Source organism: Dipodomys merriami, unplaced genomic scaffold (genome assembly GCF_024711535.1).
Source record: "Dipodomys merriami isolate MVZ:Mamm:240054 unplaced genomic scaffold, mDipMer1.0.p SCAF_12, whole genome shotgun sequence".
Classification (NCBI taxonomy): Eukaryota; Metazoa; Chordata; class Mammalia; order Rodentia; family Heteromyidae; genus Dipodomys; species Dipodomys merriami.
In genome coordinates, this window is record NW_027202493.1 from 17919076 (window position 1) to 18207433 (window position 288358).

The window sequence follows — 288358 nt, forward strand, 5'->3', positions numbered from 1 at the left end:
CAGCCACATCCAGCCCCTTCCCATTGCTGCCAAGACACTTGCTGGATCACTAGTGTGTGCTCTAATTTTATCATTGAAATGTTTGAACATTGGTTTCATTGATAATCCATAAACTCCTTGAAGCTATAGACCACTTTTTTTCTGTGTTTGGGAACACAGAAACCAATCAGCACATCATACACTATTTTAAAAAGCCTTAATGATCTTTAAAGGGACCTTAATAATTTCATGATTTCTTAAAATTTGTAAATGGATACTTCAGATATTGCCTGGTAATGATAGTTATGACTGACCTTTTTATCACAAATTAATAACTGACCCAATCCAGACCTATAATTCTAGTGTTAGAGATGGTATAATTCATTGCCTTGCTTACTGTATGCTCTACCACTACAAATCTGAGTCAACATGCCTTTTTGTTGTTGTTGTTAAATGTCATTATTAAATACTCATTTTTAAAATTCTGCTGGCTCTCTTTGAAAGCCAAAGACAAAAGCTTTGGTTAGATATTTTTCCTCTACAGTTATAAATTGCAATGCCAGCTTGAGTTGTATTTATGTCTTTGACAACAGAAAATACTAAATATTAACACTAAACAGTATAAAATTATTTGATTTATTGATTGATTTATTCATGCATCCATTCTTTCTTGGAAATAATAATTAGTATTTTTGTTGTTTTTTTCGATCATGGGACTTGAACTCTGGGCCTGGGAGCTGTCCCTCAGCTCTTCAGCTCAAGGCTAACACTCTACCACTTAAGCCACAGCACTACTTCTGGTTTTCTAGTGATTTATAAGAGTCTCACGGACTTTCTTGCCCAGGCTGGCTTTGAACCACAATCCTCAGATCTCAGCCTCCTGAGTAGCTAGGATTACAGGCATTCGGCTTGGAAATAATTATTAAAATTAAACATCTTTCTGATCATTTTCACTTCTTCCTTTTCTCCCTCCCTTCTTCCCTCATCCTTTCCCCCCTCCATCTCTCCCTCTTACCTCTCTTTTTTTTTTCAGGAAAAATTGTTGAACCAGAGCTAGTGTGAATTTGTACAGACCACTGGGCAGGACACACGAATTCCACTTCCTCACACAATCTGCCAACAAGAAAACTAGACATGAGTAATCTAGCCTAGAACTTGACAGAGCTAGGGCTAGCTAGGGCTAGCCTCAGTGATTACCTGCTCAACCAACAAGACAGAAAGAGTCCCAGTGGCCCCTGAATAAAAATACACCATTCTGATCTTCAAGGCTCGAGTTTCCTAGGAATAGGGCTGTATGTCTAAGCACTGTTGGTTCAAAATCCAAATCTGACATTCAGCTTTCTATGTTAGTATGTGAGTATACTACTATGTTCTGTTAGGTTTCTTCCTGCAAATGCTTTGCAGGTAATTTGTATACAAAACTTGGATTTTATTTTTTTCTTTTTCTTTCTTTCTTTTTTTTATTGTGAACATACTGTACAGAGGGGTTACAATTACATGGGCAAGATAATGAGTACATTTCCTATCAAACATTGCAGCCTCCTCCTTTGTTTACCCTTCACATCCCTTCCCAGCCATCCACCCCCCACCCCTCCCCACCCAATCCTTCCCCCCCACACACACACCAAAGTTGTAAAGTTCGTTTTTCAATATGACAACTTGTACTTCTCATTGCTGCAACAGGTCCACCTGTATCCTTATTTAAATGACTTGCAAAACTTGGATTTTAAAATCTACAGTAGTATCTCTGTGCTATTCCAATGGACTCCTTGCTCTTTAGGCTCCTAAGAGGGGAAAAAGCTCCACATACAATATCATAAGCCTAAAAATGTTTTCAACTTCCTGTGACCTTTCATTTTTGTTTATTTACAACAGGGGCAGTGTAGTTATATGGGGATTTTAATTGTTGTTGTTGTTTTATATGTTCACAAAGTGTGTTTTGCAAATATCAAACTAGATGAAACATCAAGGCAGATCTGTTCAACATTAAACTTTCTGCAATGACAGAGGCATCCAGATTTCCATGGCCAGTACGATAACACTGACCACTGTGGCTACTGAGTATTTGAAACATGCTTCTTCAAACTAAGGAACTATACCTTTTTTTAAACTAATTTTAATTTGGGTAGCCATATATGGACAGGGCCAGAGTGCAGATCCCATGTGTGTGTGTGTGTGTGTGTGTGTGTGTGTGTGTGTGTGTGTGTGTGTGTGTGTGTGACCCAATTCCTCTATTCCTACTTCTGATGGGGCCTCAATCTCCATGAGCTGATACAGGAATCATCTAATAATTAAGACTGTGACAGTTGTAAACAGCATCATCTCTACCTGACTTGCACAGAAAATGTTTTGTTAAATGGGCACCCAAAGGATCAAAAAGAAGCCTGAAGCATCAGATGTGAGCTGGAACTGAGGAAGGTGGTAGATTGTCAGGGTGTTGTCAACAAAAACAGTCTGCCAAGGCTGCCACAGCTGGCCTGAGCACCATAAAGCACTTGCTGCCACACCACGGCATTCTGCTGTTGGTCATCCAACTCTCAGCTCTGCAGTGGCCTCTTCTAACAATCTCCATTTGAATTTTTGCCATTGCATCATAACACACATATCCATAGCAGCCAGTCCTTGGGGAAGGAGAGATTTGCCCACCTTGGGTTCATAAACTCTACCTCTTTCCTAGTATTTAAACAAAATAAAGGTTCAGTTCATTTTCAAAGAGATGAACCTTGGTGTAAATTGTAGAGAAGAAGTAAAAACAGAAGCAGGGTGATGGACAGCACAGAAAGATTTCTATGCCTTTTAAATTTCCCATATAAGTTGATACTTTTATTAATCAGTCATTAAATTATATAAAAGTATATTAAAATTATATACAATTATATGATTATATCATTTAAATTAATTACAATTATATGTAATTGATGATTAAGTTGTAATTTGTAATTGCCTTGGTTAATGTTTGATGTTTAAACTGTGGGGGAAAAAAAAGCGGTCAGGAGAGAAGCACTACCTGGTGCGTGCCTGCCATCTAGTGGCCAAATCCAATACTAGCATAGAAATCCTCCATGGTCCGATGATGAGGTTGGCCACAATTTTACAATTTTCATAATGCTTTGTTCTAACCCACTATAGGAGGAAGTATTCTTTGACCTTGGAGGTGACCTTTCATTCTGTACAATTGGAAACAAAACACTGTTTTTCCTTTAACAACTAAGCATTATTTCTTTCCCCTGATCTGCAAAGCTAAATCCCTTAAGAGATTTTTCTTTTACTTGGTTCTAGAAACGTGCTTTGAGCATGCTGTTCTCTCACAGAATAGTTCAACCATGTACAAATGGTTTCTAAAGGAATCCTCTTTTACCCCACTGTCCATAGGACTGATAAAATCTGTTTAAAGAAAATAAACTGGTCACTGGTAGCTTATGCCTGTAGAGAATAGCGTTTCAAAGCCAGCTCAGGCAGGAAAGTCCATCTTATCTCCAATAAACTACTCTGAAAAAAATCAGAAGTGATGCTATGGCTCAAGTGGTAGAGTGCTGGCTCAGGAACAGAGCCTAGGCCCAGAATTCAAGCCCAAGAACAGGCAACAAACAAACAAAAATAAATAAATAAAGCAAGCAAGCTAGGTGATCATGGATTTTTACAATTATTTCAAATAAGGATGGGGTGGGGGAAGAAGTTGTGGGTAAGTAAGAATAGACTATTTCCTTCTTGTTAAGACTTAGAAAGCAGTGTTGGTAAGGCTCCTTACCTTATAGGTGACATCTACACAACCAATTTCTCATGTGAGTGTGTGAGTAATAAAATTGACCTTGTACATCCAAGACGTCTTTCCCACAGCAACACTTTTTTTTTTCCTCTAATAACATTCCCAAAAGGAAGTGACCTAATAAAGTCAAAGCAGGTAGCGGGTTAGACAGCTTCCAACCAAGCCCTGGGCTTCATGAGCATGGTATTTTCTTTATTAGTACTATCCCAAAGAGTTAATGAACATTTCATCTGAATGTGGAAGTGGAAGCAGGATATGAAGCATTGTCCAGGAAAGTAAGATAGATACAAGGTTTGGGGATTGAAGAATCTGGTACACTGGGTTGGAAGATGAAGGATTTTTTTCACGGAAGTAACATCATCTGATTATAGGAGTTCTGCTCATCAGAAAAGATGGAGCATTCTAGCAGAGGCCTGGAAAAGATAGTTATGGTTTCCCAAGTGAGGGGCCTGCCTTTCTTTCTTGGATATTCCCTTCCCCATCCATCTTGCCTGCTTTCCCCTTTTCTCTTCTAGTGATGTCCTTGGCCTCCTTTACTTTGGCAGACTTTCTTTTCTTTAAGCGGCCATGACCATTTTATTGTACATATACACAATCCCTGTAATTTCTTGTAATTTTTTGAATGTGTAAATTAAAGCTGGTGAGCTGAAACTTGTATCTCTCTCAAAAAAAACAAGTCTCTAGTAAAATTTCTTCTTAATTCTCCATGATCTTCAAATTGTTTTACTGTTAATGTATTGTATTCTGTTAACTTTCCTCTTGCAGGAGAAAAAAAACAACAAAATTCTGTTTCCTAAAACAAAAACGTCCCTCCCTCTCTCATCAAAGCCTAGCAGCCTAGTGTTGCTTTAGAGACTATTCTTAAAATGCTAGACCACCTGTGTTTTTTTTAAGTGAATAGCCTTAGATAAATCAATTATGCAAAGAAGTTAAAAGTATTCCACAAATATCATAAACATAAATAATATTTTAGATGAGTGATACTTAATTGATTGGAGCTGGAGACTGAACCCAGGGTTTCCTACATTCAGCAGCAACTACACCAGGGTGCCTTGCCTGAACCCTCCAGCTCTAGCTTCTCCCGATTAGAAACGTACAGTTGATTTCTATGGTAAAAGTTAAATTTTTAAAGGAAGTTCCAATTTTATACCAACCCACTCTCCAGCGTATCTGAAATGAATATTCAATGCTGAGGAAAAAATAAAATGATTCACAGGGACAGAACGCCTCTCATTTCGTTGATTAAAGAGACACAGATTCCTGACTGGCACTTCCCATGCATTAAAAAAGTGTGTGTGTGTGTTAATGGAGAACTCACTTGTTTAATCAAGTCATTGAAAGATAACAAAGAGCTTAATTCCTCCCAATGACTGTCAATCGGCACTTTACACACAGATAGGGAATAATTTCAATATGGTTACTGTGTGGGGTAAATATACATATTCACCCATGTTCAGTAAAATGGTGCTCATTGTATGTATCCATTACATATATAATTCGAATACCCGCCATCCATTTCCCTGTTTCCATATGGAATAGAATGAGTTTGTAAACAGATGAACCAGAAAACAAAATATACCCCCACAGTGAAAAAAAGTTTATTTATTTTTTTCCATTCACCAATCACAAAATCGGGACGTTGGCTGTTAGCACCACTGGGGGCCCTTGCGGGGTCTGAGCCTGGGCCTTACCATCAGCTAACTGGGATCCGAGAACCTTGCAGGGAGGACTCGCCCGACCCTGGAGAGGGGCGGCGGTGCGGCGCGGGATGGCTAGGTCACTGATAACTTCTGCCAGGAACTCCCGCAGTCTCTGGGCTCTGGGCCCTTGGGCTTGCTCCCCAGGCTGCGCCCCGCCCTTGGTGATGCATGTCTGCCCCCTACCTCCAATCTGTATGGAACGTGGTACCCTCGGTCCGTCTGCGGGCCTGCTACCCCGCGGCCCCCCTTGCCAACTTTCGGGCACCCACAAAGTTTTGAAGCCCCCCCCCGAGACATTTCTAAGGGTCGCTGGCGCCCCACGCCGCCACCCCCTGCGAGTAGCCCCCGAGCCCCCCGCTAGGCCCCCCGAATCTGGGGTGGAGGAATCAGACGGCCAGGTGGGCGGCCCCGAGTCCCCCCGCCGCCCGCCCGAGGGCGCAGCGGGCCGGGTGCGGTGGGAGGGGAGGGGGGGAGGCCGGGGGTGGGGAGGACGGCGCGGGGGCGGAGCGCAGCCCGCCCCTCCTCCTCGTCCTCCGCCTCCACGGCCTCGTCCTCCTGCCGCGGCCGCCTCCGCGAGGCTGAGTCTCCGCGAGTCCGCGGCGCCGGCGCGTGGCTGCGGGATGGGCACGCCGAGTTAGCGCCGCCACGGCGGCCGCCGTGGCCGCAGCGCCGCCGCCGGCCGCCGCCCCCGGGCCCGTCCCGCGCGCAGCGCCCGGCGCCGTCAGCCCGGCCCGGAGCCAGGCCCGCGGGCGGCGGCCGCAGCGGCAGCGGCCCCCGGGCTGGGCAGGTGGCCGCGGCTGGAAGATGGCGCCCTCGGGCCCGGGCAGCGTGCGGCGGCGGTGCCGGCGGGTGCTGTACTGGATCCCGGTGGTGTTCATCTGCCTCCTGCTGGGCTGGTCCTACTACGCCTACGCCGTCCAGCTGTGCATCGGTGAGCGCGCGCGCGGGGCTCCGCGGGGCGGGAGGGCGGCCGCCGTCGGGTCCCCGGCCCCCCGCGCGCCCACGCCGGCCCGGGACGCGGGGAGCCCCGCGCGCTTCCCAAGCTCCGTCCCCGCCGTCTCCCCGCCCCCGCCCCGCGGCGCTCGGGCCACCGTGTCACCTCCACCCCAGGCCGGCGCCGCCGGGCACCCCGGCCGCCTGGGGCTCCCCTCGGCCACCCCAGCCACACCCCCTACCCGGAGCCTCTGCGGCTGTCCACGGCTCCCCCGGCACCCCGTCCACCTCCACCCCGCCGGGAGGCCCTGGAGGCTGGGCTGGAGCCGCGGGAGCTGGGCCCGCGATCTCAGAGTTGCCTCGGACCCAGGCGGGGGAGGGGTGGGGGGGGGGAGGCTGGCTTCGGCCTGGGGCGACCCAACTGATCGCTGTCTGGTTGTCAGGAATCCACTTCAAAAATGTGGTGACATTGGAGCTGCTTTTATGGGGTGGGTGGCGATCGCCACTTCTTAATGGAGAAGATGTGAAGGGGGGCCGCGGGGGATGAGCTCCCAGAAAGTCTTTGCAAAGATTTGTGCACCCTACTTTAGAAAAATACATAGGAAAAAATAAGTGATCCCCAGTGCAAGATGTAGGTAGATGGAGGGGAGGGGAGTTTCGAGAGTGCCCAGGGGTGGTGTTATTCAGGTATGCAAACCAGGGAAGGCAAGTGTGTGTTCTGTCTTCAGAGGTTTGGGAAAGCTGTTCTGGGTGAAGGGAGGAGGGGAGGAGAAAATGTGAAAACAGATTTCTGCCCGTTTTCTAGGTGAGGTGTTTCACCTCACAAAGTGTTGTGTTTACACTACCGAGGACTCCATGGATGGAATAGGAAAGAGTAAATAGTGCCCCATTATGGAACCTGTGTATCTTGGGCTATTTTCAAAGCTCCATGATTGAGATCTTGTCTTGTCTGGAGCCATCTTATCTTTATATCTATTTCCTGGTGAGAAATAGTGTCAGAAAATACACCCAAATAGTGACTGCCATAAGTTCAGAGAATTGAGGTGGACTTCCCCTTCGTATCATTTTTGAATAGTGTTAAATTTGCTGTTGTTTTGTTTACTAAATTTAGAAATCTTTAGACAAAAAGTGGGTTTTTTTTTGTTCTGTTGAGAGTAGTTTGTCCTGACATCATCTTGATGTATCTAGATGTGTGATGTTCTGCTCATGTACAATGTATGAGAATCAGTGTCTGAGAAGAAAGTACTGCAATTTTTGCATCTGCAGTATTCAGACAGCTTACTTCATTGATAGATACTCTATATGTTGCATAACTATTAGGAACCCTTGTGTTTTATTCCTCAGCTCTTCAAAATAGTGAACAAACAGTATCAATTGGTATAACTGGTACAAAGGAGGAAAGTCCTAGAAGGTCTTCATTATCAAAATAGGCAGCTGACTGCTTTTTATTATCACATTAAGCTAAGAAGCTTAGTCTGGCACAGTGTCTAATGCTCATCAGATGGAAGCACTGGGAAGCAGAGAGCTTCTCTTCCCCAATAGGTATGAGGTGACATCGCATTGTAGTGAATATGGAGGTGATGGGTAAGGAACTAAATAGCAAAGTGTTGTTGCATGAAAACCGAATTTTAAAGAGTTTTTGGTAAGTTTAGAAAATGTGTTCATGGAATTTGTACCATTGTTTTGGAGGCAGTATGAAGGCCTCAGGGCCTCAGCTTCCGCGGCGGATGCTGTACCACTTGAACCATACCTCCATCTCTGCATTTTGCCAGTTATTTTGGAGATGAACTGTTCTACCTGACTTGGACTCAAACCAATATCCTTCAGATCTCAGCCTCTGGAGTAGCTAGGATTACAGTTAGAAGCTACTGGTGCTTGGCTTTGTATCCCTATTTTCATAAGCTCCACTAATGGGAAGATTCACTCTTTTTCCTATTTGATGCCAGTCCCAGGGGCTTGAACTCAGAGCCTGAGCACTGGTTCCTGAGCTTTTGTGCTCAGTCCTAACACTCTTCTGCTTGAGTCACAGCTCCATTTTCCAGGTTTTTGGTGGTTAATTGGAGGTAAGAGTCTCACAGACTTTCCTGCCTGGGCTGGCTTTGAACTGTGATCCTCAGATCTCAGTTTCCTGGGTAGCTAGGATTACAGGCGTGAGCCACTGGTACCCAGCTAAGATTGCTTCTTTTTGTACTGCGTAAGTGACATGCCTGTAGCCTATAGTTTATACCTGGTGATACTAAGTGATGTCTCCTACCACTCCTCGACACAGGAAAAGCAGTCATCAAATAGTCTGGAATATACAAATAAGTGATTCTGAGGCAGTAATTCCTAGGTTTTCAGAAAGTAGCTTTTGTATTTTTATTGCCATAGAAACAAATGGGAAGTGATCATTTTGAAGGGTGTTAGGTCTTAGAAGGAACAGTGGAAGACAAATGTGACTACAGAGACTATGACAATTTCGACTTGTTATGTCCTAAAAAACTTACATTGCCTTGGCTGGGTGGTACGTTGATATTTCGTAGTGTTCCTATCCAGGCACTGGAAAAGATGGCGATCAAGGTGACTGATAAACACACCAGCTCCTGCTGCTTTCCACAAACAAAGTGAAGGGGAATGAATGCCAGCCCCCACCCCCACTCCCAGCATTAGTCGCCCTTCATTCTGCCCTGCCCTTCGTGGATCTGTTTTGTTCCTCTTGAAATTGCTATTTACAATCCGATTTTACAAGTTTCTTGTGTAAAACATGACCAGGCTTGGCACCAGAGGGTGAAGAGTCAGGGGGCTGGGAAGTGATGTAGATAATAACATGAAGCAGGGTGATTGGCCCTGCCTCTCCTTCCACATCTGCTGTCAGCCAGTGATGACCCTGAATCCAAATTACTCCCTGCCCTTTGCTGAATGAACTGCAATTTAGGAGTAGTTCTTATCCTGGTATCCTAGGAAACTGGAGATAATGATTCTCGTTACAGTTAGTTTCTATATTTAACAACATGTATGTGTGTGGCTCTCTAGGCACTTTTTTCTGTGGGCATAATTTTTGCTTAGTGTTTGTATTTTTATTAAAAAAAAGCTCACTCCCTCTTCGAATATATATATATATATATATATATATATACATATATATATATATATACATATACATATAAAACAGATGGATGTACAGATAGTGTACGAGAGTGTTTCAGGTAGGGACTCATTCTACCAAAGAAAATCAAATAGCAGTGCTATACTAGCAATCCCTGGAAATGTATTTATCTAATTCTTTGATTAATAAGGCTCCTTTATTCATATTATCCCTACTCTTTTCTTCCTTCTCCCTTTTAACCTTCTCCACCTCTAACTTCTCTTATTGCCTAACCTATCGTTGATCCTTTTAACTATTAGCTAGCTTGTTTTCCATAGGTCAGATAGATTTCAAGGAATACACATATATATATATATATACACACACACACAAATATGTATATATACATATATACATATGCATACACACATACATATAATTATGTATATGTGTGTATGCATATGTATATACATGTGGGGGGGGGACTTGAGGATTAAGGGTATCTGCAACCTCAGACATGCTTGGTTTGGTTTGATGGATGTTGGATCTGGTGTGTGTTTTACAGATCCATTTCCTGTGCTTGTAGCAGGCGGCAACCACAGTTTTCTCTTTCAAGTGCTAACACTTCCACTGGTTTTCAGTTGTGGTCCTCCTTGTTTAACTATTATAGACTCTATTTTTCCAAAAATGTATTGCTTTCCTGCTTTCACCTGAGGCACGTGCAATGAGCTATTATTATGGCATGAGCTCATATTTCTAAGTTTGCTTATTATTTCACCTAAGTCATTTTAAACACTCATGATGATGGTAAAGTTTAGAGGTCATCTAGGTCAACCTTCCCGCATTGTCGACAAAGCCATGAAATGTTCAAGTGGAGAAAAGTTAGTTGTGTTCGTTCTCCAAGTTACTTAGTCGGAGTGTCAGGTCTGATGTTCACTGCTGTGGTATAATTCTCAAGATGTCTCCTTTTCTCACCCAAATCCCTAGCCCAGTGTAGCAAGTTGTTTTGTTTAACCTTGGCATTGTTATTTCATAAGCACAGACCTCCGAAAATAAGCCTTCACACAATGAGTTCAGAGTTGTAGAAAGTTTTATAGTTTGGGCCATATTTCTGACTTTGTAAGCAATCAGGTCTCTGTTACAGCTTCTCAGCTCTGCCTTTGTAAAAAGTAGCCATCAAGATATTTTAATAAATGAGCATGACTGTGTTCCAATAAATGTTATTAACAAAAAAGTTGGCAGGCCAGATTTGACCCTTATCAACCATGCAACCATGTATTGACCTATAAGGTATGTTAGAAGTTAGACTATTACAAATACTGACATTTTACTCACAGTTTTGTTTCCATAATAAATATTCCTCAGCAGTGATTACAACCTATTACATTCCACAGTGGTTACTGAAGATGCTTAAGAACTAGAAAAAGCTGAATGTGGTAGTGTATGACTATAATCTCAGCACTCTGGAGGCAGAAGAATCTAGAATTTGAGACCAACCTGTGTCAAATAGTAAGTTTGAAGCCAGCCTGGACAGAACCCATAATAAAATTTTCTCAAAAAACAAGACCAAAAAATAGAAGACTTAATCTGCATACTTAGGAAACCATTGAGACATAAATTCATGTTTTCTATTACTTAAACAAATAAGCAAGTAAAACAAATATCTCTGAGGGTAAAATACATGTGAAATATTTGGGTTCTGTTAAGCAATGATCTGTTAAGCTCAGGCTATGCAGGCTCAAAAATTGAGATCCAAGAGGACTGTACAAGTTGTCTTCCATCATGAAATGAATTTGAATTACACAGAAAAGTAAAAAAAGAATTCCCATTAATGGTTAACATTTTATAAACCATGTAGGATATTAAAATTCTTTTTAAAGAACAGATAGGAAACTTTGGAAATAGAAATCGTATCTGTCAGTATTACAACAGTTTGAAATTGGATAGTAAAAGGCACATGCATAGAAAACAGATGTGTATAAAACATTTGGAACTTGTGTTCTTTAAAAATTGATTTCTTACTAACAGTAAAAATGCAAAATATATCAATTCTGTGACTTTTCTTGATATTGTTTAATATTTTGGAGATTAAAATCGCAACAGTTCTACAGCTCACAGACTTAAGTTATAAATGCACGGTATGCTCCAAATACTTGTTCTTTGCTACCATTTGCCTTTAATGTAAATGCTCTGGGAGGGGAGAGACTAAAAGAGGGGGAAAAAACAGGTAATTTTTTTGGTTCCATTTATTATATCAGAGAATTATTTTTCTTTTGATGTGCTGCAAAATGTATGACTGATATTTGCTATTAATACTTAGTAGACATAACACAAATAAAACTAATGGAATCATCTCATGTCAAGATGGTGGACAGATGTTAAATGAACTAATCTCTGTGATTTTATTTTATTTTTTGTCTTTTCTTTTTTGGTACTGTGGACCAAACTCAGGACATTGCACTTGCTAGGCAAGTGCTTTGCCACTGAGCTACATCCCAGCCCAATCTCTGTGTTTTTACTTAGCCTTATGGTAACCTATTTGTGGCATGAGAACATTCAGTTGTATGATGGAAATAAATAAAACTGTAATAGGTTCTAGTAGTCAGAGCTCAATTTAAACTAAGATTTCTTGCAGCAAAGTTTGCTTTCAAATGCTTCTTGAGATTCTCAAGCATGCTGTTAAATACTTTTGTAAGTCTTTCCAGCCATTGGATAGAAGCTAAACTGTCTGTGGGGAAGGTGTTTCTCCAAGGTGGGAAAGGAGTCAGCTTCTGGGGTTTGCTGAGATTCATCCAAAAAGATTCACTGAATACTTGTATGCCAGGTGTGTTGCTCCACAGAAATGCTTCAGAGGAAATATATAATCAAGGTCTTTTCATAATAACCAAGAAAAAAAGCCCTGCGGGCAAGAATACACTAATACCTCTGCCAGCTTGGCACAGGAGAAGGATGCTACCTCTCAGAGTTCCATGGGTATGGCCTGCCTGTAGGAAACAGAAATGGAAGATGACACACTGCTCTCCTAGAAAGCTGTGAATTGGGCAAATAGGAAAGGGTCATCAATAGAGAAGGTGAAAACACTTCCAGGGAACACTTCAGCACTAATGAATTCAAATGACAATTCTTACCACTTGTGACCGGCAGTGTTTGCCTGTGCCATGGGTGTTTGTGTAGCCCTCACCCCTTACCTGACGGCTTGGGCTGCTGTTCTCTGTTCTCCTCTGTGAGTTCACTGGTGAAACTGGTCAGGGAGCTTCATGAATGCAACCCACTGAATCCATGGGAAGACTGGAGAGTCTAGCTTACAAACCAGACTGAAAGCACGAGAAGGTGAGTGAAGCCAAGCTGATATTAGACCGGAGGAATGAGCTTTTGGAGGTGCCACCATCTTGATGGCAGCTGTCACAGAACACTGGAACCCACTGCCGCTCATGGCTCTGTAAAGACAGCCCTCCCCCTCTCCCCCCCGCTGGACACATAGGTGTATATGAGATGCTTCTGGTTTGTTCCATTTGTTTTTTAGTTTTCCTTTGATGGAAATACGGTGATTTTCCTTCTCTGAAAAATTAAATATGGACTTCTCAGAGGTGTGGTAGTAGAGTACTTGCCTAGCATGGAGGAGGCCCTGGGACTAGGCCCTAGAACACATACACCCTAAAAAAAGAACTAGAACTTTACATCTCGTCATTTTTACTGCTCATTACACATATTTTGACAGTTATATCATATGTGATAGTCTTCTTTTCTCCAGGAAGTGGTGAGTTCATGGATCCCCTGAGATTCCAGCCCCGTTTTTGATGACTGTACACATAACTATCTTGTCTACTTGAAAACGACAGAGCATAGCACAGAATCTTAATGCTATCTGTTGGGAAAGCAATTTTCCAATGATCGTTAGTAAGGCAGTTTTAATATTATGTGAAACTCTATTATTACCTATTACCATTTAGAAACACTACAGAGAATTAATATTAAGAACCTCACATGATTGAATAAGGTTTTTAATGGTGTTTAAAAAAATGTGTTAAATGGGTTAAATGTTTTAAATGTTAAATGTGAAAATATGTTAAAATGCTTTTTTTCTTCCTGAAGGAAATTTTGTTACAACATATTGTCACACTAATCAGATGTCATTAGGAAGTATCAGGGGAGTGACTTATGGGGTCTGGGTAGAGAACAATGGGAAACAGTTAATGATCTGATTTCTTAAGAACTCTGAGATAGGAATAGCAAAACCAGCTATGATTGTTTGAGACTTTTCCTATCTAAAATGTAACATCACATTTTTATAATATGTGGCCTTTTTCCTTATTTGACTTTTCATCTGCTTATGACTTATACATTGTAAATAGTCGTTCTGGGAGTATTACAACAGCCACGGTTACCTGGGAGACACACAAGAAAATGATATGCCATGCTGATCTGCTCAGCACTTTTCTGCACTCTAACATAAATACTTCATGATAGTTTACAGTAAATATTTTGTTGATTACATTTTGTAATGTAAATGAAGTGCCTTTATAGTTGGCTGAATCCTATTCTCGGCCAGTGTTTCTCTATGGTGTCCTGAAATTTCTCTCCATGTGAACTGTACAATTAAATATTCCTACCCAATTGAATTAATGTGACCTCTTTGGATCTGTTCACAAGCCTTGCCACCCTAGAGGAGCATAGGAGCCAGTCAGATACTCAGTGGGCAGTAGACATTGCCCATTTTCCCTAAGTCTTTTAAAACCAAATGGCAGAGGGCTGGGGATGTAGCTCAGAAGAAAGTGTTTACATAGTATTCATACATTCTAGATTAGATGCATCTTTAGCTGTATAAAGCAAACACCCAAGCAAACAGCAATACAACTCCCAAATATCCAAAGACTAAAGATTACCAGTTTATTGTCTAATCTTATAATGATCCTCATAAAAAAGATTAATGTTGTTCTAAAATCTTTGTAATGTGTTTATAAGGCAATGAAATTTAGAAAACCAAGAATGTCTTGTCGTGATTATTTTTTGTTTATTATTTTTAATTTATTGTTGTGTGTGTTTGTTACATTAGGTGAAACACAGGTTTTTATTTTATTTGAAAGATGTTTGGAATGAAGTGACAAAATGTAGGGATTTTCAGGAACTGGAAGTAGGGCACTGGGGTTGTGGCTTAATGGTATACCATGTGCTTAGCATCTAAGGGGCCTTGAGTTCAGTTCCCAACAGAAAAACCAAACCCTAGAATAGATTGTGTGACTCTCCAGAACAAAAAGAGGTAGATATGAAGATGTGAGGGTGGTGTCGTAGTCTAATTCACATGAGAATGAGTGGGAAAGGCGGCCTGCTCTAGAACAGCTGAGTCTGCAGTGAGAGACACAGAGGAGAGGAAATGATTGCTACCATGTCTCTCAAACTGAAAGTCAAAAGCCTGTTCTGAATTACAGAGGCTCATATGTGATCAAGTTCATTACTAAGTGGGAAACTTCATGTGACCTGTATTAGGAAGAAAGGCAGTCAGGGATTTATGTACTTAACTATGTCATGATTATCCTGGACATCTCCAGGGAGGTCAGTTAGTGTGAAAAGATGAAGGACCAGAACGAGTTTGAGGTAAAGAAGGTTTTAATTATAACATATCTTTCATGCAGCACAACTTACTCCAGGACTAATACATACTGAACACTAACCTGTAGAACTGAAAGCTTTGTGTTAGTAGAGAGTGATTTACTATCCATTCTCATAAATTGCCTCTTAGTAAATAGTTACAAAATCCAAGTATTGGATGCATGGCAACCATCCTTAGTTTTTGGACACCGTGTTACTTGATTAAAAAAAAAAATCTATTGTCTGCTCTTGAAGCTCATATTCTAGTGTGAGAAGAACAGAATGAAAACTAAGTAGATCATGTAATTTGTTAGAGGATTATGAACATTAGGACAAATATTTTTTAAAAATCAGGGCCAGAAGGATTGGGAGGTAGGTATGATTGTGTATGCCTTTAGACCAACACTAGGAAGGCTGAACCAGAGAGATCATGAGGTTAAGGCCAGCCCGTGTCATAAAACAATAGCCATAAATGATTGTGAATGCCAGGGGAAACTTTCAATTTGATTGTCTTAGGAATAGGAGAAGGATTAAAGCAAAGACACGAAGGAGTTGATGGATTTAACCATGCTGGTATTGGGGAGAAATAAATCTCAAGCCAAGGAAGGTTTGTGTAAAAGCTTGGAGGCAGGAGTCTGCCACCCTGCCTGAGGAGTTAGTAAGGAGCTAAGATGGAGGGGAGTCAGCCAAAGGAAGAGAAGCAGATGATAAGATCAGATGCTGATTGTGCAAGCCTCAGCAGCCTCCTGCCTTTACTTGGACTGAAATGTGAATCGATTAGAGAAGCAACATGTTCTAAGCTTTGGAAGATCATTCTGCACTGGCAGTGGTGTATCAGCTGAGGTGGAGACTAGACATAGTGAGAGGCGACTAGTAGTGACAACAGAATTTCCTGATAGACAAGTATAGGTTGTGGTAGAAAAGAACCAAACCTGACTTTAGTGCCTGGAAGGATGGTATCAATGAGATGGGTATTGGTAGGATAGAGCTGTTGGGGTGAGAGTATTGCTCTGGTTTATTAATGGACTGGGTATGTTCATGTCAAATTGGAGATGCTAAGAGAAGTTTAGGATGGAGAAACACACTTTGAAATCTTCAGCACATAAATGGACTTAAAGACTTGATACTGGAGAGAATTGTTCTCCTGAGAGAGACTGTAAATTAAACAGGGAAGTAGAACAAATGGAGACGAGAACAGTGAGCATTTGAGTTGAGGAAGAACAAAGACTGGCCAGTAGTATAGAGGAAAAAGAAGAAAATGTGATTTCTTAGAGTCTAGGAAAGAATATTAAGGAGAAAGGACCTTTGTTGAGTACACTCATGTGCCAAGTAAGATGAGGATGGAGAATTTAATAGTGTGGTATTCCATACCTGTTTTGAATTTATCACTGAATCTGATGACGTTGCATTTAATGTAAAAGATTTTATTTTACGTAAAAGAACCAAATATGTTCACATATGAATTGCTGGAATACCTGATTAACTCGATCTAGATTGAAAACGTTAAACTCTATTAAATGAACTTAACTTCCTTGTTATCTGGAGATGCAGTACAGAAAGTATCATGGACAATGCCATGTGTGGTTTTCACATACCACGTAGCCCTGGAACCTGACAGTGAGGCTAACACAGACTAGCACTGAGAACATCAGCTTGCTTTCTTTTAGTGTCTGTTTTTTGTAGGGGTGAGGGGGGTGGGGAGTTATTTTTGGACTTTGAAATGTAATCAGTGGTAATAAGAATTTAGATGCTATATGAATATTGAGGAACTTATTTAAACATTTGAAAGAGGGAGTTTATAATAATGGGGACCATTCTGTTTATGATAATAAATAATGATTTTGAATGAATAAAATATTTGACCCAATACACTTATAGAATAATCACTAAAAATAATGAAATGCATTTGCTGGAAACAGATAAACCTAAGTCAGCCTTGGCTGGACATACTATAATCCATTTTAGTAGTTTTTAAGTTAATTAATACCTCTTTTTAAAGTGCTGGAATTGTCAGTCAGGTTATATTAAGAAAAGACTAAAAATATATTTCCTTGTCCCAGCTTTTTAGAGTTTTCCCAGGGAACTTTTATCCTGATCGAAGACCATTGATCTGAGAGACACCTATGTGAAGTTAGTGTGAAGGTCTGCCGTCCAGGACTTGGCCTTCATAGTCTCACTTATTTCCTATTGGCTGGAGGAGATCAGGGAAGAGGGGGATTTGTCCTTTTGCCATGCATTCTTTTGAATCTTAGACACTGAGAAAATGGGCAGTCATGAATGAGCTACTTTACAAGTAGAAATGCTTAGCCAGACATCTACATCCCAACAAAGCTTTGCTTTTCTCTATTGACCACAGCTGAGATTACTTTCTTGAAAATATTCAACAAGAACTCCACTGCTCAGAAATGGACAGAGAGAAAACTTTAGCTAAAGTTGACTATTAGAGCCCCCGTTTAAATTCTTTGAGGTATGTATCTAAAAATGAAGTTGTTACATAATACGATAACTTGGGGTTAATTTGTTGAGGATTGCAATTTAGGTTTTCCCAAGTTAGGTGATTTTAGATGGAAACATGATTTCAGAGATGCCTATGGATACCCCCATAGACATAACCAAATTGAAAGATTTCTTGAGGTGTCTATGAGATGTATCAGCGTCCTTACCTTATCTTTCATGCTTCATCTGGAAAGTTGATGGACTGGGAATTGTAAATAGTTCATTTTGACTGCAGCCTTCACCTCTAGGTGTGGTAGCCTTCATCTCTAGGCAGTGGATCTCATGCCATTAGGTGTGTTCAGAGCAGGAAAGCTGAGGGCTGCTGGCTTACTGTATGTACACAGTCAAAAAAGCAAACAGCACTTTTTGAATAAGCAAAGAGTTGAGAGCCTGCAATAAAACAGATAGAAATTTAATCGTTTCTAAAGAACATGTTAGCAAGTGCAAATGGTACTCAAACCGGCACCTAGAGTCTATGGTATTAATTATGAATCAGTTCCTGATCCACAGCTCAGCAACTGAACATGATTCATGAATGGATGGCAAAGCTTTTGTAGTACTTGCCAGTCTAGGATAAATGAAATGGCTTTAAGACCAGGAAGCAAAGATCTACACTTAAAATTAGGGCAGAGTGCCCAGTAGGAGACATGAAATACAGCTCTCACCTTGAGCAGAGGAAGATACTTAGTCCAAATATTGATGCCTCTCTTCTTCAATTCCTTATGCATTTTTTTTGTGGCAGTACTGGAGTTTGAACTCATGGCTTTGAACTTACTGCTAGGCAGGTACTCTTCCACTTGTACCATGTGCCCAGGGCTTCTTATAACTTCCTCTTACGTTAATGAACACATCGAAGATATGATCTGGTGATATGGCAGTGGTCGTGCAAATCTTTCATCTGTGGACTGCCCTTATGATTATATAGCACTTGCTTTTGGTGCAATTGAATGTTTATACTGCTACAGTGGTTACTGTCAGGTTGATTGTGCCAGTCCTGAAGGTAAATGAATGGAGGGTAAAGGTATGATTCACAACCAGCAGAAAGAGAGAGGCATTGTGTAATGCAAGCTGTGGTCCAACAAAGATTGTGTACAGCAGAACTTTGTGAATATGTAACAGGGATATTATAAAGGAAAATCAGGTACCAAATCTAATTCCAAAGAGTTAAGCTAGTGAATAGCTTGATACTGTAGCAATTATGGCTGATGCTAGTGTTATTTTAAATATTTTAAATCATCTCTTCAAGTATACCATTGTAAATTCTATTCTAGCCTCCTGAACACAAGGGTTGGAATTACAGCTTTCTGTGGTTCCTCCCTCCCCACTTCTCTGGTGAAGTTGTTAAGTGCTATATAAGTGTTAAATAATTTTCATGAACCTGGGAATATTGGTTGTATTTTTAATGTGTTCTCTGTGCTGCGCTCTGATTATCCAGTACTTAACATGCAGCTGTTAACCTTGGGCGATAGTTTTATGAGATGTGTTTTTGCTTTGTTTTTTCCTGGAAAAGCAGAGCAGAAGCATTAGTTTTTCTATTTAGTCAAACAGTAAATGTTTGGTAGTGAAAAAAAAAGAGCTGTAGTCTCAATATTGTCTTCTACGATAATTCTGAGTATAACATAATAAGAAACTCACCTAGTACATTAAAAAATCCATGACAAGCCAGGTGCTGGTGGCTCATGCCTGTAATCCTAACTACTCAGGAAGCTGAGATCTGATGATCGTGATTCAAAGCCAGCTTGGGCAGGAAAAGTCTGTGAGACTCCTATCTCCAATAAACCACCAGAAAACCAGAAGTGGCACTGTGGCTCAAGTGGTAGAGCGCTTGCCTTGAGCTGAAGAGCTCAGGGAGAGCGCCCAGGCCCAGAGTTCAAGCCCTACAACCTGGAAAAAAAAATCCACGGCAAGTCAGGCACAATAGTATACATCTGTAATCCCAGCACTTGGGAGGCAGGTAGGAGGATAATGAATTGGAAGCTGGCCTGGACGACAATGTAGTGAGTTATGGGCCAGTCTGGGCTACATGACAAGACTCTGTTTTTTAAAAAATATAATACAGAATTGTGTATATTGTAATTATGTAATCATGTGTATACTTAAATGTGATGAAATAAGCAAAATAGGAACTGGACTTCGTGCTTGCTACCAGTATGTACACACATAGACATGCATCCACTCATAGGAAGGATTATGAAAAGCAATGCAAACCATGAGGCCCCTCAAAGTCTAAAATTTTGTGTCTGAGTAATGAAAGGCATGTTTCTGGATACAATCCCTACTTGACCTTTCCTTTGGCACCAGACAACCATTATGTGGGGAGCAGGTAGAACTTGCCTAGAGCTTAGCATCCAGTGAAGACGTAAGGGACTCCAAGAAGCCAACCAGCTTCTCTGCTCCTCTTCCGGAGGGAGGTCTGAAATTAGAAAGGGAGGAGTCAGAATGAGACTGACTGAGGGGTTGTAGGAATCTGGTGCCAAGCTGTAGCCTTGTGGAGACTGGGAGAATCAGCCACTTCTGTCTGTACACTGGAAGGAACATTTTACCTGCACTGAAATCTGCACGACTCACCAGAATTTCTCCTAGTTAACGTTAGACACAGAGATGACAGAGTTCCATGGAGTACGCTTAGAAATACGGACTCTAAGACCAAAGCAGCCATCCTGAGATCGGATTTCCTTATTAATCTCCCCTGATTACCACAGTCAGCAATGGCCTTTACCCTTTGCCAGTGAGTACCAGTACCAGTGAGTTTTTCAGAGCCATAGGCATGAAGTAAAGTTTTTATTTCCCTTGTATAATTAATAACTTGAAAGATATCCACAATTCCTAGTGATGTAAATGTGAACATCCAGTGAACATGGCCCCCAACTTTAGGCTTTTCCTCCTCTGCTCCTGTAGTGCTGAACTTCTAAGGTATTTTGAACAAGCTAAGTGTAGTGACATACACATACAATCCCAGCCACTGAGAATTTAGAGTAGGTAGATTATGAGTTCAAGGCCAGTTTGGGTAAATTAGAACCTGTCACAAATTAGAACCTGTAGCTCCATGGCAGAATGCTTGCCCAGCACATGCTAGACCCTGGTTTCCATCCCCCAGTAAGACACCAGTGAAAATGTTTAGAACCCTGATTTGACCACCAAAAGGCTAAAGAAGTGATGTTATTAAGCCTACCAGCTGCAACAGCAGAATGAACATGGAGGACATTATACTACATGAGATGAAAAGCAGTCACAGAAGGACAAATTCAGCATTACTCCATGTAGACTGAGAAGGGAGGCCAAGGGATATTTCACCCCCAGTGGCAGAGATTCCCATAGAATCTCTGTGGGAACAGAATCCCTGTGGCTATGGCTAGAGATTAACAAGAGAATCAGGGATCAGCAAGAGAAGGGAAAACAATAGCACCCAGGACAGAGAAGCCCGTGGGGTTGTCCAGGGTACATGGCTGGAATATGCTCAAATGCCACCGATCCTGCAAAGCCACATGGAATGCTTGCGAGAGCTTTGGAGACCTTATGGGTCAGTATTTCCATCCCAGCTTGAATGACCTTAGAAGGCATTTTACTTCTGAAGGACATTCATAGCTTAAAAACGATCATGCTGTCCACCTTACAGATTGACTAATTTGAAGACCTAAATCCCTGGTCTGTACTAAGCACTGGATAAATGCCTTCCTAACACAAAATCATGAGAGGAGAGCATAGCGCGCTGTGACGTTGAGAGTAGTCTGTGACGCCGGGTGACTGGCTGTTGTGATAGGAGGAGGAATTGCAGAGCTACAGAAGGAAGATGAGATGAAGACTCAGGGAGCAGGTGGCCGCTGCCAGGCTCTGAGAAAGACCTTGCTCTCTGTCCTCCAGCCTCCAGAACTGTGAAAACAAATCTACGTGGTGCCGTGGTATATGGCTGTGACAGCCCTAGCTCAGTAATGGAGGGTTTGTTGCCTCTACTTACCACTTTCTTATTTTTGTCATCGACATTACTATGTGCTATCCTTCAGGGCCATTTTCCATATTTGATCATTGCTAGCACTTCGTTTAGCTCGGTGTAGTTCATTAGGCATACATTCTGAAGTGGAGGCTGGAAAAATGGATTAAGCAGCAGGAAGTCCTACTTCTTTCCAAGTTTCATCGTACCCCTTTTCCCCACTGCTGTAAGATTCTGATACATGTCAGACCTTTCCAGAATCTGGGCAAGGCATGGTGGGGTACAGATGAGGGTGGAATTAAGAGAAAAGGAACTATGGGTGAGGGGTAGAGTAAGAAAGTGTAGCTTAAGGGCAGGTGTAGTGGCACATGCCTGCAATCCCTGCCACTTGGGAGATGAAGACAGAAGAATTGCAGTTTGAGGTGAACCCAGTCAAAAAGTCTGTGAGGCTTTATTTCATAGAACAACAGCATGGTGCTACCCTTCTGTCTTTAGTCTTAAGTAATTGTAGTAGGCAGAGGTAGAAAAACTTTTGGTTCAAGGCTGGCCCCAAACAAAAGTGAGTCCTATCAAAAAACAACAACAACAGAAAAACCCCAAAACTAAAGATTTTTGGCTGTGGACATAGCTCAAGTGGTAGAGCCTTTGTCTAGCAAGCACAAGGAACAAAGTCCCAAATCCTGTGATTACCAAAATATAGAAAAAATAGAGGTCAAAGGCTATGATGATGTTAAATGAACCCCAAGATAGGGACACAGTGGTTTTTTCTTTCTTGCTATTGTTCCTCATGTATTTATAATGTACCATGTGATTTTATTTTTGTTTCTTTGTATGTTGCTCCCCTGCAGTATAACCCCTGTTTTCACTGTATTTGATGTTGGTGACCTGCATCTTGTATATACACTTCTCTAGCTTGGGGAAGGGAAGGGAAAAAACAAAGTGCTTAAATAAGGATACAGGTTGATCCATTGTAACAATGAGATGCACAAGACACTATGTTGAAAAATGAACTTTACCATTTAGGGTGGGGGGGAAGGAAGGGGGCGCAAGTGTGGTTGTGGAGGTGGGAGGGAAGGGATGGTAGGGGAAAAACAAAGGACAAGGTAACAATGCTTGATAGGAAATGTACTTCTTACCTTGCTCATGTAACTGTAAACCCTCTATACAGTTGTTGTTTTTTTTTTTACAATAAACGTACTAAAAATAAGGAAAAACAGAAAGTCTTCTTAGAAGTTAATTCCTAGAACTTGCCAGTTGACTCTCCTGAAACTTTTTATTTATTAGCATTACTGGAACCTTAAGCATCACTGTATACTGCGTCCCTAGAGTGTTTATAAACACGTTAGCAGTGAGCTTCAGAGAACTCCCACTCTTCACATTCCACGGTGTGCTGATCTGTTTATCCACCACAGTCAGCAAACAGGTTCCCTTCTGGGTGCTCTTGCTTTCTTTGGCTCATTTCTCCCACCCAGCATCCCCGAGAGAACACAGATCAAGCTGACAGAGGAAAAGAAGTCACTGGCCAAAATAAGATCCTGACCGGAAGGTAGAGCCAGGATGCATGTCTCTGAGAGGGACATGGCAAAGAACAGACACATAGAAATAGTTGTAGACAGTGCTGAATGGCCATTGTGAGACGCTGACATTGAAACTGCTGCTGAAGGGTAATAAAGAGCACCCTTTGGCCGAGCTTGGGTTCATTCAGGTTTTTCAGACAGGGTACAGTCACTGAGGTTTGTTGTGCTCTAGAAACAGAAACTCCTTGTGGCTGCAGCTTGGTGGGCGTGGTGACTCAGGACAATCATTGATGGAGGAAAGGTGGGCAGGAGCCTGATCATGGACAACCCTGAGGCCGAAAAGAAGAGATTGAAGGTGCACAGCACAGTCTTGCTGTTGCTTCTTTGAGGGCCAACATAGGTCTGTGTCAGAATGAATCTGGGAATTTTTATGGTTGTTTTCCATGGAATACTTACTGGAGAGAAGCAGTAAATGTCCCTTCAGAGGAAAGAATTTAAACTTGAAGACAAAAAAAAAAAAGGAAAATTCACATTGAGAAGAGAAAGGAAAAGACCACAGCAATATACATTTGCAAGGAAAATATCAAATTGTTCTAGAAAGGATTATGTAACAGTTCTTTGCTACTTTAAGGTGGGGAGTCCATGTTTTGTCTGCTATGAAGGCATATTTGAATGTCTAAAAATTTGAATTTGTGTGTGTGACTAAAAGTTGAACTAGATTTAAAATACCAGCAGTTCACTTGATTTTTGCTTTCCCAAAGATAGAATTTTAAAGAGAAAATTACTTTATGCACAATCACCAAAGCCAAAATTTGAAAATTCATTTGATCGAAATCTAGGACTTGAATCATCTTTGAAATGACCCTCAGCTTTTAGCCAAGAATGGATTTGATCAGTCTGGACTGAACAGGATTATATTTTCTGAGCTCTTTAGGGAAAAGACTTCATAGCATCCTTGGGGGAATCATAGGGTAATAAATAAAATGGACGCAGATAGGATTAGTTGTGGTCAGGTTCTTAGAAGGCAGCAAAGGGTCATTCTTTTCCCTCTAGCAGTCATGACAGGTATACTGTATTCAGTTTGTTAGATACCATTCTAATTTATTAACTTACAAAGTATGGTGTTTGGCCTTTCATACCTGGTATGAAAGTGCATAACTTCTTGGTGAAATATTTTCAAAATAAAACTCAATTATGACTCAAGGTGTGATGGTTTCTTTCTTAGATATGTCAGTTTGGTAGGCTAAGCTGTTTGTGTGGCCAAACACTTGTCTGGTTGTTAATGTGCAGTGTTTTATTTTGTTGTTATTGTGTTGTTTTGTGTTTTAGATATGGTTAACATTTAAATCAATAGACTTAAAACAGATTATTTTCCCTCATGTGAATGGGACTCACCCAATCACTTGAAGGCCTTCAATTTGAAATCTCCTAATAAAATTATTCTGTCCCTTTACTGCCTTTGAATTTGAACCCATCAACTCTTCCTTTACCCTCCAGCTGGTAGAATATTCTGCTAGTCCAATTCAGATTTTCTAGCCCCTATGGTTACGTGAGTCAGTTCCTTAAAATAAATACCTCTCCATACATGCATACATATCCCCCCCCCTCCATATGTATATATGGTCCTATTGATTCTGTTTCTCTGGAGAGCCCTGGCTAATAATCGGGCCTGAAAACTTTCTATAAAGGGCCATGTGCTAAGTCTCTTAGGCTTTCAGGCCATACCATCTCTGTCTCACTAGCCAACTCTGCCATCATAAACAGAACAAGCCATATAAGTAAATGGATGTGTAAATAAAATCTTATTTACACAAACAAAGTACTGGATATATTTTGACTGAGGACGATAGCTTACTGAGTCTTGGATTAAATTATTTCTTAATAGCTCAGGCAAAAGATAAAGGATATTTGCTTCGTTGGGTTACATCAAGTAGAAGTTTATCATCCCCTTCTGTATAATAATAATAATAACTATTATTATTATTTTGATTGGCAGTCTTTTCAAGTTTGGTTTTCAAGTTTTATTTTTATACAGGGATTTCTTTTTTTCTTTTTTCTTTTCTTTTTCCTCTTTTTTTGGCCAGTCTTGCGGCTTGAACTCAGGTCCTAGACAGTGCTCCTAAGCTTCTTTGTGCTCCAGGTTAGCACTCTACCACCTGAGTCACAACACCATTTCTGGCTTTTTCTGTTTATGTGGTACTGAGGAATCAAACCCAGGGATTCATGCATGCTAGGCAGGCACTCTACCACTAAGCCACATTCCCAGCCCTTTACAAGGATTTCTTAACAAAATAATCAGTGCTAGAACAAAAGCTATCCTAGAATGACAATTGGCAATTCAACCTTTTCTCAGTCTCATCTGTTTCTTAAAGGGGAGAGGAAGGAGGGGAGGTAGAAAGGGCAGTTAGAAAATAGAACAAACTCTAGCCTTTCGGTGTCTATGATGACTTCGGATTGCAAGATGCATTTCCTGAAAACTCTAATTTTGCTCCTGGCACACGAGAGCATCCCGATGACTGTGGTAACTATTTACCATCTCCATGTCCTTTCTTCTTGCACAGCATCTGTGCCAAGAAAGCACTGCAGTTCCTTACCACAGTTATTCCGGGAAGAAAACATTTAAGTTTCTAGAAGTGTATTGGAAGGTTAACAAAATATTATTATTGAAGGCTATGAATCAAGAAGAAATTAATATTATCCAAGATAAAATTAAATGAATGTTGAAAATAACAATTTGACCCACAGAGCTCTATTGTGTGTCTGGATGGTCGCCAGATGTGTGAGCAGTAACATTCTAGTGTAATAATCAACAGCAATGCTGTCATTCCCAATGAGTAAATCACATCCAGGTCACATCCAGATCATCACATTCTTTGGGGGCAGAATATAAGATTTAGGCTTTTGGGAAAAGGAATAAAAGCGTAATTGTTTCTGTTCGTTAAGTTAAACAATGTCACATGTGAAATAGGTCTCACTGTTAGGAGGCGTTTACATAAGGGCTGTTACATCATTTCACTGCTCTGTTGAGTTCTACCTTGTTTATTTGCACTAAACACATTTCTGGGATGACACATTAGTTTTTAAAAGGCAATTTACTTACAAAGTGTAGCTAGCTATTTTTCACTTGTATCGTCTTACATTAAAAAATTTCCTTTAGTTCTTTCCAAAAAGCCTATGTGAACCAGGCACTGATGGCTCCTGCCTGTACTCCTAGCTACAGAACAGGCTGAGATATGAGAACTGCGGTTCAAAGCCAGCCCGGGCAGGAAAGTCCGTGAGACTTTTATTCCAACTAACCACCAGAAAACCAGAAGTGGCACTGTGGCTCAAAGTCATAGAGGACTAACGTTGAACAAGAATGAGCTCAGCGACAGTGCCCAGGCCCTGAGTTCAAGCCCTACAACCAACAGGAAAAATAAAAAGCCTATGGGAAAAAAAGCACCCATAAAATTTAAGTCTACATTTATATTTGTATTTATAAATATGCATTTTATTTATATATTTACATTTGGAAAATTTAAATATATGTTTCTATTTATGGGACCTACCTGTACCAGGCACTGTGTTAAGTACCTTCTATGTGTCACCTCTTAATTGTCCCATGGCCTGGATGATTGCTCTTAATATTTGGGCTCTTCTTAGGATGGCAGAGGTGTGGGAATGACAATCGGGGCAAACTAGCAAATGGCGGAGATGGAACTGGACTTTTCTGCCTGTCAGCAGCTTTTGCTCTTTCATATTGTGAAGCTTAGCAATACCCTCTTTCTCTTTTTGCAAAATGGAATTTGAGGAATTCTAAAACATTAAATATTACAGAAGAACCAAATTAAACAAAAAGAATGTGTGATGTAGAGTCAGTTTATATGCTCCTCATTGTGACTTGGAGCAAATAAAACTTTTCTTCTAATATAATAGAAATAGTTCTGTTCATTTATTTCCATAAGTGGGTTTAAAAAATGTCATGAAGTTGAGTAAAAATCATGAGCATAATAGACTGCTATAAACTGAAATTCTGTCTGTGAAGTATTATAAAATTACATAATAACTGGTTCAAACCTCAGAATTCACATTAAAACCCAGTAGTTATTTTTGGAAGATGGGCGATAAATATGTTCAGTATTGCTGTTTAATTCTTATGTTGAAGTCAGATGCTGATGGCTCACACCTGCAATCCTACCTAGCTACTCAGGAGGTTCACATCTGAGAATTACAGTTGAAAGCCAGCCTGGGCAGGAAAGTCTATGAGACTCTTATCTCCAGTATACTACCAAAAGGCCAGAAGTGGAGCTGGGGCTCAAGTGGTAGATAACTAGCCTTAAGCAAAAGAAGTTGAGAAAGAGCATCTAGATCTTGAGTTCGAGCTTCAGGACCAGCACAAATAAATAAATAAATAAACTCAATTCTTTTTTTTTTAATATTATTTTATTTTATTTGAGAACATACTGTACAGAGGGGCTACAATTACATGGGCAGGATAATGCATACATTTCTTACCAAGCATTGCAGCCTCCTCCTTTGTTTACCCTTCACCTCCCTTCCCAGCCTCCCCCCTCCCTCCACCCAATTATACCCCCCTCCCCCCCCCCCCGACATTGTAAAGCTGAATAAACTCAATTCTTATGTTGATACAAAGACTCAAAACCGAATCCATAATTTTCCACTTACTTTTTTAGCACACAGAAGTATCAGAAAAGTATTTGAGGCTAAAACTGCAGCCTTTTCCTAACATTCTGAACAAAAATATTTATACTTGGAAACTTAAGCTTGAAAACTGAAAATTTTACAACTCTGATACTAGGAATTTACAAGGAATTTACAAGGTTCCTTAGTAGCTTACTAACTAAAAATGATTGGGAGAATATTCTTTTTCTTAGTATCATAAAGCAAAATCTAGTTGGTTCTTATATCTCTTAATAGATCAATTTAAAAGTCTTGATATTATTTATCAATAGTTAAGTCAAAACATTTTTGCTAATATTTATTAAATCATTTGAAAATAGTTACATCTTTACTTGAAATATATATATAATATCTGAGATTAATAGGGATTTATATAAAAGGGTTAACAGTAGCCAAAAGATAAGTAAGCCAATAAGTGTGTCACAATTCACTCAGAGGAAACAAAAAATATCAAATTATAATTTTTAAATAATACTAACTTTCCCTGGTAATAAAGGAAATAAACCTCCAAATAATGTTTTGTTTATTTGTTTCGTTGTTGGGAATCAGAGCCATGTCTCTTACATGTTAGCCATGTAAACTATATCTCAAACCCTTTGGTATTGCAAGACTGTTGAGCTAGGTTCTTGGTGTATGGCTCACACTGGCCTTGAACTCTGGACCTTCTGCATGTACCTCCCAAGTGCTGGCATCTTATATGTGCACTAGTACATCTAGTTTTAAGACAATTATTTAAATTTTGACCTAAGATGTTAATCTAATTGAAAAAGATATATGTTTTTAAGAAATTTGATAAGATTATCATCTTGATGAGTGTAATTGAAAATGGCGTTTTGGCTTTCACATCTCATTATATAAATGTTACCATCTATATACAACTTGTTTAAGAAAAAAATACAGAGGCTCACCCCTGAAATCATAGCTACTCAGGAGGCTGAGATCTGAGGAGCAAAGTTTGAAATCAGCCTGGGCAAGAAAGTCTGTGAGACTCATACCTCCAATTAACCACCAAACAGCCATTAGTAGAGCGATAGTTCAACTGGTAGACCATCAGCCTTGAGTGAAAAAAAGCTAATGAAAAAAGCTAAGGCCCAGGCCTTAACTTCAAGCCCCAGCAATGGAACAAAAACAAGCAAATAGATAAATAACATTGTAGATTTTGAAGTACACTTATGGAAAAAGAAGCTATGAATGGCAAAAGTAACTTTTGAAAAGATGTCTTTAAATGTATATCAGGCAAATAGCATAGTGCTCCAAAACACAAAAGAGTATCAGCTCTTACAAATTGTATTTTCCTTCCTAATTGTCATTTTGTTTAACTGTTTTCAGTTTTGACAGCTGGAGTTATGGATTCAAAAATATATTTAAAGTATCCACTTACCTGGGATGGCCATTAGTGATCAATTATGTATAAATGCACAGATGCAGTCAAATTGCTTTTCTTTTTCTTTAGGTTAGCTCCACTGAAGGATAGTCTTTTGTAGCCAATGAAGAGTTGAATGTGTGATGGGAAAGAAGGCATTACCTAGAAAGAAATGTCCAGGCATGGTGGTAGAGAGAGAGATAGAGAAAGGAGCTGGTTTTCAGTCTTTTCTGTGCTCTCAGATCAACTACTGCAGAGATCCTGTGAGAAGTAAACTCTAGTTGGGTGAGGTTGACTCAAGCCTGTGATCCTAGCTCCTTGGGATTTTGGGGTTTGGGAATAGTCCAAGTGGAAGAGGGCAGGGAACAAGATAAAACTTCTTGAGGCTCCATCTCAACCAGTGTCTGGGCATGGTTGGTCATACTTGTCATCCCCAGCGATGTGAAAGCTCAGTAGGAACTTGTAAAAACGTAACGGGGAGGGAGGGGGAAACCTGGGAGAAAGGTTCTTTGCTCCCAAAGAAATGTACTTGTTACCTGATTTATATCATTGTAACCCCTCAGCACATCACGTTTACAATAAAATGTGGCTGAAAAAGAAAGGAAAAGATAAAACAACAACAACAAAGACTGGATGTGTTCTAGAGCATCTGCCTACCAAGGGCAAGATCCCGAGTATAGTCCTCAGTACTGATAGTGATTTCTTTGTTGCTTTGTATGTCCCTCCCCCACGGTATGATCTCTTTTTCACTGTATTTATGTTGGTATAATTTGGGGAGGGGAAGAGAAAAACAACTTGTTTAAATAGGGATACAGGTGGACCCATTGCAACAATGAGATGTACAAGACGTTATGTCGAAAAACGAACTTTACCACTTTGGGGGGATGTTGGGAAGTATAGTCGTGGAAACGGGAGCGCAAGGATGATAGGGGAAAAACAAAGGAGGAGGCAACCATGCTTGATAAGAAATGGACTCATCACCTTGCTCATGTAACTGTAACCCCTCTGTACGGTATTTTCACAATAAAAAACTTATTTAAAAAAAAAAAAGAAAGTAAGAAAAGAAGAAAGGAAACTGACTAGCTTCTGATCTACAAGAAAACTTGTAAGACAGGCCATGGGTAAGTTAAAGGGTATTGAGAACCTAGATAACCTTCAATGAACATTTTTGATCTCCAGAATGGACCAGGCAGGCACCAGGATGATGGTCAGTGGCCATGATCCAGATGATGATGGCTCATTGGGTAAATTTGCTTATAAATCTGAGGCTACTCAGAGTTCACTTCCTCAAAGAATCTCTAAGTGGTTGGTAGAAGATCTGGAAATGACAGTATTTGGGCTAACACTTTTTAGGGGACACATAGTGTTATACATGTGAAGATCTAGTATTTACATTTTATTTATTGCTACAGATTTGAATCCTAGATATCCTGGATAAAGGCCACAAAGAGACAAATTACCACATTGTTATATGAATGAAATTTCTTATCCTTAGACCAATCTAGTAATGGTGTGGGCTGCTTTCCAAAGCTGTGGACTTCAGCTCAGTCTAGAAATGATTACATTGATATTCAATAGTGTGCTGAGAAGGCTCTGGTAATCCTAAAAATCTCTCACATCACCCTATGATTCCAGAGCTTCTCAAGACTAACACTTTATTCTAGGACTAAGGGAGCATTCTGTACTTCCTTTAAATGTTGAGTAAATAAACAAAACAATAATCAATACGCAAAGGAAGCCAAGTTTCCCTTTCAGCACAACTGAAAAAGGCTAAAAAAAAATTCCTTATTATAAACACAGGAAGGAAAAAATAGATAGCAAGACAAATAGGCAATACGAAATGTAAGAGAATGACCTAGATTACTAAATGCAATTTCTTGTCTCAGCTTGTTTCAAATCTTGTAGCCCTGGTCCTAAGCCAACTATAGTTGTGTTTTCTCCACTACTAGAAATAAAAAGGCAGGGGAATATTTAAGGTAAACAGAGTTAAGTTTATTTGAAAGTGAGAGGAAAATCATGAAAGAAAGTAGAGAGAGCCTCTAGTCATCTGCAGAGACCCCACAAGAAATCCCAGAGTCCCGTTGGAGGGTGTTTTATAATAGTGGGTGTCTCCTCCCATATCTCCTCCCCTTGACTTTGTGCTGATTGCTTGTTAGCTGGTGCACACAGAGCCCTAGCTCTTTCCATTGGTTGATTCAGGCATCGGGGCATTATAGGAAGAAAAAGCATGTGGGCAGGGACTCACAACCTTCTAGGAAGAAGCGTTTGACAGGAGCCAGAGCCATTATGGGAACAAGAAGCACTGTGGTGGGACACATGCTGTCTGCTGTGTTGTCTGTCACTTTTTATTTCTAACTGTCTCACAGTTCCCCATTCTCTCTCATTTTGAAATAATCCCCATAGCTCCTGAAACACAACACAGTTCCAGATTCTGCCTGGAACTCTCATTGTATAGCAGGGGTCAATTTGAGCCATTGAGCATAAGGCTTTTACTCTTAGAAATCTGGAGACCAATGGACAGTGTACACAGCATTTTGTTCTTTATGGAGTGCTCACCAAGTGGTTGCCTATAAAGAGCAGTAAATATCTTTGAAAAGGTAATGGTCACTCCTTTTTATCTGGACCTTAGAGTCAAGAAAACACAAACAAAAAACAAACACTAAGCCAGTGGCTAGTGGACTGAGATCTGGAAGGTGTATGTTTGAAGAGCACTGCTTCGCCAGGGCCTTGGCTAGGGCTTGCAGCTGGGCTTTCTGGTCCACTGGCCCTCCACACAGAGCCTGCCCCTCCTCTCACTAAAGTAGATCAAATATTTAAAGAATGTTAGTTGGAAGAGAAGCCAAGTTGCTAACCTATTTAATGTCTCTGTGAGCCTCTGTTTATCATAGCGTCCTATAACCTCTTCCTTTTTCTTTCTATTTCTATAGTGTCTATGGAAAACATTGGTGAACAAGGTAAATTATTTTGTTTATTGTTGTGGTATAATAGTTTAAAATAGTTTGAAGAAACCAACGATCCATTTCGAAATGGTTGGAATTAAGAAACGACTCTTTTGGAAAATAAGAGAGTTAATAACATCTCATTTCTTTGAACCCCTAAAACTGAGTGCTGTCACTTGCAACAAGAATTCAACTCACCAAGTGGCTGTATTTATTAAGAGATTTTTGTAGCTGTGAAATAACAGGAATTTCATCTATCTCTACCCCAACTTGGGATACTACCCAACAAATGAATTATCTACATAATTTATGAGACCTGCCATTGGGCTCTAATAGTCTCATGATGATTTAGGTGCTTTAGTAAATAATTCAGATTTTTAATGATTCTATAAATATAAATAACATTCTCTAGAAAAGTTAAAAATTTCTATTAAGGTTTTTAAAAATCAAACTACTGTCTGCTAAAACTGCCTGTTTCACTCAGCTATGCCCTGCAGAGCTGAATTGAATATTAAAGTATTCAGAATGAATGAATACTGTATGAAAAATTAATAATTTAGATTTGTTAGTAAGTCAAAGCTTTAAAACACCACATGAAGTGTGCTTCTCTACATTTTCTTAAGAGAAGTATGCAGAATGCTTCCCTCCACAGTTGTCCAAGGTGATAAATAAAGCAATTGAACTCCCAGTGGAGGAAATCTCTCCCTGTCCAGATGGTCACTGTTTAAATATGTTGACATTACATTTGGTGCCACCCCAGTATCTATGGGAGCCAAGCAAATAAGCAAACAGCTTTTCACATAGGAGCTGCTTTTGCTGCTTTCATCAGTAAGGCCAAGGTATTAGAGCCTGAAAGTTGTAACATTTGTTTAATGCTGCATTTTCTCTTCAAAATTGAAGGTATAGGGCGGGGATGTGGCTTAGTGCTAGAGTGCTTGCCTAGCAAGCATGAAGCCCTGGGTTTGATTTCTCAGTCTTCATAAACAGAAGAAGCCAGGAGTGGTGCTGTGGCTCAAGTGGTAGAGTGCTAGCCTTGAGCAAAATAAGTTCAGGGGCAGAGCCTAGGCCCTGAGTTCAAGCCCCAGGACTGGAAAAAAAATAAAAATATTGCAGGCATAATTTTTTATTTTGATAATTCAGTAATTGTCCCTGTTAGGCTGTTCTACCAAAAGATGGGCATTTTTCTAGAGATGGAAGGGTTCTGTTATGGGTGAAGATCTACTTATGTGTTTAGAAATTAAATAAAAAAATAAAACTCTCAGCTTTATGTTTATTATGTTCAAAGAGTTGTGCTTCTTCTATGATGTAAGTGAGCTGTTATAATTAATTATAGTAGACAATCTGGATCAGTTTTAGAGCAAGCAGCTCTTTTGTGAATGCCACAAATTTTGAGTATGTATTTGCATATTATAATGATATTTTTTTTCTCATTTTAGTTGTGTGTTTAATGGCTTATCATCTACTTTTTGCAATGTTTATCTGGTCATACTGGAAAACTATCTTTACATTACCGATGAATCCTTCAAAAGAAGTAAGTTAAAAATTAACAAAGCTATTGTAATGGTAGAAATCAATAATAATGATGTGTGAAGAAATACACTTTGTTCTTTTTACAAGTTATGCAAGCTTATTGAGTACAGTGAATTCTTTTTGGATAAATATTGTGTGTTAGTAAATTCTTGAATTTTTACTTATACATATATTTTACCAGATGGTTATTGCATTTCTAAAATAAATATAAATATATGTTGCATTAAATATATAAATGTATATCCAATATATTTTCCAATATATTAAATCTGTTTAATATTCCAGTAGGAATATATAACAATACCTACAGGGAACAGTAGGTATTGGCGGTGGGGGGGTGGAGAGAGGGGGAGGGGAGGGGCAACAAACAATCTCTGATACCAAAAATTTTAAGTGGAAAGATGACTAAATTAAGTCTCCTTTGAATACATCATTCTGAGTCTTTCATCTGGTTAAGTGTTTTTGGAGCAAGGGGCATGTATCTTAAACATTGTTGTACCATTGGTACTTAGTCTATTCTTCAAACATTTTAATTCTTAAAACATTACCAAAGTGACCCTAACTTCATGCATGTGCCACCAAATGTTTCTAAACAGGCTACTCAGTATGTATGTACTTGGGGGTGTTTTGTTTTTGTTTTTCAAAACAGTTTATAGCAATTTACTTTTGATTTTAAAGTCATCTACGTACACGATACCCGGCCTAAAACTTTTTTTTTGTTTGTTTTTTTAGCAAGAGAGAATATCTGGTGTCTCCTTGATAACAGTAGTTTGATTGCTTTTCCGGCCCGGAGATCAGGCTACAAGGCTTTCACACTCTCCTTAACAGCCACACACATTCATTTACGTATCCCAACTATCAAAGTAGTGTGGAAACACATATAAACTTCATTTGTTTTTAGCTGATGATTTCAGGGAGCAAACTTGAGAAGAGCAATTGCTCAAAAGCATACCTTAAGCCTCTAAATATAGTCTTCGTTTTTTGTGTTCATTTGGGAAAAAAAAAGCTGAAGTATTCTGAAGTTAAGAAGAAGTAAGTGCAGGGGGAGGATGGGAAGGGATGTGAAGGGGAAACAAAGGAGGAGGCTACAATGCTTGATAAGAAATGTAATCATTATCTTACCCATGTAATTGTAACCCCTCTGTACAGTATTTTCACAATAAAAAATAAAGAAAGAAAGAAAGAAAGAAAGAAGTAAGTGAATGATGTGAAATTATAAGAAAGGGAATGTTAACTTAGGGAAGAATTTTGTCAATTACCTTAGAAACTCATAAGCAACCTAACATATCTAGTGGTTTCATGCTAGTAAATGTGATACATTTACTTTGAATTATTCATAGTATATTGGTTTTGGACAACAGTTACTTTTATTTCCATTTACCTAAAGTAAAGGGTATGAAATTTTATGACAAGATTTATTCAATGATTATGCAAGTATGAATATTATAGTTAATTTAAAGTTACATTTGAAAGCTGGAGATTTATTAACAGCTGTCAATCATATAAATACAGATTTTTAAATTTATTCTCTAAGAGTAACGATTTAGGCTAAGATATGTCCTAATTTTCATTAAATTGTTTTTTTTTTGTTTAATTGACATACTTAGGTACATTTTTGGGTCAGTATTGGGGTTTGAACTCTTACATTTATAGGAGGGTACATACTCTACCACCCCTCCAGATAAGTCAATTTAAAAAATATTTTAAAGAATTCTAAAATATTCATACATGCAAAAGTATATGAAATGTACAACTTCAAGAATAATAAAATGAAAACAGCTAAATAATTACTTTGCCAGTATGTAAAATATTTCTATCTCTCTGTGTACTTCATAGTGTATTTCCTTGTATTCTTCAAGAAGTAATAAGTATTCTGCACTTTATGTTAATTGTTCCCCTTTTTTTTTCTTTTTCTTTTTTTTTTTTTTGGTCAGTCATGGGGCTTGAACTCTGGGTCTGGGTGCCATCCCTCAGCTCTTCAGTTCAAGGCTAGCGCTCTACCACTTGAGCCACAGCACCACTTATGGCTTTTTCTGCTTATGTGGTGCTGAGGAATTGAACCCCGGGCCTCATGCATGTGAGGCAAGCACTCTACCACTGAGCCACCTTCCCTGCCCTTCATAAAATGAATAATTTGTTTTTGTTGAGCTCTAGAAGTTTATGTTATTGTTAACTTAAAACTTAGATGAGAAAATATAGCTGAATGATGTTTCTACTGTTATTCCTAACACATTCATCTATCGAGTTATATATATTAAGTAGGCCATTTTATTCTTTTGTATAATTAATATTTGGATGGAGCTTTACAGTCATAAGTACTTATTTCATAAAACTTTTTATACATTCTATTCCTTTTAAGTTTTACAAACACTGGAGAAATATATATGGTTATTATTATTATCTTCTTTTTATGGATGCATAACATAATAGTGATCTGTGAGGTTTAATCAACTTGTCCGTATTTGAAACTCTGGATATACCATACACCACTATTAATAATTTATAAGTGACTTGGAGTACACTAGAGAAGACCAATATGTTACCACTCCTATGACAATACTGATTAAAATTAAAATTTATTCCACAGTTCCATCTCTCCTATGCAGAGAAAGAACTATTGGAGAGAGAGCCAAGGGGAGAAGCTCATCAGGAAGTTCTTAGGCGAGCTGCCAGAGACCTTCCCATCTATACCAGGACCATGTCTGGAGGTAAAAGCATCCACAGTGAGGCTTCAGTACAGTAGCCAAGTTGATGTGCTGTTGTGACTCTTAGGAAGCATATTCATAACTTGCTCTGTCACTCAGTTGTGATTTGTTGGACTGCTTTAGATCTTTCTTCTGCAATATGTAAAACAGAACAGAAGCACCAATAACCCTGGCACAGAGATCTCTCCTAAATCAGAACTGACTTTAGATCTATTCCTCCTACGTAACTGTGACTCAGCCACAATGAAAGAATGGCTGAACTCGTGATATATAGTGCAATTCAGTCTTAAAGCTTTAATGATAGACTTTGCTGTTTAGATTTAAGGGAGCGATATCTATAATCATGGAAAGCTGATATATATATATATATATATATATATATATATATACACTTTATCATAAACTTCAAACAGTAGTTATGTAAAATAATTTAGATATGTATTCATCTTTGAAATTTAAACTATTTTTTAAACAAATACAACTGAAATAGTGAATCTCTTACTTGGAAGTGGGGTATGGTGATAATATACTTATAATCCTTGCCTTTAGGAAGTAGTTATGGGGGATCCACATTTCAAGGCCAGCCTGGACTACAGAGGGTGTTCCAGGTCAGAAAAAACAACAAACAGAAAAAGAATCCATTACTTGGAAGCTTAGCATGGTGCTGCATACCTGTAATCTCCCCTTCTGCACATAGCTAGAACTAGGAGGACCCACAGTTTAAAGCTGGCTTAACTTTGAATTGTACTTTTAAGGTAATTTAAAACCTAAATAATTATCATAAAAATCACACACACACACACACACACACACACACACACACACACACACACACACACACACACACACACACACACACACACACACACACACACACACACACACACACACACACACACACACCTATTTTCTGTGTTTTAAAGCTGTGCTGCCCATTGTGGTACCTATCCATTAGCCCATCTGGCTACTGATCATTGATAATATAGGTAGTCCACATTTGAGATGTGTCTTAAATGTAAGATACATGACCAATTTCAAAGATTTAACATGAGAAAAAGAATGTAAAATCCCTAATGTTCTAATATTATTTATATTATTTCTCCCTTATTTTAGAATCATAATGTAATCTTAAGTCTCTCACATAAATTTTTAGCTTGTTTACTTTCACTGTTTGTCAGTGATCAAATGTATCCTGTGTGCTGCTTGTGTGATAACAGTATCTCCATTAGTCAACCCATTTGGGGCTACATATGCTACATACTGTAGAAGAAAAGGCAAAGGCTTCAGCTGCAAGACTGACATTCTCGGAAGAACTCCCTCCTTTATTCACTTCTACTTGTGTATGTTGCCCCATGGAGATAGGAGATCTTTCCCAATGTAGCTTCTGAGAGAATCTATTGGAAATTTCTGAAATCTGTTTCTGCAGTTGTGTTGTATCCTCACCTCATTGTACACAGGTTATAATTTAGCCAAAGAGGACTACCTACTTCAACAGAAATGGACCTATCTGAACCCTGTAAACCTTACTGTAACTGGTAATGGAAAACATCTTGGGAAATTCTTCTCAAGAGAATCCTTAGTTTTGAGTAAAACTCTCCAGAAAACTCAAATTGTAGGCAAGTCTTCCTGAGTTTTATTTGTGTGTGTGTGTGTGTGTGTGTGTGTGTGTGTGTGTGTGTGTGCATTTAGACAGAATTGAGTGTGGAAAGTCTTTTTATCCAAATTTAAAAGCAGTAAGCTTTTTTAGAACTTAATTCTGAAGAAATGATAAAAAAATCACTATTTGCATATTCCATTCTGCATAAAACTGAACTAAGGGGAGCTTTTGTTCCTAGCAATCCGCTATTGTGACAGATGCCAACTTATAAAACCAGATCGCTGCCACCACTGCTCCGTCTGTGATAAGTAAGGAAACCTTTTATTTCTAAAATGTTTACATGCTGGTGATCATTACATATAGTATTTATGTTCTATTTTCCAGATTATCATCTCTGTTTCCTAAGTAAGAATTATAGGAATCATAACTAGAATAGTAACTTGCATTAATACCATTGTGGCTTATGGCCACAATCAATAGTCCCTATCCACTAGATTCATGGTGAAATGGAGCACATGATTTTGAGCAGTTCTGATATCGATAGTTCAATTAAAAACAAAACCAAAAACGTCTGTAGTTTCCTCCTTTATAAAGCAATTGATTTCCCAAAGTCAGATATTATAATACTTACTATACAATATAAGCAACATAACTTGGCTTAAGGACTGATATTAACAGGAAAACTGTATTCAGATTTTGTATTAAATCTATTGATATTTTATGCTTTCTTTAGCATGAGGAAATTGTATATTAATATATTAATAGAAAATGAGTTGAAAGATGGATGCTGGTGGCTCATGCCTATCTCCCTAGCTACTCAGAAGGCTGATGAGATCTGAGGATAAGGTTCTGAGCCAGCATCAGCAGACAAATGTGGAAGGCTGCTTTTTCCAAGTAACAAACAAAAAGCTGAAGTGGAGGTATAGTTCGAGTGTTAAAGTACCAGCAATGAGCGAAAAAAGCTGAGAATGTAAAACCCCAAGTCCAAGTCCTTAGCAGCACAAATAGAAAATGAAAAAGAGTTGGCTTGCATCTTAAATCATGTATAGTTTAAATTTAAAGTTCATAACTAGAGCCAGCTATAGTGTTTATCTATTTAATATTATTTATTTTGCTGGTCTCTACAGCTTGAACTCAGGGCCTACACACTGTCCCTGAGCTTCTTTTTGCTCAAGGCTATCACCTATTACTTGAGCTACAGATCCACTTCTGGCTTTTTTGGTAGTTTACTGGCGATAAGAGTCTCATGGACTTTCCTGCTCTGGCTGGCTTTGAACCACAATCGTCAGATCTCAGCCTTTTTAGTAGCTAGGATTACAGGCATGAGCCACAGGCTCTCAACTTACAGTGATTATCTTAGATGAGAACTTTCGCTATTTCTGAATATTGAGCTGAATAATGTTGCAATGTTTTACTTGCCACAAATGTTTAAATAAGAATTTATTCTTTTGTTGTGATAGCCTAATGGGATTAAAATTTTGTGTGGTGTTATATTTGGTGTTTTACCCTGATTTTTAGATGTATCTTGAAGATGGATCATCACTGCCCATGGTGAGTATACCTCTGTACTTGTTTCTTTTACAAATCATAGTAAGTTGAATTATTTCATTATTTACAATGTTTTCACAAATAAAATAGTGGTTTGGTTGAATGAGAAGACACTTCCTGATTTAGTTTCTAACATTTAATGAGTCGGATAGACCCTTTATTTAGGAGAATTTCCACGAAATAATGTTAGTACTACTATGTTAACCATATAAAGATTAATGGTATGTTTACAACAAAGGTTCTTCTCTGGTCGCACATACAGAGATTCTAAAATCCTATGCAGGAACTTTACGCAAAGATTTACAAATTGATTCTATAGTAAAACACCCCAGGAGATGTTTGTAATAGAGGAATAGATTACCTAAAGCTTTAACAAAATAGCAAATACACAGCGAGGGTTAAGTAAGGGTTTCTCACATGTAGGGTTGCATGCAAGTGCACACGAATGCACTAACCAAAGTGTGGTATGTGCTGGGGGGGGGGGGTGGACAGTTTCAATGGTGAAATTCCTTAGAAAATCTATCTTACACTCTGAAAGTGGCCCTTGAAAGGGGTGAGGAGAGGTAAAAGGGAGGAGGGGAGACAGGTGAAGAGAGGAAACGGGGAAGGACACAGTCATAATATTCAACCAAGAAATGAGGGGAGTGGATGGGGAAAATGATGAAAATGGGTGACCTGGATCAAGGTGCAGTGTACTTATAAACTGATTCTGTTGAATGGTAGCTCCCGTGTACAACGACTTAAAGAAGATAAAAGTATAATTTAAAAAACAAGTAAGAGTTTCTACTTAGAATTCATTAATGTTTTCCAGTACATCTAAGTCATAAAATTAGATGGTTTAGTAAAGCAAAACTGGCTTTTTACAGATAATAATACATTTGTGGTTCTAATCTTCAGAAGTCAGAGCAGCGAACATGTTTCTCTATACCTACTATCCACCTTCTTCCCTGCCCAAGGGATCCAGTGATACTTGTGTCACTGGTACTGTGTCAGACTAAACATGCCTGGAAAAGGGAGGTGCTCCATCTTTTTTCAGTACTACACTGTATACTGAATCTCTCCCTTCTCCCCCCCCCTTGTGTACTGATACAGTGACTTGAACTGAGGGCCTCAAGCTACCGGTGCCTATGTCTCTTTCTCTTTTAATAAATCCTGAATATGTTCCCATATTAATACATGGAAAGTTATTCAGTGGTGGAGTGCTTGCCTACCATGCACAAGGGCCTTTTTTGTAGCTAGTATGCTAATGTAACTTATTAAAGGACTTTTAGAATAATACTAGACGGTTGGAGAGCCTTTTATATGGGTTTTGCATGTGGTTTTGAACTTTAGCATGTCAACCTTGAGCATTTGCAACATTAAACAGTGCATGTCCAGTTTTCAATGATTTTAGCATAACTGCATTGGCCAGTTGAGATTGCCCATCAGGATTCAAGGGACAGTCTCATTTTGATTATTTTAACTAGAAAGAGTTTCTGTAGTGTTTTCTTTACTAAATTTTTCTCAGAGTCAGGGTGGGGGTAGGGGGGAGGCTGGGAAGGGAGGTGAAGGGTAAACAAAGGAGGAGGCTGCAATGCTTGGTAAGAAATGTATGCATTATCCTGCCAATGTAATTGTAACCCCTCTGTACAGTATCTTCTCAAATAAAATAAAATTAAATTAAAAAAAATTTATTAATTGCACTTATAGTTAGGCATGCTTGCTGAAGGGTTGTGATCACAAATCAAAATAAATAATTTGGCTGAGCACTTGTGGCTTATACCTGTAATCCCAGCTACTCAGGAGGCTGATATCTGAGGATTGTGCTTCAAGCTAGCCTGGGCAGAAAAGTCCATGAGGCTCTTATTTCCAATTAGCGACCAGAAAACAAGAAATTAAGTTGTAGCTCAAACTAGTAGGGTGCTAGCCTTAAGCAAAAGAGCTAAGAGACAATGCTCAAGCCCTGAGTTCAAGCCCCATGACTGACAAAAAAGAAATAATTTTAGCTTTAACTGATTGAGTTGAGGATTGTCTTCCAAAGACTTTACATATAATCTATTATTTTTATACTAATGACACAAAGAAGACATCATATGTTCTGTTTTGACATGGAGGAAAGCAGGCTCAGGAGAGCTGGAGAATATCTTAAAGTCACACAGCCAGCTTTGGGGATTGAAAGGCTATATTCTTTTTTTATGCTTTTATGGTAAAAATACTGTACAGAGGGGTTACAGTTACAGAGGTAATGAGTACATTTCCTATTGAACATTGTTACCTCCTCCTTTGTTTTTCCCCTACCATCCCTTCCCTCCCCACCTCCCAACTTCCCCACACACAAGTTGTAAAGATTGTTTTCAACAGTGTCTTGTACATCTCATTGTTACAATGGATCAACCTGTATCCTTATTTCAGCAGGGCACTGACATCAAATACAGTGAAAACAGGGATTATACTGTGGGGGAAGAACATACAAGAGAAACAAAAAAAAATCACATAGTACATTTTAAATATGTTAAAACAATAGCAAGAAAGAAAACCTGTGTCCCTATCTTGTGGTTCATTTCACTTTACATCATCTTATATGGTCATATGTACATAGCTTTTGACCATTTTCTGCTTGTCCTAGACTTATACTAGTTAATTGCAAATAAGGGAAATCATGGGACCTATGTTTCTTTGGGCCTGGCTTACTTCACTTAATATAATTTTTTCCGAGTCTGAAAGGCTGTATTCTTTTCAATATATACATTCAGATCTAGGAAGCAATCTCGCCAAAATAGAGCCAATGGCTGTGCTTTATAGTGTCCTAAATCACACACGAAGGACATGTACCCAACGTGTATTTTGTTTCTCCACAAAAAAATCATCCCTTTTCTAGGTGGAGGAAGCTCCATCTTGTCTAGTTGATTCTAGAAAACAGCAGGCAGTTAAAACGTCTTAACTAGAAACTTATGAAAATAGTGAGATATTACTCAAGATAACCACTATTCCTCCATTTCCTCTAGTAATGTCTCAAACACTTGGTTTTTACCAACTTTTTCCTGTTACCTGGCTGAGGTGGCAACTTATCCCCATGCTCTCTGAGTAGAAGTTAAAGTAAGATAAATTAACTATTATAAAAATCTCTGACTAAAATTATTCTCTTTCTGCAAATCTGTTCTTCATCACTTAATACAGAAGCGGCTGCTGTATTCCTGTAGGATGAACAGCATTTTGTCTTCTACTTGAAATTCTCTCTGTTAAGTCAGTTGTTGCCCACACCCACATCTCCCAGTCTGACAGTACCACATCCTTTTTCTACCCACACTTTCCTCTTGAAATCAGCATGCACAAGCAAAGGCAATACCCTGCATCTTTTTTGAGACAGATTACAATTAGATGAGGCTTGTATATCACTGTTAATATTTTTACTTCTTGCAATTTTTTTCTTTCCTGTGTCATAAAAAGCATTCTCAGCATTTGGTTTGCATTTCTGAGGGAACCTATAGAATGGCACAAATAACTTTCCATGTTATTTTTTTAACCTCTTTATGAGTTCTTTCCTATGTACAAGACTGTTACATTGACAACTTATTGAATTGAACTAATGAGCTCCTTTATATTTTTTGAAATAGAAAATGATTTTTTTTCATTTAAACATAGTTTTATTTTGAAAAATATTAGGAAGAAAATGTTTCCTTTCCTTGGGGGCAGTCCTAGAGATTATTTTACCAACATTAGAGTGGGAAGAAAACATTGAAGAAAGGGAACCCATATTCTAGGACATAGGGTTATTAAACCAGTTCTTCATGAGTTAATAGGTGACATATTACTCCTCTTGTCATATGCACACAAGTCTACCTAGTAGAGCCTTTGTCTTCTGAAAAGTAAAAGAAAATCCTTTGAGAGAATAACAAAAATGAACTGTATTTTTATTTATTGACATAGCAGTTGGAATTCTACCCTTTACTGCCCACCATATAATTTTAGAGTACAAGCTGAGGACTTATAAATTTCTAGATTTGGAATCTAGAATTAGATTTTGGAAACAATCTCAAATTACCTACTTTACAGGTAAGGAAAATGAAATTCTAATAGATTATGTTCCTTCTCAGGACTATACAGTCACCTTGTGTCAATTATGCATTTCGACTCTTATCTGTGTGGATCCTAGTCTGTTTCTTTTCTTTTCTGGGGAAACATTTTATAATTTATATATAAAATCTCAGGACAAAATCCTGTTTCTTTAACTTCCTAATTAGTGTGCTTTGACAGTCTAGTTAGCTCAGTGACAGCACACAAGAAGTATCTGAAGGACTTCATCCAATTAAGGAAACTTAAAAGATTTTAACTTATTTAATTACAATTGAACATAGAACGCAAACCATCAAGGAAGGATTTAGTAAATTCTTTGAATCTGGCTTGAGATTATTAGGTCTCTACAAGCTCTGTACTTTTAGGTATGAGGTTATTCGTATATTTCAATATGAAACATAGTTATACTAATCATGCTTGTTTAATGTAATATTAGATATCAAATACAGAAATTTCTTTTTAATGAAATAAATTTTTAGTATTTGCCTATGTAATAAAACTTTATGACTTGAAGTGCTAATAGTTTAAAAAATGCTGTCTTAAATCAGAGCATTTTTAATACTGAGGTTGACAATGTAAAACTCACAGAGACTGTTTCTGTTTTGTTGGCAGGGTGAACAATTGTGTTGGATTTTCAAATTATAAATTCTTCCTTCTTTTCTTGGCTTATTCTCTTCTGTACTGCCTTTTTATTGCTGCCACTGATTTACAGTATTTTATCAGATTTTGGACAGTAAGTCATTACTTTAGTAACATTTCTTTAGTTTACAAAAGTGTCTAACGTTGATTTTCAGGTACTGGCTTTCTCAAACAGAATTAATTTATATACAGTCAGTCCTCATTATTTGCAGGTTTTATGTTTGTTAATTCTCCTTCAGAAAATTTATTTGTAACCTCCAAGTCAATGCTTACAGAGCTTTTGCAATCATTTGATGCATATAGAGGGGCAACATGTCTGAGTGCTTTATCTGTATAGTCCTGGTGGTGGGAGAAGGAGGCAATATCTCTCTGTCTTCTTGTTCCAGCCCTCACACTATAAGCTTGTGTATGTCTCAGTCTCTTTGGTGCCATTGTTTTTGCTTTTTTGTGTGTGATTTTTGTGTTTAAAATAAACTTCAGACATATTGCTCAAGTACTGTCTAGGACTTCTAAACAAGACTGATGTGTCTTAGGAAGAATACATATGTATTAGATAAGCTCCCTTCAGAGGTGAGTTACAGTACTACTGCAGTTAGGTTCCATAGTAATGAATCAACACCCTATGAGTAAGGTACCTTGAAGCCCAAACCACATCAGACAAGGTTGTCACTGTTCATGATAACTTCATGGAACAGTACTTTTGTGAATAATGAGAACTGACTATGTAAGTGGAATTTGTTCAGTGTTTGAAAATAGAAGTGTTTTCCCTTCGTGTGTAAGATTGTTAAGGTCTTATGTCAGCAATGTCCTAGATTTTTATTAGGTATTCTTTGATTAGGTTTTAGGGTAACTCATTTGTTTTCTGCTTTACTTTTTTTTTGTAAATAAAGGCAACACAAATTTAGAAATAAACTATTTTATGACAGTTAAAAAGAAAGTATTTTAAATATCCAAAGATAGTTCTTATGAACACTAGTAAGAAGCATTGTCAGCATTGCTTTTTATTTTCATTGACTTATTCCTTATGATTGGAAGAATGTCTGAAGTGCTAGATCATTCACTTGAGGTTTGAACCACATTTAACAATTACATAGCTCAGCACTGGGAAGACACATCATGGCATCCTCAGAGCTTCAGTAAATGTGTTCAGCTCCCAGCTCTCCTTCCACAGCTAGTCCAACCCTCTCATCACTAAACAGTGAGGGGCAGGCTGGTTTTTTTGGTTTGTTTTCTGAGACAGCCTGTTCTAGCCCATGGATTTTGTGAGGTTTATTTTAGACATATTACTTGCTAATGTTGATTTTTTTTTTCTGTAATACAGCTAGTCTAAGTAGCTTGAAACATTATTGTGGATGTGTTGTATGTATTCTTTTTGTTGATGCTGTTGTTTGCTGTAACACAAAACACTGAAGTTCATTTTCTGACCCCATAATAAAACCATTTAAACATTTGTGAATCCTATATGTTAATTAAAAAAAACCTGGTAGTAAATTTAAAACTATACTTTATAGTATCATTTATCTCACTTCCTATTATAATTTGTGCGACCATACTTTTTCTATGATTTGATTATGCAAAAATAATAAAATATTCAAAATTTTACTATTTTCCACATATATTCTTATCCCAATAAATATTTAATGTAATAGAAATATGTTCATTTTTCTCCTAAAGTTTTACCATGATACCATGTATCTTTCTCTATATCTACATTTGAGAAATATTTTAAGCAAAAAAATCCTTTTACTGACTTATATATAAAAATAGGAGAATATTTCTTTGACAAAACATTTTATTTTCTTCCTTTCTTTATAGAATGGCCTACCTGATACCCAAGCCAAGTTCCATATTATGTTTTTATTCTTTGCTGCAGCTATGTTTTCTGTCAGCTTGTCTTCTCTGTTTGGTTATCATTGTTGGCTAGTCAGCAAAAATAAATCTACATTAGGTGAGTATCCAATTAATGTAGTTGATAGAATTTTTAAAGTATATGTAGAGAATAATTGAAAGTTGACATATGGTCAGATGTAACTTGTGCTGAAGTGGTAAAAAAAATATTCTTTCTTTCCTTTTTCAGAACTCTAGTATATTCAACTTTGAATTCAGGGCTTTGAATATTTCAAGCAGGTACTCTAGAAGCAGGTGTTTTTTGTTTTTTGTTTTCTGGGGTCCGGTTGTGGGGCTGAACTCTGGGCCTGGGCGCTGTCCCTCAGCTCTTCAGCTCAAGGCTAGCCCTCTACCACTTGAGCCACAGCGCCACTTCCGGCTTTTTTCTTTTTGCTTATGTGGTGCTGAGGAATCGAACCCAGGGCCTCATGTATGCAAGGCAAGCACTCTACCACTGAGCCACCTTCCCAGCCCGAGAAGCAGGTATTTTGAGGCAGGCCTCTAACCCTTTTTTGCTTATTTCTCCCTCCCTCCCTCCTTCCTTCCTTTCTCTTTCTTTGTTTCTTCCTTTCTTTCTCTTTCCTTCTTTCTTTCTTCTTCTTCCTTCTTTCCTTCCTTCCTTTCCTTTCCTTTCTTCCTTCCCTCCCTTTTTCTTTCTTCCTTCTTTCCTTCCTCACTGTCCCTCCTTTCTCTTTCCCTTCCTTCCTTCCTTGCTTCCTTCTTCCTTGCTTACTTGCTTCTTTCCTTCCTTGCTCTCATTCCCTCCCTCTCTCCCTTCTTTTGTTTCTTCATTTTTCTCTCTCCCTCCCTCCCTTCCTCCCTCCCTCCTTTCCTTCCTTTCCTTCCTTTCTTCCTTTCTTCCTTCCTTCCTTCCTTCCTTCCTTCCTTCCTTCCTTCCTTCCTTCCTTCCTTCCTTCCTTCCTTCCTTCCTTCCTTCCTTCCTTCTTTCCCCTCCTCTCTTTCTTCCCTCCTTCTTACCGTTTTCTTATTTTCTTCTTCCTCCTCCTTTCCCTCTAAGGTAGGAAGAATTGATTGTAGTCCATGGTTATAGAGGTTTCTGCCCATAGTCCCTTGGCTCCTGCTAAGTACAAGCCCATGCACTGTGAGACTGAACATGCAGACAGGAGCATGTGGTGGGAGAAGTGGTTTGCCTCATGGTGGGCAGGAGGCACCAAGACAGAGGAAAGTTCTAGAGACGTGATAAATGACTCAAAGGTCCCCAACGGATGTGTTTCTCTAGATCAGGGCCTCATCTCCTAATAGTGTATTCAGCTGTGACTAAACCCACTGATGAAGGTAGAGCTGTCACTGGCTAATCACCCTCGAGGCCCCACCACAGCGTCTGGTCTTAGTTATTTTCAGAGGGACTGGGCTGTCTTGGACCACAATTTTCCTATTTAAATTTCCCACTTGGTGGGAGGATGGCAACACACCACCATATCCAGAATTTTGTTGTTTGAACATAGGGTCTTTTAACCTTTTCTTCAGGTTTATCTTGATTCTAGATCCTTCTGCACTCTGCCTCTCCAGTAGCTAGGATGATAGGCATGAGATGCCATGCCCAATGGCAATGCAGATACTTATAAATCCTGGTGGTTGCTAAGGACATTACAAGCTGTTCAATGGCATTATTAAATGATTTATATTCTTTTTTTTCTTTCATGTTTGGAGCTTCAAACGCATGAGGCTTATGCCTTACCCATAAGGAATACAGGCAAGAGCCACCATCCTGTCTGACTTCATGTTTATTTTTAACATTTGGGTGAAATTTTATTGTATAAAATGCTATCAGAAAAAAATGTTAGTATAATCAAATATCTTATGAGCAAGCAACCTTATTTCCAGTTTTATTTTGACAATTACATTATACTTTCATGCAAAGCCAATGAATTTTGTCTTTAAAAGTTTTAACTACTAGAAACTTTGAAATTGAACTTGTTCAAAATATAATTTAAAAAGTTTTATAGAAAGCTCAACATCATAGAGTGACATGCTAAGGATCTCACAAATCACCATATTTTGCACACTGGCTAGTAAGAAGTTCATTTTGAAAATGATAGATAGAAATCATTATACTTTCATGTTTGTCCCTATTCTTAGGATAAAATCTTAGACTGCATATGACAATACTATTCAAGAAGAAAATATAGCACTGTAAAAGGAACATGAATGGTCTTGTTCTAGTCTCACTGCTGCTCATTTTTCTTTTCTGTGTGGCCTTGAACAAGTCCTAGAGCCTCTCTGGGCCTCAGTTTTCATTCTCAGAATGGGCATAACCAGATACAATAGATAATTCTGATTTGGATCCTTATGTGGACAGATTATCTCCAGAGTACACCTGTAGGATAGCTGGAAGTATTTTGTGCTTATGTGAGATTAAATTTCATTGATATTGAAAATGGAGTTTATTGACTTAGGTTATAGAATATATGTATAATATTCTTTCATTTTGATTTTTAAAACATATAAATTCAAATATATTTATTCTTCCAGCTATCTATCCATCTATTTATCAAAAGATGGAGAGGACAGAAATATTTCCTCAGTTGTATTCTCTAATTTTCTCTACTGTACATGTCCCATAACTCACACCTTACAATATTTAAGAGTAGACTCCCTGTGTGTCAGGGTTCTTGATGAGGCTCTGAGCACTCTCAAGAGGCTAGCTACTGGCTTGAAGTGTCTCAGTCCACTCAGTTATTCCTAAAGAGTAGGAATCATGGATCTTTATTCATGTGGCTGGTTTCCCACTTTTCCAGAGGCGTTCAGAAGTCCAGTTTTCCGACATGGAACAGATAAGAATGGATTCAGCTTGGGTTTCAGTAAAAACATGCGACAAGTTTTTGGCGATGAGAAGAAATACTGGTTTCTGCCTGTTTTTTCAAGGTATTTAGCTGTTGTGTTTTTTCAGGTTTATCTAAAATATTGGAAGCCAACAAAAGGCAATTGAAGAAAAAGCCTCATGTTCCACAGGTCTTGAATTCAACATACAGATTTTTTTTTCTTCTTCTTCCTCTTCTTCCTCTCCTTCTGCCTCTTTCTCCTTCTCCTTCTCTTTCTTTGCTGGTTCTGGAGCTTGAACTCAGGGCCTGGATGATATCCTTGAGCCTCTTTGGATTCAAGGCTAGCACTACCACTCAAGCAACAGCTCCATTTCGGGCTTTTTCTGAGTAGTTTACTGGAGATAAGAGTCTCATGGATTTTTCTGCCTGTGCTGGTTTTGAATCATGATCTTCAGATCTCAGCCTCAGGAACAGTTAGGATTACAGGAATGAGCCATTGGCACCCGGCTCAGATTTCTATTTTGAAAGTATTGTTTGTAATCTACTATTCTATGGATGTGGAAATCACTTGTTTCTGTAAGTACAACCACAATACTGAAGCCTGTGTGTGACCTATGTTTTACTGGTAGTATGCTTTGCACTCTTATTTTAGCATTTTATCAGGTGTCAGCATTGTCTTTTTTATGATTCCTCTATTGTATTTTAATTATAGCCTAGGTGATGGCTGTTCATTTCCAACCTGCCTTGTTAACCAGGATCCTGAACAACCACCCACTCCTGCAGGACTGAGTTCAGCAGCTAAAAAGTAATCCTACATTTTTGTTTTTCTGTTTCCAAATAATGTGTTTTGTTCTCTTCGTGTTTGGGCAGTATGTTCATTTGGGGAGAAAAAAATCAAGGACCTAAAATAATTTATTCCAGTGGTTTGAAATTTGGAGTTAAAGGAGGGAAGGGAGAATAACTCTAGAGGGATGCATGTGGGTTTGGATTATATCTATAAAATTATACACATGGTCTAGAGGAGAGTGGAACACAGCTATAATCACAGCTTGGGAGGCCAAGGCAGGAGGATCACTAGTTGGAGCCAGCCTGAACAACATAGGAAGACCTTATCTCAAAAACAACAATAGCAAAACCACAACAAAACAAACAACACAAAAAGGAAAAGCAAAAGCAGCAGCAACGACGAATGTGTTAATTTGCTATACATTGAAATGTCCTTTGATTTTTTTTTTTGATGTAGCAATTACAAAAAAATAAATGTAGTTCTCTACTGCTCCAGGAAGCTGACTTGGAAGAGAACTTCCATATGTTTTCTCTAGGGTAACTTTTATAAATCTCTGAAAAAAATGTCTCCAGGCCAGGTCTTTGGAGATTGAAGGGACTTGGAGACACTTCTTTGATCATCCCGATATTAGCAAAGTCATGATGTCCTTTATGCTTTTTAAAGATCTCTAAACATTACCAGAGCCTTTCACCCACAAATTGATAAGTAAGGGAGCCTTGGAAATTCATTGTGTGGAAACTTTTACTTTAGCTTTCAAGTTGTTTTTATTCTAGTCAGAATTTGAAGACAGTAACAGAAAGAACAGAAATATAATCCTGACTTTGGTACTTACTAGCAAGAGTCTTTAAAAATGTTGTATATGAATTTTCAGTGGCTCAAAACACTAATGATTTCACTGTAAGACTACGTATCTAAATGTGTGTAACATATTTTAAGTCAGTAATGACAAAAGCATAACCAGATCATTCCTTATTGGACTAAAGAGATTTTCTTGGGTACAGCATCACACTCCTCTTCTCTAACATACCCCACTGATCAGTAGGACGTTTCCTATGGATCCTGGAGTGAGCCTAGAAGTTCTTTTTAAGATGGTGTTCAGGCCAAAGGCCATTTTGATGTATTTTAGAGGGACATTTGCATCGGAGCCCTTTCCTTGGTTATGCTGTGTGAGTTTTGGCTTTTTAAATCACAAGAGTTAAGGATTAATGGATTTAAAAACTACTTCAATGCTAAAAATCAATTATATAAGGATAGGTTTTCCAATTTTGTAGTATTCTTTTGGCAGGAGTAGGGTTTGAACTCATGGCTTCCTGCTTGCAAGGCAGGTACTGTACCACTAGAAATATACTCCTAGTCCTTTTTACTTTGGCTTGTTTCAAGTTGAACTTACGATTACTGTACCCAGCCATTAATAAGCTTTTATAAAACTTAATAGTATTTGCAATATTTTTATTCTTGTCCATTTGTTTTGGCCAGTCCACTCCCCAAATTGAACATTAGACATCATGTTTCATTATAATAATGACTTATAATGTCCTGATAATATCAGACATTGTAACATTTCTGGAAATGATGCTCAAGTTTGTTGTTTCAGGGAGAGAGAATCCTTTGTGCAAGCCATCAAGACCACTTTGGAATCATGGGGGCAATTGTTTTCAAACTTGTCCTCCTGCCATCTCCTTCATATTTTTTCCCATTTATTTATTTATTCATTTATTTATATTGTGAAAATACCGTACAGAGGAGTTATAATTACATGGGCAAGGTAATGAGTACATTTCTTATCAAGCATTGTTGCCTCCTCCTTTGTTTCCCCTTCCCATCCCTTCCCATCTCACCACCCTTCCCCCCCACCAAAGTTGTGAAGTTTGTTTTTCAACATAACAACTTGTACATCTCATTGTTGCAATGGGTCCACCTTCCCCTCCACAAATTATACCTACATCAAATACAGTGAAAACGGGTTATACCGTGGGGGAGAGACATACAAAGCAACAAAGAAATATCTTATGTTAGAAACAGTAGCAAGAAGAAAAAAACACTTGAGTCCTTATCTTGGGGTTCATTTTGCCTAACATCAACTTATCTGACCATTTCTGCTTGTCTCAGACATATACTGTTATTGCAAATAAGGGAAACCATGGAACCTATGTTTCTTTGGGCCTGGCTTACTTCACTTAATATAATTTTTTCCAAGTCTTTCCATTTCCTAACAAATGGGACAATGTCATTCTTTCTGATGTATCTTCTTCATGTTTCCATACCCATATCACTTACAAAATTAATATTTTTGTTTAATATAGTTGTTTTGAAACTTATTTCAAACCAGATTTTCTATCACTGTCACAAATGAAAAAACTAGTGCCATAAATAGAATATAACTTTAAAAAATAAACCCAATGATAAAATACTATTAAGTTCTAACTAGATTCCCTTACCTACCTACTACTTAGGATTGCCTCCCTATTTCAGTATCAGTCGAAGGGCCATTTACTATGTCAAAAGTAAAACTTGAGTTAGCCACTATCATCCTGATCTAATCAAGAGAATGAAAGGACACGGGCAGAGCTGTTCTCAGGAAAGCAGATGTCTGGGAAGCCACAGTTAGCCTGGTTCTTCCTGTAGTGATCTGCATTCCACAGCTCGAATTCCATACTTGAGAAATTCTCAGCAGTACAGTCAAGAGTTAACTTAAGATGATTATTATTTTTCAGTCCTGAAATCCATCAATTTCCTGCAAAGCCATTAAGAGAGTCCCAGAGCCATCTCCTTACTGATTCTCAGTCTTGGACAGAAAGCAGCACAAACCCAGAAAAAGGCAAAGCTGGTAAGGGTCAGATTATGCACTTATCTTTCGATGTTTTATTTTTAATACATGTAAGTGGTGAAAAGTCCATTGTGTTAACTACAGAATCTGACTACAGAATCTACAGGATCTATCATCAATTTAGAATTACTTTCAAATTTTTCCATTAATAGCATTAGCAGTAGAAAATTGCTCTGTGAAAGATGGTTCTACATTGCTTTTGATTCAATATAAAGAGCCAAATTTTTATCATTGCATATTACAAAGGTGTTAGAAATAAATTCAAAAAAGAAATAAATTCAAAATGCAAAATATATAAAAAAAGAAAGATGTGTGGTCATTTCAAATAGATTGAAAAATATTTGCTGAGTTTAATGATGTGATTGTCCTTTATCCTAAAATCTCTACCTTATTTCAAAATTTCCAAGTGATCCCATTGTTACCCTAACTTTGACTGTCTCTGATTTATTCTCATCTCACTTTATTTCTCGATAGTGTTGTTGTTTTTAATTATTTTCTTCACTCATGGTATAATTTGTTAGCAAAGATTGTTTTTGAAGTTAGGTCTGCTTACAAATCTCAAAATAATCTGATTATAATGTTGATGTGCATGTGTACAGCCTTGTGTGTGTATGTGTGTGCAAATGCTATACAGGTGATGGCTGGCATAATACAGGATATGTGTGTATGTTTTTCCACAAACATCAATAGTATATACAAAGAACCTTTACAAATGTTCTGGGGATTTTTCATAGATGGATAAAGTAGTCTGCGTATTTGTCAAAACAATAAAGGATATTAACTTGTTTTTTCTTTGAGGTATGAGTAACCCTGCATTAACCATGGAGAATGAGACTTAATTCTTAAGGTAAAATAAGTTCATACTTTTAAAAAGATAAGCTTTCTCTTTATTGTTATCTTGTATATTTTTGACTTTTTAAGACTATAGTTTCTATCAATATTTACTTTTTAGTAACTTTTTAGAAGACATGTTGTTTGATCTGTGGAATTGTATTAATATCACTGGAGCCCCGGGTGCAAATCTGGCTTCAGTATTAGTATTTATATTAATTCGATATAAGTTTTTATAATAGTGCATTAGATGCCAGAATGTTGAACTTCAGCCGGGTGCCAGTGGCTCATGCCTGTAATCCTAGCTACTCAGGAGGCTGAGATCTGAGGATCGCGGTTCAAAGCCAGCCTGGGCAGGAAAGTCCATGAGACTTTTATCTCCAATAAACCACCAGAAAATCGGAAGTGGCACTATGGCTCAAGTGGTAGAGCGCTGGCCTTGAGCTGAAGAACGCAGGGACAGTGCCCAAGCCCAGAGTTCAAGCCCCACAACCGACCACCCCCCCAAAAAATGTTGAACTTCAAAATTACATCGTCATTTCATAGGATCATAAATAAATAAATTTATACTTTTTTTCTGTCTTTGGGAGGATATATGGTCATTTGTGACCATCCATTAACAGAGTACTACTGGCTCCAAGCATACAATGATTCTATCTTGTTTGCACAAACCACCATCATCTCCATTCATGGCCACAGTGGAACCTCATGGCATATGCCATACTTAAGTAAAATAGTTCTTCCTTCCTTCCTTTCCTCGCTCCTTCCCACCCTCTCCCTTTCTTCTTGGTACTGTTACTGAAGCTTGAATGTAGAGTCTTATACTCTCATATGCCTTTCTTGCTATTTTCTTCTTTCTTTTTCCTTTCTTTTTTTCTTTTTCTTTCAGCATTTGAACTTGGGGCCTCATGCTTGCTAGGTTAGCACTCAACAACTGACACATCCAGACTGTTTCTTGCCTTAGTTATTCTTTTAGATAGGATCTCACTTTTGAGCAGGGTTAGTCTCAGACTATAATCCTTCCACCTATTCCTCCCTGTAAGCTAAGACTACAGATATGGAATGCCATTCCTGGCTTGTTTTATTGAAGTAAGTGCATACTAATTTTTTGCATAGACATGCCACAAACCACAATTTGTGGGTCTCTGCCTCCTAAGTAGCTGAGGTTACCATTCTGGCTCCAAATTTAAATTGTAATTTTTAAAACCCTATAGTTCTTAATCCTTAAATTCATTGTAGCATAAAGCTACAATAAGAAGTTCTTTTGGAATAAATCCACAAAAATTCAAAAAATCTAAAAATCTAAAAAGATCTAAAAACAACTCTGTAGATTTATTGTAATAGAATATAAAGACTGATACTTAAAGTATTAATACAGCTCTGTAGTTACAAAATTGCAATTCAGAATCCAGAATTCTAAGAGACGCAAGAGATTAGTATCAGAAACAAAATCAACAGTGTCAAAGTACTTGAAAATATTTTTGCTGTTTTGGTTTTAATGAATAGCCATGTAATTAATGTGAAATACGGTAACATGCCAGGTGACTGGTATTTGGCCAGTGGGAGGCCAAGGATCATCTCTGAGACATGATAATAACCAAAACTATGGTAGGAGAAAAAAAATGTAATCTTCTGAATTCTGTTTAATAACAAAGACACAATATTAGATTTCTACAAATAATCTTAAGGCTTTCACTAGGAGTGTACAAATACCATTAGGAAATATCAGAAATAAAAAATTTCGTAGAACATAGTTACTTAACATAAAATTCCACAGATTTTTTCAGTATTTTGAATCCTAAGTTATAATACTATTTGAGGTCAGTGTTATTACAATTTTTCTATATATTAAGTATTTTACATGATAATACTTGTATCTTGTGGATCATCTAGATGAGCTAGGCCAGTGTTACATTTGTTAATTACCTCCAACACCTTGCATAATGTCATATAGTTTCTTAATAAATTTTTACTAAGTAATCAAACATTGAAATAAAAAAACTCATAAAAACTTGACTTAATTGAGTATATAATAATAGCATTATCAACCTAATGGTAGCATGAACCAACTGCACAGATGGAAAAAAATTAAGTGATTTTTGGACTTAGTTTTATTGTTTTTCATTTGGTAGTAAAATATAGGTTTTTGTTTTTCTGTTGTTGCTTTTTGTGCCAGTTCAGCAGGCACAACTCAGGGCCTGGGCACTGTCCCTGAGCTTCTTTGCTTAAAGTTAGTGATCTACCACTTAAGCCACAACTCCAATTCTGATATTTTTTTTTTGGTGGTGGTTAATCAAGGATAAGAATCCCATGGGCTTCCTGCCCAGGCCGGCTTCTGTGTTCCTCACATCTCAGCCTGCTGTGTTGGTAGGATCCAGGCAGGAGCCACCAGTGCCCAATTATAAAATGTAGTTTTTAATTAGAAGTTTTCAATGGTAGACAAGACTTTTTAGATAGAATGGCATACACACAAAAAATAATAAGAGCTCAAAGCACTGGAGCAATAGCTCAGGTGGTAGCATGGCTGCCTAGTAAGCACAAAGCCCTGCAGGTTCAAAGCTCAGTACTCTCAAAAAAGAAAATATTTTTCATTATACTTCAGATTTGCAGTTCATTTAATACACACACACACACATAGATTGGATGTCGTCTGTGATTGATGGCCTACTTACCAAACAGTATCTTCATATTCTTTTTGAACTACACTAATAAATCATCTGCAGCTATATTGGTGAGGAGCTTGCTAGGGATTGAACCTAGTCTCCTGCATGCTAGACAGGTGCTGTACCATTGAACTATATCCCCAGTTTGATCTGTGTCCTTCTAATAAAATATTTCTTAGTTCAGTACAGTTTCCATATTGTTACAGTGTACCCAAATCTATGTTAAAAACTTCATATTTAGCTTACCCAACCTTCACTGTCATATAATACAAATATGAAAGTGTTTATGCATATGTGTATTTTCTTAAATTTCTCAGCCAAATCTTGCCATTCCCAACTCCAGTTAGCTACAGAGAAATGCACCAACGTGACAGCCTGCCACTTAAGATTGTAGTATTAAACCAGCAACATTCCTAAGCTTTATAGAAGGACTCTTGGACCCTACTCTAGACTTACTGGAGTCTACAGTGAAACAAACCAACCAATAAAGTCTTCATGTTTTTCTGAACATTGAGAACCATTATTATAGAAGATTTTACTCAAGAACATACCTACTGAGCCTTGTACCATAGAAAACAATTTGAACACAGGATGTATGTTATTGTGACAAATAGTGAGTACATTGCTTATGTTGCTTTTTAAAAAATGGTTAACACAATAGTCTCATGTTTTCTGTTTTGTTTAAAGGTACTAATGATACAGAAGGATGAAAGAGGCTTCTCACAGGAAGGCACCATCTGCCACTTGTGCTTGTATTATACTTTGGGGCAGATTTTTTTGTTCATTTATTTTTGTTTCTTCCATACTGGGAAATCTAACCCAGAGCTTTGTGCTTCCAAGCACTGTACAACTGGGCTACATAAAGCATAACATGTTTTGATCCAATATATACATTGTTACAACTAATGAATTCCTATTATGTATTAAAAGTAATTGTGGTTTAGTTATCAAAGGGGAAATATCATCTATTAAAAACTGGGAATAAATTCATAGGTCAGTTTTTAAGAGCTTAATCCCATAAAAATCCCATTAGCTATTTGGGTTTTCTGATTCAGAAAGTGTGGGCTAATGGACAAAAATTGATACATTCAAGTTACATTATAATTTTAAGCTTAATTTGTGAAATTTATTCACTACCTTTAAAGAGAAGGTAAAAATCAGACTTAACATTGATTTTTCCCTCTATGTGAATCTAAGCCTCAGACTGAGAGAGTTCTAGCAAAGTGAATATGGCCATCCATTTTTGCCAGATGTTAATTAAAATTCTAATCTCTTCTCCTTTCTGGAAAGTAAGCATTGAAACTTGAGCTTACTATTCAAAGCAATTACCTAGAAAACTTTTCTCAGAACTAAGAACGTTCTGACAAAAGAATTCTATTATATCAGAAATATATTTTCATCTCTTCTAATCTTAAATTGGTGGGGCAAGAAATCTATTATAACAATTATGAAGACTGAATTACAATATTCTTTTGTTTGGCTTTTATAAAATCTCTTCTTCAGGTTATTTCTTTTATTGAATAGATGTATTTAATCGTTGTTGAGAATTCCTTAGAGATCAATGGATTATTTCTCCAGTGATGTCTATATTATTTCTATATCTTCCTAAAATATAACAATCTGTATTTTTCTTTAAATTCATATCAGGATTAAACTATACAAATCATTAAACAAAACCATACACTTTTGGAAATTTAGTTCAATATGAACTAAATGGTATGCTGTCTGGAAATTAGTTTAAGATAAGCTAACATGATGTGTCTGTTGATGCCAAAATGTTTGGCTTCAATAAACATTCAGAAGCTCCTGTGCCTTGTATGCACTATTTAAAAAAAAATCTCACTTAAAAAAACAACACTTGAATGGCTCTTAAGTTTTGTAAATGCTAACAACTAGAACAATAAGGTATATAATTTCTTTGGTAGTGATTTTGAGAATGTACCTATTAAAAACAGCTAAGTAATTGGTGTAAATATGTTCAACACACCATAAGCTAGATCAGGAAGTAAAAGATCCATGCAATTGCTAATCTGTGCTTTTAAAAAATATATAGTTTTATATTAAATATGTTTATGCCAGCTGAGTCCATTTTATAGTTCATTTCAGTGCAATTGTTTAAACTCTAGAATGGCCATTATTTGCACTTTTTTTCTTATTCAAGTGTTTGATCTGACAATCTGCTTTAAGAAATCTCAAAGGTATAGTAGTTTTACTTTTATCTTGAAAGTTTTTGGTCATTTGTCATTACCTGAAGTGCCAGACTAGACCCTCTAACTCTTGCTATTAGTCTTAAGGGGCAGTAGCCACATATGATATATTAAGAATTATGTGCAGCCAAGTGTTTGGGGAAGCACAGTAGTACTACAGCTGTTTTCTTTGACATTGTTAAATATTTCTGTCCAAAGGAAGCTAGGGGTGAAGGGAGGGATTTTTATCATTTACCCTGCTAGAATACTGTTAACTCTTCCTCCAAGTCTTTGGGGTATACATTAGATTTGGATAAGTTTTAAAAAAATAAACTTTTTTTCCATTAACTTCTAATGGTTCCTTTTCTGATTTTATGTAGTGAATTGCCTTTTAAAGGGTCTTTTGTCCAGGTTTGTTCTTAATTGTAGGCGATGTTTGAATTTGGAGGTAACTGAAGAGCTCATGAAGTATTACAAATTCAGTATAACTTTGCCTGAGTGAACAAAGCACCACATAAATATATCTACATTTCATACATTTTTCAAAATTTACCCTACAAACATTTTAAGTATCTTTATTTAAAAGATGGAATGGCTTAAATCAAGCCTGAAAACACTCCTTATCTTGATTCTCCTTTAAAATGTTGTTGGATTTCTCCTGACTTGACATTTTTCATTTTAAAATACTAAACAGATGTTTCATTTGCATTTGCTAAGGTTTGCTATCATATAGTGGGAGATAATTTCTTCAGTGACAAAGAATATTGGAGTATGATGATGAAGCATTCAAGAAGTTCATACTAATGAATTTGCTCTTCACCTTTCCTCTTATCATTAGCTATCTGAAATTTTGCCTGCACTGACAACTAAGATATGCTTTTCCTAATAACCTATTGAAGTTTGTAGTCATACCATGCCTCTCTATGGGAGGAACTAAGAATTAAGATTATGTATTACTTGTTGTTAGCGGTTCTGACAATTAAAAATAGACTGTAAAGATGGGATTCAGATAGTTTGCCCATGAATTTAGCTTTCATATAACTGTTATATTTTGTTTTTCCTTTGTAAGATAAGTATTGCTTTGGGTCAATTTTGAATTAAAAAAACTTTAAAGAGTATAAAACACTGTAATCAATACAAATGTATTATTAATACAGCACACATTTCACAAAAAACTACCTTCCTTAGGTAATCAAACAAAAGGTTTATAAAACTCAGCAAGAATCATGTTTTTTTGAAAAAATAAAAACTTGTTGCGCTGATTTTGAAGTTATAAACTTGCATATATTTACCAAATACTTAGAAAATTATGAAATGTTTTTCTAAACCCATAAACATATAAACAAACCACAACTTTACAGTGTAAGTCATGATGGTTTTCTCAGTACCTTATTACTCATCTACCCAGATGCTTATTCTAAGACTTTGTCCAGAGTGATATATTTTAACAATGCTTTTTCACAAATAACATGTCTCTCAGTAAGATCTTCCTATGGAAATTGGTTCTTAACTAAGTGGAAAAATGTCTAGCTTAATTCCAAACTTTTAGCAGCCTGGTATCCTTTCCCTCCCCATAGTCAACCCATTTAGCAGGCATTTCGTCTTCCACAAAGAAGAGGGAGACATTTACTTGAGGTGTTTAACACATTTACAAAAATTTATTTTGTCCTTCCCTTGATTCACTCTATTTTATTGAAATTTTAGCAATTCGATTCCATGTACCATTATTAATAAGGATTAAGTAGATGCTATTATAAGTATCCTTACAATTAAACAAACTGAAGGATATAATTGTTACAGAACACAGCAAAATGTGCAAACTGCACTTACCAGAATTTTCTCTTCAATGACAGACCTATTCTTTTATAGTGTGACCTGGCTAATAGTGGACCTCACCGTAAGAAGTGAATTCAGGTCATCTCAAAGGAATGCCTGTAGGCATGAATATAGAAATCTTTCCGGAAGTTTTCAGTTTCACAGGAAGCTCTGAGACAAGTATGTTTTTTCCTTTCTTAAAGTCCCTTGAAAATGTCAGAATAAGTAATTAATAGCTCACAACCTCTATCCTCTTATGCAAGCAAATATGATAATCTGGACAGCATTAATACAGACAAATCACTTGCAGTCCTTTCTCACCAAACAGTGAAAGCAGAAACAAAACTGGCAACAAGTGTCCAGGGAGCTCTGATATTCTTGTCCATAGCCAGCAATCAGTAACCATGTATAACTGCTAGGAAATGTTTTGATGTTCTTGTCCACAGCCAGCAATCAGTATTCATGTATAACTGAAAGGAAATGTTTAAGACTATCTTCTAGTTGGCTTATTTCAACTAGTATCAATTAGATTTCATTAGTGAAGTCGAATTGATTTTGAGCTCTGGATTATGCTACATGGTTTGGGTTTTTTTTTTTTAATCAATGTGTAGGGGTCTCTTAAAATATACCTTTAACATCTTGTCCTAATCATACATTTATTGTGTGAAAGTTGAATATTTAGAAAAAAAAGCCTCTAACACTGATTTTGGAATCATATGTAAATGTGTTGAAATGCTTTAAAAATACACTTTAGGTAAAAGGCAGAGTCATTTTCTTAAAAAAGCCAAGTACTTTGCATTAGGACACAGGAAAAACACCTGGGGGCATCTCAGGATTATCCTTAAGGAAAAAGAAAATAATCCTGCCTCTATATACCTAAAAGCACACCATTCCTATAGGCCACAGTCTCACTCTTACTGGATTTAACTGGTGCAGATGAATGGCTCAGAAACAAAGACATCCAAAACTGAGAACTTATTATGTCCCTGAATGTCATAAAATGTCACTTTTAGGACAGAAACCAAAACTGATACAAGTTATGAAAATCAACTGTGGCTATTATAAAGACAAACTATAATTCTAATTTCTTAGGAATGAAAATGAAAATAAACTTGGCTTTTTCATGTAGTTTAAAAGCCACAGTAAGTTACCCCAAATATATCTATTACTTTATAAGTCTCAGAATAAATGCATTTATAGAAAGGAGAAATGTAACTTTTTTTTGTGGGGGGGGGCGCGGGGGGAGGAGTCCGGTCGTGGGGCCTGAACTCTGGGCCTGGGCGCTGTCCCTCAGCTCTTCAGCTCAAGGCTAGTGCTCTACCACTGGAGCCACAGCACCACTTCCGGCTTTTTTTTTTTCTTCTGCTTATGTGGTGCTGAGGAATCAAACCCAGGGCCTCAAGCATGCAAGGCACTGAGCCACCTTCCCAGCCCCTTTCTCTTTCTTCTGTTGTGGTATGGGCTATTAAGATTAAATTCAAGGCCTTGAAGGCAAATGCTAGGCCAGGCAAATGCTCTACCACTCTATACTCCTATCCCTTGGTGTCCATGTAGCTCATGTTGAGCATGAACTTGAGATTTTACTGCTTCCACTGCCCAGTGTGCTGGCAATGTGGTTTGTAATCTATCTTAGTCCTCATAAACAAAAATTAACCATCACTGTTGAAATGCAGAAAGTACAGAAATTCTTAACCCCCAACCATTCATGAAGTTACTGAGTTCTGTTTTGTTGCCCAAATACAAGTATTTCATATTCTTCTAATATTTCTAAAAGAAAAATCACCAGCCAACATATAAGAAAACATTTCTGAAGCCTTTATTTACAAAAGCTTTAAAAACAAATACCCTCTGTTTTTTCAAATAATGTTCTGTTTAAAAAGGACCACCCAGTACAGCATTGTAATATCATGAATATAATAAAGAATGTACAAGGGAAACAAACTAATCTTGCTAACATCTGGAGATTTGCTAATATTACTAATATTACTGATTGAAGTGTAGATAACACATTATGACTTGTAGTCCATCACTTCAAGGTAGACTTAATGATTATCATAAAGTCTTCCTACACATGCTCTGGCCTGGTCACATATTCTGCCTGGCTAAATATTTCACAGTCTCTTGTCAATATATATAAAATAGATTGTAAAGATATACACAAAAAAATAAACAAGCATTACACTCCTCAGGTAACTATTAGCTATATAAGTGTATGTATATATATATATATATATATATATATTGTATTTTGTTGTTTTGCACCAAATCTCTCCATTATTTTTGTAGCTATGAAAGCACAAATTTTGACTCTTAATTTGATAAATTTGATATAAAATATACCTAAAAACTTGTTATCTTTGGACTTCAATGAAATTGATTTGTATAATCAACAAATCAAGAACATCATAAGTATGGCTATAAAATAAAAAAAGATAATGAAGGTAAGCAGTTATAGAATAAAGAAACCGAATAAAGGAAATGTAGTATCATAAAATAACTGTAGCTTCAACATCTTGAATGCCAGTTTCCTGGTAGATACTAAATGTCCAATCACAAGGGCCTTTTCCTGAAGGGTGTAAAGCTGGTTTGAAAGTTCTTCAGTCACAAAGCAGCCTACACATGCCAATTAGAAATGACAGACATGAGATGTGCTTGGAAGATTAAACACTACATACATAGACAGTAGTCACTAAGCTCCTCAGTAGTTCCTTGTCTTTTGGTTGTTGTTAATCTTGCTGAATCAACCGTTTGCACAATACAAGTGCTATATTCTGTAGGTCAAAAACAAGCAAATACTGTATAAAATTGGCAGATGGTCATTTTCCCAGCTAAGAGCAAGAAAAACCACAATTTCTGATAAAACAGAGGATTGGAATCACTCTCTAAAGTGCAAAATTGATGGTCCATACTTTCAAATACTTAAAAACTCCTGCAGAATGGAAGGGAAAGACATGAAACAGGGAAATAAATTACAGGCGATACTAATTAATTTAGGAATGGGGGAAGGGGACAAGCTCAAGTAGGCAGTTTATCAAATTATTTAGTATGATGATTTCCCCACTCTGTCACACATACTTTCTAACACATATATTAAATTAAGGCCAAATTTAACCTGAATGTACTTCTATTCATTAAGTTCTGAGATAGAATCAGTCATACTTCGTACTGAAAGGCAGAAAATAAAATGTGCTATGAAAGGGGGAGAAAAGATATTGTATATCGTTAAGGAATTCAACCAGAGATAAAACCTATATACAAGCATGTGTGTAGCTCAAGTAAAAATAAAAGAACTATTTCATGTCATGACTGCTTGTTGGCTTCCTCTTCATATGCATTCCCTGTGCCATTCTGTACATAGGATGAACCAGAACCAAGGCCATACAAATGACCACAATATTTGGCATCATCAATGTGATCTTCAAAGAACATCTAGAAAGAAAATTTTGAAGGAAAAAAAAATTTTAACCAACAAGTAAATTTCACAATGAAAGTATTGACTGTTCTTAGCTATAGTGACAACTTTTTTCTGTTATTTCTTCGAAACCACACACTGATATTTAACAAATAAAGACTGATGTCTTCAACAAGTAAAAAGCTTAAAAGAAATCAAATGAAAAAAGTATAAATGCTTATCTTTCTCATTAATATTTATATCACTTTTATGAGGATTTGTGAGTATGGGAAAAAGGGCATACAGTTCAGCTCATTAAATTATTAATACTCAGCAGAATGAAAGAATAGCCAAAAATGGGAAACAAAGAAGGCTTTTAGGTTGCCTTTCTATCTGCCAGGCTAAGGGGTGACAAGAAATAAACGCTAAACATGTCATGGATAATAACATCTGAACAGTCACACTACATTATTGTCCTTGAAGAAAGAAAAACAAAAGTATTAAATGAGTGCCAGAAATCCACCATTATTAATTACTGAAGCATTTTAAAAATGCAAAGGTGAAAAATCCAAGAGTGTCTTAGTTTTATAATTTTATACTGGGAAGGAGTATAAAAGATATAAAATCACTTGAGTCAAAATAGATTATGCTTTCTATTATTTATATTTCTACAAAAATGTTAAGTTCCTGGTTGCTTCCAAGTAATTCAAGAAAACATACTCAGAAGAATTCAACGTTTCAACAATCACTTAATTTTTAAAAAAACAAAACTATTCTATATCAAGTGTTTTGCAATAAGTAAAGCTCTTGCTATATGCAAAAGTTCTATTTTGTTTTTTCACAACCAGTTTTCTTTTATGAAGTATACTTGTACATTTTTAATTACATAGTCTAAAAGTCAACTTATTAAATTTCATTCTTCCACACATAATTTTATATTTGAGGTACATGACTTCTATCTTTTGTAACTTTAGAAAGGACTTCACAATATGGATTCTGATTCAATTACTATTCTATCTTTATTTATTGGAATCAACGACTACATTTTCTGCTTTAGAATCCAAAATAACTTCTAAGGCTCAATCCAGTCCACAGCACAGATTGCTTTTTAAATCTTCAAAGCATTAACACTAACTAGCATGAACAAATAAAATTTTTTTATTAGACTAAAATCTAAGGAAAGGACAAGTTAGGGGAAATTTAACATATTAATTTCCTGATTTGGCAGAAAACACTGCTGAATCTTAAGAGCAAACTCTGGAGTGCTACTGGTAACATGTTTCATTTAGATAAAAGTTATCGGAAGTGGCACTGTAGGTCAAGTGGTAGAGCGCTTGCCTTGAGCTGAAGAGCTGAGGGACAGTGCTCAGGCCCAGAGTTCAAGACCCACAACCGACAAAAAAAAAAAAAAAAAGTTATTAGCCTCTGGTCTGTTTCCTCACATGAAAATTAACATGGTTGGGTTTACATGATGTCTACAGAAGTTTAAATTTTTACTTTTGGGTGGTACTGGTTTGCACTCACTACTGCCAGGCAAGCCTTCTGCTACTTAAGTAACACCCTCCATCCTTTAAATTTATTTATTTACTCCAGCAAGGATGTATTTTTTCCTTTCTGAATTATTTTTCAAGATTACTCTTGAATACTTTTTATTCAAGTATAGTAGATGTGACTTACATAGGACTTCTAATTATATATTGACTTAACATGTTTTTATTGCCCCAAACTTTTGCCATCAGATTTTTTTTAATGTTTTCTACACAACCAAGAAAAAGATACTGATATCTCCATACTTCTCTCATTTTGAAAAAGGCCATTCCTGTAAGTAATGAATCAGATCCTGCCTGATGTTGTGGTCCTATCCTTTCCAGCTCCAACTGTTCAGCAACTTCCTGTAATCCACCCTAGAAGAAACAGAAATTGATTGTCAAAGGGAGAAGTACTTTAGTACCTGAAGAATTCATATATCAAAAACTTGGACACTGGCCAAAATATGAAGAAACTATAATATGTAAAGACAAACTGAAAAGGATGGGGAGAAGAGAATATTACTAATGCGTGAGAAGCCTATGATTAATTTATTGGAAAATGAGATCCTAATTGGAAAAGTTGGTCTTCATCATATTTTTTAGGCATGTGTCAGGTGCATAACCTTAGTAAAAATACAAGGTAAGATCATGTTATAAGGTGTACTCAAAGTCTATTAATCCAGTAATCATTACAAAACTTTCTTTTGTATTTTCTTAGATTTCCACCAATTCATTTCTGAAATATTTTGTTTACACAATTTTGAAAAAACAGTAAGTAATCAAATCATTAAGAAATCTACTACGAGAGGGTGAATTTGATTGGAATACATCATAAACATGTAGAAATGCAACAATGAAATCTCCCTCTGTCTAATATAAGAAGAAAGAAATGGTAAAAGAGAAAAAACATAAGGAGAGAGGGAACAAGAAAATGGGGAGAGGCACACTCCAACAACAAAATAAGATAGTAAAATTCCTTTTTAAATTCCAAAACCTCTTCTAGCAAACCTTCCCTTCATGACATAACAGCTTTCCATAATGCTTTGCACAGCAGTTTCTCCTGTACTAAAAACAGCATAAAGTTTAGGTATCATTAGCATCTGTTTAGGAGAACAAGAAAGAACATAATGGAATGGTGTGATTGACTATAGTTCACAAAACCTATAGCTTTGCTATTCTAAACTTGAATATAGTAGCCCACACAGGACAGAATCTTAAGCTTTCATATTGTTAGACATCTCAAATTTTGATACTTAATTCTTGACAACTGTTATTGTTCAGACCCACTAATTTTATAAAATGTTTACAAAGCCAGACTGAAACATGGAAGACCTTAGTCACAGTATTGAAAGGCAGTCATGAGGAAGAAAGGTAACCCAAGTCCCTAGCGTATTAAGGACAGTCTACTACAAGGTCATATGCTGGAAGTCTTCAAAATATACAGAATCCTATTACTTTCAGCTCAAACTATCACCATGTTGGTCATATCAAGTTTGTTCAAGGCAAACAAACTTTGTACTTCTCATAAGTTTTAGTAATTTTTAGTTTACTTCTTAAAAAAAGTTTCCTTATTCAATACCAGGCTCTGGTGGGCTCATGCCTGTAATCCTTAGGTACTCAGAAGGCTGAGATCTGAGGATCGAGGTTCAAAACCAGAGTGGGCAGGAAAAGTCCGCGAGACTCTTATCTCCAATTAACCACCATAAAACCAAGTGGCCCTGTGGCTCAAGTGGTAGAGCGCTCACCTTGAGCTGAAGACCTGAGGGACTGTGCCCAGGCCCCAGAGTTCAAGCCCTATGACCGACCAGAGAAAAAAAAGTTTCCTTATTCAGTACCCCTATTGTTTCTTTTTGCTTTCTGTCTTTCTACCATTTCCTGTAAGTAAATTTCACTCGTTTTCTAAATCTTGTTAAGGAGAATACTTGATTAACTTCAGTGTGAACAGAAGGAGGAACAACATAACTATAAAACAATCACACTGCCTCAGGGGAACAACAAACTATAAAACAATCACATTGCCTCAATGTGTTAATCAGTCAAGCAATAAATGAAATAAAGCCACTATATTCCCAGCAGTCTATGGTAACATAGTCCTCAATGCTCCTTTAGTTTAACTTGAATTAGTGTTCCAAAGTAAAAAGATGAAATTCATGTTCATGCAATGCAGAATGTAAGCTACTGTCTAGGTGTGACCGACATTCTCTAAAGCATTTCCTCCTAACGAAGTTCACATATTTTGTGAAGATTTTAATTATGCAATTTCGCCCTAGAAACATTGTTTCATTAGAAATGACAGAAAAAAAAATCTCTAATCAATAAAAAAAAAAAAAAAAACCTCTTTCCCTTACACCTGAATGTATTATATCTGCCCACTGCTCACTTATGTGTAGGAAAGTAAGAACTGTGTGTATGAGTGCCCCACTAGTCCTCACATTTCTGTTTTGGATCATGATTTGTAAACTGGAAAACAGTAACAAAAATTTGGTCTGTAGAATGACTTTCGTTAAAAACTTTTTTCCAAGATAATAAATTATACAAGAAAAAGAATCAAAAGGTCAAATATGATTGCATTTAGTATAATATTGCATTTACATATATGGCTTCAAGTCTCTGTACCTACAACTCTGTCGGTCATTTCATTCAGTGTTTGACTATAGATGTTATTACTTAAAAGCCTTACTTACTTTGAGATTTTTGCAGCTCTTCATGAGGTATTTCACATCATAAATGACTGGAAAAAACAATCGAAGGATCTCAAAGAAGTCAAGTTCTTCTTCTGGCAAGTTAGAGTTGGTCAGGATTTTGATTAAATAGCCAAAGTCATAACCGCTAAAAAAGATATAGAATACAGAAGACACATCAATACCATAGAATGAAAAACTAAGTTTCTTCCCACATATAGAAAAAGAAGGAATTAACAACAGAAAGGGCACATAACAGATAAAAAAGTATTTTAAGAATTCTAAAAGGAAAACGCTTTCTGCTCACAGATAATGCCAAAATTTTATCACCAGATCGATCAGAGACCTAAATACACAGACCAACCCAAGCCTGTATCACTAAAATACTATTTTACTGGTGATTAAACAGAGAATTCCAAGGAGAGCAAAAACCTAAACAATGGATCAAAAAACTTCTGTCCATGGAAACAGGCATAAACATAACTGGAAAACTGGATGAAAAATATCAAAAGCTAGCAAGAAAATTCTCTTCAGAGGGTAAAAATAATGAAGTTCTTGTCATCTTTTTAAAGAGGTAATATTTCCACAGACCAGAGTTAAGTACCTAACAAAAATATTTTCCTTTTCCTTGAATGACTTAACTATATTCTCTGCCCTTTCAATTGTTTCTATGGTGTTATTTGAAGCAACATTATTAATAAAAAAGTAACACTTCAAAGAAATGAACATGGATAATAAGACACAAACTCTCTCAAATCAAGATTTCTTGTCATTTATTGTCTATCAACCTCCAATCCTATACCAATTATTCCTTTTCTTTAGCTAGCTTTCTGTTAAGGGGCTTTGGTTGCAAGCCTGCCATGAAGACCCCAGCTTCCAGAGGATTTCTTAGGTAATACACTGTTAGCTTATAATACACTTCAAACTAGAAAGATTGTTTTCTCCATTGATTCAAAGGGCAGTGATATACTTAAAATCTTTTGATCCCTTACATATAGTTGGAATTTAAATATCTAGATACAAATACTGAAATATGTAGGTATATAGATATTTAATATTTATAGTTTAGGACTAATTTTTTAAATTTGTAAACTTTAATAAAGAAAATGAAACCTATGGAAAATATTCAGTCATATTTAGTGGAATAAATCTTGTCATGGTAAAAATTTAAATATAACATGGCCCAATCTAAACTCCAAGAACATATGAACCCTCTCTGGTTTTATTCATCTTAATACCCCCAAGGCCTAGCACATAGTATTTTCTTATATTTTTTGATGAAAAGAATTCCTATCCCTTAGATAGTAAAAGAATATGTCTTCTCGTTTTGTATCTTCATGAATAGGAACATAAAAAGAACTGGAAAAAAATGTTCCTTAACAGAGATTTAATTCTTGACTCCTACATACAAGTGGAGATCAGAGAGAGAAGATAAGTGAGAATTTGTACATTCAGTACCTTCATATCAAAACTTAACTGCTTAGTATTACATCAGACTTTACAACAGGAAGAGTCCCTTTCTATTATTCCACAAGGCATGGGTGACAATCTAAAGGGTGCAGGAGATTTATATTGTTTTAAAAAATATTTCCAAGGTCTCTTTTTAGTTCCAAACCATCCATTTAGCTTGCTTACATAGGAAAATGTTTTCTCATGCCTGGAAGTCTTGTTAAACAACCCTGAGTTAATCTCCTTTCTAAAATTTCTCCTAAAGCAGGCACCTAGAATTTACTGTGTATAAAATACTAGATGCTTTGAGTATGTTATTATTGACTATTAAAATAATTCTGCAAGTTATTTCTTCTATAGAAAGTCTTTATCACTCTAGGTAAAGCAAATGAAATCCACCCACAGCATTTATTCTTTTGTTTTTCTTCATAGCACTTTCCACTATCAAACAAAGCATAATATACACATTACTTTTTATTTTTTCCTGGTTGTGGGGCCTGACCTCTGAGCCTAGGCACTGTCCCTCAGCTCTTCAGCTCAAGGCTAGTGCTCTACCATTTGAGCTACAGCACCACTTCCAGCTTTTTCTGCTTATGTAGAACTGAGGAATCCAACCCAGGGCCTCATGCATGCAAGGCAAGCAAGGCAAGCAAGGCAAGCAAGGCAAGGCAAGCACTCTACCACTGGGCCACCTTCCCAGCCCACATTAGTTTATTTTTAAAAAGCTATTTACTCTCTAGAATTTGAACTCCATGAAGGTAAGTCTTTTAGTCTGTTTTGTTCATGGCTTGATTCTTAGAATCATATCTTTTTACCTATGAAATGATAACCATTTGACCCCTTCACAGAGGACCACTCCTGAAGTCATAAGAAGTTCTGCAAAGTATTGGGTCTCAATTCCTTCCTCTTCATGTTTTTTAAACTGGATACCTGATGTTGTTAGTAGCTCTATAGAATCCTGAGCATACATGTCCTCCCTGGCAGGAGAAACAGAAAGATAACATTCAAAAGTGCCATTACTTCAAACAGTTTTTTTCTCCCATTTATTATCTACAACTACAATGCCAGGAATAAGACAAGGACTGGCTTGGGTCCAACTGTTGCAATGTTTTACATCTATGCAAAGAAAACATTCAATGGTGAGACTAATGGGAAGATTTTAACCTTTACTATCAACTCAATTCCAGTAACCATCTATATATTACATAAATTCAACTGGGCTTGAAAAAGAGGTATTCTACTCACCAGAACTACTACTGCAAAGTGATACACGTTCTTTTCAAGGGCTTTCAGTTTCTGCAGCCATTCTAATGCTGGCAGATGGAGCTGCAGCCATAGCTACGAGGGACTATGCCCATCTCTCAAGCTCTCAGCAGAAGCAGGAAGAAGGCACCAAAGGGAAACATCTTGTGTGACTGAGTTAAATTGCATTCAATCTCAAAGAAAAAGATGCCCCCTCTCACAAATGTCAGGCCTTTCAAATGGCTCCAACAAGCAATAAACTGTTTAATTTTCTCTTCCAACTCCCTTAATCCTAGAAGATTTTCTACCAAAGCCAAGTCACAAAATCTTAATATAAATCAGCCCTTCAGAAAGCCATCTCTAATTTTCCAAGCATAAATACATAGGTATTCAAAGACTGAATTTTAAAAAGTTACAAAACCATAGTTATATCTGTAAAATAGCAAAGTTAACCACTGAAAAGCTTAACAGAGGAAACAAGAACTTTAAGTCAAAATTTCCTCTGAAAAATCCTCTAGAAAATAAATCCAATACAAGTTTCTGGTTTTGTTTGTCCAGTTAAACAACATATATTGACTCTGCTATATTAAACATATTACCTTAAACAACAATAATTTCTTTCACTTATCAGGTCCCAATGCTCACGGAATATGTTTCAACAACTAACCGAAGGTCAAAGGAATTTTCTCCAGGTTCACATTACTCAGTCATATGTTCAATTTCTTCTGATTTTATGCCATCACATTATACATCAATGAAGTATAACAGGAAGTGTGGTACTTAAATCAGTATTTCCCAAACTTGCCCAATGATTATCATCCAGAAAACTTACCAAAAATATGGATTTCCAGGTCCCATTGAAGTCCCAGACCTATTGAATCACAATTCCCAGGTGAGGCCTGGATGAGCACCTCAAACATTTTTATAATCAAGTTTGGTAAACAAAAGATATGTGTACCATTATTTCTTTCTCTTTTTTTCTGGAGAGTAACATACCTTAATTCAGCTAAATCTGTGTGCTCTCATCTAAATTTTGTGGAACTGAGTATTTTATAATTCCATACCGATCTCATGTTTTGTAATAGCCAGCTCATGAAAAAGACAAAGTTGGAAAACCCATGTAGGCAGGTTAAATCTCCAAATAGGATGAAGAAAACTTCCTGTGGTAATGGAAACCTCATTATTGTTACGAGTCAATTCTCCAGTAGACTATCCTTCTCTGATGATATCCATTTCAAGTTTTAAGCCTTTTCACTATTCTTTCCTCAGCCTCAAAAATCCTATTATATTTCAGTGTTACCACTGAAATAGTTAAGACTTAGTCAATAACATAACTAAAGATAAAACTACTAAAATTTAATATAGTAAGATAGCTATCTGTAGTAACTGAGCATTAAAGAAAAGCATGTACAAATCTCTAGTTTCCCAAAGAGCAAAGATAAATGGCTATCTTTCTCACCTAATAACCTGAGATAGAAACTAATAATAAACACTAGTCAGTAAATGTATTGAAATAACCTTTCTACCAATATAAACTTAGCCTACTAGAAAAATTCAGATTTCTAAACCTATAGCTTCTACCCAATTTCAAACTATTCCCAGCTCAACTTATACCTAAAGAGTTTATAAAATGTCTTCTCAATTAAGTTTACTTTCCCAGTTTCCTTTATATTAGCTTTCTTAAAAATATAAATGCCAATATACTCAAAATATCTACTAAAAATTAGTTAAAATACATAAAACTTGAAATAGTCCATGTATACAGATTAGCTAAACTTATTTAATTCATTCATTCATGCAAAAATGCTCCAAATATGAACAGGCTATGAAAGACAAAAATAAAATGATTTGTAATAAATACTTTCAATACTAGCTTACAGAGTAATCAACTAAAAATAAAACATTCTCACAAGTCAAATTAGCAAACTTTTCCAAATATGCTAATACCTGCTACATAGATAAGTGAACTAGGGCTTATTTTCATCAATGAACATAATTTTACAGAAAACAAAAATCCTCATTTTCCTATTTCTCAATAAGTACATATATCAAGAACTTTGAAAACACCCACATCCTTTGAATGAAGCCTAAAAATATTTACATCTTTGGATAGAGATCTCTATTTCCAATAAAGTCCCCTATGTGGTGGCTAAAGACATGGATACTTGTTGACTTACAATGAGGTCATGTACCAATTAACCTACAATGAGTTAAACATAATGTAGGGAAAATGCATGTAATCCACTCAACCTAAAGAACATTATGGCTTAGCAGCACAGTACACTATTAGCCATAATTTTATGGCTGTAAGATGCTATTTGCTGTTACCCCAAACTCCAGTATCTATTGCTAGCCAGGGAAAAGATCAAAATTCAAAGTCTGGTTTCTCCTGAATGTATTCTACTTTTGCATCATTGTAAAGTAAAAATTATTACATCTTAAATCAAAGACCATCTATATACGAGAGTCACTAAACTGTACTAGCAGTCATCTCTTTACTGTACAGGCATGTTATTATTTTTTATAACCAGAACAAGTCAAAAACTATCACTGAACGTGCTTCATATGTCAAATCCTCAAGTTATTATGGTGTTATGTTCTCTTCATATCAAAAAATCCACAGGCTTCAATGTTGATGAATCTACACTGGCCAGCTGAAGTGTTTAACTCACAAATCTTAATATCCAAGTAGATCAGGAAGAAAAAAAGAATAGTGTAACAATTACGACAAATTTTAGCTTACATATCTATCACAGTAGTAGCCAAGCACAGCACTGTGCGTCTAGATTCAATCTTTACATACTATTATTAGTAAGTCAACAAGCACAATGGGCCGGGCGCTGGTGGCTCACACCTGTAATCCTAGCTACTCAGGAGGCTGAGATCTGAGGATCTCGGTTCAAAGCCAGCCCAGGCAGGAGAGACCGTGAGACTCCTATCTCCAATAAACCACCAGAAAACCGGAAGTGGCGCTGTAGCTCAAGTGGTAGAGCGCTCGCCTTGAGCTGAAGAGCTGAGGGACAGCGCCCAGGCCCAGAGTTCAAGTCCCACGACCGACAAAAAAAAAAACAAGCACAATGGAAAGGAACAAAACTTTCCATAGCTTTAAAATAAATGTAAAAAGTTGTTGCCAAGCTCACAGTAAGTATCGTAACAACAGTAATTCAAATTATCAAGGAAAGTGAAAAGTAAAAGAACATTCTACATAGAAAACTTATTTATACAAAAATCCATTGATGGGCATTACAAATGACAGCTTGCTTCAAGATTCAAGAGATCTGAAGATGGCTTATCATCAAAACTAGTTAAGTAATATTATTTTGATCTCAGATGCTTTTGGCTGTATATATTCTGAGGTATCACTGTATAGTCATCTGAAATGTATTTTAAACACAAAAGCTTTCATCGTTTAAGTCTTTACAACTATATATGACAAACGAGAACTGGCAGTTACTTCTGTGATAGTTATAGTAAAATGTGAAAAAAAAACAGATGTATTTTAAATAGGAGCAATACTAACATGAACCAATGCAAAATCTGAATACACGTGTTCACTAACATAGCAGAAGGGAGTGATGGCAAACACTAAGTTATAATAGGCATGGCCAATTTTCCTCAACAATACACCCCTCGTGCTAGCACACTGGTTGATACATTGTTCTAGGCATTCAAATAAGTCAATTTTCATCTTTCTTCAGCATGTCCTAGATGTTGTTCATGATTTTATTTCTCCACATTAGGCAGTACTGGTTTTAATCTTCAGCTGGATAAACTTTATGTTTTTCACTATCCTGTTCTCTTTACTCTTTACTCATGTTCTAACATAAGTGAAAATTGTATTGAAACTTGGCAGTAAAATGCCACTTAAAGAGTGTACAAAGAGGCACTGTTATCAAACTAAAGATGATGGGAAAAAATGAAACTCAATTTTATCAAAACTGAGACTCTGATGGGTCATTAATATACTGAGATCACAACCATATCTTATAAAACACAATACAAAAACAACAAAAAAAGACAATGTTCTAATGATCAGTTTGGAAGAAAAAGAAACTTGAACAATGAAATGGTAACTAATGGAAGAGGCGATAAAAGATCCAAGGTAATTTTCACTGAGTTTCAGGCTTGGAGCATTTATAAAGGTTATCCACAATAGCAGAGATGAGTACTTTTTAGTCACTAAAAGGTCTGGAGAGTATGAATCTATTAATATGAGTCACACTGAACAGATGCAATTTTAAGTCCTGTGCCACTGCCACTGTTACCCTCCAAACTTACCTGCCCTACTCCTCTCATTATCTCTTAAGTGTTCAACAGTACAAATCTTACACTGGTGTTGCTAATAATTGCCCTGTTAACTTCTGTTACTATTAGATCACTTCTGTTACTATTAGATCACCTTTTGTTATATTTGATCATCTTATACAAACCACAGGCTCTCAAAACAGAAGAATACATCAATACTGCAACATAGTTACAATATAGTACATACTCTTCAACTGAAGTTTGTAAATAATCTGCCCTTGCCCCACACTAAACATACTTAACTTCCCCAACTGTAACAAAGAAATAGAAAAATGGAAACCAAGTTTAGACCCAGGGCTAGAATTAAGAATTCAGATTTTGACAGGTAAGAGATACCAGGTTCAAAGATGCTATTACTTTTTGGTAATAATTGTATAAAAATCTCTTTACAAAAAGGTAAATATCATAACAAAGAAGTCCATATTGGGCTGGGGAACAGCTGAGTGATGGCATGTTTGCCTTATCCAAGGCCCTGATTTTGATGCCCAGCTGCCTGCCCTTCTAACCATAAAAGGCCTTGAACAAAATGTTCAAAATATAAAATTAACATTCTATTATTATTTCTATCAAGAAACATTTTCAATATCCAAGATTTTGGTGCTGAGAATGCAGTTGAATGGTAGACTATTGTATGAAACCTTCGGTTCTAAAACAATAAAATCAGTTTTCAAACTTTCAGAAAAAGATGTGAGTCATATTTCAAAAACATCTCTAAAAGTAATGGAAGCATTTAAATTTAAAAAGTCCTTATAATGTCATTTTTGTCACATTAAAACACCCTAGTCTTTGGAAATTTTAGAATTAACAAATTTCTAGGATGATAGCAAATTCACTTAGAATTTCACAATATTGTAAGAACACCTCATTCACTGACTTTATTACATGTGGTTTTGGCCAAGCACCAATCATTCATTCATAAATAAAAATTAAAAAAAAAATGTTTAAATGCATCATATAATTCAGCTGACTCAAGAGATTCTTGTCAGTGCTGTATTATCATCAGTCATGTTTAAAGTGTGATTTTTTTTATTATCTCTCTGTCCTTAATTTTGTAAAATTATGCCTCTCCAAAAGCAAATGGAACCCAAAAGAGCAAACTAAAAATTATGATGATCCTCCCAAGCCAAAAAGGACATGTAATGTGGCTAATTTAACTGATAAAGTAAAAATTTCAGATTTGCTGAAAGGTGGCATATCTTTAGTGGAAGTTGGATGGCCTTATGGGGAAAATTCAATCAAGTATCCATAGCACATATAATACAGAACTCTATGCAGCCTGAACATTTGAGAACTTTGCTGATACCATATACCCATAAATACCCAGAGACAACTGTATTTTATGAAAACCAGTTTCTAAAATTAAAAAAAAAAAGGTTTGGGTTATGTATTTCCCACTTACGTCAAATTAAATTTAAAATTAAATTGCCAAGTTGAAGTTCCTGGAGGGTATTCTCCTTGCTCATTCATAAATGTCAGTCCTAGCTGAATTATCTTTAACAAGTCTACATTACACCGCAATAGTTGGTACTGATAGTCAGCATTGCTCCTGAATTCTCCAATGGGTCTCGCAACAACACCTGGAAACTCAGTGTCCTGCAAAAGAGTATTAAGATTCATTATTAATCAAGTAATCACAACCACAATCTATAAATTCCTAGTTTGTTTCAAGTCAAATAATCATGTTAGAAGCAATATCCTACACTGTTCATTCAGTTAAGAGTACTTTTCAACTAGGAAGAACATTGTAGAGCCATACTACTATATAAACTTAACGATCTTTTCTTAAAATCTCCTTCCTGTAGGATGCCATTACTATGAGAAATAAATGGTTAGTATGAATTTCTATAAGAAAAAAGACCCTCCCCTAAAAGAAAGAAACTAATTCCAGCTCTAATTATGGACAAGTTCCTTTATTAAATGGAATGTTGCCTACATATACTATTTATTTTTAAATCAGTTTTGAAGCTTGAACTCAGTGTTTTCAGTTTTTCTCAACCTGTTTGCTCACCAATGGTGCTCTACCACTTGAGCCATACTTCCAGCTAGCTTTTTGCTAGTTAACTGGGAGATGAAGTCTTCTGGACATTACTGCTTGGGCTGGCTTCAAACTTATCTTCCAGGTCTCAGCATCTTGGGTAGCTAGGATTATAAGTGTGAGCCACTGGTGCCCAGCCAAATAGTTATATTTTAATCAATCATCCTGTCCTTCCCAAAGAAGCATATTTATTTTCATTTGCATTAAAACCAGTTTAATACTATAATTCAAACAACAGTTCAGAAAAAAAAAACTAAGTTTCAAATAAGAAACAGAAAAATTAAAACTTTCTTAAATGCATTCCAGCTCCACATAACAACCAAGTACTGGATACTGTATATTATTATACTAGGGTTGAGATAACAACCAATTACTAGACACTGTATCTTATTATACTAGGGTTGAGATGGAAAAGGATGTGTAAGACACTAACCCCTTGATTTATGGAGTTAATAATCCAGTGGATCTAGAAAACAGTAAGAGTAGCTGCAAGAGACACACAAAATACAATAGTAAAGCAGAAAAATTGTTAATTGCATAAATAGTCCACGCCATTTCAAATAGCATGTACAAAAGCAGATTTGCTTAGCAATATAGTGTGTTCATGGAGCTCTTGTAAACTTCTTTCTTTTCTTCTGTGGTATTGAGGTTTGAATTCAGGACCTCATACTTGCTACAATACTGGAGTCTTGCTACAGCCCATTTTTGCTTTAGATTGTAGGAAGGTCTCATGCTTTTAACCAATACATTGCCTTGGACTACAATCCTCCCATCTCAGCCTTCCTCACAGCTGGGATGGCAAGCCATGCTGCTTATCTGTCAAGATGGGGTCTTGCTAGTTTTGACTGGATTAGCTTTGAACCTTAATGCTCCCAATCTTTGCTTCCTGAGTAGCTGGGATTATAGCTATGAATTAACATGTCTAAATTTTCTGCGATAATAAAAAAATTGCAGACCAACATGTGTCACAGAAAAATTATTTGAAAAGACATCCAGGAACTCCCCTGGCTGGTACAATTAGCTATCTTGAGCTTCTAAAAGAACTGAATTCATTCTTATAGGTAGGTCCTAAAGTATTGTTGAAATCAAGCAATTTCAAAGAACTTCAACATCAAACTGCATTCTGTAATCATCTCTGAACAGATAAAAAGTTTTTTAAACCATAAAAATGACCAAATCTCTCACTCAGCTGATACTGAAGGTATTCAATCATACAATGTCCTCAGCTTTCTGACAGCATCTTATCCACAGCAAAGTCCTGTCTTATAGAACTCTCAATAAAACTACTTGACAAAAGCCCAAATCCTAAAGTATTTCCTAATAATTTTCAAATACTATAATACTCTTTTAATGTTCTTCAAATGCTTCATAGTTCCCAACGTATTTTCCTTTACTGAAATGCATAATAAATCCAACTTGCCAAATTACAGATATGTTTAGGAGAGTCCTGGCTAAGTGAATACAAATTTTTTTTTCATGGTTAAATTAATACCCCAAAAAGTTAACTGAAAGGGTTGAATTCAAGACTTCTAAAATTCCACTCCACCCTTATAAGTAGCTTTTTAAAGATTTGGTCAAGTGCATACCATAGCAACATAATTATATTTTCGGATAACTTGACGGATTTTCTTCATCTCTTCATCCAGGTTACAAGCCCAAACTTCACAAATTCTTTGGCTATGATCTACAGTTGCTGCTGGCATAGTGAGAGATAAAGGAGTCTATATGCCAAGCATCAAAATATTATACTTGATTGAAGACTTACTTCATAAATATTTTATCCTTTATTAATGGACCTGTCAAAATAAAAACCATCTATATCATAAATCACACATAGAATTGTACTGGTAAAAACTCAAGAGTTACTTATTCAAAATGCATAATAAATAAAAACATCAACTTTTAGGAAGTTCCTTTTCCAAAATCAAATAACTAATCTGTAGGGGAAAAATTAGGACAAGTTCCTTTAATGTAACTTCAGTGTTACTTAAAAGTGTACTTTATGCATAAACACAAATCATTTTTTAAATAGTCTAAATAAGGACTGCTCCGAGTTCAAGTTACTTTCTCCACAAAAACTTCGTGAAAACCCACCCTTTTTCAGATAAAAATGAAATTAACAATATCAGCTGTTACTATGACAAATATAGTGCTTGTGTTTATTCTTCATTAACAAAACACTCAAAAACGTACAAAATCTATACTGGCATTTATTCAAACTAGACTGAAGGGAAGAAAACTTAAAAAAATTAAAATAAATTAATACTCCAACAAAATGTACACAGTGAGTCACACCTGTAATTCCAATTACTTGGAAGGCAGAGATCAGAAGTAAAGAGGTTCGAGGCCAGCCAGGCAAAAAGTTAGACTCCATCTCAATGAATGAGCCAGAGAGGTTGGTCCTAGATACAGGATGAAGTAGGTAGGAAGATGGAGGTCTGAGGCCCATCCAAGGCAAAAACATGAGAACCTACCTGAAAAATAACTAATGCAAAAAGGTCTGAGGACATGTCTCAAGTAACTATCTAGCAAGCCATGAGGCCAATTCCAAACCTTTGTGCCTCTTATAACAACAGCCGCAGAGAAAAGTAACAGCCTGCCACAGAAATCATTTGAATGTTCACAAATGCAGTAGGAAGAAAGGCACTAAGATGTTTGCATTAAAAAGTTTTGTTTCCGGCCAGGTACTGGTGGCTCAACCCTGTAATCCTAGCTACTCAGGAGGCTGAGATCAAAGTACAGGAGACTCTTCAATTAACCACCAGAAAACGGGAAGTGGCCCTGTGGCTCAAAGTGGTAGCGCGCTAGCCTTGAGCAAAAGAGCACAGGGACAGCAACCCAGGCCCCGAGTTCAAGCCCCACAACCGACCCCCCCCCCCCCGCAAAAAAAAAAAAGTTTTCCAACTTCCTAAAAATTAGGGCACTTCCACTGTTGATCAAATACATACATCGCGTTTTCTGGTCCACTGATACAAGGCTCATGGTATATAGTGATAACAGAAATCAAGAAACTGATTCTCAGGGAAATTTCAAAGCTTTCATTTGAAATGAATTAAAAACCCTTCAACTTCATAAAATTGTCATTAAGGTGGGGACGCCCGATTTCTCTTAAGATCAGGAATGAAAGGCGGTGCTAGGCACTCTTTTACAACCCTCCACACTTCGAAAAGACACTGCCGCTCAACACCTCTTTCCTCCTTCGCCTCGCTTTCTAGTGCATTCCAGAGCCGCCTTAAAGAGGCACCAGAGGCCTTTCCCTTACTTCGGTGGCATCTTCGCGGGCTTCCAAGGAAACAAGAAGTACTCATAGCATAGATAAGTCTATCCGCTGGCGGAGGGCCGGGGCGAAGGGACTGACTGGCGTTTGCCGGCGCCAGGTTGACCGCCAGGCACTGCCGGCTACAGACACCGGAGACACCGAGCCGCGGGACGCAGGCCACCGGCCCTCCACTCTCAATTTCCGTCCCACCGCGAAGGCCCAGGTACAAAGCCGTGGCGTCATCATCCCGCGCCGCGGGCTTGACAAGCCCTCGGCCCGTTACCCGCCCCCCTCGCCCGCGTCCGGGCCCTTTCCTCCGCCGGGGGCACCCCCGCAACCGCCGCCGCGCACACCCTCCGGCTCGTCGTTCCCGCCCCCACCCACGTTCCCCTCCCAGCCCTCGCCGCCCGCCCTCCCCGCGCCCCCCACCCCGGGCAGGTCAGCGGCACACGCCAAGATCTACTTGTGTCTCTGAGCTCGCGCTCCTCCTCTTCCTTCTCGCCATAGAGAAAGCACCTGGCGGCGGCGGCGGCGGGTGCCCCATAGACTCCTCTCACCCTTCCAGGGGAAAAGGGGGGAGCCGGAGCTACGCCGCCCCGTTCTACGCCGCCGCTCCTGTGCACGTCCGGGCCCAGGCGCCGGATGATGACGCAGCGCGCAGAGGGGGCGGAGCCAGGCGTAGGACGAGGCCAGGCGCGCAGGTGACGGACGCTGGGGTGGTGGAGCGCAGCCGGCTTACAGTCAGACTGGCTGGACGGTCTGGGGCGCCTGGGCCGCGAAGGGGAGGATCCGGGTTGCTGGTGTCCCGCCCGACAAGTTGCCCCTCTCCAGCTCTCTCCACTTCTATCATGGCCCCCCAAGCCCGGGGACCGGGAACCCGGCTAGCTTGGTAAAAGACGCCGCTGGCTCGCCCCGCCGCCCCCGGGCTCGGACCTTGGGTAGTTCAGGCCGCTCCTCGGTGGCTGGAGACCCGCCGGGCCGCCGCTGGGAGAAGCAGGCCCAGAGCTGGTAGGGCCTCGGGCCCGGGGACCCGAGGAGGATGAGCTGGCTCTTTCCCCTGACCAAGAGCGCCTCCTCCTCCGCAGCAGGGTCCCCCGCTGGTGGCCTCACCAGCCTCCAACAGCAGAAGCAGCGCTTGATCGAGTCCCTCCGGAACTCCCACTCCAGGTGACTGGTTGCTGCCGCTTCCTACGGGAGGGAAAAGTAGGGCGGGTGGGCGGGCTGCTTCTAACTACCCTCTCAGCCCCTCGGGCAGGCTCCCTCTCCAGCTGCCGTGTGTTTGGTGTTGATGGACTTCCCTCCGGGGAGGGTGTTGCTTTCCCCTTTCTACCTCCTGCTCGCTGTTTTCCTCCTGATCCTCCCCTACCTCCTGCCCCCCTCCCCCCGCCACTGACTGGCTTCACCTCTGCTATACCCCGATTTGCTCATCCCATCTGATACATCGCTTCCGACTGTAAATCTTTCTCAGTCTGTCCAGTATTCCTTTTAATCCCTGGCTTCCTCACTTTCTTCCCCCTGTGCCCACCTTGAATTGCAACTTTGACAGAACTGTTAAAATGTTACACTTGGCTAAAGAGACTTGGCGAACAGTAATTCCCCAAGTCTCACAAAGTGAAATACAAAAGTGTTGCAACCTCAAAGGAAAGTTTGCATCCAGAAATTCTACTCAAAGTGATAGTCCTTTTGAGCCTGTCATTAACATCTTCTTCCCTGTTCCAATCATCTCAATTCCCACTTCCTTAATCTTGGCTCCACCTTTAGGAATTGTTATTGTATGATCTGATTTTTCTATAAATTTTTCATTATAGTGTAGTCGTACTTGAACCGTTTTTAAATTCAAGTTATTTTCGACTGATTTTTACTATTAACGGCTTGCTGCAATCTTTTAAATTGTAAATATTTGTGGCTTCAAAAGTTTTAAGAAAATAAGAACTGCTTTTTTTTAATGTTCTGTGAGTTTTTACAGTTATATTTGACAATTTCCCAGCCTTTTATGTAAAGATGTTAAAGTATTCCTTTTTAAAGTAATCTTTTTGTGCTTCTAATAAATGTATCAGGAGATAACGAAATCGAGTAATTGTTATTGAGCAGATGTTTTATCTATTGTACATGGCTTTTTTTTTCTAGAGTTATCTACAATAGTTTAAAGTTAAATACATTGTTAAGAAAGTTCACTCTACAATCAATTTCACTAGAATCAGGCTTGTTACTGACTGAATTTAAGGTGGATTTTGGCTGTTAATCTCAACTTTGCTTTTAGAGGACTTTCAAAATGAAAAAAATGTGATCCTATGTACTCTGGAGTTGGTGATAGGATCAAAGGCCAAGGCTAGCCTAAGCAGTTAGTGAAACCTTATCTGGAAAACTGAAAGCAAATGCATTTGGGGGCGTGACTGAAGCCTTACTTAGTGTGTTAGAGGCCCTGAATTCATGCCCTAGTATTTAAAAAAAAAAAAAAAAAAAAGTGAAAAATTGTATGTTTTAACAGAAAAAAAGGGGCAGGCTATTATTGATCGCATCCATTTTTGGAAAGTTAAGTTTATACAGTTTTGAGGGTTTTGTTTTTCTCTTATTTTTCTCTACAAATACTTCAGAAGTGTAGTGGGGGGAAAATGTAATTGATATTTTCCTCAAGGAGGTCACTATTGATTCTCCCATAAGGAAAGATAGGATACAAGAGGAGAGAGCAACAAATTTACTTAGTGAAAGTTTAATATGACATTGTGAGTTTTAGAAACTAAAACCTAAAGATTCAGGAAAAACTGCTTACTTTTATGCTTAAGTTCAATAAGGAATGGACAGGGTATGATAGAACAGATGGTAGTCAACTGAGGTGGTTGAACATATGAAGGTGTGTTTAGATTCTTGGCTTTTCTGTAGCATTCCTTCTTCTCAAGTATATGTGGGATAGGATTCTCTGGAATGAGTATCTTCTAAGTAAACAGGAAGAGAGTGGCTTTTATTGGTTTTATGGTTTGCTTTGGGGGAGAGGAGTTTTATCTTCTTGGACCAACCTCAAAGAGGAGAAATTCTGCCGATGACTGCTTTGAAGGAAGAAAGGTGTTTAGCCAAAACCTAATCACATGCTTAGGTCTGGTATGAAAATGGAAACACTTAAATTTGTAGCCTGGACTCAAGTCCTGTATTGCCTGGGCAATAATTATGTTGGTACTCAATTTATCCCTAACACTTCTAACTTTATATGTAGAAGCATTACTTGTACTATTTCTTTAACTTCATGAAGGAGTTCATTTGATGAGTTTCTGTTGGTTTCCTATCTAGATCCATTTACTCTGACTTCTTTTTTTAAACTTTTATTGTAAAGATGCTGTACTGAGGATACTCTGACTTCTCTAGAGAGCATCTGTTTTGATCCCATTATTCTCTTTCTCCCCCAAAACTCCACAGAGCCACAAATTTAGTGGACATTGGGCTCTTTAAGCCCCAGGAAATTAATAATGGTTGTTTACATCAGTGATGATCTCAACACCACCTCCTATTGTCAAAAAATTTTGCTATCTGGGAGGTGGAGGAGGAAGTCTGAAGCTGCTTAAAACATTTCTCCATAGTAAAAAGAGTTGTCTGGGTGGAAAAACAGCTGGGAAAAAGAAATAATTGTCATATTTTAGATATTATTGTTACCTGGGACTCTACTGTTTAAATTTTTTTTTAATTTTTTATTTGTCAGTTGTAGGGCCTGAATTCAGGGTCTGGGTGCCGTCCCAGAGCTGTTTTGCTCAAGGCTAGTGCTCTACCACTTGGAGCCCTGAGCCACTTCCCGTTTTCTGGTGATTAATTGGAGATAAGGGTCACTTGGACTTTCTTGTCCCAGAAGGCTTTGAATTGCAATCCTCAAATCTCAGCCCCCCTCAGTAGATTGGATTAAAGGCATTAAGCCACCTGGCTTGCTTAGATCTTAAGCTGACTGATTCAAATGGTAGGGAAGGATAATGTTTTGGTGCTTAACCAACTCTGGAAATTCCCTTCCTCAAACTAGTGTAGTTTAAGTAAATAACTCTTCAGGGTTGAAAGCCACTTTATTCTAGTTGGTAATTATTTGTATTAGAGACTGTCCCAAGTGATTGTGCTTACCAATCCTGGTATGGTATGTAGTATTTCTCTGGATTGTAACTACAGTCAGAAAATATTAAAAACAGATGGTCTTAGTAGTGGCTTTTTTCTAAATAGGTCTCTCTTTTCTCACAATATGTAAATTATTTTCCTTTCTAATTTCCTTTTTCCTAAAGCAACATCTTGAAGCAGTGCTATGAGTAGTAACCATTATTTGTAATTAACTGTAAATTCAAAGTTAAAAAATAATAATCTTGGGCCTGGGAGGTGGCTCAGTGGTAGAGCGCTTGCCTTGCATGCATGAGGCCCTGGGTTCGATTCCTCAGCACCACATAAGCAAAAAGAAAAAAGCCGGAAGTGGCGCTGTGGCTCAAGTAGTGGAGCACTAGCCTTGAACTGAAGAGCTGAGGGACAGCGCCCAGGCCCAGCAAGCCTCACCACTGGATCAAAATAATAATAATAATAATAATAATAATAATAATAATAATAATAATTATCTTGTTTCTTTTTACCTGGATCTCGCAGATAAAGTACTTCGGTATTCATTTCAATAATTGCATGATAATTTTGGTGTTACTTCTATATTCAAGAGTGCTGTATCTAATTTTGGAGTTACAGTTTTGTATGTTTTTGGTTTGTTTTCCACTCTCTACACTAATACAGTCATAATGAAAGCTGCTTTGAGCAAGGAATCAAGTGATGCAGATATGTCATAAAATGGTGGCGTGTCCTTAGATGGTCATGTAACCTTTATATGCCTTGAGATCGCTGAACTGAGAATATTGACTTCCTAATCTCTTATTGCCATGCTCTATGGTGAAAGTTGATTCCTCAGGCTCATCAATATAATAGCACCCTAAATCCAGAACACAAAATGAACAAAAGCATCAATAAATGCATAGGGGAATAGAATCTATATAATAAAACTCCTGGATTCCAGTTCTGGTTTTGACACGTACTAGCTAAGCTTTGGCAAGATAATTCCTCTGATTTTCCAGTTTCCACCTGGAAATTTAGGGAGTTCCTGCATGTAAGATTTTGTTGTTGTTGTTTAGGGGGTGGGGGTGGGAGGGAGGGCAGAGGATAAGTAAGTCTTGGGCTTGCTTTGCACTTGCTTTCCCACTGAAGTACTTTCCTAGCTTGAATGTAGGATTTTGATGTTTACATAAATGCTTGGGTGCATGGTATTTGAGATTAAACTTTATGGAACATAGCAGGCGCTGGTAGCTCACATCTAATCCTAGCTACTCAGGAAGCTGAAATCTAAGGATTGACGTTTGAAGCCAGCTGGTACAAGAAGTTCCATGAGACTCTGATCTCCAATTAACCACCAAAGCAGCTGGAAGTGCAGCTCTGGCTCAAGTGGTAGAGTGCTCACCTTGAGCAAAAGAATCTTAGGGACATTACCCAGGCCCTAAGTTCAAGCCCCAGGACCAAAAAAAGAAAAAAAAGTAATAAAATCACCGTAACTTGTTGCCATAAAATTTTAGGCTCCTGTGTGTGGTACTGTTGGAAATTGTGAAGGCTCTGGGAGTGGAGCCTCGTGAGAGGCTTTAGGTTGTTAAAGGTGTGTCCTTGAAGGGGACGTGGAGCTTTCACCCCTTCTGTGGTTTACATTCGTGCCATAAGGTAAATATGCTGCTACTTTGATGTGCTCCCTGTGGCAAGGGCCCAAAAGCAATGGAGCCAACCAAATGGTGTAAAACCCTCAAAAACAGACACCCCAAATAAACCTTTCCTCTTTATAAGTATGTGTGTAACAGTGTTGGAAAGCTAACACAGAAAACTGGCACTGAGAATTGGATTCATTTTTGTAGTACTACCTGAGACAATGTGGACAAAGCTTTGAAGTTGTTTTTAGGAAGAATTTAGAAATCTCTGGGTGAGGGAGAGCCTAGAATGATGAGTGGAGCTTCACAGGTGGTTCTGTTAGGAACTCAGAAGATCAGAATGCTGAGAGAAATGTGAGATTTCAGGTGGAACTGGGAACTCTGAATGAATTTGATCAGAAAACACCCACATAACTCCACAGCAAGAATTTGACTACATTAGGTTTATGCTTTGGGACTATGTGGAGAGCCAAACTTAAAGGTTGTGGACTAGTCTATCTGACAGCCCAAATTTCAATGCAGCACAGCATTCAAGCAGTGATATACCTATTACTGGCTGCTTTGCCATATTTACTATTGGGAGAGAACAGATTTGGAAAACAGATTTTGAAATCTATTTTAGTCTGAGAATGCCTTGGAAGATAAAAGATGTGACTTAGGGAAAAGAGTAAAAACAATCAGAGAATCCCAACCCCAAACACATAACCAGCACAAAGTTGGTTAAAGGAACAACTGAAGAGAGGGTATAGTTACTTAAAAACATAAGTCATTAAAGAAAAGCCAGATGGTAGGACAGTAGGAGGTTTCAGTCCATGACTGGTTGCTGAAAAGCAAAGTTTTGATGATTTGGGGACTGGTTTCAGCAGTGTGTGGCAAAACTGTTAATTGCATGGCCAGGATATGAAAAAGGGGGAGACTAGGGGCCCACATGCACCTTAATGGACACATTCTCAATGACCTTAAACCCCTACCTTTTAAATTTTTTACCACCTTCAGTAGTGCCATCCTGAGGGCCAAATGTTATTCATGAGATCTTTGGGAGACTTACTAGATCCAAATTCTTGTAGGTGTCTATTACTTTGTAACTGAAGCCTTTCTAGTAGTGTTGCTTCTGTGTAGAATGTCTGCTTTATTTCTGTGAATGTCCACTTAATTCCTACATGTTCACTCTTGGTTGATTTTTTTTTAGTAATACTTCCTTCTGTGTATCTATAGCTCTTTCCACCTTTGTACATTCTATCATTATCCTATCTGTCCTGTGGAACACTGCTCAGATAATATTACTAAATAAGTACTGTATAACACACACCTTTGGAGAACAAAGTTAAGCAGTTTAGAATTTCTCAGGCAGTTTAGAATTTTTTGAAGTCTTTAATATGTTAAAATGCATCCTCATTTTCCTAGAGACTGTACAAAAAGGAGCAGTTTTCTAACCTACCTGCTACAAGTGTTATTCATTAATTACCCTGAGAATTGATCTTATCCTGCCCTCTTCCAGCAGTCTTGGTTCCATCTATTTGAGTCAAGAAATTGGAGAACCTTCAAACTGTTTCCAACTTGGTGCTGATTATGTGTTTGAGGTTAGGCTTCTCTTTGTTTAGTTTGTTTTTACTCTTCCTTAAGAGTAAATCTTTATCTTCCAAGGCATCCCTAGAATTTCTTGTCTTCTTATAGAAGTTTTGCTTTTCAGCACTAATAGGGATTTTCTTTTGAAAAATAATGTTGGTCTGTCTTAGAGATGCAGATGAGAACAGCAAATTGTCTATTCTGTACCTACTTTCTTTAAGCTTCTGAAGCCCTTATTTGGAAGGGTCATCTATAAGCTATTGAATTACCTGGATGTTAACAAAGTTCAGGATTTTGTTGATGAATTCATCTTTAAGATGTCATGTGGTAGGAATGTAAACTAGCACAACCACTCTGGAAGGCAGTTTGGAGACTTCAAAAAACAAAACATAGCCGGTGCTGGTGGCTTACACCTCTAATTCTAGCTACTCTGGAGAGTGAGATCTGAGCATTGTGGTTCAAAGCCATCCTGGGCAGGAAAGTCTGAGAAACTCTAATCTCCAATAAACCACTAGAAAACTGAAAGTGGCACTGAGCTCAAGCAGTAGAGTGTTCACCTTGAGTTGAAGAGCTGAGGGACAGCGCTCAGGCCCAGGGTTCAAGCCCCATAACCGACAAAAAACAAGCAACTAAACATAGAACTACTCTAATGATCCAGTGATACCATTCTTAGTCATCTACTCAGTGCATTACAAGTCAAGATAGGTCAAAGGTGTTTGTATATCATTGCTTCACTATTTATAGAAACAGCCCAGGATGCCCTACAGTGGATGAATGGATCAAGAAAATGTGGTACATATGTACAGGGGAATTCTACTCCTCCATTAGAGAGAATAATATGTCATTTGCAGGGAAATGGATATACCTGAAACAAATAATGTTAATTGAAGTAAACCAGGCTCAGAGAGAAAAGCCATACATATTTTCTCTCTTATGTGGAAGCTAAGTATAAAATATAACTATGTGTGATAATATATTCTAGGTTCAGTGCATTTACATACAAATGAAAGGAGCATACACTTTGGGGAGGAAAGCCAAGGAATAATCCCTCTGAGCAAGTTTAGTACCGTTTATCAAAACAAATACTGGAAGTGGAAACTTGCTTGGGGATTGGGTAAAGGGGGAGGTTCACAGGAATGGAGGGAAGAATGGTAAGCAAATGAAGTCATTATATTCAATGTGCATTATATTTTTAAAAATGAACTATATAGCCAGAGGTTAGAGATGGGAGGAGAAAATGGGGGAGAAGGAGGTGTAAGATCTGCTGACTGGAGAACAGAACTAGGTTCAGGCCAAAGCAAGCTTTATTCAGGAATAAACTGCCAGGCTGACTATAAAGGCAAGTTCAACAGCAGCATTGGTTTGTGAGTAAGATTCTGTAGGCATGTTGTAAGGGGGTCTGGTTAAGCAAGGAGGAAGTTAGCCCAGGGCCAGTAATTTCTCACCTGGCCTGGTTACAGAAAGGTCCCCAGGTGTGGTTTAACAGATAGCTTTTGTCTCCCAGAGGTGGTTTCTAGAGAACGGGCCTTGGATGGTTGGGAAGGAAGGGATAACATTGACCAAGAAGCATTGTATTCAAAATCTGACTTAGGGAATTGTAACCCCTTTGTGCAACTACTTAATCATCATTATAATAAAATGTCAGTCGGTTTTCACATTAAGCTGAGTACTCCTTTAGAGCAAAGATCACATTATACTCACTAGAAATATATGCACCCTATGTCTTATTTCCTGCTAGATATATGGTAACTATTCCATTGAATTTTTGTCTTGAGAAATTCCATTTTACACAAAATAAAAACCAGCAGTAATTGTTTATTCCCTAAAGAAATCTTAAATCATGTTTTATGGACTGCCAAAAAATATAAGAATACTGGTTAGTTAATGTAATCTGATTAATGAAGTTATCTATTTATTTATTGACTGATTTGATTGATCTGATTTGTTTGCAGGTACTGGGGCTTGAACTTAAGACCTAGTGCTCTTGCTTAGCTTTTTCACTCAAAGCTGGTCCTCTGGGGAGTGAGGAAACAAAAGACACTATATGAAAGGAAATGTACTCTTTGCCTGACTCATGTAATTATAACTTCTCTGTACATCCCTTTATAGTAACAATAAAGTAAATTTATTTATTTATTTACTTATTTTTTGGTTGTGGGGCTTGAATACTGGGCCTGAGCACTGTCCCTCAGTTCTTCAGCTCAAGGGGAGCGCTCTACCACTTCAGCTACAGCGCCACTTCCGGTTTTCTAGTTTGTTTTGTTTTTTTTTTAAAGAGTTGGTCCTCCACCCATGAGCCACACAGAATTTTACTGGCCTGTTCGAGATAAGAGTATCTTTGATTTGTCTGCCCCTGCTGGCTTCAAACTAGGATACTAAGCTCTCAGATTCTGGAGTAGCTGGGATTGCAGGCATGGACCACTAGTGTCTTGTAGTTGAGTTTAATTTGTCCCTGAAAAAAATCAGAGGCACTGAGTTAAAATTATCACCACAGGATAGATGAGGGGTTTCCTCAACTACCCTGTTCCATGCAAAATCTCAGGTCCTTGAGATGGCATTTATGGAGAAAAAAAAAAAAATCAGCAGGACACCAGTGGTGCAAGCCAGTAATCTTAGCTACTCTGGAGGTTGAGATCTGAAGATAATGGTTCCAAGCCACCCCAGGTAGGGAAAGTCCCTGAGACTCTTGTCTCCAATTTACCACCAAAAAGCTGAAGTGGAGCAGTGGATCAAGTGGTAAGCACTAGCCTTGAGTACAGAAGCTCAGCGACAGCACCTGAGCTTTGATTTGAGGTTCTGAGACTGGGGGAAAAGGGGTTGGAGAAGGAGATGAAGGGGAGAGCACTGTGGGGAGAGGAGAGAGGAGAAAAGGCGAGAGAGAAAATCACAGTGTGAAAAGTTTAGCAAGGATTTAGTAAAGGATTTAGTTAAAATTGGGAGAAATAGAAATATTTCCTGCTTACCATGCAGGAAAAGGGAATTAAAAAGATTCAAAATTGTAGTTCTTACATGTAGATTAGACCTTGTTTATGGGTGAGTAAAATGGTGAGGTGAGGCCCACCCAAAACACTAACTTTCAGGCTTTCTTTTTGTATGTCCTGTTACTCTGTCTACCTATTTATATACATTTTTACCATTTTAAAGTATTACTATTAACATAGATATAGTTAATTTATCACACATAGCATGATTTTATTATGGTAAAATTTGGAAAAAATCAACACAGAGAACACATTAAATAATAGTATCATACTAAAATACTTTGTCATTGAAATGATCAATCCAAATATCAATATTTAAATTTAGAGTGATAATCACAATAAATTATTAAGTAAGGAAATAGAGCCAATTGTATGATTGTATTGTGTTACAAACATGATGTGAATGTAGAAAAATAGAAAACTATAAAAGTGGTTGTTTTATGGACATGAAGTCTTTAGATATTTATATAATCTTTGCCCTTATTTAGTAACTTAATTTAATTTTTGGATACTTAAGCATTAGCAAGGATTTCTTTTAGTTTTTGTTTTTTTTTTAATTGAATTTTATTGTGAAGGTGATGCACAGAGAGGTTACAGTTACATACGTAAGGTAATGAGTACTCTTTTCAAGCATTGTTACCCCTCCCTCATTTTTCTCCCACTTTCTGCCCCCTTTGCCCCCTCCCAAGTTTTAAAGCTCATTTCCAACATAGTGTCTTGTGAGTCGCTATTGCATTGGTTCTCGCTTTGTCCTTTGCCTCCCCATTTAGTTGTTCCCCTTCCCTTCCCTAATTGATAAATGTATATAAAGACACAGGGGTACCCAAAGCAAATACAGGGACCACGGGATACACTAAAGGGGGAAAAAATGAAAGAAAAAAGAAATAACTTCACACAATACATTAAAAACAACACTACCAAAAAAAAAAAAACCCTCCATATCTTGGAGTTCATTTTGCTTAGTATCATCTTATATAGTCATATGTACATAGCTATTGAGCTATTGTTATCTTCTAGGACAACCCTAGACATAATTATTACAGAGGAGGAAAACCATGGAGTATATGTTTCTTTGAGTCTGGCTTCACAATATTTTTTCCAAGCCTTTCCATTTCCTTACAAATGGGGTGATGTCATTCTTTCTGATAGAAGCATAGAATTCCATTGTGAGTGTATGTGTATACACACACACACACACCACATTTTCTTTTTTCTTTCTTTTTTTTTGGGGGGGGGGTTCCGGTCATGGGGCCTGGGCACTGTCCCTCAGCTCTTCAGCTCAAGGCTAAGGCTCTACCACTTGAGCCACAGTGCCACTTTGGGCTTTTTCTTTTGCTTATGTGGTGCTGGGGAATCGAACCCAGGGCCTCATGCATGCAAGGCAAGCGCTCTACCACTGAGCCACCTTCCCAGCCCCAACACACCACATTTTCTTGATCCATTCATCTACTGAGGGGCATTTGGGTTGGCTATATACAATGTTCATTGCAGCATTCTTTTTGTTTTAACTGTGTTAAAGTAGGGAGAAATAGAAAGCTAAATCATTACCTGCTCCTCATAAAAGAAATGGAGGTAAGGACTCAAAAAGACAATTCTTGAGTCCTCTAAGACTTAAAATCCAAATCCTTAGACAATGGCTTCAGGTGGTTGAGGTTTGCCCAGAATCCAGGCATCTTAAGGACTTCCTTCTGCCGAATATTCCTTTCACTCTTTTTCTATCTACCCATTGAATATGCTTTTAAATAAGAATCACATTTGTAATGAATATTTAGAAAGTGATTCTTGTTTTAATTAAGTTCAAGGGTGGGGGGTGGGAAGGTGGCTCAGTGGTAGAGTACTTGTCTTTGCATACATGAGGCACCACATAAGCAGAAAGTTAGAAGTGGCGCTGTGGCTCAAGTGGTAGAGCGCTAGCCTTGAGCAGAAGAGCTGAGAGATAGTGCCCAGGCCCAGAGTTCAGGTCCCACGACTGACAAAAAAAAAGTTAAAACAAATTCCTGCCTTCCAATTTGCCTAATACCACTAGTAAAAATGTATTACTAGGGTGCTGTTTTACTGGTTTTGAAATTTGCTAATGGAATTCACTTTTCTCTAAATGTCACTCACCTTTTGTTATCTTCGATATTCCCATTATAAAGAAAATGTGTAAAAATTTTAATAAGTGTTAAAATATAATATCAGGAAAATGAACTGGATATAGATAGTTCTTAATTGAAATTTTTAAATAAAAGTTATTTTGATCAAATCTATTCTGATAGTTTTTATGAAAAATTCTTTAAAAGTCCAAACAGTGTTTGAAAAACTGATGAGTTTAAATGTCAATACCACAGGCCCATGTTCTAAAATTTTTTTTTTAAATAGTTAAGTTATTGAGTGATACTTGCCTGGTACTATGCCTTAACAGTTTTAGGTAGATGCTTTTAACAACCCTCTATCCCATCTGAGAGAGAAGGCTTAGATTTAATAATTTGTTCATAATTCCACAGCAAGTAACTGGTAGATGCAGAATTCAAACCCAGATACCTGACTTGAAAGGTTTAAGAGGCTTTTTACTCTGCTGCCAGTAAAAAAAAACCCTCAAATGGTCGCTTAATCAAGATAAAAATTTGTTTGGATTTCACATGAAGGAAATTATCATTCTGGCTATTTCATCAAGCACTCAAGTGACTTTCATCCTGCTTAGCATACTTAGTGAATGTCATATCCCCATGGTCACCCATAGTCCAGAATGGCTTTTAGAACTCCAACCATCAGGTCTAAGCAGGAAGCCAAAAGAAGGCAAGGAAGGCAAAATGAGCTCAGACCAGTTTTCTGTTCTGTAAAGTACTTCTCTGCAAATTCACCCACAAACTTCCCTATATACTTTATTGGCTCTTAAGACTTCAGTCTTTTGCAAAAAGTAGTTACCAAAAAAAAAAAAAGACTAGAACCAGAATAAAATCAGGTTTCTCTTAGGAAGAAGGGGGGATACTTGATTTTTGAATGAGGTCAGCAGCTTCTATCATAGGACTGTTAAGACTTAGATATTCCTAGCTGTCTCTGTAATTGGATAGTAGCAGAGTATCATGGACACAGATGCCTTGTTGACAAATATTAATAAGAGAACTAACAATTCCTCTACTGATAATAAATTACATAAAAAGATATAATCTTGTACTAATTTAAGTTTTTCTTGACTGTTTTCCTTACCAACTTAGCCTTACCCCATGGATATTTCAAAATATTATTGTCTGCTGATTTGATAATTCTGTCATGATTTTTCTCTGGATGCAAGTTACGGGGTCTATGCAGATCTGTACAAAAATTTAGAAGTAGTTATAGTCTAAACATTTACTTAACAATTTTTTTAAAAATTGAAGAAAAAACATTAATTTTCAATAATGGTGGTTTCATCCTTTTTGGTAATTGTTTTCTACATTTTCTTGTACAGTATAGCTGAAATACAGAAAGATGTGGAATACAGATTGCCCTTCACTGTAAACAACTTGACAATTAACATTAATATGTGAGTAGAATTGTATCTTATTTTTTGTCTTAAAGATTCGAGATGTTTTGCATTCTGTCTTACTTAATGTTAGATGTAAACAGCTTAACATTTATTTTGAGTAACTATAATTTACAAATTAGTTTAATTTAGTGAAAATGAAAAACTTAACATCACTGAAGTTGGCTCAATGGTAGAATGCTTGCCTTACATATATGAGGCCCTGAGTTTGATTCCTCAGCACCACATAAGCAGAAAAGGACAGAAGTGGCACTGTGGCTTAAGTAGTAGGGTGTTAGTCTTGAGCTGAAGAACTGAGAAGCGGCGTCCAGGCCCAGAGTTCAGGCCCCACGACCGACCAAAAAATTAATTAATTAATTAATTGCCTTATTCTTCTTTTATAACCTCATTGTCTAGCATAGTGCCTGACCATAGGAGTCCTTTTTAAATACTAGTTTCACGAATGAATTTAAGCACAAAGCAATGTTATAAGCTTTATGAAGCTCCATTAGCAGACCTGTAAATGAGAATAAATTACAAAAAATGCTTAGGATACAAACCCAAAGTGGCTAGCTCAGAGGCCAAACTGGTTTGAAAATCTTTAGCTGTGTCACTGAACTATTTTCATTTCTCCCTTAATGTCCTGAAAGAGCTAAGTGGAAGACCCAGTTTTCTTCTTCATAGTGATGGCAACAGTAGTTTTCTGAGCCAGGAGAGTAGCAGGGAGATATTCTGAGTTCTGCAGGATTGGAAACAAGAGTTGATGTCCTATTTTTTAAGATTATATGTCAAACTTCTAAAAGAGTTCAAGAACTTACTATTTGGAGTCAGAACCAAGTCATAATGATTACTACAATATTTCAATCCTATTTTCTTCCATTTTGAAGTAGAATGTATATTAAAATCATCCTTGCCAGCTTTGAAAAAATAATTTCCTAATTTCTTATTGTAAAATTTGTAAGGAAACTATTGGGACATAACCTGTAATACAATAAAATCATCAAACTGGATTTGTATGATTCACTTGATAGAAACATGATCTAAATTTTAGCTTAGAGTTTGTTCAGCTTGGCAAATTGAATATAAAAGCATGTAGTTGACGTAGTACATAGACGATTCTATAATTTACAGAATCTGTATTCCACATAAATTATACTATGTTGAATTGCTGTATAATCTCATTGCTAACATGAAATCTTTTGTATATTTTCAGGCAGCTTAACCATTGCAGATCAGTATTACTAAAGAATCCATATGAAGTGTGAAAATTTGTTTACTTTTAGCTAGCTTTGTTTTAGATTGTGTCTGTATAACATAACAAACTGGTTTTATTTTATATCTGTGTATCTTTGCCAGACTACTTCCTCCACAGTTTCCTCAGGAAAAACCAGTGATCAGTGTTTATCCACCAATCCGACATCATTTAATGGATAAACAAGGAATATATGTTACCTCTCCATTAGTAAGCAATGTATGTATGATTTATTTCAGAGTAATATGACAAATCTATTCTTTACTAAATACTTTTATGTTTTTAAATTCTTTTAGAATCAATAACTATCCAGAATATTTTTTTATTGTTTTTAGTAGCTAAGACTATTATTACTTAAGACTAAATTGAAGTCCTTGGATATGTTATAGCTGATTAATGTAAAGGACTGTACATTAATATACTCTCTGTATTTGCCTTTAAACCTTCTTGTTACTATAAACAGTAAAGTGTTTTATCTCCATTATTGATTGAATGGACATTTCACCTGATTTGCTAATTATCAAATATCTATAGTATTGATTCTATAAGCAAATGATGTAAGTTGTGGATTGCTGTTACCTTGAGTTGACACAATACTATTTGCTTTTCTGTTTATTCTTGACCTGCAACAGTGGGTTAAGAATGAGAATGACATTATTCCAATGAGACTTTTATAATCACTTTTTGAAAGTGACTTTAATCATTATCTATTACTGTTACTTTCAGTTTACAATGCACTCAGATCTTGGAAAAATTATCCAGAGTCTGTTGGATGAGTTTTGGAAGAATCCTCCTGTTTTAGCTCCCACTTCAACAGCATTTCCATAGTAAGTTTTTTTTTTCATAGTATCTTAATAACTAACAACATGTGCGTGTGTTTTCATTTATCAAGTAAGTCAATATACTTAGAATTGATGTTCAAAGAAAATCCAATGTCCACATTCTCATCTTCTCAGAAATATATCCACATTTTCAGGAGCAATAATGTTTTCCAACTTCAGCTATTTCTAATAATTACTTTCATCTTTCTAAATGATATATACATGGTACTATCTCTTGAGTCTTTCATATAGATATTATCTACTGACCTCATACTAGATCTGGTTTTAACTTTCTTGTATAAAACTTCTTCTTCGTCCTCTTTGTCCTCTAGTGTAATTATCTTGATTTTTGCCATAAGTCTATGATTAATGTTATTATTTCAATATAATTTTATTGTTATTAAGGTTTTGTACAGAAGGGTTACCATTTCACAATTCAGGTGATTGGACAATGTTACCCCTTTCTTCCATTGTATAGTTAGTGTTATCATTATTGCACTCTCTAAATGTTATCTGTCACGGAGCAAAGACTTAACATTTTTACTTTTTGATTTCAAATTGTTCCATTGCCATTATTTTCTTAGCTGTTTTTAATTTTCCATATCTTCTTAAACTTTAAGAACTTCCACAAAAATAAAAATATTTCATCACCCATTTTGTTTTTAACATTACCAGTCAGGTAATCACTGGGTTTGATCATTCTTTGTTTTGTTTTTTTTTGTTGTTGATTTTTGTTGTTGTTGTTGGTTTTGCCTCTTGCAGACAGTGCTTTACTTTTGGTTCTCTTATTCTGAGCATCTAGAGTCTTCCTCTTGTTTTCTTTACATTTTCCTTTACTCTCTTATCTCTATTTCAAGTTTATCTCTACAACTATCTCCTAGTTTCTTGGCTTACTGTTTTTGGTAGTTTTCTGAGTAAAAGTAATTTCTAACTATTTAGGATGCATAACTTATTACCATTGAACTTCTAGTTAAAATAATGATAACATTTTTCTGAGTCTGTAATTGGACTAGGGACCATTTTTTTATTTTACTTTTTTTTTAATTAGTTGGTATGGCTTGAAGAAGTCTAGGGATTCAGTCTCTCTGCCCCATATTTTTTCCTTGCATTTTCCTTGTATTTGTTGAGGTATTTATGTATGTGTAAGGAGTATTTGTAGTATTTTATTCTTCTTAACACACAGGCAGTAACATACTGTCCCATTGCTTTGTTATCACTAAGCAGTGTGGTTTGGAGCATTTCTATGTTAGTACATATAATATCTCTTTTTTTTTGTCGGTCATGGGGCTTGAACTCTGGGCTTGGGCACTATCTCTCAGCTCTTCAGCTCTACCGCTTGAGCCACAGTGCCACTTCTGGTTTTAGTGGTTTATTGGAGATACGAGTCTCATGGACTTTTCCTTCCCCGGCTGGCTTTGAACTCTGATCCTCAGATCTCAGTCTCCTGAGTAGCTAGGATTACAGGTGTGAGCCACCAGCACCCGGCTAATTCCTCATTATTTTTTATGGCCACAAAAGTTTTCATTTTATAGGAATACTATAATGTATGTATTAGCAAGATATCCTTTTGACAGTTACGTTTATTTATTCTGATATTTCTTATATGTCTTACCTCTCTTCAGAGCTCTCTGTACTATATTAAATTTTAAAATGTTTAACTTTAAAATTTTTAAATTTAAAAAATGCTAACATTAACTGCACACGTGTGTATTGACAAATACTGCAAAATTTCACTCCATAACAGTTGTACTAGTCTCTACTCCTATGCAATCCTTTCCAGTAGAGAATTGTGTTAAAAAGGGATCTTTTCCCATTGATAGGCAAAAAATGATTAATATACTTTTAGTGTGTTTCTCAAATAGTGAAATTGGACATCTTTTACTTTTTTTTTTGTTGGTCATGGGCCCTGAACTCTGGGCCTAGGCATTGTTCCTCAGCTCTACAGCTCAAGGCTAGCACTCTACCACTTAAGCCACAGTGCCACTTCTGGCTTTTTCTGCTTATGTGGTGCTGAGGAATCAAACCTAGGGCCTCATGCATATAAGGCAAGCACTCTACCACTGAGCCACCTTCCTAGGCCTCTTTTACTATTCTTAAAAGATGTTTTTATTCTGTAACGTCTATCTATGTATTCTTCTATTTCTACTTTGCTATTGCATTGTTAGCCCATCATCAGTTTATAGGAAATCTTCATAGACTAGAGAAATTAGTTAGGTGCTGGTGGCTCATACCTATAATCCTAGCTACTCAGGAGGCTGAGATCTAGAGGATCTAGTTTGAGGCCTGCTCAGGCAGAAAAGTTTAATTTTCCTTTAAAGCATTCTAGAAAATTGTCATTCAGTTAGATTTTGGCAACCACAATCAAAGTTACTACTTATCAGCATCCATCTGCATATGTTTTCTGGATTACATGCTTTTCATTCTATGAAGAAACTAAAACTGAATACAGGAACTCAGAAACTCAGCTTATTTGCTTTTGCTCTGACCTTTTGAATTGTATGCTTCTTAGCAAATTTCTCCTTTCTCATAGAAATCATAGTTCTCTTTCTACATAACATTTTGTCATATAATTATGATAAGAATCACCTGCAAAACTAGATTTTTATTGAAGAAATTTTTAAGGATAAATTCATGTTTTTTCCCCTGACATCTGAGTTAATGTTTCTTTTCTTTTCTCTTTAGCTTGTATAGTAACCCTAGTGGACTGCCTCCTTATGCTTCTCAGGGTTTTCCGTTTCTTCCTGCATATCCTCCTCAAGAAGCTAACAGGAACATCACTTCTTTGTCTGTTGCTGACACTGTCTCTTCTTCAACAACAAGTTATACAACAGCCAAGCCTGCTGCTCCTACATTTGCTGTCCTTTCAGGTCTGCCATTGCCTGTTCCCACAATGGAAACTTCAACACCGGTTGGTATCCTTGTGATCTGTTAAATATGTATTTAATCAGCATACATTAATGATAAAGTCAGCTACTAACTAGGCAAAAAAAGTATTAAAAATTGTTATATTTTTCAACTCGGGTAAACAAATTTGAAGACATAACCATGAAATAATCAAATAATTAGAAATTATGGACTTGTAAAATAGATGGTATAGAGTTATGGTGGAGGCATATGTGGGAATGGTGGATGGCCGTGGCTCAGGGACCAAGGTAGAACTAGTACCAACTGTTTTAACCATTTTATCTCTAGCGTCTTCAACCATGTTTCATGCATATAACAAATGCTTAATAACAATGAGGTAGAGGAAGTGGCGCTGTAGCTCAAGTGGTAGAGCGCTCACCTTGAACTGAAGAGCTGAGGGACAATGCCCAGGCCCAGAGTTCAAGCCCCACGACCGACAAAAAAAAAAAAAAAAAAAAAAAATGAGGTAGATAAGTAAATGATTGAATTCATGCTTGAGGGATTTGATGGTTATAAATTTGCCAGGATAACAGAAGGAAGTATAAGACATTGTGTGAGGGGATGTAACATTGACAAAAGCATTGTGGATGTGCCAGATAGCATTTTGTGGACCACCTATGTCAGGCCTTTCTGTCAGATAGGCTGTCAGGTAGGCTGTCAGGCTGTAGCAGAGGCACAAGAAATAATCATATAGGAGGCAAGGTGTAGACTGAAGAATATTTTCTGTAGTATTCCAAGGGCTTCAAACATCCTATTTGTTTAAAAATTGTATGTTCTAAAGAAAGTAGTTGAAGAAAGACAAGAGGGTGACCTGATGGGTTTGCTTTTCAAGGTATTACACAGAAGAATGGTGAGTCTGTGCATAAAATACAAAGGGATTCTATAACCTTCAGTTTTTACTTAATGACTATCACTTGTAGTAATGTTAATCTTCTATTGTAAAATGTTATTATCCAGTATTACCAATTTCAGAGTTTGTAATCATTTAAGAATATATAACCAAATGGACTTTGTTTTTCCAAAATTATTATTATTTTTTTTTGTCTGTTGTGGGGCTTGAACTCTGGGCCTGGGCACTGTCACTCAGCTCTTCAGCTCAAGGCTAGCTCTCTACCACTTGAGCTACAGCATCAGAGTTTCACAGACTTTCCTGCCCGGGCTGGCTTTGAACCATGAACCTCAGATCTCAGCCTCCTGAGTAGCTAGGATTATAGGCGTGAGCCACTAGCATCTGGCTCAAAACATTTTATCAGGGCTGGGAAGGTAGCTCAGTGGTAGAGCATGCCTTGCATGCATGAGGCCCTGAGTTCGATTCCTCAGTACCACATAAGCAAAAAGAAAAAAGCTGGAAGTGGCACTGTGGCTCAAGTGGTAGAGCACTAGTCTTGAGCTGAAGAGCTGAGGGACAGCACCCAGGCCCAGAGTTCAGGCCCCACGACCGGACCCAAAAAAAAAAAAAAACAAACATTTTATCATTCTATTAATGGTTAGTATATAAATAAACTACAATTAGTATTAACAAAATTTTAAGAAAAATTTTCAGTCTTCAAAAAAATGCATATGTATCTGCCCTAGTTAGTGCCTCATCTATCTTAGATGTATAACTGTTCACACTGCTGAGTTTATGAAGTTTTTCTATATTTAGTATATTTCATTAGAGAAAAATATATTCTGTACCAGTGGAATCTGCAGTCACAAGTATACTGAAGAGATTTATTTTACTGCCACATACTTGCTTATGAAGGAGAGCTATCATGGGATCTTTTGAAGCCCTCAAAACAAACCCAAGTTATATGCAAAAGTTATGCTGAAAAAAAAATAGGTTGAAAGAAGAGGGGGGAGTAAAGTGAAGTGCAAGGATGAAGATATCTTAGTAAAAACAATTATGGGCCATGCATAGTGGTTCAGATGTGTAATCCCTTTGCTACATGGGAGATAAGATTGTGGGGTCATGGTTTGAAACCAGCTCAGGCATAAAAAGCTTGTGAGACTCCATGAAACTGATGGCTGGGCACAGTGGTGTATACCTATCATCCTGAGCTATGTAAAAGTACAAAGGATGGGCACCATGGTGTGTGTTTGTTATCCTAGGGACAGAGAGGAGCATAAATAGGAGGTTTGCAGCCCAGGTCAGCCTGGACATAAAGCGAGATTCTATCTTAAAAATAACTGATGTAAAGAAAGGGCTGGCAGAGTGGCCCAAGTAGTAAGAGTGACTGCTGATGAGCAAGCATGAAAATTACTTTTATAAGTAAATAGGAACGGTAAGATGGCTGAAATTTAATACCCTTTAAAATCTTCTTCAGATAAGCCAAAATGGTTTTGGGTACAAGATGCCAGATGTCCCTGATGCATTTCCAGAACTCTCAGAATTAAGGTAAAAACAAATGGGGAGAGTACAATTTGGATCATTGTGTATTTTAAAATATAAAGCAGATGCTCATTTTATAGCTATGTTAAATAAAAAGATTTTTTAAAATCTTCACTATTCCTGTATTGTGCTTGTCTGTGAGAACATTTTATAAAGTAGTTTTAGACTTATAGAATGTATTCATTAAGTAGCCCATATCTAGACATTTTTCTAGATACTAAGAATGACATAATTGTTTTTTAAAAAATGGCAAGATGCAGAAGCTCTGATGAATGAGAAACTGGCTTCTCTGTCATTTCTGAAAAAGTAAATGCTGGGCCTCCTTGTGAGCATGTCTTTTCCGAGACCTAGGGTCATCAGTTTCTCTGAAGGGCTCATGTTCTTTTTAAAAATAATACGATTATTGCAGAGATATTTTTGTGTGTGTGTATGTGCCCACAGTGGGGCTTGAACTCTGCCTGAGCACTGCTCCTTACCTTTTTTGCTCAATGATGGTGCTTTACTACTTGAACCACAGCAGTTTCATTTCTAGCTTTCTGGTGGTTAATTGGAAATAATAGACCCATAGACTCTCCTGCTATAGGCTGGCTTTGAACTTTGATCCTTAGATCTCAGCCTCCTAAGCAGCTAGGATTATAGGCATGAGCCACCAGTGCCTAGCAATTATTATTAAGACTTCTGTGTATAGATTAAGCTTTTGTTTTCATCTCCTGTTTCTGTTTTCAGTAGTTCTGTCCTGAAGAAACATTGTTGCTAACCAAATACTGTTTTTCTTCAAGTAATATTTAACTGGATGATTATATAGCTTAGAAAAAAATAGACTTATTTCTATTGGAATTCATTTATTTTAGAGTCTAATTTTTCCCCTTAAAAAATTAAATATGTTTTCATATGACTTCAGGGCCAAAACTAAAAATACCAGAAAGATTCAGCTAACAACCATATCCCCTCCACCCAGTTCCTTCCCCACAAGCACTCATTTTTGTTTTGTCTTTAACCACCCATTATTTTTGTTCATACTTTATGAACGTGGTATACATACAGATACATTTGTATCTACGTCTCTTACTGTGACAGCTAAAGAATCACAGCATTGTCTGCTGCTCATGCACCTTAGTCCTTGTCAAATTTGATACACTATAGTGGCAGAGACTGCTTACCCTGTAGTGTCTAGGAAGATATTATTAGTCCTATTTTCGCCAATATATCCTTGAAGCTAGCCAATTACAAGCTAACTCAGTAGACCAGCCTCCCATAAACGTTCTTCACAAGCCAAAATACCTCAGTAAATATCCTCTCTTCTATCTCCCTTACCCTTCCAAGTACACATATGACAAAGGAGGGGTCTTCTAATGCTAACCTGTAAGTGGATTTTTAATGTTTTAAATTTACCATAGTACTAATATGTTCTCCATTATATCTTAAATAAATAGCTTAAATCTTATAAATTAGTTCCTATCAGGGAAATCAAAGCAGTTCCACAGAATTAAGAACAAGGAAAAGTATCTAACGATATCACTGCTTTATTATTTTAAGGAGTCTCAGTTGAATAAGGGAGAATCCTAGTTTCATACTTTTTCTTTACCTTTTTTGTTTTTTGTTCATTTTTATTGTTAATTTTATGTCTGTGTAATTATGAACATTACCTACAGTTGTATCCTCAAAGAAAAAGATCTATGAGAAAATCTATTGAGTCAGAATTCATTTTTTCAAACTCACTTGAGAATATTAACCATCTACTTTATAATTTTTTTTTTTTTTTTTTTTGGGGTCTGGTCGTGGGGCCTGAACTCTGGGCCTGGGCGCTGTCCCTCAGCTCTTCAGCTCAAGGCTAATGCTCTACCACTTGAGCCACAGCTCCACTTCCGGCTTTTTTTTTTTTTTTTTTTGCTTATGTGGTGCTGAGGAATTGAACCCAGGGCCTCAGGCATGCAAAGCAAGCGCTCTACCACTGAGCCACCTTCCCAGCCCCTACTTTATAATTTTAATATGGTTGATGTTTTATTGCTCTTAACATTCTTATGTGTACATGTAGAAGTTACTTAAAATCCTGTCAACCAAATGAAATTTTAAATTATGAATATAGAGAAAAAGATGACTAATTAACAACCTGTGTTTTTCTTTTATGTTCTAGTGTGTCACAACTCACAGATATGAATGAACAAGAGGAAGTATTACTAGAACAGTTTCTCAGTTTACCTCAACTAAAACAAATTATTAATGACAAGGATGACTTAGTAAAAAGTATTGAGGAATTAGCAAGTATGTCTTCCTTACTTCAGCTCACATTTCATGAGAGAAATTTGACCTTTACCTGGAAATAAACCAGATATTTGTCTCACAGGAAAAAATCTCCTCTTGGAGCCCAGTTTGGAAGCCAAAAGGCAAACTGTTTTAGATAAGGTAAGTTAATGGTCATTTTCAAGAACTATCTACACTTTTAAAGTGGACTTAAACACCATTCTTGTTTTTCTCTCTCAGTATGAGTTACTTACACAAATGAAATCTACGTTTGAAAAGAAGATGCAGAGACAACATGAACTGAGTGAGGTAAGGTTATCTACTGCTTTTCCTTTCCTGCACAAACTTTTCATCCTACTGTGCATGGGCTATGGTTCTTTTCATTTGTATCAGAAGAAATGTGCTAGTTGCCTGACTTTATAAGGCCTGATACCATTACATGTAGGTTAGTGGCTCTCAGTTATACAATACTATACATTCTTTGTGTTTATGCAAGAATGTATCTGCTCCAAAATATGAAAAGCCTCCACAAGACAAATTTGTAAGCTTAGGTACACACAACTTAAAATAGTTAGCAAATTAAGAAGTCAATACATGAAAAGTATCTTATAAAATTCAGCCTATAATTCTGAAGAAGTAATTTATAAAAGAATAAAAGATTAAAGTTGCAGCTCAATGGTAGAGCACTTGGCTAGCATGCTGGTTAATTTTCAGCAACATAAAGTTAAATTAAATTTTTAAAAATGTACATAGCACAAGTTAACAAGGCCACCAACCCATAAGTTATACATGGTGTTATATCTCCCATCAACAAGTTAGGTATGGTGATATATGTTTTCAGTCTCAGCTACACAGGAAGCCTAGAGGAGGATCATAGTTTAAGGCCAGTCTTATGGAAAAATAGTATTGTTTCCTTTAAAATTGATTTTAAAGTAAAATCAAAGTAATAAAATAATAAAATAAACAGTAGAGATCTTAAATAATACATAAATCCATAATGAATTTCAGGTACTGTGATCATCTTTTAGAACAAAAGAGGTAATAGTTAATATTAATGGTTAATGTGTATTTTGTATGTGTATATATATTTATTTATTTATTTATCTTACACATACTGACCTTTTTGTTAAGCCAAACGCTAGGTGTGAGATAGAGATAGTGCTACTTTTTTCTCTATTTTCCATTTTACAGATGAGGAAACTCACACAGGAAGGTTAACAAACTTCTTTGACTCCTGAGTCAAACTTTAGCAGTCCTCTCTCAAAAGCTGTGGGAATAACTGACCCACACTAGAGCTTAGTAGATGTTTCAGAAGCTTTTCACAATAGTATTATTTCTTTTGATTCTAGTTTTTTATTTGAATATTAGAAACCAACAATGTACATCACACTGACTAACCATTTCCAGGATCTCCATAATACTAGGGATTAGAGAATAATGTCCCATTCTCTCTGTTATATAATATTGATTATTATTACAAGCCAAGAAAAAGAAAAAGAAAACTACAAAGGAACAGAAGCAGTGGTTCACTAATTTATCAAAAAATAATTTAAAAATCCTAGAGAAATGAGAAAATTTTTCCCATGGTCAAGCAATTACTACTGCAACAGTAAGTAGGGAAAAACCTTCACAATAGCAGTAAAATTATAAAATACTGAAAAGTGAACCAGATGACATGAATTAAGAAACTTTACTGTATGACAGATTTTTAGACAGATATCCAGTTTTAATGAAGTTGACAGTGGTACATTACTATACATTCCTGTGGGTGCAATATCTCAATGACTATCATCCCACATGCTATAGGACAGATAGTTAAAAATTGGTTTAGTTCTTATATTCATTTTTATATGAAGTAAGGTAAGGGTCATTTTTACTTGTTTGCATGTGGATATCCAGTCCTTCTAGCATCATTCTTTCCCTGTTCAACGTGTTTGCCCGAGGTGCTTATTTCTTCCAGAATCTGTCAGAGAATAATTGTATAGCTTTTCATTTTATTGTATACAGACAGTGAATTGGTTTCTCTTGTGTTTGTTGTCTGACCCTTTAGGAGATTTTCTCAGAGTCTATATAAGGCATACAGTGAATTGCCCTCTCAATAATTTGAACCCATTTCCCCACCCCCTCGGAGTAGTTTTTCTGAGTATTATAAACTAACATCATGCCTGGTTATTGGGTTGTTGATTTTTTTTTTTCAGAGTTGTAGCGCAAGTGCCCTACAGGCAAGATTGAAAGTCGCTGCACATGAAGCTGAGGAAGAATCTGATAATATTGCTGAAGATTTCTTGGAGGGAAAAACTGAAATAGATGATTTTCTCAGTAGCTTCATGGAAAAAAGAACAGTATGTAATATTCAGTTGAGGATGAGTGACAGCATAATGTCAAATTACATATGAGTAAAAAGCTTTGGCATATTACTGAACTTGAATTTTGAGTGCTGTAAGAGGAATCTGAAGAGCTTCTATTGGGAAGGGTAGAAACCTAACATCCTATCACTTTAAACCTGCTTGTTATGAGTTCACAAGCAAGTAAATCAAGTAAGAGTTCTGTTTCAGAAATAATAGAATATGTTTCATTCTGTATAGTTAAGCTGTAGTCTTCATAGTTGTAATATTCCTGAATAGCAACCTGTTTTATTAATTATGGAGATTTGAAAAATATTATTGAGGGGTAGGGTTTTGGCTCAAGTGGTAGGGGACTTATTCAGCAAGTGTGAATCCCTGAGTTCAAACCCCAGTACCATCTAACATATTAAGAACATTCTGCACAAATTCTGCTGTTTCTATTGCACTAAATTGAAAAACAAAAAGTCTAACATCTGTACTAAAGCCATGAATACCATAAACATCACATTTTAAAAATAATCTGTAGTTAGTAATCTTTATAAAAAACAAAGTGATACGCACATGCATAAATACACATATGGGACAGATTTTATTATCTTTTTCATGAGAAAATTGAAGTTCACAGATGTTGATGATTTGTGTCTTGGTTTCTGGTCCATTATTCTATTCTACATTGCTATGTAACTATACCTTGATTGAAGTTATTACTCTTGCATGGTTAACGGAGTAGAATTTATTTTCATATTTTTAAAATACAGATATTTGAGATTGAATAGTTAGAGAATAAAGGATCAGAATTTTATATTTTGGAAGTTTGCAAACAAAATTTAATGTTTTTCTGGATTATTAAATTCAAAACTTGAAGGCTTTGTCAGTAGGTTAAATAAAAGATTCTTGCTTAAAATTCTATAATAATGTAGAATTACTAGCATATTTTTGGAGAAATGACTGATATTTTAAATAATTTATTTCTAGATTTGCCACTGTAGAAGAGCCAAGGAAGAGAAACTTCAACAAGTGATAGCAATGCACAGCCAATTTCATGCTCCATTATAGGTAAATTGTTTGAGTCACAAAGGTGTTATATAAGTATTCTTTGCCAGAATTGGTTTTTTGTTTTTTTGTTTTTGTTTTTGTCAGTGTTGGGGCTTGAACTCTGGTCCTGAGAGCTATCCCTCAGCTCTTCAGCTCAGGGTGAGCACTCTACTACTTGAGCCACAGCATCACTTCCACTTTTCTGGTGGTTAATTGGAGATAAGAGCCTTACAGATTTTTCCTGTCCAGGCTGGCTTTGAACCATGATCCTCAGATCTCAGTCTCCTGAGTAGCTAGGATGACAGGCCACTGGCGCCCGGCTCCAGAATTGTTCTTTTTTTTTTTTTTCTGTTTTTTTGTTTTTTTGTTTTTTGCGGGGGGGGGTGCAGTCGTGGGGCCTGAACTCTGGGCCTGGGTGTTGTCCCTTAGCTCTTCAGGTCAAGGCTAGCACTCTACCACTTGAGCCATAGCGCCACTTCCGGCTTTTTTCTTTTTGCTTGTGTGGTGCTGAGGAATCGAACCCAGGGCCTCATGCATGCAAGGCAAGCACTCTACCACTGAGCCACCTTCCCAGCCCCTCCAGAACTGCTTTTAACAGTATCTATTCAAACTATTTTAAGCATAACTATATTATATAATTATATATTATATAATTATACATATGTAATTACATAACTATTATTTAATATATGTTATGTATTATATAATCTTACAATTAACTATTATATTATTATAGCAGTTGTGCTATATAGAACGCAATGTTTTATATTATGTTAAATATATTATACAAATAAGCATAGAACCACTAGAAATCTTTATTTTTTTTGTCGGTCGTGGAGCTTGAACTGTGAGCATTGGCGCTGTCCTTGCAGTTCATTGCAAACACTCTACTACTTGAGCCATGATGCCACTTCTAGTTTTCTGGTGGTTTATTGGAGATGATAGTCTCAAGGACTTTCCTGCCTGGCTGGCTTCAAACTGCGCTCCTCAGAATCCAGCCTACTGAGTAGCTAGGATTACAAGTGTGAGCTACTGGCACCTGACTCGAAATCTTTTTGTATATTTTCTCTAGATGCAATGTTTCTTTAACATGTGATAGATCCTTAGGTTTCTCTCAGCTGGTATGTACAGTATGCCACATTTGGTTGACAGAATACTCAATCATCTTGTCTTTTTTTCCCTGTAAAATGACCCTTCAGTCCATCTCATTTTCCCTCCACACCAGTCCTGCCTTGAAAATTTTCTGGCTGCTCTCTCTGATGATAGGATTTTCCTTTCTACGAGGTACTGCAAGAATGATCTTCATAAAGTACTACTTGTGTTATAAAATTCTTGGCTTCAGAAACCAAGAATCTTCAGTAATGATGGCACTGATGTCTCGTTAACATTTTTATAATCTGAGGCATATTTCTAATCACCCATTTTATTCATTCTTTCATTGTGATGATGGAGATCAACAGATCATCTATTTTAATTTTCCACTTTACCCTTTAGTGTTCTGTTGTTTCTTTTTTTGCCGGGGGGAGGGGTCCGGTCGTGGGGCCTGAACTCTGAGCCTGGGTGCTGCCCCTCAGCTCTTCAGCTCAACGCTAGCGCTCTACCACTTGAGCCACAGTGCCACTTTCAGCTTTTTTCTTTTTTCTTATGTGGTGTTGAGGAATCGAACCCAGGGCCCTCATGCATGCAAGGCAAGCGCTCTAACACTGAGCCACCTTCCCAGCCCTTCTGTTGTTTCTTCTACCACCATATCTATTATGCTTTTTACCTACTCAGACCCCTTTTTTCCTCTTCCTTTCCTTTAGTAATGGTTTTGGTTACAAGAACAAACCTTACCCAACATAAGTAAAAAAAAATTTTGAGTCAATAATGCAGGATATATCACTGTGTCAAAATAAAAGAAGTACAGCTCAGTTGCCCAAAAGTGGAACACTAGAAACCAATGCATAGCTAAAACATTTCCTCTCACTTTGAGGCTGGTGCTTTTTTATTCTGAATTGCTATTCTTTTTCTTTTTTTTTTTCTTTTTCAGGCTATGCTCAATTCTAAGGCCTTCTACATGGTATGCATGCACTGTATCATTGAGCTATATCCCCAGTTGGTTTTTTTTTTTCTATATGAATCACCTTGCAACTATTTCTGCTCACAGTCCACTAACAATCAGACAGTTCAAGCACCCAGTTGAGATTGACCAGCTATCTTGGTGTTCTAATAAAAATTACTGGGAAAGAGATGGATGAGATTCCATCTTGGCTGAATCACCTTGGCCTGGAGATAGGTGTCACTTGGTCCTCTGCCCAGTCAACTGGACTAAAAAGGAGGGAGTGAGCTTGAAGAAGGAACATGGGAAATTCCCTGAAAAGGGTATCGGACTCCAGGAAAGGAAGAGATAGGCATGTCTTACTGAAACTTGAGCTCATGTTAACATTACTTGAACTGTAAACTGTTTTATATATCATTTTCCAAACTTAAGCCTGTAGTCTCCATAACTGAAAAGTAGAAACAAGTAATTGTTTATTCATAGGAATACTATCCATTCCTTAATATCTATGGACCCTCATAGTAAGATTTAATTGGAAGATAATGGAAAGAAATGAAAATATATTGTCTGAATTTTTTTCTTTCCAGATTTTCCTGAAAACATGGACTGCCAAGAGAGAAATGGGACATAAAACTAAGTACATTATTTTAGATTTAAGATTTGTAAGTTGGCATTTTATTGCAATGGCTGAATTCAGATGTACTCTACATTGTTTAAAGAACTGAGATTGATTTTATATAGATTAGAATGATTATGATCTTTGCTTTGAAATTTTTTCTGCAGTATTTGCACTAAAAATGCCTATTTATCATTGATAAATCCTGTCCTATTTAAATTTCACTGCTATTCTTATAATTAAATACCTTATGCATGTAATTTTAGTTTTAATATTTTATAAAAACTACTTAAACTTGTAGTTTTAATTTGAAACTGCCTCATTTCTTTATCAAGAATGATATCTTATTTAGATTTTTTTCCTCTCAGTTTTTTTTTTTAAGTACTTTGAGCTACGGAAAGATACCCACACCCTCCCTTTTTCCTTCTTTTTGGATAAAACTTTCAAAGGCAAATTGTTTTTAAATATTCATAATATCAGAAAATATCAAACCTGCCAATGTGCCATCTCAAAGTAACTTTTAATATACCTATAATAAATAAAAAAATAAACCAGCTTCTCTTTTATGTTTTATATTGTTTTTAAAACTAGAAATGCATTTAAGAAACAATACAAGTAAATATTTTACTTAGCTAAAAAACCTGTCTTTGACTTATACCACTCTAACACCAACTGTTGATGCTATTTTAAGGAGTATATATCTGATGGGTTATGGTTAGATAAGGATATGCTTTCTAAATTCCTATGTCAAAAACAATTTTTTGTTAATAAACACTAACTCTAGACAAAAAATGTCCATGACTTCTTCTAATGTCTGTTACCTATATAGTAATGTTACATAGCGTATAGCAATAAGTAAATATATATGTTAGCTATATAGCTATAAGTAAGTATTTAATTGTTAGACAATGCTAATTTCTAAATGAATTTAATTTTCAGTTTATGGTCAGCATTTGTTTTTTTGTTTATCTTTTTTTTAAATTGTGAAAATACTGTACAGAGGGGTTACAATTACATGGGCAAGATAATGAGTACATTTCTTATCAAGCATTGTAGCCTGTTTTTATATACATATAAATACATGTATGGGTATGTCTAACCTAAAAGTTCATAAAGGAGAAGTCTTGAACAAGTCTGTATGTAAATCTCATCCCATTTTGATTGTCCTTCTAGTCCTAGCATACAGTGGCAAACCTCCTCATCTGCATGCTTCTGTTCTTCCTGTTTGTGTTATGGCAATCATTTTGAAAAAAATCAAAATTATTTTCTTAGGATTGAAAAAGACTTACTAGTAGTTGTTTGTTTGTGGGAAGCAAGTATTCACATGGACTAAAAAAATACAGTATTGGATATAGAAAATAACTTCAAAAAATGTTTGTGCTGATACTGGGGCTTGAATTTGGCCTGTATACTCCCTAAGCTTTTTCACTCAAGCCTGGTACTCTACCCACTTGAGCCACACTTGCACTTCTGGACTTTTTGCTGGTTAACTGGAGGAGTCTGGTCACAATTACCTGCATGTAACAAATTAAAAATTAGTTCAGATATAGATTATGTCATTTACGATTTCATTTCAGTTATTGGAGCTCCAGTAGAAATTAAGTGGTGGCTATTGTAATTCATAGGTATACTTTGTAACAATTATCTATAGACATGCATTCCAAAATAAACACTCTGATTTTACTTAATATATAATAGAAGATTGGATGGAAATTGGAAGCATAGAGGAAAGCTTAGGTTATTAAGATATCCAGGGTAGAAATTTGCCATGGAAAAAGATTTAAAATAGAAGAAAGTTCTAAATCAAACTAAATCAAGCCATTTCTAGGAATAAACAACAAAAAATTAATATTGGAATACAGGTTGATTGAAAAGTAGGTTTGATCGCAATTGGTACTAAAAAGTTAGCTTGATATATAGAAATTAATCATATACTCTGAAAGAATAAATTTATTTCAGGGTTTCACCTCTTTTCCTGTCCTTTATGATATAAAAATTCAGTTTTAATTGAATTTACTCAATCATGATCAAAATTCTTATCTATTTTACATGCAGTTTACCTTATCACTAAATGATAAATACTTGAGCTGTAAATATTACTAGTTACCAATGTGCCTTGAGTCAGCCTATTAGTTTATTTCCTATTCTCTAGATATCAAAACACTTCCCAAGTGAATTTTTATTTAAAATGAAAAAGTAGTGTTGTAAAAATTAGTCTTGTTGGATTGACAGTACTCTTCCAAAGTTGTATGAAAGCACTATAAGGAGCAATAAATGTCATCTTTTACACACATTTCAATGTTAAATTCTAGAAAGTGAACAAAAGCATTTATGTGGCTTTGTATCACATTAAAAATTAAAATTGTACACATTAAATATACTACTTAGTTTTCTAAATAATGTATAGTCCTATGTGGTATGTGTATTTATATATACATATATATGTACGTACATATACATACATATGTGTATATGTGTGTATATATATATATATGTATATATTGTTGTTTTAAGTAAATACTGAATGTTAAACTCTGGGCCTCTGGGTCTTGGGTTTGGTAGGCAGGCACTTTAACACTTTGAGCCACACCTCCAGCTCTTTGACTTTAGCTAATTTGGGGATAGGGTCCTGTACTTCCTTTCCAGGCCTACCTGGACCGTGATCCTATTTCCTACATAGTTAGGATGACAAGCATGCAGCCAGTGAGCACCTGGCCCATTTTTAAAGTATTAATTATTTTTAATAGACTCACACTGCCCACTGGGAGAAAAAGTAGCATTCTGATTATTGTACAACAAAGTTTCTTTTTTTTTTTCTTTTTTTGGGTCTGGTCGTGGGGCCTGAACTCTGGGCCTGGGTGCTGTCCCTTAGCTCTTCAGCTCAAGGCTAGCATTCTACCACTTGAGCCACAGCGCCACTTCCGGCTTTTTTCTTTTTGTTTATGTGGTGCTGAGGAATCGAACCCAGGGCCTCAGGCATGCAAGGCAAGCGCTCTTATCACTGAGCCACCTTCTCAGCCCTGTACAACAAAGTTTCTAAGAGTGAATAGCTACAAGCTGTGGCATGACATGAGTGAAGTTACAAAATGTAAAAGCCGTTGCTACTATTTCCTAAGTATTTATTAGCCATGTATTCCCTCTTACATACAATATACTACACAGAAAATAATAAAAACATTCCTTGTACTTAATTGGGGAACTTTTCAACAGAAAATGCTCAAATTTTATAGTTTAAAAGAAGTACACTTGCTTTGTTTTTTATAATAGCGCTTCTATATTACAGATTTTTCATATAATAAAATTCTTAAATAGGATGAACAACACAATTACAATTATACTATAGTTTTCATTCATACATATTACTACACTCGAAATCTTTCATACTAAATAGTTCAGCATTGTGACTTTCTTGCCCTTTCTTTTTATCTTGGTCCTGTTTCAGCAAAATTTAATACATTCTTCTATAGTTTTTCACATATTTAAAATACTGATATAAATTATACAAATTAAATTCCTTTATATTCTACAATTTTCTGTAAAACCATAAAGCATGAATACAGTTTCTCTCTACAAACATAGCAACATTTCTCCACATTTTGCACATGAAAAATTTAGGTCACTTAATCAAGTTCTGTTTTTTAAAAGTGTAAGACAGCAAATGATTGTTAAAATGTGCATTTTAACAAAGCATAAACACTCAGAACTGACATTCAGCAGTCAGCAGTCATAAATTGGTATTAATGTTAATCAAAACATTAACCAGTTACATAATTTCTAAAATGACAGATGCCATAACTTACATTGCTAAATACTCAGGACAACCAGATTCTCTAGTTCCTAACTGGGATTTTCCCTTGGCGATGTTTACCCCACTGACTGAACAATGTTGTACTTTGGGATCAGGCTGGTAGTTGGCTCATATGGTCTTTGTGATGTAGCCTCTGTAACAGCAGTAAAAGGTTAAGAACATTAATATGATCCGAATTCCCACATGGAAGACCCAGAAAACGCATGTTGCTTCTATACTTTATTAGATATTAAACCCATTTCAGAGAAAAAATGAGTTATAAATTTTATTTTTTAAGCAATGAGGAAAAACAGATGCCAGGGAAAGGCAACAAAACAGTAATAATTGAAAATACATTATCTAAGGAAAAGTGAAAAGTGATTATTGTACCTGAAAGGTAAGCTTTAAGACATTCAAAACTTGTTAGGAATATATCTAGTAACCAAAAAGTGTATTTTCTCAACAATATACCTAATCTTTAGAAATACTGGTAAAAAGGTCAAAAGGAAAAAGTAAAGTCAAATATTTTAGGAAACACAAATTGCATGTGGACGTGAAACAAGGGGAAAGATTCTAACCCATAACGTGTGAGGGAAAAGGGACAGGTTTTCTGAGATGCATCCCATGGCAAGGAAGCTTCCTATTGATAACTTTAAATGATGACAGATGTAATGGGTGTGTAGTGATAACAATTTTTGCAGTCTAGAAAGAGCTTCAAAACAGTGAGCAATTTTCCTTATATTTGATTAAAAGAAATGGGTACTTTTGTTGCCCAACATCTAAAGAAATTATGAGTTGGATTTTTTTCCTCCAATTTCATAGCTGCATTTTGTAATTCCTGATGACACAAACCATTTCTTGAGTTATTTTTAATTTCAACATCACTGTTCTCTTATTTTGGGTAGTGTTTCTATATGTCCTTTACTTTGGAACTCCCAAAAGAAACTTCAGGCAGTGAGAAAGACAGCTTCATCAGAGTCCCGGTCCTTACCGCTATCTTCGCTTGGTGCACGCTCACCACCACTTGGAGACCGACAGCTCAAATCCTCCACCCCGGATTCTTGATCACTGTTCACTGACAGATCGGGATCTGAGCTTTTCAAATTGTCTTGAGTTAGAATGAGAGCTGAATCTTCATCCCCCTGTGAAGGGCTCCTGGATGGAAATGATTTCATGTTCCCACTGTAGTCCTGAGGTGTGTTGGCCAAGCTGTTATCTGAGGTAGAAAACCCTGAGTATTTGCTGGGCTCACTTTGCTTACTCTTTACTTTAGTGCCATTCAACTGGACCTTTTGAATCTTTTCCAGTCTCTAAAAAAGAAGTAACAATTTTAGGCAAAAATTGGTATTTCTTTTAAGATTTATGATCATCTATGTATAATGTTAAGGACACAGGAAGAAGCAGATGTGAGTTCAAACCTGGGCTTTATGGATTAGTCAACCTCAACTGTTACCACATATAAATAGAATAGAATATTATATAATTTTTAAAAGTGGAGGAATGGATGTTTACTACGTGTGAAAGTTAATTTTACTTTTTCACTTTTTCATGCATTCTATTACTCCCCAATAATAGTAACCCTGACCACTAACTAGCCAATTAGTACAACGAACTATGGCATATATCACAAACAGGGCCAAATGTCTGAAATGACCTACATTTGGGCTTTGGTTATCTGGTGTTCACCTGGCTGAGACTGTTGAGGCTATCCATTGGCTAAAAAGAAGAAACAGATGTTCCATATTTTATATGCCACGTCTCAAGAAGCTTTCATAGAGCACTACTTAAGAAACGAGCTTGGATAGTAGATCAACAATTTCAAGAGGGTCTTACTTCTTCTAGGGCCTCTAGTTCTTCCTCCAGCTGTTGTGATTCCTCCTTCACTGCCATGAGGTAGTCTGTGACAGACTGTCGGGGCTGCATCCCCTTTTCAAAGCGGTTATACATGCCACTCCAAAACCTGGGGAGGAAGGTAGACACATATAGCTACCTTCTCAAGAATAGTCAAATAAAATAATAGGCTTGAAAAACCCATTTCTTAAGATAGTAATGGCAAGTAGATACATTCTTTTGGGGAAGTCTATAACTACTTTTAGGGAAGGATAAATTCTTGAAGATTATCTGTATAAGTAATATTGAATTAGAAGGCATATGAAGCTTGCACTGGTGGCTCATGCCTCTAATCCTAACCACTCAGGAGGCTGAGATCTGGGGATTATGCTTTAAGCCATCCCAGGCAAGAAAGTTTGTGAGACACTTGTGGCCCAAGTAGTAGAGCGCTAGCCTTGAACAAAAAAGGGTAAGGTGTGTGTGTGTGTGTGTGTGTGTTTCAAGAAAGCTTGTGAGACACTTATCTCTAACCACCAAAAAGCTAGAAGTACAGTTGTGGCCCAAGTAGTAGAGAGCTAGCCTTGAGCAAAAAAGGGTGAGAGAGAGAGAGAGAGAGAGAGAGAGAGAGTGTGTGTGTGTGTGTGTGTGTGTGTGTGTTTCAGCTCCATAGAGCAGCCTTTTAACCTTAAGTATTTGGCTTTTACTTCATCACAACACCAAAAACTGACTTTTGTGAGCAAAATAAATTCTTCCCCTCTTTTCCTATATAGTAAGTAAAGCATACTGAATGCAAATAAGAAAAAATGGCACTGGGCACCAGTGGCTCACACCTGTAATCCTAGCTATTCAGGAGGCTGAGATAGGAGGATCACGGTTCAGAGCCAGCTGGGGCAGGAAAGTCCGTGAGACTCTTATCTCCAATAAACCACCAGAAAACCGGAAGTGGCGCTGTGGCTCAAGTAGTAGAGTGCTCGCCTTGAGCTGAAGAGCTGAGGGACAGTGCTCAAGCCCAGAGTTCAAGCCCCATGACCGACCAAAAAAAAGAAAAAATGGCATCATAGGGATATTCACAGGCCTACTTACTCTTAATTATTTAGGAAGGCAAAGTTCTTCAGTAGCAGGCACTTAATGTTACCCAGTGCTTAGAACTGTGCCTGATCCTCAATAAAATGTGCTGTTATAGATAAGTTGGCTGCAATTGTAGTGTGTCTCGATTCCTCTAAAACCTTTTTTATGAGCTATGAAAACTTTTTTTGTATTATAGACTAATCTATTATAGAAGTCTAGGGAAATAACAGTACCAAAATAATTAAGAATACCATCCTGAGAAATAAATTCTACAAAGGAAAAATTGACACCAGGAGCTGGTAAAGAATAGGGAGGAATGTCATTTGTTTTTCTCTGTGTTGTCTTGCTGACTTCTGACTCATTTTCCTATCATAAAGGATTAATCATATAAGAATAATATATAGCACACATCTAGAATACACCTAGTATGACCTGGAGTGGCCACTTTGTCTCCCCATGTCACTGTTTACAATCTTAATTTTTTGCCCAAGAGAAACTGATTACATACTTGTACATAAAGTTGCATGGAGCTGTAGGGAGATGAAAACTTTCCTGAGTCTGACCATGGTCAGTTCGAAATAGAGGATTCAGATAGTCAGCTCGGTTCTTCCAGAGGTGAGACCATAAGGAATATGTTCTTTCTTGAATTCTGTTACGAAGAAAATAATCCTTCAAATTATCAATCTGAATAGATGTATAATGTTAGAGCTGGAAAGAAACTAATCGTAGTTGACTGAACATAGAACATCCTATTCTGTAGCTTGGAAATTCAGTTTTTGTTGATGGGTTTTTGGTACAGTAGAAAAATGCGGTAGTAATCTCAACTTCATCTCACTAACTGTATTCAAGTTGACAAGATGTTTACTTCTTTTGAGTATTTATTTTTTAAAAAACTACATGAAAACAACAAACAATTTCTTAGGCTCTCCCCTACCAAATAGTTACTAAACACTTATTCCCAGATACTCTTCTAAGTGCTTCATTTGCTTCCTCTCATTTTGATCCTCACTGAATTTTTACACAGTATATCCATTTTCAGGAAAAGAATACTAAGTAAGGGATGGAGAGATGAATGATTCTCCCATAGCCCCATAGCTACTAAGTAGAAAATTCAACTAGAATTCAACGTAAGTAGATGTAGTAGAATTAGCTGGTTATTTCAACAAATCATGAACTGTATAGAAAATACGGTGAGACTAAGGAATGCACTTTGTTTCTTTTAAGTCATTCCCATTCATCAGAAGTCATACTTCATTCTTATACAGATGGTACTAAACTAGTGAAGCCTATTTTATTTGAACTGATAGTTTTCAAACCATATCTGATGCTGTGCAATCCACAAGATCATTCTGTGAACCAAAAACAAAAAAATTCTCGTTTGTATTTCCTAAATCACCCAACTTAATTGGAATTTCAGTCTACATTGTCTCTACTTTTACCCTTGAATAATAAACTAACAATGACTTGAGTTGCAGGGCACGCATGGCAGTACACACCTTTAACCCCAGCCCTTGAGGCAAGAGGATCGTGAATTTGAAGACAGCCTGGGCTCCGAAGCAAGAACCTCAAACCAAGTAACAACAAAAAATCCTGGTGGCCTGAGTTTCAAATTTGCTTTTCCACTTACATTTGCAATTTTGTCACACACAAAAATAACCACCAGTGTCTGTTTTTTCCTTTTAATGCAAAAACTACTTCCTTTAAATATAGAATATTTCCAATAAATGACAGTGTTTTGAGTCTCAACCTGGCAGAAACTCTGGGGAGAAAAATGAACCTATACATATCTCTGATATGTTGATGTCATTTAAGCCACTTATGAAAATATTTTCAGGAACAAGAAAACAGCTTCAATAAGCCAGTGTAAATATGTGACTAAAGCAAAGATCCTTCGAAATTATGAAAAATCACCTGAAATTCTCAATGGTCAGAAACTTTAGATGAAAATTAAACACTAAAACACTTACTTGAGTTCTTGTCTCTCCTTCTGGCTATTACATAGGAAGTTTCCAAATTGGCAAGAATAAATGTGATGCTGAATGTGAATTAAAAACCTCTCATTGAACTCGAAGGCACAGGGAAATTGTTCCATTAATTGCCACACACACTCAATGAATTGGTCAATTACTGGAGAGATTTCTTTTGGGTCACCATCTAGATTTCCGTATCTACAAAACAAAGTATTCAGGATTTTTATAGTCAAATATTTTTTTAAAATTAGAAAACTATAAATGCAAAAGTAATAAAAATCAACCCTAATTCCTAATTAAATCTTACAAACTCAGACGAATAAATGTAAAAAAATAATCTTAAATTCCAGTTTTAACACAAACTTCATAATGAAGGTTTGGGCAAAAAGGATAAAATTCAAAGGACTTTACATGAATAAGGAAAGTTTTAAGTTCAGTTATGTTGCTCTTCAACCATTTCCATGTTTTTACTATGCTGTCTTCTACCTTAGAAATGTGAAATGTCTAGTACATAGAACTCTCAAATTGGAAATAATAATGTAATCTTAATTGGGGACTTCTCTCCCTCCCCCCCCTCTCTTCCCCTTCCTTGCCCCTTCCTCCTGCCTCTCTTTTTCTGTGCTGCTCCTGGGGCTTGAACTCAGGGCCTAGGCACTGTCCTGAGCTTTTTGCTCAAGGCTAGCACTCTACCATTTGAGCCACAGCTCCACATTTGACTTTTTGGTGCATAATTTGAGGTAAGAGTCTCAAATTTCCTGCCTGGGCTGGCTTTGAATCATGTTCCTTAGATCTCAGCCTCCTGAGTAGTTAGGATTACAGGCATGAGTCACTGATACCAGGCTTTTACTTTTCTCATTTTTGAAATGGAATTATTAGCCTGGCATGATGGCATAGGCTTCCAGGACTAACAGTAGTCTGAGGAAGGAGTGTCACACTCAAAGCAACAGAGTTTTAGATTTTTACCTGTGGTTAAACTTATGGCCAAAGGAGATCCAGTCCTTTTCAATCAGGACCTACACAAGAAAGAATGTAAATGTCACAGAAGGAAGCAAATGGATGAGAATATGAAACCTAAAGCCTCCAGAGAACAGAAGTCAGTATCCTTAGATAAGCTGCAAACCATTAAGAATTACCCAGTGAAGTAGAGGGAAAGGCAAAGTTGAAGGTTATGAATAGGAAAATAAATGAGAATAGATTATGAAACTATAATATCCCTACCCACTGTGTGTTTCTCAATAACAAGGCACTGTTCATCTTGCTTCATATATTTAATGTGGGACGGGTGTTCTTATCCTTGCCATTTTAGAGAAAGGGAGACTGAAGCAGAAGATTGAATATTTTGCTAGAGATCGTGATACCTCAAAGCAGTGAATGCCACTTGATAACCTAGGGGGATGTTGCAAACCCTATACCATAACCACCCCATGATGCTGCCTCTATATAAAGCAAAACCCAACTTTTCAGTGAGAAATGGGGATGTTTTCTTTTAACCTTTAACTACATACTGTTTTCTAAAGTCATGGGATTTAGGAATATATTAAAATATATTCTTATATTAAATAACATTCCTAGGATATAAATATATTTAATAATATATATTAGAAAAATATGGTTTTAGCCCTGCTTTAGATTTAGGATTACCAATAAATTTAAAATCTGCATTTTAAAATATATAAATATATGCAACAGGCGCATTAATACCACCAAAGCTCTAAAATAGCCCTTTGGCTTTCCCTAGAAATACACTGAAGTAGGTCCTGACTCTAAAGGCTGTGTGTGTGTGTGTACACGCACACATTGCAAATTCCAAGGTTAGACGTGAACAATGAGGATGGGTCAGTGGAAGGACAGAATGGTACAACTAAGAACCCTTCACTTTCCAAAGGACAGGCTGAAGCAGGAGGGTGACCTTCAAGTCTCAGGAACTTGTCAGAGGCAACTGGCAGTTCTTGGACACCTATTTTCCACCTGCACCCCTCCCCAAATAATATGGAAACTTATGGACAGCAAGTCTGCTTTTCTCTTGTCCAGGTGTCAGCTGATATTACTTGCTAATCCCGCAGTAATAATATCTCCATAGGGCTCCTCGGCCCTCATTTTTCCCTAGCAAGGATTCAGCATTCACTGAAGGGCTTTCTACCAAACCATGGAAGCTCCTTCAGTCACACAGTGATGAAACTGGGTCATGGTAACCACAGCTTTGCCACTTCAGGCAGCCATGGCCTCGGGAAGTCCAGGTTGCATTGTGGTGCCACACCTAAAGGAAGAGGATGGACTCAGGATTTCAGCAAGACCATCAGAAAGAAAGGAAAGAAACAGAAACAGTTGAAGTTTTTCTCCCCAGATCTATTTGCATGTGAAATATACAAAATTTTAGTTCCAAATTACCTTTTTTTGAGATTGAGACATGGCTCAAATGGTAGAACACTTGTTTAGCAAGCAAAAACTCTTACTCTCACATTGTCAAATCACATACTTGTTTTTGAAAAGTGTTGTTATATATTCACATACTACCTAAGTTTGAAATACTTCTGAGCAAGTTATATATATATATATATATATATATATATTAATACCACATATTTATGTGGTATTTTATATTTATATATACCACATATATTTATGTGGTATAATGATATAATGTATAATAATGTATATAATGATATAATGTATATCATTATTTAGTAAGGCACTAGTGGCTCACACCTATAGTCCTAGCTATTTGGGAAGCTGAGTTCAGGAGGACTGCAGTTCAATATCAGCCTAGGCAGAGAAGTTCATGAGACCCCTTTTCAACCATCAACTGGGGCATGTGCCTGCCCTTCCAGCTATGCAAGAAGCTAAGATTGGGAAGATCAAGGTTCCAGGACAGCCTGGGCAGAAAAGGCTTCATCTCAATGGAAGAAGCTGGGCATCATGGCAAACGCATGTCATCCCAGCTATGTTGAGAAGCCTAAAGCAGATAGATTGTAGTCTAAGCACATGCTGAGGAAGAAGTAAGATCCTATGCCAAACATAACTAGTGCAAAAAAGGGCTGGGGGCCTAGCTCAGCAGTAATAGACCACCAGAAAACTGGAAGTGGCGCTGTAGCTCAAGTGGTAGAGCACTAGCCTTGAGCTGAAGAGCGCAGGGACAGAGCTCAGGCCCAGAGTTCAAGCCCCACGACCAACAGAAAAAAAAAGAAAAAGAGATGAATGCAAAACCGTGCTTTCAAACCCCTGTATCTCAAAACAAGCACTATTTTCTAAACAACTAAATATATTTTATGTTCACCCCCAAACTTGCATGGAGTAGCACTGTGAATTGGGTTTAATATTTTCCTCTTTTTTTTACCTTTTCTCCAGTTGATCTTGTTGATTTACTAAGAGAAAAATAATGTTGATTAGGAAGAAAAAAAAAATGCAGCAAAAAGTTTGTAAATGCCAGTCAGAGCCTCACATCTCTCCCTGGTAAAGCCCCCAGCCAGCCACACTCACCATGAAGCCCTTCAGTGTTCGGTAGTGAGGGTCTAGAAGCAGGCTGGCCACAGAGCACACCTGAGCAGTCCTGTCCCAGCCATCAGAACAGTGAACCAGCACACTGGCCCCTTCCTCTGAAACTGCCTAAAACATGCCCAATGGCAAAGATACAAAGAATGAATATAAGAAGGAAAAATTGTCAGGAGCAGGGGTGGTTACAGACGTACACAAAACAGCCTTTATGTTTTAAAACCTTATTTGGAAGAACGTGAAGAATTTACAAAACAACACATGAGAAAATACAATGAGCCCCCATCTACTTCCAAGAAACTTTCCCTCCTCCCTGCCTCCTCCCGCCTATTTAGAAGTAATTCCCAGCATCATAATCTTTCACTTATAAATATTATGGAATATGTCTCTTAGAAAAACAAATCTCTTTAAAAACCATCCATAATATCATTCTAAGTTAAAATCAACAATAATTCCTTTATCTTTTTTTTTTTTGTTGGTTGGTCGTGGGGCTTGAACTCTGGGCTTGGGCGCTATCCTTCAGCTCTTCAGCTCAAGGTGAGAACTCTACCCCTTGAGCCACAGCGCCACTTAACATTTTTTTTAATTTAGCATTTATACCTTCATTAGAGCAGAGCCAATGGGTGGCTTTGTGCTAGTTGAAGCTTTTCTTTTCCTCCTTTTCCAGTAGAAGATTTACCAAATGAAAGTTTGTTTCCCGTGCAAATGTATCATGGCACATGGCCTCCCTCCTGCTACCCTTTTGCTTCCCCTCTAGTTTTCACATTAAGTCTTACTGAATTTCTAGGGTTGCTACTGGCCCCTACCATTTCCAAAAAGGACCCCAACACTTTTTTATTATAAAACTGATATTACAGGGATAAAGGTCAAGTAGTAATAGATCTAGGAAAAACAGAAGGAAGAGAAAACAAACGTAAAATCCCTACAAGAAAATTTACTAAGAAGGAATTTCTAGTATAAAACTACATATGACTCTGAGGTTACCACTTTTGGCAGAAAACATACATTGGAAAACATACTGGAAATTTCATACTAGCATTTATCACCACCTAAAATTCTATTTTTATTTGTATATTCCTTTTTAAAACATTGTGTGGCCCACAGACAAGCTGTACAGCCAACTCCCTGAGTATAGGTGGGCTCTGGGGAGAGGATCTTTGGCAGTCAGATTGTCTTGCGGTGTTAGATTCTTCTGAGATCACATACCTTTGCAATGAAGATGCCCGCATCCATGATGGCTTTAATGTGCCTCAACCAACCAGAGTTCTCTAGGCCCCACAGAAAATCGCTCATGGAGGGAGACTTTAGCTCACACACTGAAACATAAATTGTGTCATAAAAGTGAAATTACAGCAATCTCTCATTTTATCTTATGATATGGTATTTCACAGGCAGTTTGTTAATAATGCTTTTTTGTTGTAGAAACTGCCTGGAATACTTAGGTCAAAATAAATATCTAACTTAACTTGATCCTACTGAGAGTCTTGTCTCCAAAGTTTAAATTCCTAACATTAATGGGAATGTTTCATTCTTATTATAGTGATATCTAGCACAGAACATCCATATACCTTTCTGGCAATGATACCACAGGTAAGCACCTGAAGAGCCCTTGAATTTCTTTAGTGCAATGTAAGAAAGCTCAAAGTTTGGTGCTTTTTTTTTTTTTTTTTTTTTTTTTTTTTGGTGTGTGTGTGGTGCCAGTCCTAAAACTGTCTCTAAGCTTATATGCTCAAGACTCTACCACTTGAGCCACAGCTCCACTTCCTGCTTTATTTGGTAGTTAATTAGAGATCATGTCTCATAGACATTTCCTTTCCAGGCTGGCTTCAAACCATGTTCCTTAGATCTCTGCCTCCTGAGAAGCTAGGATTACAGGTATGAGCCAGTGGTGCTTGGCTAGTCTGGCTTGTTTAACTGAAGGAGTCTTGTAGACATTTTTGCCTTGTCTGACTCCAAACCACAATCATCGAATCTCAGCCTTCTCAGTAGATAATATTACAGGCGTGAGCCAGTGGTGCCCAGCTTCATGAGTAGCTTTTTATACTGACTGCCTGTTAATATGACAAGGTTTGGATATTATATTAAATAAATCATGTTATTAAAATTAACCTACTCATTTCCTTTTACTTTTGAAATGTAGCCAACAGAAAATGTAACATTAAAATAGGCATGTATGAAAATGAACACTGAAACCTGTTATATTTTAGAAGGGGGTTGGAGGGTGGTAGAGGGTGATAAAGGGTGTGATCTTGATCAGGACATATTGTAGACCTAAATGAGAATGTCACCATGAAGTCTTAGCATTGTAGAACTAATGTATACTAATAAAAACAACAGAAAAAATAACATCAATGAAAAAAATAAAATTACAAAACCACACTTCTCACTTGGTGAAGTTACTCAAGGAAGTTTAGTTAGAAGTCTCTAAACACATTGCACATGGACCTCTAAAATAAAGGGTGAAACTCTGCCTTCCCTCGCACATGGCATCTCCTGGGATAATGCGCTTTGCTAAGACTCAAGTTGTGGTAAAGGGTGTGCTTTTCTTTTGTACAGGAGGAAAATGGAAATTAGGAAAGGGAGGTAAGAGAAAAGAGCTGGCTTAAAGCGGGACCCATGTTTTTAGGAAGGACATACAGAAATTGATGATCCAGAAGGCAATTCTCAGCAGTGTGGCCACAGCACACCTCAGCAAGTTTTCCCATGAGCTCAGGGGAGCTCAGACATAGTATGCTGACTGATAGCTGATCTGGATGTAAAGGCCAAATGTCAGCCAATAGCGACAAAGGAGCAAGCCCAGCCAGCCCTGCCCCAGCACAACAGTTCTGTCCTCTGGTAACAGCTACCCAGCAATACCAGACAAGCCCTCCAGGTGGCAGGCTTGCTTCTGCCCATGGATGCTGCCCAGAGACAGCCCAGCGGTCCAGTGCGCTCCCTGCATCCCTATCACTCGCTCTCTTACCATGACCTGAAGTGTACAACTTAATCCTAAAATATACACATTCCACTTTGTGAAGTGGAGGATTCAACTGGTTCCTTTAAACCTTCCACAGGCGCTCTCCTCTCCCTCTCCCTCCCCCGCCTCCTTCACACTAAACAGGCCAAACTTTCAGGCTGGTTAGCATTCTTGTAGACTTTATTGTTTTTGTTTTTTAAGTCTAAGGTTCCTGGGAATATCTTGGCATCCAAACTCTGAAGCTCAGCCCAAGAACAAGACCCTTTTCACAATCTCTTCCCAAGAAGGCACAGAAATGGTCAGCTGAGCACCTGTAATCCTAGCTACTCAGGAGGCTGAGGTTTGAGGATCAAAGCTCAAAGCCAGACTGGGCAGGAAAGTCCATGAGACTCTTAGCTCCAATAAATTACTCAGAAAAAGCAAAAGTCGTGCTGTGGCTCAAGTGGTAGAGCGCTAACCTTGAGCACAGAGAGGCCCAGAGACAGAGCCCAGTCCCCCAGTTCAAGCCCCAGGACTGGCAAAAAAATAAAATTGTGCCAAGGGAAAGAGAGCTATGGATGGTTCTGGACCAGGCTCTAAAATGTGCTGGAGAGAGAATGCCCCAAAGCTCCCTTGCTGCCTGGCTCTTACCACATCAACTCCTTTCTTCCTACATGAAGAACAGCTGCTTGTATAACCTTTCTGTGTGCAGGAACACTACAACTGCCCAGTGTGCTTGGTAAACTAACCTCACTGGGTTTTCAGGCAAGGTGACAACTGGGAGGGTGGCTAATGGTCAGTGTCTATGTTCAAGGCAAACGGCTCCACAGATGATTAACGCATCTGGCAGACGGGGTTACACTGGAGACTGAAACAATTAGTGTCCAGGCTTTTAAATATAAAACTGTTGGGTTTGTTTGGATAAACTCAGGATAAGGCAGGAATACTGATTTGCTCATTCTTGTTGCCAAACCCAAACCAATATTTACAAACCATTTTTGCTGAGCAAAGTTCATTTCTGATGACCTCACAGGCATATGCCGCAAACTACAGAGAACTGCACTTACTAGCCAGGCGTTCAGTGCTGGGTCTAATGACATTTGTTTTATATAACAGTGTAGCTATAGTCCCTACACATATAGAAACCATCCTCAAAAACAATTTTTTTAAGAAGCTACATAATTTTGGAACATGAGAAACATGAAAGTGACAATAGAAGAAGCTCATCTAGTCCTCCTTTGGCTTTTTCCTACATCAGTCTCATTTTTTTTCCCTATGCTGCTAACATGAGGTCAGACAGGGCACAAAGCAAAGTTCAAATGAACTCCATAAGAGTTCAAATGCACCCTAAGCCCTAAAGATGAAGTATACATGACCTGCCTGACTTTAATGTTTGAGTTATTTTTTCCAAATGAGACAAGAAGCCAAGATCAATGAGATAATTCCTAAAGAACTAGCAAAATTATAAACACTTCACCTCATTGTACATCCTAGCAAATGAAGCCATTCAGAGGAGACTGCAGAATGGAAATGTTTAGTGAAGTCTGATAGTAGTCTCCCTCTTTCTCTTAAAGTCTACCTGGTGACACAAATTAATCTCTGTGTCCTGCAGGGAACTGTATTCTCCTATTCATATCAGTGATGCTCTCCTTACTACCCTACTTGTATGTGAAGTTCCCCACACCAAAAGACTAGAAGACCTTGGCTGTGCACAGTTGCTTATGCCTTTAATCTCAGGTATAGAAGAAATTGTGAGTTCAGTCGAGCCAAGGCAAAAAGTTAGTGAGATTCTTATCCGAAAACTAAGTAGGACTGAGCACTGGTGGCTCATGTCTCTAATCCTAGCTGCTCAGAGGCTCAGAGGATCTCAGTTTGAAGCCAGCTCTAGCTGGTGGTTAATTGGTGGTTGATCTCTGGTGGTTAATCTCCAATTAACCACCAAAAAACTGGAAGTTGCACTGTGGCTCAAAGTGGTAGAGTGGTAGCCTTTAATGAAAAAGCTCAGGGATAGCACCCAGGCCCTGAGTTAAAGCCCCAACAGCACGCACACACACACACACACACACACACACACACACACACACACACACACACACACACGCACGCACACACACGTACACACACACACACACACACACACACACACCTACCTAAAGCTGTGGCTAGAGCTCAAGTGGTAGAGTATTTGCCTAGCATACATGAGGTTCTGAGTTCAAATCCCAGTACCACACACACACACACACACACACACACACAGATTTGTCAAAACATTCCTAACACTGGTCACAATGATATTTTGTGAATTCTCTATATAATTAATATCATGAAAGTCATTTCTATTTACCTATGTTTTCTATTGAAAGAATATAATACAAAATGGTGAGATATAATCAAGCCTCAATTGTTACACCTGTGTTGTAGTGCTTGCGTTTACACAGCAGCCAGTATACGTACATCAGTATGTTCATGTCTGTATAACTAGCTTCTGATAAATGAGTATGTGTATAAGCAAATGTCAACATCCACACATTCTTGAACACTAAAAATTATCCTAAAGAAAATCAAAGAGCAGGTTTCCATGAAGAATTCCCAATTAGCTTTGTATCTAAAGACAAATTCACAATATGCAGTGGTAACATGTGCTCTCTAGGCTTAACTGGTATCGAGAACAAGATGAATTGTACTCAGAAATTGTTACACTGAATTGAAATTCCCTTGTATAACCACTTAAAGGTAGTAATTTTTTTTTAAAAAAGAACATTGAATGATTCCAGAAATACTATATTGTTTTTAGTTTTAAAGGGTGAATGTGAAATTTTTCACTTGCATTTATGGAGTTACTAGAGCAAGTGTAAGGGGCTGGAGATGGAGCCCCATGGTAGGGTACTTGATTAAAGCTCCGAGTTCCATCCTCTCCAGCACCATCAGAAAGTAAACTTCAACACATGGCAAGTCTAAACATACCTTACATGATTATTGTTTCAAGTTACTGCTTCCCTTTAAATTATATATATATATATATATATATATATATATATACATACATACATACATACATACATACATACATACATACAGTATACTCTCTGGAATTTTCTTCATATATAAGTATGGATGTCACTATGAACATTAAATACATTCAACGAAGTGGAAACAAGAAGCCTATTGGACAGCAGTTGCTTGGTTTTAGTTAAATGAATAAGTCAATGATAACAGCTGTACACAACTACACAATAAAACAGCAAGCAGTATTCATCTAAGATTCCTGTGGAATAAAGACACAAAACTGGAAGTGGAGAGAAAGATGGCATGCTGATTGAAAAAGAAGTCTTGCCACACCGTTCCAAGCAGGGCCACCCAAAGAAGCATCTTCATGCAGCACGACCTCATCAAGTTGAGATATGGACATAGCTCATGTACCCAACTCTACCTTCCTCCCACTGATTCTCTCCCAACAACAAGGATGGGTAAAAGGAGATAGCTTCACTTCTGATTATAACAATGTCCTCAGTCTTGAAAAATGCCTATCCAAGCTCTTCAATCAACCAGCTTAGTAGCAAAGAAAATTACAGGGTGTTCTTTAATTAGTTAAGGGGAAAAGCACTATCTATATAGTCTAAAAGAAAACTACTATAACACTTAATTCATTACGATATTGCTACATAATTGAAAGGCATCCCTTTATCTCCTTAGTTGTTATATTTGCCCCAAAAATAGTTTGGTTTCAGACAGGCAGTGGTGGCTCATGCCTATAATCTAGCTTCTCGGGAGGTTGAAATGTGAGGATCACAGTTCGAAGCCATCCCAGACAGAATCTGTGAGACTCTCATCTCCAACTAACCACAAAAAGCCAGAAGTAGAGCTATGATTCAAGTGATACAGCACCACAAGCCTTGTACACAAAGAAAAGCTCAAGGACAGTACCCAGGGCCAGAGTTCAAGGTCCAAAGCTGACAGGAAAAAAAAAAGTTTGGTTTAATACTTACAAATCTAAGTGTAAACTAAATGAGCTATATGAAAGGATCTTTATAGGATAGGAACCTGCTCCACAGATAAGAGCTGTTTGAAGGCAGGATGCAAATAACTTTACTTCTAGTATTCAGAACCTATTCGGATAATGTCTGTAACAGGTGGGTTAGCAGAACTGGAGAAATTAGGAGTAATGAGCAAAACATGCTGTTCTGGCCTACCAGGTGTCCAGCCAGCAGCACAGACCTTCTAATCTCAATGCCAAGGACAGCAGTGCGAAGACACCGATTGCATCACCTCATTAGCTGAGCCTCCACAAGTGGTTTATAATTTACTCAGAAAAAACAGACAGTCAAACATTGGTCAAGTCTCCTGAAAGGCATCCAGAAAGCTGTCCTTGCTTGCAGCTGGAAAAGTTATGCCGAGGTACCACGATCCCTTGTCAAACAGAGAGCTGCCCTCCAAAACATGTTCAGCTTTCTTGTCCCTTAGAAAACGTGGTGAATCAGATCATATTGATAAAGGTTGAGAGGTTAAGTAAATGCCAGTTTAACAACTAAAGTCAAATGTATGTTAGAAACATTCCCAGGAGCAACTTTCTGCATAAAAGAAAATTCATGTTCTCAGAAGTCATCTTATGAAATTGCAAAATGAAGTTTATCAATATAAAGGTTTTCTAATGTTTATAACCGTAAACACTTCTCATACTAAAGCTAGACTACCTTTTCAATAACAGTACCAAGCTAGCTCAATTTTTCCACATGCAAGAAGCACAGTTCATAAGAAAGACAGACAGGTCATGAAAATCTCTAGAAGCTCAGGAAGCTCTAATAGTCATGCCCATAGTATTGTCACTGTGAATAAGAGATAGAAAACTATTCATCCAAGTACAATGGAGATAACTGGGGATGTGATTTATTTTTTTTCAGATGCAGGAATAGATTTCTTGTAACATTTAAATCCTCCTTTTTTCCCCAGTGCTAGCAATCCAATTCAGTGTCTTTTGTATGTGAGTCGAGTGCTTTACTAATAAGCTACAACCCCAGGCCTTGAAGGTTCGGTTTTAAAGTGCTTGAAGCCAGGATATCAAATATCATAGCTACAAAGGCTCACATAAATTATTAATCTAATTCTCTCATTTTACATCAGGTAAGAGAGTAGCAAAGAAATTAACTGATGTGTTCAAATTTTCATAACTGAGATAAACCAAGAAGTCCAGTAGAGAATGAAATTTAGGCTTTTCTGTGACACTTGAGTTTTTCCAGCCTCATTAGATTCTCAACATACCCTGTTCCTCTGACTGAACAGAGAACGGAGTAAGTACTGCAAGCAAATGTGTATCCCAAGAAAAAGAAGTCAGCTCTTTCGCTGTCCCTCTTCAAGCCAGACTCCACATTTCCCACCAGGCCAGCCCACTCCACTAGCACTCATCTCTCCGTATTTTCCCCAAAAGTACACACACAGCATTTACAGGCACAGCACAAACTACGGGATTCTGTATCCTCCTCTTTCTCTTCTCAGTTGCTATTGGAGACAGAAATTGTAGACTGTAGCAATAGATTCCTCAAGAGGACCCTAAGCTTAAGATGCAAAGTATCTGCTTGTGGTGATTCAAACAACTCTTCTATTTCATGTGCCATCTTTTAAAATTTCCTATCTGAATGAGCACCTGCCTATGAGAATATGTCTTACAGTGTCCGCTGCTCTGTGTGGTAGAGCTGGGGCTGAAGCATGCAGTAGTTGCAGTAGTTACTATTGTTTTGAAACGAGGATCAAGACCTTCAATACCCTCCTTTATAAAGGTCACTCCCCAACTTGCAGCTACAGTTTATGAACCTGACACAAGAACATGGTGTTAGTGCTTTCAATGTAGAACTGAGTATGGGCTACACTAACATTATGATCCCTATGCACTTTTATCTTAGATGGTAAGCACCACTAGACAGTATGTGACTGTGAGCAACCAAATGGCAAAACTACTTGATGATAATATTGAAAGAAGAGAAAGGCTCTTAAATGTTTAAAGAATCACTGTGACATATTTTCACCAACTTTTCACATCTATGTAATGCCAGAAAAAAATGAAACAAAACATTCTGAAATCAGAAGATTATCTGCTTTTGTGTTGGCATCACAATTTAACTGTGTTTTTTTTAATGTTCTGCATTAAGGAAATGGTTTACCTTCCAGCATTTTCTGCAGACTGCTCCTCATGACATGAATGTTCTCTATCCCGATAAACTGAAACTTGATATTGGAATAATTGTCTTCATTCTCATAGCCTTTCCCTGCAGCACGGTTTGCCATTGCATTAAGCTACAGTGGTCAGCAAAACAAAATAGTCACCAATTAAACTCAGGACATGAAGCAATCACAGCATTTCACGGATATTCATAAATACATACAAAATGATATGTAGAAACAGAATGTGATTTAAATCATTGGGGCACTATACTGAGTTGTGTATTTTCGTGCACTTAAGCTGAGCTTAGATTCCACAGCATGAAATTGTTAGCAAGGGTTAACGTTTTTTGAGCTAAGAAGCATTCCATAGAACAGACTCTACGGGAGATACCTGTGTTCTTGTGGAATTCAATGTGGAATTCTTTGACAGAGCCAACTTGTTCCACCTTAATACCACACATGACAACCTACAGGATGGCAGGAGAGCATCAATATAATCAATTTGGATATCTAGTAGTATGATATTACCAATGAACATGTTGCCAAACATGTTCATTTATATCATTCTAATTTGCCTGTAAGGATCCCTCAGATACACAATTAAACCCTGAGCACAAATCACTGAATACAATCAAGAAAAAGAAGGCATATATTCAATCCCTAGGGACATTATCCTCTAGCCATGTTATTTAAATCTAGACACTAAATAAGGCTTTTTAGAAAATCACTTTCATTACCATCATTTTGCATGAGATACTGCAAGTTTCTTGGTGAAAATTGAGTTCAATGATAATGGATTATGGAGAAATTTATTAAGCTTGAATTCTGTCCTAACTCTGTATAGCAACAGCTGTATAGAAACAGCGGAGACATACAAAGATGTATGCCTGGCAACACTCCACTCATGCTTGACTTAGCATGTTAACACACCTATGAACAGTTTCACTGCTTATGCTTACCCCCAAGCCACAAAAAGGAAGCCACAAAGGATCCTAGCCAAGGAACCTATGCCAGGATCTCACTATCAGAAAAAAAAATGACCAATAGTTTTAATGATCATCTTTAAGTAGGTATACAAAGTGATTTCTATTCAACACGTCAACTGATATGAGTACGATGTGTCTTGACGGGCGTCAGCCCTTCCATCACTTCCCTTCTCATCTATTGCAACCCCAGCCATCCTCTGAAATTACCAGGTCTCATTTTCACTTATATACATTAAAGTACTATGATTGAAAAATAACCCACGTTAAGGGCAAAATGTTAAGCAGTACTTTTCAAGATGCTAAGTGAAAAAAAGCTAAATTAAGACAAAAACATGTACATCTTTAAGTCAAACTTACCTAATGGTAAGAATCTAACAAAATTAAAATGATCAGCACATAAACACAGATGTCCAAGTATCTAACATTTACTGTGATATTTTTATAATAAAGTATTGAAAACTCATGACTATCTCAATAAGGCAAGGCTGGATGAATTAAGGCAAATTCAAGCCCTGGATCAGGCACCAAGAAGAACATTGATCACATGTCTACGTGTGTGTGTGTGGGGGGGGGGATTGTGTTTCTGTGCTTAATGAACATGATAAAATATAGGTTTATTCAAAAATGAATGTTATATGTATGCCATAGCATTTTAAAAAATGGATGTTTATTAAGCACAGTAAGACTGTAGACAACTATATCAATTTGGAAACAGTAATTGAAGTAACAGAAATAAAATGTATCAGAAGTGACAAATAAAACAGCAGAAGGAAAGCCCGTGCCACACAGGGCCTTGTTCCATAGTTTAGCCCAAGTGACTTTGGCTGGGCAACAGCAGCCCCTCGGGACATTCTTCCTCATCTAAGAAGGAAGGTCGCCTCCTTCTAAGCAGGCCACAAGAACAAAATCTGTAGCCTGAATCAAGAGAAAAAAAACTATCCTAGAAATAACTTATGTTCTTTCTTTTATGAATTTAACTATTTTGGAGGGAAACTTTGTTTCAAAAATTACAGATAGCCAGGCACTGGTGGCTCACTCCTGTAAACCTAGATTTGAGGATTATAGTTTGAAGCTAGCTCGGGCAAGAAAAGTCTGAGACTCTTATCTCCAATGAAGTACTCAGAAAAAGCTGGAAGGGCGCTGTGGCTGAAGGGGTAGAATGCTCGAGCAAAAGGAGCTCAAGGACGGTACCCAGGCCCAGAGTTCAAGCTCTAGCATCAGTAAAAAATTACCAGTAGACATTATTCATTTGGAATTATGTATTATAAAATATCATTGCTTTTCATAATTGTTTTTCCAAGCTGTTGGTTAATCCTTCCAACAAAGGTCATAAAATAAAACAAATTAACAATATATGTTCAAGTTGTTTGTTTGTCTTTGTTGGTCCTGGGGCTTGAACTCATGACCTGGGCACTGTCTTCAAGCTTTTTTCCCTCAAGGTTAGCGTTCTATCACTTTGAGCCAAAGCCACAGTGTCACTTCCAGTTTTCTGGTGGTTAATTGGAGATTAGAGTCTCATAATCCTGCCAGGGATTGGCTTTGAATCATGATCCTCAGAGCTCAGCCTTCTGAGTAGGTAGGATTATAGGCATGCACCACCAGTGCTCAGCTATTCAAGTATTTTTAAGAAGCTCACATTTATTAAGCTTGAATAATTTAAGTGTACTCATCACATATCTTCACACCCCTCAAAAATGGCTAACAAATTAAAGAACAAAATATTACTATTTTAATTATTATTATGTTAATATATAATAAAGATTTTTCTCCACATTTTAAAATAGTTGATTACCTACCATCAGAGAACTAACGGATCAACAGTATTCCTTGAGAGGCAATGTGTACTTCACATAATGAGCAGAAGGTGGCAATATTTCATCTATCATCCAAAGTGCAAGTTTTCAGGAGTGCCACCTACACCTATTTTACAGTCTCTCTCATGATTATGTGGCAAAAGCTGAACTTTCAAAGCAGGAAGCATAGTTCTATAATTAACATTCAAAGAGTTGTTTTCCTAGACTTATTATACATAAATAAAGATAGAGTATCCTTTCCACAAACAAATCACTACTAGCAAGTCTAATCTGGTCCCTTAGACAAAGAATTCCATTTTACAACCAAAGAAAAAGTTATTCATTTCAGCCTAAAAATCCTCAAGTAGAGGTAAGTACATTCCAGTTTCCATTTATATTTTTTTAAGTAGGAGCTCCAAAAATATCCTATTGTCTAATACAAGATCACTTTGATAAAAAAAAAAAAAAAAAGATCACTTTGCTATTTAATATCAGCCTCTTTGGCTAGACAGAAACTCATGAAAGAAACAAAAAGAACTGTCATTTCTCAGTGAACAGGGACTATGTACCAGGCACTGGATGGAATAAAATGATACATGAGGAGTTGTTTCTATTGTCCTAAGTTCATAGTAGAATATGGAAGGGAGGCATATGGTGTCAATTAATAGCAGACAATTCCTACCAGGACTGGATGTGATATGAAAGAACAGTAGCAGTGGCAATAGCTGGAATCTACAGCAACTCTGACCTAAGAGACTGGGGTGATGGTTCATGATAAAAATGAATACCTGGGCTAGACTTTAAGCATCAGGGAGAATGAAGAACGAACTGGAGGGCCTGCTAGATGAAGCAGTAAGAAGAGATGGAAGGACAAGATGAAAAGACAGGTCAGTATCAGTGAGTCAAATAAAGCAGGTTCATACGGCAGAGCAGTAAGAGCTGTATGTAAGAAAGCAACTGGAAAGCAGTAAGCATCTTCTACAGGCAGCTAAGAAATGTAGACTTGATCTGTGGTAGCTGAGAGCTACTAGACAGAGAATATTCAATTGGAAAATTTGAGCCTGCTCTGGAGTCGATAATATTGAAAATCCATCAAAACGATAGACAGGTAGATATTTAAAAAGTTATGGCCATAGTCCAACACCTCATTTTTGGCCAAGCCCCTACTTGCCCAGAAAAGGCTCTCAAGAGAGATTTATTGACAGCTGACCAATTGGATAAATAACAGAAGTGAGCATTGAGCAGGCTAAAGCTGCAAAGAAAACAAATTCCCCTAACCTTGAGTCAATTAAATCTAACAATTCAACCTGCTCCCTGTCATAGATTTGGAGTTTAAGATTTCACCTGTTAGGTCAAGGTTAATGGGTAAGATGAATAAAAGGAAGGAAGAGGATGTGTGAATGTAATCCTAATATTCAATGCATATACTATGAAATTAGGAAAATTGTGGAATGGGATGAGGTTGGGAGAAATAGGGGAAAGTGATTTTTAAAAAGGGGTGATATTCATCAAGGTACATTATACTAGTAAACTGACATGTTGACTGGTAACCCCTTTGTACAACTACTTAAAAATAATACACAGATAATTTTTAAAATATTTCACTGGTTAAATTTTATACTTGAACTGTGAGAGCCTGACTTGATAAGAGAAAGATAGAAGGTAGAAGTTGACCTTTGTGCAGAAGGAGGTCTTGGCCAGCCACACCCTAATACAGGTTGTCAAACAGTCCTTTTCTCTCCCCATTTATTTGTTAAACAAAGAGCCTTAATTTGTGAAAATATAAGATGACTCACACCGGTAATCCTAGCTACTCAGGAGGCTGAAATCTGAGGATCACCGTTCAAAGCAAGCCTGGGCAGGAAAGTCAGTGAGACTCTTGTCTCCAATAAACCACTAGAAAACCAGAAGTGGCACTGTGGCTCAAGCAGTAGCGCGCTAGCCTTGAGCTGAAGAGCGCAGAGACAGCGCTCAAGCCCAGAATTCAAGCCCCACGACTGACCAAAAAAAAAAAAAGATGACTTCATCCCTAGCAAAGACTGTCTATAAGTGAGCTGATCAGAATCTTCCTTTCCTATCCTTTCCATTGGGCAGATTTAGGAACTTTAGGATCCTGTTCAGATGGGAAATCTCCATTCCGTTTAATTTAAAATTTCAACCTATATATGATGAAAAATGATCTCTTGCCCATTACAGCCTGTTTAAGACCGTGAGTGATTTGTTCAGGGACTTCTTCCATTCTCTCTTTCTCCAAGGCTCATCTGTGTATAGAGTGAGGAGGGACAGAAGAGAAAGAAGGGAAGGTAAATAGTTCTTTGCAAAACTAGACAAAGTACAACCTTGAAGCTCTAATGTGACACTCTCTATTAGTGTTCACTGCTTTCTAGTTAATAGTAATGAGTATCTTTGCCTTTGGGACATAAGTGTCCAATCGCTGAATCTCCTAAAGCCTCTATATAAGGGTTCTTGGAGGTAGCAAGAACACATTTCACTGACATGGAACAGCCACCTTGGCATGAGCCTATTCCAATCTTCTGGGCTTCCCTGGCATTATAGTATACACTCTACAGTCACAGTACACTTCCAGTATACATGGTTCATACAGTACATTCCCATTGTACAAGCCCTCTTAGAAAAGGTCTAGCAAATTGTTTTTTTAATGTATTTATAATGTACTATGTGATTTTTTTGTTTCTTTTGCATGTTCTTCCCCCAAGGTAGCACTCCTGTCTTCACTGTATTTGATTCTGGTACCCTGCATCTTGTATATACATTTTTTCTAATTTGAGGAGGGGAAAGGAAATAACAAGATGCTGAAATAAGGATGCAGGATGACCCACTGTAACAATGAGATGTACAAGACACTATGTTGATAACGAACTTTACAATGTTGGTGGGAGTGGGGGTGGGGGTGGGGGCAGGGAGGGAAGGGATGGTAGGGGAAAAACAAAGGAGGAGGTAATAATGCTCCATAGGAAAAGTACTCATTACCTTACTCATGAACTGTAATCCCTCTGTACAGTATTTTTATAATAAAAAACATATTTTTAAAAAGGGTCTAGCAAGTTGGTTTAGGTCCAGTCTGACCCAGAGAAATTTCCCCCATACTTGAGCAGGCATGCAGATTTCTCTACTGCCACTATACAGGCTGCTACCTTCCTATCAGCTTTCGTCTGCACATTACCACAACGGCAGGCACCAATTAACTTCTTACACTGAACTCGAAAATTGGATCCTAGCCTCTGTTCTTGCAGTCGCCCATAATCTTCACACCTGTATTTCTTAGAGATACCTTTCCAGGATTCAATGAGTAGATACTACCTCATCATCAGTTCCAGAGAAAGAGGAAAACACCTCATGTGACATCCTATTACATAATGAAAAAAAAATCACTGACATGATGAAATCAGAGACCACAGCTATGAAGCAAATCTTTGGCAAGGGAACAAGAACAAAAGGCTGAACATCAACACAGACCAGGTGTCTGTTTTAACCTTGTTCCTTCTTTTCATGGTTCAACACTTCTTCACAGCTCCTCTGGCCCTGGCTTGATTCTAGATGAACTCACGGTTGGTCCTTGAGATTTTGCACCTCTAACTTCACTGGGACTGCACTCAACTCAGCCATGGTAACCCTCATGATCCTTCAAGTGTGGATAAGGTTTCACTGGAGATTGTCTTTGCAAACAGAAAAACCACCATGGTCAAACACAAAGAACATTGGCTCTGGAGTCAGATAGACCTATCTCTGAATCTGGTATCTGCCCTGAACTGTGTGGTGTTGGGTGTATTATGTAATCTCTTTAATCTTAAGAAAGGAAGAAAGCCTAATCTGCAGGATTCTTGTAAGATTTAAAAGAGAAAGCACCTGGCATTTTTGAAAGCTCAGCAAGTTTCCAGAACATGTGATAAATTCATGAACAAGGTTGAGATAAAAATGAGCTACTCCTCAACCTACAATTCAACAAAAGTTATACTTTTTTTAAATGTGTTTTCTTAAAGCACCAAACTCTAGCAGTAATATGTGACCTCAAGGACATCGTTTTTGAACACATATTCAATACTGTACATGTGTGAGAACCACACCATTTTTTGTCTGCTATTACTGCAGTGTCAGGAAAATTTACTAAGCTTTCATCAAACAAATGTTTGAGCCTTGCTTGAATGACAAGGTCTCCCTCCCAAGCCTTCTCTTTTAATTAAACCTGTGAACAAACCTGGAAAGTGACCATGTGCTATGGTCTACAGTTCTGCAGCAAACATCAGCTCAGTGTCCTGGCTACCGAAGAAGTCTAACACACTCTGGGACATAAATCAATAGATACAATAGATACAATAGAATGAAAGCTGGAGGCAAACAGTTTAAAAATCACGTGAAGTGCATGTGCATGGATAAGCATTAGAGTCGTCAATTTTCTTTAATGCACCAGCGTCAAACTACTTATTGCTGAAAGTAAACACACGGAGTGCTAAATATACACTGCAGATCAAATCCTTTGATTAATTTGTTTTAAATCTGGAATATGCCTGGCCTTACAGCTGTTACATTCTAGGGAAGGCTTATATAACATAGTACAAACTTGCATTACTAGCTCTTAAATTAGCACCAGACTGTGTGCCTGCATTTAAAGCTGGAAAAGCAGGATAGGAAAAAAAAAAAAAAGACTTTCTAGTCTCTACTTGATAAAGGCTCTGTCTTTTCTTTTCATCTCTCATCTCTAGTGTATCTAAGAAGCAGGCATTCAGTCCATTATCTGCAACTACTAGGAAATTCAAAGCAGCTCAATTTTAATTATACAAAAGACACAGGAAGACGAGCAAAGGCAGTTCTAAGGAAGAGGTTAAAATGCAAGCCAAAAGCAAAGGTCAAGTTGAAAGAGAACAGGGACAGTAGATTTCTTGCAAGTGAATACAGTCAAGCAGAGAAGCTGCTTTTGTTTCTGATTTGAAGCTTGTATCTGTGTACTGTGCTTTGAAATTTTATTTAAAAGAAAGGGACCCATGCTATATAATCTGTTAGAATGCAAATGTGACCTACCCATCATATGTCACTGTCATTCTTCATGGCTGATTCACTGAGTGACATCTAAGAGTGAACTCAATCCTAACTACTCAGGCCACTTTCCCCACAACATGCTGTGGTCAGAACAGACAGGACTATTCTGAGGTCAATTCCGTGTCAATAGGACACTGATACTACACTGCAAAAACAGCAGATTAAGTGGTCTAATGTACTAATCACAGAATTTGGTGAAATGAGGCTCAGAGAAACAGTACATTATCAGGTTCTAAGGAGCTACACGAAGATAGCACCCAGTCTCATTATTTCTCATTCCACCTACCAAAGTAGACCATGTCTATAAATAACTGTGGTATATAATCTAAGTAACTCCAATATTTGATCCTATTATTTCACTTTCTAATTCTTCTTATTTATTCATGTTATTGGAAAATAACATGAATACATTGACAGACATTACAAAAATTACAAAAAAACATGAATAATTGTTACACTGACATAATTCACATATTGTCCACCTCACTCATTTAAAAGATACAATTCAATGATGCAGAATTTCGAATATTCATGTAATTTTACAACTCTCACCATAATGTTTTCTTGTTTTTTTCTTAATATATATTTTTTATTGTAAAGATATTGTACAGAGGGGTTACAGTTACATGAGCAAGGTAATGAGTCCATTTCCTATCGAGCATGGTTACACCCTCCTTTATTTTTCCCTTACTATCCCTTTCCTCCCCACCTCCCCAACTCCCCCCCCCAAAGTTGTAAAGTTCATTTTCAACATTTAGAACATCTGCATTATTCTAAAGAGAAATCTCCTATTCATTAACAGCCATCAGCCCTAGGCAACAGTGTCTTTCCTTATTAATTTGCCTATTCCTGACATTTCAGATAAAAGGAATCTTGCAATGAGAGTCTTCTGTGACTGCCTTCTTTCACTTAGCATAACATTTTCTTTCTTTCTTTCTTTCTTTTTTTGTCAGTCATGGGGTTTGAACTCTGGGCCTGGGCGCTGTCCCTCAGCTCTTCAGCTCAAGGCTAGCGCTCTACTACTTGGGCCACAGTGCCACTTCTGGCTTTTTCTGCTTATGTGCTGCTGAGGAATCGAACCCAGGGCCTCAAGCATGCAAGGCAAGCGCTCTACCACTGAGCCACCTTCCCAACCCTAGCATAACATTTTCAATCATCAGCCATATTATACTTTGTATCAGTACCTCGTTTCTTTTTATACTTGAATAATGTTCCACTGAATGGATAGACCACAATACTCTATTCTAAGCTGAACACTCAGTTATTCTGTTTTGTTATTATTAATAATGAAGTTATTCATACACGTTTTTACATGGCATCATTCATATACCCAGTTATATTTTCATGACTGGCTAGAGATTACAATGCCAGATATGTTGAAGAAGGACATTTCATTCTGTCTTCTCCCTCTCTTTGGCTCTCCCTTCCTTCATCTCTCTTTTCAGTTATTTTTTTTCAGGGTTTTTTGGGGTTTGGGTTTTTTTTGTTTTTTATGTTTGCTTTGTTTTTGTTTTTATATTGGTTCTAGGGCTTGAACTCAGGGCCAGAATGCTCTCTCTTAGGTTTTTCATAGCTGGTGCTTTACCACTTGATTCCAAGTTTTCACTAGCACTCCACTCCGAGAGCTCCATTTGCTTATTGCTTTCAAAAAAAAATTGAGTCTAAGGAACAAAATTGGCAATTGTATTGCACCCAACACTGAGTCTGCTTAAACAAAACTAAGGCTGAATTTGAGGTACATTGCTTACCTCTTGGTGACTACTATTATTTCCAACTAGATGCTTTCATAAATTAGAAAATTAATACATAGGTAATTATGATATGTTGCCAAAAAATAGACAAGTAGAAAGTTCTAAACCTCCTCTAATCCTTTTCTCTTCTCCATGGTACTTTAATGGCTTAGGGCTTATCCTTCCAGACCTTTTTTCTATATATTTTTATATGCCTGTAGTTTTTTTCCAAAAAAAACCCATAAACATAGTATGCATCTTAGTTTGTAGCTTGCTTCATTTTTAACTTAACATGATGTTTTGTAGATCTTTTCAATTATAAGTATAGGATCACTACAAGTAAAATTGGAAAAAGTATAGCTGCATATGTCACAACAATTGAAGAGTTCAAGCTCCAGAGTCAATCTCATGCTGTCAGAGCAGAAAGACATGTTTTAAAAACAAATTAGATGATAACTGCATATATTAGGGGAGTTGTCTCTGATATTAACCTGCACTTATTCATCATGTGTCCAGTGTAAACCAGGAGCAGAGGAAACAGAACGGGACTCAACACAGTCAGGCATTCAGGAACTCAGGCAGGAAGTCCACGTGTTGACGGAGTAAAAGGAACTGTTCTTTTGCTGATGAAGCAATCAGAACAAGTGATGGGGACCTAAAGGATCTGACTTAACTTCAGCTTCCTCACATGCCTCCGAATGGTGACACTTACTTTAGGCCTCGTGTCCACCACATAAATGAAGTCACTTCCCGGATTGGCCTTCCTGATGGCCTGAAGCATCTGCTCGTCTTCTAAGCACCGGGCACTGAAGCCAGAGAGGGGCTGGCTACTACGGCAGATGGAGGCCTGTGGGGAAAGGGCACAACAACATGGCACCATTAGGCAACTGCACCCCGCAGAGACCCTCGGGGTCTCAGAGCACTTTAGTTCACCCCATGCCAGCTTGTGAAAATATGATAAAACTGTGGAAATCAAGGTTTGTTTATTTTCAAATCAGGTCAAAGAAACCACTACATGGGCAAGCAGTACCAAAACACTCTGTACAATACTAGGAATGTGTGAAGATGTTTAGATAAGATCCACCTCTTGAAACTGTAGCCATTTAAATAACCTACTTTCCTTTTCCCTGATATTCTTTCATTTTCCTGCTAGAAGTGTAACTACAAAATAAATGACTACTCAAACTTATAGGTTGCTATTAACAACAAGATTATTAAAAATATTTTAATCATCATTTAAAAACTAGTCTATTTAAAAACATCAATCCTAATTCTCCATGTTAAAATTTCACAAGGTCCAGGTTACTAGCTTTGGTGCCTGAAAACATCAGACATATACCTGCACTAGGCATGTTGAGAAACAAGGAATTTCTTCAGACTCAATTGCATTCAATCTCGGGATTTCCCTATCCTATAATTCTAACACAGGGGAATCATCCTTTTGCACTCGCAAGCCCTACTTCTCCAGATTCAACCAATGGTGGATTCAACCATCTGTGGCCAAATATTTATAGAGTAAAACCTAGATCCTTTCATCATTATTTCTTAAATAATACAGAAGTAATGTAGAGACCATTGAAAGTACTCAGGAAGATGTATGCAGGTTGCAGATGGAAATGCTATGCCATTTATATGTAAGTGACTTAAGTATCCTCAGGATTCAGTACATGGTGGGAATGCTAGAGCCAGTCTTCCACAGACCCCAAGGGGTGACTACAGATGGCCTCATTAGCTGATACAGCTTTTCCTGAATGATTAGTAACCAACTGCAGATAATCTTGAAACTATAAAATGAATGTACTCATGGTATTTTTTGTGGACTTGGCTGTTTATAAAATAATATAAATCTATGAATGGAATATATGAATGACTCAATGAAATTTATACTGAGACTGCTTAGTCTTATATATCGTGGGGTAGTGTATCTTAAAAAGTAAATATGAATCTGAATGAAACACATGACTAACTCAGAATCTACAACTGAGATGGCTTATTCTACTGTAAGAAGATGCAGATAGCAATGGTCAGCCTCGGGGCAGGCTAAGGAACAAAACAGTGCAAACAGTCATCTCTCATCATCGCCCACTCCCTCTGAGATCAACCCTAACTCTCCTGTCCTAAAAGCCCAGCCCATGACAACACAGCAAAGGGTTGGGTTTCTCCAGGAAAACACAAGCTTCAGTGCTCTTCACTAGAGAAAAAGGGCTTACTTCTCATTAGCTCAAAAGTAAGAATCATTAGAACAGTGACCACACCGCTTCTAGTATTATTCTGTCCTCACATAGGCAACGGCTGATATGGTTCAAGGATACTGGACTTGCTTCGGAATCAGGAGGGCAGTGTATGGGAAAGGAGAGGCAAAGTAAAGGGATGCTGTCTAAGTCTTGAACAGTGAGGAGGGGAAAAAGGGACTAGAGTCAGAACATGGCAGAGGGCACAGAGCCAGGGCAAGATCCATTAGTAAGATGACATGTCACCAGGGATTGGTGAGAGGTTGGTGTGTCCAATGGACAGCAGGAAACTACCACAGCCAGCCTGCATTGGAGTCACACTCTTTGGATCCTTAAGGAATCAGGATCTGTCACCCTGCTGTGAGAGAATTCTGACTGGAAAGAAAAATAGTTCTGAGTTGGTTTTTTAGGGAACTTTATCTGGGTTAGCAAAATACCACCAGGCAATCTCCTAGATTCCACCAGAAGAGAGGAGGGTGGAAGCTTTAAAGGCAAAGAATTTGAAAATTCTTTTCACCTAAACTCTTTAAACCAGTGAGATTCTGATTATGAAATGAAGAGAATTAGTGACTACAACTGTTACTAACTGCCTTCTAGAGGAAAGCAGATAAATTGTGTGTGTGTGTGTGTGTGTGTGTGTGTCTATGTGAGTGATATTGGTGATTCATTTCAGTGCCTACTTGAGCCATATCCCTAGTTCTTTTCATTTATTTTGCAGCTCTTTTGCCTAGGCTACCCTTGGACCATGATTCTCCTAGCTCTACCTCCCAAATACTGAAGACTACAGGTGTTTTCCACCATGCCCAGCCCAGCAACTACCTTTAAATGAAGAGTTAGGACAGAACAGATTTACACACACACAAAAAAAAAACCCCAGCAAAATGGATATACCAGACTAAATTTTGGTATTTTTGCAATTTTCTTAATACCTGTGATGTGTTCTGACGGAATTCTTTGTCAACTCAGTGATCGTTTATATACCTCAGCTTTGAAGAGACTGTAAGGTAGTTTCTGAGTACTTTTGTGAACCCTATATGTATCTGTAAAAGTTTGGTTATTGAGTGAGTATAGCCGTCATCTAGTAACATTTCTGTTTTGTTTGTTGTTTTTTGGTACTGAGATTTAAACTTAAGGCCTTGAGCTTGCTAAGCTTGTTTTCTTGACTAACACACTAACACTCTACCACTCTACCACCCTTGCTTTTAGCTAGTTATTTTGAAATGGAATCTAGCAGACTTTTCTTCCCAGTCTGGCCTAGAACTGCCATGCTCCAGACCTGAGACTCTTAAGTAGCTAGGATTACAGAAGTGAACCATCAGTACCTAAAAGTGTTCCTAACATTCTAACCCATTTCCAGAGGAGTCTCTGATTCACAATTCTATTGATAATTAAAATATTCTTGTTGGACATCAGTGACTCACTCCTGTAAACCTACCTACTCAGGTGGCTGAGATTTGAGAACTGTGTTCAAATCCAGCTCCTAGCAAGAAAGTCCATGAGACACTTATCTCCAATTTAACCACCAAAAACACCAGAAGTGAAGCTGTGGCTCAAGTAGTAGAGCACTAGCTTTGAGCAAAAAAGTTCAAGGTCTGAGACCAGGCCCTGAGTTTAAGCCCCAAGACTGGCACATTCACAAAATAATATCCAGCACATCTTGAGTGCTATGTGGCAGACACTACTTTACAGCTGGGGAGACTGAGACTAACTGAGAATCCAGACAATGTAGTTCTTGATCTTGAATTCTTAACTAAAATAATATAGCATCCCAGGAGGAAATAAGTCAGATAGCCAGATACAGCACTAAAATCAGCATTCAAGATCATCTGGCTTGAATTGCTGGTAGTTTAACTCTCATTCAATATAATCTTGGGTAATTTACATGTTTTCTCTGGATCTTTTTATTTAATGTACAAAATAGGTAATATTAAAATCACAGGGTGTGACAAGTTATATAACACTGTAACACTCCTAGAACTGTGTCTAACACATAGGAAGTTTCAATATGTGATGACCATGAACAGGTTTGTATTCTTCTTAGGAAAAACTGCCTCATGGGAAATCTTCAAGAAGTTTGTGCTGTGAATTGTGGAGACCACATTGTGGCAATCTAAAGTAAAATAACTTCTTTTAAAATTGTATCACAGGGCTGGGAAGGTGGCTCAGTGGTAGAGTGCTTGCCTTGCATGCCTGAAGCCCTGGGTTCAATTCCTTAGCACCACATAAGCAAAACGAAAAAAGCCAGAAGTGGCGCTGTGGCTCAAGTGGTAGAGCGCTAGCCTTGAGCTGAAGAGCTGAGGGACAGCGCCTAGGCCCAGAGCTCAGGCTCCACAACCGGACCCAAAAAAAACAAAAAAACAAAAACTGTATCACAATAATTAAGAACAAAGGGTAAAACATCTCTAAGTGGTCTCTATTACAAACATACCCAGAATTCTGTACTCAAGGGATATCTACACATCTCTGTGGTGTGTAGTTGTTAGATTCCAACTGGCTCCAAACAATTCATGTTTGGTGTAGGCCTCAAATTAATATTATGGTTTCTCTGACATCTCTTAAAACTGAGGCCACAATATATGTTACTCTCCACAATCTTCTTCTAGTGAGGTTTCCTCATTAAACAATGTCCCTTATCTAACACACAGGGCATCTCCTGCTCTCCTGAGTATGGGGTTTCAGTTCCTGCCTGTCCCAGCCTCTGGCTTGGTCACCCTGTTTCTCCACTACAACCCTATAAGACTCTTTGTGGCACATGACGTCCTCCTCTCCTGAGCAGTGAGTGTATGTGAGTAATAAACAGGGTCAGGTGTCTGTGCTGGCAGCCATCTAACGCACCAACAGATGAACAGGACATGATTCTAACCCCATGCACAGTGACAGATGATCCAAATGAACTTATGTACCCTCAGCAGAGGCATTTATATAGCAAATAATGCTCAGTAAGACCTCAGATATCATAAAATGATATGATATCAAAATATACTGTGTTCTTTGGTTGATACATTGGAGCTACAAGTTTAACTTTAAGATGTGATCTATATTCTTATTCATGAGCCTAATTTCTACTGGGGTAGAAAAAAAATACACTTACCCCTAAAATATCTCAAATCACCAAAGGAAAGAAAAAAAGTCAGCACATTTATGGAATTTGTACCTGTTTGCTTTTATGGAAGATAGCTTGTGCTAAGGATGGGTTCTGATGAGCAATGAACACATGGAAAACTACTTTGGTATTCCATGTAAGTACAGAAAAACACTCTCAGTGATAATGCTTCCCTTTATGAGAAGTCCTTGTCTAATTAGACGCATTTGTAAGAATCAAACTAGGTATTAAAATATAACATTATAACAAGACACAAATTTGATCCTTATTCCACTACAAAATAGATTTTAGAGTGGGTGAGTGCTCATGCATATTATGTATTTCCCTGGGTAACTAGACCAGGTAGCAGTGCTTAGGAAGACATCTCTCTTTTACACCTTTAAAGACCTAAAATCGTTTATGCAGAAAATAATTTATTCTATACTATAATTGGTTGCTGTGCAGTTCAGCCTAGTGAAGAACAGGTATGGCTTGTGATACCAGCTACTCAGATCCCATCTATAATCTCAGCTACTTGGGTGGATCACAATTACAAGACAGCAAAGACAAAAAGTCAAGTGAGAACTCCTTCCAAAAATATTGTTTTTGGACTTTATCCAAAAAAAAATAGCAAAAGCAAAAAGGGCTGAGACTGTGATTCAAGCAGTATAGCACCGGCCCCCAAGTGCAAGGCCAAGCTCAAACCCTAGTATTGCAAATAAACAAAGCAGATGAGGGAGAGAGAGAAAGAGAGGAGAGAGAAGAAAGAGACGGGAGAGGGGAGAGAGAAGAAAAGGAAGACTAAGAAGAAGAGGAAGGGGAAGGAGCAAGGTGGGAAGAGAAAAGAGAAAGAGGAAAAAGAATGTTTTATGGGCTTCAGAGCCTTTCTGAAACAGGCATACAAAAGGTCCTCCGGGAATAGGCAGAGTGCCCTCCTGAAAGGGTGGAAGATGACAGTATTACATGGTTGATTAACTTCAGTTATTGTCTGAGCCTACACCATTACTTTATTGTCAAATAACTATGGAAGCCAACTTCTACAAGAGGCAAAGCTGTCATAGCATACCTAGGGACATCCAAAAACCTTTAAGAGAATTCAAATACCTGTAATCCCAGCATTATGGAGGCTGAGTCAGGAGAATCTCAAGTTTGATGTCAGACTTAAGTTTAGGCCAATTTAAGCTATATGAGATTCTGTCCGGAAAGAATAATGATTATTCAAGCATACACGCACCAGGTCACAAGGCAACTAAAAATGGCCATGTATGATAAAAACAAGTAAAGAAAAGCATAAAACAAAGGCATGTCTGGAGACTTACATGGTTATCTTTATAGTAGTAAGAAAGGGCGGGAAATCGCCGTCTACTCCGGAATTTGGAACTTCCCACAATGATGTGTGCTGTGGCTGATTTGGGAACATACACTTCAGTGGGATAGGAGTCACAAACCTATTACCAGAAAATGAAAAGATATTTTTAGGCACTCAAGGCATGTTTTGCAAACTTGTCACCAGAAATTCCATGCTCACATATGTAGTAGCTGCATATTAAGTTTTCTTCACCAAGTTACAGAGGTATCTATTTTGAGGAATCCAGAAATGGCTTCAGAGAAATGAAGGATTGCTGATTCTATGAAATGGTTCTGAGGGAAAGAAAGAAACCCATGAGCATCACACCCTGTGCACTGTCCCCTCTCTTCACAGTTCCTCATGCCAGGCCAGGCGGGTACATCTGAGCCTTCCTTTCATCAGAATTGCACATTTTGCATCCTGACATTCAAAGATAGCCTGACGGTGGGGATGTTCCTAAATAACAGGTGTTCCTAAAATGTAAGGCCAGAAGTGAAGTCATCAGGTTCCTCTGTGTCCCTGGCATACTCTGTGTGCATTCCTCTGCCCTCCCTAGATACTCCTGCCCCTGTCTTCTCAAATATCACCCCTGCTTCCAGATCTCTCTTGTAGAAGGTTTTTCTTTTCCTTCAATCCTGTCTTGCAGAGTGCCATATGCAGGTAGAGCTGATGGACAGAAGACATTCAGGTAAAGCATTTCCTCTATTGCTATACACACCTAGGAACTCTCTTGATGTGCCTAGACAAGTGCCTGACTTCCAGGAAATAAATCATTGCTCATTGAAGCACAGGACACTGCCACTAGTAGACCGCAGAAAGACGGACTGACTGATGTGGAGGCAAAATACATTGCGAGCAACATCAACAAGTAAAGGTGTTACCACTGCTGTCATTTCTTTTGGCTATGATGGGTTACAAAGTGTTTTGTCATGGATATTTTCTGATTTATTCCTTCTATCAATCTCAGACTCCGAAGCTCTTATCAATTGCTTTGTCACAACACCCTCCCTTGCCTGCCTTCACATTCTAGTCAATGGACTGTGGGAAACATGGAACAGGAGATAAAGTACCATAAAGGAGTTGTTCACAGGCCCAATATGTGCTAGCCTTGGTGAGAGAGCTCAGGGACAGCACCAGGCCCTGAGTTCAAGTCCTGCAACAGGAAAAATAATAAAAAAAAATTACACTCCTATGCTGTAAACTACAAAATAGAAAGAAATTGAAGGCAACATGAATAAGTGAAAGGACACTTGGGGTTAATGGATTCGAAAATTCAATGCTGTTAAGATGCCCATTCTACTCAAAGCAACCTACAGACTCACAGAAATTCCTATAAAAATCTCAAAGCCAATTTTTGCAAAAATAGAAAAACTTCATCCTACAATTCATACATATTCTCAAGGTCTTTACATAGTCAAAACAAATTTTATAAGGATTCATACTTCATGATTTCAAAATGTATCACAAAGACACATATACATTACTGTAATCAAAGAGTGTGGTATTAGGATAAAGACAGAGACATAGACCAATGGAATAGAGAACCTAGAAATTAACTATCCTGGATATGGTCAAATGATCCTCAATAAGCATGCCAAGACTATTCTCAGAAAGGATTATCTCTTCCTTCATCACCTAGTAACAAATGGTGCTAGAAAAACTGGATATCTATATGCATGCAAAAAATAAAAATGAAGGTTGACCCTTATATATCATATAACAAAATTACTTAAAATGGATTAAAGAACTAAATATAAGATCCCAAATGATGCACATTCTGTAAACATATGTAAGGGAAAATGCTTTACAACAGCTGATTTGGCATTGTTTTTTTCATGATATCAAAAGCATAAGTGATAAAAGAAAAACAAGACCATCTATACAGCATCAAACTTAAACTTTCATGTGTCAAAGGACACAATCAAAAGAATGTAAAGACATCCTATACAATGAGAGAAAATCTTTGCAAATCATGTATTTTCTATGGTGTTATTATTCAGAATATGTAAAGAATTCTTACAACTCAATAACAAAATCACATTAAAAATGGGAAAAGAATTTAAACTGACAAGTCTTCAAATAGATAAACAGCCAACATGCAGAGGAAAATGTGCGATAGCACTAGTCATTAGTGAAATTAAAATAAAAATTACAAAAGATTATCTTACAGTAAGTACTGACAAAAATGCATAGGAAGTACAAGTCCTGGGCACTGTTGGTGGGGGCTGTAAAACAGTGTAATGATTACAGAAAATGTCTCCTCAAACATTTAAAAATGGAATACTGGGCTGGGAAAGTAGCTCCAGTGGTAGAGTGCTTGCCCTATATGCATGAGGCCCTGGGTTCAATGCCTCAGCGCCACATAAGAGAAAAAGCCAGAAGTGATGCTGTGTGGCTCAAGTGGTAGAACACTAGCCTTGAGCTGAAGAGCTGAGGGACAGTGCCTAGGCCCAGAGTTCAGGCCCCATGACCAACAACAACAAAAAAATAAAATTTTACTCTAGTATCCTGCCTCTGGGTAAATAGCCAAAATTGAAATCAGAGTCTCAAAGAGGTATTTCTATAATTGTGTTCATAAAAGCCAAGAGAGAAAAACAACCAGATTGTCCATTAACTAAGAAGTTAAACAAAAAGTGATGTAAGTGAGTAGGAAATAAGGAAGTTTTGTTTCGTTTTGTTTTGTTTTGTTGTTGGTTGTGGTGGTTGTAGAGCTTGAACTCAGAGCCTGGACCCTGTCGCTGAACTCTTTTGTTCAAGTAGGCTAGAGCTCTACCACTTTGAGCCACAGCTCTACTTCTAGTTTTCTGGTGGTTAATTGGTGATAAGAGTCTCATAGACTTCCTTGCCCAGGCTGGCTTTGAACTGAGATTCTCAGATCTCAGCTTCCTGAGAAGTTAGGCTATAGGTGTGAGCCACCAGTGCCTGGCTCAAAGGGAGTTGTGTATTCTGTTTCTTTTCTTCCTTCCTTCCTTCCTTCCTTCCTTCCTTCCTTCCTTCCTTCCTTCCCTCCCTCTTTCTTTCTTTCTTTCTTTTTCTTTCTTTCTTTCTTTTCTCTCTCTCTCTCTCTCTCTCTCTCTCTCTCTCTCTCTCTCTCTCTCTCTCTCTCTCTCTCTCCTTTTCTTTTTTTCTTTTTTTGTCAGCTTGAACTCTGGGCCTGGGTGCTGTGCCTCAGCTCTTCAGCTCAAAGCAGGCTCTCTACCACTTGAGCCACAGTTCCACTTCTGGTTTTCTGGTGGTTTATTGGCAGTAAGAGTCTCATGGACTTTTCTGCCCAGGTTGGCTTTGAACTGCAATCCTCAGATCTCAGCCTCCTAAGTAGTTAGGATTATAGGCATGAGCTACCTGCGCCTAGCATGTTGTTTTCTTTTTAATGAATACAGCTACACAATTAAAAAAAACTGTGTAAAAATTGAGCAAAAAAATTGACGATGGTATTATTAAACTATACACTTAAAATGAAGATGACAAATTTTATATTCACTGGGGTAAAAAAACGATCTTAGTATTTACTGTTCTGTTTTTTTTTTTTCACAATCCCAGAAGAATGAGTCTTTGTTGAGGTAGCTATAAACTGCCAGAAAATGTATTTATCATTGTAGAGTATTATTCATACAAGAGATATTGGTAAGACCTTTACTTATTGAAGAACACTAAGTCATACACTGTGGAGTAAGAGTTTGTCTTCAGGAACTAAGATATATCTACATCAAAATTTTCTTCTTAAACATTTTGGACCTAAAATTTATATTAAAAATTTATGATGAATGAGGAATAAAATGATGTGAACCTCATAATTTATTGATAAATAATTCATAAATTATTTGTAAATAAAATGATATACACATATTAGTAATATATTAATACAAAATATATAATAAAAATGTTACATATAACACATACATTGTGTGCCATAAAGAACTGAAGTAAATAAGCTTTTATAAAATGACTAGTATGGGTTAAGATTTACTCCATGAGAGTTCAATTAAAAAACTTAGCAAAATATATAAACTGTTTTCTTTTAAATAAAGATTATTTCCATATCTTAGCTATGGTAAATAATGCTGCAATAAACATAGCTGTGCTGGTAGCTTTAGTGTGGTCTTGTTTCTAAACATTTGGGTAAATGCCCAAAAGTGGGATTGCTGGGTCATAGGGGAGCTCTATGTGGAGTCTTTTGAGGAACCTTCATACTACTTTCCAAAGTGGTTGAACAAGTTTACACTCCCACCAACAATTAAATAAGGTTCCATTCTGTCCACATCCCCTCCAGCATCTGTTGTTATTAGAGTTCTTGATTTTTGCCATTCTAACTGGGGTGAGGTGGTATCTCAATGTTGTTTTGATTTTCATTTCTTTTATGGCTAGGGAGGTTGAGCATTTCTTCATAGCTAAGATATGGAACCAACCCAGATGCCCCTCAGTAGATGAATGGATCAAGAAAATGTGGTATATATACACAATGGAATTCTATGCCTCCATCAGAAAGAATGAGATTGCCCCATTTGCTAGGAAATGGAAAGACTTGGAAAAAATTATATTAAGTGAAGTAAGCCAGGCCCAAAGAAACATAGGTCTCATGGTTTCCCTTATTTGCAATATCTAGTATATGTATGAGTCAAGCAGAAAAGGTCAGATAAGGTGATGTTAGGAAAATGAACCTTAAGATATGTATTTAAATGTTTTTTTCTTTCATGCATTTGTTTCTAACGCATTTATAAGATTATTTCTTTGTTGCTTTGTATGTCCCTCCCCCACAGTATAACCCCTGCTTTCACTGTATTTGATGTCGGTATAATTTGTGGAGGGGAAGGGGAAAAACAAGTCATTTAAATAAGGATACAGGTGGACCCGTTGCAGCAATGAGAAGTACAAGTAGTCATGTCGAAAACGAATTTTACAGCTTTGGTGGTGGGGGGGAGGATTGGGGGGGGCGGGGGGAGGCTGGGAAGGTATGTGGAAGGTAAACAAAGGAGGAGGCTACAATGCTTGATAGGAAATGTACTCATTATCTTACCCATGTAATTGTAACGCCTCAGTATAGTATGTTCACAAAAAAAAAAAGAAATGTACTCATCATCTTGCCCATGTAATTGTAACCCCTCTGTACAGTATTTTCACAATAAAAAAAGAATGAATGATAAAAAAAGCAAGTATCATAAAGAAGGTTGTAATGATAATAGAGATGACAATAATAATAATAATAATAATAATAATAATAATAATAATAATAATAAGCCTAACCAAGACCACCAAAGAGAAAATAGTAGGGCTGGTTTTTTTTTTAATATTATTTTATTTTATTTGAGAACATACTGTACAGAGGGGCTACAATTACATGGGCAGGATAATGCATACATTTCTTAAGTAGGGCTGGTTTTGAGATTAAACTTTCATACACAATATCTGATGTAATTGCTAGCACAGGAAATTATTTCTTCTCCAATACATGATGTCATTTGCCCCACCTAACTCAAAGGATTTACAAAAAGCACAAAATAACTTTTAAAGCAAAGGAGGGGAAAGTACACATTTTCTTAACCATGAAATTAAAAACACAAGAAATGGATTAGGATGAAACTCTTTCAATGAACTACTAGTTAGGAAATTTTCTGAAAGAACACAGTCTCTATTCTATTTCTAAACTGTTAAGGAATAAGTATATATCATCTTTCCCCCTATTTCAACAACATTTACAAAATTATAAAATCCCCTAGGTTTTTACCCTTTTTTCCCCCCAACAGCTTGTTAAACAGCTTTGTTTTGCTATGTGTCACTTTTGAAAAGAAATACTGAGTAACACACATTCTTTCAGTCTACAACTTAGGGACATTGGTGACTGTACATGAGTCATGTTTGTAGTGCCAATTGTAGAGGAAAATGTTGTAAAAATGAAAAGAACCTATACTTCCAAAAACATATTATTCTACTACACGTAGCTCAGCTTCATTTTCTTCCTTGCCCAAGTATGTGTTATATTTTTCCTTAAAAGACTGACACTTGGAAAGGGGGACCAAGATGGCGACGGGGCAGTAGGGAAACGCCACAGCGCTCTCCAACCAAAAAGAGAGTTCGAGTTCCAACGCTTAATCTCCCCAAGAGACCGACAACAACAAAAAGACGAACACTCAGAGAAAAACCAGAGGCGGAGAATAACAAAAAAGAAAGAGGAAAAGAATTTCAAAACAGAGAAAAGCGAAGACCCCTCCCCCAACCTTTACTGGCCGCGCGGCAGCGCGCCAAGCCGCCGGCCAGCCGGCCCGGCAGGGGCTGTGGGAGCCCCAGAGAAACAGCAGAGACACAGGGGGCCACTTTCAGAACATCAGGTACTGGTTTGCAGAACAGCAGATCGCCAGGAACAGAGAAACCTACCAGCCGGGAGTCTCCACGAGGATCCCACCCCCACCCCTCACTCTCCACCCGAGCAGAGAGGCTCCATCCCGCCAAATCCGCTCGGCATCAGCAGAGTGACAAAAGGACCTGCGGCAGACCACCCGGCCCGCCTGATCGCGATCGCAACGATCCAGCACTCTCCACCCGAGCAGAGAGGTTCCATCCCGCCAAAGCGGCTCTGCGCGACAAAGGGTCCTGTCTGCAGACCACCCGCCCGCCCGATCACGATCGCAACAACCTGGCGGGGTCACTTGGGCCCCAGAGGTACCGAGAAGAAGCTGCCTGAGCGTGGACACTCTTGACCCAACAGCTTCGACAGAGGCAGAGACAGAAAAGAATCACACAGAGCCACCACCGCCCAACCCAGCCCGGATTGCAACAACAACTGACGACCTACACCACACAGAAACAACCAGCTCCAGGGTGAGTACCCCACAGGGGAAGTGTATCCCTCAAGGGAGACCAGAGCTGGAGGGAATCCCCAGACCCTGACCTAGACTCCCTACCCCAGCACCCGGACCACAGGACCCACTAAAACTGGGAACTGTTTGAGAGCTCCACCAGCCCGTGGAGCACACTCAGCTGGCCAGGCTAGAGCAAGAGCACCCCTGGAAGGGAGCTTAAATGCCCAAGCCAGGAACAGCGCCCCTGGGTCAAGACTACCAACAGTAGAAGAAATTTGAACTGTGTCCCCCAGGCTGTATAACCTAGGGGGTATACACATCAGCACAGGCCTAACAAGCGCGCTCCAGGCTGGGGCCGGAACCAAGCCCGGGGATCCGGCGCCTGAACAACACAACCAACTCCTCCCAATTGAAGTAAAAAGCTGAGCATACGCCTCAACAGAGGGGAGAAAACCAGGAAACAACACTCCCCCGGGAAGCACGCCTGTGACAACAAAAGACCTGGAGGCCCAGGACAAGAGAAGCCCAAACCCCACCAAAACTCCACCCATATACCCTAGACTGGGAATTGGGCAACACAGGCTGCCAGCACCTGATAGTAAGCAGGAGCTCAGACTGTTAAGGCGGCTCAGCAATAGAGTGATAGTCTTGGATGTATGAGGCCCTGCATCTGATTCCTCAGCATCACAAAAGCAAAAAGGGTCAGAAGTGGTGCTGTGGCTCAAACGGTAGGGTGCCAGCCTTGAGCTGAAAAAGCTGAGGGACAGCACCCAAACCTAGAGTTCAAGCCCACAACCAGCCCAAAACAAATAAACAAAAACACATCAGGAGCCCATAGCAGACTCCAGCATTTGGGAGAGTGCATCCAGAGCATCTGTTCTTCACAAGAGCACCCGTAGGAGCAAACACAAGCAGTCTAGGCTGCTCAACCCTTCCAAAGGCAGGAACTGTCAGCAATCTACAGCAGAGAGCTGAGAATCCTAAGTAAGTCAGAATAGCAGCTGGAAATAGGCTCCCAACAGAACCCAGATCAGGCACAGACTCTCTCTACCAATACAGAATCAGCAACCAAGCAAAGACAGACACACCAAAACAAAATTGAAGAGCAGTCTCCTGAACCTCCATGCGAAAATCACAGAGAAAAATCACAAGGTTTACTACCACCCAGGACAGCAAGCTCACCCCAAAAGCCAGCAGCCACACAGGGGAGAGCCCCAGTGGGAGCAAAGCAGGAATGGAAGACAAAGGCTACTTCCAAGGGTTGCTGGAGGCAATGACTCAAGAAATAAAGCGAGAAATTTATCAGAAATTGAAAGAGCACAAGGATGAACTATCCAAAGAGATACAGGGTATCAAACAAGAGATGCATGCAAAAATAGAAGCTGCACAAACCTCAATAAGAAGTGAGATAAACGCCAAATTAGAGGTAATGCATACCTCATTGAGAGGTGAGATCAGTACTCTGAGAACCAACATTGAATCCATAAAGGGATCCATTTCCTCCATGCAAACCACAATAGAAGCCACTGTCAACAGAGTGAATGAAATGGAAGGTCGAGTGTCAGATACAGAAGACAGAATACACCAACTGGACCAAAAAGTGACAGATATGGAAAAATTACTCAAATTAAACCAAAGGGATATTCAAGAGCAAGCAGATAATGCTAAAAAATTTAACCTTCGCATAATTGGAGTGGACGAAGGTGAGGAATTCCAGAGCAAGGGAATGCAACACCTATTTAACAAGATAATCAATGAAAATTTTCCCCACCTCAAAAACGACCATCTTAACTACATCACAAAAGCTTATCGAACACCCAACAAGCAAGACCCCAGGAGAAACACTTCTAGACACATTATAGTAAAAATGATAGATCTGAATAATAAGGAAACAATCCTGCATGCAGCAAAAATGAAGAAGGAGCTATACTACAATGGGAAAAAAATAAGAATTACTGCAGATCTCTCCACACAAACAATGAATGCAAGAAAAGCCTGGGAAAGCACCATACGAGCCCTGAGAGCCAATAACTGCCAACCCAGACTGATCTACCCGGCAAAGCTAGCATTCACATTTGATGGAGAACTGAAAACTTTTAATAGCAAAGAAAAACTAAATGAATTCATAAACATTAAGCCAGCATTACAAAGAATTCTAAGAGGGGGGACACAACCTGAAGAAAGCAGCCAGGAACTGGGGCCTGCCCCAAACAGGCATTACTCAAAGTCTAACTGAGCAAGCACAGGAGGAAAGGAAAAAAGAAAAACTTAGGAAAACGGAATGGCAGGGACAACAATGCATCTCTCTATACTTTCTCTTAATATAAATGGGCTGAATTCGCCAATTAAAAGAAAACGAACTGAGGACTGGATAAGAAAACAAGACCCATCCATCTGTTGCCTTCAGGAGACCCACCTCTCAGCCAAACATACAAACAAACTCAGAGTGAAGGGGTGGAAAAGGATCTACCAATCAAACGCCCCCAGTAAGAAAGCAGGTGTAGCTATCCTGATATCTGACAAAATAAACTTTTCATTAAAATCAGTACAGAAAGACAAGGACGGACACTACATATTAATAAAGGGAACAATCCAAGAGGAGGATATAACCATCATCAACTTATATGCCCCAAATATTGGTGCACCTAGATATGTCAAACAAATGCTCTCAAACTTACAGAATAAAATAGATCCCAATACGATAATACTAGGAGACTTTAACACACCACTCTCACCAAAGGACAGGTCTACCAACCAGAGGATTGGCAAAGAAGCTACCGAATTAAGAGAGGCCATACTGCAAGCGGAATTAACTGACATCTACCGAGTATTTCACCCTAAAACAACACAGTACACATTCTTCTCAGCAGCTCATGGAACTTTCTCCAAAATAGACCATATCATAGTTCATGCAAGGAACTTAAGCAAATACAAAGGGATCGACATAATCCCCTGTATCCTATCTGACCACAGTGGAATCAAGCTAGCTCTCAATAACAAAGCATACAGCAGAAATTTCTCCAATACATGGAAATTGAACAGCACACTCCTTAACAATGCCTGGATAACAGAAGAGATCAGAGAAGAAATAAAGCATTTCCTACAACTCAATGAAAATGAAAACACCTCACAAAGAAACTTGTGGGACACAGCAAAAGCAGTCCTGAGGGGCAAATTTATTGCCCTCAGTGCCCACATCAAGAGAATGGAGACAGACCAAGTAAATAATCTCATGTTGCAATTAAAACAGCTAGAAAAACAGGAAAAAATGGAACCTAAAGCTACTAGAAGAAGCCAGATAACCAAATTAAAAGCAGAGATTAACCAATTAGAAAATCAGAAAACCATAACCAAAATAAACCAAACAAAAAGCTGGTTCTTTGAAAAAATAAACAAAATTGATGGCCCATTGGCTAGATTAATTAAAAAAAGAAGAGAGGAAACCCATATTAATAGGATTAGGGATGCCACGGGAAACATCACCACACGTACCCAAGATATCCAAACAATTCTAACAGACTACTTTCAAAAGCTATACTCTCTAAAGGAAGAAAATCGGGCAGAAATGGATGCATTTTTAGAGAAATACAAGTTGCCCAAACTGAGCAAAGAAGAAGTTAACCAATTAAATAAGCCAATATCCTATAATGAGATACAGGAAGCTATCAAAAGTCTTCCAACAAAAAAAAGCCCAGGACCAGATGGATTCACAGCAGAATTCTATAAGACCTTTAAACAAGAACTAATACCCATACTCCTCAAGCTCTTCAGAGAAACAGAGAAGGAAGGAGCTATCCCAAACTCATTCTACGAAGCCAATATCACACTCATCCCCAAACCAGGCAAAGACCCAACCAAAAAGGAGAATTACAGGCCAATCTCCTTGATGAACACAGATGCAAAGATCCTTAACAAGATTCTAGCTAACAGAATCCAGAAACACATAAAAAAAATAATTCACTATGACCAGGTAGGCTTCATCCCAGAGACACAGGGATGGTTTAACATACGTAAGTCAATAAATGTAATCCAACATATCAACAGAGCCAAGGTCAAGAATCACATGATTATCGCTACAGATGCAGAAAAGGCCTTTGACAAAATTCAACATTCATTCATGCTAAAAGCTCTGGAGAAAATAGGAATAGAAGGAACATTTCTAAAAACAATAAAAGCCATTTATGACAGACCAATAGCCAATATTATACTTAATGGGGAAAAGCTACAACCAATTCTCCTAAAATCAGGAACAAGGCAAGGATGCCCACTGTCTCCACTCCTCTTCAATATAGTCCTAGAACCCTTAGCCAGGGCAATAAGGCAAGAAAAAGACATTAAAGGGATCCTCATAGGAAAAGAAGAAGTTAAACTATCCCTTTTTGCAGACGACATGATACTATACCTCCACGATCCCAAAAACTCCATCCCCAAACTCTTAGAAATCATAAATCACTTCGGCAAAATAGCAGGATACAAAATAAACCCACAAAAATCAGTTGCCTTCCTATACACTGATAATGTACAGGAAGAGAGGGAAATAAAGGGAGCAACCCCATTCACAATAACCTCCCGAAAAATAAAATATTTAGGAATTAACCTAACCAAAGATGTAAAAGAACTATTTAATGAGAACTATAAAAAGTTAAAGAAAGAAATTGCAGAAGACACTAGGAAATGGAAAGACCTCCCATGCTCCTGGATAGGCCGACTTAATATAGTAAAGATGGTAATACTTCCAAAACTAATATACAAATTCAACGCAATTCCTATTAAAATCCCAATGACGTACATCACTGAAATACAGAAAACAGTCCAAAAATTCATATGGAACAACAAAAGACCTAGAATAGCCAAAACAATTCTAGGGGATAAAGACAATATGGGAGGGCTATCCATGCCGAACTTCAAACTCTACTACAGAGCTATAATAACAAAGACAGCATGGTACTGGCACAAAAACAGACCCGAAGACCAATGGAACAGAATAGAAGATCCAGAAATAAATCCACAGGCCTACAGCCAGCTGATATTCGACAAAGGAGCCAAAGACATACAATGGAAGAAACACAGCCTCTTCAACCGTTGGTGCTGGGAAAACTGGGCAGCCACATGCAGAAAACTAAAAGTGGACCCCAGCCTATCACCATGCACCAACATCAACTCAAAATGGATTAAAGACCTTAACATTAAACCTGAATCTCTGAAACTACTGCAGGACAGAGTAGGAGAGACACTTGAACTAATAGGCACAGGAAGGAACTTCCTGAACAGAGTCCCAGGGTCACAACAAATTGGAGAGAGACTCGACAAATGGGACTACCTTAAAATAAAAAGCTTCTGCACAGATAAAGCTATCGCAACCAAGCTAGAAAGACAACCAACTAATTGGGAAAAAATATTTACCAGCAATATATCAGACAAGGGGTTAACATCCTGTATATACAGGGAACTCAAGAAACTAATCCCTCCCAAACCCAACACACCAATTACTAAATGGGCAAGGGAACTAAAGAGGGACTTCTCAAATGAAGAAATAAAAATGGCAAAGAAACACATGAGGAAATGTTCATCATCCCTGGTGGTGAAGGAAATGCAAATAAAGACAACCCTGAGATACCACCTTACCCCAGTCAGAATGTCCCACATCCACAAATCAGCCAACGACAAATGCTGGAGGGGATGTGGAGAACGAGGAACGCTATTACACTGCTGGTGGGAATGTACACTCATACAACCACTTTGGAAAGCAGTCTGGAGGGTCCTTAGAAAGCTAAAGATTGACCTCCCTTACGACCCAGTCATACCACTTCTAGGCATCTACCCTGAACAACAGGAACCAATATACAAGGACACGTGCACCTCCATGTTTATTGCAGCACTGTTCGCAATAGCTAGGATATGGAAACAACCTAGATGCCCCACCACAGATGAATGGATCCAAAAATTGTGGTATCTATACACAATGGAATATTATGCAGCCATTAGAAATGACAAAATAATGGCATTTGCAGGGAAATGGATGGAGCTAGAAGGAATCATGTTGAGCGAGGTAAGCCAAGAACGAAGAGACAAACAGTACATGGTCTCCCTGATAAGTGGATGATGAATCCAAAATGTTAGGTGATATGACAAAACTAACAGGACTTAAGAAACAAAGAACTCCCACTCATCTGGTTGAACCACTACTAAATATCCCCATGCTGCTGATCACATATATGGTATATAACATATGAGCACCGTTATATATTACAGACTGTGATAGACAATTTGCTCCAGGAAAGTTAGAATGAACTTGTGACTTTAAATGAGCATCATTATTCCACAATACTGTGAATTTCCGGAAATTAAGTAATCACTTAATCACGATCAAAAAAAAAAAAAAAAGAACCTTGGGGAAGGGAGGGAGGGAGGGGATGGTAGGGGGAAAACAATGGAGGGGGTAACAATGTTCAAGAGGAAGTGGAAGTGTACTCATTACCTCACTCATGTAGCTGTAACCCTCTGTATAGTATCTCTACAATAAAAAAAATTAAAAAAAAAAAAAAAAAAAAAAAAAAAAAAAAAAGACTGACACTTTTCCTTACTAAACCCTGATTTCTTTGCCTTTTGTTTCAAGGCTAAAAATTCAGTGCAAAGGTTGGCTTTAGTCTGATTATATTAGTTAGGTACTTTTTCATTTTATTATTCATTCTTTAATATTTATAATATCTATTGGCCCAAAACTATACTTTAGCTATAGAGTGATATATTTAGTATAGAATTATATATATATAATCTTCTTTAAAATTATATTGTTTTATATATATATATATATATATATATATATATATATATATATGTTATATAGTTCTACAAAGGAATTGCCATTCAACTAGCCTCATACTTTACAAGGATTAAATAAGGCTATGGTGCTTGGAGTGAAGTGTAATTACAAAGAAGAATCAGTATCATGAGCATCATTTACCCCAAGTAGTTTGTAAATTTATGATATACTGAAGAATGGTATGGAAAGACTTGACTTACAGGGTATTAAGATATATGACAAAACTATAATAACAAATTAATAAAAGTGAAATTACAGAATTTATACAGTGTTGAATTTTAACAAAGGTTAGCAAACAATAATTTCCTTTTTCACAATACACTTTAAAAAAGCATCGACAATGCTGGGTGCTGGTGGCTCACACCTGTAATCATAGCTACACAGGAGACTGAGATGTGAGAATCAAGGTTCAAAGCCAGCCCAGGCAAGGAAACTCCGTGAGACTATTATACTATTATCTCCAATAAATCACCAAAAAACCGGAAGTGGCACTGTAGCTCAAATGGTAGAGCACTTGCCTTGAGCCCAAGAGCCAAGGAACAGTGCCCAGGCCCAGAGTTCAAGCCCCACAATGGATAAAAAAAAAAAGTGTTGACAATTCAGACATTTCAACAGCTGTACAAGATGATAGACTACATAAAGAAGTTCTACTAATGTACAAGAGGGAAAAGACAAATAAAATTTAGAAAAAAGACCAAGAATGGAAATAGGCTATTCAAACAAGAGCCACTATGAATGGTAAAGAAAAACACTACCTAGGACAGAAAACTATATTCAAAATACACAACTGAAACCAAATAAAGAACATTTTTTAATGAAATAGTAGTCTGGGCATGCCTAAGAATGCACAAGGCCCTGAGTTCCATTCCCAGAACCACAAAAAAAAAAAAAAAGAAAAAGAAAAAAGATGAAGATGAAAGAAGGAGGGGGAAGAGGATAAAAAGAAGGGAGGAGAGAGAAGAGGAAGAGGAAGAAAAGGAGTAGAAGAAAGAATGAGAACATCATCACCATCTATTCTTTTAGTTCATACAGTACACAAAAGCCACAAATAAAAACGGCCATTTTTGAGTTTTTACTCCCATTTCCTTCATGGGGAACAGAAATGTTTTTCCCTTTTTTCTCTTTTTTTTTTTGCCAGTTCTAGGGCTTGAACTCAGGGCCTAGGCACTGTCCCTGAGCTTCTTTTGCTCAAGGCTAGCACTCTACCACGTTTGTCTTTTTCTGTCTATGTGGTACTGAGGGCTTCATGCATGCTAGGCAAGCACTCTACCAGTACACCACATTCCCAGCCCCACTTTTTCATCTCTTTATCTTTCTATACACTAAAATACGTCCTTGCTAAAACCTTAAACAACAATAAATGGCAGGGGAGGAAGAGTGTTAAGGCAATGGGATGGTGGATATTCCTGTTTCTTTCCTTCTCTCTTACAAATTCTCTACAAGGTTCTTATACTACTTTTATTACTTAAAATATTTGAGAATCAGTAGGGAAACCACCTCTGATATTCAACTACCACTAGGAAAAACATGGAGTTTGTTTGCCACTCCTGTTCGCTCCTTTGCAATGCATAGTGCTTTCTGCAAGTGCATACACATATCTCCACATCTCTCTAGGGAACTTATTGCTGACCTTGTGTACTAATCAAGAGTCCAGTGAGCACATCAAGGACCTGGTGCCAAACTGCCATCAGTCTCTCTGACTTCCCTTCTAATCACTCCTGTGCTATAAAAAGACATGATGGGAGACTCAGGTCCCAGTCAACTCCCAGCCAACTGCCTGTCCACAAGATCTGCACTGAATCTCAACCCTTTTAGGAGGAGTATTCATGGGGGATGGGGAAGAGGTTCCTCTTGCTCAGACATTCTGACTCTAGGTACAGGTAGGGAACAAGCCAGCAATAACCGTAGGAGACCAAGAAACTCACACTATCTCCAAAGGACTACAAAATCTCAAGGACATTAAAGCCATGCAAAGCTATCTGAAATCAGGATTTCACATGGATTAAGTATTTGGATTTGACTAAATGTTTCCACTCACTCTGTAGTCTCTGTTCACATCACTGAGCTGCCAATAATTATTGGGGAGGCCCATTCGCTTGTATTCTTCACTAAGATCGATTAGCATCCAACCTTGTTCTCTTTCTTCTTTATCCAGCTTGGGGTTGAATGAAAAGCAGTACAACTCCTCATATTTCACTGCAAGTAAAGAAGAAAGCCAAATCAAGCTAAGTCAAAGCCAGAACCAAATATCCCCCAAAACATTCTGTCCCAGCTGGAGTTAACCTCCCACCCCTGGCACAGTCCCAGGAGCGCCCTGCCTCTGTGGACAAGGTCACCCAGCCTTGATGAGAAAGAAGGCCTTCAGTATTTGGACTTTACTATGCAACAACTTCTTCCTTTTAACAAATAGTTCCTTTTTAAAAAAATTACCTTAAGATGAATATGGAATATTCAGTAGACATCAGGAATTCTTTTTTTATGTGTACATATCAAGTTCCGGTTTAGAGTGAAGTGGCTTTTCAAAAGTAGATAAGAGCCCCAGGTTACTTCCACATTTTCACTAAAACAGTTCCAAAAGCTAGTGATTATGTGGTGTGTTTGCATTAAAAACATTTGAACTTTAACAACTTCATATACATTATAATTGTGCTGATCATAAGACTTGTTTAGTATTCATAAGAAACATTAATTCATAATGCACAGCAGCCTCCACATAGATTACAAGTTGAAGAATGCATGGGGAAAATCTTTCAGTTTTTTCAGTGTTTCTGTCTTTATGCATCATCTATGCTTGGTGAGGCCAACATCCTCAACACTTCCCTTTTCCCAATAAAATATAAAATTTGGTTTTTATTAATGCTTTGATATTGTCATACAAGGGGAGTGTCTAAACCAACAATACAATATGTCCAAACCCAACAATATAATGCAAGCTATGTATACCAGTTAAAATATCCTTGTAGTTACATGGAAAAATAAAATGGAAGAGGGAAAATAAGAAATGCTTTTCATTTAATCCAATATGTCCAAACTATTATCATTTCAACATGTACATAGTATGAAATGCAATAATATTCTTCACATCTTGGTTTTTCACTTGTACTGCTTGTTTTGGATTGTGTATTTTACACTGATACCTTTTCAGATGTGGTCACATTTTAAGTGCTAAAGAGCCTACTGTGGCCATAGCTACCAAGGTACTGTATCGTCCTAACTGTATGCCACACCCATAACCACGGCAGCTCCTTCCTTCCTCCTTTACTTTCCTCATTCCATCCCTCTAATGTTCCTCTTCCTTTCCCACCACTATCTCCTCATAGTTTTCCTAGGTTCTCTCATTTACTCAACTGGTGATTTCACCCAGCAACAAAAATTTAGTGTTTCTTGAGGTATGTTTGGAGGCCCCCTGAAGGATCTCAGCTTAAGATCAAAACTCAGTTTCAAACTTGTTTTATTGCTCTAGAGTGGAGTCATCCACATAAAAGAAGAAAGATAAGGGAAATGTTTTAAAGAAAGATAAAATCATTTTAAGTACCAATTTTTTTTCATTTGACATAACTGAATTGTAATCTATATTAGTCTCTCTTGCTATTACCTTTCTGAACTTTAAAACTGAGAGCATTACTTGATCAAATAACAAAATGCTGCATACAGGTGCAAGGACATATAAATAACAAAGTTAACACTTTCAGCAAGATGACAATTTGCTGTCATCTTAGCTAATTGAAGGACAACACACACACACACACACACACACACACACACACACAAATATGAGATCATGTTCTGGGAACAGCTAGTTCAACACTGACACATCTTTTCCATCTCTGAGTACCATTTTCATGACTCAGGCTTCTGCTACCATAATGTTAACCGCAAATGCAATTTGTTTAAGATGCCAGAAGAATCTCTTGAGAAAGCTTCTGTTCCCTCAGTGAAAGAAGAGCTTACAAATATGGAATAATAATGGAAGTTAACTTTTCTTTATTAAATATTTACAAACAGGTTTAAAGGTGGAAGAAGAAAAACATTCCATGACTATTGGCAGTTCTCCATGTAGGAGCTGATGCTTGCTTCTATTGGGAAGTGACAGTGAAACTGTACATAAACTACAACAAGAAAAATTCAAAGAAGACATGAAGATCACTCAGGCTGAGAGATATTAGAACAGGTTGACATTGAAATTATCCTATTTGTTTTTATTTCACATATGTATTCTTTTAGGATAAGGTTGACTAGCTGATCCTCAAATCCAATTTAAGTACAATTCTTCATCGGGGCAGGAAGGTTTCCACTCTTGTTAACTAAATCTCAGTTGTGTTAACCCAAGGTCAGCCTAAAAGAAGCCAGAACACTATGTACTGTGAGAAATTCAAGTATCCTTAGCACAGATGTAAATCTCACTGAATATTTCTCAATTCATAATTTTCTGTTTTTCTCACTTCCAATTTCTATTACAATACATAGCAGAAGTTACAGCAGTCAGCAGAGTAGATAAAAAGAAAATCTAGGGCTAAAGAAATCCTTGTGGGTTTTTTTCATTGTTGTTTGTAGAATCTTAAAGAAATTTACTTATTGGAAATTTAAAAGTTATAATTTATATAATAATATAATTTATAATTGTGAATATTCATTAGACACAAGATGCTAACATTTTAAAGTGTAGAATGATTAAATCAATTAATATTTGTATCACCTCAAATAATTAACACTTTTGTGATTACAACATTGAAATTTACTCTTAGAAATATTAAAATGTACAGTCCTCAATTATTAGCTTTCTTTACCAGGCTATACAGTAGATTTAAAAATAAGAATTAATCAAGCTTTTACTTACTATATGAGGCTTTGTACCCTTTTGGTGATCAGCTCCCTATTCCCCCCCACACACTCTGATAATACCATACTTTCCTCTACTTCTATGAATTCAATTGGTTTGTATGCCAAATATGAATGGGAACATGTAGTATTCGTCTTTCTCTGTCTGGTTTATTTTACTTAATTGGTTTGTATGCCAAATATGAATGGGAACATGTAGTATTCGTCTTTCTCTGTCTGGTTTATTTTACTTAGCATAATAGCCTCAATTCTATACATATTGTTATAAATGAAGAACTTATGCCTTTTGAAAGGTGGAGTAATATTCCATTATATGGTATATATATACATAATTGTGTATGTATATATATAATATATATATACATACACACGTATGTACATATATACACATATATATACACATGTATGTATATATATAATATATATACATACACATAGCACATTTTATTTCTCTATTCATCAGCTGATGGACACACAGGTTGATAACTAGACTATAGTGAACAGTACAATCTCACTCCTAATTCCTATAAAATAGGATTCAACATACTGATTTCAAATCTTGTGGTAATTATTTTTAAAAAATAGTTCCATTTTTATTTTTTGAGGAACTACTGTTTCCATAATGCCTATATTAATTTATATTCCTACCTACAATATACAAGGTTCTCTTTTCTCAACTTACTTCTAGAGTGAAAAATAATTCATTTTCCATTATCAGCCAATCTAGCATGTATGAGGAGATATCTTAATGTGCTTTATGCAACTCCTTAATGAATAGTGATATGAAGCATTTTTCATGTCTCTGTTAGCCATTCATATGTCTCTTTTTGAGAAATATCTAGCTAGGACCTTTGCTCAGTTCTTAACTGGACCACATGTTTTCCCCTTATAGAATTGCATTCTTTATTATGCATGTCTCACAGTTAATCCCTCATATAATATATGTCTTCCAAATGTTTTCTCCCAATACATATGTTGTCTTTCAGTCTGTTAACTTTTTCTTTTGCTGTGGAGAAGCTTTTCATTTTAGAGAAATCTTTCATCTTTACAGAATCTGAGTTTAGAAAAAAAATATGTCTGCTTTAGAAAGGTCATATCCTTCAGCAGACAGACATGCTAAATACCCCATTGGCTTCTCACATCATAGAGTCTGAGCTGTCACATCCAATAAAACATTTTTTTGTGCTGATGATCATCAGGTTTAATAGGACATACACTGTCGGGCTCTTACCAAAGAGGGCATGGGACCTCTTCCTATATAAAGCAAATATCCAACATGCCTGTGAATTCTGAGAATAAACAGAAAATATATTGATAATTTTCTAAAAGTCCAAACAATTTCAGAAAAAGTTACATGGAAATCATCTTAGGATTTACTTCATCATATGTATCCTATTTAAGTTATATAATTAGCTTAACAAAGGCATACTTGACTGTTTTTCTATCAATTAAGAAAACAAAATGACAACTTTCTTATTGTAAAGATGCTATACAGAGGGGTTATAGTTACATGAGTAAGGAAATGAGTACGTTACTTGTCGATCATTGTTACCCCTCCCTTCCTTGTTGTCCCACTATCCCTTCCGGAAGGGGGATCCCCACTCCTCCCCACCCTACCCCATTCCTCACCCACCCACCACCCAAGGTTATAAAGTTTGTTTCCAATATACTGTCCTGTGGGTATCCTTGTTGCAATGGGTCATCCTGTGTCCTTGATTCAGGATACCAAAATCAAGTACAGTGACAACAGGGGATATGTCATAGGGGAAAGAACATACAAAGGAAACAACAAAAATAAAATAAAATCACATGGTACATTTAAAAGAATAACAACAAAGATCTCTTGTATCCATATCTTGGGGTTCAATTCACTTAGCATCATCTTACATGGTCATATGTACATGGCTTTTGAGCTTTTGAGCTCATCTGATAAGATTATCCTGTATGTATACTAATTATTGCGAATAAGGGAAACCATGGGACCTAAATTTCTTTGGGACTGGGTTATATCACTTAATATAATTTTTTCCAAGTCTTTCCATTTCCTAACAAATAGGAAAGTGTTCTTGTTGTTGATGTTGTTCTTGTTGTTGTTCGGTGTTGTTGATGGAAGCATAGAATTCCACTATATATCTAGATATCTATATCTAGATATCTTAGTATCTAGATATAGATATCTAGATATATATACCACATTTTCTTGATCCACTCATCTACTGAGGGGCATCGTTGGTTCCATATCTTAGCTATGGCGAATAGTGCTGCAAAAAACATAGTTGTGCTGGTAGCTTTAGTATGGCCTTGTTTGTGATCATTTGGGTAAATGCCCAGAAGTGGGATTGCTGGGTCATAGGCGAAAATACCTCATGATATACTAATTCATGATACACATGAAATTAAAAATACAAATTTATTTTCAAACAAGCCTAATCCATAGCTCAGTCAAAAGTATGGGTTCAAGTACAACATAGAAATGCATGCTTTGATACACATAGAAATTCATGCTTTTAGAACACTATTCATGGCTGTCTCCTTAATTTAAGGAAGTATGTGCATCACCATAATGCAATTCAATCTCCGCAGTTCTCACCAACTCCATCACTCTCAAATAATCTTACTTGCTGCTTCCCAGAGAAAATAATCAAATATAAATACCCAATTTGGAACCATCAAGCCTGAAATGGACCTGTATCAGTACCCAATTTTTGTTCCTTTCCTTCTCCTGCCAAAGGAAAGAGAAATGTGGGTAAAACAAAACTTTAAGGAAAGAAGGAAAATAACCTATCTTGTTTCCCAGGTATTTGATTTTAAAATCAAAAGTGGTATAAAATTGAAAGAAAAACAAACATGAATTAGCATCAGCAGAATGTGAAGTATGGGTGAGAAGAAGGCAAATTACCAACCACCAACAGAAAAACAAAAAAATGTGCAGTAATGACTGAAAGCCAATTTTCTGTTCTGTTGAGTTCAGGCAACTTAAAAATGAATGTAGATGAAAGGCCATTTAGAAAGGGGTGGGCAGATAACTCAGCTAGTATTGGAATTTGTATCTATCACATCTCCTAACTATGGTGTCTCACCTTTATTATTTTAAACAAAGTTTGGATTAAATATCAGGACTATTGAAGTTAACACCTTGGGAAAAGGATCATTATTAGACTCAGTTAACTATCTTCAATAAAAGAGGAATTACCACCACTGTAAAAACTGCTAAAAATCGGTGACTTAGAACAAAAACGTCAAAGATTAAGCAAAAGAGACTACCTCATTGTGAGATTTAAAAAAATAAGAAGAAACAGGCACCTTAGTAGTATAATATATGTTTTACAAAAACCAAGGCCCACTACTGTAAATTTAAAAAGTTACAGAAAAATGGGAAATGAGAGGAACTTAAAAAAACTGTAATTTAGCAAAAATGGGAAAATAAAATAAATAAAGAAATTATTTAGATGTTGAAGAGCCCACAAATCTAGCTGATACCAAAATAAACAGCAGGAGGCAAATTAGAGGGAGGAGTACAGAGAGGCCATGGGAAAAGTAGAAGCTCTCTCAGAGATAGGGGTCTTTTAATCAGAAAAATTTATATACTTATTAAAGTACATTTATCTATTGGGTTAACTTACTTTCTCATTTAGGCAAACTGTGTTTTAACATGTTATTTCTTTATTGAGAATTTAAGAAGATGCTGAATTTGGTCACATTACTTTGTACTGGGATCTTTTGTAGTCCATGACCAAATGCTTCCCATCTTTATTCATTCATACAAATGGCAAACCAATAAAAATATCTCCAAGTTTTTATGTATTTTATTTACTCTAGCCCAGAAAACCTACACATAAACACACACACACACACACCCCTCTAGAGGAGGAAGGCATGTTCTGCAAACTATCCACAGACAGTTTTCAAGAACCACCTCCTTCATCCAACTGAAAACTACTTTCATAGCTCACAGCCTCTCTTTCCCCACCAGAGCCTAGACTCAGAGCCTTGCTTGTTACTTGTCCCAACTTTACCATTGCCCTTAACGTTAAACTTGGGCCTGCTTGGCTTCCATTTCATCTTCCCACATTTAAGTAATGGGTTACATAAACTGGCATTTATAAGGCCAGTATGTCAAAATGCTAGCTATTCTTTTTAATCCTCTCAGATGATGGTTCTGATTCAACTATTACGGTTTCCTTTTGCCAAAAAAAAAAAGACAAGGTCTCTGGCTATATCTACCTAACTCCTAAAACATTACCTTTTAAGAAAAACCATACATTTTTAAAATTAGAAAAACACAGTGGTTTCAGATCCTCACATGAGAGCCCCAGCACTTGCTGCCTCTGGGCCTCAATCACCCCTGTGATCTGTTCTCCCAGCTGCTCAGCCCTTTCCCAGTTCTTGGGGCTATTCCTAAATCCCATTAATCCAGTCAGAGCACATTTATTACCAGCACACCCATTAATCAGTGACACAGAAATTGCTGGCATACAACTCTCCTCTCATTCTCTGCTGCATGCAACCTAATGTACATCTTCCCAGAACTCTGTTCCAATTATAGTACACCCTTCAAAAAGTTCAACTGCTTTTCTGGCTTACTTTGCAGTTCTTTTCAACACACTTAAGAGAGGAGGAAAACACAGTCTCAACTAACTGCCTTTAAAAAGGAACACGGTAAAGTCAAAATGATCAGAATCTTACGGCACCCAGAGATCATTTCCACAGACTCATTTTGACTCTTAGCTACCTCCAAATGATTAGGACATATCACAAGGAACTCAAGTCCCAATGAAACGTTGTGAAAAGTTCACAAATAAACTCCCAGTCCTGAATCAAAACAGATATGACAGAGTCATTATAAATACGCATCTTATTTCCCTTGTTGATGACTTCTATGCAACACCACACACACACACACAAAATAAAAACAAACTTAGAAGTGTATTTCTTTTAAGCAAAAGAGTACCACATCTTCCATAAGTCACACAGAGACAGAAAACGCTTTGTAGAAGTGTATATCTCTCTGAAGACTCTCACATGAGGGCTAGAATAAGACAGTAAGCAAGAGAGCTAATTTTTTTCAAATCCAAGCTTTCTTCAAATTACCTGTAAGAAGGCCATGTTTAAGAGAATTAATATATACATACTTTAAATTGTCACTGGTGCTGACAAAAGTCTAGTTAGTTGCACCTTGCTGGAAAACACATATAACTATCAAAAACTAATGAAGACTAAACCTTTAAAGGGTCAAGAATACACTGGAAATGTTAGAGAACAATGTACTCCACACAGAACAGTTAGTTCTGCCTTAGGTGTCTTTGAAGGTAGCTCAATTATCAGAGGATCCACAGGGCATAATTTTATGATTTCACTTCAGAGGGAAACATATTAGACCTCTACCAAGGATATATGAACAGCCCCAGATGGTAAGTAACTCAGGGAGGATGGACTCCCAAAATAAGGATCATTGTGTGATCATTCAAACTTAGCCTGATTTGAGGATGAGATGACATAGTATCCCCAAAACACTGTCATTCCTAAGCACTGCACAAAGTCTTGAATACAATTTGTGACTTTCAGGGAGTGGTCCATGATTAATGTGAGTTCTATTGCCTACCTGGCCGTGCAAGGCGGATCAAAGAGATGTACACGTCATGGCAGTCTCTTTCCTGTGGTATGACGAGTTGTATGATCTGAAAATTCTTACAGCGAATAAGCAGAGGACAGCCGGTAGCAGTTGTAGCTTGCTTCTCAATGGTGGAAATCTGACTATGAAGAATCTTAGAACCAAAAGTTTAATTTGGATCACCAAGCATGAATAACGCATAACAAGAACTAACAGGGTTTGAGTCACACAAACAGATAAGATTCCCCAATTTTTTATTAGCTCAACCACTGAACTCAAGTAACAAAAACTGAGAAGTTCCAAGTAAGAATTAATTGTCTAAATATATAATTAGTTTTCGATACCTAGCTTTCTGACATCCAGAATAATTATTCTGATGCAAATCATTCAGCATGTAAATTTGAACAACTTCAAGTAAGGGACTATTTTAGTGGTCAAATGCCAAATGCATGTATTAGCTAAAATTAAATAAGGTCATGGGAAGTTAGTAAAATAAACTTTTGCAATCAAGAAAAGCTGGAGATGGCTCCGTGGGGAGGTACCACCTTGCTCCTTAATTCCACATGGAATGCTGAAAGTCAACAGCAACTTGAGATACTTGTTTTCTAAGCTGGTGGTGACCAGGCAGCCCGAAAAAGAATTATTTTCTTAGTTTTTTTATTAATACAATATTCAATTGATAAATTATAATTATATATACTTACATATATATATATTATGGAACATTTAAATCAAGGTAATAGATCCATCACCTTGTTTATCATAGTTTTTCATAGTGAAACATCCATAATTTACTTTCATGGTTATTTTGAAATATATTAGTATTGACTATAATGCACTGCTATGCCAAATATATCAAACCCTATTCCTCCTGTCTATCTGAAGGGTTTTTGGTCAGCAATACTCCATTCTCTTCCTTCTCACTCCCACCTCTAATACTCAATATCTACCATAATACTCTTCTATCCATGTAATAACCAGACCCAACCCTGCTTAGCTGCCAAGATCAGATGATCATCATTCTACTCCATAAGGAAGATATTTATTTGAAAACAAACCATAATAAAGTCCATCTCTGGTGTTTCAGAGAAATTTATGGCTGGTCCTCAATGGCAGCATTGCATTAAGTTCATTTCCACGGTAGTGCTTGCCAACCTCTAATGCGTAACACAATTCATATAGGAAGGAGAAAAGCTACAGTTAAGCTTTTTAGATCTGGTCATAATTTCATGGTTGGGATGCTGTAGAAAGTAGGAAATGCTTAACGGTTTCATTATTAAGGAGCAGAAACACCTTATTCCTCTCTATATTTCTTTTCTTTTAAAATTCCTAGAAAAGTAGAGACACATAGGAAAATGACCGAATGGCTAAATTATAGCATAGGGAAATACCATATAGCAAATCAATTACTATGGAAATGCCTTCTCCCATACACTTATGTTATTTAACGTCTTCTTGATAGCTATGGCATGAAGCACTCGAATCTTCAGGCTACGTCTATCTTTGATGATATACAAATAATTAGTGTTCAGAATAAACAAATAAAGTATTTATGACTCAGTATATTCTTAGAAAAAGGCAAAGCACATTCCAGAAACCATCCCCTGAACACTAGAACACCAACATTTCAGTCACCTCATTTCTGAGTAGAAATGGAAAAATTAAGAGGGTCAAAACTACTCAATAATGGGAAACATGTAAAGCCAAAAATAAGGAAAGCATACCCATGTTTCTTTTCTTGTGTCAGGTGCATTTTCCACGAATATAACATGGGTGGCTGTCAAATACAAAGTACCCAGTGTTGCCTTTTTAGAAGATACTCGATCTACCAAGCGTACATTTTCAACCTAGAAAAATCAGATTGATGGAAAAAGTTTTAGGAACGTAAGAGAGTTAGTCACAAAATAGTAGGTATTTCATGCCTGGTCTAAAATATAATTTTGAGAACTACTCAAATAAACACCAAAATAGGGTTGTTGGTATGGTTCAAATGGTAGTGTACCTGCCTAACAAGCACTGCAAAAAAAAGAACATAATTTATATCAAAAAATAAAGATTCACCAGTTACTAAAACATGATTTTAAATGAACCACAAGATTCTTAATAGATATTATGTATTTCTTTGAGTTTTAAGGGGTCAAGTGTTTTTTTTATTTCATTGCAATTATATACAATTTCCAACTTAAAGCAAATAGTAAATTAAAATTCTGAGTTTACCCAATGACTATGTGCAAAATATATCCTAAAAAAGGAAACAATATTTTCTATGTTTCTAAAGCTTTTGTGATTGTCTAATTTTGAATAAAGTATTATGAAATAAATATAATATGGGTTAAATACTAAAATGTGAATATTAAGCAATATAGTATGAAATAAATGCTCATATGGGAGGAAAAAATATCAGAACACAAATATATTCAAATAACCCTACTACTTTGAGATCTTTACATTCATTTACATAATAAAATTTTTGTAGTGAATGGAATTCTCACTGAACTAAAACCCAGGCTGTTGAAAGAGCTGTCTAGAAACACCTTTGATCATGCATTCATCTGTTTTATGAATAGGCACACTGAGATCATACTAACAAAAAATGCAATGGGAATAACACAATCTCTGTAGATCATGTGTAGAGCTGAACACAGTGACTTCTATAAAAACAGAGCTAATTCTATCCACTGAATTAATTATGGATATGAATTTTTTAATAATGATTTTTATTTCTTATGCAGTTATAGATTTATCAATTCAGTTAAAACCTACTTTCCTTATAAACTATCTTCTTTTTGGAGATTTTCAAATTCTTATAGTCTTTTCAACCCTTTACAGGATTTACCACAATAATCATGATGGCTAGAACTCATTTTTCTCTCCTCTCATTCCTAATATTGTGAATTATGTTTTAAACATTTTGTGACTATATACGTAAAGATTTTTCTTCAGAATAAAAAGTCCTGAATTTATCAATTCTATATTTATTTCTTAATATTTTAATATCTACCTTTGCATAATATCATAACTTGCTTTCCTTGAGTATATCATGTGGTTTGTGTTTTTCCCCCTAAACTCTAAGATTTAATAGCACATTGATTTTCATTATTTTTGGTTAATAATACAGTTTTTTAAATTCAGTCATTTTCCTCTAAGTAAATTTTGGGCTACAACCTACAAATTTTGTTTGTGGTACTGGTATTCCTATTTTTCCTACTTTCTAAAAAGCCTCTAATTCCAGCTTTTACTTCTTTGAGCCAAGAATTTTGAAGGAGTGTACTTTTCAATTCCCACATCATTTTATTTAAAATTTTGTTACTAAAAATTCTATTTTGAACTATCTATAAGAATGATATTATAAGAGTAGCAGAAGGAGAAAATTAAAGCAAATGTCATTGTAAACCACTTATTTGAGGGGAAAAATGTAATTTGCATGCTAAAATATATCTAAGCAAAGCACAAATCCAGGGGCACTATACCAGATAACAATATATAATAATGGAATACAAATAACTTTTCTGCTCCTTGGGGAACAAAACTTTATTGAATAGTATATTGACCATAGATAATATTGATCATAAATAATGTTTTCTGAGACGAAAGGTTGAGAACAGATTATTTTCCCTACAAAAGCGAAAGAGGGTAATTTAAGTATACCACTTAAATTATTTTTAGAAAACCCTAGGGGAATAGAATAAGGTACATAAATGTTGGCAGAATGGAATATTTAATAGGATTTTTCCATGTCCTTTTGTTAACGTTGGATGATAGTGTAGGAAAATTAAATTTCAAAATATAGCAATAGTTCTTACAGGTCCCAGAGCTGTCAAAAGCAATTTTGAAGTTTCGAAGAGTGAGGAAAGAACTTGAGGGAAACACTGTGATTTTCCAGTGATATGCAACAACAAAAAGAAATACAAAAATTTAAATTTTGTCATCTCAGAAATATTCAGGGGCCATTTGATGGTATAAACAATAATGTTGACTAATTCCCAGATTTATCACACATGGTTTTGACCAAGCATGTTTTATGTACATATACATATGTATAAGTAAAATTTCAAAAAAATTAATTCCTGTATGTATACTCTCTGCAGCTCAATAGATGCAAAGAACCCTTCAGTAGTTTCAAGTGCATTTTTGTTTAAATCTTTGTGCTATTTACCCTTAATTTTGGAAAAATATGCATCCCCAAAAGCAAATAGTACCAAAAACAGAGTGAAAATGAAAGGAGTTAACTGGAATGATAAAGTGGAAGTTTGAGGATTTTGTTTTTGTTTTTGTTTTTAAAAGATGCAGGTCTTTAGCACAAATTGGGTGGGTAGTACTTCAGAAAGAGTGAACCAGTATCTGAAATGTAACAGTGAACTCTATGCATTCTGGAAACCTTCAGTCTTTCCTCAATTGCAATCTTCTTGGAACTGCCTGAAAATACCAGTTTTCTATACTAAGATAGCCAGATTACCTAAAATGAAATAAATCTCAGGCTTCTAATACCATACTGAAGACCTGCTGGCGCAACAAACTATGCTTCATTGTTCAGCTAACTTGATTCTAATTCATATAAAAAGCTACACCGCAATAAAGCTTCTATCACACTTGCAGAGATAAGATTCAGGAAACTACTCATTTCTTGGAGCAAAGTTCTTACAATTCATCTACATACATTACTGAAGGTACTACATGAGTTCATGCAGTGGAAATGACATTTATTCTATGCACCCCATTCTGAATTCTTGGTTGTACATTTTTCACATCCTGAGAGTTCTGAGAATGACGGCTCTGAAAATAAATTCTATCCATCATAATTACTATGATTACATATCCTCGTGTCATTTAATTAGAGCCGTTCTTCCTTTGTGGGATATAAAAATCCTGGTGCCTCTGACACCAGTGATTTCTTACATTTGCAGAGTGAAGTGTAGTCTTTGGCATGAAAAAAAAAGATAACCTAGGAAGACCCTGGAGAGTGGGGAAGAAAAGTATGAAGAACTAATGTTCACAGATCTCAGGAAGAGGAAGAATTTGAAAAACAAGCTCAGGAATGGCCAGATATTATGACCAGAGATTTAGTCTGCAGTGAAAAAGCAGAGTAACTCTTTTAAGACAGAGGAGATATTTATGTCAAATACTGTCGCCAGACAGAGGGCGAAGAGAACTGCAAATTGCCTACTGTAGCAAGTCACAAAGACTCTACTAGTGACTTAGCCAGTGAGCCTCCAAACAGAGCTCAGAAGCTGTAATACAACAGCCGTAGGCAGGCACTGAGAAAGGAAAGATTCCAGTCTAAGCAGAATGGAGGCTATAACTTGGCAAAAGCTTGAGAACTTGACCACTCATTTTACCGAAACATGGTAAAAAAAAATTTTCAGAAGCAACCAGAGGATCAAAAGCTTTCATAGAAAGAAGCAATTTAAGAAAAGGAAATCTACATTTAATGATAAATATAGTGAGAAAAAACTCCACTAAGAAGGATGCTTGAGGAATATGCTCTAAATGATTAGAAAGAAGATTTGGATGATTTGACAAGGATTTGTTTATCCTCCCTATGCAAAACTCAGCAGATTATACCAGAGGTAAGTATGAAAATCCCCATGGATTTGGCAGATATTCTCTGGAAAGCTTTGAACTTTTGAAGAGAAGACAATGGGAGTACCAACATATCACGGGCCAGGCCCCTGCTGTCACTTGCTTTAGAAAAAAATCACCAAAATAACAACCAAGAGTAAAAAAGAACAACCAATATTTTTAAGGTATATGCTTAACACTTATGCCATGTATTGTGTTATCACTTTGCATACCTGAGTCAGTACATTACCACAATAAACTCATGGGTTCTTACATAATCAAAGTTTTCTTTAGAGACTTGATCAAAATGACCTCAGGTTTTGTCAGTCCCAACTAGGTATTCCCCCTCCAAAGCCCAATCTCCTTGCTCATCATGGCTATAGGTACTAGTGAATACTTTTGAGGTCATAGTATTGCTATTGAAGTTTAGTATGTTTACAGTAAGTTAACCTATTACTTTGGAAATTTTATTCACGAAATTCAAATTCTGGATATAGAATCTTTAAGGCAAAATTATATGATAAAACTGTATTGACAAGCCACTCTCAAAATATTATTATTGAGATAAACTCAAGGATAGAAGCTTGAGAATAGGCTACAGGAGTCCAAATGTTGGTACAAACAGACTTTCAGGATTCTCAACATTAATAAAAGAGAGAACACTAAATATCTGATTCTATTCAACAAACTGTCTGTGTATAGCACAGTGTTAGGTTCTCAGAAGAAAACAAAAGAATGAATAGATTAAGAGTCATTGTACCCTCAAGAACCTTACAGTTTCAATGGAAAGACTGCCCCGGTTTAACATCTCTTCCCTCCTCCACTGGGCTTACACTGAAGGAGGAAAGGGTTTCAACAGTTTTCTAGGCCATGGCTGAAAAGCTTCAGACAAAACATAGGTCTCCATCACAGCACTGCCAGGTTTTGAAATAGGACACGCTGGCTGCAGAACACAGCCCTTCTTCATCCTTCCTTGGCTGCCTAGGAGACAAGAGGACTTTTTAAATAACTGAGAGACAGGAGCCTCTCTTAAGCTATTCTCATCAAGCCACCTTCTAATTTCAATCACAATAGAACATAAGCCTTTGCTTTTCTACTCTGCAGGTCAAATAACAAACTGATGAACATTTAGGGTTCTAGAATCATCTGAGAAGTATTCAGAGCAGGGTGGATTTACCATTTATTGAAAAGAAAAGAAGGAGAAACCAATGACACTGGCCACAAGCTGTTCGTGGGCCAAAGACCAAGTCTCTCTGGTGCCATATAAATTAGGCTAAAGGTTACTTTCAATCATTTTGGGGAAGAGATTCAGAGATTGTTGGACAGGGACAAATCCAAATGTCTGCAGCAGCCAAAACCTAAGACAAGTTTATGTTCTAATCTAAGAAAAGCAGCTAGATAAATAGTTTGTCATGCTAAATTCAGTATCATGACATTTTCTGACTCTGCTAACATGAAAAGAAAAGTATTTGTAAGTAAAAAGGCCTAGATTCTGGTTCTAGTTCTAGTCTTGAAACTTAACCATTAGGCATACATAGGCATTTGAATCTCTGAATTTTGATTTGTAAAAGGCACCTAGACCCTCTAAGGGGTCTAATTTTTCCTCCACATTAGCAGACTGTAGCTAATTCCATGGTACTTTGAGATTACCTAGAAAGACACAATAACAACAAGTGTGATAATATATACAATAGCAATTCATTATGAAAGCTCCAGAAATCTTTAGAAATGTGATTAGCCAACAGAACTCTTGAGATTTACTAAAGAAAGGAAACCCCATCCTCAATAACAAAATGAATTTGTTTTAGAGGCTACATTGATATCTGAAGTTCTAGACCAAAGAAGAAGAATAAATACCCCAAGCCCAAGTATACTAACCCACCAACCTGGTAGAGAAGCTACTGGGACGCAACCCTTTTCAGTATCTCTGCTCCCCCTTCTTGGTCTTCTTTTGCTTTTTGCTTCTTAGGTATCCTATAGCATTTGTAAGATTTATTGAGCTATCTTTCCATCCCATAATTATGTATCATTTGGTTGTACATCTGAATTAATGACATGACTTATAGCCTTCTTCTTGACTTCCTTAAAAGAAATGACATCAGACTCAATGTCCTTTTTGTACCATATTCAATCTTATGCCATAAAATTTTTAAGAGAAAATATTTCCTAAAACCTTTCTGAAAATATATATGTATATCAGAATGCCAACTTGATTTCTGAAAACAAAAATTTTTAGGTATCTATTTAGCCATGTATCCACCTACTTTTTCTTATTGTTTTGTGTAACTTTTAATGCTATTATTCAGGCTGCATGGTCCACCAACCAGTCTAGCTTGGTAGGGTCTATTCATCCAATGCCCATTGGCCAGAAGGCACATGAGTGACAAGGACAACTGCAACATAAGCCAGTGTTGAAATCATTACAGAAATGAGGGCCTAAAAGTATAGGCAGAGTTTGTATTTAGTATCAGCTGAGCCATACAATGTGAATGTGTAAAACACAGAAAAAGTACGTTAATGCTACAGCTTACAATACAAATCAGTACTTCAGTTTTAACTCTTTTACATAGTAATTAGCACTATGCCTACTACTTCAGCTCCAAGCAGAGCCTACTCCCCTCTGCTGACTGCTGGTACCAAATTAGAGCAATCTAGGGTAAATTCCTTACAGAAAAGCTGATGTGACAAGCAGCAACAGAACTGTGGTGGATTCCATTTAACTTCACCCTGCAGCAAAAAGGGCCAGAGGAGGGCGAGTAACAACACAGCCATACTTTACTGTCTAGTGAACAAATGCTGTTTATATTACCCTGTACCAGGTGTTGTCCATATGCTACTTCCACTCAGTTCAGAGACAGACAGGGTGACCCCACTTCATGGATGATAAAGAGAAGCCCATGAATAGCAAATCAATTGCTAGGCCTCATAGCTAGCAAGTGACTGAGCCCAACTACAAGTCAGCAGTGTTCCTGTTCCTAGACTTCTTCCATTCTTTCCCTCTCATTACAGGCCTGGTAATGTAAATTAAGAAAAAGTATCATGGCTCAAAATTTTATCCTCTGTTTTCCCTTCGATTTCAATTATGTGCATTCACATTTGCAAGTAAATGTTGACAAGTAAAAATTTCTAGAGAATGCTAGTATTAAAAGATGTGTAATATTTTATTGATAAAATCTATCCCTTAACAAGAAAAATAAAGTTCTAGAGAATGCTAAAGAATTTTTTTACTCATTTTGTGTTAGGCAGCTTGGCTGGCCACTTCACACACACACACATATACACACACACATGCACACACCTGCTCACATTTGTCTTGCCTGAAGGGGTAAACCTGGTGGTTCCATGATCAGCTATATAGTTTCAATTACAAAGTGTGAAGACCTCTATAGGGCACCCTTCCAGGAATCTTCTAACTAGTCTTACATTAATTATACAAATGACCTAATCAGAAATTCCAAAATTATGTCACTGTCTATAAACAATGGTCCATTCGTAACACTTTCCATCTGTAACAGTCACTAAGATGGCTAAATCTCCAGAACAATAAATATCTCTCTTGAGTAACAGCCTATGTGTGAGAGAGACAAGTGCACATATCATTAGTTCTTAACTAGTAACTATTACTAAGTAAATTCAGAGTTTTACCTTGTTTAAATTTTTTATTGGCAGGCATTAGTTTTGTACAGGGGGGCTTTCATTGATGACATTTGCATACCCAAAGTCACCCCTATATCACTCTCCTTCTCTCTCTCCCCCACTTAAAAATGTTTTCAGCAAGTTTCATTGTTCTATTTTCATATATGCAAATAAAGTACTTCTACATCCTTACTCATCCTTTCTGTGATCTCTCCCTGTTCCAGCTGGCAACTGTGCCCCAACTGAGTATTTTACTTTCCTGCCATTCTTTTCTTTTAGTGTGCATTAATTGTATCAAGGAGTTCCATTGTGCCATTTCAAATACGTATATATTATATTTTAATCTAAATAAGTCTATTGCTTTTACTATCCCCATCTCTTCATCACCTATTGGTCAACAGCTTTCACTGAGATTACTGCCACTGAAATACTGAGATTTCTTATATCACTTTCATACATAGTTGCAATATATTTTGCTATGATTCAATTTCTTATATCTGTTACTTACTTTATGTTTGTGATTTCAATTCCATGTTAAAGTAATAGCAATTACAGAGTTTGCCAGGAAGATGGAAGATTCAATTGTAGTTGGAAAAGTAATTTGATATGCAATATGAAAAACTAGAGCAAAAACAAACTCTCTAGACCATTCAAAACTGCTATAATCTCATATTATTACAGATAAAAGTTTTTAATGTTTCCAATTTTAAAAGGAAGCACATTTTATCCCTTCTTACATAAAGTTGCTTAAACAAATAAAGATGGATAGCCCTGAGGCTCTTGGAGTTTTCTAATCCAGACTCTTGGTGGATAAATCAGGAAAATCCATCATTACTCAAAAGGCTGGTTTAATCTGTTTAAAATTGTAAAACCAATAAAAGTCATTTCCCAGGACCATTTTATTCCCAGGACCATTGATCTGAGAGGAACTAAAGGGAAGGATAAAAATCATAGAACACAGTCCAAGAAAATATATGACATACATCCAAAAGAAACAGGGATTCTGTCCTTCACACAATCCACAAAGACTTTCAGTATAACATAGAAAACTATGTTAGCAGGATACTAAAGATGTATGAAAAGAACCATTATTTTCAAGATACTAAGAATAATTAACTCTTTAAAAAATAAATCCTGTTATGAAATGAATTTTATTCAAAAACATGGTTAATGGAATCACCTATAACACAAAACAACTTGTGGAAAAAAAGTCTTATAAAAATTAGACAGTTGATATTCATCAGTTTAAGTCCCTCCAATTTAATTAGCTTATTAATTAGTCATGTTAATTTGTTAAGTGCCTAACTCTGTGCCAGGGACTCAGATTATTTATCAAAAAATCCTAACTAGTAAACATACTCACAGATTAGTAGACTCCATCTTTCTTAAGACCCAGCTAGGAAAAATAAACAGAAATTTCAATCTCATATGGTTTAAGCCAAAAGGAATTTATTGCTCATATATCTATCAAGGATAGTGGTAGGACTGGTTCAGACTAGTCAAGAGCAATGAATACCCACCTCCTCATCCTCCACCTTCTATCTACTGGGACTTCTTTTTCTGCTCTGAACGGCCCTGGCAATCACTAGTTATCACTTACCTCATCTGTGACCAAGAGTTAAAACATCAGCCCAAGCAAAGTATCATGCATTTTACAGGGTCACACACTAATCCTGAAACTACTCTGTATGATTATATAATGATATGATCTGGGTAGACAGACTGGCAGTATATAACAATACCCAAAAAATATAGACTGAGCAAACCTCTTCAGATGGAATAAGGAAGAATAGAAGATGGGCAACCAAGGACTAGCACATGCTTAGGACATGCTTAGTCTAGCACATACTCTGTTCCCCAAATTATTACTCATAGTATCCTGTGACACATCTTGATCCTGTCTCTCTCTATTCAAAATCACAACGGCTACTCCCTATTGCCGATCAATGGCCTTCCACAACCTGGTCCCGTCAGACGAGCAGGTCACTCCTTTCATACCCAAGACAATCATCAGTATCATATGGTAACTATCCCTAAGTATTCTCCAAAGACATAGTGATATCAAAATCTATGCTTTAATCCTTCATTCTCTTTCTTTCTCTATCAACAGCTATTTGGCCATATCTTCAACCTTACCTTTTCAAGTACCCACTTTGCTCTGGCTGGAGCCAGACTCAGCCAGGTTAACTAAAGTAGGAGAGTTTAGATTTTCCAAAGATCCACAATTCAAAGGGTTTTAGATAGATCCACAGTATATATATATATATATATATATATATATATATATATATATATATATATATTAAAAACCAAGAGAGAAAGGACAACTCAGTATATTGAGTCTATTATTATGCTGGCTATATAAAGTGACAATAAAATTAATTAAACTATTGGGAACTTTATGCACATAAGAGAGTTATAATATACTAACTTCCCAATGTAAATAATCTCCATCTGTCCTCATTTTCTAGAATTACAATATTGGATACTTATATTTCAAAAGTCTTTTTGAGTCACTTATAAATTCCAGTTCATTTCTGTGTTATTAAGTAAGACTCAGCAAAAAAATATAGATTTTTGAGAAATTAGATTTTGAAAGAAAAAGATAAAACTTTACACATAAAAATTCTTCTTCCTAAATGAGGTCAAGATAAAGAAAATATCTGGATAATTTTGGATAGACAAGTGTCTACAAATGAACAGGCTGTTGTCCTAGCCACCTATACTGGTTAAGATTTTACTGACATTTAGCTAAACTATTTTAAATGTTCTGAGGAAGGATAACAAAGCTAAAATAGTGACACAGGACTCCAACTGGTTAAGAAATGAAGAGTGCTGGGAATTTTAGGAAAAGGAAAAGAAGAGATGAAGCTCATTTTGGCTCAGGGAAAACTACAAACATGCCAGAGCTGACTCATAAATAAGATGCCAGGCACTAGAGAGTTTTGCACAAGGCCCATGTAATTTATTTTGGTAGAGTGACCTGGATATGTAGGTTTAAAAGAACATGTGCTGCTGAACAAAAGAAGAATCCTAGGATATATTTCAACACCATCTTAAAATAACCTCAACCAAAAATATCATTTTCAACAAGCACAAATAAGAGAAAAAGAGGAAGAAAGATATTAAAAGGAAAAGTAAATTATGAACAGATGTTAGACCCAATGTAGCTCAAAGAATAAGTATATGGTGTGACCTATTAAAGATAGCTGGGTTAAAATCAATAAACTCAGTTAAAAAGTACTCTTGGGAGAAAAAGACCTTGTGTTGAAGCAATATAGAAAGTTCAAAGCTTATTTTGTGATGATGATGATTTTCCTCTAAAATATTTTGAAAACTTTAAAAAATTGTTTGACAAAAGCACTAGTAAAGCACTCAAACTGTCTACTTGCACAACTCTATGAGAACCATGGGAAAACATTTTTCCAAAGCCATGCTGTGCCAAATGGAACTTACTGCTAATCCAAAGAGAAAAGATAGACATGGCAGAGAGAGAAGCAAGTCTTATGTCCCCTCCCATCAATTCCAGGCAAGCCAGAAGGCAAAGGGTTACATTTGTCCATACAGGGCAAGGCCTAGTTCCAACCTGTCTGTACATTCCCATGCCTTACTCCTAGACTCTGAAGTTCTAACGGATAGATTACATAATTGTTCACTTTCTCTTTCTCCTCTTACAGCACAGCTCTCTCCCAAGTCCATCAGTCTCTTTCTGGGGAATAAGTGCAAAGCAAATGCCTTTCAGTCATAAGATGTGAGGTCTCTTCTGAGGCCCCAAAGAAAAGTATACTATTGTCCTGTTACAATGGACTAAGGTTACCAAGATCCCATACCCAACACAGTATGCTTCACTCAAGTCTAATGCTGAAGGTTCATCTCCATAGTAACACCTTACCTCAACTACTCCTCATTGTTACCATTGTCTAACTGCTGTGACACCTCTGGTCATTTACCCTTACCTTACAGTGCTTTATTACAGCTATTCTTACTGTACTACTCTACGCACATATATTCTGTTTATTTTATGTCTCACCTTTCCTGCAATGTCATGAACAGGGCCTGGCACTCAACTTACTTTTCTAGAACATGTTGTAAGTAAAGAAACAAAGAAGAAAAGAAAAGAAAGATGAATTTTGTCTGCAAAAAAAAAAAAAAACAGGTCATATAACTTAAATTGAGACTGTATATAAGAAGAGTAAGAAACAGGCTATTAGAAAACACTGAAGCTTGGACACAAAATCACAGTGAGCCGTTTCTGTTATTCATAAATTCAACAAAGATTTAGTGGGCCCCTCTGTCCTACACTAAGCAGGGTCCTGGATGCTGGGTATAAATGAGTAAACAAGAGAGAAGTTGCTGCTCTAAGACCTTGCATTCTGTCTGGGGATAAGTAAGCAGGAAATAACCAAAATACATAAATAGGCAAGAAAAAAAAGCGTATGTGTGTGTGTGTGTGTCTGTGTGTATGTGTGTGTGTGTGTGTGTTTATGCATGCACACACCTTTCCAAAGGCAGTGTGTGTGTGTGTGTGTGTGTGTGTGTGTGTGTTTATGCATGCACACACCCTTCCAAAGGCAGTACCAAAGATTCAAAGGAGGAAATTAAAGCAATAAGCAGTTGGGTGAGTAGGGAAGCAGGCTGTCTAGGGAAGTCTTCTCTAACTACAATTTTATATTTCATTAGAGAAGCAAAGTGAGAAAGCCAGCCACAAGGAAGTCTGGGGAGAGAGTATTTCAGGTAGAGGAAACAAATTGCAAAAACCCTGAGCAGGAGCAACTAGGATGTATTCAGGCTCTACAAATAGGTGAGGATGTCTGATCAGAGTTCATGAGCCACAAGAGGTATAGAGTAGGTCATGTGGTGACACATGCAGAGGGAGTGTGAATCTTGGAGGGCCTTCAGGGACAATGAAACAAATTTGGCTTTGACTTCCAGTGGGAATAGGAGGTGAACTGAAGGGTTTAGGAAATAAACCTACCAGAAATGGAAGATTGTCATAGGTCTGGGTAAACAGTGGTTATATAGACATATGTTTAAAAAATCTGCAATTTTATTTTTAACTCTGTAGAATAACGTAAGAAATCGTTCACAGCAATGTGAGAATAATGTAGGCCTCCACCTACCTTGAATCTTGAGATGTAAAATATTCTCTAGCAAAGTGAAAGCATCAAGGACTATCTGATCAATGTGAATAAATGCATGAACAATCTGACTATGTGCTTATCTCAGGTCAGCATCACTTTCTTAAACCACCACTACTCAAACTGGCTTAACTGCACCTTGAAAATTCTATATAACTTGTGCTTTTCTACATGTCCAAAGGAATAAAACTTTCTTTCACAGCTTGTCAGTAAATTTATTTCTCTGGGAATCTGTGATAAGCAGTGTTTTAATATGTGAAAAAGAGGAGAAAAGTAAATATACAATTTTTATAAAACTGTCATAGCCTGCCACAAAACTTTAAGTGTAAGTTATTTTTAAACCAGTTTAAATAGCTGTGGGAGGAAGGGTTGGGCTTATGTCCTGGGAAGTACTTTGACTCCCAAAGGCTTCAGCTAGCTGTCCTCCAGGGTAAAGGTCACTAGAAAAAATAGTTTCGACTGTTCCTGGACTAAGAAATATGGTACAAATGAGCTGCTTGAACTTGTGAGTCCACTATTAGCATACAAAACTGAACCTTCACACGACAGATCCTGAATCATGGGTTTCTAGTCAAGAGGTTTAATGTCATACATACTTCATGGCTTGTCCTACTCAGAATGGAAAAATAAAATACAGTTAAAAATCAAAATAAGCTTTAAATAAAGATGAAAATATATATGCTCATTTGTTCTGTGAAAAGCAGCATTCTGGGTATAGTTTTGCCTGCAGTGAGAGGCTAGAAGTTAGAGCCAATCCTCAACAGTCAGTCATGTAAATTCACTGGAGAAATGGTGAAATTTACTAATCAAAAAATAGTGGCTGGCAGCAGGCATATCCATAAAGGGTTAGTTTCTTATCTTCATCATACCTCATCAATACTGCGGTGTTTCACGTGGTATAAAATCTTCACTGCATCCTTAAAAGCATCCTTAAAACATTAATAATGCTTTTCTGGTGGCACAAATTCACCAAGGTACTTTCCACCTCTTAAAAGACAAGATAGGTCTTCCAGCTTCTCTACATATCTACTCTAAAATGACCCTCCCACAGGAATCTAAATCCTGTCTCCCCGGCTTTGCTTAATAGGCTACTGCAGAGACTTTCTGAGCAAAACTGGATTCCCTTCTGAAAAAATATGTCTTGCAGAGATGAATGTTTTTATTGAAGAAAAGTATGCTCTGAAGCATGGGTGTGAACCAGAGTTGGGTTACACAAAGCCACCCTTTGTTGCTTGTCTCCTGAAGGGGGCCAAAATAATTAAACCCACTGGGCAGTGGGGAAATGAGTAAGTAGGTCAAATGAAATGTTTGGTTTAGCAAAATTCTTCTTATTCTTGAAGTCCATAGAGGTTCCTGTAGTATACAAACCTGTGGTCACCTCCTTTGTACAAGGACAAGAAATATACCTCAAGCCGGGTGCCGGTGGCCATGCCTGTAATCCTAGCTACTCAGAAGGCTGAGATCTGAGGATTATTATGGTTCAAAGCCAGCCCGGGCAGGAAATCCTTGAAACTCTTATCTCCAATAACCATCAGAAAACCAGAAGTGGCGCTGTAGCTCAAGTGGTAGAGCGCTAGCCTTGAGCTGAAGAGCTGAGGGACAGCGCTCAGACCCAGAGTTCAAGCCCCACGACCGACAAAAAAAAAGAAAAAGAAAAAGAAAAAAGAAATATACCTCAGTTCTACCTGCCACATTACTTAATGCTTAACTGTATCCTATACATTTACATCTTACAAGTTATAGGTTAGGGAACCAAGGTGTAAAGACATGTCCTATCACTTATTCAAGAAAAAGACTGTGTGACACTGGCTAAGGATAGATAGAGATCAAAGAAATAAGAACTAAGAGTCCAGAAAGAAACCCAGGCAATTATGGTAAACTGATTTTCACCATGTATGCCAAGACAACTAGATGGGTTAAAAAAAAAAAGTATTTTCAATAAACTAGAACAACTGCAATCCTGCAAGCAATAATTAAATTTGGATCTTGACCCTATACCATAAACAAAAATTAATTCCAAGTGGATCAGAAACCTAAACTGCAAATTTTTGTGACCTTAGACTTTTTTATGTGATACATAAAGAAGTATAGTAACAAAAGTTAAAAACCAGAAAAACTATAGTCCAAGAAAATTAAAAAATTTTGTGCTTCACAGATCAACAATAAGAAAGTAAAAAGATGCCAGGCACAGTAGTGCATACCTGTTTTCCTAGATTCTTGGGAGGCAGAGACAGAATGATCATGGCTCAAGACTAGTAAAGGACAAAGCGTTAGTGAGATACTATCTCAAAAACAAACTTGGATCAGGTTCCTGCCTGTGTCTTTGACACAATGAATAATTACATCTAGGGGTCTATCCTATGTGGGTAATGATGAATGCTCACAATAATTAATAAATGAGAAGTGTTGTAACATAGTAGCCTTAAAATGGAGAAATGGTTAAGTGGCAATAATGCCAAAAAAAACTGAAAAAGAACACATGCTTTTCAAAGAACGTATTTTTGAAGACTCAAAGAAAAACTGCAAAACTAAACTGGTGAACTCTAAACTTGAAAGCACACAAAATGTTTGGTGTAAAGGAAAAAATTGCCAAAAGAAAATTTCCTTAGGTATTAACAGCACTCAGTTATTATATAAGCATTCCATATTACTTTTATAACCTAAAAATAATTCACAGATGAAGTCAAAGGAAGAAAAAACCCTTGGTGACAGTGTGTATAATGGTGGAGAATAATCAGAGAGAGCAAATCTTCTCAGAGAACTTGAAAGGCAATCACTATTTTCAAATGAAAGATAGTAAGTTGATGAGTTTGATATCAATTCTAGACAAGACTAAAAGTTTCTTTAGTGAAACTTTATACAAACCCCAAAAAGGAACCCATTTATCAGCAAGAACATCATGGGTTTTCTCACTCCTCATTTCACATGACTGTTTCTCCTTTCTCAATTAACTATTTGGGGAGGTGGTAGAAGACAGACTTAATCAAATGCCAGAAGACACCAAACTAAGAGAACTAATAAATCTGCCATGATCCTGAGGGAAGGGCAAGAAGTTTAAATCACTAAGACTTCATATCCTTCCATTCTTTGATGATATAAAGAATAAAGTAATGGAAAGCACACTAAACAAGTACACTAAACAATGCACGTAACTAAACTAAGAGGAGAGGTGATATCAGTAGCCAAAAACTATTACAAGATTAAGACACAGTTCTAAATCCGAGGAAAAAAATTCAACATAGATAAGTGTAAAGTTTTATAAAACCTAACCATTAATGAATACTGGGCTTTTTTGCTTCTTTTTTTTTTGGCAGTACTAGGATTTGAACTCAGGGCCTTGGCACGCAGACAATTTAGCTTTTGAGTTAGTTTTTCAAGTAGAGGCTTGCGTTTTGGCTTGATGTAGTCAGGACCTCAATCTTCCTATGCATCCCTCCTGCACAGCTGGAATGACAAGCATGTATCACCAAGTTCAGGTTACTGGCTGAACTCATGGTTGTGCTCATGCTGGTCTTGAAACATGACTCTCCTGATCACTGTCTCCTGGGTAGAATACTGGATTTGCTTTGAGGTGAAGAAAGTATTCTATAACTGGATAATAATAATGTTTGTATACCATTTTAAAGGTACTAAGAACACTAAATTTTTCACTTTTAAAATGAATTTTATTACTTGAACTTTAACTAATAAAATTGTAATATGCAATATTATACATTATATGAGATATATTGACTTACATTTTATTTTTATTAACTTTTTTTTTTTTGTCAGACATGAGGTTTGAACTCTGGGCCTGAGCACTGTCCCTGAGCTCTTCAGCTCAAGACTAGCACTCTACCACTTGAACACAGTGCCACTTCCAGTTTTCTGGGAGTTAACTGGAGATAAGCACCTCATGGACTTTCCTGCCCAGGCTGGCTTTGAACGGTGATCCTCAGATCTAAGCCTCAGATCCTCAGATCTAAGCTAGGATTATAGGCGTGATCCTCGTGTGCCCAGGTGACTTCTATTTTAACTGTCTACAATCCTAACTACTTAGAAAGCTGAGATCTGTCAGGATCACAGTTCGAAGCCATCATGACCAGGAAAGATTGTCAGCCTCTTACTTTGAACTAGTCAGCAAAAAGCAAGAAGTGGCTCAAGTGGCAGAGCACTAGCTTTGAGCAAAAAAGCTAAGGAACAGTACCCAAGCCCTAAGTTCAAACTTACATTCACAAATACACACACATACATGCACAGGCACCCAAAAGATATGACAGCCATAGATATCTAATACTTGTTAGGTCCTGTTAGAGGATCCATAATACTGCCAAGTAGGCAAAATATACTTTGAATTGCTAAAAAACAATTCTAGAAAATGAAGTACTAAATTAAGAACTGATCATCCCTTCAATTATTATTGGCGGCATGCTTCCTTGGTGCCAGTCTGTATTAGAAGCTATAAGTTAGCCCTCACAGGGCTCCCAGTTAAGGAAGGAGCTTGGCATCAAACAAATAATTGGTCAAATAAATAAAACAATTGTTAGTGAAGAACATAAAAGAAAAACATAAGGTTCCATGATAAACTACAACAAATAGGTCTGATTTAGACAAGAAGGAAACAGCCTCTTTAATGAAATTATATTTAATCTGAAACTATGAACATGAACAACTTTGTAGGTGAGGAGGGAGGATTAGTGTTTCCCCAGGTAGAACAGCAATGCAAAAGTCCTGAGACAGGGAAGACCCTGTTGCATTTAAGAAAACTATCAAGACTCCATCAAATGGTTAGTTAAGTAAACATGGTCATAAAAAGATGTTATTGAGGCCTGGGAAGGTGGCTCAGTGGCAGAGTGCTTGCCTTGCATGCATGAGGTCCTGAGTTCGATTCCTCAGCACCACATAAGCAAAAAGAAAAAAAGCTGGAAGTGGCACTGTGGCTCAAGTGGTAGAGCGCTAGCCTTGAGCTGAAGAGCTGAGGGACAGTGCCCAGGCCTAGAGTTCAGGCCCCAAGACTGGACCCTCCAAAAAAAACCCCCAAAAACAAAGATGCTATTGAGGGAGGATGGGATCAGTCCACACATGGCCCCATACTCCTCCTTGGAAATTCTCACTTCATATCTAGCGTTGCTAGAGAAGCCAAGAATTTCAGCAGAGAAATAACCTGATCATTTTGTGTCATAGAAGTACCACCCAGGCCTTTCTGTGGAAAGGGATTTAAGAACTAAAGAGTAAATGAGGAGACCAGTTAAGAGGCTCAGAGAATGTTGGTGCAGACTAGAGGAATAAAATCGAGAAGACATTTTCAAGGTCTATATTATAGATGACCACTTATTCTATTTACTAACTCAAATTCTTACATTTTCTTGGTTCCAGAAAAAGAAAAGCTTACATAGTGAGGATCCCAGACACATTAGCATCAGTCCAGTACCAAACTAAATCCTACAAACACTTCAACTACACCTAGGATCTCTGAAGTCTTTTCATTTAAGTAAGTAGTATTTGAACTCAAATCATTTGAAGCCTCCAGCAAAACAATTTCTTACTGTCATGAGTTCAGAGTGGTAGAAGAGGCCTGGTGGTGAAGGAGCAGAGGAAAACCTCACTGTGCTGAATTCAGGTAATACTTTGTGTCATGTCCTTAATTCTTCCCAATAGCCTGTCATTGGAAAACTATCCTGGGAGAGAAATACTCTGCTGACTGCTGGGTATCTGCTCTATTAAAAGCTTCCGTTAAACACAAAGACATACACAAGGAAAGAAATGTGTACACAGCATTCCAAATTATTCATGACCATGTGTTTCCTTAAACTGCACTCCAGAGACTGGCACAGAACAGAGGCTGTGATGGCTACTGCACAATTTTCAAAGAGTCAATGAATGACTTGCCTTGTTGTAAAGAGAGAGCAACTGTGTATTACATACACATACATTTCTTTGCCTCTTAAAATAAAATTCTGCTGTTTCCATGGTAAATACCACTTGAAACTCAGTGTGTCAGATAAACAAACTGTGTACCCTCCTACCAACCCAAGACATGAGACCAGGAGATCAAAAGAGAATGTTCTACTCTGTTCCCCCAGAGTATATAGGAGCAAATAAAAGGATGAATTATGACCCCTAGCAACTGCGTGTTTTACAACACATACTTGGAAAGTAGTCTTACTCTCTTTTTATTGATAGTGAAAATTAATTGCTGACTTAAAATGCAAAACAAAAACAGGATGTTGACTATCCCCAAGGAATCATTAACTTTAAGCACTGTTCATATCATCAGCTTCTTTGAGGTTGTGACCATTTATTATAGATTTATACAATGACATGGCAGAGGTCTCCTAGTCCTCTGGTCTCCAAGTTACCACTCAGCTCTGCCTTTGCTCTTCATGGTAGAGTTGATCTTCTTTCCACTCTGGCTTCTCTACCTGCTGTACTTTGTACATATCTCTATCATACAATGACTTATTTATGGCTGGCATCCTTTTAGGCTGTGAATTCCTATATGCTTGGTGTTCCCAGCATTTCACACTGAGCCTGACATATGATTGTCAAATGATTTTGGGGCAAAAGGAATAAACAAACAAATCTCATTCATCCAATCGCACCCTCCTAAATGTTAACAACCCTGCAATTTAATGACATGTCAGACATTTCTCCACACACACCAATTTCTTAGGTGCAATACTGATTTGAAGGTATCCATGAAAAACAATTTTAAGAATAAGTAATACTGCTTGCTACTAAGGCTGGTTCTAGGATGAACTGGAATATGGACTAGAAAAGCCTTTTACTACTCCAAAATTCATGTTCTATAAGAAAAATGACTGGGGCTGGGAAGGTGGCTCAGTGGTAGAGTACTTGCCTTGTATGCATAAGGCCCTGGGTTTGATTCCTCAGCACCACATAAGCAAAAAGAAAAAAGCCGGAAGTGGCGCTGTGGCTCAAGTGGTAGAGCGCTAGCCCTGAGCTGAAGAGCTGAGGGACAGCGCCCAGGCCCAGAGTTCAGGCCCCACAACCGGACCCCCCCCCCCCCAAAAAAAAGGAAAGAAAAAGGAAAGAAAAAAAAGACATTCATGATGTGTCTCCTATCAGTCTTGCTGCTGATATGCACATTTGATGACATGTTTACAAATGGTCCTCCTCATTATGCCTTTGACAAGGGCGGAGGAACTCCATGAGTTATATTTGTCATCCTGGAATAAATTATTTAGTACCACTTAAACCCTAAAAGCTTTAAGCCACCCTTCTTGTGGTTTATGGTACTGTCTTCTAAGTTTACAACTTCCTGACTGTGAAGCAACGATTTAATTCCATGGTCCAAAGTCAATTAAATTTAAATTTACTTTTGGAACTGTCTCCAGAAAACTAAAAAAATGAATTCTTCCACTGACATAGGTTAACTTTAAAGGAGCATTAACAAGGTGGTATTATTCCAGAATATAGGCAAACATTATTTTGCTGGATATAAAGCAAAGCAATTGCCTTATCACGGAATCAGTAGCATCCCTGGGGTCACCTGATCTCTATCCAGATACAACTCTGACAAACTCTGTCAGGGGCCTAAATTTTGAATACCATGTCACCATGGAAACTTAAGGGGCTGTGAAGGTAGTAACAAAGAGATAGCCAATAGGATTTTTAAATGTATTCTTTCATTACCCTAGAGGTTTTTTTTTTTAATCTGCTAGGAATGATAATGATTGTTTTCATTTTAAATTATATTACAACTATGCGTAGGAATGTTTTGGTACAGTGGCAGATGCTTCCTGCGTTATTTAACTGGGTGATCAGGGTCCAGTTACTTTTGTTGAGTGGCAAGAGCTGGTGTTGTTTAAAAAGGACCGATCTGATTAACTGGATGCACTGAATTTAACAACAACAGTAATGTGTTGAGTTTAATAATATTTGGAATTTATATATTTTCACAAATATATACATGTGTATATCCATAGGAGAGGTATACGAAGGGAAGAATCTACATGCTGCATGCCCTCCCCAGGGAATTAAACAAACAGGAAGAGGCAAAACACAAAACAAAAACAAAAACCCACCATCATGCCATCTACAGCGACCACTGGGCCTCTGCTGTGTTAAAAGGTGCTTCACCACTCCTGGCCTGGAGATGGGCAAGGGCCAAGAGGTGCTGGGTGAACCTGAGGCCCTACAGACAAGAAGCTCCCCAGAGCACTCAATCCATGTGCCCTCCTGGCTTTCCTGGCACCTGTCATTCAAAGGCCGATTTCCCTTCTAACTGACCAGACCTTGAAAAGATAAATACAAATTTTAAAGCCTAGGACTAGGCCAGATGAGGACGTTTAACAGCTGGTTAGTCAGCAGTCGGGGTCCCCGGTCCAACACATACACACACACACACACACACACACACAAACACACGCGCACGCACACACACGCACACACGCACACTGTGCACCCCCAAGGACAAGCGCCCCAGCAGCTAACGCTAGGCCTGCGCGACCCGAGGGGGAAGGCCGGCCTCCTAGCGACGCGGAGATGCTCAGGCGCCGCCCGCTCCTCCCTCGCCCGCCCGCGGTCCAGCAGCGCCAGCTCCCCGCCGGGAAGGCGGCCTCCGGTGCGCTCAGCATCCCTCCTCCTCCTCTCCCGCCACCAACCTTGGGCGTGCGGATATGCTCCATGGCGGGCCCTCGTCTGCAGGGTGCCGGGCGGGAGCCGCCTCACGCACCTGCGCGCCTGTGCGGCGTGCTGGGAGGGGTGCGGGGAGGGGGCTTCGCACCCCGAGGGTGGGCGTGGCTCCGGCTTGGCTCCGCCTCCAGGTGCGCCGCCCTGCGTGAGAAGGACCCCCCCCCCCCCGGCGCCTGCGCGGTCCTAGAGCGTTCGGCTCAGCGCTCTGGGCCTCCTCGCACCTGTCCTGGCCCTCCTCGCACCTGTCCTGGCCCCCACCTGGCCTGGGGTGAGGTGTTTGGAGACAGAACCGCTAGCTTCTTAGGAGCGGTTCCTGAAAGCCGGGCCCAGAAGGCTGGGAAGGCTGGCACAAGCAGATCCTCTTAACTCAAGAGCTTAGAAACAGCCTGGGCAACTTAGGAGAGGCTGTTTTAAAAAGAAGAAGTATAAAAGAGGGTGCAGCCGGCATAAAACTATGAAACTACTGTTGCCCAAGACACAATGAGGGCCTTGTGTGGGGTGTGGCCTCCTGGAGAAGAGAAGAAGAGAGGAGGAATGAATGCACACTGCTCCACACCCTCTCTGGCCTCCTTCCAGACCATCCCAGGATAGGTGGAATTTCAGGGTGAGGCATGAAAAAGATGCCACATGCAACCCATGTAGATGGTCTAGTGGGCTCCGGCTAGATTGGGCGTCCAAGTGGGTGTGCTACTAACTCGAGCATCTCACACCAGCCTGCCACTTCACTGTTGGAACTCTTGTAGTAGACATTGTTCCCTTGGCACTGTGTTGGGTACACATTTGCTGTCTTTCCCTACCTTGAACGAAAGTGGAATCTGCAGCTACAAAGCAGTCATTCTGAGCTATCCTTTAATTGGCTAGTAAAAGTCAAAGAGAAGAAATTCCTTCGCTTTTATTCCTGAAGCTCTCAACTGTCGGCCATAACTACAATTTCATTGAACTGTATGTAGTTATTGGGAAAATATCTATTTAATCATTTTTCCTAGCTCCCATTTCCTTCAGGATTGTCAATCATACTGGCCTTTCCCCTTATTTATACAATGAGAATGATGCCTGCTCCGATGATCTCAAGACTAGTTTCCATTTCCAAATTCCACGTAATATAAGAATGAATGTTTGCACCTGTTTTGAGGAGGGAAAAATATCTTTTCTAAATAGGGTAATAGCAAGGTGTGATGGTACATGTCTGTAACCTCAGCACTATGGAAGCAGAGATTCTCCTCTTTTTTAAAAAAAAAAAGTTTATGCATTTTCACTTTCTTCACTTAATAATATACCAATACTGCATACATTTTGGATATTTTTTGTCTTTAATAATTGTACAAAGGAGTTGCCATTCAACAAAGTAGTTCCTTCTCTTCGTCCTCCATTATTATTTCCTCCTCCTCCTCCTCCTCCTCCTCCTCCTCCTCCTCCTCCTCCTCCTCCTCCTCCTCCTCCTCCTCCTCCTCCTCCTCCTCCTCCTCCTCCTCCTCTTCTTCTTCTTCTTCTTCTTCTTCTTCTTCTTCTTCTTCTTCTTCTTCTTCTTCTCTCATTCACAGTTGTCTAGCATTGTTTTTGCCTTTAAATTTTTTGTTGTATACATGATGTACAGAGGGGTTACAGTTACAGAAGTCAGGTAAAGGTACTTTTCTTTTTGAACAGTGTCCCCTTTTCCCTCATTTTCTCCCAGTTTTTCCCTCCTAACCTAGAATTTGTAATACAGGATTATTAATATAGATTAAGAAAAACATTAATTTGTAGGTTCAGAGATGTAAGTGAATAATTTAAGTAGCCTAATACTGAAAAAAAATCACTAATTTTAAAATACATTTTATGAGCTAGGCACCAGTGGCTCACATCTGTATTCCTAGCTACTCGAGAGGCTGAGGATTGGGGTTCAAAGCCAGTCAGGGCAAAGTCCATTAAACTCTTATCTTCAATTAACCCCTTTTAAAAAGCCAGAAGTAGAGTTGTGGCTCAAATGGTAGAGTGCTAGCCTTGAGCGAAAGAAGCTCGCTTGGGGACAGTGCCTGCGTGCCTTAGTTCAAGCCCCAGGAAAAAACACCACCAAAATGCCACCAAAAAATACATTCTATATTAATAAGAACTATAAAATCAGCATTAGGTTAAAACAAATTAACGACTATAGCCATTAAGATAAATTGTTATAGAAGAATACCAATAGGGAAAGAAGTTTCTATGAAGATATATTTTTATTTATTCTAATAAAATTCTGAGGAGTCTTACTCAACTTGTCCTCCAGCCCCCATCATTACACAAGTTATATTATTAAATTATAAACTGATCCTCAATAGCCACATTCAATTCTCCATATATCCCCCCAAGCTTCCCCTACCCACCACTCAGCAGGGCTGAAAAGATTTCAGAAAGAATAAATAAACAGCAAATAAGGACAAAAAGGTGAGGGAACTGTGATTGTATTATTGAAATGGCAAACTGTATTCATCTAAGCATCAGGAAGAGTAAAATAAGCACTCAGAAATATTACAATTATTTAAGTATTGGTCATCACGGGGGTACCACGGTGGCTGCTGAGAGACTGAAGAGAAGCTCATATGAGAAAGATAGTAAAGTGTATACCAGTGATATGCTAACACCCAGCCAAGGAAAGGCCACATGAGATGGTGACAACACAGATGGAAAAGGAAAAGGAGGCCTCAAGAAAAAGGACCTGCTTTTTACCTTTCCTTATTAGGGAAAAGAAAACAAAGTGGGTAAACTTGGGATCAGATGCTTAGTTTTTGTTTTGGGTTTTGTTTTTATTTTTATTTTTTTAATTGTGGAAACACCATACCAAGGGGTTATAATTACATGAGCAAGGTAATGAGTACATTTCTTATCAAGCACTGTTGCCTCTTCCTTTGTTTCCCCTTCCCATCCCTTCACATCTTCTCCTCCCCCACCCACCCCTGCTCCCCTTGCACCAAAGTTGTAAAGTTCGTTTTTCGACATAACAACTTGTACATCTCATAGTTGCAATGGGTCCACCTGTATCCCTATTTAAACAATTTGTTTTTTCCCTTCCCCTCCACAAATTATACCAACATCAAATAGAGTGAAGCAGGGGTTATACTGTTGGGGAGGGACATACAAAGCAACAAAGAAATAATCTTATAAATATGTTAGAAACAATCGCAAGAAAGAAAAACCATTTGAGTCCTTATCTTGGGGTTCATTTCACCTAACATCAACTTATCTGACCATTTCTGCTTGGCTCAGACATATACTAGTTATTGCAAATAAGGTAAATCATGGGACCTATGTTTCTTTGGGTCTGGCTTTCTTCACTTAATATAAGTTTTCCAAGTCTTTCCATTTCCTAACAAATGGGGCAATGTCATTCTTTCTGATGGAGGCATAGAATTCCATTGTGTAGATATATCACATTTTCTTGATCCATTCATCTACTGAGGGGCATCTGGGTTGGTTCCATATCTTAGCTATGGTAAATAATGCTGCAATAAACATAGTTGTGCTGATAGCTTTAGTATGGTCTTGTTTATGATCATTCAGGTAAATGCCCAAAAGTGGGATTGCTGGGTCATAGGGGAGCTCTATGTGGAGTCTTTTGAGGAACCTCCATACTGCTTTCCAAAGTGGTTGAACAAGTTTACACTCCCACCAACAATGCAGTAAGGTTCCCTTCTGTCCACATCCCCTCCAGCATCTGTTGTTATTAGAGTTCTTGATTTTAGCCCTTCTAACTGGGGTGAGGTGGTATTTCAATGTTGTTTTGATTTGCATTTCTTTTATGACTAGAGAGGTTGAGCATTTCTTCATGTGTCTATTGGCCATCCTTCTTTCCTCTTCAGAGAAGTTTCTCTAAGTCTTTCGCCCACTTATTTATTGGGCAGTTGTTTCTTTGAGGATTTGTTGTTGAGGGATTTAATTTTTTGAGTTGCAAGTATGTTTTAGATATGAGACCCTTGTCCATTGTATGACTAGTGAAGATCATCTCCCAATCTGTGGGCTTTCTTTTGATCTTGCTAGCTATGTCCTTTGCCATGCAGAAGCTCTGCAATTTCATGCAATCCCATTTGTCCAACCTTTATTTAATTTGTTGTGTTTCTGGGTCTCTATTAAGAAAATTTCAGCCTGTGCCAAGGAGACCGAGAGTTTCTCCTATTCCATGCTGTAATGTTTTCAGAGTGTCTGCTTTGACTCCAAGGTCTTTGATCCATTTGGAGTTGATTCTGGTGCATGGTGATGGATAAGGATCTAGCTTTAGTTTTCTACAAGTGATTAACCAATTTTGCCAGCACCATTTACTGAAGAGGCTGTCTTTATTCCATTCTATTTTTTTAACTTCCTTATCAAAGATTAGATGGCTATAAGTCTGTGGGTTCATTTCTGGGTTTTCAATTCTATTCCATTGGTCCTGAGGTCCGTTATTGTGCCAGTACCAAGCTGTTTTGATTACTATGGCTTTGTTGTAGAGTTTGAAATTTGGTATTGATATTCCTCCAGCACTGTTCTTTCTGTTAAGAATTGTTTTTGCTTTCAGGGTCTTTTATTATTCCATATGAATTTTTGGATTGCCTCTTCTATTTCTTTGAAGAATGAGGTTGGAATATTGATAGGTATCGCAATGAATTTGTAGATAACCTTGGGAAGTATTGCCATTTTCACGATGTTGATCCTTCCAATCCAGGTGCATGGGAGGTTTTTTCACTTTCTAAGTTCTGTTTTGATTTCCTTTTCCAGGTTTTTAAAGTTTTCATCATAGAGGTCCTTCACTTCTTTGGTTAATTCCTAGATATTTTATTTTTTGTGGGACTATTATGAATGGAGTTGCTTTCCTGATTTCAGCCACATTTTTCTCATTGTTGGCATACAGAAAAGCCATTGCTTTTTGAGGATTAATCAAATGCTTAGTTTTTGAAGTTAGGTATATGGTGTGCCTCGAACGAACCAGAGGCCATTTTCCCTTTTAAATGGATATCCCATCTCTTGAGTTTTTACACAGCAGAAATCTCTCCATCTGGCCCCAGACCAGGAAGTAAGGAAGGGAAAAATAAAACTTTAGTGTTCCAACTCCACATAAGTTGCAGATAGAACCACAACCAGATTCACACTAAGTCAGCCTAGGCTAATGGGCTAGGAAATGGATATATTTCTCTAGTATTTTTGAAGCCTGAATGGACAATAAGCATATTCCAACAAAACTCTTTCCATCATCAAAGAAACTGTCCTAATCACTGGCATATACATTAAACTATTTCCTTTGCCAAGGCATGCCTTAGTTGTCCTCATTTCTTCTTCAGTGTTACATGTGATTTTCTTTTTTTGTCAAATATTAGCTATTACTGTGCAGTTGGAATTCAATTCCTCATTCTTCGTAAGTCCACAATAGAGTATACTTCTCAACACCTCTTGACTGTTGGATGCGGCCATGTGACTAGTGATAACAGGAACTATGAGAACTGACCAGAAGAGTTATAGCCCCTGTGTGCTTTTCTCTTGTTTTGAAGATCTGGGAGGCACATATAGATATTAAAGAGAAAATAGTGGCAGTAAATTTAGTATCAGTGAAGAAAGTCACTGTGGCTCAAACTACTTAACATTAGATCAAAATGAGAGAAACACACTGTAGCCATGAGTCATTATCATGGAAGCCACAATGAGCTGTTTTGTGAGTAAAAAATCCTTTCCATTGTTGTTGATAAAGCTACTGAAACTTCAAAGACATTCCGTTTTTCTACCTTAGCCTATACTTTACCTAGAGAGGAGGAATTTGAGCGTCAAAATATGACATTGTCTCTATCTTTTGTTTCTCTGATTTTTTTTAAAAGGAATTAATTTCTCTAAAGAACTCTAGACTACTTCCGTATACATTGCCAGACATCTTCTAGAGAACAACTTACATCATATAAATATTCCGGTTGCAAATAATATTGCAAGAGGAATTTTTAAATAAAAAATAGATATTAACTGGAAACTTTCTCAAAAATCCTGTGATCTTTCGTGGCCTAAAGAGATTTGGAAAGCTATCAAACAGTTGGAAGCCTTTTTTTTTCTCTTTTTTTCCGGAATACTCACATGTCTCCAGAGGCAATTCAAACTTCTGATCGGGCAGTGAAGCCAAGAAGTGGCTCCTTGGGGGCCAGTACTGGTAATGCTTACAAGCTCAATAAAATCTGGTAAGCACTATGAAACCATAGTGGTCCAGGATACGTGTAGAGGAAAGCACAAGTCTCAGATTGTTTTAGTCTTAACTAGAACTGTATTCGATCCAATAGGCCCAGGTCAGAGGTGTATTTAGGATTTCTTTTTTTGTTTTGTTTTAATAGCATCCTCACCTTCAGGATTTTTATGAACCCAATGATACAAACCATCAATGTCTTCTTGGACTTGCTCTGTGCCAAGGCTATAAAGAAAAACCACTCAGTCGATTGCAGACAGCTTTGCCCTTTTTCCAGAAACCAAAAAAGAAACTTCAGGGCAGCCAAAAAGAGCACTTACTCTGTGACAAGGCAGGGTTTTAAATAGTCTCCTTCATTTTGTTCTCCCTCCAGGAAGGCTGACGGCTCAAGCCCAATTCTCTGTCCTCAGCCCACTTAGTTTTCCTTGTTTCCTTACCACTCTTATCCCTGACAGAACTACTTTGATATACAAAGTTCCAAAATAGATAGTTCCAGTCTGGAATGGTCTCCATTTTATGTTATATACTGGTAGAGCTATAACACTATCTGCTGAAGTGTTAGTCCCTACATGTTCTTGTCATCAGCTATGTATTGTGAAGAGCATGGTCTCTGAAGTCACACAGGCCTAGACACAAACCACAACTGTGGCGCAGACCTTGACCAGGTTATTCAACCACTCTCCATTGCAGTCTTCTTATGCATAAAGTAAGGATAATGCTATGTTTTAAAATAGCTTAAATGGGGGGCTGGGAAGGTGGCTCAGTGGTAGAGCACTTGCCTTGCATGCTCAAGGCCCTGGGTTCAATTCCTCAGCCCCACATAAGCAAAAAGAAAAAAGCCAGAAGTGGTGCTCTGGCTCACGTGGTAGAGCGCTAGCCTTGAGCTGAAGAGCTGAGGGACAGCACCCAGGCCCAGAGTTCAGGCCCCATGACTGACAAAAACAAAACAAACAAACAAAAAAAAAAAAGAAAGAAAGAAAGATCTTTAGGCTGGGTGCCAGTGGCTCACACCTGTAATCCTAGCTACTCAGGAGGCTGAAATCTGAGGATCTCAGTTCAAAGCTAGCCAGAGCAGGAAAGTCCATGAGACTCTTATCTCCAATAAACTACCAGAAAACCGGAAGTGGCACTGTGGCTCAAGTGGTAGAACATTTGCCTTTAGCTGAAGAGCTCAATGACAGCACCCAGGCCCAAAGTTCAAGCCCCATGACCAACAGATAAAGAAAAAAGAAAAATGAGAGATCTTTAGGATTCACTAATCAGGGTTCCTGAATAGTATTAGGATCTATCAGGAGACCCCAGATTGAAAGGTAGTCATCTGTGAACCATGAAGTCAATTTTTACCAGAACCAAACTAACAATGCCTTGACCTTAAACTTCCTGGTCTCCAGAGTGATGAGAAATCAATTTCTGGTGTTCATAAATCATTCCTCCTATAACAGCCAACTACTGAAACCCAAATAATCAAAGATAGATAATAATGGAATGATTTCTTTCTCAAAATGAACAGTGAGTATATATGTAAATTATTTATAATATCGTTTCTTCTTATACATGCGTTCAGTAGCTCAAAATGGCAAAAATAGGAAGTAACTATACCTCCTTAGAGTGGACATGTTGATTCAATGAGATCAAGCCAATAACCTACAAATACTAATGCTCATCTTATGTCAAGCACTACAGCTAAATATGTGGATGGGAGCAGTGACATTTCCTGAGCAAAAGCTGCTTTAGTCTAATAATATCAGCACTTATTAACTTCTGTCATTGTTTGAATCTGAACTATCTCCCACAGGCTTAAATTAAATGCTTGATCTCCAGCTGGTGGTACTATTGTGGGTGGAAACTTTAGGGAGTAGGGCCTAATGGAGCAAGAAGGTGACTGGGTGCACACTTTTGAAGTTTGGACCTGAACGATCTTCTCTCTGCTTAAGTCTGCCTCCACACCGTCCCACCACCATAATGTTCTACCCAAGGGCATGGGGCCAAAGAACCATGGAACCATGGGCCAAACCGTCTGAAATCATGAGTGAAATAAATCATTTCTCTGTGTAAGTCGTTTGTGTCAGCCAGTTTGTCACAGTACTAGCTAATTTATCCACCTCAGACTAAATCCTCCCCTTGACTCATTATTTCTTGTGTTGATTTTAATTGTTGAAACACATAGGCTTGAGTTGTTTGGGGCTTATATTTCTGACTTGGGTCCCATATCAGAATGGATATAGCAGCATTTCTTCATCACAGCCTTTTTCTTTGTTCCTGTCAATGCTCCAGTTCAGATTCTTAAAGCTCTTTCCTGGCTTGGCTATTAGCTTCTAATTGCAGATTAGTCTTTGTCTTTATAAAAACCCAATTCTAATCATATTAGTCTGCAGTTTGAAACCTTCAAGTGGTTTGCAGTTGCGTTCTGAATTACGTCCTCATTCTGTCTCTTAAAGCCCAGCCACATGCTTTTTTCTATATTTTATAGAAAATATAGAAATCAGTCACTGGCATTAGATGTTCATTAAATATTTTTGTGTATGTCAATTAATCAACTAATCACTTTCTATATCCTGAGTTTGCTTATGTGTTGGCTAATATTATTCTCCTCTATCAAATTCTTTGCAATTCATTTAAAAATTCACTTCAACATTCTCACCAGATGGAATTCCTCCCAAATAACACATGTTTAGTCATTCCAGTAAGCAAAGATCATCACGTCCAGTTTATTTTCATCTGAAAGTGTAATTTTCTGCCTCTTTGTCACAACTTCTCCACAGAGAGTACACCATGTCAAGGATATCAAACTGGTCTACCACATTAACAACTTATTATATCTGGTGAACAGAAAGTAGCTGATATCAAGGAATCCATCTGAGGGTGGTGGATACATTCCAGGAATATCTTGGTTTCTGACATCTCTGTAAGTTTTCTTGAGAATCTTCAATAGAGTCTGACACATGTTGAAGTTTCCTTCCCAGCATGAGAGGCAAGTTGCTTCCCATGAGGTTCCTACCATGACTTGATGTGACCTATAGTATATTTGTGCTAATGTAATCTCTTTAAAATATAAATATAAAATATTAAGTATGGAAAAATATAAAATATTAATTATGGGAAAATATACATAACATAAAATTTACTATCTCAACTGTTTTTTTCTGATCCTGGGGCTTGAACTCAGGGCCTGGGCATTGTCCCTCAGCTTCTTCTGCTCAAGACCAGCACTCTACCATTTGAGCCACAGCACTACTTCCAGCCTTTTCTGAATAGTTGATTGGAGACAAGATTCTCATGGACTTTCCTGTCTGGGTTGGCTTTGAACCACAATCCCCAGAACTCAGCCTCCTAAGTAGCTAGGATTACAGTCATGAGCCACTGGTTCCCAGCTATCTTAACCCTTTTGAAGAGTTCTGTTCACTGTTATTTAGTACATTCACAATATTGTGCAATCAAATGAAGGGGGGTGGAGGTAACTCCCAGTGGGCAGAACTCTGGAAATTTTCTGGAAATTTCACATGCTTTGACAGATGGCCAGATGTACAGATCAGTGCCAATTTAGGGCGTGTGACCAGCACTTTCTGAAAATGTCAGGGTCTTGGAAGGAACAAAATTGGAGGTCAGTGGTAAAAAACTAATGAAAATATTTATACACTAATCTCTCAAAATGATCCTTCAGTATGCAACTACTTGTGTCCCATGTAAATACTAATTAGAAGATATCTATTTAGTGACACAGTGGCATTTTTAATAAGTATGTGGACAGGATGATATATTATGGCACATATTACTCTTAAGTTTGCTTCTCTCCTTTCTCCTCTTCTTGTCTCATCATTTCCTCCTTTCTTATTCTGCTCTTTTTTCTCCCCTGATTCCTTCAAACACTTAATCTCATTCAATTTTGTTTGTCTAAAATACTAGTATGAAGTGAATACTTGTGTCCCTGTAAAACATATATGTTGAAGGCATTTTCCCCAATATAACTGTATTCATTTTTTTAAATTCTTTTTAAATTTTATTATAAAGGTGATGTCCAGAGGGGTTACAGTTATATAAGTCAGGTAAGGAGTAAATTTCCTTTTGAACAGTGTCACCCTCCCTCATTTTCTCCTGTACCCACCCACTCTCCTCCTTCACAAGTTGTAAAGTTCATTTCCAACATAATGTCTAGTGAGTATCACTATTGCATTAATTCACCCTTTGTTCCACTGTTTCTGTGATTCCCCTTCCTTTCCCCAAATCAGATAAACTTATATACAAGACAAAGTGTACAGAAATCAAAAACGGTGACAACAGGGAATAAACCAAAGAGAAAGAGAGAAAGCGAAAGAAAGAAAGAAAGAAAGAAAGAAAGAAAGAAAGAAAGAAAGAAAGAAAGAAAGAAAGAAAGAGAGAGAGAGAGCAGAAGGAAGGAAGGAAGGAAGGAAGGAAGGAAGAAAGGAAGGAAGGAAGGAAGGAAGGAATAAGAGCAATTATAACTGTATTTGTAGGCAGAGCATGCTAGGAAGTAATGAGTTAAGTAGGGTCCATCAGGTGGGGACCTAAGCCAACAGGGTTAGTGCCCTTAGACAATGGCCCACAGAGTTCATTCATTCTGTCTCTGTATCTTTGTGTCTCTGTCTCCTGCTCTCTCTCTGTGTCTCTCTTTCTGTTTCTGTCTCTGTCTCTGTCTCTGTCTCTCTCTCTCTCTCTGTCTCTCTCTCTCTCTGTCTCTCTCTCTGTCTCTCTGTCTCTGTCTCTCTCTGACTAGTAAGAAGGAAGACATGGAAGCCAGAAGGAATGAACAAGACATTGAACCTTACCCTTCCAGCCTCCAGAACTGCACTGTCAGAAATAGATTTCTATTGTTTAAACCTCTCAATCTGTGGTATTCTGTTATGGCAGCCCAAGATGACTAATACAATTACTTATTACTTTTTTAACCTGATACTGTGGTTGTGGGGCATATGGAGCACATGATGACCTAGAAGTTGGAATGCTACCTCCTGCTTCTGATTCAAAAACCAAAGTTACACCCAGTTTGGAGGGTGTTGTAGTCCATTGATTTCAGCCTCCTGGAGTATAAACTTTTCATTTTGTCTCTTCCAGTCAGGGTGTGACAGTGAGCCCACAACAGCTTCATTTATGGTAATCCTAAACTGAGTCTTATCTCCATCAGTTAGTCTTTGCCATTGCCAACACTGTCACTTTCCCGGTGGTTATTGTCACTACCTGTGCTGAGACCATGCTCTCTCTTCAATGTATGTCAAACTGGCAAAGATGTTACCACACCTCACAACTCAAGATCTGCCTACTATCGGTATTGTTATGAAATGAAAGTGAAGGCATTATTATTAGGCTTAATTACGGATTGTGCCTCAGTAGAATTTGTGAGCCACCAAAGGGTCAGAGTTTATACACATGGCCCCAAGGAGCATGAGAGGAATGACTGCTAAGGTCAATGAGCACATTGCATCCAGAGCCACCATCCTCCCTTTGACATCAAACTTTGATGCAAGCATTCACTTTTTATGTTCATTTCCATTTTCAGCTCTGTGTGTTTCTATCATTCTGGGGATGGGATTTGGGATATTGGTGGGGCAGGATGGTATCCAGTCTGCACTGCAGGCACCTTGACTCTTTAGACATTAGTAATTATCTGTTCAGTCTACAAGGTCTTGTAAATTTAAGGAGCTCTTCTGATTCAGTGGGGGTAAAACAGAAACAAACCAAAGAAAATGTGTTTTAGCTGACTCCTTGGGAGAGACAATGACCTCATCTGCCAGTCACGAAGCACCGAAGTCCAGCTCCAAGAAGTCAGCATTTCCTCTCACATTTCCAATAGTGAAACAGTAGAAGCGACAGAAGTTATTAAAGGGCAGAATGTCTACAATATAAAAGAATGCAAAAATCTTTATTAAAGGTTTTTTCCCAAAAAAAAACATTTGATGACTTACACAAGTATGGCAGCTGGATCAGTGATTTAGGCCTGAAATCCTGGTTACTCAGGAGGCTGAAATCTGAGGATAGCAGGTGTCAAAGCTAGCTCAGGCCAGAAAGTTTATGAGACTTTTATCTCCAATTAACCACCAAAAACCTGAAAGTAGAGGCATGGCTCAAGTGGTATAACACCAGCCTTGAGCACAAAAGCTCAGGGATAACACCCCGGCTTGAGTTCAAGCTCCAGGACTGCTCTGCATGCGTGTGTGCACACATGTACACACACACACACACACACACACACACACACACACACACACACACACACACACACACACAAATATGACCAAAAATTTTAAGCCAAAAAAGACAACAAAAACCTAGATGCAAAAACTTTATATACAGTCCAATCTGAGTTGTGTTTCAAATATCCAAGTGAATGAGTATATGCAAGTATACATGAATATGTAAAGATAATTCAAAAGATATATGTAAACATAGCAAATAGGCCATTGGGCTGAATGATTTTGAATGTAAACTTTAAATGATATCTAATGAATATTTTCATCACTTTTTTAATAGTTATAATGAATGCATGTCATTTCAAATAAAGTCATATTCAACCATCATGTCATGCATCATAAGTCAAAGCAAACATTTCTGTGAGGAGTAAAAGAGAATGTAAGCAAAACATAAAGCAAATACTGACTCAGTTGAGAGCTAAATTTTTGATTCAGTGATAATCTTCCTTAGAGGTCATCGTTTTTCAAAGATAATATCAGGCATATTGTCCATAAGGAAACAATAAAAGCAAATATCTCAAATATATAACACTAGTTGGAAAAAGAAAAGACAAGGACGCTCCCAGCTGAATTTTCACAAAATTTGGCAATACCATTTTACAACTAACAAGAAAAGAAAGGAAAAATTTCTACAAAGTTCAATCCAGTTTGAAGGAATGCTCTGTACTGCTTTAAAGCCAACATTGTATCAAAAGTGATTAATTTCATCTTCAATATCTTTCAATAAAAAGTCTGAAATATATCTATGGCATTTGGGTAATAGAATGAGAAAACTGACTTCACATAATTGATAGAGCCTTACATTAATCCTACTTGTTAAAAATTTGGTTACAGATCCTAAAAATACTGGCAAAATGTATATGAATATGGATTTTTGTCACCAACACAATTTGATATGTTTTACAATAAACAGAGATAAATACTGTTCTTGGGTTATATCAGGACGTCTTGGGGGAGATAATGAGTAATTTTGAATGCTGGCTCTGAAAGAAAATTTTTCCTTTTCTTCCTTGGCAGAGAGAACATAGCAGTGAAGGATATTTATTCATAATGGTGAAATACCATAGGGATTTAATCTGGATCTAACTTGCTAAGAGCTTTCTATGTTTTTATTTGAATTTGTCATTAACAATTGACTCTGTCTCGCCACTGCAAATATATATATTCTTGAAAGACTTGAACATGGTATAAAATAGGATTTTATGACAGACTAAGTTTTATTTTCAACGTTTTGTTCTTTACCATTATGCCATTTTGCAGAAATGCTTGATGCTATGGTTTGAATGTATCCACCATAGTCATGTGCCCATCACACTGTGAGAAGACACCTCCTGCAAACCTAATTGTAAAATTAAATAGGCTTGTGGTGTCACTGAGATTGCTAACACTTCCCTCAAAATGCATTCTCCAGAGCAGGGTCCTGGCATCTCAGACCTGTAATTTTAGCTACTCAGGAGGCTGTGACCTGGAAGATCAAGGCTAAAAAGTCTAGAAGACCCCATCTCTAATTAACCAGGACAATTCTAGACTGGAGGCATGCCTCTAGTGGTAGAGCACCACCTGCAAGCAAAAAAGCTGAATGAAAGTGTAAAACTCTGAATCCAAGCCTTGCACCAGTTCATTATCAGTGATAGGGAACATCTGGCCAGAGGGCTGTATATAAGACCTGTGAAATCATTTAACCTGTGAAATCATTTGGTACATGGTGTACCAAAAGCCATATGGAACACCAGTACATGGCCATCTGCCCATATTGATATCTTTGTATGACCCTCACATGATGTTATAAATATGCAAATGGCCATTGGCAGAAAAAGGATTCTCCTCCCTTGCTATGAGATGGGAGGCATGACCCAGAAAAAACACTTTATTTTTATCTTTTTGGACTTAAAAGAAAGAATTCTCACTTAGTATTGGAAATTCTAAAACTAATTACACTCATAGTAAGTGTTTGGAGTTGCTAGTTGTTTTTGCTTAGTTTTTTGTTTATTTTATCTGATCAAAAGATGTCATAATGTAATATTTTAATATATAATCATTAATATGAATATCACAATCAATATTAATATTAAATACTTAATGTTAATATTCAATATTTCCTCCATTATAAAAATTGGATTGTTGTAGAATCAGGAAGTAATGGTTGCAAAGGAATTGCACAACAGTGCCTGTAGTGTATAAGGTTCTATATTTCATCTTTCTTCAGCACAAATATTACAACGTAACAATTCTCATTAAGTAGTGTATTTATTGACACTAAATATGTACCTAGAAAAATCAAATTTGTTCACATTCAGCAATCTGTGTGTCTATAATCTACAGTCACTTGCCAATTCTGCTTCACTCCTATGACAGCAAAGATTCTTTCACCAGGTCTAGTTTAGTCATGTGACAGTATTCGGCTGGATGACCTCTGTAGTCTCCACGAGACTGGGAGGATTTCTGTATGATACTATTGCAGCATGACGGTCACTGGCTTGGAATTGGGAAATCTGACTTCACTTCCATTCTGCCACTTGATAACAGCATGAGTTGGGCAAGCCACCTGACCTCTTGGGCTCTGTTTCATTTATAAAATGGGTATAATGAAAGAGCTTTCCTTGGGTTGCTGTGGAATTGAACTTCAATAAAAGAAACCCTTCCTTTAAAAGAAGTATATTTATCTATAATATGAGAATAACCCCCAAGTTTCAAGCTGTTCTTATTGATCTCTAGGATAAAATGCTAGTGGAACTCCTCAGTCACTGTGAGAAGCAACTATACCCTGCTCTGCAACAATATCTTTAAATGTCTTCAGGCTAGAGATGTCTACCCAAGTTCCAATTCATGATAAGCATCTGACCCTCACTTTCGTTGATGTCTACTAAAATTTAAGGGGAAAATGGAAATGTTAATGGATAAAGTAAGCAACAATAATATTAATAATTACTTCTGAGATCTTTCTATAGGTCAATGTTTTTCATCCACCCATGAGGAGAGAAAGAAATTAAGGCAAAACTAAATGTTGAATCCAAGTCATTAATGACCAAGATGTTACAGGAGAGCCAGGTGTGGTAGTACATGACTGTAATCTAGCTATCCAGGAGGCAGAGGTAGGGATCATGGACTCTACCTGAAAAAACAAACTCAGAAAGCAAAAGTTCTGAGGGAACAAATCATGTGGAAGAGCATTTACCTAGCAAGCTTGAGACTGTGAGTTCAATCTTTACTTCTCCTACCCTACTAAAAAGGAAATATGGAATATGAATTTGAATCTGTGGTTGCTGTAACACAATTCATAGACTTACTTATCAAACTAGCTTTGAATTCTCTAATAAGGTGGAGTTCAAATAGTTTGTAGATAGATGAAGATAATAATGTCTGTAAGATTTCTCACTGCATATTCAAAAACTGTGGTGGGTAATTTTGTCAATTTGGTTGGATTAAGAAATACCTAGAAGATTAGTAAAATGCACCTCTGGTTCGATCTGTGATGGCATTTCCAGGGACAATGAGATCATGAGGACTCTGATGATGTTAGAAGGTGGTGAAAAATAGGAGGTAGAGCCTAACTGGAGGCAGTCTGTCACTGGTGTTTGGTGTCTGGAGGCTGTATCTTGCCTTGTCTTCTTCCTATAGTCCCCTTTTCCTCTACTCCCAGTCTTCTATGAGATAAACTGTCTTTCTACTGTATATGCCCCAGCTATGATGTTCTACCTAAGTACATGAAGCCATGTAATCATGAAGTGAGCCTCTCAAAAGGTAAGTCAAAGTTGTTAATACTGGGTATTTTGTTCACAGGGACTTACGCAATGAATGGCATGATGACTAAGTGATTTCACAACCTATAAAGTCATGGGAGCATAACCCAAAAGTCCTTAGGTCGTTCCAACCAATGAATATAGCTTCTTATTATCTCCATTTGCTTATTCAGAAAATTCCTTTCCAAAAAAGTTTTGCTCCAATATTTCTGGATATTCTTAGATACTGTCTCCATTATGTCCAGGAATATCCACTCTCCTTCAACTCTACTCTAAACTCTGTCATTTGGAAACCCTTATTGGGGGAAATCGTTGCTGGAGCTTTCAATGAGGTTAATGTCCGTGCTGAGAAAGTCATTTTCCTTTACTTTTAAGCTAACCATCTAGAAGGGCCAGAGCCATGCTAGGGCTCCTAAACAAGAAGGGAGGATACTTCTCAACTTGGCTAACAGTTTTCTCCCTCAGCATCAAACTCACTGTTTAAGCTTAAGGTCCACAGAATTTCTCATAGTACTGCTTTAGTTTGGGACTTATGCATACTTCTATGGCCACTGAAGACTATCTGGGCAAATAATCAGCAAATAAACAATGTGCTGTGCTATCTATTATTTTATTCTGCTGAGCTCCCCTACTCTAAAGCTAAAACAAAAATCCATACCACAGTGGCTAACATATCAACTTAGCTACACAGAGTGATACCAAGTTGTTGAGTCAAACATCAACATGTATACTGTTGCCTATTTTACATTTGATTAAAAGGTACATTATTCTGTGTGATTAAAAATTATATTAGTAGATTTCAGATAAAACAGACTACCCTGTAGTGGGGTGGGCCCCTTTCAGTCAGCTGGTGACCTTAAGAGAAAAGATTAAGGACTCCTAGGGTGGAGGAATTTTTGCCTCCAGATTGCCTTTGAACACAAGAATGCAATGTTAACTCTTGCCAGCATTCCAGCAGGAGGCCAGTTTCTAGGATCATATGAGCCAATTACTTAAAATAAACCTGTCTTTCTCTCATACATAATCTATCAGATCTATTTTCTGGAAAACCCTATTTCTATCTATCCCACCTACTTTCAGAAAACCTGCATGTACTCTATCATAGTAACACATCTAAACACATGCTCAGTAATTTCCCCTACTTACAAGGTAGAACAAACCAAGCACGGATAGACCACCATTTGGACCTCCTTCGGAACACTGCATTCTGTTAGATGGGATGAGTTGCAGGAGGTATTAGGTAGGCTAGGATATCCACCAGTATTGCTGTTGGCATGCCCCCTAGCCTCATCTTGTTTTATATGCTAGCACTTGTTTTATATATAGCACTAGAATATGGATTTCTTCCAGAATGTTCCTAACCACCACAATTTCTACTTCTACTGTGACTACTATCAGTTAATTTTTTTTTTTTTTGCCATTTCCTATTTAACCCAGATGTCAGTTTGAATAGTTTTAATCTCTTGAGATAAACTTAGCTTGAATCCACACATGAGAAGTCTGAATTTCTGCAGACTTTTTGGATGGGCAGGGGTGGGGAGATTGGGGGGGGAGATTGGGGGGGTGGGAGAAGCTTATATTCTCAAGGTCACATAGGTTCAAGGTTTCTCTTGTTTGTCTCTTCCTGTGTTAGCTTTTTCATCACTATGAATGAATACTTGAGAGGAACAACAACAAAAAAAACCCTTAACGATGGATGGATTTATTTCAGCTCTCGGTTTCAAAGATTTTACAGCTGTGATCTGATTTTCTGAGCCTGTGTGTGAGGAAGACATCATGGGCGTGAGGAATATATCGTGGGGGAGGATGTGGTACAGCAGCTCAGCTCCTGGGAAACGAGACAGAAAGAGAGCACTCCTGTTCTATCTGGCTTGCTCCTTCTTCCCTTCTGTTCCCTTCTGTGGGATCCCAGCCTACCAGATGGTGTCATACACATTCTAGGTGGGTCTTCTATCTCTGAAAACATCCTCACAGGCACAACCAGAAGTGTGCTTTACTAATACCTTAAGTATTTTTCAATCTATCAAGTTGACAGTCAAGATTAACCATTGCATAGTCAATCCTACCTCAAGCCAAAACTTTGTGAAGATATAGATTATACTAACTAATATAACTAATATAGATGAACTTCTGTGGAAGGCTTCTTTATTCAATCTAAAACTACCCATCTAAAACTACCAAACTAAAACCTACCAATCTAAAAACACCTCTGTGTAGTGAATAATATCTGAATTACTAATTGATGTTTCTTTCCCTTTACTTATATTTCCTTTTGATCATTATCTTTCTTCCTTCTACTCCAGAAGCTGTGATTTTTTTTTTCATCTACACAGAAAGGATATCATTTAGAACCTAAAGCCCAAAGGTCTTGGAACAGCAGAAGAACAGAACTGTAAGTTACAACACTTAAAAAGAAACATGTCTTCTGAAATCTACCAACATTACTGTCAGGCTGCTGGAAGAAGTAAGTAGCTGGGGGGAAAATATCAGGCCACTGGGGGAAAACAGACTGTTGCCTATCAAAAATGTCCCTATCAAAAACATCATCTGAGTCAACCATTCTTTGAGTGCATTGGCTTAAAACTGTTCAAACAGGCAAAACAAGTTACATGCTACAAGTCCCCGCTCACTACAAGTTCTGTTTTTACCCCACTATGAAAGCTCTGCTACAACCAAACTCAGTGCGACCTCTCTGATCCCAACCAAGGCGTTTGCTCAGGAGTGTACCCCAATAAACTTTCCTGTAAATCTTTTTTTATTCCTTTCTGCATGGTCCTTTTCTTGCCTAAACCTTTGCAATTACTTTAATTAAAAGAGCCAAAGCTTGAAAAAAGAAGATATAAAGTTTATCCACAAACAACATATGGGAAGAAAAAAGATAAAAAGCCCATTCCAGCCACACAAGAAGATGAAAGACTTTTCTTGGCTGGAGAAAAGAACATGAAAAAGGAGTGTTGAGCCAAAGACTGAGTGTGTGTGTGTGTGTGTGTGTGTGTGTGTGTGTGTGTGTGTGTGTGTGTGTGTGTGTGTGTGTGTGTGTGTGTGTGTGTGTGTGTGTGTGTGTGTGTGTGTGTATCCCATACTCCTCCCTTGGCCAGCTTCAGGTGCAAAAGGCACCTAGAAATCCAAGATGGGTTGAGGAAATGCAAGGCAAAGAAGAATTTACTCTTCCTTGTCAACATATAAAAACTGGGAGCACAGAAAAGCTCTTGTGGAATCCCATTCTGGCCAGCAAGTTCTGAGACAGGCACTCACACAGCCGGCCCAAAGGTAGCCTCATGGACCCCCAGTGTGAAAACAAAGATAGTAGCATAAAGTACTGTAGACTATAACCCTTTAATGAGTGCAGAATCATCTGGACATACATACTCTAGCGAGGACACATTAGTGTGCATTAATGAAGAATCAGAGTCCTTCAGAGTCCAGTGGTCATTTCAGCATACACAGTAGGCCATAAACCTAGAGGCCTGGTAGGATAAATTGAAGTTTAGCAACTGCCAGGGATTAACAAAGGAGAATCAAGTAATCAGTGCCTTCTTCCCTTGAACTAGATGATACTTAATTTCCCTTCACTGTGGAATTGTATCACCTACTGGGCAGAAGGGAGGCAAGAGCTAAGGAGGAATACAGACATGATTAAGAAGATAGCCATTATCTACTAAACTATAAGCCCTTAGAGTCTGGATGAACCAGAACATGCCTTTTGTCACTACCAAGTGAAAAGAGGAGCTCAAAATCTAGTTGAGTGACAGAGAAACGGGAAAGTTTCCATGTGCCACACCTGTGTAAAATGTGGGAAAGTTCTATACAAGTTCTGTGCATCCATCAGGCCTGGTGTTGAAGGTGCTTTTTGCATACACTCTCAGATGTTTTCCACTGGCCTCATTCAGCCTTTTTGTCTTCCTACTGGTTTTCTTTGTTAACATTCTCTTTCTTGCTCCTTTCCCATCACTTTTATTTTAGAAGCCCAGATTCTGCCTGTGTAATATACTGAGCAATTCAGCTCTTCTGCTGTTCCTCAGGCACCATGCAAACCTGTTATGTCTTCAGTAATATGGGGCACACTGTCACTGAACAGAATTCTTTCTCAGAATCCATGAGGGCTCTGAATGGCATTTTTTTCCTTTTATACTTAGGTACCAGTAATATGCTAGTTGTTTAATTTATGTCCTCTTATAAGAACACAAATAAGAAATCTGAAACATTGAAAGAGACAGAGGTAAGAAATTATGCAAGTAATAACTCAATTCTAATCTTTCCTACTTCCAAATCCTATACTATGTCACTGTATTGTAAACATTTATATATTTGCTTACCCATCACTTAATAATTTGAATCATTACATGTTATACATTTCATTCCCACCTCAGAGACTTGAATTTCTTCCAGTGTACTTGACTTAATTTACTGCTTAATAAAAACCTGGGTGGCTGATTAGCTGTCTCTCCACCTTAAGAGCTAATTATCTGCCTTCTGACTTTAGAAACTTTTTCCCCTGTAGTATAATCAGTTGTTCTCTGTTTTCTGAGGTCTGAGAGAATCTAGTAATTCCCCTTTTGTGACAAGAGTTGTTTCTTGCCCTGAGTTTCAACTGAAATTCGATCATAAACATTTCCTGTTCCTCTCCCGGGGAGCTGTAGCTGATGGGTGATATTATGATCTAATCCTCTTGTATCCACTCCCCGGAGTACTACCAAGGTCACTCAAACCAGCCATTCTGCAACCTCCTTTGAGGAAATGCATCTAAAAGGGAGTTGATTTAGGCTAGTTCCCAGCCAATGTTCTCACAAAAGTGTAGGGAGAAAAGAGCTGGGTAAACTGAGAGGACCACGAAAAATATTTTTGCCCTCAACTAAATAAATTACTTATTTGTGAAGTGGACCCTGAGATGGGGCCCAAGCTAGTATGATTCCATTTTGAGCTTTGTCTTTGTTTTAGGGATTTTAGACTGGAAGGGCCTAGTTCCCCTAAATGTATCTGGTTCCCCTCCCCTTAACAACCTAACCCACCCTTATTGCTGAGTTAAAGACTGACAGGTTGCAATCTGGCTCCAACTGCTTACCATTTGCTTATGGCAAACCCTACCTTTTTCACATGCTTATGGTAAATTCCACCTTTTGCCCACCAAAAGGTAGACCTCGCCTTACCCACTAAGTTTGCATGCCATTTTAAACCAAGGTGATAGGCTGGTTTAAACAGCCATTACAGACAAACTGTAACCTCATTGGCCACCTGTGTGTGTGGTCTGGTATGACTGTACAATCCTTTGTGTGTGTTACGATCCCATTGGTGACCAGGCTCGACCTCATGGACTTTTGTCTTTAAAAACCAAAGAATGGGGGCTGCTGGGGTCGCAGTATCAGCTACCGAGACTGTGCTGTGACCCTGGCCGGTCAGCGTAGGAACCTTCTCAATAAAGTTGCTTCTTTGTTAACAACTTTTGTTGCAGTGGGCTCTGTCACTCCGGATGACTAGGTGGGCTTCCTGCCTGAGTAGGGGTCTTCCTATTACAATTTGGATATGCCTAAACACTTCTACTTCTGATGTTTTCTCATTTCTAAAATGGCTGAAGAAAACACATGGCACCCCACTGTGGAAAACAAATTCTAATTATTTGTATGCATTTTGATGGTTTCTTTAAAAAAGTGAAGTGAAGCTTCGTGGCTTACTGGGTTGCTGGTGGCTCACACTTGTAATCCTAGCCACTGAGGAATCTGAAGATCAAGATTCAGAGTCTCTGAGATTCTTTTATTTTTAATTTTATTGCAACAGTGATGTACAGACAGGTTACAGTTACATAAGTAAGGTAATGGGTACATTTCTTTTTGAGTAGTGTTAGCTCCCCCCCCCCCCCATTTTCTCCTGCTTTCCCTCCCGTGCTACTCTCTACTCTCCTCTGTAAGGTCTGCCCCAGCTCTTGGCTAAGTTTCCACCCAGTATCTGTTACCTAGGTAACTGGCACACCTGGAAGCAGTCACCTCCCCCTCCTGCTGGGTTACAGCTGGGCTGCGCCTAGCCTTCCATCTGACCATATGGTGGGTTCCAGGCCCTGAGGTCACATCCAGATCAGGTGTGGCCACACCTTCCCCCACCTGGCCACACCTCTTCCTGTCCCTGGCCTATTTAAGTCCTTGCCTGGGGGTGGGTCTCCCCTTTCAGCCATGCCTCTCCACCACGCTGGGCAGAACTAGTGTGCACATGCATACACACACACACACACATACACACACACACAGAGTTAAGCAATTCTTGGCATTTATTGAAAGCTATCATAGATTTAAAATAATCCTTTATGAGCTACTAATCTGTGCTATAAGAACTGAATATGCAATAAACTATATTAAACTCAAATCTAGCTGATACCCTTTGTTATAACCTGGTGTTCTATAGAGTCCATAGGTTAATTGTGCATGGGTTTTACAAACTAGGGCTTGGAAATAAGTACATTGCAGAGAGGCTTGTGCATTGCAAAGGTCAAATAGAAGGGCTTGTTGATCAGTAGCTTATATTATTGAAATGCAGAAAGTGTAGGCAGAGGGCTGACAATGGAAAAGTATCTGGGCAGTATTTGCTTCAAGCCTTCCTGACTTGACTACATCTATAACCCACCTTAACACACAGAGGCACTGTCTTAGCACAAGTGTGCCTGTGTAGCTCACATTTCTAATTTACAAGAAGGGAGCCACCAAGATCTGACACAACTGTACTGTAACACAAACCCTGGTGCATAGAGAAAAGCAAAGGCAACCAAAATAATCGAAGTGTAATATACTAGAAGAGATTTATGTCAATTTCAAGGGAAGACTTAATATCATAGCTACACTGACAGTGGTGGCAAGGTAAAGACCCCTGTGGTCTCAGTAGCTGTGACTAGAAACAAAGAACTTTGACTCCCACCAGCATACACAGCAGGCTCTGCCTGCAGCAAGTGAAGCCAGGTGAGTAATGAGATGGCATGCTGGAACCTCAATTCCTCAGTGCAGCAGTGCTGGGGAGGACATGTGTAGTAGGATGTGTGTTTGGGTCTGAAGCCAGAGCTCTCCTAAATGCAAGAATGCCACGCACTGGGAGTGAGTTCTTGCTCTTGCACAGTGGGCTTTGCCACGGGAAGAGTGGGCTCTTCTAAGGAAGGCTGTCCCCAGTGTTTTGTCTCATTTACTTATGCCTTCCTCTGGACACTAAATAGACTAGTGTCCAGACAGCTGGGTGCCGGTGGCTCACACCTGTAGTCCTAGGTACTCAGGAGGCTGATATCTGAGGATCTTGGTTCGAAGCTAGCTCAGGCAATGAAGTCCCAATGAGACTCTTATCTCTAATTAACCACTCGAAAACTAGAAGTGGTACTGTGGCTCAAAGTGGTAGAGTGCTAGCCTTGAGCGCAAAGAGGCTTAGGGACTGTGCCCAGGCCCTGAGTTCAAACCCTACAACTGACCAAAAAAAAAAAGTGACCAGCCAATGTCATGAAAGTGAAAGTCATTTAGATATGTAGGAAAGTTAAAGAGGCAAAAATCTTTCTTCATAATCTACTCACAATTTGTATCTGATTTTATACATAAGAGAAATGATCACATATGACTCTTGGATATGGGAAAACTGTATAATACAACCAAGTTACTGATTTTTAATTTTATTTCATTTCAATTTGTGTTTGAATTGTGATGTACAGGTAGGAACTATGATTGTCAACAGTTTTAACTCGTCCTGAAACAGTCTACATTTTACTTGGTTGTAATGTGGATCTGTAGGAGTGAAATTTAACAAGCTAATTAAATACTATAAAAAGAAAAAACATCAATATTTTGGGGTTCTGTATTCATTTTTTTCATTTCTGTTTGGTTTTTCTAGAAAAATGAGAGAATTTTTTAAAAACAAAAACAGCATAGGATTTCTTCCCTTCCCTTCCCTACCTTTCCCTTCCCTTCCCTTCCCATCCCTTCCTTTCCCTCTACTCCCCTCTGATCCTCTCTCCTTCCCTCCCCTCTCCTTCCCTCCCCTCTCCTTCTTTCCTTTCCTGTGGAATTTGTACTCAAGTCCTTGTACTTGCTAGGCAATTGCTCTACCACTTGAATCATACCATCAACACTTTCCCTTTACTTTTCAGAAAGAGCTCCAAGAGGATAAGAGATCTATTTCCTTCACAGCTTAGATTATAGGCATTTAACACCATACTTGACATTTTTTTCTATTATTAAGATAAGCCTTCTAATTTTGTTAAGTGAAAGATTCTTCTCTATCAAGTTCCATATGGAGAACAAAAGGAGTTACAGGAGATATATCATTTTGCTACTCAACATTCACTCACATTTTTACTGGCATCAGAATAATATTTGTTCTATATAACTATCAATTCCCTTCAAAAACCCATTCATCCCTCTCACCCCTGGCTTATCACACAAACATGGAAGAGCTTAATGTAGGAGCTTTGTTTTCATGTAATCAAAACCAATAAAGCATATTAGAATTTTGTAAAGATTGAAGGGAGAAAGACTGACCATGGTACCAAATGGCTGGGAAGGGAGTATGGCTCCAGCAGGAAGGGCCCATGTGGAGCTGAGAGAGAAAGGTGGAACCGGGTCATACATTATATTTGGAAAGGAAAGATTAATACTTTACGTGATATATCTAGGTTCTTTTATTTTATTAAGCTCGCTTCAGCTTATTTTATTCAAGTTCCTTCTGCTTTTTTTCTCCTCTCTTGGTAACTGATGAAATCATCATGTTACTGCTGGCACTGGTGTAATGGTATCATATAGATGCTTGGATTTTTTTTTTTAGATAAAGGTTCATATTGAGTTCAAGAGAGCCGTGGGAACTCACTGAGTCTTAGATTCAATGTGACACCCATATCCCTTTGGTCAGCAGGATGACTTTAGTCATAAAACGATGACAAAAATAGTAGTGATATTAAATAAATAATTTGAGCATTTAGACTATAAAAATCCTACAAATATTTCAATTTTTTCTTCTTCTCTTTCTCTTCTTCATCCTTTCCCCTTTCGTTGAATCAAAACTTTTGAATTGTTAGCACATACAAACAAGCAAATCATCGATCAACTTTCATGTTTTTGAAGTCCAAATAACTCCAAGTCTGCTGGCAGCCTTGATGACTAATTTGGAAAAGATTCAGGGTTTATGTTAGTTCATTTCATATGGTGGCTGCCTGGTAAATGTTTGTTGAATTAACCAATTATTCAAATCAACAAATATTTGCTGGATGGAACACTGTTGGGACACCAAAATGAAAAGGTCTTGTCCTCAGGATCAATAACCTTGTTGAAGACATTGAACATAAACAACCAAACAGACTCATAGTCAACAATATGAGAATTCAGGAGAATAATAAAAGAGTTAACATTGGATTAATTGTCAATTAAGTGATAAGTAATAAAGAATGAAGACTTTTGGTGCCGAAAACTGCTCTTTGAGCAGCAAATAATAAAGTGTTAGGTGACTTGGATGGATGAATGTATAGGAGTGGGGTCTGTTACCAAGACCCAAGGACAGGGAAATACAAACATTGCCCAATTGAGGAGCCATTTTCCCAATAAAGATGGCATGCAGGGGATTTAGAAATGAACTTGCTGACATCAGAATAATCAGCAGTCTTTAAAACTGGACTGGGGATGTGGCTTAGTGGTAGAGCATTTGCCTAGCATGTACAGTTCTCTAGGCTCAATACCAAGCTTGACAAACAAAACAAAAATAAAACATCCTAAGTACTCCTAAAGAATTTGGAGAATAAAAGAAAACATTCTAGTTTATTGCCTTCTACTGATTAACTACTTCATAAAACTGCACTCTAAAGAAATATCATTTGGAAGTAACTATGTCTTTCCAGAGTAAAAATTTAAAGTAAATTGACTTATCCTTCAAGAATATGAGTACTTACAATAATTTCCAATAATACAAAAAAGACCCCTCCCCAATGTTTCTCTGTCCTGGGTTTTTAATTCAGTTATGGGCTGTAAGAGAATAATTATTTTCTGTTTCTTTCTTTGTTATTAGCAACATAGCAGTTGTATAAATCATCCTCTCATTTTAACAACTTAGAGTGCACATTAGTTTCTGGTTTTGTTTTTTTTTAAAAAAAAAAAAAAGGCCTTGTTATCAGGCAGTTACACACAGGATGTGAACTTAAGTTTCCTGCAAGTGTGTTCATCTTACTTGATCTCACCTCACCTCACCCCAAACCACCCTGATCCACTCAATCCATCCCAGCCCATCCCTACCCATTCCATCGCATGTAAATTGTTAAACAACAAACAGGATATTTTTCTTATTCTTATAAGTAGATTGCTCAGTTTTCAAACACATAGTTTTCTGTCAATGAATGAGATCAGTACAAAAACTTTCCATTTGCTGAGGGAATCTAATAAAAGAAAATGAAAAGAAATGTATCTATGATTCGAGTACAAATGTCATCTCCCTTCCAAATATCATTGGAGACACGAGTCAAGGAACCTTGCTAAGTAAGAATAGGAAAAGGAAGTCCTTAGTTCTTTTTTGTTGTTGTTGTTCTGTTTAATGTAGCTGTTTGCAGCAGCTGCAAATCTTCATTTTCATGGAAACAATCCCACACCCTTTTTCACCCCGAAAAGGTCTTTTCTTCCAGCTAAAAATAGATTCCCCTTGAATATCACAGAACCATAGAATTTGAATCTTAGAGGTCATTTATTTTCACTGTATAAACGAAATGAAGAATAGAGGACAATGCAAGAAAACAGTGGGAGAATATTTCTAGCATGTACTGTCCCCTACCCTGTACTCACCTCCGAGCAATCCATAACCCAGAACATTCAGCTTTTGTAAAAGTCCTGGTGTTGTCAGGACTATGTGTCATGGCACACACAGGTCCCCTTTCTTGGAATGACCAACTCCTGCTTGGAAAACATATCTGTTCATCCTACAAACCCCTTGGGGTTGGGGATTTAGCTCAGGGGAAGAGTACCTGCTAGCAAGTGCAAGGCCCTCAGCTCTGGGGGGAGCTAAAAAACAATTAAAGACCCAGCCTAGGGTCCTCCTCATCTGTCTGTGAAGGCTTTTCCAGTTTTCTGAGGCACTAGTGTTTTCTAACCCCATGCTCTCCTGGAGTACTTGGTGGATAACTCTAAAATGGCATGGATTAAGGTGCTTTATGATAATCTGTTTAATCTGTTACAAGCCCACTCACAGAACCAAAGGGTCACAACTCATGTGTGTGTGTGTGTGTGTGTGTGTGTGTGTGTGTGTGTGCATGTGTGCTCCTGCCATTTCTGGGCCTTGAACTCAGGGCCAGGGTGCTGTCCCTGTGTGCTTTTTTCCTCAAGGCTAGCACTCTGCCACTTGAGTCACAGCTCCACTTCTGGTTTCTTCTGAATGTTAACTGGAGATAAGAGTCTCACAGATTTTCTTTGAACCATTACCCTCAGATCTCAGCCTCCTGAGTAACAAGGATTACAGACATGACTCACTGGGGCATGTGGCTTAATTTTTTTTTGAATAAATTGTTAGCCATCATGTACTGTTAATTCAAGGCATGTAGGAGCTTTCAAACTTGAAGGTTACTTTAAGACTTACTATATCGAAGCCTACATAAAATCAAAACCTACATAAAACTTGGTAAGCAAACTATAAGCACTCCCAGAACCAAAAAATAAATGTAGTAAACTGGCAAAGACAATTGGCAACTCTCAGAAGTTAGTCTTTGAAACTTCTGTTCTAAGTATTAAGCTTGCCCTATAAACTGAGAAAGTTAATATTTGCAATTCTTTATTGTACTAAGTAGTAGCTCCCTAGAGAAAAATACAGAAACTTAAAATATTATTATCTATTTTCCTCCATTAACCTAGAGGCCATATTCAGCTTTTAGAGATGTAGAAAAAAATCTTTTTTTCCTATTATTTCCTATAGAGTTTCATGAGAAGCAAGCCATGTCTCTTCGTTTAAAGTACTACAATTTACTTTTTTTCTGAAACGTAAAAAGATCATAGCATTTGTATATATGAATTTCTGGGAAACTATTTTTCCCTTGTTCTTATTTTTTCTAACTATGTGTAAGATTTTTTTGTTTTGGTTTCTAGGAGTTGGTATTTTTTGTGTTTATTGGTTTTGGTGCTGGAGATCAAACCCAACACCTGTATATCCTACATATGTTCTACCATTGAGATGAAATATCTATATGTATAAGTATAAATACTCAAATATATTTAAAATATGTATCTACATATAAATATAATGTATAAATATAAATATATTTGTTTAAATATTATATATACATATAAAGAGAGAGAAAACGAGAGAGAGAGAGAGAGAGAGAGAGAGAGAGAGAGAGAGAGAGAGAGAGAGAGAGAGAGAGAGAGAAGGAAGAAACTAATCAAATTGCATTTTAAAGAAATTACCATTCTGGGCACTGGTGGCTCAGATGGCTCAGGCCTTTAATCTTAGCTATTCTGGGGTATGAGACCTCAGGATCATAGTTCAAAGCCAGCCTGTGCAGAAAAGACTGTGAGACTCTTATCTCCAGTTAAACCATCAAAAAACTAGAAGTGGAGCTGTGGCTCAAGTGATACAGCACTAGCCTTTAGCAAAAAAAAATATTCAGGGACAGTATCCAAGCCCTAACTTCAAGTCCAGGAACCACCACACACACAAAAATTATTTTTGATTCTTCAGTATGTTCCTTGTCACTCTAACTCTAAAAGATCAAGCAAAAATATATTGAAGTCAGTCCTCCAATTACAGATACAGCCAATACAATCACCTCCACTGAGGTGTGGGTGGATCCCATTACCACTAGCAGAGGCATCAGCTATAAGTAATCTATGAAGAAGTGATCTACAAAAATAAGGAAAATTCTATTCACTTCTTCTCAAAGTGGGTAGACTTCCAAGTGCATCTACCACTCACTGCTCAAGGAAGCAGAGATCAGGGGAGAAATGAGACAGATACTGGATTCCAATCTAAATCACAATGGGAAAGTTTATAGTCAAGTCCCAAGTTTGGTTAAGTTTGTGTTGATTCTCAATTTTCCCTGCATCTCCTGCATCTCTTTTTATGAGGATTTTAGAGACTACCTCATGAAATGTGAGTACAATAGTCAAAGAACCAAATACATGCATAAAATAAATCATAATCCAAAGAAACCTATTCCCAGATTTCTGAACCTGTGGAACTTAAAAAACATTTCTTTAGTGGTGGATGTCTAGAGAAGGTTGTTTGTTCTGTCCCAGAGGATGTCTGGCACAGATTTTGGGTGAGTTTGAGCACTGTGGGTAGGCAGTGTCCTCTTAGGTAGTGGAAAGTCAAGTTGGTAGGGAAGAAAAATTGCAGAGAACCAGTCATTGGAAAGCAGCAGCAGTGTAGCATATGTAGATGAAATGTTAGAGGAGGTTCAGTTCAGAGGCCTTTCAAAATCTACACAGAATACAGACAAACTTTGAGATCAGTTTCAGTACAACTAGAAAACAAGGAAAGGTATCCAGCAAAATGGGGAAATGAAGAGGAAAATGAGAGAATGACTGAGTTCACATAGCAATTGTAAAAGGCAAAAGATTTATATGATCTGAAGAGAATCCTGAGTATTCACATAGCAATTGTACAGCTGGGATCCAGTGGTGACTCACAGGTGAGTGAGCATGTGATGAACAGTGGAAACCAAAACAAAAATGTACACACACCATTTCCAACTGCCTCAAGGGAAGTTAAATATGAATGTATAAACTTAACAAAACTATATATACTCAATATAAATTATAAAATGCTCATTAAAGACATGAAAGAAGACACTAGTACTTTGAAGAGACAGTGTTTGTTTATGGACAGGAATACTTGGCATAGTAAAGATGACAGTTTTCTCTAAATCAAGATACACATTGAACATAATTCTTATTAAGCAAAGACTTTTTGTTAGACTCAGACAAGCTTCTTCTAACACTTATATAGAAAGAGAAAAGTCACTGAATACGTAAATTAATTTTGAGAAAGAATAAGTAGTGTAGACTTTGCAACCACAGAAGTAAAATAACCATGATTGCGGTTTTGGAGGGAGGATAGACACAAATCATGAAATTAAATAGAGACCCAGTAATATAGAACCAAATATAGACATAAATATGGATCCAATTCATTTTGATGAAACACCAAATAGCAATTTAATGGGTGGGGAGAGATATCCTTTTTACTAAGTGGTATCGAGAAAATTGAATATTCATGGTAGTAAAAGAAAGCAGAGGGGCTTGGAAGGTGGCTCAGTGGTAGAGCACTAGCCTTGCATGCATGAGGCCCTGGGTTCGATTCCTCAGCACCACATAAGCAAAAAGAAAAAAGCCGGAAGTGGTGCTGTGGCTCAAGTGGTAGAGCGCTAGCCTTGAGCTGAAGAGCTGAGGGACAGCGCCCAAGCCCAGAGTTCAGGCCCCACAACCGGACCCAAAAAAAGAAAGAAAGAAAGAAAGAAAGAAGAAAAGAAACAAAGAAAGGAAGGAAGGAAAAGGAAAGGAAAAAAAAAAGTTTTGCCAGCTATGTATCAGAAAATGGCCTAACAAGCCCAGAGTTCAGGCCCCACGACCGGACCCTCCAAAAAAAAAGAAAGGAAGAAAGCAGAGAGAAGAAAAGAAGAAAAGAAAGGAAGGAAGAAAAAGGAAAGGAAAAAAGAAGTTTTGCCAGCTGTGTATCAGAAAATGGCCTAACATCCAGAATATATAGAGAACTTGAAAAAAACTAGACCTTCAAAGAACCCACAACCCAATTAATAAATGGGCTAATGAGTTAAAAGGAGACTTCTCAGGAAAAGTAAGATACATGAAGAAATAAACACTCAACATCATTAACTATGAATGAAATACAATTCAAAACAACATTGAGATTCCACTTCACCCCAGTTAGAATGAGCATCATCAAGAATACAAACAATAACAGATGCTGTCAATGATGTGAGCAAAAGGGAACTCTAATACAGCAGTATGGAGGCTCTCAAAACACTAAATAGAGCTGTCTTATGATCCAGAAATCCCACTTTTGGCCATTTATCCAAAAGATTACAAACTAGGATGCAGTAAAGCACAATCACATTCATTGCAGCAGTAGTCACTATAACCAAGATATGGAATGAGCCCAGATGCCTCTCTTCCATTAGAAAGAACGATATTGTATCATTTGCAAACAAATGGACCTGGAAAAAATTACATTAAATGAAATAAAGAGTTAAAGGCTGCATGCTTTTTTCTCATATGCGGAAGCTAGAATTAGTTTATAAACACGTAAGTAAATATGTTGGGTGGTATGCAAGTGTATAAAAATGTATTGATGGAAACATGGTAGATTCAAAGAAGACCCCTAATAATCTAATTCCTTAGAAAGGTAAAGTCAAAGTTCAACATAAGAAACACCAGGAAACAGGTACTTGAAAGGGTTGGGGAGGGGTCAAGGGAAAAAGTGTAAACAAATGAAGAGAAGAAGGAGGGTGAAAAATGCAGTCAACAATTCAATGTGTATCTTATAAAATTAAAAATAGTGAGAGAAGGGGAGAGTTTGGAAGATAACTAAGAAGGCTGAAAGGGGTGACATTGATCAAGATACATTATGTATTCATAAACTGCTTTGTTAAATAGCAACTCCTCTGCACAGCTACTTAAAGATAATAATGAAGCAGAGGGGAAGGGAGGGAGGAAGGAAAATGAACCATAGGGAAACCACTAAATGTAATGAAAAAGAAATATAAAGTAGCAAAAGGAAAAATGGGTATGAGCTCATAACAATCCTGATACCAAAGAGTATGTGTTACCTCTGTAAGAAAAATAGGGTGCTGGTGGCTCATGTTTATGATCCTAGCTAGTCGGGAGGCTGAGATTTGAGGATTGAAATTTGAAGCCAGCCCAGGCAGATTGCATCTCCAATTATCTATCAAAAAGCTGAGCAGGAGACATGGTTCAGTATTATAGTTCTAGGCTTGAGCAAGAAAGCCAAGTGACACAAGGCCTTTCATTTAAGTCCAGGTACCAGGGAAAGATAAATAAAATAAAATGAAGGTTATACAGGGATGGTATGTACGTGTAATTTTTTTTAATAGGTGAAAAGAATAACCGAGTCTCCTCTCACATTTTTAGGACTTTGAGCAGATTCAGGTGCACAACTTCATAACATGCACACTACGGGGTCTTGGGGGAAGAAGGACAGAAGGCAAGATGGAGAGCCGCATAGGAGAGTGCTGGTCTGCAGCCTTTTCCTATGAAGTAAGCAAGTTTCTTCTCTTTCAGGAAGTAAATAAGGTGACTACTATCCATCCTCCTTCCGTAATAGTTATCTTGGGAATAGAGCGTCTCTGTGCAGAAGCATCATGCAGTTCTCTATGATGAATTTGTCTCAGTGTCTTGTCAGTACTGGGGCTTGAAGCCAGGCACTTGGCTTTTCCATTCAGAGCTATGGCTGTCTACCACATGAGCCTCCCCTCTATTTGATGTTTTCTTAACAAATGAGCGGTGATGATGTTAAGTTTTTCATTGATGCTTTAACATGGATTAAGACACATATTTTTGTATGTATCTTAACAGTCTGAGAAACACAATTATTGCTCCCTTTGCACTCATAAAAAGCAAACATGAATTTAAGCATAACATACACACTGCAGCTGGTGCCATGGGAATGTTTTGGATGTTAGTCATCCTATTATTTTCCTAGAAAAGAGCCAACTGAGCAGGAAATAGGTGTTTGGCAAGAATTATTCACAGCATTCCACTTTTCCTTCACATTTATATAGTAATGCATGAGTATATACTTATTTGTGCAATTGTTTACTTATTTCCCTCTCTCGTTTGTGATGTTCCACGGGGACATGTTCAGCAGACCATTGAGCTCAGAGTTGGTATCAGGTAAATATGCACTGAAAGACATAATACTTTTCTGCTTAGGAGTGAAGGTGAAAGAAAGGATATTTGTGAGGTCTAACTTTGTACTCCATACTGTGTCTCTCCTCATTTTATTCATGTTGTAAATCATCAAGCTAGCGATTTTAGCTCCTCTTGAAATAAGCAAGTGGATGCTCAAAGAGGATGAGCTATTTACCTAAAGCTACACAGTTTGTTTTGGAACTGTGACCATTCTAACTTTAAATACCTGGTGTTTCTTCTCTTATGTTTACAGTCTAGTTAATTGGTAGTAAGAGGAAGGAAATTGATGACAAAAGCTTCTTTCAAAGGTAGTAGAAAATAATTGCACAGCTGCCTGTGAAATAAACAAAAGGAATAAAGAAACCAAATGGATAGAGATAGATTTTTATAAAGTCATTACATAAAAAGTCCACAGATCAGAGAACAGCATTGTGGCTATCAGCATTGTGGGGCTAACCTTTAGTTACCACTAAGTAGATAAAAAAAATAACATGGGAGGTTCTGGTCCTTGAAGCATTGTCTTTGAAGGAGAAACTGTTCTCTTGTGCCAGTGAGTTATGGCTGATGCTGCAGTAAGCATGTCTAATGGGTTTTACATTTGGTTAATCTGTAGAAATTCAATACAGCAGCTTTGAAAGATTATCTAAAGAAGTTTTGAGGATAGAGTGACTTCAGTAGTTGAAATATTTTAAATCATCTGAAAGCTCAATATCAGATTTATTGGATCCTGTCTCTATTATTCCCAAGTGTGCTTATTCAAAAGCAACCAGGCATCAGTGGCTCATACTTGTAAGCCCTAACGACTTGGGAAGCTGAGATCCAGGGGACTAAAGCCAGCACAGATAGAAAAAACATCTGAGAGGCTACCTCTAGGTTTAGGGAACGTTGTTTTTGTGATGGCTAGTATTGTTTTTCAAGTTGATTAAACTGAGAGAAACTCAGGAGATTAGTAACGCATACCTGTGTGTGTGTGTGTGTGTGTGTGTGTGTGTGTATATGTGTGTGTGTGTGTGTCTGTGTTGTCTGTGTGTCTGTGTGTCTGTGTGTGTGGCGTTTCCAGAGATGATTCCATCATGAGAACTCTGGCCTAATCAGTGGTTTTAATCCTGAGCCAGGAAAGATTAATGAGAGAACTACATTATTTTTAACAAATATTAAAAAGGGGAAGATTCAGAAATTAGAAATAGGAGGCAAATAAAAGAAACAATTTCCCTTCCTACCATACCTCTTTTGTGATGTTAGAAGAATTGAAGAACATAGATAGAATATCTAAATGTGCCTTTTCCTTTGAAGTGGCAAAAGACTACAAATGCTTTTGAATGAGTAAATAGAAAAATAAGCATATCTGCAAAAAGGAAGCCCTACAGCTTACCTGTTTTCCCTACATTTAAAATGTGACCAGACATAACTCTATATTTTAGAATAGTAAACAACACCCAGCTCACCCACTTGGAATCATTCTTTTAAGGATCAGGGATCGCTGAACAACAACATGTGTTCTATCCGAACTCAGAAAGTACAAAGGCTACAGAGAGGAATTGCTACTTTGAGTCTTCAAATCCTATTAGCTGCATGGCAAACAGGAAGTGTTGGTCTCTTTTTCTGCTTCTGCCTATTAATTATCCTGTTCTACCAAAATAAATTCCTTCTAATGCTTGCTTGTGTGAGACTCCCATGTTGAGAGATGCCCTGAGGTGCGTTGCATGAGTGGGTCTCAAAAAGCTGTGTTTTGTGCAGAAATTGAAGACTGAGACAACTCCCCTTCCATCATGCAGTGATAGTCCTTTGATGAGCTCAAAATTTGGATAGACTACACTACAGAGAAGTGGTAAAATGGTGAAAGTAGAGAAAGTAGGACTCTGGGGACCAGCCTGTGAAGGGTATATATCTCTGCATCCTAGTCTCTGGCTGTAATTCCTCTCTGCTTCCGCATTGCCATGAAGTAAGAAATTTCTGCCACAAGTTCCCACTACCATCATATTCTGCTTGCCACAGATCCAAAGCACTACAGTTGATAGTATACTGAGAACTTGAAAGTATGAACCAAATATTTCTTTTAAACTATTTCTTTTTCCTTGTTCATCTGGTCATCTGACATTGCCTTCAGAAATTTTCTCAAAGACAAGATTACTAGTCCAACACTAATTTTCAGAATCTTCACAAACTCTGGTGAACTGTTTGAAACAGAGAATTTATCACTGACGGGTCTCGGAATGAGAAAGTACACGATCATCCTGTACAACATCATTCTGAGCTCACAGGAAGTTGCGCATAGTATATGGAGCAAAAATTCCATCAGTTCCCAACTATTGTACCTAGTAGATATTTACAGTCTGTTTTTCCGCATAGATGGTTGCCTAAGAACTGAGTCATCAGAAGAATTGCCCAACATTTCAAACTTGTCCACTGGTTTTTGACGCCTACGTCAACACCAGATCAAAGGCAATGATTGCAGTTTGCCAGTCACACCCCTCCACACACCCCCTGCTATCACTAATCACAGGGTTGCCAGGTAGACAGACAGTCCAATCATTTCACCATATTTTATTTTCCTAAGTTCTGTTCAAATCTTTGCTCCCTTTGTATAACAAATTTTAACCTCAAATCCTTAGTGATGCCATTTCCAATCCTTTAAGAGGAAAACAAAGCAGCATACCAAAGATACAAAAAGCAATGCTAGAAAGAAAAGTTTTATAAATAACCTGTCCCATATACCTTACCTTCATCTTTTTTTCAAGCTGTGACATATTTCATCTTGTCAACAGATGGATTTTGACAAATGACTGTCTACTCGTTGTATGCTGTCTTTCCACCAACATTTTTCACTGACATCTCTGAAAGCACAAAGTTAAGGACATGTTGTACTAAACATTGAAATCCTGTATTTGTCCAGTGGGAAACATGTATGAGTCAGGTATTACTGTCCTGCACCTACTTCAACCTTTGCTCTCAGGATGTCAGGTGCCTTTATTAGGAGAGCACAGATTTGTGCAGGGAAGACCCCCGAGTGTGTGTGTTTCTTGCTGTTTTCAATGTTTAATTTTTGTATTTGATTTTTGGCTATTTTCTTTTTTTATTTTATTTCTATTTTAATTGTGAAAATACTGTACAGAAGGGTTACAATTACATGGGCAAGATAATGAGTACATTTCTTATCAAGCATTGTAGCCTCCTCCTTTGTTTCCCCTTCCCATCCTCCCCCCTCCCCGCAATCCTCCCCACCCCCCACCCCCCCACCAAAGTTGTAAAGTTCATTTTTCCACATAACGACTTGTACATCTCATTGTTGCAATGAGTCCACCTGTATCCCTATTTAAACGATTTGTTTTTCCCCTTCCCCTCCACAAATTATACCAACATCAAATAGAGTGAAGCAGGGGTTATACTGTGGGGGATGGACATACATTGCAACAAAGAAATAATCTTATAAATGTGTTAGAAACAATCGCATAAAAGAAAAAAAATTTGAATACATATCTTAGGGTTCATTTCCCTAACATCACCTTATCTGACCTTTTCTGCTTGACTCAGACATATACTAGATATTGCAAATAAGGGAAACCATAAGACCTATGTTTCTTTGGGCCTGGCTTACTTCACTTAATATAATTTTTTCAAAGTCTTTCTATTTCCTAACAAATGGAGCAATGTCATTCTTTCTGATGGAGGCATAGAATTCCATTGTGTATATATACCACATTTTCTTGATCCATTCATTTACTGAGGGGCATCTGGGTTGGTTCCATATCTTAGCTATAGGAAATAGTGCTTCAATAAACATAGTCGTGCTGGTAGCTTTAGTGTGGTCTTGTTTGTGATCATTTGGGTAAACACCCAAAAGTGGGATTACTGGGTCATAGAGGAGCTCTATGTGGAGTCTTTTGAGGAACCTCCATATTGCTTTCCAAAGTGGTTGAATAAGTTTACAATCCCACCAATGCAGTAAGGTTTCCTTCTGTCCACATCCCCTCCAGCATCTGTTGTTATTAGAGTTCTTGATTTTAGCCATTCTAACTGGAGTAAGGTGGTATCTCAATGTTGTTTTGATTTGCATTTCCTTAATGACTAGGGAGGTTGAGCATTTCTTCATGTGTCTATTGGCCATCCTTCTTTCCTCTTCAGAGAAGTTTCTCTTTAAGTCCTTAGCCCACTTATTTATTGGGCAGTTGTTTCTTTGAAGATTTGTTGTTGGGGGATTTAATTTTTTGAGTTCAAGGTATGTTTTAGATATATGTTATATGTTTGCAGATTTCTCTTTGGATTGAATTTGATTGGAGGTCTATGAGCTTCCTGTACCTGAATAGTATCATATTTCCCAATTTGGGAGAGATGGTTTTTTTATCCTTTTACTCTCTTTTTTTCTCATGAAATCCTTTTGTATGTACATTCATTCTCTTTATGGTATATCATAACTTTCGTAGACTCTTCATTTTTTTTTCATTTCTGTCCTCTGACTAGAGAGCATCAAGCCAGAAGACACAAGTTCACCGATTCTTTGCTTAATCAACCACTGTTACAGCTTTTCTATTAAATGTTTTCGTTCAGTTGTATTCTCAGCTCCAGGATTTCCATTTTACTATTAAAATTGTTTCTATGTTTTTCCTTATTTTGTTTATGAATTATTTCCCAAGTTTCATTTAATTCAATACTCGTATTTTCTTGTAGTTCCCTGAGTTATTTTGTGAGAACTTATTCGTAATTTTTTTTGGGTCAATCATTTAATAGATCTCCACTTCTATGGGGTCTGTTATTGAACATTATTTTATGTTGGTGGGTTCATAGTCCCCTAAAATTAATTTTTGTATCCCTAAACATTTGGGGAAGTGTCCAGCCTTTCAGTTTCTGCTAGTGTTCTTTGAGGATGGTCTTTTTTAGTATTTAGGTTGGGTTGGAATTCTGATTAGACCAAACTTCAGAGGGATGAATCATAGTAGACCAAGCTCTAGTTGAGTTGAGCTGTTCGTAGTGTCTTTGAGTTGGATGGAACTTCTGCCTGCCTCACTACACAGTATAGTAATATCACCGGTTAGATACTACATAAGGCAAAGCTTGTGGCTGGGCACTGCAATGGCCTCTTATCAGAAAGGGTTGTGGTTTGCCTCCCCTGGCTGACCAGTGTTGTAGTTTTGGGATCAAGTTCAGAAGGGCCACATAATGAGTGAAGCTTACCTTCTGTACTCAGATAGTTTTAAACAGAACACTGAGAATTGATGGACTATAGCAACGTGAACACTGAGCCTGGATAGGACTAGATTGTCTCCCCATGTTTAATTAGCTACCTAGGGAAGAGTTAAGGAGTACACAGAAGGTTGGTTGAGTAGAAGCTTGACATCTAGGGCCATGCAGGGCCAGGGCTTTGTTTAATATATGAGCCAGACGAAGGAAATACAAAAAGAACATGTGTTAGGTTATAGGAAACCTAACCAGATAGCCACACCTGAGGGACCTGTTGACTGTCCTTGAAGACAGGTGCTGTTGGCTAGCCTCTCCCACGGTGCACTTCTGATGGCAGGAATGCAAAGCAGCCACCAAAATGTATGCACTGGTCCCTGTGAGCCCCACCGCTATCTTTTGTTTATGCTTCAGCTCTACTGACACCTGCAACTATTCCCCATAAGGTGAGAAAAGAAACGTGCCTTCTGCAAGGGTCTTTGAATGGTGGGGAAGGTGAATGTTCATTTCCACCTCCTTCCTCCCTCTGGTATAAAAACAAAAGATGGTGAAGATGTGGCAAAAAAAATTAACCCTTTGAAATTATTGGTGGAAATGTAAATTAGCACAGCCATTATGTAAAACAATATGGAAGTTTCTTTTTTAAAAAAGTAATCCTTAGCTGGGCATCAGTGGCTCACTCTTATAATACTAACTACGTAGGTGGCTGAGATCTAGGGGTTATAGTTAAAAGCCAGTCCCGTCAAGAATGTCCATGAGACTCTTATTTCTAATTAAGCACCAAAATATCAGAAGTGGAGATGAGGCTCAAATGGGAGAGCACTAGCCTTTACCATAAACAAGCCCCACAACTGACAAAAAACAAAAACAACTAGTTGTGATGAAAGGTAGGATAAATTCACAAAAAAGCCAACAAGAGAAGGTTTTAAAGCTGAAAGTTTAAGATTTACAATGGAAAGACACTGGAAAATACCAAACTTACAGCTATCATCAAAATTCCTCTTAACTCTATAGAAAAAGCGAATAGCTTTTTTCCATAATTTGAAAGCTGCCATATAGTCGTTTTTAATTGTAAAAATGTGTTCTCGTGCTATTTTTATTATTGTTATATTTATTATCTATTTTTATTGTAAAGATACTCTACAGAGGGGTTACAGTTACATGAGTAAGGTAACGAGTTCGTGCTATTTTTTACCCGCTTCTGGTTTAAATTTTGTTTTTGCATTTCCTGTTTATTATTGTTAATTTACTTTATTGTTAGTAAAGAGATTACAATTGCATGTACATTTTCTTTAATACAGTGTCTACTGTACTTCACTCTCTGAGTGCCTTCCTCCCATCTCTACCTATGAGTTGTATAGTTTACTCTCATCAATGACCAGTGAGCTCCAATGTTACACTTTTGCACCCTTTTCCCCTCATATTCTAGACCCTCCCCTCAATCCTTCCAAAGTTGTTCAATTGGATACATGCTACATCAAGAAGACAGAATCATCAAAAACTAAAAACTTAAAAAAGAAAGAAGAAAGAGAAAATAAAGTCCTTTGGTTTCCACTTCTTGGAGTTCATTTCAGTATGTATATTATTTTATATAAATATGAAGAGGCACTTAGGCATTGCAGCTTTGAGTTTCTCTCCTAAAAGCATTTTCTTTTTGTCTCATTATGTGTGAGTCTATAGAATCCTCTATAATTTATCATATCCCAATGTATTTTAGGTCTAATTTTCTAGAGAGAACAGGTCCCATTTGTCTCTCTGAGCTTGGCTAACCTCACTTAACATGATGGGTTCTGCTTCCATCCATTTCCCTGCATTATTTTATTCTTTCTAATAGGTAGCAATTTTCTACAGTCCATAAATATGTGCAGATAGGAAATGTCTCTGAATCAGTCATTGACTTTAAGGAGAAAGATACAGATAAGAGATGATTTCTGTATTGCATATAGATTTTTTCAGATGGGTTCGAACATTTTTTGGAAGGAGATACTTTAGGGATTCAATAATATGGTTCAATGTTGAGCTGAGACCAGAAAATCAGTATGAAAAAAGGTATAGTAAGTATATACAATGCATGAGGAATGTATGGAATTTATATCATTCATATTGAACAATTAATAGAACATAGTAGGTGAGGGCAGAGAATTTAGATTTACTCATAAGGAGAAATAAGTAGGTAGTAACAGCTTCATTGAGGTGGGGGAGGTACAGTGGGGAGAAATCCTGTTCTCTTGTTAGATTCTATAGATTAAGAGGCTTTTGTTTCTAGGCAGCTAAATAGAACGTAATCCAATGACAGACAATTGAAAGAGAGAATATGTTTCTCTTTGTCATGTGAGGTCACAAATGAAACATTGTTCATGAGAAGAATGTTACAAATGACTCATGGAGAGGGTTATAAATAAAGCTGTCATGGGAATCATCACTACATCTCCTGGTAGGTTATTCTAGACTTTAGGTCTTAAGGAGAGAAGCACCAATAATTAATACATGAGCACACATGTGTACATGCACACATGAACACACACATACTCACACCACGATTCTTTGACAATTGTGCAGACTTCGTGGACGAGTATGTCCTTTACCATTTCTTTCTATACTGTATTTATTTGGTTAGCAACCATTAAGATAATTTATATGTCTAATATAGTTACACATAGTTTTAAAAAGCTGAATTGGATTTTAGATCAGAACCAGGGATGGCTGTTGATTAGGCTAATGAAAGTGATAAATTTCATAAAGCTGTGACAATTGACAGAATTGTTGAAAGATGATGTGTAACAATTCATTCTGAGGTTTCCATACTATCATGATCCTAGTCCAGTTAATGAATGAAATGTTACATTCTCTCCACTCTGAAGTCATTGTATAAAATAATGCAATGCAGGGTTAAGGATTCAGCTCAGCAGAAGAACACTTGCCTAGCAAGTGCAAAGCCCTGAGTTCTGTCCTCAGTACCACAATACATAAAAATAAATAAATAAATGTAATGACTACAGAGACAGCCTATGTTCAAACATGGTTTCAATTTGTTTTTTTATGACCTTCCTTACATGATTAGTTTTTAGAAATAAATTCTGATTAATTTGTAAGTTTTATTTTACCCACAACAGTGTGACCTCATATCAGAGCAGACTTGATCAACAAGTTATAATTTTACTCACAATTTAGCAATACTCTCATCAATAGTTTCTTTCACAGATTTTCTTCTGAGCTTTTGGCATTTTGTGCACTAAAGCTCTGTTACTTGATTAGTTTAGCTAAACCATTATCACACTCATTTTATATTAACAATGAGGATAATGTTCAGCTTTAAAAAAATCCTCTGACACAGGTGTGAAATGACAAAGTAATATCTAATTAAACTTATCAACACTGTATCCACAGCATTAAATAACTTCTTGGCTTTACAACTTTAAATCACCATGATTAAAATTTAATAATAAAAATAAGCTGTAAAACCAATATGAGTATTTTCAGCTGAGGATCCTATGACTTGAGGAAATTCAGAAAGTAAAAAATAATCTTGAACCAAGGCACTGATTGTTAAAAGCATAGGAGTATTTTTGCAGGAGATGATATTTTTACATATTCTTTTAATGTTTTGAAAATCTACGAATGGTTGTAGAAACAGGTTACTAGTTAACAGGTCCATTTTTGTGTACAGTGCATCTTTATCAGAGCCAAACTCAACATGGATCCAATAATTCTAATTGCATTTAACAGTGCTTGATAGCATTTAACAATCTGAACTCCTCCTCAGGACCCAGGGAGACGTGAGTCCCTCTAATCTGTGTCACTATCAATCATGGAAGATTGTGGAAAGCAGTCATCATTTTTTTCTGTTTATATTTCTTCAAGGGGAAGTCATATTTTTTACAAAGTTTATAAACGATCATTTAGACCTCAGTAGAGAAGACACATTTCAGTCTTAGAATCTCCATTTGACGAACAGACCAGATGTTTGGCACGTTGTCAAGCTACTTCCAAGTCAATTTAAACTACCAGGCATCCTACCAGACCATTATTTAGATATTTTCTTTTTTTTTTTTTGGTCGGTCGTGGGGCCTGAACTCTGGGCCTGGGCGCTGTCCCTCAGCTCTTCAGCTCAAGGTGAGCGCTCTACCACTTGACCTACAACGCCACTTCCGGTTTTCTAGTGGTTTATTGGAGATAGGAGTCTCACGGTCATTCCTGCCCGGGCTGGCTTTGAACCGCAATTCTCAGATCTCAGCCTCCTGAGTAGCTAGGATTACAGGCGTGAGCCACCGGCGCCCGGCTTATTTATATATTTTCTTTGTTCTACTACTAACCTCCCAAATTATTCTGCACAATTCTTGAAGAATTTGATGTTTACTACTTTCTTCTCTATCAATAGCTTTATCCAAACACATACTGAGAAAAAAAGCCAAACCAAGAAAGACAAAGATGTGTTTTTTTTTCCCCACATGTGAAGACAATACAGCTTCTTATAAAAACACACATGGGAACATATATATATATATATATACACATATATACATATACACACACACATGGCCAACCTAACTAAAGTATTTATATCTGAGATAAATGTATTTGCAGGTTGGGATTAGTACTGATTATGTTGCAATCATAAAGGCCGAGAATTTGATACATTTGCCCCTTACAAATACATTGCCTTCTCCAAAGCTTTCTCCTCCCTTTTCATTTCTGAAGGCACTTTGGTTTGCCTCTAGTATTCAGGCACCTCCACGTTTTTAGTTTGATTTTCTTCTCATTTTATATATAGCTAGAGGCAATGAAAACCTATTTTCAGGTATAACCAAATATAAACACCTTTGATTAACATCCATCTGTGAACCCAGGTACCCACTCCAGTTCCATACTGTTTATTGTTTTATCGTAGAAACATATTCATTATAGTATATTCTAATACTTTTGAGAGAAAATTGATGCTATGATACTTGGAATTCTATGGGACTGGAGGAAGATAAAACAATATAAAACAACATTGCATAGAAATACTTATTAAGGATAATGAAAAAAACAATGTGGGGCTGGGAAGGTGGCTCAGTGGTAGAGTGCTTGCCTGGTATGCATAAGCCTCTGGGTTCAATTCCTCAGCATCACATAAGCAGAAAAAAGCCAGAAGTAGTGCTATGGTTCAAATGGTAAAGCACTAGCCTTGAGCTGAAAAGCTGAGGGACAGCACCCAGACCCAGAATTCAGGCCCCACGACCAACAACAACAACAACAAAACATGAATTTTGTTTAGTATTTCTTCTAACTGATAGGACTGAGTGTTTTTTTTTTATAAAACTGTAAGTGACAACTATTGATATGTGTTTCAAGTCAATATGTACAAATCAAGATTACCTCATCAAAACAGGGTGCATGCTCATCTTTCCATTAAGATACTTTGATTACAAATACTTGGGGAAATACTTTGATTACAAACACACACACACACACACACACACACACACACACACACACACACACACACTTAGAAAATAGTGCAGTGATCCCATGTACCTTTCATCTAGGCTCTGGAATGAACAATTTAGTCCTTTTCACACCATCAGTCTGAATTTCCCTCACCAAAATTAAATTAATGACTAATGCAATAAATTCTTGTCTTGAGACAAATGCTAATCTGTATTAACTCATAAGACCCCCTCCCCAGATAGTCATAATTTAGCTGTGCTATCTCTGTTCTTTTCCATTTTTTTTTCTTTTCATTCTGTTGTTGTGAAGGATTGACTCTATCTGAAGTAAAGGTCAGCGCTACATCTAACCAAGAGAAAGAGAAGAAACAGGCCAGCACTCCTCCTTTCGTTCCATCACTCCCTTTCTCATAGCCCATGATGGGTGAAGGTGAGTCTCTGATACATACAAAGATTGCTGTCCTGCAGCCGTGGCTGGAGGTGTTACTCTTTCTTTCAGGCTGGTCCTATATTGAGTATGCTCAATACCACAGCCCCCCAGAAATGGTGATACCATTAAAGGTAAGTTGCAATGGTAGAAGGATTAGGCATCCAGGCTGGCTGTCCAATAACCTACATTTATTTTGGGGGCCCAGAGACATATTGTCCACATAAAGATCAAGAAGTTTTCAGTATCCAGACACCTCTCTGTATTTACACAGACCACGGAGCTCTCCTTGAGTATCAACCATTTGTCCAGAATGACTACTACAACCAAGGTTATGTGGAAGGGGACCCAGAATCCCTGGTAGCTCTTATCACATGTTTAGGAGGTTTTCAAGAAACACTACAAATAAATAAAATACTTTATGAAATCAAGCCAAAGAGCCCATCTAACTCCTCTGAACATCTGGTTTGTAAGATAGACTATGAGAAGATACATTTTGTTCCCATGAGCTGTGCATTAACAGAAGAAGAAAAAGCACAGCAACTGAAATTCCAAGATAGTGCTAATTCCATGCTGAAGCAAAGCGGCTGTGAAGGCTGGTGGACCCACAGGTGGTTTATTGAAGTAGCATTGGTTATAGACTATGAGTGATTCCTTCACTGGGAAAGAAATACCACAAAGGTGCTCCAGGAATTATTCATCATTATCAATGGAATGAATTTTGTTTTGAGTTCAGTGGATATCAACGCATCTTTACTTGGACTTGAAATCTGGACTAAAGGAAACATCATGATTTTGGAAGAACTATACACTGTCCTGTGAGAATTTTGTACTTGGAAGAGAACACAGCTTCATAATCGCATGCCCCGTGATAGTGTGCATCTTTTTGCAAAATGTAATTTTGGTGAATTTTTTGGCTTAGCTTATCTGAACAGTGTGTGTAATCTAACTTTTAATTGTAGAGTTGATAGTCCTCTAGAAGATGATTTCATTAGCATTGGACATATTGCAGCACATGAGACAGGTCATAACTTAGGTATGGAAAATGACCAAGGTTCATGCACTTGTGGGGAGGACTTTCATGTAATGGATCCAACAGAAAATCTCTCCATTGAATTCAGCAACTGCAGTTATGTTGCTTTATGGAAAACATCTGCAACAGTGAGCTGTATGCACAACTCACCCAACCCATTAGACATCTTCCCATTGAAGCACTGTGGAGATGGTGTAATTCAAGTTGGGGAGGAATATGACTGTGGGTCTTTACATTCATGTGCAAATGATCCATGTTGTCTAATAGGCTGCACTCTGAAAATGGGGGCCGAATGTGCTTCTGGGTTCTGTTGCAAAGATTGTCACTTCTTGCCTTTAGGCATGGTGTGTAGAATAAAAGATTGTGATCGTCCTGAATGGTGCAATGGAACTCCATGGGAGTGTCCTAGAGATATGTATGTACAGAAAGGGATCCATTGTAAGGACAGGGGATACTGCCATGAAAAGAGATGCAATGACTGTGAATATTTGGTGTGCAATCCAGGAGTGTACCTCAGAGTTTCTATAAGGAATCAAATACCTCCGGTGACCCTTCGGGCAACTGTGGGAACACTCACAGTGTCATACACACAATGTAAAAGCTCCAATAGCCTCTGTGGGAGAGTGTGTGAGAATGTGAGAGATCATTGCACTGTGCTATCAGTGATATCACCTGCTGGGGTACCAACTACCACTGGGGAATCACCATATCTGATATTAGTGAAGTAAAAGATAACACAGAGTGTAGTGCACAATATGTGTGCATAAACAGGACAAGTGTCCACAAGTGTGGCTGAGCAATATGCAAGGGGTCTGTAACAACCAACATTACATCTATTGCAACACAGAGTTTGGCCCACCTAAACTCGGTCTACTTCCAAGAAGAAATTAGTTGAATCTACTGATTGTGCTTTCTTTTATTATGATTTTGTTAATTGTTTTCTTCATTTTCCTTTGCATCAAGCAAACAATTCATGAAAGGAAGCAAAGTACAATATCTGAGCCAACAGAAAAACTTTCAACTTCAGTATGTATTCCCCATCTGTACTAAAATCAACCATGAACTAATGTTTATATCCTAATAGTGTGCTATTACATATATCAGAAAACACAGACAGTCCTAACTAAAGGTAATACCTAATATATTGTACTTTTCATTATTTAGGCAATTGTAGCAGATGATTTAACGTGTGTGTGTGTGTGTGTGTGTGTGTGTGTGTGTGTGTGTGTGTGTGTGTGTGTGTGTTTAAACTGGGCTTTGTATTCAATACCTTGCATTTGATAGGTAGGTGATCTACCATTTGAGCCACTCCCATCTTTTTTGATTTTCAGTTATGTTTTTTTAGATAGGCTATTCCGCTTTTTTTGTTTTCATTTTTTTGTGTTTTGAGTTTTCTGCTTGGTTCTGTCCTTAGACTGAGAGCCTCCTGTCTACATCTCCCACATAAAAGGAGCCACTGTTCCTGGCCTCTTTCTTCAGATTGGGCTTCACTAACTTTTTCCTACACTGGCTTTGAAAGAACCAAAGTTTGATTTGAACTCATGAAAACCATGGAGACAGCTTCACCTGGCTCCCGTGTGCACAGCAAATGGAACCTGGGACAGTGGAGAGTATCTTCTTGCTATCAGTCATTCTATTATTTTTCTTGTTTGGCTTTGCTCTTGGTTGGAGCAGTGACTCCATTCCTCTTGAATATTGCCTTTCAGTGCATGATATCTATAATGTTGCTGCTTCACATTTGTATTTTAGAGCAGATTGTTATGTTTAATTCCACAGGCTCTACTAGAATGAGTGGTCCACAAGTTGAATTTTCCCTGTAGTCTCTCTCCCACATGTAACTCAGATGAGTTTCAGGACTTGGGACTTTTGAAAGAATGAATTTAGACAATTTGATACCCCCTAAGGTTTGGGTTCATTTTCTTCACTGATTAAAAAAATTAAAGGCAGAGAAGTGTTTAAAACAGACAGAGAAGGTTTATTTGAAAGGGAAAGAGACAGAGAATGAAAAACAACCAGCAAAGTAAACTAGTGAAATGGAGTTGTTATACAAGGAGAGGTCCTGCAGCCAGGTGGCTGAAATCTCTCTCTCCCCTCACACTATATAGAGATCTATATAGATTCCCTTGCCCCCTCCCCACTTCAGACATGTTCCAGGTCTCATTCCTCCAGAAGTCCACAGTATCCATGAATTTGAATGAGGATGAGATTTCAGGACAAGTTGAAATGGTAAGGAACTTGGGCAAGGCTTAATTGAGCAAGAAAGAAATAGAAAAACCAAATTCCACTGTGTATATATACACCACATTCTCTGGATCTATTCATCCACTGAGGGGCCTCTGGGTTGATTCCATGTCTTAGCTATGGTAAACAATGCTGCTATGAACATGGTTTTGCTGGTATCTTTAGTGTGGCCTTGTTTGTGTTCTATTAGATAAATGGCTAGGAGTGGGATTGCTGGTTTTGAATGGACAGTCTATGTGTAGTCTTTTGAGGAACTGCGATGCTCTTTCTGTAGCGGTTGAACAAGTTTACATTCTCACCAACCAGGGTTGTATAGTTAGTTCCCTTTTGGCCAGATCCACACCAGCACCTGTTACTGTTATTTTTCTTGATATTGGCCATTCTAACTGGGGTGAGGTAGAATATGAATGTGAGATATACACACAATGGAATTCTACTCATCCATCAGAAAGAATGAGATTCTACTATTCAAAAGGATATGGAAGGGCTGGGAAGATGGCTCAGTGGTAGAGCGCTTGCCTTGCATGCTTGAGGCCCTGGGTTCGATTCCTCAGCACCACATAAGCAAAAAGCCAGAAGTGGCGCTGTGGCTCAAGTGGTAGAGTGCTAGCCTTGAGCTGAAAAGCTGAGGGACAGCACCCAGGCCCAGAGTTCAGGCCCCACAACTGGACCAAAAAAAAAATAAAATAAAAATTAAAAAAAAAAAAAGGATATGGAAAGAATTATATTAAGTGAAGTAAGCCAGACCCAAAGAAACATAGGTTGCATGGTTTCCTTCATTTGTGGGAACTAGAATGTGCCTTATAAACCAACAAGTAAACACACTGGATTATAAAAAAGAAAATACACTGTGACATGGCAAATTTTACAGGTCTTTAGACATTCACACAGAGTGAGACCAAATCGGGATGTTCTTAGGAGTAGATCACGTGAGTGTAATAGCTATGTACATCTGACAATATAGAATAATATTTATTGAAACAAACTCCAAGAAGTAGAAACATGTGTTTTTTTCTTCATTGCTATTTTTGTTTTCATTTCCTTATGTCTTGTTTGTTCATTTATCTGTCTTTGGGTGGTTAAGAGGTGGGACACAGAAATGGTAGTGAACAAAGGCAGACTGATACACACTAGACCCCATGTTGAAAATAAGCTATACAATTTGTGGGTAAGGATTGAAGGGAAATGTACTCTTTATCTGACTTATGTAACCATAACCGCTCTGTACATCACCTTACAATAACAATAGATAAAGAAAATTAAAAAATCCGTCAAAAGCAAAAAAAAAACCCTACTTACATAAGCTAACTTATGAAAGTATAACCCCTCTGTACATCCCCTTTATAACATTTTTTTTGGGGGTCCGGTCGTGGGGCCTGAACTCTGGACTTGGGCACTGTCCCTCAGCTCTTCAGCTCAAGGCTAGCGCTCTACCTCTTGAGCCAGAACCACTTCCGGCTTTTTTTTTTGTTTGTTTATATGGTGCTGAGGAATCGAACCCAGGGCCTCAGGCATGCAAGGCAAGCGCTCTACCACTGAGCAACCTTCCCAGCCCCCCTTTATAACATTTTTGTTGTTGGTGGTGGTGGTCGTGGGGCTTGAACTCAGGCTGAGCTCTGTCCCTCAGCTCTTCAGCTCAAGGCTAGTGCTCTACCACTTGAGCTACAGCGCCACTTCTCGTTTTCTGGTGGTTTATTGGAGATAAGAGTTTCACAGACTCCTGCCTGGGCTGACTTTGAACCGTCATCCCCAGATCTCAGCTTCCTGAGTAGCTAGGATTACAGGCGTGACCCACCAGTGCCTAGCTATAATAAAAAAAAAATTTTAATAACAGAAAAAGAAGTAGAAAAACAGAGGCAGACTTTAGAAAATAGGATGTGTGTGTTTTACAGGTGTTACTTTTAGTTATTTTGATATCAGTAATATTTACTTTTTAAGAAAGGAAGAGTTGGGACTGAGCTCAAATTCTGCTTAGGATAAATGTACCCCTTGGTTCTAACATTTGTTATGTTTAATCACTCTTGCTATCACTCTGCTTTATCATATGGACCCAGTAGCCTGCTAAATTTTTATCTCTGAGTTCTGAACTTTCTTCCAAATTTGGGTCATTGTTTCTATTAAACACCTCCTACAACACAGGTGTCTGTCTTGAGACATATTTTTCTTAACACTTTTTAAACCTAATGAGTCATTTTCCCAGAATAAATCTCTCTTTTGAGATTTCCTTGCTCAATATTAGAGCACACTGACCCATCGAGCATCCATCAAGGCAAAGGGAGAGCCCTGTTCTTTTTTCTTTTACGTAAAGTTGCAGCTTATGAGAGAAGGAAGGGTTAAGACAAATGCAGTTCTTATGTCTTCTTACTGAAGATGTTCATTCATAGTGGTGATCTATTTATTAATCTTTGGCTACTATTTTCCATGCCTCATTTTCCCTGATCTCCTTTACCTCAGTGTAGAAGGAAGAAAATGAGTATTCCTATGGGGTTAATTAGAGGAGCATAGTAAATAGAGTAAGACATTCAGATTTACTCCTAAGGAAGAGTAAGTAGAGCCTAAGTTTGGTTGAGATGATGGAGTCACAATTGGGAGGAATCTTAGCTACATGTCAGGTTCTGAGGACTAAGAAGCTGCTGTTGGTAGGCAGATAAATCTAGAACTTAATCCAATGAGAAAAAAATGAAAAGGAGGAAATTGTATTGCCTATCACATGAGATCTCAAGTGGATAAAACGAAATGTGTATTTGTGAGACAGTGGCCACAAATGAATCATGAAACAGGTTATCGTTAGAAAAGCTACTGGGGATCACCATTTCATCTATCAGTAAGTCACCCAAGAGTTTTACTCTAATTGATACAAGCACAAATAAATATCCACACCCATCCACACAGGCACACCCACACATCCCCTCTACACACCTATTCCACACCACCACATACAATGTTTCTGTATAAATTATCTAGTCTGAAGGGTTCAGCTTTTCTATTTATGATTTCCTATTATCTTTCATTTGTTCAGAAGACACGACTCTTTTTTTTTGGCCGGGGGGGGGGGGGGGGTCCGGTCAAGGGGCCTGAACTCTGGGCCTGGGCACTGTACCTCAGCTCTTCAGCTCAAGGCTAGCGCTCTACCACTTGAGCCACAGCACCACTTCTGGCTTTTTTCTTTTTCTTATGTGGTGCTGAGGAATGGAACCCAGGGCCTCATGCATGCAAGGCAAGCACTCTACCACTGAGCCACCTTCCCAGCCCGACACGACTCTTTTTAATGTGCTGTTACCTATAGTTTGAAAAACTCTGACTTAGACTCTGAGTTCTGGGTTTCTTGGTAGTTGAGTTATGGAGATAAATAAATTTGATACCACTTGGAGAAGAAGATAATTGATACAGATGGTGTAAAACTATGTCAACTATATGGTTTCTGAACTTACATAGCACTATAGCACTTTTGAAAATCTTACATGTTCTCAGGAGCTATGACCTCTGGAGACATTGTATGAAATAATTGAATGCATGCAAAGACAATCTGGCTCAACTACACGTTTGAGATTGTTCTCTTATAACCAGCTTGTGGGAAAAGGTTTTTAGAGTCTATTCTGATGGATTTTTTGTTTGAGTGTGTACTCTCAAAAGAGTGTCTCATAAATAAACACTTATTTTCCATTACACAAATATGCATATTCCAAACTATCATAATTGAAAAAACCATTAAGACAAACATGAACAGTTAATCAAAATATCAGAATTTTTATATATTTTTTCAGGACATTTTCTTCAGAGATTTCCCATTGGTCTTACATCTGGTGTGGGTCTTAGCATTGGGAACTGGCATTTGATCTGGGTATTAGAGCCCTCAGCACAGATTTCCTGTTCTTTTGTTCTTCCACCAAATAGCAGTTCTTAATGTCAGTAGTTAAATTGCTCATTACTTTATTGATCTCCCTTCCAGTACTCTTTCTGTATGTAAAATATTCAATGCATGTTTATAGATTCTTGATGTCTTTCCACCACTGTGCAGAAATTGTACACCATTAAACTTGAATCAACCAATGACATGTCCAAAGTGTTCCTACATATGTTACAGTTTTATGCATATTTTGCTGAAAAACAAAGCAACTAATAAGTACTGTCAATGTGTATCCTATAAAATTAAGAAATTTGAGGGAACTGGTGGACTTCCAAGGGATGGAAGAGGATGATGAAAGGGTGACAATCGTCAAAAACATTGTATTAATAAACTACAGCTTTGTACTGTACAGCTGTACTTTTGTACAGCTACAGATAGTACACATCTATAACATTTAACTACTGTTAGGCAGGCACTATGCTAATAACACATTTCACATTTTCACAAAATAATGATAGAACATTTGTATTATTCAGAAAAAATTAGTATTGCTATTTTCATATGAGATATGTGTAGATATTTTTATTTTTTTCTGATAAATCTTGAAGGTTGACATTTGAAATGTTAATGCCTCAAAATGTAGGAAAGCATGAGTAGAGTGTGGATAATTTTGAGATATACTGCAAATATATTAGTAAACAGCATAAAAACCACTATGAACCCAGTGATCAATAGGAATTTGTCAGGGTAGAGAAATAGGCACTGGATGGGATGAGGCTGTCTAGTGAAAGAGGCAGGGATAAAGATGATGACAGGATCAAAACAGATTATCCATAAGCATAAAAATAGAACAATGAAAACAGCTGAAATTGTATTAGATAGGAGGTGGTGCATAAGAGAACATTGCAGAAGAGGTGATATTGATTGAATGCACTGTAATGCATTGTCTACATATTTGGAGAGATCACAATGAAATCAGCCCCTCTGTAGGTTAAAAAGTAATCTTAAATGCCAGGAATTTGAATTGAATACTGTGGGTTTACCTCTCTGCTTTTGAGGATTATGAATTTGCTTTACATTTCTGAAGATACTTTTCTTTTGCTTGTAGTGTTCTTTTATTTCAAACATTATTTTCCAAGTCAGTTTTTATTTCCTTCTCATTTTTTAATGCTAGAAGTTTTGAGAAGTGTTGTTTTTTTATGAGTATATACACATATAAACACACACATATATATATACATATACACATATAAACATTGAACAACAATCCAGGCTGATGTAGTAATGAATAGACCCCTGATGACAAATATATAGTTGCATGCATTGAAATCCACTGACAGAAAGTTCCACCTGCCAGATGTCAATGATTCTTACTGTTACAAATCCCATCTGACCAATACTGAGACAATGGACTCTCAGACCCCCTGGACCATCCATTTGTGTTTTCTCAATGTCTACCATATTATCTGCATAATATTTTGTTAATATTTTATTTAGGGACAAGGACACATATCCCTGTAGGAAGCCTGCCACTGTCCTATTAGCAGTGTTCTCATTTTCACAAAATATATGCTAGTGCATTTTGACTACTGAGAGCATTATTTGTAAAGTTGCAATTTTATGAGGTATATGTGTTTACATGAGATATTTATATTTGCCAGTTACTATTGGTGACAATAAAATAATAAAATGCCAGTAATTCTGATGCTTTTGCCTCATTGCATATATATTACAATTGCAATGTTTTCCTACCTCCACTTAGAGTGCATTAATTTTATTTCTGATTCTTTGCACACTCACAGTGTGACTGCCACACTATAATTAAAAAGCAAATCCAAGGCACGATATCTGTTCAAGTCTTGGGCCAAACAAAAATCCACATTAACCCATACTCTGCTCTTTCTCCAACCTGCTTTGCTCACAATTTACCTAACTCTACCTTGGCCCTTCTTTTTCTAGTTCTGAAGGACTACTTAAGCAGAAGAGAAACCTTTAAAAAAAAAACCAATGCTACATATAATCAAGAAAAAGAGAAGAGACATACCAGCATTGCCTCCAGGCCTTCCCTCACTTGACTTCTCATCGCTCATGATGGCTCAAAGTGAGGGACTGGTGCATATGAGTAGCACTTTCCTGAAGCTTTGGCTGTGGTTATTACTCTTTTATTCTGGTTGGCCCAGGGCTGGATATGCACAACATTCCAACCCCCCTGAAGTGGTGATACCTTTGAAGCTAACTGGCGATGAGAGAAGTGGTAGGCATCCACTCTGGATCTCCTACAGCCTACACTTTGGGGGCCAAAGATACATTGTCCACATGAAGATCAAGAAGTTTTTCATATCCGGACAATTCTCTGTGTTTAGCTACACAGACCAGGGAGCTATCCTTAAGGATGAACCATTTGTCCCAAATAATTGCTATTACCATGGTTATGTGCAAGGAGATCCAGATTCTCTGGTGGTTCTTAACACCTGTTTGGGGGGCTTTCGTGGAACACTGAAAATAAATAATATGCGTTATGAAATTAAGCCCAAGAACCTTTCTGACACCTTTGAACATCTGGTTTATAAGATGGAAAGTAAGGAGACACATTTCCCCATCATGAGATGTGCATTAACAGAAGAAATAGCACAACTGAAGTTTCAAGACAGTGATAAACCCATTGAAAGGCAAAGCGATTATAAGGGCTGGTGGACCCATAGAAGTTTTCTTGAACTTGTATTGGTTGTGGACAAACAACGATTCATTTATCAAGGAAGTAATACCTCAAATGTGATACAGGAAGTATTCAGCATTATGAATGAAGTCAATTCCCTATTACTTTCACTAGATGTTGATGCTATTTTACTTGGACTCGAGATCTGGAATGAAAAAAACTTTGTGTCAGAAAAGACCATAGCTGATACACTGTCAGGCTTTTGCCTTTGGAAGATAAAAAGTCTTGATCCTCGGATACAAAATGATCTGGGACATCTTTTCACACAACAGGATTTTGGTTTAACTCTTGGTTTAGCATATGTTGGAAGTGTATGCAATGAAAATTATAATTGTGGAGTCGATCGTGTTGTGGGGGAGGATTTGCATAGCAATGGACACACGGTGGCACATGAGATAGGTCATAATTTGGGTATGCTTCACGATGATAACGAATGTGTATGCGGAATGAAGGAATGCATAATGGCACCAACAGAAAATGAATCCACACAATTCAGCAACTGCAGTTATTCTGCTCTGATAAAAACAATTAAGAAAACAAATTGTATGCGCATGCCACCAAACCCATTGCACATATATAAATATGAGCTCTGCGGGAATCAGGTGATTGATGCTGGAGAGCAGTGTGACTGTGGATCCCTCAAAGAATGTGCACATGACCTATGTTGTCTAGCAAACTGCACTCTGCAATATGGGGCTGAATGTGCTTCTGGGCTCTGTTGCAAAAATTGTCACCTCCTGCCTTCAGGCACAGTGTGCAGAGCAAAGGAAAATGAATGTGATCTTCCAGAATGGTGTAATGGAACTTCACAGCATTGCCCAGAGGATGTGTATTTGCTGAATGGATCTCCTTGCCTCGGCACTAGCTTCTGCTATAAAAAGAGCTGTAATAATCGGGATAAACAATGTCAGAAGATTTTTGGTGAAAAAGCCAGAAATGCACAAAGTAAATGCTACAGGGAAATGAACACCCGTGGTGACCGTTTTGGAAACTGTGGTTTAACTAGCTATAAATACATCAAGTGCCCCATCTCCGATGTCCTCTGTGGGAGAGTTCAGTGTGAGAACATTTCAGAGTTTCCCTCTTTGGAAGAACACTCTAATATTCATTGGACTCGCTTCAATGAGGTCACCTGCTGGGGCACTGACTACCATTGGGGGATGACCAAAGTGGACACTGGTTATGTAAAAGATGGAACGGAGTGTGGTATAAGACATGTGTGCCTCAGCAAGAGGTGTGTCCTGAGGCCATTTTGGTCAAGGGACTGTTCACCAAGAAAATGCAATATGAGAGGCACCTGCAATAATAAACATCACTGCCATTGCAACAATGGGTGGGACCCACCCAACTGCTTCATAAAAGGCTTTGGAGGGAGCATTGATAGTGGGCCACCTCCAAAGGAACCCATTACGTTTGTAGAAGATGAAAGAGTAAACAAAAAGAATCACCTAATACCAATTTTGATGATTTGCTTTTTTGTCCTGTTCTTCTGTTTGTTCATGGTTTATTTGAAGAAGTTTCTTTGAGGAAAGTTCTCAAAGGTCATCTAAGAATAAAGACCCCAAGGGTAAAACTACCTGAGAAATAAGAGCTCACTGTTCAAACATTGCCTGGAGAAGAACTCAAATGTTCAAACATAAAGGAAACAGAGTCAAATTTTACAACTGCAGGAAATGATACTACCCATTCATGAAATACCATATATATATATACTAATTTTCAGCATCCTTGCAGTACTAATATGAATGTATGCATCAGAAATAAGTGACAGAAAGCTCCAAAGATGTTTGAGCTTGAAGGATCATAAACACCATTAAAAAATATATGAGTCCTAACATATCCCACTGTTCATTATTTTAAGCCACTTAGTGGTCATTTTTAATGGAATTCTTGTCTTCGAGTTTCCCAAGCAAAGCTAATTCCTTTGTGCCACCTCTATATCATTCTTTTTCTTCCTCTCCCTGTATTTCTTCTTTCCTTCCTCCCTTTTTCTTTCTCCTCTCCTCAACGTGTGTGTGTGTGTGTGTGCGTGCGCGCGCGTCTGCTTGATGTCTCTCACTTCCAAACCATCTTCCCCTTTTCACTATTTTGCCACTTGGAAAGAAGAAACTCCCATTTCATTTCCTCTTTGCCAGTTCTCTCTGTAGTTTCTGTCCATAGAGGCTCCAGAGGGAGACCGGGAACCTGAGAGATCTCTACTTGAGTTCATGACAGCATCGTAACAGCTCTTTGGTGGTAGGAGTAGCTTTCAGCCTGCACATTACCACATACATATTTAGTATCTTCCAGAGCAATAGCATTGTCAGCCTCAGAGATATAGCACACTACCAAACCAAAGTCCTAAGTCAGGATCCCTGCACCAAATTCAAGAGGTTTTAACTCCAAGCTGACAGGACCCTCGGCTCTGAATTTGAAAGTCATATAACCACATGAGATATTAAAATCTCTAGTTTGAATATTCCAATGTCTTTCTTGATCTCTCTTCCTAGCAGCAATAGCAACATATATCTCCTAGCTAGCAAACTGTGGTTATCTCAGAAGTGTGTTTTCTTATTCTTTGACATCTGAGTGGTAGAGAATGAAACTTGATACCATAGATAACACAGAAAAAAAATCAAATGTCAGAAAATCTGATTTTTTTTATGAAAAACCAATAATATCCCTAGGAAATTATTTAAAGTTAGAATTTATTTTATGATCTGTTCGCAAGCCAAGTTCTAGTGGCTCACACTTAATAAGCTTAGCTACCCGAAAGGCTGAGAGGTGAGGATCTAAAGCACACTGCATCTTTGAATGAAGAATAAAACAAATACAAGACGCTGCTAATTATTAGTGGATAGGGAAAATCTGACTAATTAACAGGCTATACACGTATGAAGTACCACAGTAAAGCTTCTTTTAGCAACTAACATGCATTTAAATGAAAATGAACCAGGTGCTGTTGGCTCATGCCTGTAAATGTAGCTACTCAGGAGGCTGAGATTAGAGGAATGTGGTTCAAAGTCAGACTAGGCAAGAAAATGTGTGACTCATCTCCAATTAATCACCAGAAAACCAGAAATAGAGTTGTGGCTCAAGTGATAGAGCACTAACCTTGAGCACAAAAGCTTAGGGACAGAACCCAGACTTCAAGCTCCATGACCACTACCAACAACAACAACAAAGTAAGTGTTAGAAAGATAAAGCATGTCCTTTATTTTTTATTTTTATTTTTTGTCAGTCATAGGGCTTTAACTCTGGGCCTGGACACTGACCCTGAGCTCTTCAGCTCAAGGTGAGACTTCTACCACCTGAGCCACAGTGCCACTTCTGGTTTTCTGGTGGATAATTAGAGATAAGAATCTCAAGGACTTTCCTTCCCCGGGGTGCCTTTGAACCGTGATCCTCAGATTTCATCCTCCTGAGTAGATAGGATTACAGGTGTGAGCCATGAGCACCCAGCAACATGTCCTTTCTTGGATAGAGACACTAATAGGAAAGAGTGAACTGAAAGGGTAGTGAAAGATGAATGTAATCAAAACACATTATATGTGAGTGTAAAAATGGATCAAAGAAACTCAATAAAACCCCTTTGCAACACTGTGTTAATGGATTTAAAATTTCAAACAAAAAAGAAAGGAAAGAGCTGGGCAATGGTGACTCATTTCTGTAACTTTACCTAGTCAGCAAACTGGAAGTTGAAGCTTAAGCTTCAAAGTCAGCTTAGAGAAATGCCCATGAGTCTTTAAAACCAATTCACCAGTGAAATGCTGGACTATTTACTCCAGTATCATAGTGCTAGTCATAAGAAGAAGCTAAGTGAGAGAGCACAAGGCCCTTAAAGACTAGGACTGGCAGGCGCAAACACACACACACACACACACACACACACACACACACACACATAGAGGAAGGTATTAAAATTTACTACTATTATTTCCTTCTAGTTCTTCTATTTGATCAGCTTTAATATATAGATGCTATGCTATGGGGTGTCTATATTTATATCATGTATAGGTATATATAGTGTTATCTATCTTCCTGGTGATTTGACATCTTGTCTTGTGCACCAAATTTCTTTTTCTCCTGTGACAGTTTCTTACTTAACACATATATAATCTGATGTAAATAGGTGTCTCTGAAGTGGACAGTTGGATACAGATAAATAAGGTGAAGATTTAGCTTCGTGATGACACAAACCAGGGAAATACTACTAAGACTAGAGATAATCCTCAAATCAATCATTCACTTGCAGAGGAAGTATGTCCTTAAAAAATAAAAAAGATAACTTCTGGTCTCCAGAACTGTCATACATTAAAGTTTGTTCAAACACTAATTTTGTGGCCTTGTGAAGCAAACAAATATAGAGATCACAATGATCAGGTCAAGTTTTGTCAGTTAAGAATTTGTGTTGAGCCAGGCACTGGTGGCTCATGCCTCCAATCCTGGCTACACAGGAGGCTAAGATCTGAGGCTAGTGGTTCAAAGCCAGCTGGGGAAGGAAAGTCCACGAGATTACCTCCAATTAACCACCAGAAAACCAGAAGTAGTGCTGTGGCTCAAGTGGTAGAGTGCTAGCCTTGAACACAAAAGCTCAGGGACAGTGCCCAAGCCCAAAGTTCAAGCCTCCACAACTTACAATATAAAGAAGAGAGGGTGGGAGGGAGAGAGAAAATTTATGCTGAACAGCTAGGCAATTCATGTGTTAATTGAGAAAGCAGAGGCAAACAAATTTATTAAGGTGGACATGTAGTGGGAGAAACTTTAGTAGCAGATATCACACTTGCAATATTTGTAATTTTATCTTTATGATATAGGTGATAACTAACATATTAGCTATTGTGTGACTCACGTAACTTGCTAAAGACAGTCTTCTAAAATTGTCTTCAGTCGAAACTGCCAGTTACCTCTTGACTTAGGAAATTTATTCCTACTATAACTTCATTCATCTGTGTTTTCTTCTACATTCTGGTTTTGCCTGGTCTCTTAGAAAACAGATTTCCATAAACAGATAAAGCAAATTTATGCACATACAAACTGTCTCTTTTGTATTGATCTCAAAGACAGAGATCATTAGTGATGTCTAAATTCCTTGGAGAATTGGTTAGATAGGCTTGAGGATGAAGTGCTTCAAGTAGTCCACAATACAGTTCAATATGGGAAGTAAATTGACAACAGGGCAGCAGTATGAGCTAAAGTAGGGGGTGAAGTGGACCTTATTGCAAATGAAGAAAATACAGAGCTGTCACTGGTGGCAGGTGAGGGATCGTGAAGATTCCCCTTAGAAATCAGGACCATTCACTCAGGGTTTTATCACAGTTTCTTAAATTTGAATGTGGAATATTTTGGGACAGTAATGTTAGGAAAATCTGTAAGCACTATATTCATTAAGTAAGAAGCAACAAGAAAATCAGAAGTACATTCTACTATATAGAAAATGTGTCATGAATGAGAAACAAGCTATTTTGACATCAGGGACATTTATGGTAAAAGAAAAAGGAAGGAAGAAAGGAAGGAAGAAAGGAATGAAGGAAGGAAGGAAGGAAGGAAGGAAGGAAGGAAGGAAGGAAGGAAGGAAGAAAGAAAGAAGGAAGGAAAGAAAGAAGGAAGAAAGGAAAGAAAGAAAGAGGAAGGAAGGAAGGAGGGAGGGAGGGAGGAAGGGAGGGAAAAAGGGAGAAAGAAAGAGAAGGGGAGAGAGAGAGAGAGAGAGAGAGAGAAAGAAAGAAAGAAAGAAAGAAAGAAAGAAAGAAAGAAAGAAAGAAAGAAAGAAAGAAAGAAAGAGAAAGATTTCTAACGTATTTGTAGGGTGTATTTTTTGTTGCTTTGTATGTCCCTTCCTCAAAATATAACCCCTGTTTTCACTGTATTTGATGTGGGTATAATTTGTGGAGGGGAAGGGAAAAAACAAATTGTTTAAATAGGGATACATGTGGACCCATTGCAACAATGAGATGTACAAGACGTTATGTCGAAAAACGAACTTTACAACTTTTGGCGCCAGGGGGCTGGGCGGGGTGGGGGGGGTGCGAGGGGAGGAGATAGGAAGGGATGGGAAGGGGAAACAACGGAGGAGGCAGGCAACAATGCTTGATAAGAAATGTACTCGTTACCTTGCCCATGTAATTGTAACCCCTCTGTATGGTATTTTCACAATAAAAAAAAAACAGGAAAGAAGAAAAGAAAGAAAGAAAGAGAGAGAGACAGAAAGAAAGAGAGAGAGAGAGACAGAAAGAAAGAAAGAAAGAAAGAAAGAAAGAAAGAAAGAAAGAAAGAAAGAAAGAAAGAAAGAAGGAAAGAAGGAAAGAAGGGAGAGAGAGAGAGAGGGAGAGGGAGAGAGGGAGGGAAAGGAAAAGATAGAGTTAAGATTTGGCTCAAATTCTTGATAAATGTCACCCTTTGTTCGAACATTTTGTACATCTTTGTACACTTTGTACATCCAACTATTTTTGCTTTCACATAGGTTTTATATGGACCCAGAGACTTCAAGGTTGGCCTGCTAAACTGTTGTCACTGATTGGTCTTTCCACAACCTTGACATTTTTATAACAGGACTTCTCTCCACACAAAAGACAGATTCTGCCAAACATTCAAGATAAACCATCAATTGAGATAAATTTTTTAAAAAACCTGTCTATGATGAGATTTATCCAGAATAAATCTCTTAAAATTTCCTTGCTCAACCTTAGAGCGTACTGATCCTCTAGATATGGGAACAAGGTCAAAGGAAGAGCACTGTTCTACTTTCTTGTACTTAAAGTTGTACTGTAGGAGTGTGTAAGGCTTAAGACAAAAATAGTCCTCATGTGCTTTTAATGAAGTTAAATTCCTGCCTGCTGTTTCCCATGAGTAAAAAGAAATGAGTTTACTCCTATTGAAGAGTTTCTGGAGCAGAGTAGATAGGGTAAGGGATTCAGATTTACACATGGAAGAGTAAGTAGACACTAAGTTTGGTTGAGGTGGTAGAGTCACAATGAGGAGGAATCATAGCAACTTGCCAGGTTCTGTACACTTAGAAGCTGCTATTGGTAGAACTTAATCCAGTAAGATACAATGGAAGAAGAGAATTTATATTTCTCTTTCATGTGAGGGTTCAAGTAGGTCAAAAAGCAAAACATCTTAAGTGTTCATGGGACAGTTACCACAAAGGAGCCATAAAACAGGTTATCATTAGAAAATATGATGGAAATCATTACTTCATCTATTGGTAAGTCACTCTAGTATTTTATTCTAAAGCATAGATGTACAAATTAGTGCAGGAAAACACACCTATGCATATCAAGATATTGTCCACAATGTCTAGATCTTCAAGGAGGCCATATCCTTTATCATTCACTGTTCTGCTTTAATTGCCAGAAGCTACTAAGTCTTTTTTTTTTTTTTTTTTTTGGTCAGTCGTGGAGCCTGAACTCTGGACCTGGGCACTGTCCCTCAGCTTTTCAACTCAAGGCTAGTGCTCTACCACTTGAACCACAGCGCCACTTCCAGCTTTTTCTGATTATGTGGTGCTGAGGAATCCAACCCAGGGCCTCATGCATGCAAGGCAATCATTCTACCACTGAGCCACCTTCCCAGCCCTACTAAGTCTTTTTAAGGTGTTGTTGTCCATAGTATGAAGATCTAGAGATATTGGTACTTGAACTACAGAGATTGATACATTTGATAAAACTGTTGGAAGCAGAAATAAATTGGTGAAAATTTGTTTATATATCAGTCAGCTATGTGGTTTTTGAACTTTCACGATACCACATCACTTTATAAATAAAAATGTTACATTGTCTGAAGAACTTTGGCCTCTAGAGTCATAGCATAAAATAATGCCATGCATAAAAGATGATCCAGCTCAAATATTCATTTGAATTTGTTTTTCCTATAACTAGCTTGTAAGGGGAGGCTTTAGGAATATACTATGATGGATAAGTATTGTTGTTTTAGTTTACTCTCAAAAGAATTGCATCTTCTTTTCTGCTACGAAAGTATGAACATCCCAAAATACCAAGGAACAAATATATATCAGGACAAATGAAAGTATGAACACCCCAAAATACCAATGAACAAAAATACATCAGGACAAATGAGCAAGGAATCCATGTCAAATTGCATTATAACATTCAAGAAGTTGTTCTCTTACTGGTGTTACATTCTTTGTGGTGTTACATTCTTTGTGGTGTTACATTCTTTGTGGTGTTACATTTTGTGTAAACTCTCAATATGTTTTTTCATTTTTTAAAGTATTTTAGACGGTACTTTCATTGTATAACATGAGGATAATATTCAGCCTTTAAAAAGACTCTTCTATAAGTCAAGACTAAAAAAATCCAGTCCTGTAGTAAACAAATATTTAATGAATTTTAAATTAATGAATTTCAAAATATAAAGTACCATGACTGAAATTCAGTCATTGTAACATCTTGTGAAACACAAGGACAAATTCAATTTTATACCTGAGGGTACTCAGCTAAGAACTCTTGAAGAAAAAGAAAACTAGAAAAAGGAGCAATGGTGACAAGTGTCAATTTATTGAATACACAGGAATATTTAAAGTAAATATATCTTTATGACTTCCATCTTAGACTCAGCTTTCAAGTTATATGATCCTAATTTTGTGTTTCCCTCTCTGCCGTATCCCTGTAAATAGGATCTATCATTTGTGTTTCCAGCAGTATTTGCTGGCATGGCAAAAATATTAATCTAGGTTTTATATGGAAAATATCCAAAAAATGTTGACAGATTCTTCAAGTATATATTTTAATACTCTTTTTAAATGGCACACCATTAAGTTTTATAGTCCTGTATCATTCAATTATGTGCTGCTAGTGTACATATACATTTTACTGAACAAAAAGCAACTATTCTCTTCTTTTAGCCAAGCACTGCACCAGTACTGATGTCATTTTCACCAATTAGTGATAGTATATTGTATTATTGAGATAAATATTTTCAGTGTTTATATTTTGATGTGTGCTTTGTCTAGGTATTTGATTTGTGACATAAGTCTTGAAAATAGACATTGGGAATTGGTTACTTTAAATGCCAAAATGTGGAAGAAGGAAAGCTAGAGTATGATTTTTGTTGTTGTTGTTCTGGTTGTGGGGCCTGAATTCTGGGCCTGGGCACTGTCCCTCAGCTCTTCAGCTCAAGGCTAGCGCTCTACCACTTGAGCCACAGCGCCACTTCCGGCTTTTTTCTTTTGCTTATGTGGTGCTGAGGAATCGAACCCAGGGCCTCATGCATGCAAAGCAAGTGCTCTACCACTGAGCCACCTTCCCAGCCCAAGTATGAATATTTTTGAGATACAATAAAACTATGGATGAAAACAGTAAAAGATTATAGAAGACTGAAGGAAAAGAGAAAGAAAAAAGTCTTTGTAGTGAGGAACTACTAGGGAGAAAAGTTTCAATAAGGAGAGTGAAAGAGAACAATTTTTGTCAGCATGTAGGAAAATAGAATAAGGGAATCTGTTGAAATTGTATTGGGTGGGAAAGAATAAAGGAGAGTAGCAGGGGAGTTTGAAATACGTTGTATACCTGTGTGGAAAGGTCACAAAGAAATCATCCCTCCTATGTCACAATGAAATCACCTGTCATCTTGTGACATTCTGAAATATCAGTGCCCTAGTACAACAGGATATTTCTGGGAATTTTTCTCTCTTCTTTTGAGTTTCATAGATAGATTGGCTATTCATTTCTGAATAACCTCTTTTTTTGCCTCTACTATTATTTTCAAAATTTCCTAGTTTGTTTGATTTCCTTTTCATTTTACATAGCAAAAGTTTTGATAAATGTTTTCTTATAGTACAAAGAAATATAAACACTTTTGAGTAACGCCCATCTATCAAAACAGGATAGATTTCCTTACATTCTTATACACATTATTTTATTAACAAAAATACCATTATTAGGCAGAAAACATCAATGCTCAAACTATACTTGATACAAAAAACCCAAACAAACAAACAAAAAAAACAATCTCATTGTTCAAAATTCACCAGAGACAGAAAAGCAACATTTTACAATTCCAGAAAAAAAATCCCAATCTATGTAGAAATTTCTATGTAATAAAATTTAGAGTCCTGGCGATAAAAATATAATTGCATATGTTAGAATCTACTGACAGAGCTCCATTCCAGAGATCAATAATAATCGGAGGAGGCTGAGATCTGAGGATCATGCTCAAAGCCCACCCTAACAGAAAAGTCTATGTTTTTTATCTCCAATTTTTCAGCAAAAAAAAGTCATAAATGGAGTTGTGGTTCAAGAGCTAGAGCACTAGCCTTGAGTGAAAAAGCCAAACAAGAGTGTAAGAACCTGATTTTAAGTCTAACATCCAGCACACAAAATACTAATAATGATAGTGTTGCAGGATTATAAACATTCATCACTAAAAAAATATGTTCTGGTGAATTCCTTGGTTTAACTATATTAATCAACTTATTTTTTAATGGAGTAAGTCTCTGTGTTTCCCCAAAAATGGCCTAACTCATGGATTTGTGTGTGTGTTGGTATGGATGTGTGTGTGTGTGTGTGTGTGTGTGTGTGTGTGAATGAATATTTTTATTTGCTAGCTCTGAATTTCAAACTATCTTCACATTTTTCACTCTGCTTTATCATGTAAAGAGAGAAACCTATCGTTTTCATTGACTCTTTGCCAACCCTCCCTCTTCTTCCTACCTACCCAATAATATTAAGACAGGAAGACAGAACGTCAGAAAATTGTATGACTGAGTTCCTTAAAAATTTGTAACGAAGCAGAAAGTAGATTAGTGGCTCAAGTGGTAGAGTGTTAGTCTTGAGAGAGAGAAAAAAAGCTCAGGTACGGTGTCCATAACCCTGAGTTCAAGTCACAGGACGCCACCCACACCCCATACCCTCCTCCCCCACACACATAATCAATGATAAAATACTAGTAATTGCTACTGAATTGCTTTAAAATTTTGATTAGAAAACGGGACTAAAAGATACTTATATTTATATGTACAATGTAACGTGTACTGTCAAATCAGGTTTTCTCTCAGACTAAACTTTACAAATCGTATTTTTTTTCTTTTTTTTCTATTTTATTTTATTTTATTTGAGAACATACTGTACAGAGGGGTTACAATTACATGGGCAGGATAATGCGTACATTTCTTACCAAGCATTGCAGCCTCCTCCTTTGTTTACCCTTCACCTCCCTTCCCAGCCTCTCCCCTCCCCCCCATCATACCCCCCTCCCCCCACACACACCGACATTGTAAAGCTGGTTTTGACATGACATTTTGTACTTCTCATTGTTGCAACAGATCCACCTGAATCCTTAAACGACTTGTTTGTCCCCATCTCCTCCACATGTTATACTGACATCAAATATAGTGAAAGCGGGGGTTACACTGTGGGGGAGGGACATACAAAGCAACAAAGAAATAATCTTATAAATGCGTTAGAAACACATGCATGAAAGAAACGAAAACATTAAAATATATATCTAAGGGTTCGTTTTCCTAACATCACATTATCTGACCTTTTCTGTTGACTCATACCAATACTAGATATTGCAAATAAGGGAAACCATGGGACCTATGTTTCTTTGGGCCTGGCTTACTTCACTTAATATAATTTTTTCCAAGCCTTTCCATTTCCTAACAAATGGGGAAATGTCATTCTTTCTGATGGAGGCATAGAATTCCATTGTGTATATATACCACATTTTCTTGATCCATTCATCTACTGAGGGGCATCTGGGTTGGTTCCATATCTTAGCTATGGTAAATAATGCTGCAATAAACATAGTTGTGCTGGTAGCTTTAGTGTGGTCTTTTTTGTAAACATTAGGGTAAATGCCCAAAAGTGGGATTGCTGGGTCCTAGGGGAGTTCTATGTGAAGTCTTTTGAGGAACCTCCATACTGCTTTCCAAAGTGGTTGAACAAGTTTACATTCCCACCAACAATAAAGTAAGGTTCCTTTCTGTCCACATCCCCTCCAGCATCTGTTGTTAGAGTTCTTGATTTTTGCTGTTCTAACTGGAGTGAGGTGATATCTCAATGTTGTTTTGATTTGCATTTCTTTTATGGCTAGGGATGTTGAACATTTCTTCATGTGTCTATTGGCCATCCTTCTTTCTTCTTCAGAGAAGCTTCTCTTTAAGTCTTTTGCCCACTTATTTATTGGGCAGTTGTTTCTTTGAGGATTTGTTGTTGGGGGGTTTAATTTTTTGAGTTCCAAGTATATTTTAGATATGAGACCCTTGTCCCGTTGTATGGCTAGTAAAGATCTTCTCCCAATCCATGGGCTTTCTATTGATCTTGCTAGCTATGTCATTTGCCCTGCAGAAGCTCTGCAACTTTATGCAATCCCATTTGTCCAACCTTTCTTTGATTTGTTGTGTTTCCGGGTCTCTATTCAGAAAATTTTGGCCTGAGCCAAGGAGACCTAGGGTTTCTCCTATTCCATCCTGTAATGTTTTCATAGTGTCTGCTTTGAGTTCAAGGTCTTTGATCCATTTGGAGTTGATTCTGGTGCAGGGTGATATATAAGGATCTAGCTTTAGTTTTCTACATGTAGTTAACCAATTTTGCCAGCACCATTTACTGAAGAGGCTGTCTACAAATCGTATTTTGAAGGCAGCTAAGAATTATGGTTCCAGGATCACAGGGTGAAGTAAAATTTCAAACATGAAAATACATTCTGAAATGATGAGTGGTGACCTGCATTTTCCTTCTGGAACAATCCTCTTTGTGTATGTGAATTGAGGACAGAACAGAGCAATCACAATCCTCTTAGTTCTACACAGGGCTAGATTTGTACATTAGACATTTGGCACCTCAAGTTAGCACTATTTTTCTCTGTCCCATTTGCTAAGTGTTAGAGTGTAAATGTGATACTGTTGAACGTGTCTGAAATGTCCAAGGCATGTTTAAATGAAGTCTTGTTATAGTTTGAAGAAAATAAATAGTAAAAGGGAGCTTGTCTCAAGAAGCATTGTTTCTCTACTAAAAATCTTGCTTGATTTTCCACTTGTATTTGGCAAGAAGCTGAGAACTATACTGTACATCTTTGGAAGATACAGATCTATCTTCCTATCTTTCAAAGTCAAAGATACAGTCATTGGCTGGAAACATGGCTTAATTGGTAGAATGCCAGCTGAGCAAGCAAGCTGATTGAATGTGAAGTCTTGATTTTCAGTGTTTCCAGAAGAAGATGGAGAAGGGGGAGAAGGAGGTTGAGGATAAGGAGGATGCGGAGAAAGATAAGGAGAGGAAGGGAGGGAGGGAGGGAGGGAGGGAGGAAAGGAGGGAGGGAGAGAATGAAAGAGAAAGAAAATGACAGAAAGAAAATTAATTGTAAGCAGTGTCAAAATTAGAGTAGACCATGAGCCCATGAAAAATGTGGCCATCATTCAATAATTTAAAATAGAAAAATATGTACAAAACTAAAATGTAAAATGTCTTCAGTTAATTAACAATAATCTAATTGATATTTTAGAAGCTAAAATTACAAAATGTAATTACATGGTTTCAACAGATCTGGTTATAGAAACATTTAACTAGAGGACCAGCCAATTGGAAAATCTCCATATCAAAGCACAGAGGAAAAGAAAACATAAAGACAAGAAGTTGTAACAGGTATGTGAATACTTCTAAAGTTCTAATCTCTGTAAAACTGAGGTACCTCAGCAGAATGAGAGCATCAATTAGAAGTAATGCTAACTAAAGTAATAAGCTGGTTCTCAACCATTTTCTTAAATGAAGGAAAGGTTCCACCTCTTAAAATATAGTGCTTCACCATTAGAAATGACAAAATAATGGCATTTGCAGGGAAATGGATGGAGCTAGAAGGAATCATGTTGAGCGAGGTAAGCCAAGAACGAAGAGACAAATAGTACATGGTCTCCCTGATAAGTGGATGCTAAATCCAAAATGTTAGGTGATATGACAAGACTAACAGGACTTAATAAACAAAGAACTCCCACTCATCTGGTTGAACCACTACCAAATATCCCCATGCTCCTGATCACATATATGGTATATAACATGTGAGCACCGTTATATGTTACAGACTGTGATAGACAATTTGCTCCAGGAAAGTTAGAATGAACTTGTGACTTTAAATGAGCATCATTATTCCACAATACTGTGAATTTCCGGAAATTATGTAATCACTTAATCACAATCAAAAAAAAAAAAAAAAAGAACCTCGGGGAAGGGAGGGAGGGAGGGGATGGTAGGGGGAAAACAATGGAGGGGGTAACAATGTTCAAGAGGAAGTGTACTCATTACCTCACTCATGTAACTGTAACCCTCTGTATAGTATCTTTACAATAAAAAAATTAAAAAAATATATAGTGCTTCAGCCAGGCACCAGTGGCTCATGCCTGTAATCCTAGCTACTCAGGAGGCTGAGATCTGAGGATCATGGTTCAAAGCCAGCCCAAACAGGAAAGTCCATGAGACTCTTATCTGCAATCAACTACCAGAAAATTGGACATGGTAGAGTGCTTTCCTTGAGCTGAATAGCTGAGGGACAGCGCCCAGGCCCAGAGTTCAAGACCCACAACTCACACACACACACACACACACACACACACACACACACTATATATATATATATATATATATATATATATATAGTGCTTCATAATAATGAATATTTCTCTATTGTTATTAATCCTTACTTTAAGATGTATGCAATAGTCTATCTTTAAGTTTGCCAATACTTTTGAGGACTTTGTTAAACCTTCATTATTTTCTATGAATTATTTTATTTTGGTGATGGCACTTTAATGCAGGGAATTTCAATTTTGGTTCTTTGATACAATACATTTCTATTTATTGATATCCACAGTGGCTTTCTTTTTTACAGACTACACTTAGTCATACATTGAGCATAAACTTTTTTATTTGGTAAGAAATTTATTTTTTATTCTATTTTGTGATGATTTATGGATTTTCAATATATGTGATGATACTGCAAGGACAAGTAATCCTAGTTGTGCTGGTGGCTTTAGAGTGGCCTTGGTTTTGGTCATTTAGGTAAATGCCCAGGAGTGAAATTGCTGGAACATAGGGGAATTCTATATTTAGTCTTTTGAGGAACCTCCATATTACTTTCCAGAGTGGTTGATTCAGCTTATATTCCCACCAAAAATATAGTAGTGTTCTCTTTTGCCCACATTCCCACCACCATCTGTTATTTTTTGTTTTCTTAATAATGGCCATTCTAACTGGGATAAGGTGGAATCTCAATGTTGTTTTGATTTGCATTTCTTTTATGGCCAGAGAGGTTGAACATTTCTTCATGTGTCTATTGGCCATTCCTACTTCCTCTTCAGAGAAATCTCTTTTTAAGTCTTTAGCCTACTTGGTTATTTCTTTGAGGATTTGTTTGGGGGGAGTTTATTTTTTTGAGCTCTAAGTATATTTTAGATAACAGTCCCTTGTCTGTTTGTATGGCTAGTAAAGATCTTCTCCCAATCTGTAGGCTTTCTCAGTAGATGAATGGATCAAGAAAATATGTTTCATATACACAAAGGAATTCTACGCTTCCATTAGAAAGTATGACATCTCCTATTCGTAAGGAAATGGAAAGACTTGGAAAAAATCATATTAGGTGAAGTAAGCCAAACCCAAAGAAACATAGGCTCCATGGTTTCCCTCATTTGTAATAATTAGTATATGTCTAGGATAGTCCTAGCAGAGGATCACAATAGCTCAATAGCTATAATAATATGATCATATAAAATAAGGCTAACCAAAATAAACTTCAAGATATAGAAACAAGAGTTTGTTTATTTTTTAATGTACTGTTTGCAGTTATTTATTTTTTTCTTTGCTTTTTTCCTTTGGTTTATTTTCTGTAGACATCATTTTTTTTTTATTTCAGTACCCTTTGTCTTGTTTATCTGCTTGGCAGAAGGAAGGAAAGGGGAATCACAGAAATGGTGGGACAAAGAGCACAACTTTGATACTCACAAGCACTGTGTTGGAAATGAAGTTTACAACTTGGGGGTAGGGGAGTGGGGGGAAAGTAGGAGAAAATGAAGGAGGGGGTAACACTGCTCAAAAAGAAATGTACTCATTACATTACTTATATAACTGTAACCCCTGTGTACATCATCCTTACAATTATATATATGTTTATATGTAATATATTATATATGTTATATATATATTTATATATAACATATATATCCAAATATATATATATATATATATATATATATGGGCCTGGATATGGATATGGGCCTGGACACTGTCCCAGTGCTCTTCAGCTCAAGGCAAGCATTCCTACCACGTGAGCCACTGAGCCACTTCTGATCTTCTGGTGGTTAATTGAAGATAAGAGTCTTATAGATTTTCCTGTCCAGGCTGGCTTTGAACCGCAATCCTCAGATTTCAGCCTCTTGAATAGCTAGGATTACGTGTGAGCCACTGGCACCAGCAATGATCTTTTTAGAAAAGGAAAATAATCCTAATTATTCCTATCCAATTTGATTGGTTTTTATCTCATCAGACTTAGGAAAACTTTCGAAAGTATGCTGACTGCACAGATGTGAGATCACACACCCTTGTTTTGTTCCTAATCTTACAAGAAAGTGTCACTCTCTATCAATTAGTATAACATTAGCTATGGGGCTTTTGTGTGGCTTTTATGGGTAAATTCCTTCTATGTTATGTATCTTTAGTATTTTTAGTAGTACAATGGTGTTGGATTGTGTCCCAGACTTTATCTGCAGCTATTATGTTGATCCTGTGATTTTATTATTCATCCTATTAATGTGGTATGTCCCTTCATTAAATTTGCCTATGTTTAGTATTCTTGGATCTCTTGGACAAATCACATTTGATCAGTGTTTAATCCTTTTTATATGTTATTTAATCTAGATCCATAGTAATTTTTCAATTTTTCCCCATTTTGTTTTGCTAGAGTTATTGGTTTATAGATTTCTTTTATTGTGATAATTTTATATGGCATTTGTATCAGGGTAATGCATGAAAATAGTGTTGGATTGCTCACTTCCTACTTTGTAAAGAAGTTGAAAAGTATTGATGTTAACTCCTTACATATTTGAAGCATGTCCTAATAAGTACTTCTTGGCCTGAACTTGTTTTGAGGTTCCTGTTTCCTATTCAAAGTCCTTGTTTGCTTTTGACATGCCCAGAATTTCCAGTTTCTTGATTCAAGATCAAAATGTTATATATTCTATTCAGGCTACCCAATGATTCTAGTTATCTTATTTGTTCCGATAAAGCTTTTCAGAACTGACAGGATACTTTGCTTTCTATTAGTATGATATCTTTTTGAAATATTTTTATTATTGTTGTCATTTTACAAAGAAGTTGCCACTCAACAAATAAGTTTATGAATACATCTTGATCACTGTCACCCCTTTCAACATTCTTATCCATCCTGAATATGTCTTATCCATACTGAATATGTTTGCCATGTAGCAAAGCAGTTTATGAACATAGTGTATCTTGATCTGTGTCACCTTTCAACATTTTCACATGCATACTCCCTCCCCGCTTTAACCCACTCCTTCCCTTTTTTCCACTTAAAATTGAAGTATATACAATGGATTCTCGACTGCATGCTTGCCCCCTTCCCTTTTTAATTCATCTACTCCAAACTTCTTGGCTCCACACACTCCCCTATGAGTATTTCCTGGAATTTATTTTGTTGGGTTTTGTTTTTATGACTCTTGCTTTTATGACTTTTGCTCCTGACTTCATTTGAAAGTCTCCCTTCTTTCTTAGTTCACCAAATTGTTGATTCTAGTACATCATTTTGAAAACTTATTCTTGGTTTTATTGATTTTGTTTCTCTTTTTCAAAAATTTCTCTTCTGTTGCAACTTTTGATGCCCCTCCTTATGCTAACCTTGCACAGAGATCATTCCTAATTTTTTTTTTGGTCACTTGAAAGTTGCTGGTGTACACTGCACTTTCAACTTTCATATCACTTTTGCAACCTTCTATAAGTTTTGATTTTTTTGCTTTCATTTTTTGTTTAGCTCATAATGTTGTAGTCATTTCTTTTTGCTTTCATCTAGCCCATTGCTTTTTCAGAGGATTTGCTATACCTTCTACAAATTTGTAGTTTCATCAGCTTTCCTCCAGTCACTGATTTCTAGTTTTACTCTATAATGGTAAATATAATTCCATCTGCTGAATATAGCTATGCCATACTCTATAATGAGTAACATGTGCATCAGTCTTGAAAACGGAATTCTTTTTGACATGCTAGACAGAAGGGCTATTTTCTGGGCTGTTGGATGCATTAAATTCAATTATTCTATATTTTTGTAAACTCTGATAGTAAACTTTAGAGGCCAGTAAAATTACTAACTTTTTCTCTGGATATGACTGGTGATATTACAATATCCTACTACGATTATATTAACCTACTTCTCTCTTCTCATATTAAAGTTTCCATTACATATTTTGGTGGTCTGATACTTGGATATATAATAATTATACAACTTTCTGTTAAATGGACTGTTTTATTATCATACAATTAACTTCTTTATGTAATATAAATAAGTTTTCTCCTTGAAAGAGGGAAATTATCTAAAAGTCATATTCCCAGGTTGGCAATTTTTTAAATGCCAGATTATCAGTTCCTTATGAATTTTATTCCAGTGCCATTTTAAAATGTTATCTCTTTTGGACTGGGATATAGCTCAATGGCAGAGAACTTGCCTAGCAAGTATGATGTCCTGGGTTCAATCCCCAGTACCAAAAAGGAAAAGAAAAAAATTATCTCTCTTCTTCTAAATTCTGTTTTTTTCTAATTCCCTATAGACAGCATTTATCCATAATAGATAAAGCATTTATATATACCTACCTGAAATGTCTGAGTCACTTATTTTTTTATTTTTTATTATGAAAATACCATACAGAGGGGTTACAATTACATGGGCAAAATAGTGAGTACATTTCTTATCAAGTATTGTTGCCTCCTCCTTTGCTTCCCCTTCCCATCCCTTCTCCTCTCCACTCTCCACCCCCACACCCCCCTACCACCACCACCCTTATCCCCCCACCCCTACCCAGCTAAAGTTGTAAAGTTCGTTTTTCGACATAACATCTTGTACATCTCATTGTTGTAATGGGTCCACGTGTAACCCTATTTAAAAAGTTTGTTTTTTTCCCTTCCCCTCCACAAATTATATCAGCATCAAATACAGTGAAAGCAGGGCTTATACCCTGGGGGAGGTATATACAAAGCAACAAAGAAATCATCTTATAAATATGTTGGCAACAATCTCAAGAAAGAAAAAAAAAACATTTGAATCCTTACCTTGGGGTTCGTATCGCTTAACATCAACTTGTCTGACAGTTTCTGTTTGTCTCAGACATATACTAGTTATTGCAAACAAGGGAAACCATGGGACCTATATTTCTTTGGGCCTGGCTTACTTCACTTAATATAATTTTTTCCATTATTGACATTAGGAAGAAAGTTCATGATGTCTAGATCCTTATAGAATTTCATACATATTTCTGGAAGATGAAGTATGGCAAGTATTCCATATCATGGTTCAATGTTGAAGAAATAAAATATGATCAGGGCTAATTTTAGTAAAATTAGCAATACATGTACACAAGATAAAATGATTTCACAGTATATGAAGGACATATAGAACATATTGAATGGTTATTGGGGCACTATAAGTGAGTGTAAGGAATTCAGGTTTATTCACATTGAGGAGTAAATAGAAACACAGTTTTTATTTTACTTGATTATCTTTGCTTACTTTATGCAAGGGACTCATTTTAAACCTGAAAATAATGTTTAGCCTGCAACAAATCTCCTATTTCATATGCACAATTACAAAGTAAAGACTGATAAAACACCCAGTACTGTATAATCAAGCCTTAAATGAAAGATTTATGAGCTTACAGCTTCCACTGATTACATTTTATTTATAAAAATGACATGTAAAAGCAAGCACAATATCAGTTTTCAGCTGAGAGATCTATGTCTTGGTGAGGAAGTTTTGAAAGTCACAATGTTAAAAAATATGGAAACACAGCTGCAAATGATTCAAAACATAGGAGTATGTGAAGTAAATATCTGTCAATGATCCTGGGCATCAGGTTGTAGCATCAAGATGTCTTATCCAGATTGTTTGTTTTCTACCCCGTGCATCTTATAAATAGATTCCATGATCTATTCTCCTAACAGTGACAGTAGTATGTTGAGACATGACAATAGCAGTAAAGAGCATTAATCTGGATTCAGGTAAGGATTTTGTTCAACAGTTATTGAACTTATGGGAGTCTATAATTTCATTTCACTACAGCAATGGCAAACACGATGATGGGAAGAAAAGGATATAAATTGTCCCTAAATTTACTGAGTATATTTTAATTGAGAATGGAAATTGTGATTAATTATTTGGCAGATAAAAATTAGAATGGCAAATGTTAATAATATGATACAAGAAATGGCTTTGGGTTGATCAGGCTAAGGTCATAGCTCATGTGGTAGAGCACTAAAACTTTATTATAAATTGGCTAATCATTTCTCTGAATGTTTAAAAGCCATAAAGGAGATTGTGGAGAAGGTGCAGGCTGTTGTTCTGGGCATGAAGAGTTAGGCCATATAACTGTTTTACTGGCAACAGGGCAGGCTTCCCTTTTTGGCACTATACAGTAGCTCTACAGATTCTCTAGCAGCTGCATAATTGTACTACATCTATGGCTTAGAGAATATCCAAGAGCCCTAAAATCCTAGGCCCAAGACTTGGGCCTAGCATTAAATCTACCATTAGATGCAGTAGGAACCAATAGACCTAATCCATAAAAGCTATAACATATTTAGGCACTGCCTGTTGCTGACTATATTGTTTTATTTTTTTTCTATTGCCTGTAAAAGCAAAAGATGGTAATAGTGTCTATGTATTGAGGCCACTGGTAGCTAATGAACAGAACAGTAAGCTTCCAGCTTGCATATCTAGAACCCTGATTTTCTGATTCCAAAGTCTGGGTCACCCTAGGGTTTTGTTGTTTTGTTTTGTTTTGTGTGTGTGTGTGTGTGTGTGTGTGTGTGTGTGTGTGTGTGTGTGTGTGTGTGTGTGTGTGTGTGTGTGTGTGCTGGGTCTTGAACCCTAAAGACCTGTCTAAGAGCATTTTTGCTCTACCACTTGATCCACAGCTCCACTTCCAACTTTTTTTGGTGGGGAGGGGGAGTCCGGTTGTGGGGCCTGAACTTTGGGTCTGGGCGCTGTCCCTCAGCTCTTCAGCTCAAGGCTGGCGCTCTACCACTTGAGCCACAGCACCACTTCCGGCTTTTTTCTTTTTGCTTATGTGGTGCTGAGGAATCAAACTCAGGGCCTCATGCATGCAAGACAAGCACTCTACAACTGAGCCACTTCCCAGCCCCACTTCCAACATTTTTTAGTGGTTAATTGGAGATAAAAATCTCATGTGCTGGTTTTGCTTGTTTGCAATAACGAGTATACGTCTAGGATAATCTTACCAGACAAGCAGAAAAAGTCAAAAGCTATGTACATATGACCATATAAGATGATGCTAAGCAAAATGAACCCTAAGATCAGAACACAAGAGGTTTTATCTTTCTTGCTATTGTTTTTTAATGTACTTATGATGTACTATGTGCTTTTTTGTTTCTTTTGTATGTTCTTCCCCTATGGTATAACTACTCTTTTCACTGTATTTGATTCTGGTGTCCTGCATCTTGTATATACATTTTTCTAATTTGGGGAGAGGAAGGGAAATAACAAAATGCTGAAACAAGGATGTACGTTGACTCATTGTAACAACAACATGTACAAGACACTATATTGAAAAAGAACTTTACAAGGTTGGAGACAGAGGGAGGGTCTGGAGAGGTGGGAAGGGAAGGGATGGTATAGGAAAATCGAAGGAGGGAAGAGCAATGCTTGATAAGAAATGTATTCATTACCTTACTCATGTAACTGTAACCCCTCTGTACAGTATCTTTACAATAAAAAAATATATATTAAAAAATGGGTTTTCCTACCTGGGCTGGCTTTGAACCTTGATCCTCAGATCTCAGACTCTGGAGTAGCTAGGATTACAGGAATGAGCCAGACTTAAACTCCCACTTTTTTTTTTTTTTAGTTTTCTTTTTCTTTTTTATTTTATTTGTGAACATACCTTACAGAGGGGTTACAATTACATGGGCAGGATAATGCATACATTTCTTACCAAGCATTGCAGCCTCCTCCTTTGTTTACCCTTCACATCCCTTCCCAGCCTCCCCCCTCCCCCCACCCAATCCTTCCCCCCCTCCCCCCCACCCCCCCCACCGACGTTGTAAAGCTCATTTTTGACATGACAACTTGTACTTCTCATTGTTGCAACAGCTCCACCTGAATCCTTAAACGACTTGTTTGTCCCCATCTCCTCCACATGTTTTACTGACATCAAATATAGTGAAAGTGGGGGTTATACTGTGGGGGAGGGACATACTAAGCAACAAAGAAATAATCTTATAAATGCGATAGAAACACATGCATGAAAGAAAAAAACATTAAAATACATATCTAAGGGTTCATTTTCCTAACATCACATTATCTGACCTTTTCCGCTTGACTCATACATATACTAGATATTGCAAATAAGAGAAACCATGGGACCTGTGTTTCTTTGGGCCTGGCTTACTTCACTTAATATAATTTTTTCCAAGTTTTTCCATTTCCTAACAAATGGGGCAATGTCATTCTTTCTGATGGAGGCATAGAATTCCATTGTGTATATACACCACATTTTCTTGATTCATTCATCTACTGAGGGGCATCTGGGATGGTTCCATATCTTAGCTATGGTAAATAATGCTGCAATAAACATAGTTGTGCTAGTAGCTTTAGTGTGGTCTTGTTAAACTCCCACTTTTAAGAGCTTTGAGAAGTAACTCCTTCATTTTACCAATATAGCTCTTAGGCATTTGGCACTCACAGACCATTGACTTCCAATGCTATAGGAGATATTCTTCATCTACTCAAAATACTAACTGGATTGAACAGATGTCCTCTGACTGGTGGCAATAAAAATGTGATTTTTGAAGGTGACAATGAGGACAGAATCAACATTAAAGAAAAATTAATGTAAAATGAATCCTGGGCCTCATGGATAATATATGATGATTCTACAACCTTTTATTGCTCTAAGAAATTATGTTTGATCTGTGTGCTTTGGGTCTTCAGAGAATATGTGATTTTCCATGACTTTTGTTTTTTGCTCTCCCAAATAACTAGATGTTCTTAATCTCTGTATTGCCACAATCTTGTTACATCCATGATCTCACGACCCTTGTGCATAGCTTCAATAGATAAATTTAAATATAGTCATTTTCATTCAAATACAAAGTTTCTGAAAAGATATCTTTACACCAGCAATTCTATATAAATCAATGGTCCATGACATTTACATAACAGGTCTGCATCAACCATTTACATTTACATTTTCCCAATGCCACATAAAATCTATATAATATTCCATTTTGTTAGTATCTTACTTAGGAGTAAAGCAACATATCACACTGTAGTGCACCTGTCAAAAAATATGCTAGTTCATTTTTATTACTGAGAGAAATATTTGTAGATTTGAAAAATTGAGATATATTTTTGTATTTTTTGCCTGAGATAAAACCAATTCTTTATTACAACAAAGAGCTTATATGTTATAATTTTAAAAGCCAATGATTTTCATGGTTGTTGCCCCAGTCCAACTAAGCTGAGTTCCCAAAGTCCTCTTCCCTCCTCTTGGAGAGTTCATTGACACCTCTCATTCCTGGAGGGATTTTGTTTTGTCTCTAGTATTCTCCCATCTCCACCTGTTACTTTACTAGTTTAACTTTCTTGCTTTCTTTGCTTGCTTGTTTGCTTTCTTTGCTTGTTTGCTTTCTTTCTTTCTTTCTTTCTTTCTTTCTTTCTTTCTTTCTTTCTTTCTTTCTTTTCTTTCTTTTCTTTCTTTCTTTCTTTCTTTCTTTTCTTTCTTTCTTTTCTTTCTTTCTTTTCTTTCTTTCTTTTCTTATGTGAGCCATGAGGTTTGAACTCAAGTCCTGGACACTGTCCTTGAGCTCTTTTTTCTCAAAGCAGCCCTCTACCACTTTGAGCCACAGCTCCACTTACAATTTTTGAGTGTTTAATTGGAGATAAGAGTCTCATGGGTTCACCTGTATCCCTATTTAAACGATTTGTGTTTCCCCTTCCCCTCCACAAATTATACCGACATCAAATACAGTGAAAGCAGGGGTTATACTGTGGGGGAGGGCCATACAAAGCAACAAAGAAATCATCTTATAAATGTGTTAGAAACAATCGCATGAAAGAAAAAAAAACATTTGAATACAATGAGATGTACAAGTCGTTATGTCAAAAACAAACTTTACAACTTTGGTGGGGGGTGGGGGGCTAGGATTGAGTGGGGGGACAGGGGGAGGATGGGAAGGGATGGGAAGGGGAAACAAAGGAGGAGGCAACAATGCTTGATAAGAAATGTACTCATTATCTTGCCCATGTAATTGTAACTCCTCTGTACAGTATTTTCACAATAAAAAAATAATAAAACAATTTTAAAAAGAGTCTCATGGGAACTTTTCTGCCCAGGCTGGCTTCAAACTATAATCCTCTAATCTCAGTTTTCTGAGTAGCTAAGATTACAGGTATGAGCCACTGATGCCAGGCTTAACTTACTTTTCACTGTATATAGTCACAGCCTTTGAAAAATGTTATTTTTCTTATGAGTATAATCAAATATAAATGCCTTTAAGAAACATCTATCAATCTAATGTACTCTATTTCCAATTCTTTTTTTAAATTGAATTGGGATATCCATCATGGTGCATATATCTCATATCTAGTGAAAGAAAACTGGTGATGTAACACTTTTAGGACTTCACGGGACTGGAGGAATATAGAAAAAGTAGAGATTTCTGGCATGAATATATGATATATATGTAATACATATTATATATACATACATACCATGAGAAAACATAATGGTTATGAATTTTTACATCATATTTCTCCAGACTAATGTGACTCTGATTTGCCATTTGCAATTGAAAGGAAGAACTATTGAAATTTCTTCCAAGTCAACATGTATAAACCAATATTACTTCATCAAAATAAGGACCTATGGTTACCTTGCTATTATGATTCTTACTTCAAATATTTATTATCAGGCACTGGTGGCTCATGTCTGTAATCTTAGCTCCTCAGGAGGCTGAGATCTGAGGATTTTGATTTGAAGCCAGCCTGGGCAGGAAAGTCTAAGCAACTCTTATGTCCAATAAATTACCCCCCAAAGCCAGAACTGGAGCTGTGGTTCAAGTGGTAAAATGCTAGCCTTGAGTAAAAGAAGCTCAGGGACAGCACCCAGGCCTTAAGTTTAAGCCCCAGGATCAGCCAAAAAAATTATAATGAAATTATTTGGCATTACTTAGGCTTTTGAATGAAGAGTGTCAGCAGGCTCTCTTCCACTGAGCCATGCCTACATATTCTTTTTAATGGAGACTATATCTGAAATAAGTTCTTGTCTTCTGTCAAGATATGAAACAAAATCACAATCTGTTTTTTAAGGCTTTCCATCCTAGGCTGGGTTATACTTTTTGTGTGACAACACCAAACTTAGTTTGTTAGGGACTCGAACAGACTTTACTGCCCATACTGGCCTGGATAAAGGGCCTCCTCATCTTGCTCATTCAATCATTTAGGATGAGAGGATATTGGCCTCTGTTCCCAGCAGTGGGTTAAAAACAGGTCTTTCCAACTTTGCTGCCTAGGTTGGCCACATGTTACCATCATCCCATTCCCAACCTGCAAATTAGGTAGGATTACAGGAGTGAGCCACCAGCTTCAGCCCCATTGCTTCAAATGTTTCTTGTGTTTTGAAATGCTCATGCAAATATTTAAGATATTTTGTATTCATATTTAAATATAAATATTTAAGATATATTGTATTCATAAACTGCTTTGTTAAATTACAATTCCTTTTGTAACAAAAATAGTAAAATAGTAAAAATGATAACAAATGAAAAAAGGAATGTTTATATCTTAGTTATATTTTTATTTTATTTTTATTTTATTACTTTTTTGTTTATGTGATACCAAAGAATCGAACCCAGAGCCTCATGTATGTTAGGCAAGCACTTTACCACTAAGCCACATTCCTAGTCCACATTAGGAATTTAAAGAACAGTATAATTACTGGGTCCTTCATGTCAGCTTAGGAAGTATAAAACTATGTCCAGTGTCATTCTTTGTATACCCACAGTCCAGTCCTGCTACATCATAATGAAAGAGCAAATCCAAAAGACTATGTTAATTCATATCTTGTGCCAAACTCAAATCCGCTTTCACCCATACTCTCTTCTGCATCCTGCTCTGTTCACAATTTACCTACCTCTCTCTTGGCCTTTCTTTTTCTCTTTTCTAGTTTGCTGTTCTGAAGGATTGACTCTGACAGAAGAGACACCATTTTTTAATGGCTGCATACAACCAAGATAAAGAGAAGAGACAGGCTACTCCTGCCCCCAGTCTTCACCTCATTTGTACCTCTCATAGCCCATAATGGCTGAGGGTGAGGGTCTGGTATATATGAGAAGCACTGTTCTGCAACTCTGGCTAGCAGGGTTATTCTGTCTTTCTGGTTGGCCTAGAATTGGGCAGGCTCAACATCACAGCCCCGGAGAAGTGCTGATACCCATGAAGATAAATGACAATGGTGGAGGCATTAGGTCCAAAGAGTGGATCTCCTACAGCCTACCCTTTGGGAATAAGAGACATATTGTCCACCTGAAAGCTAAGAGAAATTTGGTGTCCCCACATTTCTCTGTGTTCACCTACACAGAACAGGGAGTGCTCCTTGAAGATCAACCGTTTGTCCAGAATGACTGCTACTACCAGGGCTATGTGGAAGGGGACCCAGAATCCCTGGTAGTTCTTAGCACCTGTCTTGGTGGCTTGCGAGGAACACTACAAATAAATAATATTCTTTATGAAATCAAGCCCAAGAACCTTTCGGCCACCTTTGAACATCTGGTTTATAAGATGGATAGTGAGGAGACTTTCCCCCCCATGAGATGTGCCATAACAGAAGAAGAAATTGCACAACAATTGAAGTTTCAAGAGAGTGATGATTTTATACCGAGGCAAAGTGGCTATGAAGGCTGGTGGACCCACAGATGGTTTCTTGAAGTTGCATTTGTTGTAGACCATAAGCGGTTCCTTGATCGCAAACGCAATGTATCCAGGGTGATACAGGAAGTATTTGTCATTGTCAGTGAAGCAGACTCCATTTTTTTTTCACTGGATATTGAAGCATCTTTAGTTGGACTTGAGATCTGGACTGAAAAAAATCATGTACAAGGAACTAACTTAGACAAGCTCCTGCTAGACTTTTGCACGTGGAAGAGATATAACTTTAATCCTCGTGTAAGATCTGATATTGGACATCTTTTAATGCAACAACATTTCGGTAGAGATCTTGGCAAGGCATATCTTCAAACTGTATGTAATTCAATTTTTAATTGTGGAATTAATCGTATACTAGGGGAGAATTTGTATCATGTTGGACACATTGTGGCACATGAGATTGGTCATAATTTGGGCATGTTTCATGATAGAGCTCACTGTACCTGTGGAGTGAAAGTATGCATCATGGCTCCAGCAGACAATTTTTCCAGAAAATTCAGCAACTGCAGTTATGCTAAATTTATGGAGACTATTGGACGGACTGATTGTATGCGTTTGCCGCCTCATCCATTACACATCTATAAACATGAGTTCTGTGGGAATCGTGAGATTGATGTTGGAGAAGAATGTGACTGTGGATCCATAAAATTGTGTAACGAAGACCCATGTTGTCTGGCAAACTGCACTCTGCAATCTGAGGCCGAATGTGCTTCCGGGCTCTGTTGTGAAGATTGTCAGCTCCTGCCTTCAGGCACAGTGTGCAGAGAAAAGGGAAATGTATGTGATCTTCCTGAATGGTGTGATGGGACTTCGCAGCATTGTCCAGAAGATGTGTATTTGTCAGACGGGTCACCATGTCCTGGTAGTGGCTATTGTTATGAAAACAGATGTAATAACCGAGATGAACAGTGCCAGAAGATTTTTGGGAGAAAAGCCAGGAATGCAAATCAGCTTTGCTACAGGGAAATGAACACCCGAGGTGACCGTTTTGGAAACTGCGGTTTCACTAGCAATGAATATAGGAAGTGTGACATCTCAGATATCTACTGTGGCAGAATTCAGTGTGAGAATGTGGCAGAAGTCCCGATGTTGGCAAGTCATTCTACTGTACATTGGACACACTTTAATGAGGTCACCTGCTGGGGTACTGACTACCATTGGGGGATTGAGATACCTGATATTGGTGATATAAAAGATGGCTCAGAATGTGGTATAAAACATCTATGCCTACACAGGAAGTGTGTCCCCATGCCAGTGTGGGCACATGATTGTTCTCCGAGAACCTGCAATATGCGAGGTGTCTGCAACAATAAACAGCATTGCCATTGCAATGAGGGATGGAAGCCACCGAATTGCTGGAACGTGGGCTTTGGTGGTAGTGTTGACAGCGGCCCACCTCCTTGGAAGAATCAACCAAGTTGGAGGTCTCATAAGAAGACTTATATTTTAGTAATTTGTCTGCTTGCTTTTATCAATTTGTTTTTCATTTTATTCATTCTCTTTTTGAAGACAAAGAAGAAAGCCACAAGAAAGGAAGAGCCTGATTCGCCAAAGCCAGCTGAGAATGAAGCTGTCACAGACATGTAAACATGTCAAATGTCACATGAGAATAAAAATCTCACAGTTAACACTTTACCCAAGAATGCAGAGCAAACTTTTCAAATGTCATCTGAAAATAAACTTCCAAGGTTATCAATTTACCCAGAAAGAAGAGCCAAAATTTCAAATATACACTAAAGGCAAAGGTAACAATTTACCCAAAATAGTAGAACAAACTTTTAAAACAACACATGAGAATAAAAAAAATCTCAAAGACAGCCCTTTACCTAAATAAAAGGAGCACAGTGTTCTAATATTCCCTGAGAAAAGAACTCCATGTTCAAACTTCATGTGAGACAGAACAGCCAAGCTTTACCATTACATATGTATTTTCAATGTACTTGCAGTAGAAATGTTATTGCTTGTTGTCAGAAATTACTGCTAGAAAGTTCCAGGATTTCTTTAACCATGCAGGATCCCAGAAACATCATTAAAAATGAATCCTAATATCATTTTACTGTTCATTAATTATTTTAAGCAACTTAATGGTGGATGGGTGGGTAGGTGCATGCATTGGTTCTAGGGCATGAACTCAGGGCCTGGGCATTGTCCCTGAGCTTTTGTGCTCAAGGTTAATGCTCTACCATTTAAGCCACAGCTACATTTCTGGCACTTTTGGCGGTAGTTAATTGGAGATTAAGAGTCCCATGGGCTTTCTTATACATGCTTTGAACTGTGATTCTCATATCTTAGCCTCCTGAGTAGCTAGAATTGCTGATGTAAACCACCAACACTTGGCTTAATGGTTATTTTTAGTGCAATTCTTGTCTTTGAGGGTCACAAGCAAGACCTAACTCCCTACCTCATCTTTCTTTCTTTCTTTCTTTCTTTCTTTCTTTCTTTCTTTCTTTCTTTCTTTCTTTCTTTCTTTCTTTCTTTCTTTTCCTTCTTTCTTTCTTTCTTTCTTTCTTTTTCTTCTTTCTTTCTTTCTTTTTCTTTCTTCCTTTCTTTCTTTCTTTTTAAAAAAATATGGAACACTTCATGAATTTGTGTGTCATCCTTGTGCAGGGGCCATGCTAATCTTCTTTATGTTGTTCCAATTTTAGTATATGTGCTACCGAAGAGAGCAGTCTTTCTTCCTTCCTCCCTCCCTCCCTCCCTCTTTCTTTTTCTTTCTTTCTTTCTTTCTTTCTTCTCTTTCCTTCTCTCTCTCTTTCTTTCTTTCTTTCTTTCTTTCTTTCTTTCTTTCTTTCTTTCTTTCTTTCTTTCTTTCTTCTCTTTCCTTCTCTCTCTTTCTCTTTCTTTTTGTTGGTTGTGGGGCTTGAACTCTGGGCCTGAGGGGTGACCCTGAGCTCTTCAGCTCAAGGCTAGCTTGAGCTAGCTCTACCACTTGAGCCACTGCACCACTTCCGGTTTGCTGGTAGTTCATTGGAGATAAGTCTTTCCTGCCCAAGCTGGCTATAAACCTAAATCCTCAGATCTCAGCCTCCTGAGTAGCTAGGATTACAGGCATGAGCCACTGGCACCCAGCTGGTGTTTTCATTTGGTATCCTAATTGCAAACTCTCTCTTTTCACTCTGTTTTGTCACATGGAAAGAAGAAACCCTCAAATTTCAGTCCATCGGAGTGCTGGAGGAAGATTTGGAACCTCAGACAGCTGTGTGGCTGAGCTCTCTTTGGTGATAGCAGTGGTTGCAGTCTGCACAATTAGTATAGTATATTTAGTGTTTTCAAGAGCAAGAGCATTCTCAGACCCACAGAACACAGAACAACTAACTACCAAAGCACTTGCCTTAAGTTCTGAACCCCAGGTCATGATGCTTGCACCAAATTCCAGAGGTTTCACCTCCAAGCTGAATCTGCCTTCAGCTCAGAATGGAGGGGGGCGGGTCATATAACCACATGAGATATTCACAACTTTGAGTTTGAGTCGTTTCAATCTCTTCCCTGTGATCACTTCTCCCCTTCACAGTAAATCATGGTCATTTCAGATGTGGTTTCAGATGTTACTTCAGATGTGGTTTCTCATTCACTGACTTCTGCATGAAAGAGAATGTTTCTTGGTGCCACAGAGAACACAAGAAATCAGAAATGACAATTTTGAAATTTTTCTTTAGAAATTATTTAATTTTATTAGTATTTAAGAATCTGTAATGGAAGATAATAGCAATCATCATTTGACTTCTTTTTAGCTTTGCTTATAAAATAGGATAAAGAAGATACTTACATGTCTGTTGAATGTAATATATTCTTAAATCACATTTCTTCTCAAACTAACCTCCCCTCTCCCCAAACCTATTAAACTTTGCAAACCACATTGAACAGGGACAAAGTGAGTTGTAGTTTCAAGAAGGAGCACATGAACTAAAATTTTAAGCACAGAAAACAATTCTCGAAGAAGTTGAAGAGTGATCTCCACTCTTTCTCTTGGTGGTCCACAAGTCATTTCCAATTTGCATGGCAGCTGAGGACAAAGTTTGGTCCATTAAGTAGACAGTCCTAGAATTGTGAGTTAGAGAATTTAGGGCCTTCAATTTATCACTATTATCCCTCAATAGTATATTTGCTAAATCCAAAGATTTTAGTGGATTCTACTAAGCAAGATGGAAATCTCTAAAGAGCATATTTTCATATTGTCAGGACAAAAATGAGGTTTTTCTTAAGTACATTCATTGGTTTCTTGAAGATAACCCTTAATTTTGAGTTTGTATTTGTCAAGAAGCTGGAAAGCTAGATGTTGGACCTTTGGATAGTAGCTGTTGATGATCTCTTAAATCTTTCAATAGTATTTAACGGTTAGATACAACCTAATAAAAGTCTTTTGCCAATATCTGAACAATACAGTGTAAGTAAAGAGAATTCGTTTCAGACTCACTAAATCTCATTGAATTCTCCTTGCTCCAATAACAGTAGATATGGACATTCTGCTCTTAGCCCATCTTTCTAAAAGGATAGAGAAGAATACCTTGGGGGAGTCTATGGCTGTTTTTGTACACAATTACCTGCATAGATAAAACATATGATCATATGTTTTGGCTGTTGCTTCAAAAATTATCTTGAGCTGGGAAGGTGGCTCAGTGGTAGAGTGCTTGCCTTGCATGCATGAGGCCCTGGGTTCAATTCCTCAGCACCACATAAGCAGAAAAATACCAAAACAAAAAAATTATCTTGAATAGGTGTTTAGGATGTATTTTTACTGATCTCTATATAATTTATTTCTGCACTAATTTTTTATTTTTTTATTTTATTTTATTTTTTTTTGTCGGCCGTGGGGCTTGAACTCTGGGCCTGGGCGCTGTCCCTCAGCTCTTCAGCTCAAGGCGAGCGCTCTACCACTTGAGCTCAGCGCCACTTCCGGTTTTCTAGTGGTTTATTGGAGATAGGAGTCTCACGGTCGCTCCTGCCCGGGCTGGCTTTGAACCGCGATCCTCAGATCTCAGCCTCCTGAGTAGCTAGGATTACAGGCGTGAGCCACCAGCGCCCGGCAATTTTTTATTATTTTTATCAGCTAGATTGTGAACTTGTTTTTCTAGGAGATTGAGATTATTCATATCTAATCTTTCTGTTTTAACGACGTGAGTGCTTACTGTTATAAACTTAGAACTTTCTTTTCTGTATCTCAGTTCTGGTAGGTTGTGTTTTCATTTCCATTGGATTCTAAGAACTTTTGAACTTTTCCTTATTCTTCCTCTTTCCCCCTTTTCCTTATACTACATTATTACCATTTTTATAAATTTTTAATGGTTGTACAAAGGTGTTTTAATTTTACATGTCCATTTATTTATGTGTACAAGAATCTTTTTTTTTTTTTGCTGGTCCTCCTGGGGCTTGAACCCAGGGCTTGGGTGCTGTCACTGAGCCTCTTTATGCTTGTGCTCAAAGCTAGCATTTTACCATTTGAGCCACAGCACCACATATCTAGCTTTTTCTGAGGAGTTTATTGAAGATAAAAATCTCAAGGACTTTTCTGCCCAGACTGACTTCAAACTGTGATCCTCGGACCTCAGCCTCCTGTGTAGTTAGGATTACAAGCATGAGCCACTGGTACCCTGCTTGTACAAGTATCTTAAAGTCTCTCCTTCCATCATTTTTCACCTCTTCCACCATCAGTCTCTTCAGTCTCTACTTCCATTTTCATGTATGTACAATGAGCATTACAGTATATCTGTTTTTAGCCACAATTATTTTCTATTTTCCCCTCATCCTATTAGTTCTCACACTCCCATTCAAGATAGATTTCAGCTTCCTGGTATTCATTTTGTTAAACTGATCATTTTCAAATGGGTCTCATCATTCCTTTGGCCTTCAGGTCTATTTTTGTGCTAGTACCAAGCTGTATTTTTTGCAATGGCTTTGTAGTATAATTGGAAGTCTAGTATTGTGATATCTCTAATACTGTTTTTCCCCTCCTTAGAATTACTTTAGCTATTTAATCTCCTTGGGCTTCCACATGAAATTAGAGATTGCTTCATCTACCTCTATAGATAGCAACAGTGAGATTTTAGTGAGCACTGCAGTGTGGATATTTTTCTGATACTGAGTCTACAAATCCCAGAACAGACTGTGGTGGTCTTTCCATCCTCTTGTATCTTCTTCAGTTTCTCTCTTCAAGAGTTTATAGTCCTCAAGCCGGGTACTGGTGGCTCATGCCTGTAATCCTAGCTACTAAGGAAGCTGAGATCTGAGCATTGTAGTTCAAAGCCAGCCCAGGCAGGAAAGTCCATGAGACTCTTATCTCCAATTAACCACCAGAAAACTGGAAGTGGCTGAAGTGGTAAAGCACTAGCCTTGAGCTGAAGAGCTCAGGAACAGCACTCAGGCCCAGAGTTCAAGCCCCACGACTGACAAAAAAAAAAAAAAAGTTTATGGCTCTCATTATTGAGGACTTTAACTTTCTTGGTTAAATTGTTTTCTGCCATCATTGTGAATGGAGCTGTTTTTGCTGATTTTCCTCTCATCCTGTTTATTGTTGGAGGTACATCAGCTCTAGGAGCTTAGGGATGGAATTCTTAGGGTCTTTTAAAGTATAGGATTATGTCATATGCACAGCAAGCTAGTTTGACTTCTTTCCCTATTTGGATCCTTTTTATGTCCTTAGATTTTCTTATTACCTTAATTATTACAATATTAAAGTGGAGCAAATAGACTCCAATTAAGGTCTGGTATATATCTTAATTGGATACGTTCCTTCCATTCCTAATTTTTTCAGCAATTTGAGCATCACTCTGCCCAGAGTGGTCCCCTGTTTTTACTTGAGGCTCTCTTAGGGATTGAGCGAGTTGCAGATAGGTTCATCAGGACAGAGAGGATCTGTCTGATACTGTCACCATTGTAGTACACATTGAGATTTGTTCTCTCTCCTCAGGACCATCTGGATTATGGGGTGGACCCAAGCACCAGGTCTTTCTTCTATAGCTAGTGTATCATCAATTTTATACTGACTTTTTAAAAATAACTGACTTCTTTTTTTAACTACTTAAGTTTCTCAAATATTTCTGTTCTATAGTAATCAGGTTCCTTGCCATGTTGTAACACATTGGTCTGTCCTTCAATTCCGAATTGTGATCTGGTTTCTACCAGAAACCACATAAGGACAGACATCCCTTTTGATATTTGCATCAAAATTCTGGCCTTCTGAACTCCCCGTACCCATGTCCCTTATTCTGCTCTGCTGATGGAATTCTAGGTTTTCTGTCACCATCTCTCAAAAATATTTCCAAAGTCCTCAGACAAAGGTTTCTGAATCATTGCTGGGTGGTCAAGCACTGACTATTTCTCCGGCACACATTTTCTAAATTGGTTACCTTTTTAACTCTATGAAAAATACCTTAGGAAAACTATTTCAAAAGAGCTAGGATTTCTTTTTGCTAGCAGTTTCAAGTCTCATCACCACAGAATCAGGACAGAGAATATATTGTAGCCAGTGGAAGCATGTGACAAAAGATGCTCACCTCATGGTGGTGACAAGGCAAAGATTCAGGAAAGGACCTTGATCAAGATATTGGTCCATACACAATCTCAGTGACCACTACTTTAATAAGACCTTACCTTCCACAGTTCTTCTATCTCCAAAGAGTCTATTCATATAGACTCATCTATCACTAGATTGAATCAGGGTTTATATCAGAGCCCTCATGAACTATTTGTCTCTCATAGACATACCTAGAACTGTTGTTTAATAACTCCTAGGTTTCAGGGGTTCATGCATATAATCCTAGCTACTCAGATGGCTGAGATCTGATGACAGCAATTTGAAGCCAGCTTAGGAAGCAAAGTCCATGAGCCATACTTGAAGTGTGGATCAAGTGGTAGAGTCCTAGCCTTGAGTGAAGAAATAGCACCTAGGCTTTTGAGTTCAAGCCCCAGCACTGAAATAAACCAACACCAGAGCAGCAGTGTGAATAAAAAATGTAGAAGATAAAATGTCCATACTGTAAATGGTAAGCATATAGAATTTTTGCTGTTGGTAGGTGACGGTTTGTGAAGATTGTTCCCAATTCAAATAGGAACCATATATTCAGGGTTTTGTCCCGTGTTCTTGATTTTGATTTCAGAATAAAATTTTGGGACAAATTATAATGATAAGAACATTTGGCAGAACTTTATTGGGCAAGCAAAAAGAAAAACAGAGGCACACCCTTTAGATACTTCAAGGTTGCCTGCTAAACTACTAGTTAGACATACATTGATGTCTAAGTAGTTTTTTCCTCAAACATGAGTCATTGATATTTAAATGTTCCCTTTAACTTTAGTCTGGAGTTTTCTCCAGTGAAAGATGGATTGTGCCACACAGTCCTTTCAAGATGAGGGTCCATCTTTGAAACAAATATGTTTCTTAGCAAATACTTTTTGTGCCATAAGTAGCCATTTTCTCACCATTAGTCTCTCTTCTAAGATTTTCTTGCTCAGTCTTAGAGCCTACTAACCTGCTGGGCATACAAAAAAGTTTAGGGTCAGGGGGAAACCCTGTTCTATTATGTTTTCTTTATTCTAAAAGTTAGAGCTTATGAAAGAACATAAGGTTTGAGATTTTTTTTAAAACCCATATCATTTGTATCAAGTGATTCAGTATTACATTATCATCTCTGAGTTCCCTGCTGTTTGCTATTTCTCATGCCTCATTTCTCTGCCTTTGAGTAGGACATGAGTTTATTCATATTGAGGAGTTACTGGAGCAGAGTAGATAGGGAAAGACAGATTCATATTGAGGAATTAGAAAAAAAAATCAGTTTGGTTGGGATGGTGGAGTCAAAATTGGAAAAGGTCTTAGCTACTTACCAAATTCTTTAGACTGACAAGCTTCCATTGATAGGTACCTAAACCTAGACCTTAATCCAGTGACAATGGAAAAAGGGAGATTATAGTTCCCTGCCATGTGATGGTCAAGTAAATGAAAACAAACTGTGTTTATGACACACTTGCCACAAATAAGCCGTGAAATAGTTTTTCATCGGAAAGGATGAAACGAATCATAACTTTATCATTTGGCAAGTCACTCAAGAGTTTTACTCTAAAGGATAGAAGCACAAATAATTCATAGAGAAATAGACACATACACCCACAGATACATTAATCAATATATACATGCACATATATACACACCATCATTTTGTACATAATGTCCAGATCTTGGAGAGAACTATGCCTATAGTAATTTCCTATTGTCCTTCATTAGGTCAAAAGACACTAAAGTTTTTAAAATATGTTGTTATTGAAAAGCACTGAATTTGAGACCAAATGAGATCTAGGAATAATGGCACTTTTGCTACAGAGATTGGTGAATTTAATGAAAGTCTTAAAGAAAAAAATAATTGATGAAGATGTATAACTTTATCAACTGTATTTTCTCTGTACTGTCTTAGAACTACATGCAATGAATGAAAATGTAACATTTTTGCAGGATTTGTAGCCTCTGTGTAAAATAATGTAATGCATGTAAAGATAATCTGTCTCAATTATACATTTGAAATTTTCTCCTATGGCTAGTTCATAAGAGGAGATTTTAAAGATAAATTTGTATTTTGCAGTTCACTCTCAACAGTGTTGCATCTTAAATAATAAACAATCCTCTTACATTCCAAAAGCAGAAACTCCAAAATAACAATGAACAAAAACATATCAGAACAAACTGTGAATTGAATTCAAGTGTCAGATTATTCACACTTTCAACAAGACGAGAACATCTTGTTGAAACATATTGGTCTTTTTGTGGAGTGGGAGAAAGCTTTCTGAATTATTTAATGTAAACTTTGTCTTTATTTTACATGAAGCCCTTAGCAAGCATTTCATATTTCACTGTGTGAAAAAACATGCAGGTAAAGGTCAGCCTTAACAGAGTCGTTTATGTCATTTATGTGCAGTGACAAGGCACAGGCTAGCATCCATCTACAACTCAGCTTAGCCCCCTTTGAGTTCTAATACAGACTACTTTAATAAAAAATATATATACTTCACTTGAGGCAGAAGTCAATGTTCAAACCTCACAAGACATGAAATCTGAATCCGTCTGAAGAATCACAGTAAAACTCCTAAGCATTCACCCAGAGTTCTCAGTTTGAGGTTATGAACCCTGATCCAAGTGATAACATTTCCCCTTTGATCCGATGACATATTCCAAAACTCTGTTGACTATCCTCAACATCTTCCCTAGGATCTTAGCTGCCATTGACCACAGCTACCCCTTCCAGTTAGCATATGTAGTTCTATCTTAGGTGTGAAGTTTCTCCCATCTGAGAGATAGAGAACTACACCTTGGCATAATAGGAAAAAAGAAAGAAAGGAAACAGACATCAGAAATAAATATATATAAATTCCTCACTATCTTTAACGTCTTCAGGAAATGACTTGAAATTACTATTTCTTTAAGATTCAGTAAACTAGGTAATTGCACTTGCCACTCAACATCTTTGCAATTTTGATTAGATAAGGGAATAAAGAAGATACATTTATATGTTGCACATACTGTGTATTATAAAATCAAATTTCCTCTCAAACTAACCCCCCAACCCTCACTTAAACTTTATAAACCATATTTTAAAGGCAGCTGAGAATTGTATTTGCCAGGATCACAACATAAAGTAAAATGTCAAACATGAAACTCTGTTCTGAAATGAGTTGAATAATGACCTCCATTTTTCTCCTAAAATAGTCTATGAATTGAAATAGTCTGTGAATTGAAAATGAGGTTTGATTGCTCTGCTAAGAGTGAACCAACCCTAATCCTCTTAAGTACTGCATAGTCAAATATCTGACACCTTGATTCATCATTTTTCTCCATTTCATGTACTGAATGAGAGGGCTTGATATATGAAGCTGTTGAGGGAGTCTGAAATTTCTAAAGGCACTTTCCATGAAGTCTTGGTATAGTTTGAACAGAATAAAGAGAGAAAGAAAGCAGGTCTCAAGAAACATTCTGTTTCCCCATGAAGACTCATGCTTGAATTTCCACTTGTATTCATCAAGGAGCTGAAGACTTACACTGTGTCTTTGGAAGATACAGATTATTTCCCATATGTTTATGGGCTGAAGACATAGTTTAAGTGATAGGGTGCTGAGAAGCAAACTGAGTGAATGTGAGGTCTTAGCATGAGAAAGAATAAGACAAAAGACTGACAAGGAAATTAATTATACATAGTGTCAAGATAATTCAGAGTAGGCCAAAGCCATGTGAAAACTTGGTCATCATTAATATATTTTAAAATAGAAAAATATACAGAATTAAAAAGAATATGATATATGCTCAATAAGTTAGCAAAAAGAATATAAAATATTAAAATAATTAGGTGGTTTCAACATTTGATTGGACAGATTACTTTACAGAATTATTGAATGAGAAGCTCAGGAATAGAAACATTTCTACAACATAGCAGAAAGGGAAAAGAAAAGCAGGAGTAGCAGGTCTGTGAAATACTTCTAAATTTCTAACCTCTATAATATTAAACTATCAGAGAGAAATTTGATAGCTAACTAGAAGTAATCTTCTAAGAGCTGTCAATGAAAATTTTTTTTATTTTTTTTTTGGGGGGGGGGTCCGGTTGTGGGGCCTGAACTCTGAGCCTGGGCGCTGTCCCTCAGCTCTTCAGCTCAAGGCTAGTGCTCTACCACTTGAACCACAGAGCCCCTTCCAGCTTTTTTCTTTTTCTTTCTTTCTTTCTTTTTTTTGTTTGTTTATGTAGTGCTGAGGAATCGAACCCAGGGCCTCAAGCATGCAAGGCAAGCGCTCTACCACTGAGCCACCTTCCCAGCTCCGAAAATTTTTTTTCTTTTTCTCAATGCTGGCCCACTTCCACATGAATTGTTCCTGCACTAGCAATGTTCTTAAATATAGAAAGCTTCCTCTACTTAAAATCAAATGCTCTATAACAAATTGAATATTTCTCTAATTCATTGTTTTCCTTAATCTGATTCCTTAATTTTTTCCAAATGGAGCCCTCTCTAACAGTCTATCCTTAGTTCTACAATACTTTCTACAGCTTTGCATTATTTTATTTCAGTGATTTTTTCCCTTCAGAATCAAATTTCCATTCAAATTTCCATTTTGTTTTAATTACTTTTTTCCTTATTATTACCCATAGTGGTTTTTTACAGACTTAGTCATAAATTATGTTTATTCCTTTCATTTAGTGAGGAATTTCTTGATTTTTATTTTTAATTGTAAAGATACTGTGCAGAGGGGTTACAGTTACATGAGTTATCTTGATACTATGTATAATTAATTTCCTTGGTCAGTCTTTGATCTTCTTTTCCTGATCTTAGAGGAAAAGGTTTTGACTACAAGATTAGCTGTTAGACATTTATACATGGCTTTTATGAGATGTAGGCAAATCCTTCTAGATGGAGAATCATGAGCATTTCCAAAAATAAAATTGTGTTAAATTGTACCAAAGACTTTATTTTTAGCTCTTGAGTTGTAGCTATTGAGTTTTATTATTCATTCTGTGAGTGTCAAGTATGGGCATATGATCAAGTATCCTCGAATCTCTTGGATAAATCACATTTGATCAATGTATGTGATCCTTTTAAAATGCTATTTATATTCAGATGTATAGTATTTTATTCAGCATTATTTCATCTAGGTTCAAAGAGTTACTGGCTTATAGTTTCCTTTTGGCTTATACTTTTCTCTTTTTTTGGATGTGGTAACTTTATTTGGCTTTACTATCAGTCAGGCTGGTGACATAAAAAGAATTTTTAAGTGTTTCCTCTTCTTATACCTTTTGATGAATTTGAACAGGGCTGAAATTAATTTTGTAATAAAGCAAAAACTTTTAAGATGTTTGTCTTATTAGTATAATTAAATATAAACATATTTAAGTAACATCTGTCACCCAAGATATTCTACTCACCATTTTTCTGTATTGTGTCTCTCATTAAATGAATAGATCTACCATAGTAGATTGTAATACTATTGAAAGACAATTGATGCTTGAATTTTTGATATTTCACAAGATTAGAGGAGTACATGAAAAGGATTTCTGTCATAGAAGTGTACATTAAGAATAATGAGCCAACAAAATAAATGTGAGTAGAGTTTTTTTTAATGTATCTCTCCTAATTAATGTCACCCAGTGATCTGTTTGAAATTAAACACATTGAGGAGGTGGGAGGGAAGGGATGGTAGGGGAAAAACAAAGGAGGGGGCAACAATGCTGGATAAGAAATGTACTCATGTATGATTGGGTGGGGGGGAGGGGGGAGGCTGGGAAGGGAGGTGAAGGGTAAACAAAGGAGGAGGCTGCAATGCCTGGTAAGAAATGTATGCATTATCCTGCCCATGTAATTGTAACCCCTCTGTACAGTATGTTCTCAAATAAAATAAAATTAAATTTAAAAAAAAAGAAATGTACTCATTACCTTGCTCATGTAACTGTAGCTCCTTTGTACAGTATTTTCACAATAAAAAACTTAATTAAAAAAGAAATTAAACACATTAACTATATATGTGTGTGCATGTATGAAGTAACAGTATAAATTATTATTGCCTTAGCAAAACAAGACACAAAATCACTTTTGGCGAGATTTTGCCTTATGTATTTAGCTTATAATTCATTTTGGGCTTTTGAAATCAGGCTTTGAACAAACTAGAAGGCAATTGTTACATTGTTGCTGACGTATACCTCCATTCACTTTTTGTGCTGGTTATCTCTTTTTTTTTAATTTTATTTTATTTTATTTGAGAACATACTGTACAGAGGGGTTACAATTACATGGGCAGGATAATGCGTACATTTCTTACCAAGTATTGCAGCCTCCTCCTTTGTTTACCCTTCACCTCCCTTCCCAGCCTCCCCCCTCCCCCCACCCAATCATACCCCCCTCCGCCCCCCCACACCGACATTGTAAAG

General features: G+C 37.7%; 6 protein-coding genes and 1 non-coding gene across 22 annotated transcripts; 4 read left to right on the forward strand and 3 right to left on the reverse strand.

Moving 5' to 3' along the window:
* The first annotated feature begins 6005 nt into the window (after positions 1-6005).
* Zdhhc2 (zinc finger DHHC-type palmitoyltransferase 2) lies at positions 6006-58335 on the forward strand. The gene is made up of 13 exons (XM_070016298.1): positions 6006-6376; positions 31940-31966; positions 33388-33482; positions 36069-36189; positions 38022-38091; positions 39302-39334; positions 43997-44117; positions 45839-45971; positions 48670-48796; positions 49406-49498; positions 52195-52307; positions 53106-53154; positions 56489-58335. The coding sequence occupies exons 1-12, from the start codon at positions 6250-6252 to the stop codon at positions 53144-53146; spliced, it is 1101 nt and encodes a 366-aa protein (XP_069872399.1). The 5' UTR covers positions 6006-6249; the 3' UTR covers positions 53147-53154; positions 56489-58335.
* A 3261-nt stretch (positions 58336-61596) lies between these two features.
* Positions 61597-80322, reverse strand: Cnot7 (CCR4-NOT transcription complex subunit 7). Of its 6 annotated transcripts, XM_070016300.1 has the most exons (8): positions 80157-80322; positions 78730-78836; positions 78021-78230; positions 75799-75992; positions 69668-69829; positions 67407-67551; positions 64987-65097; positions 61597-63231 (listed from the first exon to the last, which is right to left on the reverse strand). In XM_070016300.1, the coding sequence occupies exons 3-8, from the start codon at positions 78135-78137 to the stop codon at positions 63103-63105; spliced, it is 858 nt and encodes a 285-aa protein (XP_069872401.1). In that variant the 5' UTR covers positions 78138-78230; positions 78730-78836; positions 80157-80322; the 3' UTR covers positions 61597-63102. The 6 variants fall into 6 exon arrangements, with proteins under 6 accessions (XP_069872401.1, XP_069872400.1, XP_069872403.1 ...); XM_070016299.1 differs by lacking the exon at positions 78730-78836; XM_070016302.1 differs by lacking the exon at positions 78730-78836 and having other exon boundaries at positions 61597-62991; positions 64973-65097.
* Positions 80323-80373: 51 nt separating this feature from the next.
* Vps37a (VPS37A subunit of ESCRT-I) lies at positions 80374-109582 on the forward strand. 2 transcript variants are annotated; one of them, XM_070016310.1, is made up of 13 exons: positions 80374-80860; positions 93352-93426; positions 94762-94876; positions 95384-95484; positions 98161-98386; positions 100689-100759; positions 102888-103015; positions 103098-103156; positions 103235-103303; positions 105193-105336; positions 106315-106395; positions 108404-108433; positions 109000-109582. In XM_070016310.1, exons 1-11 carry the CDS (start codon positions 80733-80735, stop codon positions 106393-106395), a joined length of 1197 nt encoding a protein of 398 aa, XP_069872411.1. In that variant the 5' UTR covers positions 80374-80732; the 3' UTR covers positions 108404-108433; positions 109000-109582. The 2 variants fall into 2 exon arrangements, with proteins under 2 accessions (XP_069872411.1, XP_069872410.1); XM_070016309.1 differs by lacking the exon at positions 108404-108433 and having other exon boundaries at positions 80376-80860.
* Positions 109583-109661: 79 nt separating this feature from the next.
* On the reverse strand, positions 109662-193580 carry Mtmr7 (myotubularin related protein 7). Of its 5 annotated transcripts, XR_011370763.1 has the most exons (16): positions 193492-193580; positions 172277-172399; positions 170544-170706; positions 162141-162298; positions 146457-146585; positions 140537-140671; positions 130260-130392; positions 122379-122488; positions 121161-121286; positions 118647-118696; positions 117681-117881; positions 116222-116362; positions 114649-114775; positions 113807-114125; positions 112829-112969; positions 109662-110542 (listed from the first exon to the last, which is right to left on the reverse strand). XR_011370763.1 is itself a non-coding variant. In XM_070016305.1 (15 exons), exons 1-15 carry the CDS (start codon positions 193513-193515, stop codon positions 112893-112895), a joined length of 2016 nt encoding a protein of 671 aa, XP_069872406.1. In that variant the 5' UTR covers positions 193516-193580; the 3' UTR covers positions 111471-112892. The 5 variants fall into 5 exon arrangements, 4 of the variants coding, with proteins under 4 accessions (XP_069872406.1, XP_069872407.1, XP_069872408.1 ...); XM_070016305.1 differs by lacking the exon at positions 109662-110542 and having other exon boundaries at positions 111471-112969; XM_070016306.1 differs by lacking the exons at positions 109662-110542; positions 193492-193580 and adding an exon at positions 183423-183463 and having other exon boundaries at positions 111471-112969.
* Positions 193581-237418: 43838 nt separating this feature from the next.
* Positions 237419-276502, forward strand: LOC138823225 (disintegrin and metalloproteinase domain-containing protein 25-like). 5 transcript variants are annotated; one of them, XM_070016316.1, is made up of 3 exons: positions 237419-237500; positions 260811-260911; positions 273718-276502. In XM_070016316.1, exon 3 carries the CDS (start codon positions 273852-273854, stop codon positions 276060-276062), a length of 2211 nt encoding a protein of 736 aa, XP_069872417.1. In that variant the 5' UTR covers positions 237419-237500; positions 260811-260911; positions 273718-273851; the 3' UTR covers positions 276063-276502. The 5 variants fall into 5 exon arrangements, with proteins under 5 accessions (XP_069872417.1, XP_069872419.1, XP_069872415.1 ...); XM_070016314.1 differs by lacking the exon at positions 237419-237500 and adding an exon at positions 239491-239556; XM_070016317.1 differs by lacking the exon at positions 237419-237500 and adding an exon at positions 243557-243595.
* LOC138823224 (disintegrin and metalloproteinase domain-containing protein 25-like) lies at positions 239491-249137 on the forward strand. Of its 2 annotated transcripts, none has more exons than XM_070016311.1 (2): positions 239491-239556; positions 246578-249137. In XM_070016311.1, exon 2 carries the CDS (start codon positions 246626-246628, stop codon positions 248858-248860), a length of 2235 nt encoding a protein of 744 aa, XP_069872412.1. In that variant the 5' UTR covers positions 239491-239556; positions 246578-246625; the 3' UTR covers positions 248861-249137. The 2 variants fall into 2 exon arrangements, with proteins under 2 accessions (XP_069872412.1, XP_069872413.1); XM_070016312.1 differs by lacking the exon at positions 239491-239556 and adding an exon at positions 243510-243595.
* A 535-nt stretch (positions 276503-277037) lies between the features above and the next one.
* LOC138823449 (U6 spliceosomal RNA) lies at positions 277038-277142 on the reverse strand. Its single transcript, XR_011370809.1, has one exon. It is a non-coding gene; the product is annotated as a U6 spliceosomal RNA (small nuclear RNA).
* Positions 277143-288358: the final 11216 nt, after the last annotated feature.

Coding starts and splice junctions, on each gene's coding strand:
- LOC138823225 (XM_070016316.1), top strand. CDS start 273,852: ATGGCTGAGGGTGAGGGTCTGGTATATATGAGAAGCACTGTTCTGCAA.
- Cnot7 (XM_070016299.1), bottom strand. CDS start 78,137: ATGCCAGCAGCAACTGTAGATCATAGCCAAAGAATTTGTGAAGTTTGG. Junction 75,993..78,020: donor AATATAATTATGTTGCTATG/GTATGCACTTGA, acceptor ACTCTTTTGCAG/GACACTGAGTTTCCAGGTGT. Junction 65,098..67,406: donor AGAGCTGCAAAAATCTCAAA/GTAAGTAAGGCT, acceptor TGTTTCTTCTAG/GGTGGATTACAGGAAGTTGC.
- Vps37a (XM_070016310.1), top strand. CDS start 80,733: ATGAGCTGGCTCTTTCCCCTGACCAAGAGCGCCTCCTCCTCCGCAGCA. Junction 95,485..98,160: donor ACTTCAACAGCATTTCCATA/GTAAGTTTTTTT, acceptor TTTTCTCTTTAG/CTTGTATAGTAACCCTAGTG. Junction 100,760..102,887: donor CCAGAACTCTCAGAATTAAG/GTAAAAACAAAT, acceptor TTTATGTTCTAG/TGTGTCACAACTCACAGATA.
- Mtmr7 (XM_070016305.1), bottom strand. CDS start 193,515: ATGGAGCATATCCGCACGCCCAAG. Junction 140,672..146,456: donor ACTACTATAAAGATAACCAT/GTAAGTCTCCAG, acceptor CTTTCCCCACAG/GCCTCCATCTGCCGTAGTAG. Junction 114,776..116,221: donor CCATGCAACTTTATGTACAA/GTATGTAATCAG, acceptor CTTCCTCCCCAG/GTTTTGGAGTGGCATGTATA.
- Zdhhc2 (XM_070016298.1), top strand. CDS start 6,250: ATGGCGCCCTCGGGCCCGGGCAGCGTGCGGCGGCGGTGCCGGCGGGTG. Junction 6,377..31,939: donor CGCCGTCCAGCTGTGCATCG/GTGAGCGCGCGC, acceptor CTATTTCTATAG/TGTCTATGGAAAACATTGGT. Junction 36,190..38,021: donor TACCAGGACCATGTCTGGAG/GTAAAAGCATCC, acceptor TTTTGTTCCTAG/CAATCCGCTATTGTGACAGA.
- LOC138823224 (XM_070016311.1), top strand. CDS start 246,626: ATGCTACATATAATCAAGAAAAAGAGAAGAGACATACCAGCATTGCCT.